The 288,358-nt window shown below is 42.8% G+C and overlaps 2 protein-coding genes and 1 long non-coding RNA gene across 4 annotated transcripts in view; 1 reads left to right on the top strand and 2 right to left on the bottom strand.

The window, feature by feature from the left end:
- Positions 1-11,319, bottom strand: part of PNPT1 (polyribonucleotide nucleotidyltransferase 1) — a 51,722-nt gene extending 40,403 nt beyond the window's left edge. The window contains exons 1-9 of the mRNA XM_054022640.1: positions 11,111-11,319; positions 8,623-8,683; positions 8,263-8,337; positions 7,906-8,011; positions 4,665-4,714; positions 3,729-3,792; positions 3,598-3,645; positions 2,173-2,286; positions 680-866 (exon numbers count right to left, since the gene is read on the bottom strand). Coding sequence (XP_053878615.1) covers positions 680-866; positions 2,173-2,286; positions 3,598-3,645; positions 3,729-3,792; positions 4,665-4,714; positions 7,906-8,011; positions 8,263-8,337; positions 8,623-8,683; positions 11,111-11,310 — 905 coding nt within the window. The 5' untranslated portion in view covers positions 11,311-11,319. The remainder of the gene's footprint in view (positions 1-679; positions 867-2,172; positions 2,287-3,597; positions 3,646-3,728; positions 3,793-4,664; positions 4,715-7,905; positions 8,012-8,262; positions 8,338-8,622; positions 8,684-11,110) is intronic.
- Positions 11,320-90,012: 78,693 nt separating this feature from the next.
- EFEMP1 (EGF containing fibulin extracellular matrix protein 1) lies at positions 90,013-167,272 on the bottom strand. Its single transcript, XM_054021392.1, has 11 exons — positions 167,074-167,272; positions 165,231-165,318; positions 162,022-162,070; positions 161,597-161,860; positions 110,893-111,015; positions 106,168-106,287; positions 102,756-102,875; positions 97,232-97,351; positions 93,562-93,685; positions 93,241-93,436; positions 90,013-91,269 (listed from the first exon to the last, which is right to left on the bottom strand). Exons 2-11 carry the CDS (start codon positions 165,312-165,314, stop codon positions 91,111-91,113), a joined length of 1,359 nt encoding a protein of 452 aa, XP_053877367.1. The 5' UTR covers positions 165,315-165,318; positions 167,074-167,272; the 3' UTR covers positions 90,013-91,110.
- Positions 167,273-167,630: 358 nt separating this feature from the next.
- On the top strand, positions 167,631-266,298 carry LOC128833468 (uncharacterized). 2 transcript variants are annotated; one of them, XR_008444245.1, is made up of 7 exons: positions 167,631-167,718; positions 214,074-214,189; positions 245,024-245,135; positions 255,358-255,529; positions 256,398-256,464; positions 260,736-260,786; positions 261,494-266,298. It is a non-coding gene; the product is annotated as an uncharacterized LOC128833468 (long non-coding RNA). The 2 variants fall into 2 exon arrangements; XR_008444244.1 differs by having other exon boundaries at positions 260,736-266,298.
- Positions 266,299-288,358: the final 22,060 nt, after the last annotated feature.

Below are 288,358 nucleotides of genomic sequence, written 5' to 3'. Positions count from 1 at the left end.
AGTTCTGATGTGCTGCTATTAGGCAGAAGAGAGACATGGCCTTTTGCATTTCCCACCTCAGCCCTCTTTCATAGGGAGGTATTTGCCCCCACTTGCTGGCTTTCCCTCCCAGCAGGGACAGATGAAAGAATTGCTAGGAGGGTTGTACAGATGCATAAGGTAACAGCTCTGTAAACACCAGAAGGAGAGTGGGAAGCCATGCAGCATTTCCCCAGTATTGATCTGTCTCATCCTCATCTTGAATTCTTTCTGCTACCTCCTGTTGGAGTTTCCCTCACTCAAGATTGCTCCATTTTTCTCCAATTTTCTTTTCTAAAAAGGGGGGGACCACCGGTGCTTCAGCCTCAAGATGCTTCCTCTATCTGGAGGAGATAAGAACCTTTCTCGCTTATTTTTTGTGGGAGAGAAGGGCCTGAGAGGGTTCTCTGACTCCTTCTTTCCCATCCTCATGTCTTCAGGCTGCTACAGTAGCATCGCCCTTGTGACTAAGCAAAGGAGGGGTACAGTGTCAGGGCTTCTGACTATCAAAAGGAAGAAAAAGCAGAGGATAAGTCAGGGACTCAAATGTTTAAAAACAAACAATATTTTGTTTGAAAAAAGCCCAGAAGTGAGGGTCAGTTAGTGACAGAAGTTGGTCACACTAATGCACTTTAGTAGAACCATTTGTTTTTGTACTTACTGCTTTGCACATTCAACAATCTCTGCTGGAGCACTAAATAACTTCTGAACAGTTCTCTTGGCAGCACCTTGTTCTTTTACCAGTTGTTGTATACACTGAATTATTTGTTGGATATGCTTCATTCCCACTTTGATGGCATGGCAGAAATCTTGCTGCAATATATTCTCGGCTGCTGCTTCCAACATGACTATTAATTCAGAGTCAAATAGTAAGTCAGTTACCATCATGGTTTTCAACTGATATAGAACAAGTTGTTAAAATATATCTATCACAAAGGAAACCTGAAGACCCGTGTAGTTTTGGTAAAATTAAGATCACTGCCAGGCTGATTTTATTATTTCAAAGGTCATAGAGTCACAGAAACAGTTTCAAAATGCAAACTGAAGAGCTGGACTTATGGAAGAAAAATTAATTGGGAGGATTTCAGAATAATTTTTCAAATATAAGTTAGTAAGGAGAAATTTCACAAGATGCAACTGAAAGTCAAACTAATGCCTTCAAAATAGGTTAATGGTTAGAATATGCATTTAAATATAGATGTGCCACAGACTGAATACAATACGTTATACACTTCCTCAACCAGTAAGATTACATTAATATGGAATAGGAAATTCAACTTATAAACAAGTATATGATGAATCTTGTGGCCACTCATGAATTGGTCCCTATCAATTCCACAGCCATGAAAAATATGTCACAGACCGTGAAATAAGTCCTTTCCCATGAACTCTACTCTCCCCAAAATCTAATCTCCCCACCTCCACGGGCAGTGCAGAAGTGCCCCGGAGCTCCCCTCCCACCCACCCGGGTCCTGCCTGGGCTCGAGGCTTACATGCGCGCGCACACACACGCACAGAGCTCCTGCCTAGGCTTCGGCCGCCTAGGGTGAGGGCTTCCACCCCCGTGGCTCCTGACCAGGCGTGGGGCGCCTGGGCTCGGGGCTTCTGCCCCTGTGGCTCCTGCCGGAGTTCAGGGCTTCCATCCCATGGCTCCTGCTAGGGCTTGGGAAATTAATTTAAACGGTTTAAGTAAAATTCACGCTCTTTTAAGCAGCTTTATAACTTAAAGTTTCCAGTGTTTTTAAATAGGAGCTAAATTCTCTCAAAACAACTCTGCATCACAAAGCTGGATCCTGTGGGGACTAAAATTTTACTGGCTGTTTGAAACTTGAGTTAATTGTCATGTGTCCTATGTATTACAATAAAACATTTAGACTTTATTTATTGATACTGTATTCCAAAATTTCAGGGAGCACACATAAGTTTTATCTAACTGATATTGAATCTCATTAATACAGTAAAGAAATTCCAATATATATATATTTTAATGACTTCAAAAGAAATCAAACTAGAAAAAAATACTTCCTTACTATTTGTTTCTATCTAGTCTTGATTACAAGGGTAGTTCAAGAGAATTATGATTAAAGGTGGCTCATATGAGAAAATGCTCGATTTTTAACTAAACATCAAAGTTGAATAATTTTAACCACTTACCAATTTGACTATGAGGAGCTCCAGTGACCAATAAGTTCAAGGTACTAGAAGACATTTCTTTTCGAGTTGGGTTAATAACAACTTCTCCATCAACCATTCCTACCCTTACTGCACCTAAGAAGAAACTCCAGAAGTTCATTTTTGCATCTAAGTAGGAGTTCATTCAAAGGATCGTTTTTACTTGGTTTGCTTTCAGAGGTAATTATTAAAATTACTAATTCTATTTAAATAGTGGGATGTGTGTGTGTTTGTGCCAGATGACCTTTTGACAATTATAAAATTAAAATAAACTTGTTTATTCAAACAATGCAGATAATTTGCAAGTCAAGTTAATTACACTTGAAAAATTCTGGCTTATTGGGCTAGTGCGGTTATTGCAGTGTCACTGATAGTAATATTATGCCCCTAAGGTTGTAAGCTTGCTGGCCACTGCTTCCCGCAGATTCCATTGGCGGGGAAAGGCGAACCGCGGCCACTGGGAGAGGGGCTGTGTCTGCGAACAGTCAAAAGAAACAAAACGTCTCTTGTCCGCCAGCAGATTACCCTGATGGGCCACGTGCTGAAAGTTGCTGACCCCTGCCTTAGAATAAGAAAATAAATGATTGTAGCATGTGTGCCCTCCCCACCAAAACCTTGAAGAGAAAATTGTTTTAATATCTCCAATAAATGAAAGAAACACTTTAGAGGTAATCTGAAGTAGTGATACAGGAGAAGAAGCTTTCATAGAAGTGTATTCATTTAATTTTATTTAACAAGTTAACAAGACACTTTTAAAAAGTATTTTTTCCATATACTTCATAGTCATGGGGATATTTCCTCAGAATATGAAAATTAGAAGTTATTTTCCTGATCACTAATTTCACTTTGTCTGCAGATAAAGTCTATTTTAAAAAAGTATCTGACCTGAGCACTATGCCTTGTTTTTAGACAGTTGTTGCAATGCTATCATGTATTCTTACAATTTTGTTTAAACTTCTGTAACAATTACTGGATGTTAAGGGAAGCCATTTTACTGATCATACATCTGTCTGTAGTTCTGTTGCTACTATTGTTAAAAGTACACAGAAGATCAGAAAGAAATCTATTCTATTTTTCAGTTTTACTTTGTACATTTGCAACTTTTTGTGTAGTTTCACTATTTGCTCTACATAATCAGTTTTCCTTGTTTATGTGGAGCTTAACACAGCATGAGAGAAGAGAAAAACAAAACATGACGGTAAAACCATACAAATTGGCAGTAGAATCTGGGACAGATGTAGTACCTGAAACTGCCTTTAATTTTAAAATGACTAAATTTCAAGTTATATGCAGTATTGTCGTATTGTGTTGGTCCCATGATATTAGAGACAAGGTGGGTAACAGATTTTATTGGACCAACTTCTGCTGGTAAGAGAGACAAGCTTTCGAGCTAAAATATTTACTTACCAATGGGACCATTCCATGGGATATCCGATAACGCCAGTGCTGCAGATGCTAAAATTGTAAGATATATATTTTAATAATTACATAAATACAAACATTAAAAAAAGTTAAAAAATATTTTAAGTTACTTTTACCTCCATTAATTGCCAGGACATCGGGATCATTAATACCATCTACTGCTAAAAGATTACAAAGGATCTGGTATAATATAAAAGACAATGGAAGAATTTTGAGCTATATGTGTTTGTTTTTTTTAATCAAAACACCTGCAAGGAACAATAAATACAATGACCTAAAAATTATATGAATTCATATGAAGAGAAAAAAAATGTTCATGTACCTAAATCAATAAATATCATTTTTCTCCATCAGTTTAACACCAAGAACCACCAAATTAGGGGCAAACACAGGCCCTTAAAATGTGACAAAGTTATCTTTATCTATACTTTGCATACTTCAGAAATATTAATAATGAGATAAATCTAAGAGGTAACCAATGTGAGAAAGAAAATTCCACAGTGAAACAACCTTAATATATTCACAGGAAATAGATTGAGAGATTCTTGGGTTTTAAGGATTATTTTTATTTTGTTGCACAAATATGCAGAGTTTGAGCTTTTTTCCCCACCTTCTATAAGAGAAAATGGAGCATGGACTTGCAATGAAAATCTTTTGGGACACTGACTTAAGGTTGTTGAATAGACCTATTCTACTTGACATGCAACATAAACATTGATCATAGTTTCATCTAAAATTACCGAGCAGGAATGACAGCTCCTAGCTAGTTAAATTACTTACTCCCAGAGAATAAATCCCACTCCTTTCTTTGTGACAGTGAGTCTGAATTCAGACCAGTTCCAATGAATAGCTTTCTTTGTAGCAATGAGTAGTTGGTCTGTGTTAAGCAATATTATTTACTGAACAATTAAAGAAGGCTGCTGTTAAGCCTTCAACTGCACCAACAGTTAACACTATTTTGCAAAACATTAACCCAATTTGGAAGCTTGCCCAAAATAGTATTCTTTTGGCTCTCACAGAACTATGACTATCACTAAAAATAATGAACCCACCTGTGTATCATAATAGTAGCCTGCTGGGAAGAGCGGCCTAATTGATCGATCTGTAAAAAACATTTCAGAACTTTCATACATGGAGAGATTAAGATTATGGCTGTTTATAGGAGAGAGTGGATGAAGGAAGTAAATGACTGTCATTTATTATTGCATATATGTCTAAAATAAATTTAGGTAATCCTTATTTTCCTCTCATAATAAAAAACAAAAGAGTTATCTAAAGAAACTGACAACCAACACATTTAAAATTTTTAGAAACACAAAGGCTAATTAACTTGTGGAATTCTTTGCCAAAAGATACTGAGTCTAAGACCTGAGTAGCATTCAAAAAAGGATTAGACATGTACATGGATAGTGAGAATATTCACTGTCATATTAGATAAAATAAAATGTAAGGGACATAATCCTTCATGCTTCAAGATACACACCAGCCACTAAGCAATGGGAATTAGGAAGAAGCTTCCTTTGTGAGCAGGTTATTTCACAGTTCTCCAGTATAGGGAATTCTACTGTCTTCCTCCGAAGCACATATCAACTGCCACTAATAAGGGCAGGATACCTGACAATGTACCAGTGGTCTGATCTACTATGCTATTCCTGCGCTCCAAGTCACAGTTAGTAATAAACTTTGTACATAGCTAAGCTTCCCCTTATATAAAATAATAAATACATGTCAATGGTTTAAATTATAACACTTCAGATTAGAACCAAATTGACCTGCCTAAAAATTGTTATACTTGGAAGTCTCACCTAGATTACCTTTTTATTTTTTAAAACTAACCAAGAAAAATAAACTGTTTATAAAGAAATAACCCTACAATATCCTTGCTCTGCTACTTTAGGGTCAGCGTAAAGTAAATCTTATTTCAGAAACTGCATCAAGGACCCAGGCAACAATAATGAAAAACAAGCCACTAAAACAACATCAATATGAAAAATTGCTATTTTTATCCAGTTAGAACTGCCTCTGCGGATTTCTATTTAAGAGCATGAACTTCAGTGCCATGGGCCTTGAAAACACTAAAAATCAGTAACCATGCACATGTCCAAACTGACTTATAAAGGATGGAAGTATAAGGAGCTCAGTAATGCTCTCATGGTTCTTTTCCTGCTGCTGAAAAGAACACGATTTGAAAAGTTGAGTATTTATTAGTAGCAGCATAAATGTGTCGGATACAGACATAAACAAAGACAAAGTGCTAGCTCCAGAGAGCTTGTAATAAGATGACATGTAATGAAAAGCAGCACAATTCAATGATGAAGTTAAGCAAATGTTGCATTTTTTTTTAAATTTTGATTTTCAACCTGATTTATTAATACACCTCTGCACACTGACTAGGGCTTAGTCCAGAGTGGGCAAACTATGGCCCGCGGGCCGCATCCAGCCCGTGAGCCGTTTTAAGCCGGCCCACAAGCTGCACCATGCAGCTCGGCCCCTCTCCAGCACTTCAGCCAGGGGCTGCACCAATGACTCAGCCCTGTTCCAGCCAGGGTGCTGGGTTGGGGACCGCGGCTCCCGGAAGCCGTGGCATAGCCCCGGTCCAGCTCCTACATGCTCCAAAGGGATCTGCAGGGGTGGTGCCTGCAGATGGGGCAGCGTGCAGAGGCACCTGGCTGCGCAGGAGCCAAAGAAGGGACATGCCACTGTTTCCAGGAGCTGCTTGAGGTAAGCGCCGCTTGAAACTTGCACCCCTGAGCCTCTTTCCACATCCCAAACCCAACCCTTATCCCCCCTCACGCCCTCCAAACCCCTCGATCCCAGCCAAGAGCACCCTCCTACACCCCAAACTCCTCATCCCTAGCCCCACCCCAGAGCCTGCACCCCCACCCCAATTTTGTGAGCATTCATGGCCCGCCATAAAATTTCTATTCCCCAACGTGGCCTCGGGCCAAAGAGTTTGCCCACCCCGGGCTTAGTCTGTTCAGAACCTATCCCCTCTTCAAATTGTCTATTAAGTCCTGCTAGTTTTAGCAAACATTGAGCCTCAAGGTGCCATTATCTCATTCAAGAGACAAGTTTTGGGCATCTTGGATACTATTTTTCAAACAATGAGGCAGGTGGGAGGAGGATACATTTGGGCCAAACAGTCTGCCTCCTTTTTTCCCTACCTTTCCAGAAAACAATTTGGTTGCCTCTTCTTCCCTCTCTCCTGACAAATGATTAGCTCCAAGAAATGATGTCCCTCTAGGCTGAGGCACGAGAAATCCCAATTTCAAGAGCAAAGAAGAAATCTCACAAGCTGTTAGATACAGTAAAAGCTGTGTTATCATGCCCTGTACCAACTGGAAAGCTCTATAAACCAGCATTTCTAATCTTCATAGAAAGTCCAGTTTATAGTCAGGTTGGCGTGGGACCTGCAGGCTCCCTACCTGGCTCCCCAGAAGTGGCGACATGTCCCTGCTGCTCCCTAGGTGGAGGAATGGCTATGAGGGGTTCCGATTGCAGGAGAGGGTGTAGGGCTGGAATTGGGGCCGGGGGGCTGGGTGCAGGTTCTGGGAGGGAGTTTGGGTACAGGAGGGGGCTTGGGCTAGGGGGTTGGGGCATGGGAGGGGCTCGGGGTACTGGATACGGGGGGTGCTTACCTCAGGTGGATCCCTGCAAGTGTCTACTTGACCCAGCTGCTCCTAGGTGGAGGTGGCTCTACACGCTGCCTCCACTCGCAGGCATTGCCCCCACAGTTCCCATTGGCCACAGTTTCCAGCCAAGGGGAGCTGCAGAGTCAGCACTCAGGGCAGGGCGGGGACAGTGCACAGACCCACCTGCTGCGCCTCTGCCTAGGAGCAGCCAGGACAGGTCGCCGCTTGCGGAGAGCTGCTGGAGGTGAATGCCCCCGGGATCCACCACCCTGAGTCCACTCCGGGGCCCCAACCTCCTGCCCCAAGCCCCTTCCCACACCCAAACTCCCTCCCAGAACCCGCACCCACCCCTCCTCCCACGCCCAAACTCCATCCCTCTTAGTTAACCAGCATTTTTCCACTTACTGGCACCCCCCATTCCCACAACATGCCAATAAAATAGCTTTTACTGTATTTTGGGCTTTCAGATAGGGAATGTGTATGCAGCCCCAATGGACATTATTTTTAAATGGTTCTGAAATTTGCAGCACTTTAAGGCATGCACTTCTCCCAAAACTGCTGAAGAGGCAATATTAGCCCTCTCTTTTCAATCTTTCAATGAGGATATCACAAACAACAAAAAGAAAGTACTGGACATTGTTTTCTCAGTCTTCTGTCATACCTATTACTCTGCTTGTAAGAATTTCTTTATCAGTGGAACCAAGTTCTCTTCTAAGATAGTTTGTGGGAATCCTTCCTGCTGCAGCAGCTTTCTGGCGATAGTCAACCTTATATAACAAAACAGGGATTTGTAAACAAAACTGTAATTACTGCTCTTTCTTAAATATACCTATAAAAAAGGTAAGAGATGACAATACATCTGAATTTAATAGCTAAATATTCTATTTGCTGTAGCCACAGAGACAAAACAATTTATATTAAAAAACAACTGAAATGTCCGAGGACTCAAGTTCTGCTTCTCTACTATTATTTATAGTTATCAATTTGGGCAGTTTGTGTAATTACAATTAGTACTCACCACCAATGGCATGAACTGAGATGGAGAAGGCTTTGTTTTACTGACTGCTGTGACCATCACTGATGTATCACCTAACTTGATTTAAAAACAGTGAAATTACTTTTAGAAAATACATTTTCATAAATGTATCATTTAGTTTCATTTCTCAGTAGAGAATTTTCCAAGTGAAGAGAAAACACATGAATCCACAGTGTACTGGTGAGGCTTCTGGAAACCTTATAAAGTTTTTTTTTCTATGCTGTAACTAGCTGTGGATCCAGTCGGGAGTCCAATTACCATATATGGTTGAGACATCTCAACAAAAAACAGTACATTTATCGAAGTTGACTTACACATTTTGAGTTTGCATAGATTTTTTACCTGCACTACAGCACATCCATCAGCAAATCTGGCCAGTTTTCCTGAGGAAATTTCCAACTTTCTGTTTAAAAAAAAAAAAAAAAAAAAAAGAGGATATCTGCCATTAGTGACAACTGAGGATCAGTTTATCAACACCTCTCTATTCAACTACTATACATTTATATTTTATGTTTCATATTTTTAGAAAATATTGATTATATTTACTATTCATGATAGAAACTGGCTTTGACAAGTCTGGATGCTGAAGCCCTAGATCTATCCACAGAATAGGAAACAAGACTACAAGCTTCCCTACTGTTCAGCAATTTTGCCTCAATTCCAAAGTGACCGCCTTCTAAGATGAAAGGAAAATTGAAGCTACATCTACAATGTCCTGTAGTTTGGGCAATGGGGTGGGGTGTGAATAGCAATGTGCACCAAAGTGCTGTGCTGTAACTGTCCTGTGTCAATGCTGTGGGCATGAACTAAGAGGTTCCTAGCCTGCATTAATGTAATCCTGTTTGAAGTAGGCTACATTAACACGAACTAGGAACCTTTTAGTTCACGCCACATACCCACATGGGGGACTTACAGCACAACATTTTGGGGTGCACTTCTTTCTCCCTACCCTCCTCCAAACTACAGGGGAGTGTAGACAAACCCTTAATCTTCAAACTAATTCCACCCATACTTCTCTGCTGTGACTGCCATATGCAACAGGTAGTAAGTCATGTGGAACAAGACAGATCAGCACCCAGTTTTCATATCTGCAAAGTAAGAGCCAGACAGTAACATCTTTGTCAGTACAGAATTTGGCTAGATTTGAACCAGTTACCTAGAGGTGAAAGGCTCTATATTCTTTTGGAAACCAGCAAGTCTCCACTACACTTCAGAGTTTTAAGTCCTATTAATGGCTATTATTCTCAATGGTGTATGTATTAAATGTTTTTAAAAAAATCAACACAAAATGAGATGGTGTATATATGCAAGGCAAAAAGTACCACCATTTACACCCCACACACACACACTTTTTCTCAGTGACAGTAGATAGTACTTTAATGGAAAAAGTGCAGTGGAAGATCTGATGCACACACTTTTACATTTACAGGCAAGACTATGCCCATTATTTGGCTGCTATGTATGTCAGAGTGTAGTGGAAAAAAAGTTCAAATGACATTCAGTTTTCTTATTTACTTCAACTGATTTAGGGCCTGATCTAACACCCAGTGAAGTCAACTGGAGCTTTTCCACTGACTTCCATGGACTTTAGATCAGGCCCCTAATTATTTCTAAAACTTTCAAACAGCTCCTCTGATGAAATTTATCAATAAAAAACATCAAATGTGGGGAAAGGGAGGCAGCCACTAGATCTTAAAATGCAGGAAGAGTCCACATCTGGATGGTTATTTCTGAGATACTTTAACCTTAAATGGCTTGTGTATTAATACTTTTCTACTTTATAAACTTATCAGCACAACTCAGCACCAATACCACCATGACATAAACCACCTTAGTCATCGTGATGGGAGGATTTTAATTTCAAATCACTTTAGCACCATGACAAGGTATTGCAAGGGCTACTGAAAAGCAGTGCATCAACTATATGCAGTAAGACCAGGCATAACAAGAAAAGGAGGCCAGTGGATTTTAAACAATATGTTTAGCAATTATTGTCCGGCTCTGGCTCCACTAGTAACATATTGGGAGATTGTGGATTGGAAAAGGAATGGCTGAAGCAAAGCTACACAGACCCCCTGCCTCCCACCAACACACACTTCTCAGCAGATACTGGACATGAATGGGCAGTGGGGAGCAGAGATCAAGGAGACATACTCAGATGACAGGTTTCAGAGTAGCAGCCGTGTTAGTCTGTATCCGCAAAAAGAAGAACAGGAGTACTTGTGGCACCTTAGAGACTAACAAATTTATTAGAGCATAAGCTTTCGTGGACTACAGCCCACTTCTTCGGATGCATCCACGAAAGCTTATGCTCTAATAAATTTGTTAGTCTCTAAGGTGCCACAAGTACTCCTGTTCTTCTTTATACTCAGATGGGAAACGACCCTGGGGTCAGAGGAAGAAGAAAGTAACAAACCATGGTGGGGGGTGGGAGAGGAAGAAATGTTGAGGGGAGAACACCTGCACGAGAAATTGCTCTGGGAGGGGGCAGAGCAGTGAAGGGGAGATATTCTGGAAGAGGACAGGGGGCGGGGCGCGCAGGGCAGCGAGGAAGAATTTTCTGAGGGACGGCGGAAGACACAGGGCAGTGAGAAGGGCTGTTCTGAGAAGGGGCTGGGGGGTCGGGATGGGAGGCCGCAGCGCAGCAAGGGGAGCTACTCTGGGAGGGAGCAGAGGGCTCTGGGGCAGCGGGAAGACGTGGTAGGCACGGGGACCAGGCACAAGCCCCGGGATACAGGAAACGGGAGACGTTCCCCGGTCCGGTGGAGGAAGGGGGGGGCTGAGTCCCCCCAGGGCGGACGCTGCTTTCTCCCGGCGGCCCCCTCGTTACCTGCTCCCCACGTCCACCGACGCCACCTTATAGGCCCCGGCGCCGCCCTGCAAGCCTCGGGTCTGGGCCAGTTGCACCAGCCGAGCGGCCGGCTCCAACCAACGCCTCATGTTGCCGGGCAGCGGGCGCAAACTGCCGGCCGCGGCCAGCTCCCTAAGCCCAGCGCGGCAGTAAGCCTGGCACCCCGTGCAGGCGGCCATGACACCAGGGTCACGGCCTGGCAGCCGCGCTACAAAACCCCAGCCGATTGGCTCAGAGGCTGACCTCTCTCTAAACAAAGCCGAGCTTCATTGGCTCCCATGAGCGCGGGGCCGCCAGCCTCAGTCGGTTGAGCTTCGAGTCCGCTCTCTGAGCTAATCCCGGGCTCCAGGGCCCCCTGGTGGCAGCACCTTGCTATACCGGCCAGCGAGGGACACAACCTTGAGGGCGGGCTCAGCAACCACAGTCCCCTCCGGACCTGGGGTCTGGGCTGTTGGCATCGGGTAGTGTGTCACTGATCCCTGCTACTATGCGCACACCCACTGCCAAACACTGACCTCCCACCACAGACCCCCACTGACTTTCCCCAGTCAGGGTTGCAACTTTCTAATTACAAAAAACTGAACATCCTTGTCCCACCTGGTCTCCGTTCCCTCCACCCCCACTCCTTGCATCTTCCCTCACTCGCTCTACCCCACTCACTCTCACTTGCTCATTTTCACTGGCCTGAGGCAGAGGGTGCAGGAGGGGGCTCCGAGCTGGGAGATGGAGCCAAGGGATTTGGAGTATGGGAGGGGGCTCCGAGCTGGGGCAGGGAGTGAGGGTGTGGCAGCGGGTACAGGCTCTGGGCTGAAAGTGTGGACTCCAGGGTGGGGCCAGGGATGAGGGGATTCGGGTGTGGGAAGCGGCTCAGGGCTGGGGCAGGGGGTTGGGGTGCAAGCTCCAGAAGGGAGTTTGGGATGCAGGCTGGGGCTCTGGGCTGGGGCAGGGGTGCTGGAGGGGTTGCGGGGTGCAGGCTCTGGGAGGGAGCTGACCCCTCTGCAAAATCCCCCAGATGCCCAAAACACAGACACCCTGCACAAAAATCACCCATCCATATCCATTCAGTATAGAGACTACTGTTAATTTTCACTGTTCTTTTAAAGGGATACTGGAGTGAGATGAATTATATGTACATGAGGCGTATTACTAATGAGGTGATTTCCCTGATTTAGCATATGGGGTGAAAGAGGTTTTTTACTTCCTGTCTAATCATTCCTGAAGTATCAGAGGGGTAGCAGTGTTAGTCTGAATCTGTAAAAAGCAACAGAGTGTCCTGTGGCACCTTTGAGACTAACAGAAGTATTGGGAGCATAAGCTTTCGTGGGTAAGAACCTCACTTCTTCAGATGCAAGTAATGGAAATCTCCAGAGGCAGGTATAAATCAGTATGGAGATAACGAGGTTAGTTCAATCAGGGAGGGTGAGGTGCTCTGCTAGCAGTTGAGGTGTGAACACCAAGGGAGGAGAAACTGCTTCTGTAGTTGGATAGCCATTCACAGTCTTTGTTTAATCCTGATCTGATGGTGTCAAATTTGCAAATGAATTGGAGCTCAGCAGTTTCTCTTTGGAGTCTGGTCCTGAAGTTATTTTGCTGTAAGATGGCTACCTTTACGTCTGCTATTGTGTGGCCAGGGAGGTTGAAGTGTTCTCCTACAGGTTTTTGTATATTGCCATTCCTGATATCCGACTTGTGTCCATTTATCCTCTTGCGTAGTGACTGTCCAGTTTGGCCAACGTACATAGCAGAGGGGCATTGCTGGCATATGATGGCATATATAACATTGGCGGACGTGCAGGTGAATGAGCCGGTGATGTTGTAGCTGATCTGGTTAGGTCCTGTGATGGTGTTGCTGGTGTAGATATGTGGGCAGAGTTGGCATCGAGGTTTGTTGCAAGGGTTGGTTCCTGAGTTAGAGTTGTTATGGTGCGGTGCGTGGTTGCTGGTGAGAATATGCTTAAGGTTTTTCAAGATAACACTGAACAGCGCACTGATACACAGATACCCTCCCACCAACAACACAGGAAGAAGAACTTCACATGGACTCCATATATGCCATCATACAGGATGGCACAAGGGGGAGTATAAGGGAAAATAGGAACGGACATGGGTTACAACTAGAGGGAACAGAGAATAGATTAGTAGATCGCACTGTCACCAGGCAAAGGCAGGTTTACGTGATTGGGGACTCCATACTGAGGAGGTTAGACAGGCCTGTGACCAGGGCGGACCCAGAGAACAGAAGGGTGTGCTGTCTACCGGGTGCTAAAATACGGGATGTGGACCTATGGTTGAAAAGGATCCTAAAAGGAGCAGGTAAGAACCCCTTGATAATCCTTCACGTAGGAACGAATGACACCGCTAGGTTCTCGTTAGAGAGAATCAAGGGAGATTATGCCAGACTGGGGAAGACGCTCAAGGAAATCGAGGCTCAGATCATCTTCAGTGGGATTCTGCCTGTTCCTAGAGAAGGGCAGCAAAGGGCTGACAGGATTGTGAGGATAAATAGTTGGCTAAGGGAGTGGTGCTATAAGGAGGGCTTTGGGATGTATGGCCACTGGGAGGCTTTCGGGGACAGACAACTGTTCTCACGGGATGGACTTCACCTGAGTAGGGAAGGAAATAGACTTCTGGGAGGGAGGCTGGCTCATCTCATCAGAAGAGCTTTAAACTAGGAATTTGGGGGAGACGGTTGGGAGATGTCCAGTTAATCTCCACGCCAGATTCCAACATTGAAAAGGAGGGTGATGAGATAAGAACAGATATAGCCGGGGGGATGGGATTGGACATAAGGAGAGGGGGGATGAACAGTAAGGGGTCCGTAACAAATTGCATAACTAATGGGAGACAGGCTAAATGGCATACATTAAGATGTTTATACACCAATGCGAGAAGCCTAGGTAACAAAATGGAGGAATTGGAGCTCCTAGTTGGAAAAATGAAACCAGATATCGTAGGAATAACCAAAACCTGGTGGAACAGTAGTCATGACTGGAGTACAGGTATGGAAGCGTATGTGCTGTTTAGGAACGACCGGAACAAAGGTAAAGGTGGGGGGGGTGGCATTGTATGTCAATAATGAGGTAAACTGTAAAGAAATAATAACTGATGGAATGGATAAGACAGAGTCTGTCTGGGCAATACTCACACTGGGTAAAAGAACTACTAGAGCCTCCCCTGGGATAGTGCTTGGGGTGTGCTATAGACCGCCGGGCTCTACCCTGGATATGGACAGAGAACTATTTAATGTTTTTAGGGAAGTAAATACTAATAGGAACTGTGTAATTATGGGAGACTTTAACTTCCCGGATATAGATTGGGGAACAAATGCTAGTAACAATAATAGGGCTCAGATATTCCTAGATGTGCTTGCTGATGAATTCCTTCATCAAGTAGTAGCTGAACCGACGAGGGGGGAGGCCATTTTAGATTTGGTTTTGGTGAGTAGTGAGGACCTTGTTGAGGAAATGGTTGTAGGGGACAACCTTGGCTCAAGTGATCATGAGCTAATTCGGTTTAAACTAAATGGAAGGATTAACAGAATTAAATCAGAGACTAGGGTTTACAATTTTAAAAAGGCTAATTTTAATAAATTAAGAGGACTGGTTAGGGAAGTGGATTGGGCTAACATATTTATGGATCTAAAAGCAGATGATGCCTAGGATTATTTTAAGTTAAAGTTGCAGGAGCTGTCGGAGGCCTGTATCCCGAGAAAGGGAAAACGGTTAGTAGGCAAGAGATTTAGACCGAGCTGGATGAGCAAGCGTCTCAAAGGGACGATTAAGAAAAAACAGAAAGCGTACAAAGAGTGGAAGAGGGGAGAGATCAGTAAGGAAACTTACCTTATTGAGGTCAGAGCATGTAGAGATGGAGTGAGAAAGGCCAAAAGCCGTGTAGAGTTGGACCTTGCGAGGGAAATTAAAACCAATAGTAAGAGGTTTTATAGCCATATAAATAGGAAGAAAACAAATAAAAAAAGAAGAAGTGGGACCGCTGAAGACTGTAGCTGGAGTGGAGATTAAGGATAATCTAGGCATGGCACAATATCTAAACGAATATTTTACATCGGTCTTTAATGAGGCAAATGAAGGGCTTAGGAATAGTGGCAGTGTGACAGAGGGGAATAAAGGAGGGGGGATTACCGTATCCGAGGTAGAAGCCAAACTTGAACACCTTAACGGGACTAAGTCGGGCGGACCGGATGATCTTCATCCAAGAATATTGAAGGAACTGGCGCGAGAAATAGCAGGCCCCTTAGCGATAATTTTTAATGAATCTTTAAACTCAGGGGTGGTACCGTTGGACTGGAGAATAGCTAATGTGGTTCCTATTTTCAAGAAAGGGGAAAAAAAGTGACCCGGGTAACTACAGGCCTGTCAGTTTAACATCTGTAGTGTGCAAGGTCCTGGAGAAAATTTTGAAGGAGAAAGTAGTTAAGGACCTTGAGGTCAATGGCAATTGCGACAAATTACAACATGGTTTTACCAAAGGCAGATCATGCCAAACCAATCTGATCTCCTTCTTTGAGAAAGTAACAGACTTATTAGATAAGGGAAATGCGGTGGACCTAATATACCTCGATTTCAGTAAAGCGTCTGATACGGTACCGCATGAGGAATTATTGGTTAAATTGGAAAAGATGGGGATCGATATGAAAATCCAGAGGTGGATAAGGAACTGGTTAATGGGGAGACTGCAGCGGGTCATACTTGTCAAAGTTAGACTCAGGACTCCTAGTTTGTCAGACCACTCTGTTTTATTAGCACAGCGCTCTGCTAATACATTCAGATAATGTGAGCCTCCATGCAAGATTCAAACAGTCTTATTTATACAGATAAAAGGGTGCAAACTAAACAAAGGGACAGAGAGCAAAAAATTGTAAAATATGCATGGAGCACAATATGTATAACCTGCTTCCTTGTTAACTTTATCGATCTAAGACTAATGCTTCACCAATTGCCCTTAAGTGGCAAGTTAAGCAGTTAATGTCTGCTTTCCTGCCCCCCTGGCTTGCAGCATTTCTCATTTCTACTTAAAGGTACATACAGCATTCTTTAATTCATTCTATTTCTTTAATATAATTCATTTCACTTTCACAATCCCTCCTTTTGGTCAAGCTTACGCAAAGACCAACAATTACTGGGTTCCACATATTAATAGTTCTTTATCTCTTCGTTCATCAGTGATATTTAACATCATCATATTAGCACTCTGTTTTGGGGCAGTCACCTGGTTGGCATACCTTACACAATTCTGGATACAACAGGAGATTAACTGAAAGCATACAAAAATCATTAGGATTCCGCACAGGATAGTCAGGGCTCCCTGAAACAACCAGTTTCTTATGCCAGAGAAATTGAATAGGTTACTTAGCCACTTCCATAAAGAACTCAGCTCTTCATAGGGAAGATATGCGATTTGTTCTAAGTGACAAGCGCGATCTATTACCTTATTGGTGTCGTCAGGTATGAACACACAACATTCTTTTCCAATGAGAGCACAGGTCCCTCCTTTGGCCGCCAGCACTATGTCCAATGCCTGACAGTTTTGGAGGGCCATCTGTCAGATCGCCCCTGTTTCTTTGGCCAGGGTCTTTAAACTCTCTCCGGTTTCATTTGCCATTATTTCAACTACTGCTTGTAACCTTAGGAGCCTTTTTGCATGGTGTTTTACTCCCCCAAGTGGGATAAGGGAACCGCCAATGGCCTCTTCCCAGGTCAAGGGGCTTATGTTATTTACATACCATTGGGCATCTGATAAATCCCTTCTTCTTTGCCTGAAATTACGAAGGCGTTCTCGTGGGAAGGACCCTAGCACTCAGAATTGTGGGAAGAGTCGGGCGGGATAACAGATACCTGACCAGTTAGCTGGTAACACAGTATAAGCTTTGGTCCCACAAACCCAATGATGGCCTATTAAGGCTGGGAAGGGTCGGTTGCACCCATTTGTCACATAGGTGCCTACAAAGGAGGAGTAATATCCTCCGAAGGGCACAGGGTAATTCTCCTTACAAGGAGTGGTGTTATTTGCATGGCATTGAAAGGTTGTATTGTTTTCACTAAGATTACTGTAGGGGGAACATGAGATTGATTTTTCTGTTTGATCCCAGGTCGAGAAAAAATTCATATTCCCATACCCGGCCCACCACTCTTTAGTTTTGTTCGAATAATCCCATACACCATTGGCCACAATATGCTGAAGGCAACGGCTTTTTCCCAGATCCAGCCCTGTCCATTACACACTCAACACCAATGACCTTTTCCCTCCATCACACTTATCCATTTAGATACATTTATTCCCACTGCTTCCCAAGTGTCATTATTGTTCCATGTTTTGTTAAACGGACGAGGTCCTCCAGTGAGGTCTGGGGAATTGAGTAGGATTGCCAGGACAGGAACACCAGCTTGAGAGTGAGCTGGGATGTGGCTGCAGACCCAGCAATTAGAAATATTAAGAGTCTGAGCTATCCACACTTGCTGCTGGATAAAAGAATTGTCATTGTGGACTCCCCAGACCTTAAGACACCAGCAGCCGAGGAACAGGCGCCACCAGAGGCTCATGTTGGAGGCAAGGCCCTTTTGGATCTGAAAACCTCAACTGAGGGAACCGCAGTCACGGTTTTACATCCACCAGGCAGCAGGCGCTAGGCTCACTACTGCTTCTTTTTGGGCCTTGCTTTAGGTCCTCGTCTGCTTCTGGCAACCCTTACGAGAGCGTAGATGGTAAGGTATTGCAGGCTGTTCCTCTACGTCTTCTTCTGGAGTCAAAATTGACTCTGCGTGGTCCTGAGGTGATTGGTTTGCTGGGGGGGTGCCTTCTTACACTGCGAAGCATGTATGCACGCTGTGATGCCAGACAGTTTAACAGCCATCTGGACAGTAAGCAGTACCTGATGATTCTTTGATGTCCTTTAAGTCTCTTTACTTCTTCTTCCTTGACTCTGGCTATAACAATGGCCTTCACATCTTATCTTTTCCTGATGCATACATTCCTTATTCACACAGATTGAGAATACAAACAGTAGTATTTTATATGGAGCAAAAAGGCATTGCAAATTAAACCTTGCTAAGTTTTACAATCAATAACCAAGACAATTTACATTGAGACCCAGGCCTTCAATGTTCCTCTAATCTACTTAACATAGACACAATAGAGAATCCTGTTTCTTACTTACTAAACCTTAAAACAAAGAAATGTATATTTAACTAGAGGCCTACTTTGTAATACATATAGGAAACCATAGTAGACATTATAACTTATTCTAAAACAAAAGGGTGACCATAATCACTCATAAGGATTGTTCTGGTCTGTCATTCCTTTCTGCTATTCAAAAAGGGTGGCTGACAGGGATGAAATCAAATCATACATTAATGCTTATGGGACATTATAAAATCCTGCTCCTACATATTCCCCTTTTGACACTAAGATTATTAATCGCCAGTGTCACTTCTTATTTAGTCCACGTAATAGAAAATACTGGGAGGTGATTTGGGCCTGTGGCTCTAGCTTTGCATACATTTGTTTTATCCAACAGCACATTTCAAACATTACAATTAAACACATACAATTTAAAACCAAAACCAATTAGGGTTAGTAACATTAGTACGCCAGTAGTTGTGGGAGACCATTCAGAAAATATGTTATACCAATGGTAAGCTGTTATATCTTTCTGCAGTGGCAATTCTTAATATGTTGCCATTTGCATGTATAATATGAATGGTTCGGTTTCCCACATTGCCTTTTTGTTTGTTTTAGGAACTATGTTACCTTTTTACCTTTTGTAAACACATTACTTACATTACATTTACATTTGTCTATTGGAAGGTTGCTAACACTTCCATTCTTTTAAAACACTTTCCCCCCCAAGAATTAACACATACACATAGTTTCAGAGTAACAGCCGTGTTAGTCTGTATCCGCAAAAAGAAGAACAGGAGTACTTGTGGCACCTTAGAGACTAACAAATTTATTAGAGCATAAGCTTTCGTGGACTACAGCCCACTTCTTCGGATACACATAGCCCATTATACAGTACTTTGGTCTCATTATTCATTTTATCCCACATACAGGATCCTAGTGAGATGTCTTTACTACAGGGCTTTGGAGCAACAGGCATGGATAAGCATACCCACTTTTATTTGTTTCTTATTAGGTTGTCCTGTAGCTGATATTAGCTTTTTCTGAAAGACAAAAATAACATTTTTCTACCCCTTTTGGGGTGGCATTCATTATTGCTTAAAATATTCCTTTCTTTTACAAATACCCTTGCTGATTGCAGGCAAAACAAGAGGAATTACCTCCATATTTTCCTGTGTTTTTGTTCTATAGGCAGGCCAGGTTTTAATGGCTTCTATCTTTTAAGAGTTATGGGGAAATTATCCCACTGTTCAGTCATTAAATCCATGAGGTGGTGTACCTCAGTTTTCCCTTTACAGCAGACCAAGGTTACAATGTCTTTCCTGCTGTATTAAGCTTTAAGTTTGTTCACAGGTGCCAGCTGAAAAGCATCATTACCATAAAGGATTTTTTTTTTTCAAAAATCATACACACTATACATTGTTACAGGGGTACTTATTAACATTAAATTTATTTTAATTAAAGGTACCTTGTTATACCGTGCCTTTTATTTAGACAATTTGTTTGCTGACCAGGTATGTTCTTTATCTGCAACTTCTTTGTGCTGGCAGTTCTCTCACTTCCATTATCAGTTAGATAATTTGCATCAACACAGGCTTGGCTTTTGGATTCAAAACCATTAGCAGAGCTCAGAGACTCTGTCTTAAAAGGAACACAATTAACTTTTACCAGAGTTTTGATTACTTTTAACTCTTGCTTCCAAAACACACACAGATCTGAAAAATCCGAAGAAGTGGGCTGTAGTCCACGAAAGCTTATGCTCTAATAAATTTGTTAGTCTCTAAGGTGCCACAAGTACTCCTGTTCTTTTTACAATCTATTGTGGCTCCTTTGGAGCCCTAATAGGATTTTAATTAAGTAGCATGTTTTGTTTGCATTTCTTTTACCCCCCTCTATAATATACACTGCACACGTCTGCACATTCCTTCTATACTTTAACTTTTAAAACATTAGCCATATTAATTTTTACATAAGGTGTAACTGTTTCTTTTGTTCTTACAGAGTCTTATGTACCCTTATCAAAGTGAGAGTCTGATTACACAGAGCCATTTTAAGGCTCAGTGTTCTAACATTTCTTCTTTTTGTTTTGTGCACCTCACCCCTGCTGTTGCTTCAGAGGGCCACTGTCTTTATTCTTTTCCTACAGCTTTCATTTGCTATTTTGTTACAAAAACAAACAAACAAACAGAATCCAGAATCTCTCCCTATTTTTCTGATTTTGACTGTCCTGCTGCAGTCATGACTTGGTCTTTATTTGAAAACATTTAAATTTAGTAAAGAATCAAGTTACCCCTTAAGGGTTAAATACCAAATCTCTAAGTCAACCAACATTGATTACCTGTGTCTGGCAAAAAGGTCTGTCAGTTTTGCAACTTTGAATTAAAGAGTCAAATGGATTTTTAGTGGCATTATAAACCAAACAAAACCAATTTATCTTAAACTTACAAAACAGGAGTTTTACAAACCTCACATATTCCCACAGACAGACAGATACATATACATTTTCTTTCCCTTAACATCCCTCTTACACTGCTTTGTTTTTACATAGCTGTACATAGATTACATTACCTTTATGCATTTGGGGCAGTTAAGTTCCAATAGAACCCCCACCCCCTATGTTCTTTTAGCAAATTTGACTCAATTGTTCATAGTCAAATTATTTTAATTAGATAGTCTCTTTACCTGGATTATTTACAGACATTCCTCTGGAAAAGGGCCCATTTTTCCTTTAGAATGGCTGCAAAGAAACCAAGAATTCTTTTAACAAGATCCTTTTTAACATTTTCACAAAGTTTAACTGTTTAATTCTCTCCAGCCTCTGTAGAGTTAACTTTTCACTCTCTTTCCTGAAATCACTTGTTTATTTCCCAAAATGACACCTTTATCAACTCAGATTTCACCATTTTAAGTATTGTTCCAGGGGTTCATACTTGCACTTACTCCTGACACTATGCTCTTAGGGCTTCCAACCTGTTTTTTTTTTTTTTAGTTTCTTTATCTGTTGCTTGCCTGCTTGTCTGGGCCCAATCCTGCTTTTTCCAATGAACCATTTTTGTGAGTGATATTGTGGTCATTTCACAATTTTGAAAGAAATGCCTAAGGAAAGGGACCAGGAAGGGTGGGGGCTAGTTGAGGAGCCCACCCTCCTTGCTGAATTGGTAATGGAACACTAAAGAATCAGTTTCTGAGGCAGACAACTAAGGGGAACAGAACAAGGGGCATTTTATCCTTTTTACAATGAGAGGGGAGTATGAAGGGAGTTGGGATCGATCCAGGGTTGTTGTTTTTTTTGTCAGAGAACAGGGTGAAGGGGAGCACTCAGACTGGTGGTGGGAGAGGAGACTTTTAATAAAGCTTTTAATTTATTATTTGAATATTTGAGAGAGGTGAGTTTTGATTTTGTCCACCTATGATTTGCCTCTTCCCACCACTGCATGAAACAATTAACCTCTCCTTTAGCCAATTTAGTTTTAGGCTGGCCGAGTTTGTTTTTTTAAGATGTCCACTCGGTCCTTGTTCCAAGGTTTTAACAGTGGCCACTGAGTTTTGGGATCTCCCTGAGTTAGCCTAGACCATTTTTCCAGAAATATACAGGAGTCCGGACCCTTCCTAAAACTGAGCCGGCATTCCTTTAGGGAACTGTCCCGACTTAGACGTCTGGTTACCAATACAGGAGGACTTTACACACACCAATCACACAAGAAGGAAATTCGGGTTCGTCAGAGCGATGCCCGGTGCAACACACAAAAGGAGCCCACAGGCTACTGACTCAATCGCCCTTGCTTTCACACCAAGGGTTTTACCCAAGGTGCGGTGCGGCTGCAATTGTGCAGATTTCACTCACTCAGACCGCGGGGACAGGAACCCCTTGGTCGGCCGATCCCCGGACGGAGATGGCACCCAGACTCAAACACTCCACAGGAGGACGGATAGACACAGAGACAGGACAGTCCTCAGTCCGGACAAAACACAGAAATAATTACCTGACCAGATTCCTGATGTCAGATCCCGGGATCCCTACCAGAACAGAGTGGGAACCAACAGGTTCGATGGCGTAGACCTCACTGTGGTCGTGCACCCTTCCGTTCAGGAGGAGGACCACTCGGGCCAAATGCCCAGGTGCCGGCTACCACGGTCGTCCTACAAAAACGGTCAGGAATCACACAGCCCCAGTGAAGACTGTTGCCATCTCGGTGGAACCTCCAAATTGTCAAAGTTAGACTCAGGACTCATAGTTTGTCAGACCACTCTGTTTTACCGGTATTAGCACAGCGCTCTGCTAATACATTCAGATAATGTGAGCCTCCATGCAAGATTCAAACAGTCTTATTTATACAGATAAAAGGGTGCAAACTAAACAAAGGGACAGAGAGAGCAAAAAATTGTAAAATATGCATGGAGCACAATATGCATAACCTGCTTCCTTGTTAACTTTATCGATCTAAGACTAATGCTTCACCAATTGCCCTTAAGTGGCAAGTTAAGCAGTTAATGTCTGCTTTCCTGCCCCCCTGGCTTGCAGCATTTCTCATTTCTACTTAAAGGTACATACAGCATTCTTTAATTCATTCTATTTCTTTAATATAATTCATTTCACTTTCACATACTGAAAGGTGAACTGTCAGGTTGGAGGGAGGTCACCAGTGGAGTTCCTCAAGGTTCGGTTTTGGGTCCCATTTTATTTAATCTATTTATTACTGACCTCAGAACCAAATGTAGGAGTGGGCTGATAAAGTTTGCGGATGACACAAAGTTGGGAGGTATTGCCAATACGGAGGAGGATCGGGATATTCTGCAGGGAGACTTGAATGATCTTGTAAATTGGAATAACAGAAATAGGATGAAATTTAATAGTGAAAAGTGTAAGGTGATGCATTTAGGGATGACTAACAAGAATTTTAGTTACAAACTGGGGACGCATCGGTTGGAAGTAACGGAGGAGGAGGAAGACCTTGGAGTCCTGGTAGACCGCAGGATGACTATGAGTCGGCAATGTGACGTAGCAGTGAAAAAAGCCAATGCGGTCTTGGGATGCATTAGGCGAGGTATATCTAGTAGGGATAAGGAGGTGCTGCTTCCGGTGAACAAGGCGCTGGTGAGACCTCATTTGGAGTACTATGTGCAGTTCTGGTCTCCCATGTTTAAAAAGGATGAACTCAAACTGGAACGGGTACAGAGAAGGGCCACTAGGATGATCAGAGGAATGGAAAACCTGTCGTATGAAAGGAGACTCGAGGAGCTCGGTTTGTTTAGCCTAACCAAAAGAAGGCTGAGGGGGGATATGATTGCTCTCTTTAAATACATCAGAGGGATAAATACCAGGGAGGGAGAGGAATTATTTCAGCTCAGTACTAATGTGGACATGAGAACGAATGGATATAAACTGGCCGGGGGAAAGTTTAGGCTTGAAATTAGACGAAGGTTTCTAACCATCAGAGGGGTGAAATATTGGAACAGCCTTCCGAGGGAAACAGTGTGGGCGAAGGACCTGTCTGGCTTTAAAATTAAGCTAGATAAGTTTATGGAGGGAATGGTTTAATGGGATAACGTGATTTTAGTCAAATCAACAGCGTGCCATCGCTGGTAAATAGTATCAATGGCCAATGAGGGTCTGGCTGGAGAATCTTGCCTACATGCTCGGGGTTCTACTGATCGCCATATTTGGGGTAGGGAAGGAATTTTCTTCCAGGGTAGATTGGCAGAGGCCCTGGAGGTTTTTCGCCTTCCTCCGCAGCAAGGGGCGGGGGTCGCTAGCTGTAGGATTCTCTGCGACTTGAAGTCTTTAAATCACAGAATTTGGGGACTTGAACAACAGAGTCAAGGGAAAGGGGTTGGGTCAGCTTTTGTGGCCTGCATCATGCGGGAGGTCAGACTAGATGATCATAATGGTCCCTTCTGACCTTAAAGTCTATGAGTCTATGAGTAAGAGGATAAATGGACACAAGTCAGATATCAGGAATGGCAATATACAAAAACCTGTAGGAGAACACTTCACTCTCCCTGGCCACACAATAGCAGATGTAAAGGTAGCCATCTTACAGCAAAATAACTTCAGGACCAGACTCCAAAGAGAAACTGCTGAGCTCCAGTTCATTTGCAAATTTGACACCATCAGATCAGGATTAAACAAAGACTGTGAATGGCTATCCAACTACAGAAGCAGTTTCTCCTCCCTTGGTGTTCACACCTCAACTGCTAGCAGAGCACCTCACCCTCCCTGATTGAACTAACCTCGTTATCTCCATACTGATTTATACCTGCCTCTGGAGATTTCCATTACTTGCATCTGAAGAAGTGAGGTTCTTACCCACGAAAGCTTATGCTCCCAATACTTCTGTTAGTCTTAAAGGTGCCATAGGACCCTCTGTTGCTCATTCCTGAAGTGTTACAGGATTTTTAAGTGTCAAGGTTGATTCCCCACTCTGGCACTTCGAGTGCAGAAGGTGGATGCCAGCAAGGATTCTAAATATTAATACAGTAACGCCTCACTTAACGTTGTAGTTATGTTCCTGAAAAATGCGACTTTAAGTGAAACGATGTTAAGCAAATCCAATTTCCCCATAAGAATTAATGTAAATGGGGGGGGGTTAGGTTCCAGGGCAGCTTCCCCTACTCTGCAAGCACCAGAGGTGGGGGCTTCAGCGGGCGCCCACTCCACTCCTTCCCTCAAGCCCCCACCCTTGACCCTCCTCTTCTCCCCCCACCTCCTCCCCCTTTACTTCGCTTGCTGCATCCTGGCTCTTCCCCCTTCCCTCCCCTCCCTTCTAAACGCCGCAAGCCAGTTGATTGCTGCATAGGGAGGGAGAGGGGAGGTGCACTGAGTCCTCACTCCTCCCCCCTCCCTTCTGCCTGGGGCAATCAGCTGGCTTGCTGTGTTCGGGAGGCAGGGGATTGGTAATATATCACCCTCAAAGATGTTCCAATAAGCTTCTTTCGCAGACTCGACTCTTTCCTAATCTGGGCCCCATCCTTTCCCCTTGTACAGTCCTTGTTAGTTCCAGCAGACTTCTTGGGTGATAAGCAGGGGTTTTCTCGTGACTGGCAGCTCCTTTTGTCATGCTCCACTCCCTTCTATAGCTTTGGAACAAGGTGGGAATTTTTTGTCTGTGCTTGTCCCCACCCTCCCCTCATCAATGGAAAAGTACAAGGATTAAGATGGATTCCAGTAAGATCACACCAACAGCCACTGAAAAGCAATACAAACCCCAACTTCATCCCACTCACACTCATGCAACACTTTCATGAGAAACTCTGCTGTAATAACAGATCAACATATGATGCTATATGGAATACAGGTGATCATTTATGATATTATTGAAACCAATATTGCAAAATTGCAATGAATCTTGCAAGATATGCCATGGAAGGTATCAGTACAAAAGTTATCATTGGCTAAATATGAACATAAGAATGGCCCTACTAGGTCAGACCAAAGGTCCATCTAGCCCAGTATCCTGTCTTCCAACAGTGACTAGTGGCAGGTACCCCAGAGTGAATGAACAGAACAGGTAATCCTCAAGTGATCCATCCCCTGTCACTCATTCCCAGCTTCTGGCAAACAGAGAATAGGGACACCATTCCTGCCAACCCTGGCTAATAGCCATTGATAGACCTATCCTCTAGAATTTATCTAGTTCTTTTTTGAACCCTGTTATGGTCTTGGCCTTCACAACATCCTCTGGCAAGGAGTTCCACAGGTTGACTATGCATTATATGAAGAAATGCTTCCTTTTATTTGTTTTAAACCTGCTGCCTATTAATTTCATATGGTGACCCCTAGTTCTTGTGTTATGAGAAGTAGTAAACAATACTTCCTTATCTACTTTCTCTACATTTATTAATCTCTCCTCATACGAAGCTGTTCCATACCCCTAATCATTTTCGTTGCCCTTTTCTGAAACTTTTCAAATTCCAATATATCTTTTTTGAGATGGGGCGACCACATCTGCATATAGTATTTAAGATGTGGGTGTACCATGGATTTATACAGAGGCAACATGATATTTTCTGTCCTATTACACTGCTCTACAGCCAAAATGCTTCTGAAATAAATGTAGTCAAACTTTACTAATTCTGGGTCACTGAGAACGAAAATGATGCTTAAAATTGTTGATTGGCTCTAGTTTTCAAGATATGCTATTGGGTCAGTATATACGACCCTTGACTTGGGAATGGCGGAGGATAAATAAGTTATAAAGGGAAGGGATCTCAATTTAAACCAGAAATGACTAAAATACATCTTTGACTGGATCTATGAATAAATCTATGACTGGGTTTGGACAGTACTTGCTTTTTAGGCAAAACAATGAATGATGCAATCTGAAGCTGGTATTGTGTCATACATGATATGAATTGCATCATGTTATTCCTAGAAGTCATGGATGATGCAATCATAACGAAGCTTACATCACTCTGCTGAACAAATTGCCCTATATCAGCTCTAGAAATCATACAGTGTCGTGCTCTCTTATTTGTCAGTGTTTGATTTTGCGAAGGGACACATTTCTGTTTAGCCAAAGTGAGCAGAGATGCCTCGTACTTGTGTGAACAGTGCAGATAACTTCTGCTACGTTTGTGGTGAAGTGACTTTTGCATCACAAAAGCTCAGTATAACCACTATGATTAAGAAAGCCTATCACCTTTCTTTTGGCTGCAAAATTGGAGATCAGGACAAGAGGTGGGTTCCACACATATGCTGCAACACTTGTGCAACAAATCTTCGCCAGTGGTTGAACGGGAAAAGGAAATCTATGCCTTTTGCAGTGCTAATGATTTGGAGAGAGCCAACAGATCAAAGCAGCAATTGTTACTTCTGCATGGTGCCTCCAGTTGGGAAAGGTGTGTCAAAGAAGAAAAAGTGGACTGTGCGTTATCCAAACATTCCATCAGCTATACGCCCAGTACCCCACGAAGAAGGACTGTCGGTTCCAGATGCACCAGAATCATTCTCACTTGAGTCAGACGAGGAAGAGGAAGAGGATGAAACTTCTGGTCCTGAACCATCAATGTCACAGGACCCACATTTTCTCCCATCCTCCTCCTCTGAACCACACCTCATAACACAAGGTGAACTGAATGACCTTGTCAGGGATTTGGAACTACCCAAGAGTAAGGCAGAGCTGTTGGGCTCCAGACTACAGCAGTGGAATCTCCTGGCAGGTGATGTTAGGGTTTCCATGTTCCGTGACCGTCAAAAGGATCTTGTCCCATTCTTCTTCATGGAAGGTGATCTTGTAGCCTGCAACAACATCGATGGTGTGATGGCAGCCCTCAACATCGTTCATGATCCAGATGAGTGGAGACTGTTCATTGATTCATCGAAGACGAGTCTTAAAGCTGTTTTACTGCATAATGGCAATGTTTTGCCATCAATTCCAGTTGGTCATGCAGTCCATATGAAGGAAACCTATTACAACATGAAACAACTTTTGAGGTGCATAAACTATGACCAACATCAGTGGCAGCTTTTTGGCGATTTGAAGGTTGTTGCTCTCTTGCTTGGTCTGCAGAGTGGATACACAAAGTACTGCTGTTTTCTCTGCAAATGGGATAGTCGTGCAAGAGATTCCCACTACATCAAGAAAGATTGGCCACTCTGACAGTCATTGGAGCCTGGGAGGAAAAGTGTTCAGCATCCACCACTTGTTGAATCAAGGAAGATTTTGTTACCACCCTTACACATCAAGCTGGGTCTGATGAAGAACTTTGTCAAGGCCACTGACAAAACACAAGCAGCTTTCAAGTACCTCCGTGGAAAATGTCCAAGGTTAAGTGAAGCTAAGATAAAGGAAGGTGTCTTTGTTGGTCCTCAGATTCATGAACTTCTTCGAGATGATGCATTTGACCATGCACTGCGTGGCAAGGAAAAGACGGCATGGAAAGCCTTCCAGTTAGTGGCAATAAATTTTCTCAGAAACAACAAGGCAGACAACTACAGGTTGTTGGTGGAAAACCTCCTCAAGGCATACAAAAGCCTTGGTTGCAACATGTCACTAAAGATAAATTTTTTGCACTCTCATCTAGATTTTTTTCCACCGAACTGCGGAGCAGTGAGCGACGAGCACGGCGAGCGATTTCACCAGGACATTGCAACAATGGAGAAATGCTTTCAGGGCAAATGGAGCCCATCAATGCTTGCAGACTATTGCTGGACAGTGACAAGAGATGCTCCATTTAATGAATACAAGAGACAAGCCAAGAAGCGCCGAGTAGACACTGAATAGGACTAAACTATGTACATAATAGTTTTTTGCCTTTTGTTTCATAATAAATTTTATTTATATAACCCTTTTGCTGATTTTTAAAGTGTTACATAAACAGGACAGGTGAAATATTATCATGTACAGCAAACATAAACACATGAAAAGACCTAGGTTTACAATTTATGATTAAAACTCTACTATCTACACAATATACATAGATATAAAATGTAAAAATGTAAATATCTTAGAAACAGTAGCCAATCAGTTGTTTTAATTGTCATATTTGAATTCAGCACATCAAAATGCAAAATAAATAGCACTTTTTATCTCTGAAGCAGACAACTTCTCAAAAATTGTAGACCAGTGTTATCTATCCCTTCTTAATTACTCCCAGCATTCTCTTTGCCTTTTTGACTGCCGCTGCACATTGAGTGGATGTTTTCAAAGAACTATCCACAATGACTCCAAGATCTCTTTTTTGAGTAGTAATGGCTAATTTAGATCCCATCATTTTATATGTATAGTTGGAATTATGCTTTCCAATGTGCATCACTTTCAATTTATCAACATTAAATTTCACCTACCATTTTGTTGCCCAGTCACCAAGTTCTGAGAGACTCTTTTGTAGCTCTTCGCAGTCTGTCTGGGTCTTACCTATCTTTAGTAATTTTGTATCATCTGCAAATTTTGCCACCTCACTGTTTACCCCTTTTTCCAGATCATTTATGAATATGTTGAATAGGACTGGTCCCAGAATAGACCCCTGGAGGACACCACTATTTACCTCTCTCCATTCTGAAAACTGACCATTTATACCTACCCTTTGTTTCCTATCTTTTAACCTGTTACCAATCCATGAGAGCACCTTCCCTCTTAACCCACGGCAGCTTATTTTGCGTAAGAGCCTTTGGTGAGGGACCTTGTCAAAGGCTTTCTGATCTAAGCACACTATATCCACTGGATCCCCTTGGTCCACATGCTTGTTGACCCCCTCAAAGAATTCTAGTTGATTGGTGAGGCATGATTTCTCTTTACAAAAACCGTGTTGACTCTTCCTCAACAAATTATGTTCATCTATATGTCTGACAATATTGTTCTTTATTATAGTTTCAACCAGTTTGCCCGGTACTGAAGTCAGGCTTACAGGTCTGTAATTGCCGGGATCACCTGTGATAGACCCAGGCCAGTTGGGTACAGCAGAAGGCAGATATATTGGCCACTGGATTAACAATTTTCTGTTCCCTGACTGACCAGAGCAGGGGCTGCTCCAGGCTAATGAGAACACCTGACTCCAATTAACCTGCAAAGAGTCAGGTGAGGCCATTAAGCTAATGTGACCACCTGACTCTAATTAAGGCCCCGCTGATACTATAAAAAGGGCTTACTCCAGTCAGGCAGAGGAGAGCCAGGGGAGAGGAAGTGTGGCTGAAGGGCTGGTTAATGAAGACACCCTCAAGTTATTGATAAGGGAGCCCTAAGGTAAGGGAGAAGCAGGAGAGCTGTGGGGAAGTGGCCCAGGGAAATGTAGCAACTCTGGCAGTGAAAGGTTGGCTGCCAACAGCTACTACCATTAGGGTCCTTGGGCCAGAACCCGGAGTAGAGGGTGGGCCTGGGTTCCCCCCAACCCACCACTACAGGAACACCTCCTGGGAGGGGAAGTCAGGCCCCTGTCAGGACAGGAAGCTAAACTGTTCTAAAACAAGCCCTAGGGACAACAGAGACTGTAGGAGTTCTCTTACCAACCTCCTTGCTGGCTTATGATGAAAAAGTCTCAGTAGACTGTAACCCTGGCTCTAGAGAGAGAAGAGCTACATGGAGGGTCACAGAGAGCCACTGAGGCTAACCACCTAGAATCATAGAATCATAGAATATCAGAGTTGGAAGGGACCTCAAGAGGTCATCTAGTCCAACCCCCTGCTCAAAGCAGGACCAATTCCCAGCTAAATCATCCCAGCCAGGGCTTTGTCAAGCCGGGCCTTAAAAACCTCCAAGGAAGGAGACTCCACCACCTCCCTAGGTAACGCATTCCAGTGTTTCACCACCCTCCTAGTGAAATAGTTTTTCCTGATATCCAACCTGGACCTCCCCCACTGCAACTTGAGACCATTGCTCCTTGTTCTGTCATCTGCCACCACTGAGAACAGCCGAGCTCCATCCTCTTTGGAACCCCCCTTCAGGTAGTTGAAGGCTGCTATCAAATCCCCCCTCATTCTTCTCTTCTGGAGACTAAACAATCCCAGTTCTCTCAGCCTCTCCTCATAAGTCATGTGCTCCAGACCCCTAATCATTTTTGTTGCCCTCCGCTGGACTCTTTCCAATTTTTCCACATCCTTCTTGTAGTGTGGGGACCAAAACTGGACACAGTATTCCAGATGAGGCCTCACCAATGTCGAATAAAGGGGAACGATCACGTTCCTCGATCTGCTGGCAATGCCCCTACTTATACAGCCCAAAATGCCGTTAGCCTTCTTGGCAACAAGAGCACACTGTTGACTCATATCCAGCTTCTCGTCCACTGTGACCCCTAGGTCCTTTTCAGCAGAACTGCTACCTAGCCATTCGGTCCCTAGTCTGTAGCAGTGCATGGGATTCTTCCGTCCTAAGTGCAGGACTCTGCACTTGTCCTTGTTGAACCTCATCAGGTTTTTTTCTGCCCAATCCTCTAATTTGTCTAGGTCCCTCTGTATCCGATCCCTACCCTCTAGTGTATCTACCACGCCTCCTAGTTTAGTGTCATCTGCAAACTTGCTGAGAGTGCAGTCCACACCATCCTCCAGATCATTAATAAAGATATTAAACAAAACCGGCCCCAGGACCGACCCTTGGGGCACTCCACTTGAAACCGGCTGCCAACTAGACATGGAGCCATTGATCACTACCCGTTGAGCCCGATGATCTAGCCAGCTTTCTATCCACCTTACAGTCCATTCATCCAGCCCATACTTCTTTAACTTGGTGGCAAGAATACTGTGGGAGACAGTATCAAAAGCTAGAAGCGCAGGATCCATGGGGACAAGGTCAGAGCTCTGCCACAATATGTATCATCTTTGTATTGTGAATTATAAGTATGAACAGTATATTTATATTTCAAACTTGTGCTGTGTTTCTGGATGAGACTCCCTGACAGATTGTACTCCTGGGGGAATTCTGCGCCACCACACTTGCGCAGAATTCATGTCCCCCACAGATTTCTTTGCTTCCCCACAGAAAAATGGGGAAGCAAAGGGAAGATGCAAGAGCAGTCATGTACCACTCCCTAGCAGTGCAGGTACATTGTTTCAGGCATGTGGAGCAGCCGGCGGAGAGGTAAATCACCATGTGGCTAGGGATACCCAAGCCAGTGGCTACCCTGAGCTGGGATTAGCTGCTAGTCCCGGCTGGGCTGGAGGCAGGAGAGGATGGGACTTCCTCTTCCCCTGCAAGGAGAGGATGGCGCTGTGTCAGAACCACCCTCAGAAACCTCCTGCAGCTGCAGGAAGCGCAGCATCCTCCCCTACTTCCTACCTCCATTACTCCTCAGCTGTGGGGGGAGGGGTAACTGTAAGGGGAGCTGCTTCCTCATCCACCCAACCCCCATGCATCTGGACATCCCATACCTAGACACCCCTGCCAAGCATCACCGCGTACATCCAGAACTAGGCCTCCATACCTGAACCCCACCCCTGCATCTGGAGCCTTCCTGCCTCTGGAGAACCCCTGCACCCAGTCCTCTTGCCTCTGGATTCCCACCCTTTCACCCAGACCCCTTCCCCCTGAGCTCCCTTCACTCAAACCCGCACCCTGATGCCCCACCCCCTGCACAACTCTGAGCCCCCACATCCAGACCCCCACACCACTGACACCCAACTAGCTTCACCCAAAGCCCCATCCCACCAACCCCATTCCCCAGCACCCAGACACCCCCGCTGAGCTCCCCACAACCAGACCCCTCTGCTCAGCCTCAACCACCTTCTCCCAGAAGCCCCTGCAAAGTCCCATTCCCCCTGCACAAGCCTCTGTGCATCCAGATCCCCCTACACCTAGACCCTCCCTACTGAGCTGCCTGCTCATAGATTGTCCCATACAGAATCCTCCCACCCCACACCTGGATCCCTCCACACTTGGATCCTGCCTGGTTGAGCCTGCCTGTCCCACACCTGGGGCAGAGGCGCAGGGCCCCAGGTGTTTCTGGGGCAGGCCTAGGCCTTGTGCTGTGTCAAGGACAGGTGCAGCATCACCACTGAGTCCATGTCTCGGGGTGGGAGGGCTGCATGGTGATCTCCCACCTTTGTGCAGCCAGTGGCCTGTGCTCCCCATTGCCATGCTAGAGCCTGTGCATTTATTTATTGACATATGAAACTTGCAGAATTTTAAAATATTGTGCACAGAATTTTTAATTTTTTGGCGCAGAATGCCCTCAGGAGTAAGATTGGCATCAGCACTATCCAGCCTGTTTGATGACCTATCAAAGGCAATCAGCTATACAATTAACCCATGGAGAGAAGGCCCTGAACAAAGGACTGAATGACCCATCCAAGCTTTGGATGTGTTCCAGAGGGACTCTACAAGCCAGCAAACTCACTAATACTACTAAGAACCTGATATATGGACTTTGAAATCTTATGTATGTATCTGATTGTTTTGACCATTTAACAACTTTCTTCTTGTTGTTTTCTTTCATAATAAAATATTTCCTTTTAGATACTAAAGGATTGTATTCTTTTTCAGTAAGATCCAAACTAATATTGACCTGGTAATGTGGCTGACCCTTTGTGGATCTGAAGAACATTTTGAATAGTCAGGTCCAGTAAAGTGGCTATGTGCTGATTGGGAGCCAGAGAACTAGAATGCAATAAAGAGGGCTGTGTGATTTCTTTTTTTCAGCTTCTTGATAACCAATGTGGGCGATCAGCAGCACAGTTTGTGACTGGTTGGTAAGTCTAACTTCAGTGTTAACCACCAGTGTTGGGGGAATCTGCTCTTCTTTTTGTGAGCCTACCCTAACGTTGACATTTTCAGTGAGGGCTACTCTAGACACCCCTGGGTCACACAGCACTTGTGATGGTCGCAGTCTGTTTATTTGGAACATTAGAGGCTCATGCTTTCAGCATGGGTAACACACACTCTCTGGCTGGGTAAATTCAGCCTGAGCATTAGTGTCCCACAGCAGTTCAATTCCCCATATGCATCTGTGGAGACTGAACCTGGGACCTTTGGATCCAATAGCATGAGTGTTTACTGGGTGGTGGTGGTGGTGATTATTGAAAAATAATTATTTATTTGTGGTAGCAGCTATAACATGTTATCGACTTTCCAAACACTCAAGGATGATGCTGGCTCTAAGGTGCACATATTCTAAAAATAATGTCAACAAATAACTTAATTAAACTCTCACCTCAGGATACAGCTCTATACAGACTAAATCCAACTAATCTCCTCCTCCCGGTAAAAGCCCAAGTATGGCAAATAGATGGGCCATACACCAAGCCCTGAAGCATTTCACTCTATTTTAGCAACAGAAACTATATGTTTCAGAGCCAAGGACCCTCTACTGTGAATGCCTTATGCACAGATGTTCACATACAGTAACCGTAAATAAGAGCTACTCTCAGCTGTGGTGACAAGCACATAGGGAGACAGATTTCTCTTGCTTTATTATTTAAAATATGTCCACCTGAAATTCTGGAGGCATGTGTTATCTTGTGTGAGGGGCATAGGTTCTAGTAATAAGTTGCAGGCCGTGGCTTACCCAGCACATACAGATATGTATACTTAATAGCATATCACTGATATGCTTCTGCTGCACTCTGGGGAAAGGAGACAAGATTTCCATCTAACTACAGTGCACTTCCTAAAATTCAGTTTGGCAGAAGGCATATTTTAGTAAGGCTGGTGCTGCAAATTATGACAGTATATTAGTAATGACTATTCTTTACCATGTATGCTAATGCTGTATATGCATACTTGTACATTGTTCTTCCCAAATCCTTAATTTTATGATCAATCTGGATTCCCTCCCTCAAAGGCCTCTCAGAATGAGTGTGTAGGTGGTTGTACCACAAATAATAGTTGGGGGGTGATGAGTAACTAAAACTTTAGATCAGAGAGGTAGCCATGTTAATCTGTATCCACAAAAACAATGAGGAATCTGGTGGCACCTTAGAGACTAACAGATTTATTTGGGCATAAGCTTTCGTGGGTAAAAAAACCCACTTCTTCAGATGCATGGAGTGAAAATTGCAGATGCAGGCATAAATATACTGACACATGAAGAGAAGGGAGTTACCTTACAAGTGGAGAACCAGTGTTAACAAGGCCAATTCAGTCAGGGTGGATATGGTCCACTTCCAATAATTGATGAGGAGGTGTCACTACCAAGAGAGGGAAAATTGCTATTGTAGTGAGCCAGCCACTCCCAGTCCCTATTCAAGCCCAAATTAATGGTGTTAAATTTGCAAATGAATTGTAGCTCTGTAGTTTCTCTTTGAAGTCTGTTTTTGAAGTTTTTTTTTTTTTTTTTGTTGAAGGATGGCTACTTTTAAATCTAACACGGCTGCTACTCTGAAACCTACTTTTAAATCTGTTATTGAATGTTCAGGGAGATTGAAGTGTTCTCCTACTGGTTTTTGTATGTTACCATTCCTGATGTCTGATTTGTGTCCATTTATTCTTTTACATAGAGACTGTCTGGTTTGGCCAATGTACATGGGAGAGGGGCATTGCTGGCACATGATGGCATATATCACATCATATTAGTAGTATTAGCCCACACCATCAGGGGCTCATTCACCTGCACATCTACTAATGTGATATATGCCATCATTTCTGTAAATAACAGAAAATAATTGTAATTTTAAAGAGTTTTTCATTTGGTTTGTTTTACTTTTACTGGGACAACTACTCACATCTAAGATGATAACATTCAGAGATGAACTCTGATTTGTCAGTACATCTAAACAAAGTAAACTGGATATTTGTATTAATTATAATAAATAGTATTACTACAATATAGTCTCAATTTTCTCTTTTAGACTTGACTATCTCCCTCATTAGGTGTTTGTGACATGTTAGCACAGATCTAAACTGATTGTAAACCCTTTGGAGCAGAACCCTAAGAAGATGAAAAAACAGGACAAGTAGGGAGAAGGAAGACAAGACATTTTATATATTGTGACAGACCCAGACCAGTGGGGTACAGGAGTCTGGTAGAGGGCAAATATACTGGTCACTAGATGAGAAGTTTTCTGTTCCCTGAGTGACCAGAGCAGGGGCTGCACTGGAATAATCAGGAACCTGCTAGTGCCAATTAAGACAGGCAGGATACTTAAGACACCTGGAGCCAATTAAGAAACTGCTAGAATCAATTAGGACAGGCTAGCTAATCAGGGCACCTGAGTTTAAAAAGGACCTCACTTCAGTTTGTGGTGTGCATGCAAGGAGCTGGGAGCAAGAGGAGCTGAGAGTGAAAAGACATATTGCTGGAAGACTGAGGAGTACAAGCATTATCAAACACCAGGAGAAACCTCCTGTGGTGAGGAAAAAGAAGGTGTTGGGAGGAGGCTATAGGGAAGTAGCCCGGGGAGTTGTAGCTGTCATGCAGCTGTACCAGGAGGCACTCTAGACAGCTGCAGTCCACAGGGCCCTGGGCTGGAACCTGGAGTAGAGGGTGGGCCTGGGTTCCCCCCCAAATCTCCCAACCCCTAATCAGACACAGGAAAAATTGACCTGGACTGTGGCTTATACCAGAGGGGAAGGTCTCTGGGCTGTTTCCTGACCCACATGGTGAATCTGTGAGGTGAGAAAATCCGCCAATAAGCGCACAACCCACCAAGGTAGAGAAGGAACTTTGTCACAATATTTTTTTCCTAAAATGGAACCAAACACTAATAAAATATGCAGGTTTCATAGTACAAGCATTACAGTTCACTTGAAAATTCCTCCTGTAAACATGATCTTGTCCCAACAAGACAGTCATTTTAGAGAATACTCATTCCCAGAGTAGGCCAGGACTCCTTATGGAATTCAGTCTTGGAGATACATCACATAAATACTTCTTACACTGTGGCTAAAATCTAAACTCCACTATGGTATTAAACAGGGGCAGCTGGTTGTTAGAGATGTGTGGGGATAAGTCTCACCAATAATGTCTAGTAGTAAGCCACACTATACATACTTATAGTGTATCTGCTGCACTTAAGGTTACCAGCTGTCTGTTTTTTGACCAGAACACCCTGTCGAAAAGGGACCCTGGCAGCTCCAGTCAGCACCGCCAACTGGACCGTTAAAGGTCTGGTTGGTGTTGCTGTTGTGCTAAAGCAGGCTAGTCTTTACCTGTCCTGGGGCACCATGCTGCACCCTGGAAGCGGCCAGCAGGTCCGGCACCTAGGTGTGGGGAGGGAGCGCGAGGGGGTTTCGTGTGCTGCCCCTGCCCAGAGCATAGCTCTGCATTCTCATTGGCCAGTTCCCAGCTAATGGGAGCTGGGGGGGCCTTGCCTGTGGGCAAGAGCAGCATGCGTGTCGCCTCCTGCCCCCACCCTCCACTAATGCTGGACCTGCTGGCTGCTTCCGGCACATGCGCAGCACGGTGCCAAGACAGGCAGGCAGCCTGCCTTAGCCCGCACCAACCCTCTGCCCCAGCCTTCAGCTCCCCCAAACCTGGAGCCCCCTCCTGCACCCTTAAGCCCTCATACTAGCCTCCCCAGAGCCTGCCCCCCCAACCCAGATCCCTCACCCCCCCCACACTTCCCAACCTTCTGCCCCAGCCCTAAGCCTCCCCAAACCTGGAGCCCCCTCCTGCACCTCAAACCCCTCATCCCACTCCAGAGCCCATACCCCAGCCCAGAGCCCATACCCCCTCCCACACCCCAACCCCCTGCCTCAACCTGCAACCTCCTCCCACATTCTGAATCCCTCGACTCCACCCCCCAGCCTGGAACCCACCCTGCACTCCAAACCCCTCATCCCCAGCCCAGAGCCCGAACCCCCTCCCACACCCCAAACCCCTGTCCCAGCCCAGTGAAAGTGAGTGAGGGTCAGGGAGAGCGAGCCACGGAGGGAGGGGGAATGTAGTGAGTGGGGGCGGGGCCTCAGGGAAGGGGCATGGCCTCAGGGAAGGGGCGGGGGTAGGGTGTTTGGTTTTGTGTGATTCGAAAGTTGGCAACCCTAGCTGCTCTCACCAAGAGTGCTTACAACATATGGGATGCAGACTTCAGAGGGAGCAGGTGCAGAGTAAGTAGTTCTAGGCTTCAGAGAGGCTAATTCAGGTGCCAGGTGGTTTCTGAGCAGGGGAGGGTTTCCAAGCAGTTGGAGAAGGGTGGGTGGGAGGAAGGGTGGAAGCTGGAAAGATACATTCTCAATCTTGTGGGAGATGGCTGTGTGTGTGTGGGAAGGGGAGCAATGACCCCTGTCACTTAATTTGGGCACTATCTACCACTGGCAATGAATCATTTTGGGTAAAACTTTCACAAAGTGCTGAAGTGAGTTAGGAGCCAATGTCCCATTTTCAGAAAAAACGTAACCAGTGGTTCTCAACCAGGGACCCGGGGCCACTGGGAGGGTGAGGTGGGGGGGGGAGGGGGCACAAGCAGGTTTCAGAGGGTCCTCCAAGCGGGGCCAGCATTAGACTTGTTGGGGCCCAGAGCACAAAGCCGAAGCCCCACCACATGGGGCTGAAGCCCAGGGCCCTGAGCCCCACTACCTGGGGCTGAAGCCAAAGCCTGAGCAACTTAGCTTCGTGGGGGCCCTGTGGTGTGAGGCCTAAGTGCCTACATCACTTTTGAAAATAGGATTTGGGAGCTTAAATCACTTTGGCATTTTTGAAAGTGTTACCCTCATCTATTGTTACCCCAAAATTTTAGACACCAATGAAATTAGCCTACAATAGCACTTCCAATTTAATAAAAGGGTAACAAGATTGTGGCCTGCCCTAAAGGAATTTCCAGGGGGCTAGTCTACTACCTGCAGAGGGATCCCCAGAGTAAGCTAATCTTGATAACCCCTGAAAGGAAATGGATACAGCCTTCCGCTCAAGGATTGACACACACACAAGCAGAAATTCTTTGAAAATAAATAATATTTATTTAAAAGAAATAAGTAGTTACAATGTATCTAACAAAGCAAGGAAGAATACATAAGGCATAGTAAAACACAATAGAATTACAATTAAAATAATATAATAAAGTGGCACAACAAAATAAAAAAAAAAATAATACACAGACCATATAGGCATACAATGTAATAGGCATATAGAGATCCTGCATACACAAAGGCCTTAATTTTAATGTTACAATACTTAATTCAATGTAATATGCATGATCTTTACACGCACGTAGGGCTGCCCGGGGGGAGGGGGGGGCAAGTGGGGCAATTTGCCCAGGGCCCCACAGGAGCCCCTACGAGAATATAGTATTCTATGGTATTGCAACTTTTTTTTATGGAAGGGGCCCCCAAAATTGCTTTGCCCCAGGCCCCCTGAATCCTCTGGGCGGCCCTGCATGCACTTACAAGAGACTATTACAATGTTACAGATTTAATGAAAACATCTGCTTAACACTAACCTTAATCTATTAACATTTAACATTTAAAATCTAGCATTTAATATCTAACACTTTTAACGTCTAACATCCTGTGAACAGTGAGCGGTTGGTTGCAGGATGAGTGGGGTAGATCTCACTCAAGATACAGGCACCCAACTTTATTGATAGACACAACCAGGCACTCCTTAACAAACAGTAGAAAAATCAGACTTACTTCTATTCTTCTTTGAACTTTCTGACTCATCTCAAAAGGAAAGGTCCTTCGGCTTTGTCAAGGTTATTAACGTCGGAGATAATGGTTGTTATTGTTACCTGTGCAGGTCACAGGAATTGCCCGTTCAGGAGCTGCAGGACTGCTGGTAGTGGTGGTTAGCTGCCTCGCAGCTGCCTCACAAGCTGCTGCCTTCCGGAATCTTTGGTTGTCACTGCTGTTGTCATAGATACGGAGGCCTGCTTGATCTTGTCCTTTCCCTTCTCCTCAGCTCATAGTCACAAAACCCCCACAAATAAGCCTGCTGGCTGTCAGCCTCATATAATGGTTGAAAGTACTCTCACACTTCTTATCAAACTGTCTGTACTCGGCTAGCTTGATTATCACTTCAAAAGTTTTTTTCTCTTAATTAATTGGCCTCTCAGAGTTGGTAAGACAACTCCCACCTGTTTATGCTCTCTGTATGTGTGTATATATATCTCCTCAATATATGTTCCATTCTATATGCATCCGAAGAAGTGGGCTGTAGTCCACGAAAGCTTATGCTCTAATAAATTTGTTAGTCTCTAAGGTGCCACAAGTACTCCTGTTCTTCTTTTTGCGGATACAGACTAAAACGGCTGTTACTCTGAAACATATAATGGTTGCTCTCTCAAGGTTTGCTCATTAACATAATTTATTAGCCTGGCTCAGCCAATCAGCTTCCAGATATTAGCATAACTCCTTTTTCTATTTAGATCCTCCCCTTTTTATTAGCGTATTTGTACTTACTGTCTAGCTCCTCACCTCTTATGTCATCCTATTTTTAGATAGCTAAGCTCCTCCCTATGAGTTGCTGGCACTTTCCATACCCTAACACTGTGTCTTTCATAGAGGATTATTGCATTTGCCATTTTGGATTTCTAACTTTAAACTATCGCCAATTACTATTTATTTAAAGCCTTAGTCTTAGAACTAATTATTATTTTATGTAAATCAAAGTGTCCTGATACTGTCACCACCTTAATTAGATCAATGGGGAGAATTGAAATTTTTACAATATTTAAACCCCTTTATTCAGGTTTTCTCTTCAAGGTATTGCAAGATTTTTCAAAACAGCTAAAAGCAAAATCTCTCGTTACACTATTGATTTGATTCCATATTCATCTGGAAATCAAATATCTAAAATAATCCACTACTGATTAATTTCTTTCCTAGCTAAAATATTACAATATTTGAACTGCAGTAGATAATAATGATATATTGATGTTAAACAAAGCTTGGATTTGGTGCTTTTTCAAATCCTGACTGACATACAGCCAAGAAACTGATGGCATCTCTGTTAATAAATGCAGCAATTAACTAGATTATTTTTCAGTTTTTACAGAGATTCAAAGCTTTATAAAACAATTGCAAACATGACAGACCTAGAGTTTAGAAAGGAATGTGATACTATCCATGTTCAGAAATAAAAAGCAAAACAGAAAGAAGAACTCTTCCCACAATTGTTTCAGCAGAGGGACTTTGAATCAGCTCTGTCCATAGCTTGCTTATATTGGCACACACTCTGGTACTTCTTCTTTCTCCTCCTGTAACATTGAAGTTTATAGTATGTAAAAATGGCAGAATTGTAGATATTGCCAGGAAACAGGATTCTGGACAGGTGATGGGCTCTGCTTACTAGCAACAAGAGCCAGCAGAGAGTAGCCAACAGCTACATTCAGGATGTCAGGGTGATTAGTCTTTTACACTCTATGGGGAAAACAAGCCGAGAGAGAGATCTGTGAGCTTCCAGGTCTGAGATATGAAAGTTGAAGGGCAATCATACCTCACATTTATACAGTGCTTTATATGTTCAAAGCACTATATAGACACTAATCAATTTATTCTCACAATACCCTAGAATAAATATTATTCTCATATTACAGATGGAAAACTAAAGCAGAAAAGTGGCCACATAGTGAGTCAACAACAGAGCCAGGATTAGAATCCACGATCTCCTGATTTCCAAACCTGTATTCATTCATCTAGATCACAATGGCAAGCAGCCCATGTTAAAAAGACATTGCAAGAAAGTTCCAAAAAGAGAATGATTGTTTTTAAAGTTGCCCAGTAGGATCTTAGTATTTCAGATTTTGTTGAGCCCTCTAAAATAAGTAATAAGCTATTAAAATTAGACTCGCTGCTCATGTTTTGTATAAAGAGTATCTAACCCTCAATCAGTTACGGCCTGATCCAAAGGGAGTCTTGGAAGTCCTTGGAAGTCAAAGGGAGTCTTTTCATTGAGTTCAATAGGTCTTGGATCAGACCCTTATTGTGCCTCCAGCTTTACACAGGATTTCAGTGGGAGTAGAAACAGATCAATACGTAAATTTTTCATTGTAATGTTTTTAGTACATATAACTATACCTTAAAGTCTAGTTCAAAATATTTATCAAACTGTCCTTATGCAAACACAATCCTATTTTGTCTGCTAAATATTCCTCTGTCTGTTCTTAATTTTAAATCTTTTCCAGGGGTACATAACTTGGCATATGAAGCCAATAAGTCTCTTTTCTTCTTTTGGCTATCATTAAGCTATAGGAATGCAAAAAAAAAAAAAAATTGATGTTCTTCTGAGCTTCTATTTATTACAGCAAATTTGTTACTCAACTGACATTTTAAATCCTGTTTTGCTTCATTCATGCAAATAGTCCCATTGAGATGCCTGGTCAAACCGCATCTGGCCCACTATAGACTGTTCAAAATCCTGCAGTCTTTACTCACAAACAAGCTTGTCGGTCATTTGCAAAACTGTAAAACAAAAATTACATATGAACAAGAACAGGGCAAATATTGATACTCCCTTTAGAAGTGTATGAAGTGAATTTCATTTGGAAATACATCTTCATTTTCATGCTCTTGCAGAGGGGGCTTAAGGCCATCTCAGGACTTGTGCCAAGTGCTCTTAGGCCATACAGGCAAACTGTGCATTTTTGTCAAAGTAGGGGAGTTTACAGACAAGTAAGTGACATAGGATTTGTTTTGGTTTTTTTTAAACGGATTTCATTTCCTCACAACTTGTTTTAAATACATTTGAAAGACATGACTTCTTTTATATAAATGGAAATAAAAAGTAATCCTTCCTCCCCCCAGTTCCTCCCTTTAAAAAACAAAACAAAAAACAAAACAAAACCCCAAACCAAAAAACAAACCCTAATGAAATTTGATCTGGATTTCTTTTGATTTTTGTGCTAAGAAGCATTTGTCAAAACAACCTGACTGCTTGTAGAACCTGGCTAAAACATGAGCCTTTAACTGTGTCTTGCAGCATGCTGATTTTTCTGGATACCTGTTATCAGTGATAATAGATATATCGTGTGTGCCTTCCCTGTCTTGTATCTGCCTTCATGCATTGTAGTGCTTTTCCAATAGATACTGGAATACATATTGCTTAACTGCTTAGAGTTCCTTAAAACTGGAACATTTACTTCAGATGATATTTGAAATAAATTGTTGTTCTGCAGCTTATAGTGGGTGGGGGAGATTTCAGAGATCTGTTTCTCTAGTGCATCTTATGGGCCCCAATCTTCAACATGGTGCATCCATGACCTTCACCCCACCATGGAGCCTCATGGCTTCAATAGGGCTCTGCATGGAGACAGGGGTATATTTGTATGCATCAGATTGCAGAATTTGAGCCTATATTCCTGTATTTTATTACTACCATAAGAACATCTTTTGATTCCTTGTGGGAGGTTTCCATCTTATTTTTAAGTTCCTCTGAGCCACCGTTTATTTCTTCCCAGCCTGCTTTTATTTCTGCTCATATGACAGCTATATATACTGTTCCAGCAAGAGGCATACATCTTCACCCATTTTAAGTGTCTCTCCCTAGAATTGTTCACTTCCTCATTTACGAAGCCCTCTTTCTCTGATGCAGAACTGTGAGGAAGATTTGTACTCCAGCAGCCAGTCAGCCCTGAAATAAGCAGGTACAACACTGACTGATTTCCAAAACTGAAAATCCACAGACCTTGCACCAGCTTGCTTCAAATTGCTTGAATTTGACTACATTAATGATTTATCTCTTTGCTGGGTGAGAAAAGATTTGATACTGATACAAGAGCCTGTATCTTAATCTAATTTATTTACATGTGGGTACACTCTTGAACAGGGATATTAGATAGCAAATGCAGAGTGAAATTTATAATTCACACACCTCTGCCCTGATCTCCAGCCACACTGCATTCCTAGAGTACTTTTCTTACAAAACACTGTTACAATGGATTCAAAACCTCCCAGTCCTAAAGACCCCAGATCACCTAACCACAATACCTTCTTTAGCCACATTTTTCTGGGCGCTGGGCAGTCTTTGTCTTTACTTAAATTCAATCAAGTTTCTTTTGTGGTTGTGAAACAACCCTGTGATAAATGCACATCAAATTCAAAGGCACCTAATTGATTTCAATAGTTTTAATAAGTATTGGGCCATTACCCTCTCTCACTAGTGAGATGGCAGCTTCTGCAAGGGTTTTAACCCTTTCTCTGGAGAGTCATTTACACCTCTCAATACAGTAGTAAATATGTTTAATCTTTTGTTCTGTATGAATATGTTGAATGAATCTTAATGTTATGTGTCCCAAGCTTAGTCACTTATATGAGTTGACTGCCCTGTTTTATGTTTTTTCCCCACCACACCTAGAATTAAGTGACTAGTATGAAATTCCACAGGATGCCAATCTATGTGTTAGTGGCTGGAGAGCCTTCTACATATAAAACAAGAGGCTGATTCTGGATCATCCTGATATATAGCTAACACATGATTAGGGTGATAGGCAAGATTCATTTCACCTGTTCTATCTAAATGCAGTGACCTGGATTAAATAAGAAACAGTTCGAAATTCTGACCTTGGACACTGTAAATGCCACTCTAGAAATTTGAAAGAGAATCATTCCAAATATCATGTTTTTAGGTGAAAAGTGGATCTTTGAGGAAAATTGTCTAAGGGAGTCTGCAAAGTATTTATGTAGTTTGAAAGCAAGGGTACTTAGAGCAGTGTAGTCTAATAGAGCACTAGAATAGGAACTAGGAGAATTAGGTTCTAGTACTGACTCAGCTCCTGCCCTACTGGGTGGCCTGAGGCAAGTCACTTCATGCCTCAGTTTCCACATCTGTAAAATGGGAATAATGATCCCTCGTTTGTAAAGCGCTTTGAGATCTACAGATGAAAGGTGCTTTATAAAAGCTATATATAATTATTAAGAACAGCCATTCAAGCTCAGACCAATGGTTCATCTAGCCCATTATCCTATCTTCTGACAGTGGCCAGTCCCAGATGCTTCAGAGGGAATGAACAGAACAGAGCAATTTCAAGTGATCCCTGTTGTCCAGCCCCAGCTTCCAGCAGTTGGAGGTTTAGGGACTCCTGGCCATCTTGGCTAATAGCCACTGATGGACCTATTCTCCATCAACTTATCTAATTCTTTTTTGAACCCAGTTATACTTTTGCCCTTCCCCACATCCCATGGCAATGAGTTCCATAGGTTGATTGTGCATTGTTTGAAGTATGTCCTTTTGTTTGTTTTAAACCTGCTGCCTATTAATTTAATCAGGTGATGCCTAGTTCTTGTGTTATGTGAAGAGGTAAATAACACTTCCCTATTCACTTGGTCCATACCATTAATGATTTTATAAACCCCTATCATATCCCCCCTCTTTTCTAAACTGAACAGCCCCAGTCTTTTTATCTTTCCTTGTATAGAAGCTTGTCCATAAGCCTAATCATTTTTGTTGTCCTTCTCTGCACCTTTTCAATTCTAATATATCTTTTTTGAGATGGGGTGACCAGACTGCACACAGTATTCAAGGGGTGGGTGTATCATGGATTTATATAGTGTCATTATGATATTTTCTGTTTTTATTATCTATTCCTTTCCTATGGTTCCTATCATTCTGTTAGTTTTTTTGACTGCACTGCCACTGTATATTGAGCAGATATTTTCAGAGAACTAGCCAAATGACTCCAAAATCTCTTTCTTGAGTGGTAATAGCTAATTTAGACCCCATCATTTTGTATGCATAATATGGAAAAATAATCCCATGTGCATTATGTTGTGCTTGTCAACATTAAATTTCATCTGCCATTTTGTCACCAGTTTAGTGAGATCCTTTTATAACTCTTCACTGTCAGCTATGGACTTAACTATCTTGAGTAATTTTGTATCACCTGGAAATTTTGCAATCTCACTGTTCATCCCCTTTTCCAAATCATTTATGAATATGTTGAACAGCACAACCCCAGTACAGATCCTTGTGGGAGGCTGCTATTTACCAATGTCAATTGTGAAAACCGACCCTTTATTTCTACCCTTTGTTTCCTATCTTTTAATCAATTACTGATTCATATTCCTGAAATGTAGCCAGTAGCTGCCCTCTCTATTATTGTAGGGAAAAGACAATGCTGATCAGCTGCAGATTTATATTACTGATGAGCTCAAACAAGTAATTTCTAGCCTGATATAAAGGAAGAGAGAAACAAGTGCAAAAATTATGGCTGTACACATTAATTTTGATGATAAATGTATAATTTTAACTTTTATGCAAATTAAGTCCAGCCTTTGGGCTCCCAGCCCACTGCTGATGCAGCTCCCAGTGTCACAACATATGGCTACCCCAAAGAATGCTCTGCCAAAAGCCCCAAACCACCCCTGCCCATAAACCTGAACAATCACCACCAAGTTCAATGAAGTAGAAATGCAACATGTTTTAGCTGATGCTAGAATATAGATATGCAGGCCTGCCTGTAAAGGCCTATACTTTAAGAACGTGGGTATATTTTTATCAATTAGCTAGTAATAGAGTTATAAAACGAAGAATCAAAATCACAGTCTGCCTGTGTATGGGCCTTCTCTCACTAGGATAGTTTGAGGCCTGGTTCTTATCTAAGGCCTTTAGCTAAGCAGCAGAGGCAGCCATAAGCTGGGAAACCTACAGGTCACATCCTCACATTCCAAACCAGTCACATTGAAATAAAGTGATATTGGGCTGTTAGGCATGTACATCACCACCAGATAAAGATGGTTAAAGAAAACTTAGTTTGATAGCATCCTGTCTGGCAAGAAATCACTTCTCAATAGTTGTGGTTGTGAAACCCTCATTTCTGTATGTTTTATCTTTATGACTCCCGCTTTTCTATTGTTAATCTGTCTGGTTCTCTAATTGTTTCTGTCTGATATATAATTAATTTTGCTAGGTGTAAGTTAATTAGGGTAGTGGGATATAATTGGTTAGAGAATTATGTTACAATATGTTAGGATTGGTTAGATAGATTTCAGTAAACTGATTGGTTAAGGTATAGCTAAGAATATTACTATATAAACTGGGGTCAAACAGGAAGTGGAAGGGGAAATTGGAATCATGCTTGCTGTGGGGGGGAATAGGAATAGGGAATTGGGAACAGGGACACAGGCAAGGCTCTGCGGCATCAGTGGTGGGAAGGGGGGCATGGGGTAAATGCTCTGCGGCGTCAGAGCTGGGAAGGGAACACGGGGGAACAGACTCTATCGGCGTATAGAAATAAGCCCGACTGGTGTGAAAGGCTTCAGAATATGTTTTCTTGGAAATTAACCCCAATAAACATGGTGTCGTCTGCACTTTGGACTTCTGATCTTTTGCTGCTAGCTGTCTGTGTGACAAGAACCAGGGAAGCGGAAGGGTTGAGGGAAAGCCCTCTAACAGCTGACAGCCCAACAGAGTGGAACCCTATTTCAGTGAAGTCAGAATCAATCCCCTGGCATAGTAAACATTTCCTTATGTCACAGTGTTTTTTTCAATAAAACCCTGTAATCAAATGAGTCCCCTGGTATAGTGATGAGTCTCCGGGATATATTAATGGACACATCGCTTAAGGCTGTGTTCACCATCTGTTCTGCCATCTAATTATTAAAGCAAAAAGATAATTTAAAATTATAAAAGAGTCATTAGTGATTTAAGTGCATATGTATTTTCTGTGTTCAGAAGATCATGCAGCTGTTCCATGGTTCTCATGTTGAAGCTACAGTCTAGGAGGACATTACTACCCTACTCACCCCTGTCTTCCTCACCCCAATATAGGAACTGATTTTCAGAAGTGCTGAACACTTGCAACTGTCAGTGATTTCAGGTGGAGTTTTGGATGCTCAGCACCTCTGAAAATCAGGTCCTTAATTACTTTATCATGATAGCGATTCTTCCCTCCGTGCCATATGGGAATTCAATATATGAGGACATAAGGACATCCCCCTGCAGTCCGTGATCAAAAATTTAATTCAATTGTCATTTCCTTTCACATGCCCTGGCAGTTTTCATGTAGTGCATTCTGGCTGGAAGTGTCCCCATGGGAGTTGCAAGTTAGATCATCCCTTACGGCTGCTCTAACCTGCTCTGGGTGCTTATTTGGTTCCCAGGAGAGGGGAGGCACAAGGGCCCAGATCCTCAGAAGTATCTAGGTGCCTAATTCCCACTGAAATCCTAAATATCTTTGAGGATCTTGGCTGGGCTGCTTGTCCTTTGTACCTAAGCCAGAGACAGTACTGGTGCAGGGATGAAGTGTGGCCTGAAGACCTGATTTTCACAGATGCTGCACACTTGCAGCTCCCATTGACTTTAATAGGGTTGTGGGTGCTTACACCATCACACTACTGCCCCCTACAAAACAGAGGTTAGAAATTCAACATGCTGACTTCACTGATCTTAAAAGGGAGGAAACAAGTTGTGTGTGGAGTGACCCATGTGACATGACTGGGACTAAGTAATAAAGATCAGAACCTTAGCTGCACCCTGTATGTCTCACCTACAGTGAGTATTCTTTTGACTTTTTAAACAGATTAGCTTTAGCTGGCTTTGTAGCTGCCTTGTTTTCACTTTCCAATAATGCTCCAGCAAACTGGCTGAGTGAAATTCACTGAAAGAGTGAATTTTAAACAAATACTACCCCCTCTATTACACATCATCAGGGCCAAATATTCAGGACTCCCATTCCTTTTGCAACTACCCATCAGAACCCTTCCTCCTCATTTGCATCTCAGGTGTTGCTCACTTTTCCTAACCTTGTATTTTCCAAAAATAATTCAGGATTTAGGATGTTAAAGACCAGACGGGAAGTATAAAAATAACTGAATGTATTAAGAGACACTAATTCAGCTGATTTAATTGAAACTACATGAGTGTTGCCCAGTTCTTTCAACCCATAGCTCTTGGTAACTTTTACTCTGTGCGAGGTGGTGTCAGGAAATATATTGGGGGAGACACGGCTGTCCGACCGATAGATGGCTGGTACAAACAGGACAACACGAGTGCTTTCACTTAAAGCTAAACTTTACTTAGTCTCAAGCACTTACACACATCCGCAACAGGTTAATAAAACACCCCCAACCCCCGATAATTACCAAAGCTGAGTGTGGCTCTCGAGTGACACAGCGGCAGTCTTCCGGTGGCCAAATCTTTTGTCTGCCAGTGGGGACCGCAAGATGTATCCAGAGGGAGAGTCCAAACAAGTCCCAAATGAGTCCAACTACCTCAAACTTTTCCCCCTTATTTATACATTAGTAATAGAATGACACGTCCCTTAAAGAAAACTTGTTAAGTAAGCAGTTTCAATGGTCAAGCAAGAGGTTCCTTCTGATTATTGATTAACCAGGTGTGGGTTTTTCCAGAGTTTGCAGCCTTGAGGCCCCAATAGACATTCCTGGGGCACATCCTGCTCTCCTAAAATGCAAGTATCAGCAACTTCAACACAATTCTTATCAGGAAGGACGTAGGGTCAAGCTGCCCTTTCTGTGGCACCCAACCCCCCCCCCCCCCCCCCCGCCTTGGTTAAGCTGAGACTGCTGACTAGGCTGCTTTTAGCAATAAGCCATAGTGGTTTCAGGCACTTTACTGGTTTGCCAAAATCTCCCCGTACATGAGCAAGTGACAGAGATTTCCAGTTACTTTTGAGGCCTGAATACTTCCCGTGGATCAAAACTCTCTAGCTAGATAGCAGGTGGCAAACTTTATATTGTCAGAACAAACTCTGGCTGGCTGAACACTGAGGACAGACCAGGATGTCTAGCTGTTTCTGGGCCTTTTTGAAAGCAGCCTTTTAATGGGCGTCATATACACAAACACTTGATTAAACAACATTATTTATTTTAATTTTTTTATCTTAAAATAAATGCATTGTGATGGACGATACGGGCTCTTCTAGTCACTCCATCCTGATGCATTATGTCCAACTGTTCAGCCTAGGAGGCCTCTAGGAAAAGTTTGGACCCAGGGGAGTTCTTTGCTTAGCTGGGGGAGTGAAGGGAATAACTGGATCCCTTGGGAGTCTGATCTACCTCAAGTGGCTAGCTAATGTTAGGAATTGAGTTCCATAAAGAATGGACAAGGCCCAGGAGAGGAAGGCTGCCCTTCTCTGTTGCCCCAGGAAACTTATTTGAATCAAGCCTTAGTAGTAGTTTGTATGTATTCTGTTTTTGAGTAGTGAGCCCAGAGGCACTGGTCAAGGCATCTGATATGGGATTCCTTTGTTCTGGTGAACCCTAAAACTAGTAAAAGAGGACTCTCTGGAAAGAAGGTTTTTTTCCTCTTGATGGAGAAAAACAATTGGTGGCTTGTGTTGGGGAATTAGAACTGGAGCCTAGTCACATGCACCCATCCTGACAACTGAGCACATTCAAATTTAAAATTAATTGAACAAAAGTAGATTCCTCACATGATCTAACTAAGTATTACCTTCCTCCCCCCTCCACCCCACCTTCATGTAATGTATTGGGATGAGAACAGAGCTTTCTCATATAGCAAATGACAGGATATTCTTGAGCAAGGTGGGTGAGATAATATCTTTTATTGGGAAAACTTCCAAAAGAGCCAAATCATCAGCTAGTGTAATTCAAAGTAGGTCCATTGAAGTCGACCAGGTGTTTTGCATTGATGTTGTCCAGTCAAATGGAGACTAGCTATGTGTGTGTGCACCTCAGATGGCAACTTTTCATCAAGAATGAAAGAAGATGCTATGCTTTAGGCAAAGGCCTGAACAAATAAGCCATTCACCATGCCCTGAAGACTTAAAAAATGAGGATTGGTGAGTTTTCAGAGTTGAGAGCATGCAGTGAAAACTCTGTCAGCAACCACTGGATATTCAAATACAGGGACTGTTAGTGAGAGCTCAACAGCTGTGATGGTGTGTGTGGGAAAGAGGCAATATCTGGGGTAGTGAGGACACAATCAGATTTATCTTTGAAGATCAATTGCAACAGTTTGAATTGTATGCAAGTATGAAGCCAATGGGGTCTACAGTACACTAGTGCAATGTGCTCCCTGTAGCCGTCTACTGCAGCAATCTGGCCAATACAGGCTACAATAGCTGCAGTCTGAGTGGTCTTTAAGGGTAGCCCCAAGTTTCTGTTCACCCTGCACCCTGTTAGAAATGTTGGTATAGCCGGAGGGATACGTGTGTATGTGTGCATATATATATTTAAGTGTGTGCATATAAATGGCCATGTAAAGAATTATTTTAAATAAAATACCTCTTGATAGTTTTGTAGTTTACTACATCCCTTGCCCTCAAATCAAACCCAGGTAATTCAACTGAGCTCATCATAGCTTGCAATGTCCACTTCCATTAATGGAGATTATGTGGGTTTTGCTAGGGATATACATATAGTGTTTTGGAGGGGCTTCAATGGAGCTTCTTTGATAGACATCAGCTGATGATCTGGCTCTGTTGGCAATTTTAATAACTGAAAGTTGTCTATCTTCATTGGTAATCTGATATGTTTTAAATATAGTGTTTATTAAAATACTAACACACATTCCCACCCACAATATAACCAGACAATATTAAGTTCCTTCCTTTTTGTTATTCAGTATAATAAAGTCTCTAATCTCAAGGGAGCTACTGTACTAATTTATGCCACTTTCAATTGAGCTGCTTTCCCAGTTATTTAAACCCTCTGGAACAAAAAAAATAAATTAAAAAATTAAGGTCAGTAATTGGAATAAGTGGGGTTATTTTATGTGGTATTCCCATTTTCATTTTTAGTAAAGTCCTGTAATTTCTAGTGTTGTCATAATCTAGGAACACTGCTTCCCTACCTTCAGTCATGGAAAAGCATGGAAAGGTTACAAATGGACAATCTTTCCCCTTCTAAAGCCCATGAGAATCAGTTTTTCCATTATTTTACACTTCAATCATTCTTCTGTTAGCTGCCCAATAATATTGTTTAAAGTTTGATAGATCAGTGCCTCCCTGTTCTGAGGGCAACTGCAGAATTTTCTTTTTAACTCAAGGGGATTTTTAAGATCACAGCAGTCTAGTAGCACCCTCCATCTCTTCAGAGTTGAATGCTGCTCTAATTTACACTGAAAGCAGATAACTCTAAGGGGCTGATATAATAGCAGCACTGCCTCATGCCCTCCAGTGACCACAGGAGGAGAAGTGGTGAAAGACTCTATGGCACCAGAAGATCCCTCTAACTGATCCTCCTGTGGTGGTATATATTGGTCTTAGGGCCTTTTGTGCCGGTAGACTGATACCAAACAGCTCCAATGCAGCCAAAGACCAGGGTCAGGATCTCCTGACTCCTAGTCCCTGCCTTACCTTTTTTTTTGAAAAGGCATTTTGTGTGTCACACTGTCTGCAGTGGCTCACAACCATGAATGCCAGCCTCAAGGCAGATTGTCAAAAGGCAGATTGTCAAAAAGCAGAGCAGAAGCCCCCAATTGTCTGTATGTTCTATAATTAGATTTCACCAATCCAGTAACAAATGTGAACTCCTAAATCACTATAATAATCTTACCATGAAGTCACAGACATTCCACTCTATCTTGCCACCCAAGCAAGATGGACTGTGTGATAGATGGCCACTTTACATCAAAAATCACATCAATATTCAGGTTACTCCCAGTCCCAAAGGACCAGTCATTTTTCCCAGGTCAATTGTACTTAGATCTCAAACCAAAGACAATGCTGGTAGCCAATCCTGTAATAAACTAGCTAAAGATTTATTAACTAAGAAAAGAAATAAGAGAGTTATTTACAAGATTAAAGTAGATAAGCATACACACACAAATGAGGTAAAATCTTAAATTGAAAAAGTAATAAAGCCTCTGTAATAAACAAGCTTTTATGTCCTTTAGGGCTAATCCAAGTCAAGCAGCTTGGGGATCTCTTGCTTATTTCTAGGAATTTTTGCCCCTCAGAATTCAGACAGCATAAAGAGACCCCAGTTTCTTCTGGTTAGGGATTTTTATCAACCCCTGCCTCTAGAATCCAAGCTGATGGGACAAATGCTCCTGCACATAACCTCTCCATGGATGGGTGAGGGGAAGCAATCAACAAAGTCTTTGTTCCACAATGGCGTATTTGGATTCAGTAGTGCTTCCTGATAAGCAGGAGATAACACCTCTTCGGGTAAACTAATATATCATATTTGGTAAGGCTTCCTCCTTGACTGTGGGGAATTTACAGTCTTAACAAACATTTGTATAGTTACAGAGCAAATATTTAAACATTTTCTTATAACCAGAGATACAGATAATATAAGTAGGATTAATAAATGCAGCATCCTACAAGCATTCCATGAAGTTAAAATACAACACATCATTATAATTCTAATGTCTATTTTAATAATGCTGACACACAGGTAAGCAAGACTGGTTTCCAGTTATGCATTTGTAAGTGTTCGGTGAGGCCTAGGGACCTTGGCATGAGCTGGCACCTGGTCTGCCAGTGTCACAGTCGGGGTATACAAACCCCACACTAGGCAACCCAGGGTTAATGAGTTATTGTGGGCTCAGCTAGGGCTGCCACGTCACACTTGTGAGAGATGTCAGACTTGGAGGGAGGAGTCTAAAAGGGGAGAAAGCAGACCAGGGAGAAAAGTAGGCTTCTTCTCCTAGAGATGGACTGGGTGAAGGTAAGTGGTTCTCAAATAACCACTGCCCTATGGCCCCCTCCCTGTAGGAAGGGTGAGCTCAATGATGAACCCCTGTTTTTTTACTTGATTATAGACTAAACTTACGAGCCTCAGTGTGACTATGGTTTATCAGGGACTCTCTGAGAAAAGGGAGTCCTCCCATATCTGTATGACAGTTCATTTGTGTCCGTCTCCTTTAGTTCATTGACAACCCCAGAAGGGGTTGACTCTTATGGACCCAGCTGGAGGTCTGAGTATCCCAGGACTGTGGACCACCTATGTGTTGCAGACCAAAGCCTTGGTGAGTGTGAAGGCCTTGTCATGGCCCTAGAAGGCAGCCTGGGTGAGGAACCAAGTGACATGTAAACAGAAATAAAAGCATGTGAAGAAACGTCAGTGGTACCAGATTGATAGATATGGCAATTCTAATAAATGTCTGGAAAGCTTTTACAGGCAGCATGGTTAAAATTAGTTTAAGATGCTAATCCAGTTTGCTTTGCTTCCTTATTTATATATCAGTCCCTGGAATACAACAGACTAAAATGACATAATAAGGACAGGGTAATAAAACTGGTTCTACGTTTTTTCAGTGGCCTGTCAAAATAGGATAGACTGTTAGCTGGATCAGCTACAGGCTGCTATTTCTCACACCTTCACCTTTAGGCTTGCAATTCTGCTTTTGCTCTTAGATCAGCGATACTATGATGTCTGAATGCATAGCACGAGGGTACAATAGGATCAACAAGCTGTGTTTTGAGATCTCATTCTGGGACAAAACTTTGAATCTTAGGGGATGTGCATCTGCTACTGAGTAATGTTTGATTCTCAATAATTCACATGTACTTGAGTAGAGAACTGCTTTAATTGCTCAAAGGTTTAGAGTAGATCAATGAGTTCAGGTCAATCTTGTCGGTTACATTTTCTATTGAATTAGATCCAGACTAGTAAATAGACCTCTCTACACATACAGATAATCTCTGGCTACAAAATTAATTAAAGTTTTGTTTTATTGTTAAAATTCAGACTTCCAAAACCACATTATTATAAACTGTTTATTGGCTCTACATAATGGGGCAAATTCCTTGTGTAAGCATGTAACTTTGCTAAAGTAGATGCGTCACACCCCCTTACATCTGGTCTGTATTCTGAACCAGAATTTTATGTTTCCACTCACTTGGGGTTCCTAACCTTTTTCATAGTGTGTGTTACATATTAAATTTTAATTGCTATCTCTCCCAATGGCACAGACTACTTCATCTCCCATTCACAATCACATAACATCCCAGTGGCAACTACAGTCATTGTTGACATGGTGAAGTAGTATTAGGAAATGTTTTTTGTTTTAAAGTTGTCTCCATTTTAAAATGTGATGTTTACTGGGTGGGGACAAGGTGACTTAGCACCAGGGTACTAGCAAGTGTTTCATGGTTCACAGTTTGGAAACTGCTTTTCTAAGCATAGAGGATGCTATAAATGCTACAGTGATGTTAATTACATAAAAGGTAAAAGAATAAAGAGTTCAATGGTAACTGCTGTATTTGCATGGCAAAACCTAGGTGTATAGAATAGATACAGGCCCTAATGCTGCAAAAACATATGCACATACTTATGCATGTGACTAATATTTAGCCCATGTGTAAGTCTGTAAGAATTGGGGCCATAGAATGAAACTTAAGGTTTAATTTTTCTTTATAAAACATCTCTCCCATGCTCTCTAAGCCTTAACATAATTTAGTTTTCATAGTCAAATGTCCTAGTAGACTGCTTATTCAATTCCAAAAGGTAGTCTACACATAGGCACCACCAGAAATAATAATATGTCAAAAAATTGTCCTCCACTGCAGACATAATAAAATCCTCTCTGGAACCTCAGTTTACATTCTCCCCAATGCATGTGAAAAAGATGGGATTTGCATCTATTGCCTTTGCATATATGATACAGAAACATATTTACAGACTTTGTCCAAATGTGAAAGAGCAGAATACATGCTCTGTTTCTGGCCCCATAGCATAAATCAAAAAACTGACCTGCACTGCTCCTGGTTCATCACAGAGTTTCATAGCTGTTTGGTACCAGACAAAGCACTGTTTGCAATTGGGCCACTCAGATGGTCTGGAGAATTCCAGGATTTTTTTAGGCTTGAAATTAGGCATCTTCCTGCATGCCACCTCCTTTCACAGAATGTCTGTGCAGCGCAGCTTCTTTGCAGCACAGCCTCACAATTGGCTGTTTTAGAAGTTTTATTTCTGACATCATGTCATGATCCAGTTAACTTGTGTGCAGGCCTAGCAGAAACTCACACAAACACAACCTGTCTGTAAGGAACTTGTTTTAACAATAATGCCCTATATCTGCAGATCTTTAGGTCATAGGTCAAAAAGTATAACTTCAACAAAAACTTTATTAGAGCAGACTAATATAACAACCACATACCACACCTAGTTGGGGAGATCCAACCACTTTCTAGCCTCTTTCTGTTATGGTGTAAAGAAATGGAGTAGACCAGATTTTGGCCCAATGTCTCCATCCACAGAGCCTTCAGAAACAATACTTCACAGTCTTTGGAAACTCTGTAGCACCAGAAATTGAGCATTCAAGTTGATTTACTATGTAGTCACTTTGCTGAAGATGTGCTGCTTTCAAAACACAGAAAATGTCACAAATATGGCATGAAACAGAGACTTCCTGCAAGGGTATGTAACTTATGCTATTGTGTGATTCCTAGAGATAAATTCCTTGATTATTCATTTTGACATTGCCAGCTGGCGTAATCCTATCTTGATTTCTCCCCTTCCCCAGACCTCCATGGTTACAAATTTTAGCTAAGGGGAAAATATCCTCAAGTTTATTCATCATTTAGGAATATGTGCTTGCTTCAGTAGCACATATACTAAAATTTGGTTTCAAAAAGTAACAGGAGATTTGAAGGTTTCATGCTTTCAGCAGTCAGAACATCCTATACAATGATTGGGGCCAGATCCTTGTCTGGTGGAAGTTGGTATAGCTCCAGTGGAATCAATTGAAGGAGGAAGTGGCTGCCTATTTTTCTCCCTTTTTTCCCCTTTCTGAGCTGTTGTTGGAATCACTTACCATTTGCCTTTTCTTGTAATGATCTATCATCCTAATTACCCCTTGGCCAGAACTGAGCTGCAGCACTGACTGAATGATGTATGCAGCATGGTGATATGAGGCTCAGCCTTTGGCCCTTAGCCATTATAGCCTATATGTCTGGTATTCCAGTTCAGTGATATGTTGTGTCATGGCCTGTATGCATGGCTACGTGTACTTTGTGTCATACATATGTTATGTTATTTTATGATTGGGCTTAGACTGCTTTATATGAGGTAAATACTGATGCAGACATACACAAATACAGGTGTAATACTGTTTTATTATGGAAGATCTTGCAGTCTGTTGTTCACATTTACATCCTGCGCTAGTCAATACTTAATCATTAGCAGGGGTGCCAAGGATAAGACAATATGGTGATCTTCAAGAGGGTTTATGTGTCTGTATTTTAAAAATCACGTTAAAACTTATTTTTTTGAAAAATTTTACACTTTTTTGCATTATTCGGGGACAGGTGTGTTATCCACACTTTGGGAAACCCTGAATCAAGGTTATTTCATGTAGTATCTTGTTTCTTCATGGAAAATGTTCCACTTTCTACCATTAGATGGCACTAATTAGCTAACCAAATGCAGTATTTAAACTGTTAAGGTTTTATTCTTATTTATTATGGTAAAACCCCAAAAGGGCTAGATGCTGCCTGGAGACCTCTGCCACAAAGCTTCTTTTGAAGCTTCTGAAAACATAGGGAATATTTGTGGAATAATTATAACCAATTGTTTGCTTTTCATCTGAGAGCCTTGATATATTACATGTAAATCGTAGAGGTAAGTGCAAAATACGAATGGATGACTTTCACTTGAAAGGACCAAACTGAATGATAATCAGAAATGAAGGCTTAATGCGATATTTCTTTGAAGTAAAAAGTTAGAACACCTATAAAATATCACTACTATCTTTTTTTGTTTGTTTGTTTTTACATGCAAGTAGAATTTTTAAAATTAAGGATTACTAAAGGCCATGATTTTCAAAAAATAGAAGCCTAAGGTTAAGCCCCTAAATCAGCAGTTCTCAAACTTCATTGCACTGTGACCCTCTTCTGACAACAAAATTACTACATGACCCTGGGGGAAGGGGCAAGCTGGAGCCCCGCCACCCCAGGTGGAGGTGGAGCTCGGGCTTTAGCTTCAGCCCCACATCCCAGCAAGTCTAACGCTGGCTCTGGCGACCCCATTAAAATGGGGTTGCAACCACTTTTGGAGTCTCAACCTACAGTTTGAGAAGCGCTGCCCTAAGTCCATATTTAGGCACCTAAGTAAGTGACCTCAGTGTGAGCTGTTGGGCATTCAGCATTCTCTAAAATCAGGCTATGATATGAGGGGCCTAATTTTAGGCTTCTATTTTTGAAAGTCTTGGTGTATGTTTTTTCACATTGTGCTTATATTTTTAACCTCTTGCTTCATGGCTAGTCAAGTCCTTTTAAGTTTAAGATGATACTTGCATCTCCTTTAGTTAATTATGATAATCTTCACAAATTAAGAGTCATAAAAGTTCTTTAAATGTAAAAGATCATATGGCCAGAGATGTAAAGAATTATAATACTTAGCCCTTACATACAACTTTTGATCCATAATCTCGAAGTGCTTTATAAAGATGAGTAAACATAACTATCCCCATTATAAAGATGGGGAAGGCCAAATTTTTCAAACATATCTGCTCATTTGCTATCCTTCAGTTTTTGGGTGCCCATCTTGATGACTATTTATAATCTGGTATTGCATAAAGGGCACCATCATGGTAAGGGTCTAGTAATGCTGGGCACTCTGTGGTGCAAGTAGATTTTAACTCTTACTGGTTCGGCGACACATGGGAGGGACACAAAGGGGGCAGTAGCTACAAGGGGGGGTATGTGACCTCCCCCTGAGACCTCCCCACGTGACTCCTTTCCAGCCCAGGACCCCCGCACTCTCCCAGTCCCCTCACCATCCCACATTACCTGCGGGGTGGCCCACTGTCCTCCCCCCGTTATTTGGCTGCTGTTCCTGGCAGCCAGGCCTGGAACCACTCCCAGATGCTGCTCGGTGCAGCACAGCAGCTGCCTGGGGGAGTGCGTGGCTCTCCCAGGCAGCTGCTGCGCTGCATTGGGCAGCGTCCCAGGCAGTGTTGCTGGAAGAGGAGAGGCTATGGCCTTCTGGCTCTGGCCCCTTCCTCTCCTCGCCCAGGCCGGTGGGGGCACTTAAGCCTGGGGAGGGTCACTTGACCCTTTGTGCCTCTCCCACCAGCCACCCCCAGTCACAAACAATGTTTTGTGATTAGAGGCCTGCATGGATATAAACTTATACCCGCGGATGCAGATATCTGCAGATAGAAATGGGTATCCATCGAACCGCAGGTCTCTCCCAGGAACTGCAGCAGCGAAAGGAGCAGAATGTGGGGTTGCCAGATGGCCCCATGCCAGCAGCTCCTCCGGTGCAGATGGACTGTCCTCACCCCACCCCCAGCCCTTCCACACAACTGCATCTCCTGTCTGGGGTCTGTACAGCCCCTCCAGAGAACAGGGCTGGGGGCAGTACAGCTGCACCGCAGGAGCTGCTGAGGTGGGGCTGCCCGGTGGCCAGGGCTGGCTCTGGCTTTTTTGCCGCCCCGGGCAAAAAAGCCGCCGGCCGCCCCCCCCCCCCCCGCAGGGGGGGGAGGGCGCCGGGGGGGAGGGCGGCGAGCCCGGCCATGGCCCCGCTCTCCCCGGGGGCCGGAGGGCCGCGCCGCACCCCTCCAGGTGCCGCCCCAAGCACATGCTTGGTGGGCTGGTGCCTGGAGCCGGCCCTGCTGGTGGCCCCACGTTCTGTTCCTTTCACTGGGATATAACTAAGGACTGATTTTCAGAGGTGAGGAGGACCGGCTGCTCCCATGGACTTCAAGTGAAGTTGTATCAACCTGGATATCCAAAAGTTGAGGCACTTATGATTAGTGGACACTTGGAAGTTTTGACCTAAGTGACCTACTCAAGATCCAAAACTGAGTTAGTAGCAGAGCCAGGATTCAAAGCCAGATCACCTGACTTGCAGATTGGTACCCTATCCAAGTTACTGTACTTCATGACTGAAGCTAAAGGGGTTTTTAATGACTTTCTGGATGATTAATGACCAGCCGGATGAGGTAAAGGCTTCAGGTGAAGCCAAGGGTCCTTCATTTAGTTGGTCAATAATTAAGTGACCAAGTGATCATTAAGGCCATTGTATATTATGCAAATCTAAAAATGTAAAGTGGAAAATTCATTTGTCTATGAATTTAAAAGTTGAACCAGTCATTGCCTTGAATGTGGCGCTCTGTCTCTTTTCCTAGAATATGTAAGCGAATGTTCCCTTAGATTTCTGATGAATATTAAAGATAATTACAAAAAATGTAGCCTGGCCTATTTTTATATTGTACATTTTTCTTCAACTCTTTTCTCTCGTGAATGGGAGAAAAATATTGGTAGATGGGTATTGCTGATAATGTTAAAGAATTATTGTTGTCCAATCAAAACCTGTTTGGGAATGGTTTTGTTAAAGAACAAGGAAATGTGGAGTCTAAGCAGTCATTCCTTCTCTGGTAATGGGATGTGTACCTTTTGTATTATCAGTCTCACTCCTAATTTATTCAGAAGTATTGTCACTTGTTGTTCCAGGGCTAAAACACTTATGGAAGGGCTTTTGTTTTGAGATTAAGGTACCAGATAAATTGGTAACGGAGATGGTAATTAAACAACATGATAGGACATGCATGTGCAGTAATCATGATTAATGACGTGATTCAGGTTGTTTGTGAGGCATGAGGAAAAGACCAGTGATTCCAATGCATCAAAGAAGTGTAATTAATCAGCATTACATCCTGGTCTGGGTGAGATTATGAAAAAGGACCTTTAAAGTAAAAGTTGTTGTTTTAAATATTTGAAATAAGTTTGTGGAAGTGTCAGGCCAGAATTATTCAACCACAGAAATGTGTTTAAAAATAGTTACACAGTACTTAAAGTAACCAATTGACTTGGCTGCTGATATTGTTTTTAATTTTCCTGATATTTTATTTTAAAAAACTTTAAAAATAAACAGAGTGGGCAAGGAGGCAAAACAACGCATATATACAACAGGTCCCACTAATCACGGGGTCAGCCTGCATAGAATTTGGTGGAAACTTCTATAGTAGAACATCCATCAAAGAAAGAAGGATGGTCCAGTGGTTAGGGTGCTTGTCTGGGAGTGGGGAAACCTGGGTTTAATTCCTTCCTCTGCCACAGACTTTCTGTGTGAGTCTGACAGTGGGTAAGTCAATTAGCCCCTCAGTTTCATATCTATAAAATGAAGATAATAGCTCTTTCCTAGGTGTTGTGATGATAAAGAGTGTGAGGTCCTCAGATACTGCAATGGGGAGCATATACCTAAATAGACAGGTATGGGAAAGCTATGGTGGCAGAAAGTGACTGCAATCTCCTCTCACGGCAGGCAGTAATTTTGTAGGATGCAGGACGGGAGTGAACAGCGCAGGCTGTGAATGGGGCATATTCAGTGCATCCCCTCTGACAGGGTCTCTATGAAGCATCAGCTAAACATTAAAGCTGCTTCCTTGCAGAACCTTGATTGGAACCCCTCAGGAGGGCAGGTGGAACAACCTGAGCCTGAGAAGGAGCCAGAATTTACCAACCTACATTGCTAAAGACCCAGAGTAATACGTCATCAGCCCCCCCATCAGTCCTTTCCCTTCCCCTTCAACACCCCGCTCCAAGCGCCTCCCGCCCACCGACAGCCTTACCGATGAGTGCCTCCCCTTCCCTCACCGCACCTCCTGATCAGCTGTTTCATGTCGTGCAGGAGGGTCGGGGGGGGGGGGGGGAGGAGCTATGGCAAGGCAGGCTATGGGGAGTGGGCGGGAAGGGGGTGTGTGGGGCAGGGCCTGTGGCAGAGCCAGGGGTTGAGCAGTGAGGATCCCCCGGCACATCGGAAAGTCAATGCCTCTACATCCATGTGAATGCCCTGGCTATGGGGTTCTGGAAAGGAGTGATTTTGGGACCCAGTTAAGAAAATTGTTAACTAGTAAAAGAAATAAGTAATATAAACCTTTAACAAGAGTGAATGTTATATAGCATGGATGTTACCTGAGGGATTATAACAGGATCTCAGCCTTTGCAACTTCACATTTTAAACTTTTTAAAATCACAATTAAGAAAAGTAAAACCTTTTTGATTTTAGTGGAATAAATAGCAGAACTTAAAAGTCTTCTTGGCTTTAAAATCTGCATTGGAAGCAATACTATGGGGGTAATTGAAATAAGGGATTGAAATAAGGAAAATAACAATTTAAAAGAAGATTTAGAAATTCTTTAGACTTTTTATAGTCAATATTTCCCCCTTTTAGCATGAACATTTATGTATTTTTTTAAATGTTGAAGTTAACCTATAAATAGTAGTTCCAAACCATGTGGATGTGATGATTTACATAGGGCAATATAATAAAGGGGCTAGAGCCAGGAAATTCCAGCAGGGAGACCTTACACCTCCCCAGCTCAGAGAGCAAGCTCCTGGCCAAATGGCAGGGCCTGTAGAAAGTACTCAGTTAGGTTGGACTGGTAGATTATGAAATTTACTGCCTGGACCAATGAAAACAAAAGCAGATTTATCATGTAAATCTGTTTAAAAACCTAGAAAGAACAGCAAAGACTCTTCATATACCCAGTGAAGGAAAAAGAGGATTTGGAGCCTCAGCTTCCTAAACCAGCTGAAATTGGGATAAAGGAGGTGCCACTTGGAGAGGAGCTGTCTAATCTGTAGCAAATGCAAATAAACAACCTTGTGAGAGCTTACAAAAAGGTGTTCTCCCCACTATTGAGACAAACCTCCTCGGTGACTCGCCAGGGCTGAGCCTATTTGGAAGTCCTATCAAATCCCGTAACCTGTGGTGTAGTGTGGTGCTTTTGGTACCAAAGCTAGATGTGAGCATCTGATTTTCTGTAGATTTCCATTAGATAAATACCATTTCTGACTTTGAAGCATATCTGATCCAATTCGATGATCTGCTGTATTGTCTCGGTCAAGTTCACTTTACACAGGATTAGTTCTAAATAAGGGCTATTGAAAATTATGCTTACTTCTGACTCCCAAGAAAAAACTGCCTTTTCTACACTGGTGGACCTATTCCAATTTGTTACCATGCTCTTTGGGTTGCATGGGATCCTGGCCACCTTTCAAAGTCTGATTGCCCAGGTGTTATGGCCCTACCATTGCTATGCCATGGCCTACTTTGATGATGTAGTGGTCTACAGTCAGGCCTGGGCCACACACCTTCAGAACCTAGTAGCCGTCCTTCAAACTATATCGGAGGCCCATTCAAAAGCAAACCAAAGAAGTGCAAGAGGGGAAAAGAGAAATGAAACATCTCGGGTATCTAGCAGGGAACGGTAAGAGTACAACACCTAGTGAACAAAGATGAGGCCCTAGCAAACACCCCCATCCCAAGAACAAAAGAGCAGGTCTGGTCCTTCCTACACCTAGCAGGGTGCTATAGAAGATTTGTGCCTGACTTTGCCTTATTAGCCACAACTTAACAAGACACATGATCCCTCCAGTGTAATTAAGCATTTCAGAAAATTAAGCAGATTCTTTGCAGTATGCTGGTATTGTACAGATCTAATTTCTCTTGAGAATTCATTCTTCAAACACATGCCTTGCACTGTGCCATGGGTGCAGTGCTGTCCTAAACTTTCCAAGGACAAGAGTACCGTATCCTTTACATAAGTAGAAAACTCATAGACGGGGAAACCCAGTAGTCTGTCCCTGAGAAGGAATGCCTGGCCATACAATGGGCCATAAAGACACTGAGAGACTACCTGTTTGGAACAACTTTTGTCTTGGTTGCTGAGCAGGCAGCACTAAGGTGGCTCCAAACCATGAAGGACTCAAATGACTGTGTGACACATTGGTACTTGGCCTTACAACTCTTTCAATTTCAAATAGAGCCTTGGGCTGGGAAGGACCATCGGAGTGCAGACTTCCTTTAAGAGCTACAGAAGTCAGGAGGGCCAGTGGTAAGTGCCCTGGCAGACCCACCTTGGGAGGGGGGAGGGGAATGTGAAGGCATAAGGGATACCATTCCTTTGGTGTCAGAGGCCTGCAGGTGGTTGGCTGGCTGCTTAACACTGCTCACTGCACCAAAGAAAGGGCTGGAACTTAATTAGCTGACCTTTAGAGGACAGTAGGAAATTGAGTGGGTAAAACTACAGTACCCTCCAGAAAGCTGAGGGGCCAGGGGTTATGCTCCCAATGGACTGCTCCAGAGGAATTGCTCCAGAAACCAAATGGACAGAAGGGAGACTGTGTGGAGTCCTTTATTGCTGAAGCTCTGAGGTAATGGAAGTTACTGGCATGAGGGACAGGCTTGGGGAAGGGACTACTTGGCCTGCACAGACTCCCTCCTTCCTGCTGATCATCCTATATTTCCTTCCCCACAGGGCTGGCTCCAGGTTTTCTGCCGCTCCACTCTTTGGCAGCAATTCGGCAGCAGGTCCTTCACTCTGAGAGGGACTGGGGGACTTGCTACAGAATTGCTGGAAGACCCGGACATGCCGCCCCTTGGTATTGGCCACCCCAAGCACCTGCTTCTTTAGCTGGTGCCTGGAGCCGGCCCTGCTTCCCCAACAGCCCCTCCTTTGTTCTCAGTCCCAGGCAAACCGGTCACCTGGGTCCTCTCTCCTCAGCCCTTTGTCCTCCCACTGGCCAGAACTGGCTGACTTCCAAGATGGGGTGGGCCTCCCAGTCACCAGTTGCTAGGGTAGGTTGCTAGGGTACCCAGTCTTCAGGCTGTTGTTTGGAGTCCTGACTGCTAGGCAAGGTCGCAACTGGTTCTCTGCAACAACAAACACCCTTTCCCACCATCTTGTTAAACATGCAGCACACAGGGGAAATGGAGACACACATAGTATTCATGCAAAATCCTAAGAAAATCCCCCACTTCATCACACATCATTTGAAATAACTTCTCAATAAGCCTGTGTGGCTGGGCTAAGATTGGGGAATATTAGGGTATGTCTACATTGACCTTGGGAGTGTGCCTCCCAGCTCTGGAGACAGACACATGTTAGCTCTGCTTGAGCTAGTGCACTAAAAATAGCAGTGTGGATGTTGCGCATGTATGGTGGCATGGGCTAGTTACTCAAGTATGGGCCCAGGGGTCAGGGAATATGTTTTTTTGCTGGTACCCTTGGATCAATTGAATGTATGTATATACAAAATGCATGATGGCAATATCCCATGTGATCAGCATATCTGTTGTGTTCCTTTGACCACTTCACCTGCCTTCTATCTACTAATCTTTCTCCTTTGGGACTGTCACCATTCCTAACCTTTAAGCACATTTCAGATAGCTGCCACTTTAAAAAGAACACCACTAACAGGAAACCATCAGCCATGAAAATGTCTCTCTCTTTACCTACCCTTCCCCCTGCAAAATTATCCTGGCTTGCTGTGCTTAGCTATTTGAGGAAGAGGAAGTAGTTTTAAACGTGTGCTAATAAAACCTTTATACTACATCAAGCGTGTATGCCACGCAAAACATATCATCTAATTCTGCAATTCACAGCATGGCTATCATCTTCACATATATTGAATATATATATTGTATGGAATATTATATGTATACACACACACACAATTCCATTCAAAATTACATTAAGAATATTAAGGTTAAGCACTCAAAAGTCAGAAAATCCAAACATAAGGTTACAGGTGTAAACTTATCTTTGTCTCCTTGCATATACATTATGATATAGTCTTGAATTGCATGGTCACAAACTATTTCACTAATGCAGTATAATAGTATTTTCTAAAACCTTAGCTACATATGTGTAGCATCTTTTACATCTGTATTACTCAGTGCATGCCAGACTGAGGCCATGAATGTTGTCTGTATCAGAAGTACACAGTACTCACTCTCATGGTCCCTGTGCAGACTGCCCTGGATGAGACCCCTTTTCGGCTCCTGTGAGTGCACCCCTTTCAAGTGGCAGTCCTGTGCCTCCACTTCTCTTTGCAGTGGGGCCTCACAGATGAATCACTCCTCGACTGGGTCTTTGGGTTACACCTCCCTCCCTTCCCCCAGTTGCCAACTGTGTTACTTAGAAGGCCCAATGGGCTTGGTACTGCAAGAGTTTCCCTGTGGGAACCTGTGGATTGTAACAGTTTGCAGTGACACAGAAGCAGCTTCAACAAAATAGTGTGATTTAATTTTCCAAAAGGTACACCACAGTGCTTAAAGAAGTAGACTTAAGACAACACAGATATAGACACATCTATCAATATTTGGCATTCCCTTGGAGCCCCTAAGTAGACCTGACTTAGCCCTGGTGCCTCTTTGCTCCCCCTGGGCACCAAATTATAGCCTGCTAGCTGTAGATCCTAGCTTTCAATCCACCTGTGTCAGTCTGCAGCAGCTGACAACTCCCCCCACCTCCATTCCTTTCTCTAGGGCAGATCCTTTTTACAGACCAGTGTCTTTTGATCTCCAGATTCTCAGTCTTGGCAGACAGCTCTGCCATCAGAACTCGGGCTGAGAAGCCCCTCTTCACAGCTATAAAGCTGAGGCTACACTATAGCTTATGTTGGCATAATTTATGAATAAATCACCCCCACCCTCCGAGCAACATAAGTTACACCAACATAAGCACTAGTGTAGACAGCACTATGTCAGTGGGAGAGCTTCTCCTGCCGACATAGCGACCGCCTCTTGCGGGGGCTGGAGTAGTTAAGCCCATGAGAGAGCTCTCTCCCATCTGCTTAGCATGGCTACATTAGAGAGTTTACAGCAGCGCACCTGTCTAGTGTAGCCATGCCCTGACTATTGTTTGAGGGAATGCTTCTTATCTAGGCTTGTTTTACCTCTCCTGCCTGGTTTCTTTTAACAAATCCTTTTGATCTATGAACTGCAGCAGAGGGGCATGTGGTATTTATAAAAAAATAATACAACTATTTCCTAGTTCTCCATGCTCACACAACATACTACTGATTAAGTGTAACACAGCATTATGATGAAAGGTGCTAGTGGCTTGTATGCTGAGGGGTCACTGATGTAATAGTCCATATCTCCTTTGAGGAGACTGTGTAGATTACGATACTTTTCTTTGGTTGGAGGTTAAACCTCTGAGGTACCTTTGTATTGGTGGCTTGAATGGTTGAGGCCAAAGTTAATCTTTTAGGGCCATATGGTCCCAGGTGAAGAGCCATGAGCTAGATGGAGTTTCCCCAGCTGAAAATCTCAGGGGCTGAAGCAGGAAGAGGGAACTGTTTGTTAAGCATTAAGATATTAATAAGAGTCCAAGAGCGAGGCAGAGACTTAAGACAGCTGCTTCTTAAGGCAGGGCAGTGGTGTTGTAGCTAATGTTTTTGTGAGAAGATGTCTGTGCGCAGTTTATGACCACCAGTATTCAAGGGATCAGGATGCATGTACATTGGCTGAACTTGCAAAGCCCGACATTCAACTTGTTTGTATGAAATGTGACAATTTTTAAACACCATTTCAGGGAATGTTCTAGGCATCAATGGCTAGCATCCCATTGATTTTGATGAAAATTGGAAAAGCAAAAGGGAGAAATGGAGAGACACATAGGCCAGGTCTACACTACAGATCTATATTGGTATAACTACATCACTCAGGTAGTGTGAAAAAGTCACACCCCTGAGCAACGCAGTTATATCAACCTAGCCCCTCGTATAGACAACGCTATGTTGACAGGAGAGCTTCTCCCATCGACATAGTTAATCCACCTCCCCAAGAGGCATTAGTTATCTTGATGGGCACAGGCACTGACTTTCCGTTGTGCAGGGCAGTGCTTACCCCTGGCTCTTCCTGAGGCTCTGCCCCCAGTGTCCCCTCCCCTCAAGGCCACATCCCTCCCTGTACCCTTCCCACCTCTTCTCACCTCCAGTCCACCCCACCCCGCCTCTTTCAATCCCCTACCTGGAGCGTGCTGCCTCCTTGCTCCTCCACCCAAGCCTCCGGCATGCCATGAAACAGCTGATTGTGGCTGGCGGGAGGTGCGGGGAGAGAGGGGGAACATATTGATCTGTGGGGACCGCCGGGCTCAGGCAGTACTGTGGGGAGGGAGAAGTGCTGATAGTGGGGCTGCTGGTGGATGCCCAGCACCCACCATATTTTCCCTGTGGATACTTCAGCCCCAGAGCACCCACAGAGTCGGTGCCTATGTTGATGGGAGATCTCCCGTTGGAGTAGTAGTGTCTTCACTAAAGCGCTACAGCTGCTGTTGCACTGTATGTGAAGAAAGCCCACAGAAACTGGTTAGCAGATTTAGTCACTTCAACCATCTCTGTAATTGCTGGCTAATTGCAACTATCAACACATTCCAGCATAACAATACCTCTCATTTTAGCTCTGCCCATTCTCCTAATATAATTTTAAAAAAGTTGACACCCTGAAAGAGGAAGAAAGGTGAATAAAAAGGGTGAGGGGATGGCAGAGCTCCTGCCATGGGGGGCACACCAAACCCCTGGGGGGGGGGGAGAATGGTGGGATACTGGTATTTGGGGAAAAGGGGAACTAGGACATATACAGAGCTCTGGTATGAAAGGGAAGGGGGCATGAGTGAAAGTTGAAATGGGGGGTACACAGCCTGTGGCATGTGGGGAGAATGGGGTATTCTGGCATGGCGAGGAGGGGGAGGATGGGGGCCGCACACAGCCCCGGCATGGAGACAGGGAGGGCAGGGGGTACACAGAGTGTGTGCATGTGCAGCAAAAGCAACAAAGTGTGCAACCCCTAGTAAACAAATCACACTAAAGAAATAACCTGACTTTATGTCACTGATTTCTGATCCAAAGGGGTAAAAGACATATAAGGCTCCCAGATCTGTTACCACTTGGCAAAAGAGCATCAAGAAATACATTTGGCATATTATATCTGGGGGAAAAAAAGTAAACTGTCAGTGGGTTTCATCCTGGCTTAGAATATCGTCTATGCAGTTTGTACATGCACAGATGGTGATTAGACAGGGGCTAGATCATCTGGTCCAGAGAGAACAAAAGTGTCCTTACATGCATTCCCTTGATTATGGAGCTAGCTGGGGGATAAATTGGTCTCTGGCACAGCTTAAAATAGCCCCAGGATGACTCTGAGGGCATGGCTACACTTGCGAGTTAGAGCACATTAAAGCAGCCCTGGGCACCCTAACTCATGATGCGTCCACACTGGCAAGGCATGTAGAGCGCCTGGACTCTGCGGCTGGAGCGCTCCTGGTAATCCACTTCAACGAAAAGCATAACGCTTGATGCGCCCTGGCTGAAGCGCCGCAGTGCCAGTGTGGAGACACTGGTCTATTAATGAGCTTCGATAGGCCTCCAGGAGTGTCCCACAATGCCTGTTCTAGCCACCCTGGTCATCACTTTGAACTCTATTGCCCTGCCCTTAGGTGACCAATCATCAGACCTGCCCTTTAAATTCTCTGGGAATTTTGAAAATCCCCTTTCTGTTTGGTCAGCAAGGCGTAAAGTGCTCTCAGAGAATCTTTCCAGGTGACCATGCCTCCACGTGCCAGGCGATCCCCAATATGGAACAATGGTGATGCGCTGGACCTCATTAGTGTTTGGGGGGAGGAAGCTGTCCAGTCCCCGCTGCACTCCAGCTGTAGGAATTATGGTACCTTCAGGCAGATATCAAGGGACGTGACGGAAAGGGGCCATGACCGGGACTCATGGCACTGCAGGGTTAAAGTGAAGGAGCTGCGGAATGCCTTTCACAAAGCCTGCAAGGCAAACCACCTGCCGTTTCTACAAAGAGCTGGACGCAATACTTGGGGGTGACCCCACCTCTACTCTGAAGACCACCATGAACCCTTCAGAGCCCAGTTCAACAAGTCAGGAGGAGGAGGACAGCGGGAGCGAGGGTGCTGAGGAGGAGGGAGACACCCCGGCATCCCTAGATGCATGCAGCCAGGAGCTGTTTTCAAGCCAGGAGGAAGGTAGCCAGTTGTAGCGGCCGGTGCTTGGGGAAAGACAAACACCAGAGGAGGTTCCCGGAAAGCAGCTTTTATTTTGGGAAGGAAGTTGTTCGATGTGGGCTCTTGGGGCGAGGAGGGTTAGGGCTGCATGCATGCCTAGATGCAGAATAGGGCATTGATGTACTCTCTCACATCGCGGTAATCGGCCTCAGTGATCTCTTCAAAGGTCTCATGCAGAAGCTGGGCAATCTGCTTGCGCAGGTTCTTTGGCAGAGCTACTGTGCTCCTTGTCCCATGTCCGCGCCACTGTGCCAAGAGGTGCGGGGGGACCATTGCTGCACACAGGCAAGCTGCATATGGGCCAGGGAGGAAGCCACATTGTAGTAGAAGACCCTCCCTTGCTTCCCAGGTCACCCTCAGCAGCGAGATATCTTCCAGGATGAACTCCTGTGGAAAATGTGGGGACAGTGTTCAGTATAGGGGCCCCCTGCAGCTGTTGGCTCTCCCCAAGGCACAGAACTCCAGAGGACAGTATGGCTGTGAAACAATCAGTCCCCATTGCCTCTGTGCTTACTCACCATTTTGGAGCTCCTGTGGGTTAGATGCGCTTGCTTTGGGATGGGCAATTTCTGCTATTGTGTAGACTGTGCTTGTCTTTAAGTATGGCCAAATCATTGCTCTGTCTATTAAGTGTTATCAATAGCCGAAAGACTCCAAAGAATTAGGAAGCGGCAACGTAGAAGCAAAGAGGACATGCTGCATGAAGTCATGCAGCAATTCTTTAATGAAAATCAAAAAGCGCAGGAGTGGCGGGGGAGTGAAAGGAGGATCCGCCAGCAGAATGTGGATCGCCGGCACCAAAGCATGGAGCGGCTGCTAAGCATTATGGAGCGCCAAGCAGACTTGATACAGGCACTCATAGCAATGCAGGCAGAGCACTTCCACGCTTGCCACCCCACTCCCCGCAGCCCTTGTCCCAAAACTCTTTCCCTTGTGCCCCCATGTCACCTCCAACCCACTTTCCCCAACATCCGGGTTCTTATTGCCACCAGCTGCCTCCAACACCTGTAGCTTCACCACCCAGACTTACAAACTATGACCCTTACCCACTGCACTCAACCCCCATCACCATGCATTTTAGCTAGCCAGAAGTGCAGCATTCATTGCACAGCACTCCAGACAGGAAGGCTGAGTATGATAACAGGACATACGCAAATCTGCGATTGTACCGTTCCCCACCCCACCCACTTGCCCTTTCTGTTTTCCAAGCAGTTGTGTTTCTTTTCAATAAATGAATTTTATTTTCAATAAATGGATTTTTTGGCTTTGAAAACATTCATTATTATTGCATTAAATAAAAGATACCTTAGCCCAGGAAAGCACTGCAAGTTAATGTTAGCAAACACAGATTCCTACTAACATTGGAACCACTGCACTTCACTCCCGTGCAGGGCACCAAACATTACTGGTGGCTTTCAGCCTCAAATTGCTCCCTCAAGGCATCCCTAATTCTTGCAGCCCTGTGCTGGGCCCCTCTAATAGCCCTACTCTCTGGCTGTTCAGTCAGCCTCAGGTGTTGAACCTCCGAGGTCCATGCCTGAGTGAATCTTTCACACTTCCCTTCACAAATGTTATGGAGGGCACACAGATACAACCGCGGGGATGTTATCATCGGCCAGGTCCAGCTTCCCATACAGAGAGCACCAGCGGCCCTTTAAATGACCAAAAGCACACTCCACAGTCATTCTGCACTGGCTCAGCCTGTTGTTGAACCCTCCTTGTTGCTGTCAATGCTCCCTGTGTAGGGTTTCATGAGCCACGGCATTAAAGGATAAGTGGGGTCTCCAAGGATCACAATGGGTATTTCGATTTCCCCTAGGGTGATCTTCTGGTCTGGGAAGAAAGTCCTGACTTGCAGCTTCCTGAACAGGTCTGTGTTCTGAAAGATGCATGCGTCATGCACCATTCCGGACCAACCTGCATTAAGGTCAATGAAACGCCCACGGTGATCCACAAGCGCCTGGAGAACCATAAAGAAATACACCTTCTGATTAATGTACTCGGAGGCTAAGTGGGCTGGTGCCAGAATTGGAACATGTGTCCCATCTATCGCCCATCCACAGTTAGGGAAACCCATTTGTGCAATGCCAGCCACAATGTCATGCACGTTACCCAGAGTCATGGTTCTTCTGAGCAGGATGTGATTAATAGCCCTGCAAACTTGCATCAATGCGATTCCAATGGTCGACTTTCCCACTCCAAACTGGTTAGCGACTGATTGGTAGCTGTCTGGAGTTGCCAGTTTCCAGATTGCAATAGCCACCCGCTTCTCCACCGGGAGGACAGCTCTCAATCTCGTGTCCCTGCACAGGAGGTTGGGGGCAAGCTCATCACACAGTTCCATGAAAGTGGCTTTTCTCATCCAAAAGTTCTGCAGCCACTGCTCGTCATCCCAGACTTGCATGACAATGTGATCCTGTGACGTTGTGCAGTCTATATGGTTTTATAAAAACTTGATAATAAGTCAATATAATGTAACTGAGATAGTTTTAGAGAAAATACGGTAATAAGTGAATGTAAGTAACTGGGATATGCCTCATGCAAAAGGTCTCTTGTAAGGTATCATTACAAAGCTTATAATCTACTGAGTATGATCATCTGATTTGTATAAATGTACCACTCTTGTATCTAAAACTAGAAATATAAAATGTAACTCTGAGGGCCTATTGTAATTGTGTAAAGTGTGGACCATTAATGATGGTTTGGAATCTTGATGACTCCCATTGTCTGCAGATGGCTGTATTTACCTGTGAGTCTTCCTGTATATGTGTGTGCTGGCAAGTGAGTAATGAAGTCTTGCAGTGACATGTGATCATGTCACCTGAACTGGAATCCATCTTTAACCTGGTGCTTTTCCAGTGAGGGGGGGTGTAAACCCAGAGGGACAAAGAGTTCCCGCCTTATGCAAAAGATATATAAAGGGGGGAAGAGAACAGAGAGGGGGAGGAGCCATCATGAAGAATCCCCTAGCTACCACCTGAGCTGCAACAAGAGCTGTACCAGGGGAAAGAATTGTGCCCAGGCCTGGAAGGTGTCCAGTCTGAGAAAAACTTACTGAAACATCTCTGAGGGTGAGATTATCTGTATTTAGTTTGATTAGACATAGATTTGTGCATTTTATTTTATTTTGCTTGGTGACTTACTTTGTTCTGTCTGTTACTACTTTGAACCACTTAAATCCTACTGTTTGTATTTAATAAAATCACTTTTTATTTAGTAATTTACTCAGAGTATGTATTAATACCTGGGGGAGCAAACAACTGTGCATATCTCTCTATCAGTGTTATAGAGGGCGAACAATTTATGAGTTTGCCCTGCATAAGCTTTATGCAGGGTTAAACAGATTTATCTGGGTTTAGACCCCATTGGGAGTTGGGCATCTGAGTGCTAAAGACAAGCACACTACTGTGAGCTGTTTTCAGGTAAACTTGCAGCTTTGGGACAGGAGATTCAGACTCTGGATCTGTGTCTGGAGCCAAACAGGAGTGTCTGGCTCAGCAAGACAGGGTGCTGGAGTCCTGAGCTGGCAGGGAAAACAGGAGCAGGGGTAGTCTTTGCACATCGGGTGGCAGCTCCCAAGGGGGTTTCTGTGATCCAACCCGTCACAGATCCCACCACTCAATTCTTGTTTCCTGAGCCCAAAAGCGGCGTTCCACTGCACTGAGCATGTCCGTGAATGCCACAAGCAATCTCGTGTCATATGAGTTATGCGAGTCGACATCATTGTTGGACTCCTCACTGTCAGTTTGTAGCTTAAGGAATAACTCGACTGTCATTTGTGATGTGCTGACAAGACCCATCAGCATATTCCTCAGCACTTCGGGATCCATTCCCGCAGACCGAAAGGGAAGACATCACGCAGTACAAAAAACATTGAAAGATGGTGCCAAATGTGGACAGAAGCACAGAGATTGCTGGATGTAAAGTGATGCATCACGGGGCGTTGGGACAGGATGCCCTGCAACCCCCTGCCCCCTTCCCACAAGCCACAGCGGCAGAATGGGAAGAGGTGCTCTGTAGGATAATTGCCCATAATGCACTGCTCCCAATGCCGCTGCAAGTATGGCCATGCTACTAGCACTTGCAGCTTACAGTGTGGACACACTGCAGCACTTTCCCTACTGCGCTCTCCGAGGGCTGGTTTAACTCACAGAGCTCTACATCTGCACGTGTAGCCATGCCCGGAGTTGCAATCAGCTGTCCATGGTTCCTAAGGGCTGTTCTGGCAGCTGTGGATCAGTAATGCACATGGATACTCTGGCCACACCTTTTTCTTTGGGAACACTCAGCATAGAATATCAGGGTTGGAAGGAACCTCAGGAGGTCATCTAGTCCAATCCCCTGCTCAAAGCAGGACCAATCCCCAGTCAGATTATTTGCCCCAGATCCCTAAATGGCCCCCTCAAGGATTGAACTCAAAACCCTGGGTTTAGCAGGACAATGCTCAAACCACTGAGCTATCCCTCCCCCTTAGGTGCTGAGATGGGGGTGGCATAAAGCCACTTGGTTGGTTCTACCACACCTGGGGATTCCAGACTTACACAGTTGGACTTTTCAGGAGGTTGGTTAAATCTCTTTAATGGCTCCTTTGTGTTGCTGTAGCTATGCCAAGTGTCTATAGCAGAAAGAGAGAGTCAGAGAGAGAGAGTCTTGCTGCAGATTACCTCTTGTGAAAATGTTTACCTGTGTACATTTGGCATGTGCAAAATTAAAAAAACAATTTAGAGTGAGGTAATACACAAAGCAGATTTATCTATAAGTATTAATGAAAATAAGTGTTTTACATTCAGTTTTGTCATTTAAAACATAGGCTCAGATCAAATAAATATTCAGAGAATTTGTTAAGTGACAACGAGTGTCTCGTTCGTAACACATTAGTTGGCAGAGATGTGCAGAATGCAACATACTCTCATGTAGACTGGAGGAGAGTTTGGTTCGAGTCATGTGACTGAGAACAAAATTAGTCATATGAGAAGATTAATCCTGAATACCTGAATGAGATTCTATTGTGGTTTGTCTAATTCAATGTGTTTTATTTAGTTAATTTAATTATGCAGAACTCTCAAGTGTTGTGTTATACTGAAATTCTCTGCTTCAAGTACATTATTTTATAAGTTTACAATAACACATTTAATGCATGAAAATTAGTTTATCCTGTACTACAGTATGTAGACTTAATTTATGCCCTCAGATAGGTGGTTATGCATTACTGAAGATTTTGGAAGAGAATTTGAACATTCAATGATTTTTATGTTTTGTAATGAACATGGTGGTTAGGTTAGAAATAAGACGATGTATGACAAATCACTCCACAAATTGCTTGTGAATAGTTTGCTGCGTGGGCGATTACATAACTATGTTTGAGTTAAAACAAAACCAGGGACCTATGCTTTGTGACTATAGAGGAATTTCAAGTGTTGCATAAGAGCTAAGGTGGTCCTTTCAGAGACTGATGTTTTGTGAAAGTTTATTTTAGGGTTTACAAAATTAATCTGAGGTAACTAAGCTAACTGGTAAATATACTGTCTACCCCAAGTTTAGATTCAATTTAAAATGTTTTTCTAAAGGGAAACCTGTACTATTAGAGATAGAGACCATTCTTCCCCACGCCTCCAAAATTTAGAGAGGCATGAATGGATAACCTAGACATAATTTACATCAAATCTATTTTTTCTTCATAATTTTTGCCTCTCTTTCTTTCTGCTGTTTGTTTTAATAGTTTTTCTTAAGAAGGATTCAGAACCAACAACATTCAAGTTGAGACTGAATATTTGAATGTTTGAGTGGGTTTGAAATCAGGTAAAATGAGTTCACCCATCACTAATGAGAACAATGCCCAAGCCTCAGGAGGACAGATTTTTCCATTTATTTTATATATTTCATTTATTTTTTTCTTGCGTTGTTTGTAACCTTGTTATATAGTTAGATTTTGATTGAATACTGTCATGTAATTTTTTAAAAAGTAAAGCAAGCTACTGAATTTTGCAATAGACTGTGCACTGAATTTTAATTGTCACTTTGTGCACACAAGTACCTTATTTCAGTGCACACACATCAGGTAGCTGCATACATAAGGTTCACGTAAATGTATGTGTGTAGTCATGCATAATGAAGTTGGAAAACCTGGGGTAAATCCTGGTTCCACCGCAGTCCATGGCACAACTCTAATTGAATTTTACCTCTGATGCAAAAAGTTCAATAATCGTAATGAATTATATTACTTTCTAGTTAGCTATGTTCATCAACTAATTTTATTCATAACTTGTCTAACTAGTAATATATTAGCAAAATAGTTGTTTTTTGAGGTCACGAGTGAAGATTGAAAGCAACGATCTTTATCTTTTATGTTATTTAATTCTGCAAAAAGTTAGATAACTATGTTAGCCAGTTTAGATTTACATAGCATATAACTTGAACTGTGTACCTGCCTTTGATGGGACATGCTTGCAAACAAGATCTGGCATCTCAACAGGCCTGTGCTAGATTCAAATTGTTCATATGCAATTAGATAAGTAAACAAATAAGGAATTTAGGGAACTTTTAAATTCTCTCTCTCTCTCACACCCACACACCTATCTATGGACCTACTTTTTAATCTATAGAGCTGTCTCTGATGAGAAGTATATTCATTTATTTGTTTCTAGGTCATTACCAGTGTTGTTCATCTTTGTAATAAATTAGCAGGACTTAATAGACCTAAGCACGGTATGCAAGGTTCATGACTGGGAGGAAATACCACACAGATGGCACTTTCATGCAATATGGTAGTACATTTAATTAAATAGGTTCCTATACAGGGTGACTATATTTTCCAAAGGAAAAATGGAACACTGTGCGAGGCTGGTCCGAGTTGCTCGCCTGAGCCCCCTCTCATGCAGGCTGGCCTGAGCTGCTCACCTGAGGCCCCCCCGCCCCGACGGAGCTGGCCCGAGCCACTCGCCCAAGCCCTGCTCCCCACACTGGGGGCAGGCAGGGCTTGGGTGAGCAGCAACACATGTACTAGATAGGGTGACCATATTTCCCAGAGGCTGGCTGCTGGCTCAAGCCCTGCTTTCCTCCTGCCAGACCCTTGCCTCCTCCTCCTTCCCCCCCCCGGGGCTGGCATTGCTGCTTGCCCACCCCCACACCCCACTTTTTTGACAAAAGTCGGCATTTATCCCATTTGCTCTTGCCAACTGATCAAGTAGGCAAGAGCAAATGGGACAAATGCCCACTTTTGGCAAAAATGTCGGGATGGCTGGGACTGTCCCAGCAAAAATGAGACGTATGGTCACCCTATCCCTATATTCTTCTCAAAGAATTTATGCTCTTGCGAAGAGCGACTTGTCATGTTAGTTACACAAGTTGCGCAGTTTAGCTCTTTTATGAAATGCCATTAATCTGTATAATCTTGGATATTTCATTTCAAAGTCCTAGGAAAGCCTGGTGAACACTGAGTAGGCATGTAGTTTCAAGGGAGACATGATAAAAGGAGACTAGCCACAAAAAGCATGTTATGATGATTCCTAAATGTAAAGCACTGAATGTGTTTGAAATATCAGATATTCAAGTTTAAATTGCCCCAAGGCAGCTTTATCTTAGATGAGTGAAATTTACATCATGTATAAACCAAGCAGAAACTGACCTTTGCAGTTTTTCAGGAATAATAGCTTCAGTAGGACAAATTGTTCTTGAACATTTTATCATGTGTGTTAAGAGCAAACCTGCTTTTCTTTTGCATTGGATAATGTCTTCATGTCATACCTCCTATTGACACTGATCAGAATGGGATAATCTCACCCCTTAGTCAAGTCTGAGTTCCACTTTGTCCTTTTCTTTCTTTACGCCTTTGGCAATGGATATGGATGCAGCCACTTTTTCAGCACATCATAAAAGACATAATCAAGAATAGACTATGTTGTGATTGCTGTGCCATGTGGTACCCTGAAATCAAATGGGTTCTGTGCACGATGTAGTGACAGAGGGTACCTCTCTGATTCACATGCAAAAATGTTAATTTCATTAAATGTCTTGAATTGCTAATAGCCTTTGGAGCTTGAAGTGAGTGATAGCTGTTGATGTTAAAAGTGGTGGTATGCATCTCAAGAAGCATCATGTACCTTTCCCATGTGTTTCCACTGGGACTTTGCATGCCAGTTTGCACAAGCCAAGCATCTTGATAGTCAACTAAACCTGAATATTTTGGCATAATTGGGCCTGGTTCTATTCTCATAGTGGTTTTACACTGATGACTTGCAACAGTGCAAGCCAGAAGAGAATTGGATCCTGGTTTATTTTTTGTTTACTTCTTGAAGATTTAAAAAGATCTAGGGGTCAGTCCTGCAGAACTGAAACACCATCAAAGCACCAGTTCTAATTTTGGCTCAAGACATACCTCCCTGAGATATTAAAAAAAAACTTGTAAAAGATACAAATGTTACATTATATACAAGAATGCTGACATGAATTTTTTTACGGGTGTTACAGTAGCCCACGATTTATATAGTCCTCCAGGGAGCTGCCATAGCCTGTTGCAGAAATCTACTTTTAAAAACCTGTAGATAGGTTAGTTCCTTATCAATAGTCCCAGGCCAGCTGCACTTTTCTTGCTTCAATTTTTATTTGAGGAAATCTGTGATCCACCCAGGTCAACTAAAAATCTACGATGTGAGCTTGAACACCCTGAAAGTCACCTGAACTGAAGACTAGGTATAGTACTATAGATCTCCTCCCCTGATTAGGGAGACAAGGTGGTGAGGTAATAGGGTGACCAGACGTCCTGATTTTATCGGGACTGTCCCAATATTTCCTTGTTTGTCCCACGTCCCGACCAATGTGCGGTCGGGACACTGTACAAACAAGGAAATGCTCCGGAGCCCGGAAGTGCATGCGCCCCCACCCCCGCCCCGACTCTGCCCCTTCTTCCCCCCATTGGCTCCCTCCCCGAATCCCCGCCTCTTCCCCAGGCTCACCATTCCTCCTCCCTCCACAAGCGCTGGAGGGAGGCCCCGGAGACGCAGGGGGAGCGCGGGGCCGGGGTGAGTAAGAGTCCGGCCTGGCCCCAGTGCAGGCAGGATTCAGTCTGGCGGTAGCGAGAGTAGGGGAGCAGCCCGCAGGGCCAGGCGGCGGCTGTTCTCCCCTGGGCAGCGGGACTCGGGAGCAGCCGCTGCTGCAGCTCCCACTGCCGCGGGGGGAGGAAGTGGCCGATGGCCAAGCTTGGCGGCTGCGGCTGTGGCTCTGGCACCCGGGCCCGAACCCCCCGAGCCCAGGCCTGCTGTGGGGACCCAGCAGCACGCACACTGCACCCAGCCCCTGGCCAGTCGCGTCTGGGCTGCTGCCCAGCTGGTGCAATCCCGTGGTGGCTCCAGGGTGGAGGCATTGGCAGCCCAGGCCCGTTCGTTCCCCTGCGGGACCCGAGCGGGACGGGGAAGCTGGGGCCTGCTGCCCCCACTCCGGGACTGCCGTGGGATAGCACCAGCTGGGCAGCAGTCCAGATGTGACTGGCCAGGGGCTGGGCACAGCATGCGCGCTGCTGGGTCCCCGCAGCAGGCTCAGGCTCGGTGTGTTCGGGCCCGGGCGCCAGAGCTGCAGCCGCCGAGCTTGGCCATTGGACACTTCCTCCCCCCGTGGCAGTGGGAGCTGCAGCAGCGGCTGCTCCTGAGTCCTGTTGCCCGGGGGGAGAACACCCGCTGCCTGGCCCCGCGGGCGGTCCTCCTGCTCTCCCTACCGCCCGACTGAGTCCTGCCTGCTCGGGGCCAGGCCGGACTCTCACTCACCCTGGCCCCGCACTTCCCCTGAATCTCCCGGGCCTCCCTCCAGCGCTTGTGGAGGAAGGGTGTTGTTTTTTTTTGCCTCGCCCTCCCGCCACGCCCCCTCCCCCACATGTCCCGATATTTGACTTGGGTGATCTGGTCACCCTTTGAGGTAATATCTTTTATTGGTTGAAGTTCTGTTGAAGAGAGACACCCTTTCAAGCCACACAGAGCTCTTCTTTTCCCAGACTTGAAGAAGAACTCAGTTCAAAAGCTTGTCTCTTGGACCAACACAGCAATAACAACATTCCTCCCCGATTGTCATTTAGTAGGACACACGCTCAGCTGTTACTTTTCTGTACCACAGGGGATCTCCTGTTCCCTCCTAAAGCCCTATCCTTGTACCTCATGTTAATCTCTTCCTTAGTGCCTTTCACTGTTGAAATAGATGGGTAGGCATTAACACCTTAAAACCTTTTTAATGTTTGCACAGACTAATGACTACGTGGTTATTGGCTCCAGCATCAGTGCCTTAGAGCATGATTTCAGCCATACCTATGGAGACCAATTTACAACATCAAAACAAACCAATATCAGTGGAATTGATATTACCTTTTAAAACAAAAGTCAACAGAGCTGAGGACTCTACTTGAAGGAAGTCTCCTGGGTTGATTCAGGGAATTAGGCAGTGCAGATTTAAAAATCTTGCTGGGATTGTAGACAATTCCAAGGAGCTCTTTCCACCTCCTGCCTTTATGAGTGATGAGGTCCCCCAGATTGCAGGCTGATTCAGGGCTATCTTAAGAATCCCGTAATTATGTGTAATATCACATTCTCACAACAATCCTTTGTTTTGATGGCTAAATTGGTAGGTCTGAGCTTCCTAGGTGACATTTTCTAAACATCTCAGAAATCTATGATCTACCAGGTTGGTGATATTATTATTATTTGTATTATCATAGTGCCTAGGAACCCTAGTCATGGACCAGGACCTCGCTGTGGTAGGTGCTGTACAAGCACAGAACAAAAGATCTGCCCTGTAGAGCTTACAATGTAAGTATACGACAAGGGATAACAGATCGATATAGACAGGAGCATGCGAGGAAACAATGAGACAATATTGGTCAGCATGATGGGCTGTGGTTTCAGCCCACTAGCAGTGAAACCATTGTCAAGTTTTTTTGTAGGGATCATGGCAGAAGAGTTTAAGGAGGGCCTTGCACGAAGATGATGAGTGAGTTAGACAATGAGGAGGAGAATGATGCTGGTTGGGAATCCCTTTGGTGGTAGTTGACTAAGTGGGGCTAACCTTACCTTGGGAATTTTTTAAAAATGCACACATATGTCACGGACTCACAGTACTCGTGCACTCTCCCGGCTCCATACGGTCCCTGGGAGGAACCCCTTTAAGTGCAACAGCCCTTCTCGGGGGTCCACTCTCTCTCGGGGGTTAAGCTGTTGGCCCCATCACCCCCTGGAGCCACACCTCTCTGAGTCCTCAGCACTCCTGTCTCTCACTGTGGGCCGCCTCAGGGAGTCCACTTGCTCTGGACCCCTGGGGCCTCCACGCCAGAGGGAATAGTGCAACCCTGATCTCCAGACCAGAGTGACTCTTAGCCAGCGTAAAACAGGAGGGTTTATTGAGCGTCTGAACACAGCATAGGAAACTCTCAGGGATTCATGCCTAGCAACCCTCACAACAGAACATCTAGGTCTCTCCAGCCTCCAGGTGGGCTTTGGCTGCTCTCTTCTCCAAGCCCAGAGACCCCCTCCTTCCAGCTGAGGCATCCTATATCATCAGCCGCAACAGCTCCTCTCCTGTCCTTTGTCTTCCGTCCCAGGTAAACAGGTCTCTGGAGCCCTCTCTCTTCCATCCTTTGTTCCCCTCTGGCTGGAACTGGTTGGTCAGGTCATGGGGGTCCTCTCTCCTCAGCCCTTTGTCCTACCACTGGCCAGAACCGGCTGACTGCCAAGCTGGGGTGGGCCTCTTAGTCACCAGGTCACCGGTTGTTAGGGTTCCCCATCTCCAGGCCGTTGTCTGAGGTCCTAGCTGCTAGGTGAGGTCACACCTGGTCCTCTGCAACAACAACCCTCTCCTACCACCTTGTTAAACATGCAGCTCACAGGGAAACTGAGGAGCGCACACTAAACTAAAACACTACAAAAATCTCCAGCTTCGTCACAGCATATGTGGTGTATTCTAAAGAGGGGAAAAAGCTCTTCTGAATTATCTTTATGCCTCTGGGATAGAAATTATGCCTGGCAGGGATGGTTTAACAGTATCCAGATAGATGGGATAGAGGAATTGAACTTCAAAGGCAGGAAAAGTCTGCAATGAATTATATTAGGATTAATCTGGAGTCCTATTGACAAGAGGCAGTTCAGAGCTGCCATAACATTGGATTGCAAATACTCTATCCTCATCCCTATATTCCTTAGAGCAGCTTAATGGCTGTGACTGAATATCTTGAAGAATCTATAATGGAATTTCCAGTATGCCATGTATAGTGACCATGGGTGAGTTGGCACAAGATACTTATATTTAGTGATTGTACATTTGAAACTTCATTTACAGTTCTAATGCAATAGAAACAAAACACAATCCTCTAGTCCTGAGCTCTGAGTTGCAGAAGACACAAACTTTTGCACAGTATGGAAGCAACCTGAACTTGGGACTGAGTCAGACATATATCAGCAGCAGCAGCAGCTGGGGAAGTGGTCTTGAACCAGTCCTTCCTCAATTTGTGGGAGGCTTCCAAAGGCAGCCTGTCAAGGCTCCTTCCCCATTCTGAACTTTAGGGTACAGATGTGGGGGCCTGCATGAAAACTTCTAAGCTTAACTACCAGCTTAGATCTGGTCCGCTGCCACCACTCCCAAAGTGCTAATTCCCTTCCCTGGGTAGCCTTGAGAGACTCTTCACCAATTCCCTGGTGAATACAGATGCAAACCCCTTAGATCTTAAAACAAGGAGAAATTAACCATCCCCCCTACTTTCTCCCACCAACTCCTGGTGGATCAAGATCCAACCCCCTTGGATCTAAAAACAAGGAAAATCAATCAGGTTCTGAAAAAGAAGGCTTTTAATTAAAGAAAAAGGTAAAAATCATCTCTGTAAAATCAGGATGGAAAATAACTTTACAGGGGAATCAAACTTAAAGAGTCCAGAGGACCCCCCTCTAGCCTTAGATTCAAAGTTACTGCAAACAGAGGCAAACACCCTAGCAAAAGATACATTTACAAGTTGAGAAAACAAAGATAAAACTAACACACCTTGCCTGGCTGTACTTACAAGTTTGAAATATGAAAGACTTGTTCAGAAAGATTTGGAGAGCCTAGATTGATGTCCGGTCCCTCTTAGTCCCAAGAGAGAACTCTCCCAAAACAAAGAGCACAAACAAAAACCTTCCCCCCACCAAGATTTGAAAGTATCTTGTCCCCTTATTGGTCCTTTGGGTCAGGTGTCAGCCAGGTTACCTGAGCTTCTTAACCCTTTACAGGTAAAAGGATTTTGGAGTCTCTGGCCAGGAGGGATTTTATAGTATTGTACACAGGAGGGCTGTTGCCCTTCCCTTTATAGTTATGACACAGCCTAAGTATATGGCTAACCTTTGCACACAATCTCTGAATGCTCATTAGGCCCTGACACAGCAAAGCACTTGAGTGTGTATATAACTTTATGCCATATGAGTAATCCCATTGAAGCAAATGGGGTCATAGTCAGGGTCATAATTAGATTTGTGGGGTTCTTTTAAAGCACCGCTTCAGTACAAGGGCATGGGAAGCAAATAATTTAAATATTTTACATGTCTATAATCTAGAGCATTTCATCTAGAATAATCCCCAAAAATATAAAATACAGTACAAATTGGGCTTCCCCTGTATATTGCATTGTTAATAAATGCCAAGAATATTATGTGGAATTGCATACTAGATGAAAATGTTGGCAGTTAGGCCAGCCACAGGAAACTTTACAAAGAATCTTTTGTTATAGCTGTTAATCTTCTCCCATGTCACACCCCTCCAGCAAAAGGAGCACAGGAAAGAAAAAAACAGTCAACATTACTAAAGTTTCAGTTTTAAAGTATCTTGTTTTAATGACTTTTTGGACTTAGTACAAGCATCAAATTATTACAGGTTGAATGGTTACTTAACAGCTATTTTTATGATAGCAAAGGGATATGCCTACAAACTGCCATCTTAGAAATTGTATTCTAATTATGTAGGTGCCTTGCAGGTGAATGTCTTTGCTTGGAATATTAATATCAATTTTATTTGACATGAACATGAAACACTAACAGTTTTGAGTCTTCATTTATTTTCTGTGATATCTTTTAGGAGAGTTTTATTTGTGAGGTAAACGAACAAAACTGAATTAGCAAAAGTGGATTGTTAAAGAAACTTTCTGTGTAATATGAGAAAATCCCCGTGTTCCTTCTAGGAGTGTCTTGTTTAGTAAAGCATGGAATGTCCTGCAGCGGAGAAACTTCCTCACTTACAATAATTAAAAATCCATATTATCTTGCTATGTGGGCACTATTTGTTACTCTTTACAGGATCTAATATAGTGTATTTATCCAAAAACCTGAAACACTATTGTCCTTTGATTCCTATTAAAAATATGTGGTGCCTGTTTTCCAACTTATGTTTGCATCTGTATGTGAATAGTCCTTGTACACCATTTACTTTTGCATTTTTCCGGTCTGGTAATTTTCCAATTATTTGCCATCCCCAAAATAAATTTTAAGAAGCCTTAAACTGAGTGAAATAAGATAATCATGAATAATTAAACTGTTTGTGATAGAACCAAGAAAAAAAATTAGCATAGGTATGCTGTAAATAATAATATAGAAAAGCCTGCATTAAGGGATTGACAATAATCAGTTGCTTGTTAGGAATAGCCTTCAAATAAAAATGGGAAGCAGAATTGTACCCAATACATTTGGCGGTAATTTGGGCTGTCCCCTAAAACAGTGTATTCTTTTGTAAAGGTTTCACTACAGTTCCAATCAGATAACATTTATTTGCAACAGTGGAGAAATGATACATGGGTCAGTTTGGACAGACACTCAGTTCTGCTGTGCATTTATTAAAAGAGAAGGAAAGGGACTTGTTGTGGCATTTACATAATATGTTCTGAAAACAAACAAACCCCACTTTGACAGCCTAGCATGAATTCCATAAAATTTTAGTGCTTGATTAAAGATGTTCACTGTATAATTTAGGGCTTCCCCTTTCAGCATACCAGAGCAAATGCAGAATTCTTCCTATCCCAATAAGGTTTCATGTTACTATTTTGATCTTCATGACTTGGTTTTAAGCATAAAATAGCTTGCCTCACAATGACTGCTCAGCATGTTGCTTCATGTTTTCCACTATCTACCTTTGCCAGTTCTTTTAAAGAACTCATGAAAGAAAATAGCCTCATTAAGGATTAGGGTAGGATGGGGTCTGAGTTGCAAAATACAGATTGGGCTTTCAGACACCCCACAGTTCAGGAGAAGGGTTGTTTGAATCAGGGTTTTTGGTTTTACTTATTATAGAAATGGGAGCAGTTGTGAAATTTAGATCCATATCCAGGTTCACATTTCTATCCCCTTCAAAATGCAAGTGTACCGTATTAAAAGCTAGGATTTTAGTTTGCCCTTATGACTAATTAGGTGTTAAATGGTCATACTACATCTCCCATAATACAACATGATCTCCTATATAGGTAAGGGAACGAGGTGCATCATGGGAGATACTGAACTGTTTGGGGATACAGACCCTAGCCCATTGAAGAGAATGGGAACATGAGGAACTTGAACAATTCCCATGACACATTCCAATGGCATTTCTTAATGAAAATATTTTGGTTAACAGTCAGAATATTTTGGTTTTCACTAACAAGTTTGGGCAGCTGAAAAGCAGGGAGGTCCTGATTAATACATTAATCTTTTGTACACAGATGTAAAATGTGATGGTTCAATAGACATTTTAGTAATTTTGTGATCCTTTCAATGAATCAGCCCTCAACAAGTTGCTGTGTATTAGCTGACACCTTTTAAGTATTGGCTTTGTTCTTTTAGGTGTGCTTGTCAGTCTGCTATGGCTTAAGGGCCTGATTCTGAAAGGCTCCTAGGGCCCACTGAAAATGCACCTTGCAGGATTAGATTTAGGATAAGGATCCCTATTCCACCAGATCTGGACTTTGTTTAGATAAGGAGATATATACCAAAACCCAGAATCTGGGGGCTTTTCAGCATGGTGTTTCAAAATACAGATCTGAATTTAAATTTTCCCAGAGTTAATATGGAGAGAGACTAAGCTACATATTTGGACCCCCAGTTTAGATCCCAGGGTGTATTAATGTGTGATATGGGACTGGTACAGAAACTGCCTGTGTTCCCCAGAAGCACCATTCTTTGAATTGTCTGGTCCTTACTAGCTCTTCTTAGTATGTCTTTCTGTGGGCTGTTCCTTGAAATTGGACAGAGACAAAAACCTGCAACTCTAAAATGAACATTTTGTAACAGGCTGCTGCTTGCTGCATTACTCTGCCACCATGGTTAGCTTCTGTTGTGTTTTCTTTTTCTAATTCCGGAGTAGATGGCACATTCCCATCTAACAGTTCAACTTCAAGCCTCTATTTTCATAGATTTACTGTAGCTTGGGTGAACAAGTTAACTTCTGTGTGAGGGACAAATTCCTGGGCACAAGCAAGTGTGCTGGAAGTGCACAGAGCTAAAATAATGGAGAGAGTCTACAGGATGGTTTCTGATTGATATTATTGGTGTGTGCTAGCAGTTGAGGGAGAAGATCCCAAGACTAAACAGCAAAAATCAGTCAATTCTGCAAGGACAGCCAGCTTTGTAGATGCCAACTGTATTTATCTGTTACATTTCTAGAATGATGAGTTGAGACCCTTCCTTTCATGTATGCTCAGCTGCTCAACTGCAGTTGATCTCAAAAGATACTATACGTGGTAATATATGTCTGCATATCTGAGGCCAGGATCAGTCTCTTACTATCTGACAGATAAATTAGGGTAAACATAATAATGGGCCAAATTTCCAGCCCGTCTCTCTTTTGTACATTTCCTTTGCACATGCAGCTGATTGCTTCTGTGACTGGATGCACAGAAATTGAGTGTGGCTTGAGGATGATTTAAAAATTTGTCCCAGTATCTTTGGATCATTGCAATTAATAACTGGTAGTCTGTGGGTTGCAAGCAGGCACACATTATTTAAGCCAGTTGTCAGAGGGTGTTTTCCAAAATGCTACTCTGTATAAACTCTGAATGACAAAAATAAAGCTAAGAATATGTACTCTTCACTTCTCTTACAACCTGTGTCCAGTGATCTGAGAGCCTTACAGTACTAATTAAACAGGTTTTAATTATTGCTGTTATTAATAGGTATGAATCATAACAGAAATATACTATACCAATGGTAAGCACCTTTATACTGTATCCAAGATAGGAGAGTGTACCACTTTATGTCAGGTTCTTAGTTAAAGCAGTATAAACACTATGTATAGAGGAGCCCTAAATTTCTAACCTGTTATTTATTATTGAAAGTATGTAATAATAATCAGTTTATAAACATTCATCTTTACTGAAACATTCTAGAGCAGGTTTAGGTTTAGGATTAGGGTCTAGGGCTTTTGCCTTCAATCAGTAGCACAGACAACTTCATGGAGAACATTGTACTCTCCTGGTCTTGAACCCAGAGGTTAAACAATGCAAAATGATATACTACAGTAATACTTCCATGATCTGACTCTACTATCAAAGGGCTTGATTCTGGGAGCAATGAGAGGTGTTGAGCACTGAAGACAGTGGAGTTCTGGATACTCACAGCAATCAAGTGCAGGCTCAGAATGTTAGGTTACCCCAATGGCTTACCAAAAGGATGTGAAGAGGAAGCAGTTGACACAAGATAAACACATTCATAAACAAAACTGGAGGTCTAAGTTCAATATTTTGGTTTACAGACCTCACCAGCCTGCAGGTACCTACAGGAGGGTCACCTCACCTACAGCACTTAGACAGTAGGGGTAAATTAAAGTAAGATTTTTACATTTTTGGACTTATTGATATGAGCCAGTGTAAGCCTATTGCTTGATTTGCAGAGACCATTATATGTTTAAAATCATAGGGAAAAGGCTTTTCTTGCCAAACAGAGATGCATTTTCAGATAATTAATGGGAAGTTTTAAGGAAAGGAACACTTTTGTGACTGCTAATTTGCTTTAAAAAGTTATTTGTTACATAAACATGTCCAGTATAAAACAGGTTCTCGTTTTTCTCCCATGCAAAGATGAAAACAACTGAAATGTTGTATTCTGCTCTTAAATTTCCTCTTGCAACTATATGCCAACTCCATTTTATTAAACAGGTCTGTCTTTTCCTAACATATATAGAAATGCGTGCAGTGTAAACAGCTTATCTAGACATCTATCTTTACCTAAATATAAACGGCAGTTAACTTTTTGCCCTGTTTCTGTTCACCAGTACTGATAAGTTATTCTGCTAGCCAGATGAAATAAAATGGATTTAAATATCAGATGTAGCACAGTTGAAGTTTGTATTATGCAGGTGTTCCCCCAGCTGGAAAGTATGGACACTTGCCATTTTGCTGAGATGAGGATTTGTGTTAGAAATGTGAGGGTGTTAAAAATAATTCTACATGTTAACAGTGGGCTTTGTCCCGGGCGGGCTCCATGTGCCTAGCATATGACCAGGGCAGCAGCTGCTCTATATTTTAATAGGAGAATTATAAAGTTAGCAACATGTATAGCCATTCAAAACATAAGCAACTGCTTGCAGTCATGGAAACAGGATTCAACAATAAATTCTTATTTGTGAGTCTTCCAAACAAAATAATCCCATTGCATTACGTTCAGGTGGTCTAGGATAAGTGAATGAACTTGGTTTCTATTTCCTTATGTCTTGTTTACTTAAAGTTCTGTTTGACAGAAAATATCAGTATTTCTGAGAAGACATGAAGCATTTTAGCACTGTGCTCATGAAGGCAAACAGAAATTTGCATTGGATTTTTCACTAAAATGCATTTTAGGCTTTACTATAGCTTTGTAAGAGATAACGTAGACAAGAGAATTGCTTTTGCATATCTGATTACTCAAGCTATACAGATATGCTGCAAGCAGCCTACTCTGCACTAGTGAGCTGTATTTTAGCCTCAGTAAAATTCTTATCTAGTTTTACATACCAAAAGGCCAACCACATGGAGGATTCATGTAATAAATGTGTATCACAGTCAGCGTGTGTGATGGCTAGGAGTATGCTTTGTGCCAAAAAGTTGTTCCATCTTGCCTTGCAGTGTATTAAGCCAAATATATGAGTATGCTGAGACTTGGAGATCTACCAAGTATGGTATGGTAAGTAGGGTATGGTTAGGTCAAAAGTAGGAGGTTATAGTTTTCTGCACCATTTATTTTCATGTTTATATGTGAAAATAGCATGTGAAAATGAGTGCAGTATATTTCATACAGTAACGTCAATAAACACGAACCTTATTAGATGCACAATCATTAGAGATCTATCTACCAACATGGACTTTTGTCTCTTTCAGTTAATCCAGAGATCCAAATGCAAAATCCATCATGCAGACAACAGGTGGATTGGTGACATCCACAAGGGATTCTGGATCCATATGTTAATTAAGAGACTACACACAGCTTTGTGGAATTTACATGAGCTAGATATAATGGACTCAATCCTAGGGTCCAATGTGGCTTCTTGGCTCTGTGCTTACCTGTGTATTAGAGTATTCCGTCAGCCTAGGGGACTGTCTGACTGGTGTAATGTTGCCACAATGAGCCTATGCTTTCTGAAAGTGCGTGTCAGTGAGGAAATTGGTGAATCGGCAAAGTGTATGTAGTAGCAGTCCCTGGCTGCCAGAATAGCCCATTGGAACTGTGGGCAGCTGGGCATAAATTGGAGCAACCTTGAGACTGTTTAATTTATGATGGCGAACAGACTTGCTCTCTGTCAGCCCCAGGACTGGTGGAGTGTAAAGGAGGCTGGAGCCACCTTAATCTCTGGTCTTGCACCAAGTACAGCTCTGCTGGATGGGAGAATCTAACTCAGTATGTATAATAATCTTCATTTTAACCTTAGTAAAAACAATGTCATTTCCAAGAGGATAATCTCTGGAAACATGGTTTAAGAAGTTAGGACCAAACTCTTGGGTGTTGTGGTGATGGGGGTAAGTGGGTGTGTTTTGGAACCGGCTGGGGGCAACTCTGTTCATTTGTGGGGGTAGAATATGGGTAGGGCAAATATGACAGCTTGGCAACTGAGATGGTGTGAAATGGAATGTGTGCCATTTACTGGAGGTGGAGAAACTGTGGGAGGATCCGAAGCAATGGATGCAGGTTAGTGAGATTTGTCGGTGGATTAATTTTTTGGTAGGTGAGTTATTATCAGGTGTTAGCCTACTGGCAGGGAGAATGAGAGGTGGGGTTGGCTTCCTGGGTGGAGAGGAAAGAGGTCGTCTTTGAGGTTAGACCAGGGGCTGGGAGTGGGAGTGGTGGGCAGTGGAGGAAGCAGGGACAAGATGTTCGGAATGTCTGTGGTTAACTAGTGGGTTTAATTGCTGGGAAAGATTCGAAGTGCTTCAATGTACAGGTCTGACTGGGAACAGAACAGTTAATGGAAGAGTGTTGTAAGGGTTAATAAGCAATCCAAAGGTAAGTCAGTAAATTACTAATAAATTAATGGAAAACTGACCCTAATATGCTCAGCCCACCTGTATAAAAATTCAGATTAAGAAAGAGAACAAGAACAAACAGTGAAATGTTATTTTTAAAAGACTTTGTTTGTATTTACCATATAAAACTTTAACAGACGTGCCTGTGAGAGGTGCTGGATTTAGGAAGCTTGCTTTTTACTCTTGTTTATGACAATAAATAGTCCCCTTTCAGTTTTCTATTAACTGAAATAATACATGGGTCGAGACTTTCTGGGCCAATTGCGTATAAATTGGAATACCACTATGGAAGTCAATGGATCTATGCTGATTCACATCAGCTGAGGATTTGGCCAATTTACAGTTATTCAATATAAAATATCTTAAAAGACTAAATAACTCACTATGGGAGAGAGATTTATTTATTAAAAAACTTTGTACACCAAAGTATAAACTATTACATTTTAAACAAGAAATAGGAGAAGGTCTTACATATTACAAGGAAGATGTATTAATTCTTGAATTACTATGAACACTGTACATGAGAAACAAAAATCCAAGTTACAGAAAACAGGAATAGGACCAATTGCTTGAAAATATGGCATAAAACGTAATCATCAAGAAAATGTTCTGAATTCTAAGCATACAATTTTGTATTTCTGGAAGAGTAGCATTTAAATTCTGTCTAGAAATGCAGTATCCCTCTACACAAAAACTAGTAGTACCGGTCTCATAAACAAGCAGTCATATACAGAAATATTTCTCAGTTGATGATTTTCCTTTGAGAGTTTCACTTACTGTTGAAGTTTTCCTATCATATCCCATTTTTCTTGGAAAGATCAAATGTTACTGTCTACTATGTTTTAAAAAAGTCTTTACATATATCAGATCCTTAAGAAACATGTAATGCAAAATATTTTTTGCAATGTTAATTTACGCCAAACCAGATTAAAAAACCAACTTGATAGCACATAAGTGTCTAAAGAAATAGATTTTTATTGACCTTTATCCTTTCTTACAAGGCAATTAAAAAGGAGAAATACATTGTAACCTATTAGAAAGCTTTTATTTTGTATTTCATTAATGTTATATTATCCTTTTTGAGATTCAATGTAACTGTGCTAGAACTTAAAATCTATTATAAACAACACAGGAGATCACCTTTTAATTGTATGACTACTTGGCTAGGAAAAGTGAAGTTTTACAAAATAGTGTAAGCCTATATTTTCTTGTACAAAAGTATAATATGTAGATGTCTAATCCAAGTACAGTAATTAAGGCAAGACTTTTTAGTCTTTATACAGCAAGTGACAACACCCACATTATAATATGGAACACACGTATTAATTTTGAATAACAGGTATAATGTGTGGGTTATAGATGTTGATTTACTAAATAAATCTTAAAAAAAAAAAGCAAAATCTATAAATAAAATAGTAAGTGCTTTCTTTAAGATAATATTCTTTGGCTGCTTTAGGTGCCTGTGAAGGGTTAATAACTAAAATGAGTAAGGTCCCACTATTATTGTTAATCTTAGCACTGAACTTGTACGATAGTTCAAGCTGTTGACTGTCAGCATCTCCAGATCTACAATATGTTCTCTTGGTCCCGATAGTGATTTCACCAGTACGAGCATTGCACTTATTGCACTTGTTTGCTGAAAAAAAAAAATAGCAAAGATAAAACTGTTTCATTCAGGCAAATCTGAAATCATTCTTTAGTTACCTCCAGTTGGTGCCTATATACATTGCTTCACTGTAAAATAATTCATCTCAGCCATCATCATAATGCATAACTCAAGCATTATTTTAGCATTTTAAAATAACTATGACTATATTAAACCTAGTTTTGATGATTATACATAGCAGATGTAAGGTAATATGTGAGGCAAAAATTGGATCTCAGGAGCTTACAAATAATTTTCCAAAAGGACCAGAGAAAGGTGAGACCTCTTTGAAACATTTTAAAAAGTAGTTGTTTTTGACATCTTTCTACTCTATTTGCATCAGCCCAGTCTACAGAGAACCATCATGAAACGGTCAAATGACACATGAATTCTAATTTCTGTGTTTTGTTTCCTGAAACTTTTATAACACTCCTGAAAAATAAAGGTCTTCAAACCCCATCAAAATGAATTCTTTGCTGCAGCCTTAACTGCGGCATTGCTACCACTCCATCATAATATGTTATGTATATTTTAATGAAAGCTGAGATTCAGATTTCATCGTATGAGTGAAGGAGTTGGGGCCATAGATATGGATTTATATATTTTTATATATATATATATATATACTATAAATCCATGCCTATGGCCCAATATATATATGTATATCTGAGGGGAGGGATAGCTCAGTGGTTTGAGCATTGGCTTGCTAAACCCAGGGTTGTGAATTCAATCCTTGAGGGGGCCATTTAGGGATCGGGGGACCAAAAAAACCTGTCAGAGACAGTACTTGGTCCTGCTAGTGAAGGCAGGGGACTGGACTCAATGACCTTTCAAGGTCCCTTCCAGTTCTATATATTATTATTAATCCAGCTCTGGTCTGAGGTCAGAGCATTAGATCCCAGACTATGGCAGTTTTTACTTTTTACAGTAGAGAAAAGAAATGTCATGCAATAAAATATATTAAAAGCTAAGAGCCAATGGTGACCACTGCAGTACAGATACACTGGGGAATAGAGTGAGGCATAAGGAATCCTTTCATAACTCTCCACTTCAAATGCAGAACAGCCATAACCTGGGTGCTGACCTTGGGAATGGAAGATGTAGAGAGGTGCCATCTGGACCTCTGGCAGGGATAGCAACCCCTCAAGGGGCATGTCCCAGCCCTCTCTGCATGCTACGATATCTATGGTGGGTATATTTAAGCAGCTGAAGTAAAGGGGGGAGCCCTCCCCTCATTCCCTCTTTCAGGGACTTAATGCCTACAGACACCATGCTGGGCACAGAGCAGCACCTCCTCCTCCCCAATCTCAGCATGGCTCTGCCTTATAAGAGTCATAATTGAACATCAGCTTTGACCTGTTACACTGAGGGCTTCTTTCAGCCCCAAGGATAGACTGTCACTAAATCACATCTCAGTTTCCCCAAACCAGCACTCTAGTAGTTCATTTTCCGGTACCAAAGAATTCTTCTCCTAGCAGTTTGGTTGTCATATGGTCATTTGGGCGTCTATAGCTATGAAGACCACAACCGTCTTTATAGTTCTCCTTTTTTCATCAAGGACTTGTCTCTGTATTTATTTTCCAGGTGATTATAGTGAATACTTCCTCTTATGAAAGGGAACATAATTTGACGACAATGGGTTTACATGGGTCTTAATTTGTCTTGCTGAACCTTATTATCAGTGATGATGCACTGAATGAAAAGAACCCACTTGATTCTCAGATCAGAGATTGAGTTTGCAGGGCTAATAGAAGAGAACATCTTTTTACTTGTAAACTTAGCACATTTGATAGGGAATTATAGAGAGACAATAAAATAAGATGCCAAAATAACATTTTTTACAGAGCAGAATTGTTTTTATGGCTATGAAAAACAGCCAAAGCACTGTAGTACTGGCTTTACCAACACGTCTCCCAATTCTCTTTGCACCCTTGCACTGGTCTGGCCCCCTACAATACTTACTCGCAGGTAGAATTCTCCATTTTCATTTCCAGACTTAATCCGGAAAGTATTTATAGTATTGGGATAAATAGTTGTTGCCTGAATTTGGAAGATATCAGAGGGCACAGTTCTGTCTGAACGGATACTCATGTATTTGTACACAATAGAGTATGGCAGCTCTCGACAAATGGCATTGGAAACTGGGCATACACAGCGACTGAAAAACAAACAAAAATGGATCAAACTTCATTCATGTGCAAACTAGCAAGATGCTCTTCCAGTTGTAATTAGTAATGCTGCCTATTAAGGATAATCCTACAAACTATGTGTGGTTTTTCTTACTTCTCAGATGTCAGGACATAAGGTTCTTGACAAGGATTTCTTGGGTAACAACGAAATCCACCATGATAATTCCAGCACATTTCATCCTCTCTGCATTCATTAGTAGTCTCACATTCATTTATATCTAGATAGGAAGGAAGGAACCATATCAATTCCCAGTCTAAGTAAATGTAGATGGAATGCAAAGCTGGTATGAAAAAACCTATAAGGGAGTGTTTTAGTTTAAAAACAGACAAAATGCCTCCTGCTTCTGCACTGAGGAAACCCAACACCCCTACTCCCCACCTCTCTTCTAAGGCCTTCTGGAGTAGGATTCTTCTATGCAGAAACTGAATGTATTTATCGAGTTGACTCTTGGTTTAAATTGACTGAACACATCCAATAGACCAGAGGTTCTCAAACTGTGGTCCGTGAGCAACATTCAGGTGGTCCGTGGATAGTTCCCTCTAAGGTGCGCACCTGGGCAGCCGCACACGAGAGAATGAAGAGCCACCCACCTAATTAGTGGAGCCAAGCATGTGTGGCTCCATTAATTAGGTGCCTGGACCCTGGAGAAGACGCACATGTAAGGTGAGGTGGTGGCCTTGGGGGAATAAGAGGTAGGTGTGAGCGGGCAGTGGGGTGAGAAGAGGGGGTGGGGGTAATTTGGGATGTGCAGGGCTGTGGCGGCCAGAGAAAGTGGCGACTTTCCCCATCTCCAGGACTGAGGCTGCCAGGGAGAGATGGCCCCACTTTCCAGCCCCAGCTCGGAGGCTGCTGCAGCAGGGGAGAGACCCCTCCCTCCTTCCCAGCCCCAGCTCAGGGGCTGCCACATCGGGGGAGAGAGGGCACATCCATTGCATTAGAAAGGTAATACTACTGATATTAAAATATGAGTTGTGTGCTTTTATTTGTAGAACAAAAAAGTAAATTATTATTAAGGGTTTTTTTATATAGTGCTTTTATTCAAAGCGCTTTACAATAGTTAGCTAATGGTACAAACAACATTTGGAAAGATCATTAAGTGGTCCGCTGAGACCCTCAGCAATTTTCAAGTGGTCTGTGAAAAATTTTTTTTGAGAACCACTGCAATAAACTAAAGAAATATATTAAATTATACTATATAGTACAAACGTTCGGATGTATTAAGAGTCCTAGTTCATAACAACACAGCTTGTTGAGATATTTGTTGTTAGAAGGAAGATTTCTGGTGGGCAAATAAAGGGTGGGTATCAATAGAGGAAGAGGATCAGGCTTAGTTTGTGGGGCCTTATTTATGAATTGCCTGGCTTTCAAAGGCTTATTTTATTTTTTATATACATAGAACATCCTAACTGTCAATTAGGCTTTATTTAACTGATATATTTTTCATCTTTAACTCTCAAAGTTTTTTATCTGAGAATACCCTTTGGATTTATAGAAAGTGTTTAAAACACAGATAGGTGCAAATTTGACCCAGGGTTTCCCCCCGACCGCCTTCCTTTCATAGGTTTCTTGAACCTGAAGTTGGTAGAGCACTTAAACTCTGTATGGGTGGCAGTAAGGAAGGTAGTAGATTGATTCTGGGGAAGAGGCGGTTCCTGTGCTCCAGCACTGACAGGGTCACTTGCAGGGGGTGAATTGGGGTTTTGACATTCCCTGTACTCATCCAAGGCCACAACTGGCTCAGTGAGCCTCACCTACCTTCTTGACTTTCCAGTCTCCTGGCCCTATCCATATGCCTTCTAGTGGTTCTGCCAGTTTGCTGTGCCTGCTGTTTCTTCTCTCCCAGCCTTTCTGCCTCACTGTACCCATACCTACAATGCCCAGAACTCATTCTCTAAATGACATTGGAGCCCAGCTGCCTTGTGCTGGGCTCCTGTGATGTGTTGCATTCAGTGTATGCCATGCCAATCCCATTGATCTGTACACTGTGGCTTGTTCTAAACATCAAGTCATCTTTGTCTTGCATGACTGGTAGGGAAGTAAATATGCCACAAGGCTTCAAATCATCAGAGACAGGAATGGAGATTCTGCCTTTCTGATGGGGTTGGGTGTGTTTGTGAAAATCTTCCCTCACCTGCCTCTTATACTTTCACCTCTTGCAGAAGGTGAAGATCCTGTCCCAGAAAGCAAAGCACAGCAGGATCTGCTCTATCTCACCAGAGAGGAGTTGGGAGAAGCAGGGAGAATCTTCTAAGAGTGGTGCTGGAGGAGCTGCTATATCAAAGAGCAAGGGTTTGAGGGCAGTGAGTGGGGTTGTGAAGATTCACCATTCTCTGACCCTCCTGATGGGAGCTATGAGTTATGAGAGAGTAGCTGTGGGTGGAGCTGAGAGTGTCTGGAGCAGAAAAAGTGCAGGTAAGGGGAACGCTAGGTTATGGGGAGGTGTGGATGTTAAGGAAATAATGACTAGTGCACTTTCTGCTCATGTAATCAGTATTAATGTTCAAGACTTTTTTTTTAAGTTGCAAAAATGAGATCACACAAGTCTGAAGGGTTAGCTGAATCTATAATTTCTGCCAAAACATACCAAAGGTTTCAAAACACCAAATAATAATAACAAATAACCCTCTAAAATTAATCACCCATCCATCCTCAAAATACTCAAAAGTACTCATTATCCTTGAGAAGAACTGAATGAAATAAGTTTGAAGTTTCTAGACCAAATCTCTTAAAGGAGATGAGTTTCTAAAAAAAAAAAATTACTCTTACAAAACCAAAACAAAAAATTCTCCAAAATATTTTGTCAAATTAAGCTTTAATTAAAAACAAACAAACAAAACCAACCTAGTCTAAGAAGACAGTATGCATGAGAAATTTCTGGTGGAGGGTAGCTTGCAGATAAGAATTGTCATATTCAGATTTAGAATAGAAGCTTAGTTACAACTTCAGTTATGGAGTTACTGCGGAGCCTCCAAAATAGGTACAGAGAATCCATTTGTGTTATTTCCTTGTTCTTTATTGAGAATAAGTTGCAAAATTATTAAATTCTAAAAATCAAGACTGCGTCAACAATTTTCTGGCTTATATAGCATACAGTTCTTGTAATTAGTATACTGTGCTGTTTGTCTGATTTCACAATGCAGACTACTCGCCCAGGTGAGAGATCACTTCATGTATTTAACATAAGCCCCACCGGGCCTGTAGTAGCAGAAGGGAAAGAAAACTGATTTGAATGTTGATATATGTACATTTGTTTTGTTTTATAAATATACTATACATTCAATATGCTTTTGAAAAATTCTCACACCTTTTTTCTGTTACTGGAAAGAACAGTTGTCTTTCACTTGTGGTGTGATGAGACTCAGGAGTCTATGTAAAATGGAACAGCTGATGTAAATCCATATTTAGATACCTGAACAACTGGCTTGATTTTCAGAGGTACTCATCTCTTTGTGCATCAGGCTGCTTGTTTAAGTGCCAAACTATGGATGTAGGGATCTAAATTTACTATACACCCAAGTTTGAAAATTTTGTTCTGAAATCATAAAAATCCCAAGAGAGAGATCAGAATTTTTAATAAAATGTAACTCATGTAAGTTATGTGGCAATTGTCAAGCAATGTTGTACCCTCTCTTACTCTAGTATATGGGTAATCCTTTTACAAAAGATACAAACACACACAGACACACACAAAACCTGTAGTCATAGTCTTGTTTTAAATGTTAATATTGCAGTAGTTTAAAATGTTAAAGATCAGTACACTTACCTTGACATGTTCTAGCTCCTACCACCTGGTATCCCTCAGGGCAGATGCATGAAAATTTCCCGGGTTCATTGACACACTGATACTGGCATATGTAACTTGAAGTTCTGCATTCATCAATATCTGCAGAACAGCAAAATAGTTTGAATTTATTGTCTTAAAAACCTATCTTCTCACAGAAAAAAAAGGTTACTCAACTTTGTAACTGTTGTTCTTCGAGATGTGTTGCTCATGTCCATTCCAATTAGGTGTGCACGTGCCGCATGCATGGCTGTCCCAAAGTTTTTCCCCTAGCAGCATCTGTTGGATCGGCTGTGGAGCCCCAGGAGTGGCACCTGCATGGCGCTAAATATATGACCCTGCCAACTCGGCATCCCCTCAGTTCCTTCTTGCTGGCTACTCCAACAGTGGGGAAGAGGGGCAGGTGTGGAATGGATATGAGCAACTCATCTTGAAGAACAATAGTTACAAAGGTGAGTAACCGTTTTTTCTTCTTCGAGTACTTGCTCATATTGATTCCAATTAGGTGACTCCCAAGCCTTACCTAGGGGGGGCCTAGGCCCTAGTGGACTGTACGGTGAGAGCTGGGGTCGGCGCGCTCGACGTAGAAAGCTAGGGCCCTGCAGACATTGAGGGAATGCAGCTGCTGTTGCCGGGGACCAGCATGAGGTTTCAGGTAAAAAATGGGCAAGAAACTATCCTGGCTGATGTGAAAGTCCGACACCACCTTGGGGAGAAAGGCTAGGTGCGGTCTGAGTTGTACCTTATCCTTGTGGAAGACCATGTAAGGTGGTTCTGAGGTGAGAGCCTTCAGCTCGGAGATGTGTCTCGCTGATGTAATGGCGACCAGGAAAGCTATCTTCCAGGAAAGATACAGGAGGGAGCACATAGCCAGTGGTTCGAATGGGGGCCCCATGAGTCGTGAAAAGACCAGGTTAAGGTCCCATGCAGGGATAGGCTGCTGGATTTGAGGATTGAGATGGTCCAAGCCTTTGAGAAAGCGACCAACAATCAGGTTGGCGAAGACAGAGCGTCCAGATGCATCTGGGTGGAAGGCTGAGATGGAAGCGAGGTGAACCCGCATGGAGGATGCCACCAGGCCTTGCTGTTTCAGGTGCAAGAGGTACTACAAAATGAGGGTCACTGGCACCTGGAGGTTGTGTGTGCGGAGCTGGTCACATCAACACGAAAACAGTTTCCAAATTGCCAGATATGTGGCTTGAATAGAGGGCTTCCTGATGCCCAGGCTTATGGGGTCCAAACACAGAAGCTCCGTGGGGTTCAGCGGTCCAAGGTTATTTGAGACCATGCACGGTGGAAATGGGATAAACGATTAAAAAAAGGTGGAGAAGGATCTGGGGGTAAGGCTGGTACGCCGTCCTTGGGCGTCCCTTCAAAAGGCCTGCTAGGAACCTGACGATGGTTTGATCAGGCCCTGGCCTTGCCCAAACGGGGGGTTGGAGGGCTTCCTCCTGCCATTCTGCCCCCCCCCCCGCCTGTAAGAGTCCTGCCTTGGATGAGGAGGGTAGGAGCGCTGCTGCGGCTGTTGGGGCTTGAAATGCTTCTGCTGGGTTGCTGGGGTGTGCATACCCAGGGACTTCATGGTCGCTTGAGCCCTTAAAGCTATGCAGCCTAGAGTTAGTCTGCTCCGTGAACAGGCCCTCCCCATCAAAGGCTAGGTCCTGCAGCACCTGCTGAACCTCAGGTGGCAGGCCAGAGGCTTGTAGCCAGGAGGTGCACCTCATGACAATCCCCGAGGACAAGGTACGTGCGGCCAAGTCTACAGGGTCCAAGGAGGCCTGTAAAGAGATCTGTACCACCATCTTGCCCTCATCAACAAGGGCCCCAAACTCCTCCCTGGACTCAGGAGGCACAAGCTCCTTGAACTTCAGCATGGAGTTCCAGGAGCTAAAGTTGTAGCGGCTCATGAATGCCTGCTGATTGGCAATCCGGAGCTAGAGCCCACCCGTGGAGTACACCTCGTGGCCAAACAAGTCCAGCCGCTTGGGGTCCTTCAGCTTGGGCGCTGGGCCTCTCCTTCTCATTCATGGCCACAACCACCAGTGAGCAGGGCTGTGGGTGAATGAGCAAATAGTCGTACCCCTTCGAGGGGACAAAGTATTTATGTTTGACTCCCTTGGCTGTAAGGGGAATGGAGGCTGGAGTCTGCCAGATGGTTTTGGCATTGGTCTGGATGGTCTTGATGAGGGTCAGGGCCACCCTTGATGGACCTTCTTGGGCCAAAATGTCCACCACCAGGTCCTCCAATTCCACCACCTCCTCGGCCTGCAGGTTCATGTTGTGTGCCACCCTGCACAGGAGGTTCTGATAAGCATGGATATCTATGGGAGTGGCCCAGAGATAGAGGTGCCCACCACAGCCTCATCGAGAAGGAGAACGAAGAGGCCATGGGGGGAGAGGGTCGTCCTGACCCCCCTGTGCCATGGGGGCCCAGATGCCCTGCATCGCTGACCGAAGGCCCAAGCTTGGGAACTGGAGTCAGAGGGGGTCTTGAGGTGGGAAGGAGGCATGACATCTCCTCCACACCCCCAGGAGCAGGCCGACTGGTGGAGGTACCCGTGGTTCAGAAGTGGCCAACCAGGAAGCACCAGACTGTGCACCCTGGGCCTGGTGTTATGCCCATGGGGTCCAGAACAGCCACTGGGTGGGCCCCTGCCTGTGCGCTGCCATGGTCCTGCCCCCGCATCAGGGCAGCCACAGTCCAATTGGTGGCGGTCCTGGACTGAAAACCGCAATCCTGTCTCCGAACCCCAGGAACGAGAACTGGACCATGAGGGCCAGGGTGGTGCTAACCAAATCTGCGCCGGTGAGCGGTGTCAAGGAGAAAGAGAGTGGTGCTGCGAGACTGGGGAGCAGTGTTGGGACCTGCAGCGGTACCGGGATCTGGAGAGGTACCGTGGCCTGGAGCTGCGTCGAGATGATGAGCGGTCAACACGAACCGGAGCGATGCTGTGAGTCCGACAGGTGTCGCGATGGAGAGCGGTGCTGGGACTCCAAGAGGTGCTGGGAACAGGAGCGGTGCTGGGAATGGGAGCGGTGCCGAGGCTCAAACACTAGAGCCGACGGTGACGAAGGTCGGATCAACGTTGGCTTGCCTTGAGACGGTGCCATCCGTTGGCACCAGAGGCTTGGCATGGAGCAGAGGGGACCTCGATGCCATCATGGCAATGAAGTCCCTTGCAGCCACAAAGGTGAGCGGGGTGGAAGGCAGCTGGACTTCCACAACACTGCGGGTTGGGGAGTCCAATGGCACCAGACTCAACGGTTCCCCCAGTGGAGCCTAAGTTGATGGTGCCATTTCCACAATCTTTGCTGCTGGGCTCTCCCCTCAGGGACACGCCACAGTGGCTGGCTCCAGGGAAGTGGGTCTCTGTGAAGGAGAGCCACCCTTCTCTAGCTTTGGGTGCCGCTTCGGTGCCGGGGAGTGGGAGCGGTGCTGAATCAATGTTGCCAGCTTCAGTGCTGGGGAGTGCGGTGCTGTGGGTCTCAGCCAGAGTCCAATCGCGGTGCCGCTTCCAGTACTGCCACCGGGGCGCTGCGCACTGAAGAACTCGGTGCCGGGTCCTGCCGTCTCGAAGGAGGCTGGGGACTAAGTGCCACCTCCATAAGGAGCTGTTTCAGGTGAAAGTCCTGCTCCTTTTTAGTCCGAGAACGAAATCCCTTGCAGATCCTGCACTTCTTGGTTTGGTGAGCCTCCCCCAGCCACTTTAGACAAGAGTCATGGGAGTTGCCTGTTGGCATGGGCGTGGAGCAGGACTTGCAGGGCTTGAATCCCACAGTCTTGGGCATGAAGCCCCGAGGAAAAATAGTCGGGGTGGAGGGTAACTCCCCAACCCGACTGCCACTAACTGAAACAAAAACAAAGAACTACCAACAAAAAACAAACAACAACTATCTACCAAAGCTAGGGAAATATGGAGAACTTGCAGAAAAAGACACCACAGTTCCAACATCGTCAACAGGTGGTAAGAAGGCACTGAGGGGTTGCCAGGTTGGCAAGGGTATATATTGAGCGCCATGCAGGCGCCACTCCAGGGGGCTCCACAGCCGACCCGACGGATGCTGCTAGGGGAGAAACTTTCCGACAGCCGTGCATGGGGTGCGCACACACCTAATTGGAATCAATATGTGCAAGCACTCGAAGTATTAATATATTAATTTACAATTACTACACATTAGCTTTAACAGAAGTAAAATATATCCAGTCTGAAAGAAGGAAGTTCTCCATAATCTGAAATGAATGCTACGCTTAAGCAACTTAAAGTTGTCACTAAAAAAGCTAATTCTACTGGGTATATTTAACTATCTCTAAAGATCAGATTTTTAAGAAATATACTCTAGAGATTAAATGAAATATACTGAGATTAAATGAAAAAGCCTTCAGAACAGGTTTGGGAAAATAATTTTAGAAAGTCATTTTTTAGTGTTCCAAAATGTGATTCCCCCCCATCCCCCTGATCAAAGTATTGACCACTTTGGTTATTTAGTTCAGGGAAAATGTTTTGCCCTCACATATGTATGCAACTCCCACTGTAATCAATGTGAACTGGTCTTGGGAAGAGGATAAGGACCATTTTCTCCCTTCAAATAGTATTGGCTGCATGCCATTCTCTTTTGGCTTTTGTAGCTTTGCCTAATTGATTAGCTGTCAGCAAAAGCAATTTAGGATGGAATTTAATTTTATTTAACAATTTATGTGATATTTCTGAAAAAATAGCCGAATCAATAGAATTAGGGGTGTCTTGACATTACCGTAATGTGTCTTATCATATTGGAGACCTGAGCTCAGTCCTTTACTCTTGGGCTGGGGGCTCTTTGGAGACATCATGTTGAAGGCTTGCTCCTGCTTCCTACAATCACCATGTCTCCAAAGTTGCCTAGAGGACACCAGTGGGGCTCGGACAGAGAAAATTAAGTGCTGATTGTATAATTGTCAGGAGATGTATGCTGTTTGGACATCCACTTGCATAAAAGCAACTCAAAGGCACAACTGTCTCTTCTTTAGAATGACAAGTTTAAGAGGATTTGTTTAGAGCAATTTTACACCACACAGAGTTATCCTTGTTTAGGTTTGCCTTCATTTCTAGTTTGTCATGATCTTCTGTATTAGATCAAACACCATTCAAGTTAGTTTCAGGAGTAAGTTTTCAGAAGTGTGTCCCCTGACCCAGGTGTTGCCTGAAAAATGTGTATATGCAATTTTTGCTTGCAACTGAATTGTGAGTGCACATCTGAGTAGCAGCATCTCTACCTACCTGAATATAGGTACAACTACTCACACATGTGTCTGCAATTCATTCTGGCAGGTGCAAAAATATGATATCAAATTTTATGGCTGCAAACTGTACCCACCAATAGGGATGCCAGACCTCAGTCTGACTAGAACCACCCATACCTTTTAATTCACAGAATAACTTTTCTCAGAAAAATTGCAGAATCAGAAAAATGGCAGTTATCATGTACCAATATCTTTCTATTATGACATTATGTATAAAGCATAGTTTACCTTCACAGTTGATTCTGTCACTGCTTAACTCAAATCCTGGATTACACTGACAGATAAAAGAACCAAGTATATTGTAGCATTGTTGTGCGCATGGGTTGTTGGCATCACATTCGTTTATGTCTGAAAAGAAAGGTTACATATCTTCATGCACATCTTGTTCTTTGTATCTGATAATTAAGCTGATCAAATTGATTAGTCCTTAGATTGGGTCCACCACTTTGCAAAAGTTAGTAGATTGTATCAATAAAGATTTTGCAGTTGCTGGAACAGTGTCAGATCTGTGCTCTTCATTCCTTGTAGAAAAACTGGAATATTTTTCCAGGAATGAGAGTTATTCTAACATGTAATGAACTCTTCCAAAAATGTTTAGTACAGCTATTAAACTCCACATTCCAGCATCTTTTTTTCCAGGTATGAAATGCCAAGTCTATAAATAATTGATATAAGGAACACATACTGATAAGACCTCTCAGCATGCATTGGTTAAGATTTTATCTGAGCTATTTATTACTCTTAAAATCTGTTCTTTTAAATTCCATTACAATTATAACATGAGCCACTGAAACCAGTAGAGGGTTTTGCAAAGCTCTAAGACATAGACCATATTGGGGGAAGGCATTTTTTGATGCTAGATTATTTCTATGATGTGTCCATTTTAAGAACATGTGTGAGGATACTGCAATCTGAAAAAGGAGGCATTTTCAATGGAAAGTTATGTACAGGAACCTGCAATACCCCTCTCTGGAGTCTTTAACACTTATTTTTCATACACTGTTGACTAATTTATTTATGTGTATCAACTTGTATGTAGATTTTTAGTGTACACAGAGGAGGAATACAAGAAAAAATACTCTTCATTCACATCCTAATGTGTTTTATCAGATGCAACCATTATTGAACTTTTACAGTTTTAATATATTTTTTATTTCATGGGCTTTTAAAATGCATATAAACAATATCAGAAATATTCAGGTGCAGATACAACTAATACAACTGACAAAATTCACTTCTCTACAATCAAAATGTCTATTAAAATCAACCATTCACAAAAAATTCAAATAGGGAGTAAAACATTTAGCCCATATATGTTTAAGATGTGGATGGAGAGGAATGACTATGAAGCATTTTTTCTGTTAAATACTTTTTGATAAAAGTGCAGTGACATTTGTGAGAGCAATGTTATCAGAAACACTAAACAAAAAGACAGAAAAAACAAATGTATCTACTGTATATGCTTCTCTAAAGTTCATCCACTCTCAAGAGATACAAAAGTTGTTACACAAATGTATCCACTGTGGATTTCTGAGGTGTCATAGGAATATAACAGTTAACAGATATACCCATCGCAAACAACAGTTCGCCACATTATGTAGCAAAAATGGCAATCAGCCATTTGTAAAATTTCCTTTTGAGATGAGACATGTTGTGCTTCGAGGTTGGTAACAGGAGAAGGATGTGCTGTAAAGGACCTTTCACGTTTCTTGGTGCTATAGTCATACAAATATCTGAAGAAATATTTCTTGTAAGCTATGGGCTCCCCTCTGCTCACACAGTCTGGAGGAGAACGATTCAGTACCTGTGAAGGGATCTGGGGATGGGAAAGTGTGTGGAGGGTGGCTTCCTTTTCACAACCACCCCAGGAAGCTGCCTCTCCCGTTGCAGACACTGTAGATGTGTTTTACTCAGCGATGGTGGAGTGGAGCGAGGGGATAGTAAGCAGCCAGGGGGAATAGCAGCTGTGTGTGATGTATACCACCTCAAGACAATCTGGAATTATAACTAAACCATTGTAGAAATAGCAGTAACTTACCTTCTGTGGCATTTCAACACCATGGAGGAGGCCTTTGTACGTATATGGAATATCAAATGGCAATGCTTTGGAGCAGTGGTGGCAGCTGTGAAACCTCTGGAGAAGCCCACTGATTGGTGGGCTTCTTCCCTGCCAGTCACAGCATCTGTAGATTTCAATGGCCAATTCCCTTCCCAAATCCACCATACCCTGGGTAAAATCTCAGCTCCACTCATGTCAATGGCAAAAACTCGATTGATTTCAGTGGGGCCAGGACTTCTGCAACATCCTCTCTTGGGGGCTGAAGATCTGTTTTCCCGTTATGGTCATTTCAAGCTCAAAGTGGGGGATGATTTAGTCTTATGTATCATATAACCATTTAACTTAGTCATATTCAGTGAAAACAGATTTCCTCCCCCACCCCACTTCTTAATTCGAACCCACACAATAGCAGTGGATGAAATGGAAACTTTAGTTCTCTTCTTCATAAATTCTTTCATGGATTGCATGTATCTTCACTGGTGTGACTGAGTAGTTTTTAGAGTAGCAGCCGTGTTAGTCTGTGTCCGCAAAAAGAACAGGAGTACTTGTGGCACCTTAGAGACTAACAAATTTATTAGAGCATAAGCTTTCGTGGACTACAGCCCACTTCTTCGGATGCATCCGAAGAAGTGGGCTGTAGTCCACGAAAGCTTATGCTCTAATAAATTTGTTAGTCTCTAAGGTGCTACAAGTACTCCTGTTCTTTTTGAGTAGTTTTTGCCACATATGGAAATAAATCTGTTCTTGGCCCCTGGAAAATCACCTTTCTTATCTGCTTCACTTTAGAAATAACATCCCTCTACCAAAAAGTTACTAAAAGAAATAGTCATGTTGAATGTATCTTGCACCTCATTAGGCAAATCTGCTTGCAGCCCAATTTCCTCCTTTTTTCTTATTAACTCTAGGTCTTCCAATAAAAAATCCTGTAGATTCCATCAAACTCAGTAACGGTCTTATGGCTCAGTTACTAGGATTTCTTTATCATTTTATTTACAATGGCACTAGTCCTCAGCGTGCTCAAATCACTCATTTTAATTTTTAATACTATTTCCCAAGGATTCACATTTGAAATGTCGAGACATGTCTTCTTTCATCAATATATTTATCACATGCTGCTGCGAATTAACCTTAGCTCTAAGAACTTGGCATTGCTTTCTCCAGTTTCCAGTGTTAGGGCCTGATTCTGATCTCATTTAAGCTGCTGTAGATCAGAAGTAACTCCATTAAAGTCAATGGAGCACTAGTATAAAACCAGCGTAACTGAGAGGAGAGTCAGGCCCAAGATTTAATAATGAGTTCAGCGCCCTGATGACCAGATTGCCAAATTCATGGCCCACAAATACCAGTCTGCCAACAAAATAATCCACTTTCAAAGCAAGTCTCCATTTTTGTGTCCAAGGATTCTGTGTTCCTCAAGATATTACTTTGATCAGTTCCAAGAGTCTGTAAGCCTAGGAAAGCATGACATACTTTAAAATATTCTGCCTATTGACTTGAGCTGATGAAAGCTAGCAATCGGTCAGTAGTTGTCTTTTGTAACCACATGGGCTGGTTCATATGGATATACAGAGAAGTGCTTACCTACGCAAGTGTGGTTGTTGGCTGCTAACTGGAACCCAGAGTTGCACTGGCAGTAATAGGAACCTGGAGTGTTCACACATCTATGGTGGCAGTATGGAGGGAGATTGCATTCATCTATGTCTGTTACCATAACAAGAGCAAAACAGTAAAAATGTTAGCTCAAATGTAATAACAAAAGTTCACTATTGCCATCTTGTGTCCAAATAAACAGTGTAAAGTGAGCTGGATCTGATTAAATGAAAAGAGAGACGCAATTTGCAGCTCTATTCTGCTCCTACTTAAGTTCCCTCCTTGACTTCAATGGGAACAGCATTGTGCTCTTTCTCTTGTCTTCATGTCTTAAGTTTTGTTAAAATCAGCTTTACACTGAGTATGTTTGCTCAGCCAATGATGTCAATACACATAAACATTATCCTTTATTTGGTGTTTAAATCACACCCATACTGTAGTATTGATCTCTGTATTTGTTACGTAACTTAGAACATGCTTCCTGACTACATCTTGACCAGACATAAAGAGGACCAGCAGAGTGGCTCTTATGCTCCTTTTCTGTACAAAAGTACATATATCAACAACTTAATGCTAAACCTCTGTGGCTCCATTAGCAATTCAGAATCCAAGCACTCTCTCTGTCCCGAGTCCATGGGAGTGACAGGGGTGTGAAGTGAGCAGGGATCAGGCCTGGAAAAGAAGCGGAGAGCTGGGATTTCAGGGGAATGTGGGCTCCATCCCCCCACAGGACTTGGCCAGTTACTCAAAGGACTCCCCTCATCCTCCTCCATCCCTTCCTAGGCAAGACAGCACAGCAGTTCCCTATAGCCACGGGCTGCCAGCCCCTGGCTGTGCTCTCTGACTCAGTGGAGGAAATAAGATCGCATGATTGAAGCCAATGCTATCTCAGGCAGTATTAACTTTCCCAGCAGACTGGCCATAATTCTCGGGTGGAGCATGCTGCCTTTCCCAGTTTCAGCATTCCTAAAGTGCAGCCGAGCGGGTATTCCACCTACAAACTGTATAAAGTGTTCAACAGCCCTACCTTGACCTTTTGGCACGTTGCAAGCTATGCATGGGTCAAGCCACAGACCTCTGCCTCAGCTCATGTACATCTGCAGAACAGTTTCTACTACATAGCTAAGTTGGCCATGCATGCATGGGAGAATCTTCTTTAGCTATGACCTTTACAAGCTTAACAAAAGAAATCCATGCAAAGTCCTATGCATGTAGAGAACATAATCTCTAAAAGGCTCAGCACTCAGTCAAATAAATCCCAGTTTTCACTGGAACACAGTGAAAGGCAGTTCTCATTTTCATGACAAATTTAGAATTTCCTACCCCCAGCTGTTTCTGTTGTAGATATGTGTTTAAAGATGTATTTTTTTACAATGGGGAAAGTGTTCATTTTTTCACTTGAATATTCAAAAATGACGTAACCCCTTTTTTGGAAAATGTACTAGCCTCATGCCCAAAAGCTGAGAATTTTAGACAGTTATGAGTGATGGGAAACAGGGCTTTGATTGGACAGTGTTTGGCAATCTTAACTACGGGGGAGGAGAGGAAAGGGGGCTCACTACAGCTCTTTTATTTCAGAGAAACAGTAGTGCCATTGAATCTTTTGAGTTCCATAAGACTACGCTTGTGCTTAAAGTTACTCCTGTGTGTACATATTTGCAAGCTCAGACCCTAAGTCAGTGTGAGTTTAGTGTGAAGGACTAGGCTATACCATTTGTGTGCATGATTCTATGAAAGACTATGGGAAACCTTAGCTAGGCAAGATTTGATCATAGAACCAAATCATCTGTTTGAAAGAATGTTGCCAAAAAAAAGTTTCCTTGTATCTGCAGTCTCCATGTTTCAGAAAATAACATCTTTGTGACATCTGAACAAACTGTTTTTAAAAAACAAACCCTTAAATCAAATAATAAAAAAAAACCCAACCAGACACGTTTTTAGAGTAAATTAAAAATAAAATAAAGTTAGAAAAGGGTCTCTTTCTGTCTTCAAGCCAGAAAAAGTCTGGAACAATTTTTTTCAAACTTTAAATGATCAGTTTTTTCAAACTCCCAGGATAAGAGACTTTATCGAGGTTTTGCCCCAAATGATTTTTTCTGGCTCACTTATTTTAAAGTCTCAAAGGAGTGGTTTTATTATGAAGTGCTGACAGTACTTAACTGTAGCATTGTGTTTGTGCTGTTTTATACTCTGACCTAAGTCACATAGGGGGAAGTAGGAGAAGAGAAACTTTTCCTTCTAGAGAGCATATGTATATTTAAATTAAAATATACATACAAAACTTTGACTTTTAGTAATTTATCATTATGGTTCTTTATTTTCAATGTTACATTAGACCTTTAGGTACAAGCTGAACCCTAATTCTGTTGAAATGAAAAGGAGTTACTGTACAAAGGGAATATACCTTCTAGTGAAAGCATAACTTTTTTTATAAGAATCAACAACTTGTCAAAATGATTTCCCTACCTATATGCCAAACTCCCCATCCTAGTCCTGCACAGAAAACTGGCAAATATTGGAAGGAGTTATATATACAGAAGTCTGTTGGCCTGCAGTAAAGCCTAATTAAGTCATTGAGAATCTTTCCATTGACTTCCATTGGCTTTGCATCAGGCCCCTAAAGAGAAGAGGTATATCTTTCTTACCAAATAAAAAAATTTAGCAATCCATCTAAATGGCCGCTGATAGTGCCTCTGCTTCCCTCCCAAGGTTTTCTTTTGAAAGGAACTGACTCTCATCACAGTGAGCCTTCTAGTCACAAATTAGGGATCTTGCAATTTGTGACAACACCTTCAATTTTGGTTTTGTCTCTATTTTGAGGATGTGAAAAGGCTTTTCTCTCACCCGGGGTGCTGGAACAATCTGTATAGTGAGGATGCTGACAGCCATTGAACCAACTGTAAACCATCTACATAATGGAAACCACTTCAAGCCAGTGGGTGTGACAGCATCCCCAGCACCCTAGTTCCAGCACCTATGCCATCACCTTGTCTGATCCAGTGTATATTACAGAGGTACATCAGCTAATGATATGCCTTTTATTCTACTATTTCACAATTCTTTTCTTACATTTGACAAATGTATGGCCCAATCTTGTGGCCCTTATGAAGGCAAAACTTCCAGTGAAGTCAAGATTTGAATCCTGTTCCTTCATGAATTAGGGCTTATTATTATGCTAGTAGTTTAGAGGTTACAGCCCCTGCTCTTGGCTCTCAGGGATTCAGAACAGTGGCTGATATGTCACGAAGATCAGACATCTGGACCCAAAATTTCCACTGAGTATAAGCTCTTCAAGGCAGGGACTGTGTTGTCTTGTGTGTCTGCACAATGCCTAGGCCTGTATCACTGAATTTAACTCTTACTAAAGTCAATGGAAAGACTCCCATTGATTTTACTGGGAGTTGCACTTGGCTCACAATTGTGCCGAGGGCCATTGGGCACTACCCCCATACAAGTAATAAATATAGTAACAGCTAAATTCAATTAAAAGTATTGAATATGGTTAAAATAGTTTGCAGCTCCATCCTTTAGAGACTATTTACTTTTCATCCATCATCTTTCTAAACAGACCCTCCAACAGCAATTCTGGGTCCCAGGGCAGAACAGTCAATGGGACCCCAGCCCACGTGGATGCGGTCCACCTGACATTTAGGTGGTGCTGCCACCTACGCTGGCTGGTGCCCAGCAAGCTGCTGCCAGCTGCACTGCTGGTGCCCAGAGAGCTGCGGGCTGTGTTGCTGGGCATGCTCTTCCAACACAGCCATGGCTTCCCCGTGCCTGGCTGGCTGCCTTCGCCACTGCCGGTACAATCCTGCGCATGCCTAGGAGCCCTGCCAGAGGCGACTAATGGGAGGGACTCAAAGAGGGGCACCAGCTAAGAGGGGGACACGTGACACCCCCACATTACCCCTTCCATGGGACTCCTCCCCATCCTGCCCCCACCCCGGGCCCTCTGTGCTCTCCCCATCCCCTCCTCCCCATCCCACGTTACTTGAGCAGGGGGCTCTGTCCTCCTGCTGTGCCAGCCTGGCTCCCACTGCTGTTCAGTTGCTCTTCTGGCCGCCAGGCTCCAGAGCCACGCCGGGATGATGCACGGTGCAGTACAGCAGTTACTTGGGAGAGTGCCTGGCTGCGGCAGCAGCTCGCCTCTTCTGGTGACAGTGCCCGAGTGAACCGGAGTCCCCCCGCCCTCCCTGGCATACTCGGAATAGGCTCCTGTCCCCAGGAGCTGAGCCTGGGCAGGGAGGGAGAGGGCTGCCACTGTTGTTGCTCCCTGCCTTGCCCAGGGCTCAGCTTCTGGGGACAGGAGCTGACTCTGAGCATGCCGGGGAGGGTTCCGGCTCACTTGGCCACTGTCACTAGAAAAGCTGAGCCCCAGGGCAGCTGCTGCGTTGCACCGGGCAGTGTGGCCGGAAGAGGAGAGACTCTGGCCCCGCCTCTTCCCTTCTGGCTCTGGCCCCGCCCCTTCCTCTCCCCAGCCAAGGCTGGCTGCTGGGTTGAGTGCCCTGAGCAGGCATCTAGGGAGGGCGGGCAGCCAACCTTTCCCGCCACCCCCGGCCCCTTTAAATTGCCCTGGCCCCTGGGCAATTGCCCCCTTTCTCCCTCCCCACCGTCGGCGGGCCTGTTTCTAAATGATATGAAGTTATAGTTCCACATAAAGTTTGAAAATGAACCTTGATAACCAACAAACATCGCTTATGCTAGCTCAGAACTTACCAACACACTGTTCCCCGCGTTTTTGGTAACCTGAGGGACACTGGCAGCTGAAAGACCCTCTTAAATTGATGCATACTTGATCTGCCCTGCAGTTATGGGTTCCTGTTGCACATTCATCTATATCTTCATAAAACAGCAAATACAACGTTAGTCAGAAACTTTGGTTCAAATTTAAAATTTTTTACCCATCTCCAACCATACTTTAAATGAAGATAGCAAGTTTCAAATTCATTCAAAAGATTTTTATGCCAGGGTTTATTCTGTTTACAGAACACACAACACTGTTGTGATGTTCCCCTCTGTTATCTGGACCGGTGATCTGCTAGGTCACTCCAATCCTTGACTCTGGGAGCCTGCTTTGCTGTGAGAACCCCCACTCCTGGGCTGTTCACTCACAGCCTGTGGCATGTAAGCTGCTCCTTGTATTGTGCAACCGAATGACCAATATCTCCGGTCCCAGACACAATCCTAGGAACCTCCATCTTGCAGTGCCCAGTTATGCCCACTGGATGCTGCAAGCTTATATGAGTTCGTCAATTTAACAAAGAAATTGATATGTACCAGACTTGTTATCCTAAGGGAAGTCTCTGACACACTTCAAACCAAACGCACTGCTTCAGGTAGAATAAACAAACAGATTTATTAACTACAAAGATAAATGTTAAGTGATTATAAGTCAAAGCATAACAAGTCAGATTTGGTCAAATGAAATAAAAGCAAAACACATTCTAAGTTGATCTTAACACTTTCAATGCCCTTACAAACTTAGATGCTTCTCACCACAGGCTGGCTGGTTGCTCTTCAGCCAGGCTCTCCCCTTTGATCAGTGCTTCAGTAGCCTGGTGTGGTGTCTGTAGATGTAGGTGGAAGAGAGAGGAAGAGCATGGCAAAGTCTCTCCCTTTTATAATATTCTTTCTTCCCTCTTGGCTTTGCCCCTCCCCCCCGCCTTGAGAGTCAGGTGAGCATTACCTCATCACAGTCCCAAACTGGCCAAAGGAAGGGGGGTGACTCACTTCAAAGTCCAACAGATCCTTTTGTTGCTGCCTAGGCCAGTATCCTTTGCTCCTGTGAGGCTGGGCTGGATTTGTCCTATACCTGCCCTGATGAGGTGTGAACAGCCTCTCCACTCTTGGAGAGTTTTTGCCTGGGCTTATTTTAAGCCATGAGGATACATTTTCAGCCTCATAACTACATACATGAAATTATAACCTATAACATTACTATAACATTATTGTAACAAGAATGCTCAGTGCATCGTGAGCCTTCCGAAGATACCCAACATGACAAACTTTGCATTGGATCCCACACAATCATTTTACAAGGATGAACATGGGGGTGCTTGGTGTTTCCCTGAGCTACAGAGTGTCACAACTGTTTGATTCCTTTGGGTCACAAACCAAAAATCTCTAACAATACTTAAATCTGACCGATTGTATCTTAAAACATTTCCAATATTAATTTTTTTCTCCATAGGAATTTATTCTAGGTTGGGCTGGTAGTGCCACCTATTATTAGACCTGTTTTTAATTGCTTACAACTTTCCAAATATTAACTATTTGGGCTGAAATTGTCACTGCTGGGTATCTTTTGTAGGTTGAATATTCAGCTACAATGCTTCAACTGTTTCCAAGAATGAGACTAGCGAAAAATATGTTGTTTTATGCACGTTAAAAATATTCTGGTGACCTCTTTTTGTACTGAGAAGGGGACAAGTTTCATTTAGAAGCCCAAGCACAGGGCTGGAGTTTAAAGGGCTCTAGGATGGGACTGAAGACCTGGCAGTGGGCTAACCATTTGTTAAACTTTGTTACCCCGGGAAGGCAACGGAAGTGAAAGAGTGACCTGGCTGGAGAGCTGGGGACATCACAGAACCCTAAAGGCGAAGAGTGTTCAGGGAGAAAGCTCTGGGGGCATTGCTCCATACTAGGGCAGGGACAGACTTAAAGCTAGCTCAGAAGGGCTAAGGACTGAGCCCAGAGACAGTGCTGCAGGTACCAACAAGGGCATAGTGATAGGCCCTGTTGTACTTTTGTTACACCGGAAGGGACTTTCTTGTTTGTTTACATATCGAAAGTGTGTGAACTGGCTGGAGGGTTGGGCCACTGAAGACCACCTGATGAGATTAATAGCTGACAGGGGGTGTCGAGAGCAGAAAGAGAGAGAGAGCAGGGTCACACCCAACTGAGAGAAGGTGCTCCTGAGAGGTGAGTGTCCCCCATCTCAAATCCATTAGCAAAATGTCTCATCCTTCTGTAGTGCTGGTACATGTACAGGATTAACAAACTACTTTCAGTTACTTGTTAGCTCAAGTAGCAGAGGTCGGTGCAGCACAACTAAAGATTCCAACCCTGCTGATGTGGATGTCTTTATAAGGCCACATGATGAATTTTTTTTAAAGTTAGGAAATTACACACACAAAATGACATTAAGAGAACATTATTAAGTTTGCAAAGTTAAAGCACTTAAAGGTAGGAAATGACAGAATTAAGGTTGTCTGTACACCCGAGTCTGCCCTCCTTCTGCATACACATTATGATAGTCTTCAGTTATATGATCATATACTCATCAATGGTTTAGATAATGGCATCAAGAGTACACTTATAAAGTTTGTGGATGATACCAAGTTGGAAGGGTGGCAAGTGTTTTGGAGGTTAGGATTAAAATTCAAAATGATCTGGACAAACTGGAGAAATGGTCTGCAGTAAATAGGATGAAATTCAATAAGGACAAATGCAAAGTACTCCACTTAGGAAGGAACAATCAGTTGCACACATACAAAATGGGAAATGACTGCCTAGGAAAGAGTACTGCAGAAAGGGATGATAATGGATCACAACCCAAATATGAGTCAACAGTGTAACACTGTTGCAAAAAAAAAGCAAACATCATTCTGGGATGTATTAGCAAGAGTGTTGCGAGCAAGATAGGAGAAGTAATTCTTCCACTCTACTCTGCCCTGATAATTAGGGCCCTATCAAATTCAAGGTCCATTTTGGTCAATTTCACAGTCATATGATTTTAAAAATAATAAATTTCATGATATCAGCTATTTAAATCTGAAATTTTATGGTGTTGTAATTGTAGGGGTCCTGACCCAAAAAGGAGTTGTGGGAGGGTCACAAGGTTATTGTAAGGGTGGGTTGCGGTACTGCTACCCTTACTTCTGCATTGCTGCTGGCAGTGGCGCTGCCTTCAGAGCCAGGCAGCTGGAGAGCGGCAGCTGCTGGCTGCGAGTCCAGCTCTGAAGGCAGAGCCACCACCAGCAGCAGTGCAGAAGTCAGGATGGCATGGTATAGTATTGCCACCCTGACTTCTGTGCTACTGCCTGTAGAGCTGGTCCCTCAGTCAGCAGCTGCCACTGTCCGGCCACCCAGCTCTGAAGGCAGCAGTGCAGAAGTAAAGGGTGGCATGGTATGGTATTGCCACTCTTACTTCTGTGCTGCTGCTGTCGGGGCGCTGCCTTCAGAACTGGGTGCCCAGCCAATGGCCACTGCTCTCCGGGCGCCTAGCTCTGAAGGCAGCACAGAACTAAGGGTGGTAATACTGCAACCCCCCTAAAATATCATTGTGACCCCCCTGCAACTCCCTTTTGGGTCAGGGACCCCAATTTGAGAAACACTGGTCTTCCCCATGAAATCTATACATTATAGGGTAACAGCACACAAGAGACCAGATTTCACAGGGGAAGACCAGATTTCATGGTCTGTGACGCATTTTTCATGGCTGTGAATTTGGTATGGCTCTACTGATATGGCCTCAATTGGAGTATTGTGTCCAGTTCTGGGTGCCACATTTCAGGAAATATGTGGAAAAATGCAAGAGAAGAGCAATACAAATGATTAAAGGTCTAGAAAACATGACTAATGAGGGAAGATTGAAAAAATTGGGTTTGTTTAGTCTGGAGAAGAGAAGACTGGGGGGGGGACATGATAGCAGTTTTCAAGTACATAAAAGGTTTTTACAAAGAGGAGGGGAAAATTATTCTCATTAACCTCTGAGGATAGGACAAGAAGCAATGGGCTTCAATTGAAGTAAGGGTGGTTTAGGTTGGACTTTAGGAAAAACTTCCTAACTGTCAGGATGGTTAAGCACTGGAATAAATTGCCAAGGGAGGTTGTGGAATCTCCATCATTGGAGATTTTTAAGAGCAAGTTAGACAAACACCTGTCAGGGATGGTCTAGATAATACCTAGTCCTGCCGTGAGTGCAGGGGACTGGACTAGATGACCTCTTAAGGTCCCTTCCAGTTCTATGATTCTATTTTTTCACAGAACTCTGGCTATATTTAGTACACAGGATGGATCTGCTCTGGGGATGATCAGGTTAGTGTCCAAAGAAGGCTGTTGTCTGTAGAATCCCTGCCTCATTTCTTGCAGAAGCTGGAAAGTGTGTACTATTTGTACCACTGGGGCAGGTGAGTCTAGGCCTGCCCAAAACTAAAGGCTTGCCCTTCAGATAAGGAGGAGGGACCACAAAGCCCAGGCTACAGTTGAGTTTTTGAGACAACAAACCAAAAAAAAAAAAAAAAAAAACACAGGAGCAGGAGTGAGGTAAGATTTTAAAAATGAGGGATCCAGAGGAGAACCCCAAGCAGCGAACCCTGGACAGCGCCCACTGCTTCTCTAAAGTATCCAAGGAGTCAGTGGATGCTGCCCAGAGGAACTCTGCCTAGAGACATGAGCAGACGAGGTACAGGAAATAGGCCCCACAGTCGCTGGGTGCCCTGTGCCCAGCTTCCTCCTCTTGAAGTGATGGATGGCCATCTTGGCTAATTCTAGGAGGAGACTGAGAGGGAGGTCCTTTGACTTGATGGGGCCAGGGATGGGGTGTGCATAGATTAGGGTGACCAGATGTCCTGATTTTATAGGGACAGTTCCGATTTTTTTGGTCTTTTCTTATATAGGCTCCTATTACCTCCCAACCCCGTCCCAATTTTTCATACTTGCTGTCTGATTACCCTAGCATAGATCAGGAGGAACAGGGATGGAAAATGTGTAGAGAATGAGGCAGGGAATTGCAGGAAGAGAAAGGAGGGTCTCATGGTTAAGGCAGTTGAATGATGCCCTAGAGCAGCGGTTCTTGAACCAAAGTGGGTCACAACCCCATTTTAATGGGGTTGCCAGGGCTGGCATTAGACTTGCTGGGACCTGGGGCTGAAGCCAAAGCCCGAGCCCTCACAGCGGGTCTCGGGTTTTGGCTTCAGCCCTGGGTGACGGGACTCAGGCTACAGGCCCCCGCCCAAGGCTGAAGCCCTTGGACTTTGGCTTTGGCGCCCCCACCCTCTGTGGTGGAGCTCAGGCTTCAGCTTTGGCCTGCTCCCGCCTGGGGTGGCGGGGCTTGGGCGGCCTCAGGGCTCAGTCCTCTCTCCTGGAGTTGTGTGGTAATTTTTGTTGTCAAAAAGGGGTCGCGGTGCAATGAAGTTTGAGAACCCCTACCCTAGAGACATGGATTCTACCCCTGCTTCTGGCAGAGAGAACCTACATGATGCTACTCAAATCACTTAAACCAAACTTTTCACAAGTGGGTGGCCACTAATTATCTTCCTCATTTTCTGATTGCCTGACTTTAGACCCTGTGGTCTGATTTGCAGAAGTTCTGAGCACTCACAGCTGCAACTGAAGCCAATGGAAGCTGTGGTTTGAACATATACATGCTATATAATGTTAAGTACTCTGAAAAATCAGAGTATTTCAAATTGGGCACCCAGAATTAGTGGATGGTTTTGACCTTATTTTGTGTGCCTCGGTTCCCAATCTGTAAAGCAATAATACTCTCTCACACACAAGGGGGCTGAATGAAGTTTGCACAGGCAACTGAATTCTGGCATTTCCTAACTTTTAAATGATTAACTTTGTAATCTTAACAATGTTCTTTTAATGTAGTTTTTTGTGTATGTAATTATATGTATGATTCCATGCAGTTTATAAGTCAGACTGAATGCAGATAAATAAAAGTATACAAAAGAGTAACTATTGTGTTTTTCTGATATTCTGATTTGTTTTCTTCATAATATCTTGGTGTATTAGTTATAATTACGCTCTGTGTGTTGATAAGGATTGTATAAAACTAAATTACAATTTGCTTTATCATTTGATCATCCAACTTATTTCTTATTGTAACCTGACACAGAACAGTGAAAGGACTTTGTAATGTTGGCTTTCTACACAAACTGGAAGCTGTAGGCTGAATAAACAAATTCCTTAAAACTCATGATCTCTAGTTTACAAATCTCAGCTGAACTCTCTATTTGTACAGGCACGGGGGATCTCAGAACATCACCTGTTGCAGATTCTGGGTGGTGCTTTGGAAAAAGTGATGGATTCTTTCACATATCAAATGAAAATAATTTTGACCACAAAATTCAATAAAAAATAAACTATCAACAGTTTGAATTAATTCTCAGTGTTTGCCCTTTTCTCAAATGTCCAAATATTTGCTATATACTTCCTCTAAATCTGACAGCTCAAATAAAGGTCTAACTCTTGTGCTGTCCTTTTCATTTCTGCATGTTATCAGTTCTGAAGTCAGCATACTAATATAGAAGTAGCTGACTCCACTGTCCTGGACTGACAGCTGAGAAGCTCGTGTTCAGATGCAGAGCAGGTTTTTCAGGCACTAGACCAGGCTGCCTAGCACAGAACAGACAGGCCATTAAGGGCTTGATCCAAAGTGCAGTGAAGTCAATATGACTGCATTGACTTCAATGTGCTTTGTATGGGACTCCTAGTCTTTGCATAAAAATGGAGGAAAGCTGTTTATACTGCTTATATACTTTCACCTTTTCAATAATATTCCTGGAACGAGGCACATTTGACCTCTGATGACAACTAAATGGGTAGAAGTGTCACTGCTCCAGAGCAAGCAATGCTCTGGACAAACAGCCTTGCTAGAGGGACACAGTCTTCTCAGTAACAGGCACTCCAAAAGCATATTGCAATAAGACAGTGTAAATAAATATTAATTTTATTTCTTTTTATGAACTCATCAGTCTGGCATGAGAAACTTTGTACAACTCACTTTTGATAAAGGCTTTTACACCTATTCCATCATATCTTGTGCTATTATTGCTGTCTCAGAGTTCAGTTTTTAAATGACTGGGCCACCTTAACACTATCTCACTAATGGAGAGTTAGGTTTGTCATGAATGCTTGCTTTATAGGATTGTGAAGTAGACTAGTCTTGTAAGTAGTGGCTACCTTTGCTGGAAAACTTAGCTTCAGCTCTAACAAGTAGGTCTGTGCTGGGGTGCACATGGACAAGTAAGGGGCCAGAGAGGTCCTGGCAGCAGGGCTAGCCCTACTCTTCTAGCCTTGTCATTTATGCATGATAGAGAGGAGGCCTTTAAAAGGGAGGAAAAAGCAGGCGGGGTCAGGGGCAGGGGCAGGAGAGGAGAGAAAGATTGTCCTAAACAGCAGACTGCAGGAGTGACAGGGAACTCTTCCTCAGGGTCAGGGTGAAGGTTTCCTGCCTAGGATATAGCGGACTCTTAAGGTAAGACAGACAGGCTGAACCTGTCTCAAAGAGCTAGTCAGAGCGATTTCCCCAAACCCATTACACTGGGGCTGGATCGTTGGTAGCACTATAGACTAGCCAGTTCCCTAGTCCTGTGCTAACCCCCAACCTGTAGGACCAGAGTGCCTGTGTTGTCTGGCCCCTCCCTCACAGACCAAGCCAGTATGGTTGAACGTGCCAGGAGCAGAAAGCCCCCACTGACACAGACTCTGGGGATCTTTAGACAAGGCACAGACACCAGACACAGGAGTACGTCAGAGTGTGTTATGTCTGCAATCCTCTTCAGCATTCCCATTGACTGGGTAATGCGGTGTAGAACAGAAGACATGCCAAGAGGCATTAGATGGACACCCTTCTCATCCCTTGAAGACCTGGACTTTGCAGATAATGAGGGGGGAGGGATAGCTCAGTGGTTTGAGCATTGGCCTGCTAAACCCAGGGTTGTGAGTTCAATCCTCAAGGGGGCCATTTAGGGATCTGGGCCAAAAATCTGTCTGGGGATTGGTCCTGCTCTGAGCAGGGGGCTGGACTAGATAACCTCCTGAGGTCCCTTCCAACCCTGATATTTTATGATCTTACTCTCCTATCACAATACCCAACATCATATACAAGAATAAACAACCTGACTCAACACATTCAGCCAGCAAATTGGACTGAAAATCAACCACAATAAGACAGATATCATATCCTTTAATATTGCTTCACCATCACCAGTACAGATAGAGGATCATGTTCTCACCAATGTAGAAACATTCACATACTTGGGCAGCACCATCAGCAAGGACAGTGGAACAAGCCAGGACATCCAGAACAGAATCAATAAAGCCAGGAACACCTTCAGGAGCTTAAATACAGTCTGGAAATTATCAAAATACAACACCAAAACCAAACTCAAGATTTTATCAGAGCTGAGTACTTTCAACACTATTTTATAGTGTAGAATGCTGGGGAATGACAAAGTATGACATGTCCAAACTGTCTTCATTCCATACAGCCTGCCTCAGAAAAATCCTCCATATCTTTTGGCCCAGAATAATTTCAAACCAAGACCTATTCACACAGTGCAGCCAAGAAGATATGACCACCATCATTGCCAGGAGGTGTTGGAGATGGATTGGGCATGTGCTTCAGATAAAAACTGATTCCATCACCAGAATAGCAATAAGATGGACACCTGAAGGCAAATGAAAATGAGGCTGCCCAAAAACAACAAGGTGAAGAGCTGTGGAAGCTGAGCTGAAAAACCTGGAGCACAGCTGGGGAACCATTGAATGACTTGCCAGAAACAGACAGGCGTGGAGGAATTTCATTGCTGCCCTAAACACCAGAGGTGTAATGGGAACTAACTAACCAACTAACTATAAAGGGCAGAGCTCCCCTTGCAAATAGGGAAGTGGGCCTATATTGTGACCACCCTGTGTAGATAACTGGATGTGGTCAAGTTCCCCTACTTCCTGAGGGAGGAATCACCAAGGGCTCTGTTACAAGGTCATTTTAAAGTCCATTGCTATTGCAAACACCATTGTGTGGACTTCTCCATTGGTTTTTTACCCTCTATGATTAAACTTGATACGTGCATTTCCTAAGCTCTTAACTGAAGACAACTTGTGAGAACTATCAATAATTCATTTAAGTGATAATAGCCCTCAAATATAGGGCCTTGTGTCAATCTGATGATGCGGGTTGTTCCTCGGTATATAGTATAGGGATCCTCCTACTGCCATCTGTCCTTTTGTTGGTGATGGCAATAGATCATACACCTCAATTCTATGTATATCTAATATAAGCTTCAAGTTTTCTGTTCCCAGACTATTTCATTCACATTGTTTTGTACCATCTATCTTCTCTGATCACTATTTTTGTTTAAATGGAAAGCTTTTATTAGGATAAATGGTATAGAATAGATAAGAACTCAGAATCAAACACAGAAACAAGAGTGTCTGATCTGAGAGAGTCATTAAATCTGACAAATCAGTCATGTTTCCAGTAATTTTTATTTCACTTCTGCTTCTTCACATTAAATGAACCACATATCTCATTTAGTACCAGCTCACTCATTGCGTATGTCTGCACTGAAGCTGGAGGAGCTACTTCCAGCTTGCGTAGATGTATATATGCTAGGTTTAATTGAGTTAACATGCTAAAAAATAGCAGTTTACACATGCTATTCCATGGACCACACCTCTTTGTTCCACTTGATCTTTCAGGACAAACCCTCTCCAGCAGAATATGAATAGCAACGAGGCTATTGGGAATCCATGCCTTTTGGCCTCTACCTAACGCAGACACCTATGACTGGAGCTTATTTGTCACCACTGAGGGAATGCAGTTTGCAGAAGACAGGCTTTTCTAGGGGGTTGGCCAATGGCTGTGGAATGAATTCCCACAGGAACTAAGGATCATCACAAAACTTCTGCTCTAAGCGCAATGCATGTTTCTTTGACCTTGCCTTCTCTAACATAAACATATAGCAATGCGAGTGTATGTTTGTGTGTATAAATAAATTGTATTTTCCAAAACAAAACACTCCACTGCACACACACTTCTCTCCTTGGGAAGGCGATGAGAGAACAAACACATGATGGATGTTAGTCACATTATTTAGTGCACTACTGGAAGGCACTCATATACTATGATGAGAACCTCATTAGAATAGAAAAGAATGTACTTTTATGACCTCATTCTTGGACATCTCTCTATTCCCTCTTCATCCTCTTCCCCCCCGCCCCAAAACTCAGTGTCATCATCATACTAATGTTTGTTTTCTTGAGTGTTTCAGAATAGCTGCTATCTTATATAAATTTCTCCTGGGAAATGCCTAAATCTATCCCCACCAGGGCAACAATGTCCCCACCCCTGGGGTCCCCTGCCCAGGGCAGGTGGAGGGTCCATGGCTTCCCACAGCTTTCTGCGTGGCTCTTATCCTGACCTGCCTCCGGCTTCTGGCCGGGGGGTGGGGCCTCGGGGGCCGAAGAGCAGCAGCTGGGCCATGGTAACAGCCGCCTGAGCAGCTGTGGGGTGCTGTGGACCCTCCACCTGCCCTGGGCAGGGAGTCTGGGGGGTGGGGACATGGGGAGCTGTTCTTGGGGCCCCCCACCCTGGGCAGGTGGAGGGTCCATGGCTCCCCATAGCTGCCCAAGTTCCCAGACCCAGGGCAGCTCTTACCTGGGCTGGGCTCCAGCTTCCGGCCAGGTCAGGGGGCAAGGCCTCGGGGGGAAGAGGAGGGGCAAGGGGCTCGGCCTGTGGCAAAAAGTGGACTGACCAGGTCCATTCACTTTAAAAACTGGGAGGGCCATGGTTCCTTGGCCCCCTGTGTTCTGGTGCCCCTGACCCCTATCACTTTCTTAGCAACTGGTGACTGTATTTTTCTATTCCCTTTCCATATGTTACATAAGAACAGCAGTACCGGGTCAGACCAAAGGTCAATCTAGCCCAGTATCCTGTCTTCCAACAGTGGCCAATGCCAGGTGCCCCAGAGGGAGTGAACTTAACAGATAATTCATAGATTCATAGATTCTAGGACTGGAAGGGACCTCGAGAGGTCATCGAGTCCAGTCCCCTGCCCGCATGGCAGGACCAAATACTGTCTAGACCATCCCTGATAGACATTTATCTAACCTACTCTTAAATATCTCCAGAGATGGAGATTCCACAACCTCCCTAGGCAATTTATTCTAGTGTTTAACCGCCCTGACAATTCCTCAGATTTGTCACCCAGAAAGGACGGCTCAGGTTTGGGAATCTCCCTAACATCCTCAGCCATGAAGACTGAAGCAAAGAATCCATTTAGTTTCTCCGCAATCACTTTATCGTCTTTAAGCACTCCTTTTGTATCTTGATCGTCCAAGGGCCCCACTGGTTGTTTAGCAGGCTTCCTGATTCTGATGTATTTAAAAAACATTTTGTTGTTACCTTTTGAGTTTTTGGCTAGCTGTTCTTCAAACTCCTCTTTGGCTTTTCTTATTACATTTTTACACTTAATTTGGCAGTGTTTATGCTCCTTTCTATTTACCTCACTAGGATTTGACTTCCACTTTTTAAAAGATGCCTTTTTATTGCTCACTGCTTCTTTTACATGGTTGTTAAGCCATGGTGGCTCTTTTTTAGTTCTTTTACTGTTTTTTAATTTGGGGTATACATTTACGTTGGGCCTCTATTATGGTGTCTTTGAAAAGCATCCACGCAGCTTGCAGGGATTTCACTTTAGTCACTGTACCTTTTAATTTCTGTTTAACTAACCCCTTCATTTTTGCATAGTTCCCCTTTCTGAAATTAAATGCCACAGTGTTGGGCTGTTGAGGTGTTCTTCCCACCACAGGGATGTTAAATGTTATTATATTATGGTCACTATTTCCAACCGGTCAGTGTTACACACACACATATATATATATACACTCTGATAGCCACTTCAGATTAGATCAGTAACCCATAGTTAACACTGTCTTGTACTTTGCCAGTATCCTTTCTTTATTCCTTTATATTTTCTAATCTCACCTATCATTCTAGCTGATGACGGTGTGTATAAATCAACAGCTGCATGACTGTGCCAAATTGTTAAATGTCTTGTATCATGTTTGATAGTGGAAGCATGCAGCATACACATTGTATTTAGTATTTTATAACTTATGGAATCTATCACAGTCTCATCATTGCAAATCATTCACAAAAACAAACAGAAGTTTGGGCAGCAATACTAACTTTGTGGCAACTAGCCACTCCCTCACCAGAAATGATAGCAGAAAAGTGAGAACATATAAGACAATATCATAGCCAAAATGCATCCAGCAAAGGCTTGGCTGAATAGCTGAGCTCTGCATCATTCTCTGAAGGATAATAAATGCTGACAGATTGCCAGAGGAAGTGAGCTTCATAGTAAGGAACCCTCCACTGAGATTACCCTGTCTCCAATCCTCAAGCATAAACATCTAGGAGCTGTTAATGAAAGCACAGTGGTTAATGTCAGCCATCATGAGAGCACATGGTATGTCTAATATACGCCTTTATTTAAATTTTCATCTTTTTTTGTAATAGGGATTTCTCATGTATTTTCCCCTCCTATCCAAGGATGTGTTCCAAAGAGACTCTCAGTTCCTCAAGGTGGTTAATCAAGCTATCTAGTGTATCCCAAATAGAGCCAGTAAGCTTTTTATCATGTCACAGATCAACATTCTGGGCCTCCATTTTTTATCTTGTTTTAAACCCAGTTCCCCCTCCTCAACAAGTACACTAACCCTACACAATTTCTTTTGAATAGCTTTATTTTCTCTAGCAATAGATATACACTAATTTATTTTAAAATTCATTTTGAGTTAAGCCACTTTTTTTATTTGCAGTGCCTTAAACAACAATCATATTACTTGAAGAGGCTTGCATTGAGAGCTAAGTTTTGTTGCTAGATTTATTTGTATTTGCTTTACATAGTTATAAGTGTTTGGTAGCTTTTATTTTACTATAACTTGCATTGGAATTGAGTAGTTTGGTTACCATGTACTGTTTGTAGTTATTACACCACAAAAAACCACCTTAAAAGAATGATAAGGTTGCAAAGTCAAACATTCAGAAGTTAGGAAATGCAATGTGTTCAACTTTAATTCAGCCCACTTGTACGTGTGCATTATAATAGTCTTGAATTACATGATCACATAACATTTTTAACACAGACTTGCACTCAATCAAACCCCACCATTCCCAGAGTGAGATCAGGTGGCATGGCTTTCTCTATTCAAGCAGAATGTACCCAGATGCTACAAAAGATTAATGGTATATAACAGGGGTCAGCAACCTTTCAGAGGCGGTGTGCTGAGTCTTCATTTATTCATTCTAATTTAAAGTTTCGCGTGCCGGTAATACATTTTAATGTTTTTTAGAAGGTCTCTCTCTCTCTAAGTCTATATATTATATAACTAAACTAGTGTTGTATTGTAAAATAAACAAGGTTTTCAAAATGTTTAAGAAGCTTCATTTAAAATGAAATTAAAATGTTGATCTTACTCCACCAGCCCGCTCAGCCTGCTGCTGGTCTGGGGTTCTGTTCACCTAGGTCGGCAGCGGGCTGAGTGAGGCCTGCAGCCAGGACCCCGGCTGGCAAGAGTCTGGCAGCCAGAACCCCAGACCAGCAGCGGGCTGTGTGGGGCCGGTGGCCAGGACCCCAGACCGGCAGTGGACTGAGCGGCTCAGCTCACTGCTGCTCAGGGGTTCCATCCGCTGGCTCCTGCCAGCCAGGATCCTGGCTGCCGGATCCACTCAGCCCGCTGCCAGTCTGGGGTCCCGGCCCTCCCCACATACAGTGGGTACCTACTGTGACAGACCCAGACCAGTGGTGTACAAGAGTCTGGTAGAGGGCAAATATACTGGTCACTGGATGAGTAGTTTTCCGTTCCCTGAGTGACCAAAGCAGGGGCTACACTAGAGTAATCAGGAACCTGCTAGAACCAGTTAAGGCAGGCAGGCTAATTAGGACACCTGGAGCCAATTAAGAAGAAGCTTCTAGAATCAATTAAGGCAGGCTAATCAGGGCACCTGGGTTTTAAAAAGGAGCTCACACCAGTTTGTGGTGTGAGTGTGAGGAGCTGGGAGTAAGAGGTGCAAGGAGCTGAGAAGGTGTGCTGCTGGAGGACTGAGGAGCACAAGTGTTATCAGACACCAGGAGGAAGATCCTGTGGTGAGAATAAGGAAGGTGTTTGGAGGAGGCCATGGGGAAGTAGCCTAGGGAGTTGTAGCTGTCATGCAGCTGTTACAGGAGGCACTATAGACAGCTGCAGTCCACAGGGCCCTGGGCTGGAACCTGGAGTAGAGGGTGGGCCTGGGTTCCCCCCAAACCTCCCAATTGACCTGGACTGTGGGCCCTTCCAGAGGGGAAGGTCTCTGGGCTGTTCCCCAACCCACATGGTGAATCTCTGAGGCAAGAAACTCTGCCAATAAGCGCAGGACCCATCAAGATAGAGGAGGAACTTTGTCACACTACCTTCTCCCTGGTTCTGGTCATTCTCTTCGTCTCTCAGCATTGAGCTGAGGGTGGCAGTGCACTGAGCACAGGGCTGGGGGTGAAGCGTCGGGCCAGGAGCTAAAATGAAGGAGGGGGCTCAGGGTTGGGGTAGGAGGTTTGGGTGTGGGGCACTTACCTGGGCAGCTCCCATTTGATGTGAGGGGTGCAGATGGGAACGTGGGGGGAGTGCAGGATCTCCCGTTTGTTGTTCTGGGTCAGGGTGGGGATGTGGTGGGTGCATGGGGTGTGGGGGGGCTGGGGATGTGAGGCGGTGCAGGTGTCAGGGCAGAGTGGGGGCTGGGGATGTGTGGGGGTGCCAGAGTCAGGGCTTGGGTTGTGGGGGTGGGATGAAGGAGTCAAGCAGAGGGCTGGGTGTGTATGAGGGAGGTACAGGGCTCAGGGCAGGGGTCTGAGGTGTGTGTGGGGCTCAGGGTAGAGTGCAGGGTGTGTGTGTGTGGGGGGGGTCAGGGCTCAGGGGAGAGGGCTGGGTGACTGCCCCCTAAGAACTCCCAACCCCCCCCAGCTCCTTGTCTCTAACTGCCCCCCCAGGACCCTCCTTGCTTCCTGTCCCTTGATTGCCCTGACCCCTATCCATCTCCCATGCCCCATCCAACCCACCCTGTCCCCTGACTGCCCCCATGCCCACCCCTTACCATGAGGCTCCACACAGAGCCTGATAAGCTGCCCCACGGGAGTGCGCAGCCTTGGCCCCCAGAGCTCTGCGTGTGCAGCGGCAGGGCTCCGGGTGAGCGGGGAGCGTCTTTCCCTCTCCGCGGAGCCAAACATGGCCCCGCGGGAGCACGCAGCCCCTACCCCCAGAGCGCTGCGCGTGCGGCGGCAGAGCTCCAGGGGAGGGGAGAAGGTGTGGGAGGAGCCGGCAGCTTGCTGCGCTCCGGCCCAGTAGCGTGGAACCCACGGCTTGCCGTGCCGGGAGAGTGGGGTCATTTGCCCATCCTGTGTGCACGGCTATGCTTCTGCTCCCTGCCCCCATGGGGGGAGGGGAGGGCAAAGGAGAGCGGGCTGGGCTGGGCAGGATTTTTAATGACATGCTGGAGTCCCAGCAGGCTCCAGCGTGCCATTAAAAATTGGCTCGCGTGCAGTCTTTGGCACATGTGCCATAGGTTGCCAACCCCTGGTATATAAAGTTAGTTAGATGTTATGGGTCAAAGTAATGGTGGGGGGAAAAAATAACTGAAGTTAACTACATTAAAATTTAGGGTAATGGGCTCTGAGTAAAAATGCATTTCAACATCTTTCAGAAATGTTTATGATGGTATACTATGGTATTGCCACCAGACCCCAATCACTCATCATAATATAAATACTGCCTTTTGCAATAATCTCCAAGACATTTAAAAATCTATTGTAGAAGGCTTTCATATACGTAAATATCTATAAATTCAGAAATCGCTAATTGATTTGCATTGCTACTGTTTAAAGTTTGCAGGATGCTGCAAAAATGTGAGAACCATTAAGGGCAGCAGAGCTTGCCCCTTGCATTCTTGCGAAATATAAATCAACTTGCGTTTCATAGTTTTAATTCCACAAGCTTCGCTAATAGCTATACCCACTGATTCCCTCACTTTCCAAAAATGTACCCACGCTCCCTCTTGAAGTGATTTACACAATTATGTCCTTCCATTGCTGACTTTGGCAGCCTCCTCCATATTTCAACTGCTAGTTATGTACAGAAATTTTGCCTGACCTGCTTTTAACTATAATCTTAGCTATAGTTTCCCCAAAATCTAATCCACGGCTCCTTGATGTAGAGATAGTTAGTTAGTTTTTCAAAATCCCTACTATATCTATCCTGTAAGTCTCTTATCTATAATCCACAAAATCCTTTCTTAGTCTCTCTCTTTCTGAATTATAAGCCTGGCTCTATTCTTTCCATGCTGTGACTCATTCCTCCCAAGCCCCTGACTCATGCTGCTTGCTCATTTATGCAATTTTTTAATCCCTGCAGTTTTCTTCCTATAACATGGAATTAGAACTGCACACAATATTTCAGTGTGTATTTCACCAGTACTTTACATTTCTGTGGAAAAATGAATTCAGTTCATAGCTACTCTGCACCTTTATCTAACCAATCAAAGCTCCTTTTTCTCTTTTAATCACTACCAAGTATTGAGGCCATGGCTAAAGAATAATATCCACTATCAACCCAGCTATATGCTACATTTAGGACAGTCCGTTACTAATAAAGTTTGCAGATGACACAGATGAGGGGTGGTGGTAAATAATGAAGGAGACATGTCCCTGATCCAGAGCAATCTGGATCTCTTGAGTAGCTGGGCGTAAGCAAACCAAATGCATTTTAATATGGCCAAATGTAAATTTATACATCTAGGAACACAGAATGTAGGCCTTACCTGCAGGATGGGGGACTCTATCCTGGGAAGCAGTGACTCTGAAAAAGAGTCATGGTGGGTAATTAGCTGAATGTGAGCTCCCAGTGTGGTGGTGTGGCCAAAAGGCCTAATGTAACCCTTGGATGTATGAACAGGGGAATATCGAGTAGGAGTAGGGAGGTTATATCACCTCTGTTTTTGGAATTAGTATGACTGCTAGTGGAATACCGTGTCCAGTTCTGGTGTCCACAATTCAAGAAGGATGATGGTAAATTGGAGAGGATTCTGAGAAGGGCCAAGAGAATGATTAAAGCATTGGAAAACATGCCTTTTAGTTAGGCTTGGCAGAATTAGATATTTTTTTAAAACAATTTTGATGGATTATATCAATGTTTATTTTTAGGCAGGATTTTTTTATTTTATTGACTTATAATTTTGCACAACTGAATTTTTTTTTTTTTGCGGGGGGAGGGAAGGGCAGTCAGTATCACATGTCAAAATATACAAAATAGATACCCATAAATCAAACTCTAAGAAGTTCTGAATTTTTCTTCCTTTGCCTATCTGTAAACTTCAATTATTATCAATGAAAATATTTTTGTTGGTTTATATGTGCATGGTGAAATTGACATTTAATGGCATTTACCGAATAAAAAAACCAAATCTTGCCAAGCCTATTTATAGTGATAAACTCAAGGAGCTCAATCAATTCAGTTTAAAAAAGAAGTTTAAGGGGTGACTTGAGCACAGTTTATAAGAACCTATAAGGGAAACAGAAATATAATCATAGAGGGCTTGTCAATCTAGAAGACAAAGGTAAAATAATATCCAGTGTTTGGAAGTTGATGCTAGACAAATTCAGATTCAAAATATGGTGTAATTTACCAAAGGTTGTGGTGGATTCTCCATCACTGGTATTTTTTAAATCGAGATTGGATATTTTTCTAAAAGATGCTCTAGTTCTAATGGGAATTAATTCAGGGAAGGTCTATGGTCTGCATTAGGCAGGAGGTCAGGTTAGATTATCACAGTGGTCCCTTCTAGCCTTTCTGAATGTTTACTGGCTTTGGAAGACAACCTTTTGTATAGTATCACTTTTGAAATACTGGCAAATTATATTTGCATTGCCTACCAGTTTAGGAAAGAGTATTCAAAGAACGTAAGGAAATACAATAGCCATAACCTTTCCATTAATTTATGCTCACTGTATTTTACCAAATTAAGTATTCTATCCCTTACTTAAATTTCTCATATTGTTCTTACAACTGAAGCCCAGCTCACTGCTATGTAGCTTCCAGGATCCTCCCTTGATCCTTTCTTACACACAAGAACAACATTAGGAACCTTCCAAACTCTCTGGTTCCCTCCCCAGCCTTAGCAAGCTATCAAAAAATTCTGTCAAAAGCTTTTCTATTTCCCTTGCTACTTCCTTCAACATTTGGGATGTTATTCATCTGGGCATAGTGCCCAGACAAATTTTAACTCATTGGTGATGGCAGCCTGAATTCTCCAAGGCAAGCACCAATGGAAAAACTGTTATATAACATCAGATAAACAGATACCCAAAGGGTTAACAGTTTTACTTGACTATCAGTTCTGGAATGATGGAGCCTATTAATATTTCAGTGCTTCTTTAGTGTATTCAGCATAAGCTAACAAATTCTTTTGCTTTTTTTGTCTTTTATGTTACGTGTATGTCAGACTGACAGCCCTAGCAACTGAAGTTTTCAGATATTTAAGAGCAGACAGTTTGCACGGGCAAGATACCTGCATTTCTGTGAGCCAAAATCTGTATTTGTGCACACACCTCAAGTAACTGTGAGCAAATGGAAACACAGGTTTTCACCTGATTTTCATGCAGAGATAAAATTTTTTTGCATGCATAAATATATGAACTCTCACATTTTTCTGGGCACAGCTAAGGAGGACCCTCATCATTTTTTTCAGTGTTACAGGCATTCCTAGCAGAGTAAAAGTAACCCTTTCAGAATGACAAGCACAGTAGAGGTGAACCATAACCACCAGATGAGATTCCTAAATAAAGTCTCCAATAAAGTGAGCATATAGTACAGAAAACTACCCACTACAATGAATTTATGAAGAGGAAGACATAGCAAAAGTGTCCATTTGTTAAACAAAGGAGTGAGCTGTAACAGTTAAGGCTGGTTTAGAGTACTTTGTCACAATTATGTATTGTCTTTGGTATGTCCAAATTGAATTGATTTAACACAGAGATTAACTAAATAAAGGAGTGAGCCATAGTTTTCAGCACTGAAACATCTACCACATGTTTGTTTGGGAGTGGTAGGCAGCTGAAAGGAAAGCAGTGAATGAAGCTGTCAACCAATGCATGACTTCCTTTCTGCTCCCCTCTGCCTGCACCGGGGTACCATCTTTCTTCATTAGAAGAGTAGATAAGGTAAAGTGCTTTTGATTCAGATACTATTTTATATGACCTGGTACAAGACTAATGCAAGCCCTATAGAACTGAACATGTGCTACATGCTTCACTCCTTCCCCAAACCCTGATTAAGGAAATACTTAAGCATGTGCTTAAATCCATGGATAGAAGTTCAAGGATGTCCTAAATAGGAACGTTTTCTTGAATCGGTGACTCAGTTCATATTCTGCCTCTACAACTCCATTGAAGTTTATATTTTCTAACCTACCCAACATCTTTTTAAAAATGTAAGTTTGAAACAATATTTCTTTTCTTACTTGGGGATTTGTCTTGGGTGGGATTTAAAGTGTTGTTTAGAAGGTTTTAGCTAAAATGCTCTAAAACTCTCCAGTAGACAAATGCAAAGCTGATCATGTTGAATTCAAAGCTACTTGTTTCTGGGCTTCAATTCTACAAGCTTAGTGCTGGCTGCACTACGCTTGCAGTAGTTAGAACTTGTTAGCTAAACACCTTCTAACAACACACCTTTAAATTGAAGTTGAGACAAATCCTGGAATTAATCAGTCCTGGGATCTACTATACCCTCCACATGTCTAGATTGGAGAAATAGGTGTTCGCTAATGTGTTAAAACACAATCCCAAACACGGTCAGACTGTGATTATTTAACACTAGGTTGAGCCACTAACAGCTAAGTATTGTGTACCCCAGTTACAACAAAGTAGTGCCAAACGCAGGTTAAAACATAATTTGGTTTTACAGTGCAGACCAGACCAAACAGTGATTTAACCATATTCTTAAAATGTAAGTGTGCTGAAGCACAGATTGTGCTAAAACCTTGAAAATACATTAAGAGTGGAATGATATTGTAACCATAGTAGGCACCAACATGTTATAGCTGTGTCCCATGTTAGCTCTTCAAAGTATAACTGGGATGGGATCTAACTGTCTTACTGTGAATTGTGGACAGCTGTCCATATTAGCAATACCATAGTTAGAAGCTTTTATTGCTATGTAATAGCATTTTACTTTTTAGCATGGTGTTTTATACTTCATCAGATCTCTAGGAACAGAAGTCCATAATTCAGCAAAGTATTTAAGCATGTGCTTAACATCAAGCATGTGATTGAGTACTTTAGAGCTGGTCAAAATTCTTAACTACGTACAAAGAATCCTACCTGCAAAATATCGCTGAAATAATAGAACATTTAAGCAGTTGACCATATGTATGTATGCAACCAATATATTAATCCAATATAGGGGCATAAAAGTTGTTCCATAAAGGCTTTTCATATGAGTGTTTTCAATTTGAGGTTCTTTTCATTAAGATAATGGAAAAACTTAAGGTCCTGTTCTTAAAATAAGCACATGGTTGTTGCATTAAAAAAGAAAAAGCCTCTCAGAGGGAAGAGTAGAGTTTCCCCTAATGCAAGAATGTAAAATTAACTATCTTCATCATTATTCAACAAGACAAACATTCCACATTGTAAAATTGATATACATTTACTTTAAGGGCTGTATTTTTGGCTTTCCTGGTTCTAGTGGGATTGTAAATTGAGATATATTTACTTTTACTGTTATAATCTAATAGTTGAATGCAATATATCAGTAAGCTGCAGAAAGCCTCACTGACTGGTATGTTAATACTAGCTGTCAAAATAGTAATCTGACTGATTTACACTGTAATAGCTTATTTTTACATTTAGTGGAGTATTTCCTGCTGTTACCGCCTTATGATCTTATAGTAGAGAACTAACAGCTTAGGAAGGCATGAACTAAAAAGGACAAGTAAGGATTACCCACCCATGATGACCAATATAATTGGACTATATTCAAAAACAACAAGGGTGGATAAAAAAATTCCATTATTGCAGATGAAAGAATTTCCTCCTACATCTGGCATGTCATTTTCAAACCTGATATGAAACATTTCCATAAATTCAGTTTACCATTGTTTTCACCAGTGTTTCAAAGTATTTTTGAACATGAAGTAATAGCATACAAACCCAATTTCACATCTGAAAAGTAAGCTTCTAGTTCTCATTCTCTAACTAAATCACACAGTTATGAAAAAGATGACCACTTCCTTGAGGCATGATGTTTTGTTTAGTTAAGTTAATGGAAAAGCTAGCCAGTGTTTGATGTAAAGCTGTCACCCTTGCATGAAAGAAAACCAACTAGTTATTTATTATGAATATCTTCTAATAGTTTCCAGAATTATCTGAACTATGTATTTTTTCTTAATGACATAACTTTAAATTCCAAGTTCCCTATTCATTTCGTTTTTGTTTATTTCTCTCCTTGGAAACCTCGTAAGCATCTTCTTTTACTAGGCTTGACTGGACAAAATACTACTGTTACAACCTGCAATATTGGGAAGTAAAAGTGTGAATGTTTTTTGTGTTTTTTAACTAGGATGTTGGAGAATCACATTACATTTTTGCTAGGCTTTTCACAACACTACCACTGCAAAATCTCCCCACAAAGGAAAGCCTGCATAGTATACTTTTAAAATGAAAATCTGTGTATTATTTGGGGGGGAAAGCATAAAGAATCCCATAGGAAACAGTTACTCCAGAAGTTGCCTTTTGGCAACTAGCTCAGAATGGTATTTTAAACTAAAATAAACTGTAGTTTATCAGTGTACAGAACAATTTGGTTTGTATGAAAAACTGCACATGTTGTGACCCAATGGCTTTCAACCTTTCCAGACTACTGTACCCTTTTCAGGAATCTCATTTGTCTTGCCTACCCCCAAGTTTCACCTTATTTAAAAACTACTTGCTTACACAATCAGGCATAAAAATACAAAAGCGTCACAACATACTATTCCTGAAAAATGGCTTACTTTCTCATTTTTACTATATAATTATAAATCAAATCAATTGGAATATAAATATTGTACTTACATTTTAATGTATAGTATATAAAGCACTATAAACAAGTCATTGTCTGTATGAAATTTTAGTTTGTACTGATTTTGCTAGTGCTTTTTATGTAGCCTGTTGTAAAACTAGGCAGATATCTAGATGAGTTGATGTACCCCCTGGAAAATCTGTGTATCCCCAGGGGTACATGTACCCCTGGTTGAGAACCGCTGCTGTAAATAATGACATTTAAAAAAACACACTGGGAAACATCACTTTTCAGCGATAAATCTTCTCCAGCTGTATACTATACTGTATATTACACTGCCATAATTCCAGTTATCCAAAATCCCTAGTTATCTGAATCCATAGTGTGTCTCCCATGTAGTCCTGTGTTAGTTAACCACCCACTAATAATTTCTCAATTAGCTGCTTGACTCCTGTTAGAGCTAATCAATGGGCTTGTATGTATATAGTGGTTCTGAGAGGTTATCTGCAGTTACTGAGACCTAATTCCATTTCAGCGGCAACAGCTCAAAATAGCACTTCTGAAACTTTCAGATAACCAGGCATTCAGATAAATGGCTGTCCCCTAGGCCAGTGTTTCTCAAATGCAGCCACCATGGCTGCATGTGGCCACCAGGGGCTTTTCTTGCGGCCACAGCCTCCTAGGCTGTGATTTGGGGGCAAGGGGAGAAGAAGCAGTGGCCCCTTCCCCTCCCTGTTGCTCCTGAATGCACTGCCTTGGTGTTGGCTGCTGGGGCTGTAAGCAGGGGTTGGACCCTGATCCCCTCTGTAGATAACAAGGGCACAACGCTGGAGGAGCAGGCAGCTTGTGAGTTCCCCACTTTCCTGGGGTGGTGAAGCTCAGGCTTTGGGCTTCAGCCCTGGGGTGGTGGGGTGGCAGGCTCTGGCCATGGGGCTTCAACCTCCAGCCCTGGGCTCTGGCTGTGCGGTGGCAGGCACCAGGCTCCGGCCACAGGGCTTCGTTCTCCATCCCTGGACCCCATCCACCGGGCTTCAGGTTCTGGCTCCCCACTACCTCCCCCAGTCACCCCCCCACCCCCATCTCCCCAGGTCCCTGCTGCATCCACCCGACCCCCCCCCCCAATCCATGGCTTAATTTGTCCCCAAGCTTTCTGGGACTGAGTAAGTCTGCTGTGAAAAGTGATGCTTGTTAATATCACTTTTCACAGCAGACTTACTAGCTAGCAATAAATTACAATGATTTGGATGTGTATATTTGTGTATTTATTTTCCCTAAAGCTAATTAAGTATTTTAGGAAAAAGTGCAAGAGCAACCACCAGCAAGAGTTGGTGGCCACACTCTGAGGCCACCGAATAATTTGTCCCGAGAACCCCTGGGCCATTTGGATAACTGTATTGAGTGATCTGTACCTTCACCACCAGATAATAATGTAGGCCCTCTTTCTTCTCCCCACTAATCAAAGATATGCTATGGGAATCTGGCCCTTGAGGTAGCTGTAACAAAATTTTAGAATATATCTCAGGAATTGTTGATTTCAATTTCTTTAGCTCTAGATGTTGCATTATAATTAAAATTGATAAAATAGATAATGAAGTTTTTCTATAATAATAAGAATGGCTCATTATCATCATAACCAAAGTCCTACCTCTGACCACTTTAGATCCTTCAACTAATCCTCCACCGTAAAGACCTGAGTGGGTGAAAAATCCATTCAGTAGCAGACCAAGAGGAAAGTCGGAGGGAGCCTTCTTTTGTTTCAACCTTCTGGCTATCAACTGTCCCAGTCACCCACATAGGAGTGATCTACTTGTCTTGTAGCTAAAACAGGTCAATGGATGACCAGCTGTTAGATAGGAGAGAGGGACTACAACGATGACAAGAAAATGCCCAATGAAGTGTTCACTACAACAGTCCAAATTGTCTGAAACAATCCCTGGAATGCTTTAAGGAGTGAAACTATATAGCTCTGGGGAAACTTAAGGCCTACTTTTAAGGTCTTTTAAAATAAAATTCAGCATCTAGGCTGCTGAAGAAACTACATACATAATCTCTGTTTACTGTTTGGTATTTTGGCCCTCATGCCTTCCCCAGCTGCACAGCATCCCAATTGCATGGGTGAAAAATGTGAAAAGAGCATGCTAGAAAGACAGACCCTCTATCCATAGTGATTGTAGGTTATCAATTTTGCAAACACCTTTTTAATTTTCACGTAAATAAATTAAACGTTACCAATTTAGCAGCATCTGCCATGACAGGCATTACAATTTCCCAGGGTTCTATTCATTATTACACTTTAAAAGAAAGTTTCTCATTTGAAGCATTAACATCTTGTTTGTGTGGCACCAGTAATTGATAATTTTCCATTTATTATACTATAACATCACTATTACCAGGGCCCCACAGAGGTTTATGGGGGCACAGAGCAAAATCTGAAACTGAGAACCCCCCTTTTAAAAAATTACCACAGAGGGGAGCCCTGGCGAAGGGGGGGGGGGGGAGGAGTTTGGAGAGTGAACCCACACCACAGTCACCCACAGTGGTGGCTCAGCTCTTGTCCTGCAGGGCCGGGCCTGGTTCCCTGCAGGACAACTTAGTATACAAGGTCACAGTGCCACTCCAGTTTAGTCATGACAGAGGGGCTGCCAGGCCAAATTTCAGTGAGTGGCATTGCAACCTAGCATGCAGGGCTGCTACACCACTTGTTCTGGGGGCCCTCTCAAATAGGGGGGTCAGGGAAAACCATCCTCTCCCTCTCCACCCCAAGGCAGTGCTTTCTATTATTGCTCTCTGTCAAACACAAGACAGTGTGCTCAGTGCTCTACAGAACAAAGAACAGACACCGGCCCCTCCTCCTGCAAGGCCAACAGTTTCAAACCCAGATGCTTAAAAATAGGCACCTACATAAAAGTAATTTGATTTTATTCAGAGATAATGAGCTCTCACTGACTTCCACTGATTCCACATTGACTTCAAAGAGACCTGTAGGTGCTTGGCATTTCTCAAAATTAAATAACTCTTCTTAGATGCTGGATTTCAGGCACTCAAGTTTTGAAACATTTCACCTTTATTATTTGTTTTATCGTAGTGCCTGGGATTTCTAGTCATGTACCAGGTCTAGGCATCCGTGATCCCCAAACAGTGGGGTGCAACATTCAGAGGAGGAGCGTGCATGGCAGGGCCAGCGCCAGCCCCGACGGAGGGTGGGGAGGGAGTGCCACCCAGCCCAGCTTCATCTCCAGCTGCAGCTCCACTCCGCTCTCAGCCCAGCTCAGGACCCAGCCACAGCCCCATCCTGCCCCGCCCCCTGCTCTGCCTTCATTCCCTTGCTGCCCCAAGTCCAGTTCCACCTCTAGCCCTAGCTCCTCCCCCATTCCCAGGTCTGTCTGCAACTCTGTCTGCAGTGCAAGCTCCTCTGCTGAGCCTAGGGTTCCCAGGCATCTGTTTTTTTACCAGAACACCCAGTTGAAAAGGGACCCTGGTGGTTCCGGTCAGCACAGCTGACTGGGCCACTAAAAGTCCAGTCGGGGCAGGCAGGTTCCGTGCCCGGTTCCTTATGGCTCACAGGAAGCGTCTGACATGTCCCTCTGGCTCCTAGGTGGAGGAGCAGCCAGGAGGGCTCCATACGCTGCCCCTGTCCTCAGATGCTGCCCTGAGTGCCAGCTCTGCAGCTCCCATTGGCCAGGAACCATGGACAATGGGAGCTGTGGGGGTGGTGCCTGCAGGCGGGGGCAGCCCTCAGAGCCCCCTGGCCTCACTGCCATTTAGGAGCTGGAGGGACATGCCGGACACTTCCCGGGAGCAGCCTGAGGTCACCGCCGTCCAGAGCCCACACTCCCTCTCACGCCCTAACCTCCTTCTCCAGCTCAGGACCCCCTCCTGCACCCAAACTCCCTCCCGGAGCCTGCACCCTGCATCCGCAGCCTTGAGCCCCCTCCTGCACTCCAAACCCCTCATCCCTAGCCCCATCCCAGAGCCTGCATCCCCAGATGGAGTTCTCACCCTCCCCTGCACCCCAACCCTCTGCCTCAGCCATGATCCCCCTCCTGCACCCTGAACCCTTAATTTCTGGCCCCACCCCAGAGCCCACACTCCCAGCCAGAGGCCATACCCGCTCCCACACTCCAAACCCTCGGCCCCAACCCTCATCCCGGAGCCCCTCTTGCACCCCAAATGCCTCATCCCTGCCCCCCAGAGCTCACATCCTCAGGCAGAGCCCTCACCCCCTCCCGCACCCCAACTCCCTACCCCAGTCCAGTGAAAATGAGCGAGTGAATGAGGGTGGGGGGAGAGAGAGCGATGAAGGGAGGGGGGATGGAGTGAGTGGGAGGTGGGGCCTCAGAGAAAGGGTGGGACAAGGGTGTTTGGATTTTCTGCAATTAGAAAGTTGGCAACCCTAGCAGTAATGGAGCGGGTATGGGGACAGATTCCATTCCCACAATATTCTTGCCAGCAAGTTAAAGAAATTTGGATTGGATGAATGGACTATAAGGTGGATAGAAAGCTGGCTAGATTGTTGGGCTCAACAGGTAGTGATCAACGACTTGATGTCTAGTTGGCAGCCGGTATCAAGCGGAGTGCCCCAGGGGTCGGTTCTGGGGCCGGTTTTGTTCAACATCGTTATTAATGATCTGGATGATGGGATGAATTGCACTCTCAGCAAGTTCACAGATGATGCTAAGCAGGTGGGAGAGGTAGATACACTGGAGGGTAGGGATAGGGTCCAGCGTGACCTAGACAAATTGGAGAATTGGGCCAAAAGAAATCTGATGAGGTTCAACAAGGACAAGGCATCTTTTAAGCCTATGATTAGGCTCTCTGGCTGAATAGGGATACTTTCTTCAATCAGAACTTAAAGTATACAAAGAAAACAATGCATTTAGCATTGGGTAGTAAGAAGCTGTGGAAATAACAGGGCAGTGCAGAGACATTTTTAAATAAAAACACTTTGTTGAGTGGAATATGATTGCTTCAAGGAAAAGTGTGTTTTATGACGGAAGATGAGTAATATAAGAGCCAATAGAGGCATGAGTGCATTTGTAGTTAGAGGAAAATGAGGACAAGGACACTGAATCTCATGAAGAAGGCGTGAGAGCCATTCTTCGAGGGGAGAGTGACTATTTTAGATAGACTGAAGGAGTGAATGAGGAAAGAGAGAGCCTGAAGAAAAGGGTTCAATTAGTTAATGTAAGATAAAATAATTAGATAAAAAGGTTTTACTGGTAGGAATGGAGAGAAAAGGACAGGATTTGGGAACATTTCCCAAAACGGATGAAAGAGTGGTACTGAAAAGCACATAGATGTTATTCTCAGGGAGAATAACAGAAATTGATATTATATTACAACATTCTGTTAAGAAAATATCACATGCATATAAAACATCAAGCATTTAAAATTATTGTGAATGTATTATATGTATTACAGTTGCACCTAGAGGACCCAGTCCAGATTGGGACCCCACTGTGCTCCTGTACAAATGTATAGGAAAAAACAGTCCCTGCCCTGAAGAAATTACAATATAAATAGACAAGACAGACAAAAAGTATTATTATCCTCATTTCATAGATGGTGAACTGTGGCAGAGAGATCAACTGACTTGCTGAAAGTCACACAGCATGTCTATGGCAAAGCTGGGAATAGAACGCAGATCTCCGACAAGTCCATCCTTCCTTCCTAGCCCCTACATCTAATTAAATTATAGATAACTATCAATTATTCTGTTCAATATCCCAAAAGAACAAAAACAATGGTTTAAAAAAATAATTTGCAGTGTTCCTACACAGCCATCCTTTTATTAATTTACATATCTTTTTGTAATTAATGCAAGAAGTGGTCCCATGTAGTACTAAAAGACACAAATCAACTCTTAATTTATATGCCAGAAGCTCATTAACTGCACATTCAGTAGCAATGGTCAGAAAATAGGCTGTTTTCCTACATAGAACTTCAAATTTTTGGCAAAAAAATCAAAAACTAAAATAATTTGGTTGAAAACTGAAATATTTTGATTAGGAAATGCTGGTGCCTCATGTTTCCATTCTCCTGTATAGGCTGGGCTTGGACTACATTTCCCATTATGCACCATGTGGTGGAGGGGAGGTATTTGCATCATGGATGTCCCTGGCCATGGTGCATAATAAGAGATGTTGTTTGGCTTGGTCTAATCATACTTTTTATTGGCAGAACCCCTTACTCATATGTTGATTATTAAAAGTAGTTATAAAAGAATAACACAACAGGGAGCCTGGTGGCACCTTAAAGACTAACAGATTTATTTGGGCATAAGCTTTCGTGAGTAAAAACCTCACTTCTTCGGATGCATCTGAAGAAGTGAGGTTTTTACTCACGAAAGCTTATGCCCAAATAAATCTGTTAGTCTTTAAGGTGCCACCAGACTCCTTGTTGTTTTTGTAGATACAGACTAACACGGCTACCCCCTGATACTTGACAACAGGGAGCAGATGTGTTGAGAGAAAATTTAAAATTTGAGCTTACTCTGAATTACAGTGGCCTAATTTTTCTAGCAGTGATGTCTCAGGCAAGACATAACTTAACAGTCAGTGAAGTTCTTTCCTTTTACTAAGTTGGGATGTTATAGGTATGTACCGCTATAAGAACAACTCACATGAATAAAGTTACTTAAGATTTGGCAGGAAGATCCCCACAGGGCATAATCACTTAATAATTTTTTAAAAAGATAACTCATATGAGAAGCCATTTAAAATTATCAGAAACATACACCAGAGTATCTGAGTGTATTTTCCTCCCCCAAATTAATTCCCTTCGATGAATGAGCTCTTTTAGAATCTGTACCTATAATTCCCTGGGAACATTTAAGTTCAAGTTGAGTTCAGTAGCAACTATCAGAAGTAGAAGCCTTATCTAAAAGACGATATTTTTTTAGCACTAATCATCCTATCTGTTGGCAGTACCAACATTCTAAATCTCTACAACTCCCTATGTAAATAAGCAGATTCCTGATGCTGTTCCAGCTTCAAAAAATGCCTTTCAGCTAGCCATGAATTTTTTCTACATGCTTGCGTAATACTTTAATGTGCTTCTGTGTGTACAGAGGTATGCTGTTTTGTAAGAAATATTTCCAAAACATATTTACTTCTAAACTATAACTGGATTATTTTGAAAACACTGTCCCATTTATGAACTTATCTAACAGTTAAGATGGGATGAATACAGTCTAATTCTTCTGCTCTCTGCCATTATAAATTACTAATTTATAAAAACCAAATTATGGAAATTATACTTTTTATAAGGAACAATGTCAGTAGATTTGGTCAAGAACCCAGGCTTTGTGGGGATGGGAGAAAAAGACAATGGTAAGGTTGCATAGTTCAAGTAATATGTTAGGAAATGCATAAATTAAAGTTTCTATAGCAATGTTGTTTCAGTCATCCCACAGGCACGCAACATTATATAGTATCATTTAACAAGAACAAGAGGAATATTATATACTCCTATATTGACAAAGTAGTGTTGCCACAGGAACCTTGTATCTGCATTACCTGATTTTTTTAAATGTGAATTGTGCAACTTGAATATTCATTAACAAAGTTTTTTTCATTTAATGGTCTTGTTTTTTAGCAAGAAAAATGGATTATAACTAAGCTCTAAGAGTCCCTAATAGATAAAAAGTTTATCAAAAGTTTGCTTTATTAAATACTTCCATAGATTTTAAGGTCAGCAGGGACCATTATAACCATCTAGTCTGTCTTCCCACATAAAATACACCATAATGATGGCCTGGCTGATGCTTTGGATATTCACATTTTGTCAGAAAGGTTTATAGGTACTTGTCAAAATGTGAACATCATACTTCTATTCACTGTGTATATGAGGCTGTCAGGAGTGTTAGTTAGGAGGTGTGGGCTGAAGTGTCCATAACATACAGCTTTATATCTCCATCTTGTTTGTCTTGGATAGTGCAGGTGAGGGTGTCTCCCAGCGTCTGTGCAAGACTCGGACATGGATGAGAACAAGCTAGATAAAATGAAAGTGAGTACGGTGGGTTGGGGTGGGTGAGCAAGTGGAAGGCTTGGCTGAAATTAGATTAGAACACCTTTGACATGGTGATCATTCTACATTTGTTACTAAAGTTCATAACTAGAGCCAGTTGGGAAATGTTTTCTATTTCTATGAAAAATTTAGATGAAAATCCAAAAAATGATTGATTTTTCCCCGTTTCTGACAACTAAAAACCAAAAAATTTTGGCTAGAAAATGAAATTTTCTGGATTTTAGCCACACTTTTTACTGTTTGGTAACTGAAAAAATTTGGGACTTTGGTTTTTTGATGAAAACCAGAAAAAATTCTCTGAAAATTTTCCCACAGAAATTTCTATTTTAATGAAAAAGCCATTTTCCATATAAAAATATTTTGAATTAAAAAAAATTGGACCGGCTCTTTTCACAGGCTTGGGATCTGGTTTAACTCCCTGCTGCTTTTAAGAGGATTAAATTGCAGTAGTGATCATGACAGCTTTTCTTCTGTCATTGTCTGGCCAGGAGGTTGCATCCTTTTCTCTCAAATATCAAACGCACTGCTTCCAGGATCCAGACCTTTGCCACCTTGATATTAGATTACTACAATATGCCCTACAATGGCTACCTCTTACACCACTTGGAGACTGAAGATAGAACAGATGCAGTAACTTTGTTAAATGTCATGCTGTGAGCACATGACACCAATGCTTCATGATCTTAACTGGCTGTTTGTTGGCTTCTGGTGGAGTTTAAGATGTTGACTTTGACCTGTAAAAGCCCTAAATGGCCTAGGACTATTCTACCTATGACACTGCCTCTCTACCAGTGTCACTAGGGCTAGAGCTCTCTTGGTATACGTCAGTGTTTCCCAAACTTGGGATGCTGCTTGTGTAGGGAAAGCCCCTGGCAAGCCAGGCCGGTTTATTTACCTGCCGCATGCGGGAAGTGGCGCGGGCCGAGGGATGTACTGGCCAGTGGGAGCTGCGATAGGCTGAACCTGCGGACGCGGCAGGTAAACAAACCGGCCTGGCCCACCAGGGGCTTTCCCTACACAAGCGCGTCCCAAGTTTGGGAAATTTTTTCATACCCCTGAGCAGCACAGCTAAATTGATGTCAATTTTAAGTGTAGATCAGACCTTAGTGGGGAGACCACAAAACACAGCATTGAAGCCCTGCTCTTCAGAAAACCCCATAACCTTTGAGTATCAGGAAAGAGAGCTGGCACATCATGCGCACTATGGGAAATCTGCTGGATCCCCAGGGTAGCCTGCCATGGAAAGCACCTGCAGTACAACTCCATCTCTGTGCCAACCACAAGTTCAAGGATCAACACTTGCAGAGTTTTAACATGGAGTTATTTTGGCAGGCTCCCTAAAAAGGGCTAGGAAGAAGGTGCAATGTGCTGATGCTTCCCTGGAATTGTGACTTTTCAGATCATATTTGGGGGACTTCTTTGCCCCCCTTCCACAGTTGAGACCATTAGGGAGCATGATAAATTGCACGTTTGTTTGCAAAATGTTTAAACATACTAAATTGGAGCAAAGCAATAATGGATTGGTTAAGCTATACTAGAGCTTTGTAATTTTATATTTCTCTCATAATTCCTCCAAACATAATAAAACACTTTTGTTTGCATGGTAGGATTTAGGATCTGAAGCTTCTGTAAGCGAAAACCCCAAAGAAGTGTCTTTGTGTAAATCACAGTCATGTCATCTAAACAGATCATAATCTCTCTTGAATGAGAATGAAGATATTCACTAATGAGAGATTTTGCAAAGGAGACTTGGTCGATCTGAGCTTGATTCAGCTTTAGCTGAAGTCAATGAGAGTCCTTCAATTGGACTGAATTTTAACGGGATAAACTGGCTTCTTTTAAAAATGCTGAATGTTTTACTCTGAATTTTGCCAAATTACTTGTGAGACACATAGGTGACATTGCACTAAATCTAAATCTAGTTAACATTTCATTTAAGTCCACCATAGGTAAATTGTCTAATGAGCTTTAAAAACTGTACTTCCAACTATGACAAATCAAAATTTTCTCCTTGTTTGTTTCCTTCACCTCTGACCTCCCACCTTCCTTCTCATCTTATTTTTCTCTGTATATTATTCTCCCTGGTTCAGCCCTTCAAAATACTGCAGGGCAGGGAATTTCTCTTCCTCTGTTTGTAAAATGCCTATGGCATCCTATTCATTATATTTATTAATCATATCTAACTGAATTTTTCTCATAGCCCAAAAGTGGCCGTATGCCCAGAGGCATTACTGTCATTAGCTGTATTTTCTATTTCTAAGGTATATTTCAGTTTATATCAGACGCCGAGGGAGAGACTTCTGCTTGATATCATTTCTGCCAAGTGAAATCCACAGAGAGGTTGTAGCCAAAGAAATTCTGTAAAAAAAGTCCAGGATCTGTAATCTTGTTCACGTGGGTACATGGTAAAATAAATTAGCTGCCAACAAAAATAAACTAAAATAGATACAGCATTGTGCTAGTCTCAAAATGATCCTAAGTGAGAACTGAAAGAGAACATACTTTGGCAAAATGCAGTTCTGTGAGAAGGTGAGCCCTGCAAGATGGCCATGAAGGGATGGGAAGTTTCTCTGATGGTGTATTCCACTCTGCACAAGTTAATGAAATCCCAGAAAGAGTAGTTTATAAGTGACTTAGAGAAAATTGTTGTTTTTGAAAATATTTGTGGTTGTGACAGAAAATGTAGGTGCTCGAAAAAGCATACTAAAATTAAATATGTAGTATGGCAGGGAATAGTTAGGAATGAATTCTCTAAGTACTACAGGGGGTTACTAGTATTGCTAGCTCCTGAGACCCCCACAGGAATTATTAGTAAACTCCTTGTACAAACAGGGAAGAGGGCAGATCCTGGCTGATCTACTGGGCAAATTTTTTTAATTGTATGGCAAGGGATGCTTTTCCCACTCCTGATTCCAGGGGATGGTGGTGGCCAGGGATGATCTGCCCACATCAACAAGGAGTATAGTTAGTGGTGATGCCCTTTTCCCCCATTGAACTTTTTTCTGGGGTTGGGCATGATGTTTGGTCTGGTGCGCCCTCATCTTTCAGAAACAACATTTCTAGGCCATAACACAACCCCCTAAAAATTCTTCTCTGGCTAACTGCGTATACTTAGCCAGGGACAAACCTGCCTGGGAGTTCAAACACTGCAGGAATATGGAAATGGAAAACCTTTCCTATGGAATTTTAAAAAGTTTACCAAAAGAGATAAGGAAAGTAAATACAGGTTAGGTACAATGTTGAGCTTGTAAAAATGAGACAGCAAAAACAATAAACTAGTCAGGTGAGTGGCTCTTCTTGAATTGTAGATATCAATGAGACAAGATGGCTGCAGTAATATCTTTCATTGGACCAACTTCTGTTTGTGAAAGAGACACGCTTTTGAGCTCTATGGTCTTCTTCCAGGTGATATCAGATATCAATGGCAGTTAAAGAAAGTGGATTGGGAATTGTTTCTACAGCTGTCAGAAGGCTGGAACAGTGCTTAAAGAACTTGTTTTAATTACTCAGATGTTAGCTCAGTCAATAACTACAAAACACAGGTGAGAGAACAATTGCAAGATTGAGTTCCGTTAATTTGTTGAACATCCTACGTGGATAGAGCCTATCTGGACCTAATCTTATCAAACAGCCCAACTGATGAGAGCATCTACAATAAACATCATTATTTGCTTTGAAACCCACATGAGAAAGTACCAGAGGAAGCAATAGATGAGCTAGTTTTTAATATTGTTGATTTTATGGGAATGCAAACTGCCTAAAAACTTCTGAATGGATTTCTGGTAGGGCTGTCAAGCGATTTAAAAATTTATCACAATTACTCGTGCTGTTAAACAATAATTGAATACCATTTATTTAAATATTTTTGGGTGTTTCCCACATTTTCAAATACATTGCTTTCAATTACAACACAGAATACAAAGTGCACAGTGCTCACTTTATATTTATTTTTTATAACAAATATTTGCACTGTAAAAAAAAAAGTATTTTTCAATTCACCTAATACAAGTACTGTAGTACTTTCTTTATCATGTAAAAAGCAACAGAGGGTCCTGTGGCACCTTTGAGACTAACAGAAGTATTGGGAGCATAAGCTTTCATGGGTAAGAACCTCACCTCTTCAGATGCAAGTAATGGAAATCTCCAGAGGCAGGTATAAATCAGTATGGTGATAACGAGGTTAGTTCAATCAGGGAGGGTGACGTTCTCGGCTAGCAGTTGAGGTGTGAACACCAAGGGAGGAGAAACTGCTTCTGTAGTTGGATAGCCATTCACAGTCAAAGAGAAATTGCTGAGCTTCAGTTCATTTGCAAATTTGACACCATCAGATCAGGATTAAACAAAGACTGTGAATGGCTATCCAACTACAGAAGCAGTTTCTCCTCCCTTGGTGTTTACACCTCAACTGCTAGCAGAGCACCTCACCCTCCCTGATTGAACTAATCTCTTTATCTCCATACTGATTTATACCTGCCTCTGGAGATGTCCATTACTTGCATCTGAAGAAGTGAGGTTCTTACCCATGAAAGCTTATGCTCCCAATACTTCTGTTAGTCTCAAAGGTGCAACAGGACCCTCTGTTGCTTTTTACAGATTCAGACTAACACAGCTACCCCTCTGATACTTTCTTTATCATGAAAGTTGAACTTACAAATGTAGTATTATGTACAAAAATAACTGCATTCAAAAAGATCACCATGTAAAACTTAAGAGTCTGCAAGTCCACTCAGTTCTACTTCTTATTCAGCCAATTGCTCAGACAAACAAGTTTGTTTACATTCACAGGAGATAATGTTGCCTGCTTCTTGTTTACAATGTCAACTGAAAGTGAGAACAGGCATTTGCATGCCACTGTTGTAGCAAGGTATTTATGTGCCAGATGCACTAAAGATTCATATGTCCCTTCATGCTTCAATCACCATTCCAGAGGACATGAGTCCATGTTAATGATGGGTTCTGCTTGATAATGATCCAAAGCAGAGCGGACCGACACATATTCATTTTCATCATGTGAGTCAGATGCCACTAGCAGAAGGTTGATTTTCTTTTTTGGTGGTTTGGGTTCTGTAGTTTCCGCATTGGAGTGTTGCTCTTTTAAAACTTGTGAAAGCATGCTCCACACCTCATCCCGCTCAGGTTTTGGAAGGCACTTCAGATTCTTAAACCTTGGGTTGAGTGCTGTAGCTATTTTTAGAAATCTCACATTGGTACCTTCTTTGCGTTTTGTCAAATCTGCAGTGAAAGTGTTCTTAAAATGAATAACGTGCTGGGTCATCATCTGAGACTGCCATAACACGAAATATATGGCAGAATGTGGGTAAAACAGAACAGAAGACATACTGTTCTCCCCCAAGGAGTTCAGTCACAAATTTAATCAATGCATTATATTTTTTAACAAGCGTCATCAGCATGGAGGCATGTACTCTGGAATGGTGGCAGAAGCATGAAGGGACATGTGAATCTTTAGTGCATCTGGCACATAAATATCTTGCTACGCTGGCTACAAAAGTGCCATGTGAACGCCTGTCCTCACTTTCAGGTGACATTGTAAATAAGAAGCAGGCAGCATTATCTCCCATAAATGTAAACAAACTTGTTTGTTTTAGCGATTGGCTGAACAAGAAGTAGGACTGAATGGACTTGTAGGTTCTAAAGTTTTACATTGTTTTGTTTTTGAGTTATGTAACAACAAATAATCTACATTTGTAAGTTGCACTTTCATAATAAAGAGATTGCACTACAGTACTTGTATGAGGAGAATTGAAAAATACTATTTCTTTTGTTGAGCATTTTTATAGTGCAAATATTTGTCATAAAAATAATATAAAGTAAGCACTGTACATTTTGTATTCTGTGTTGTAATTAAAATCAATATATTTAAAAATGTAGAAAAACAGCCAAAATATTTAATAAATTTCAATTGGTATTCTATCGTTTAACAGTGCAATTAAAACTGCGATTAATCGTGATTATTTTTTTTATCGTGATTGTTTTGAGTTAATCATGTGAGTTAACTGTTATTAATTGACAGCCTTAATTTCTAGGTTTCAAATATACTTCAGAACAGCAGAAGCTAAGGCCCCATCCTGAGAGTCTTCTAGTACCATGGATTTCAGTGGGAGTGGAAAATGCTTGGTGCCTTTCAGACCCAAGTCCATATTTAAGTGACTTCTAAGAAGACCACATGTAGAATGGTTTCATTTTTTTAAATGGGGAAGAGGGAAATGAAAAAAGAGGCTAAAGTGTAACAGATGAGTAGGAACTAAACAAATAGTATAAGAAAAAAGTAGAAGGCTCTTTGGGGGAAAAAAGCAACAATCTGGTAATGGGCATATGGCAAAAAGTTTAGGGTTTGAGGCTGTTTTGGATGCTTCTCTGAACCTCCTGGGCCTGAATCTCCACTCATTTTCACCTTGTGTAGTCACTGACTCCTGTAGTTAAAATCTTAAGACTTCACTCCTATTCTGAACATGTGTGAGTTTCTGCACAAGGTGCCAGGCAGTGGAGAATCAGGTCTCTTGAGTCTGAAAAATTAGTCTGAAAAGATCAAGAAAACAACTCTCTTGTAAGCTTTCTGATACTCACACTTCCATTCCCTGCCAGGAGTAATGCCAGAGGAACTGTCCTTGCAGTGTTCTGTCGTTTCTAGTTCTGATCCTGGCTAGCAAATGGTAATGAAAGGAACTTATCTGAATGTTTCACGTCGTGACTAGATTTCACTTCTAAAAATGGGTGTGGAGTAGTAGGGTGGTGGTTATTTTGCGAATCAGACTGAACACAATCCACTGGGACCTGTTTTAAAAGGTATTTTTAGGTGCCTAAATATGCAGATAGATGCCTGAGTGATTTTCAAAAATGCCTGGATACCTAACTCCCACTGATTTAAATTATTGAGAGAGACAGGGGAGTAAAATGTAGTGACATAACAGTGTTGGGGAGACAGAGAAATTTAGACTTATTGGTCCAAATGGTCTTTTCCTATTCAGCAGCTTCTTTTGTCTATTATTGTAACTGAATAATGAATGGTATACATGTCTTCATCTGTTAATAGTAACAGAATATATAGTATCTTTTATGTGTTTGGCTAAATCCAAGATCCAGATTTCTTACAGAAATAGTGTTCTGTAAGTAATATTTGATACTAGTGAGATTTCTGCAATAATAAATGTATGAAGACTGAGTCATAAATCTAATCCTTATGCAAAGTAAGCACTAAACTAAAGAAGATTAGGACAGCTGCGAAATAGAGGCCAATAAAAATCTTAAAAGAAACAATTTGCTTGCCATTATGCTAAATAGTAAAAATAGTGTTAAGCTAAGGGTCTTATACGCAGGACTGCTAATGAAGGAAAGGGAAAAGATTAGGCACAGAAGCACAGAGGACTTGGGAGCTGTGAAGTGTGACAAAGATGAAAACGGAAGAGTGCTGGTGGAAGACAATGAAATCACTAGCAGGTGGCAGTGGTTTTAGGAAATACTGCCCAGTGAAGAGAATGCACAGAAACCGTTGAGGGAAGTATGAGCAAGCAACAGTCTCAAGGCCCATCACCATCATGGAGCTAAAGATGGTGCTAAAGATGATGAAACATGGGGAAGGCAGTGGGTGTGCTTACGGAGGCATTTAAAGCATTAGACCATGAGGGAGCGATGATGATGACAAACTTTTAAAACTTAGTTCTCTGTACTGGAAAAATGCCTGAGCACATTGGTCCCGATCTTCAAGCATAAAGGAGATGTGCAAGAATGTAGTAATTAACAACCCATCAAGTTAATGAGTCACATGATGAAATGGCTGGGAAGAATTATCAAGAAAAGACTAGGAGGATCTGGAGCATCAAGTAAGTGACAACCAATTCGGATTTATGCCAAGAAGGTCAACAATGGATGCAGTATTTGCAGACTGAATATTGCAGAAGTACAGGGAGAAATGCAAGGAACTGCACTTAGTGTTTGTTGACTTAAAGAAGGCTTATGACAGAGTTCCTAGAGAACTGTTATTGTGGTGTCCGTGGTCATACCATATCATCTGCCAGAGATGTATATTCAGACTATCATGGACATGTACGAGTGTAGCAAAACAGTATTATAGCTGTAGCTACAGTGAGTCATTCATTGTGACAGTAAGTATTCATCAAGGATCAGCCTTAAGCCCATTCCTATTTGATTATAATGGACACCTTGAGGCAGGAGATTAGAGGAGAAACTCCATGGAGCATGCTTTCACTGATGACACTATGTGGTGATGTGAAGATAAATCCGAACTGGAAAGGGACCTAGAACTATCGCTTACATTGTAAGCCATGAGAAAATGAAAATCTGTGAAAAGATAGAATAGGAGCAATGCTTTGTTGTTTCATGATCAGGATGTGGACAGTCTGACCAAGAGGTCAGCCGGGAGCCAGGCTGCATCAGATACCAGGAGATTAGACTCTCAGATATGCCAGAGGACAGACTGAGAGTCGGGTGTCAGGAGGCAGGCAGGATCAGGTTAACAGGATATCAGAGTTAGGCAGTAGGAGCAGGCAGTGCAGGGAAGGTAGTCTTAAGCAGGAGAAACCCAGTTGCATGGACAACTTCCTGTTCCTGTACTTGGTTTAATAGAAGCAGGGAACCAGTCAAGACCCCCAGAATTCTGCCAGTCAGATCTCAGGATTGAAGTCCTCTGTCAGAGTTGAGCTTTTAGTTCTGGCAACCATTAGCAGATCACTGGGTGATCGTTCAGAACTTACTAGCTCCTAAGAACCCTGCGGACCAGCGATCGAGAGAATGGTCTCTGATATCTTAAGAGGGACCAGAAGCAGCCAGTAGAGCTAGATGGTATAGAGTTAAAGTCTGTATAACAATCTAAATACTTCAGTGTTCAGCCATCATGTGGATATTATAGGCTTCATGAAAAATGCTTTTGGTGTAAATGGAGGGAGGTGACAGGAATTCTCTATGATAAGAATATGCTAAGTAAACTAAAGAGCAGCGTGTATAAGATCGTGATTAGACCAGCCATGACGTATGGGTTGGAATGCTGGCCAATGAGGAAGAGAGAAGAGCAACTACTTCACACTGCCGAAAGGAGAATGCTCAGGTGGATGTTGGGTCAAAAAAGAACTGCACAATGAAACCATACAAGCTTTGATGCAGGTGGCCCACATCACAGAAAAGCTGAAGGCATTCCAACTGAGATGGGTTGGTCATGTGAGATGATGATAATATGTGGGATATGATGGCCAAAGTGTACATGAGCTAGCATCCCACTGGTTCAAGATGCTGCAGGGGGGAATGAAGAAGGGTGATGTCAACTTGGAAGACACACTTATTCAAGAATGCTTGGAGATGAAGAACAAGAGCTGCAAACCCCAGTTGATGGGACAAAAAGCATACTTAATGTCAAGAACTGAACAGAGAAATTTTGTTTTTCAAATTAATATAAAAACTGGTAGGTTCACATACACAAAGGCATGTAGTAATTTTCAATTGTAGATTATCTGTATATCTTAGAATCAAAATAGTGCATCACTATTTTCTTAGACTTCTTTGGTAAATGATTTTTAATGTAAACTATAAAGCCTATGCAGGAAATACTGCAGATGGAAGCGGAATATTTAAAAATGTGTTAACAAGCCTAGTTTACTCTTAACATGCTCTGAAAACACAGAGACAGAAGCATGGGCAAAACTGCCTATTTTCACTTCAGATTCTAAGGGCCATCAGTCTCTCCATCCTTGTATCTCCTGGGGATATTAATACCATCTTGAATCTGAAGTTGTAGAGTAAAGGAGGTTCTGCATGGAGCAGGAGTGGTTTTTGTGTGTGTGTGTTAAGTACGTTTCTGCAGTATTCTGAATAGGTCAGCCTGTGATAGATCCCGTGCCCATGGCTATTCAGCTTGGAATGTTATGGATAAAACCTCCTCTCCATTGCCATTTTTTCTTATTTTCAGGCAACGAAGATATATTTTTCTACCTGGCTGAACCCCCAGAATGGAGTACTTGGTCTGGGAAAAACCCAGATTGTCCCCTTGGTCTCTTTAATTTTTTTTTCTCTTAGCCTACAGTTCAAAACTGTCACGCGTTCGCCTCTTCCTCAGGGTGGGGTCAATGTGCAATGGCCCATCTGGCACCATGTGGTCACAGATGAGGCATGCATATGGAACCCAAAAGGCCCACACAGCTTCTGCGAACCATCAGTTGCTGAGACCATGTTTTGGCTACACTGGACACAAGAGATATTCATTAAAACTTTAAAGAATCAAATCCAAAGAAAAGCAATTGAGGAAGAAACCACTTTAGGCCCCATGTGTAAAGTGCAAAGCACTTGATTATTCATTTGCACATGTGTAAGTGCTTGCAGCATCAGGGTCTTAGATTGTAAGACAGGGACCATCTGTTCATTCTATATGTGTACATTGCCTAGAACAATGGAACCCTCATTAAGGTCTGTAGGTGCTACTGCAGAACAAACCATTATAGTTTCAGGGTATGTCTACACTACGAAATTAGGTTGATTTAATAGAAGTCGACTGCATATGTCCCCACTAAGCGCATTAAGTCGGCGGAGTGCATCCTCAATACCATGGCTAGCATCGACTTACGGAGTGGTGCACTGTGGGTAGCTATCCCTCAGTTCCCGCAGCGTCCGCTGCCCATTGGAATTCTGGGTTAAGCTCCCAATGCCTGATGGGGCAAAAATATTGTCTTGGGTGGTTTTGGGTACGTCATCAGTTGCACCTCCCTCTGTGAAAGCAACGGCAGACAATCGTTTTACGCCTTTTTTCCTGGGTTACCCGTGCAGATGCCATACCACGGCAAGAATGGAGCCCGCTCAGCTGACCGTCACCGCTGCTGTTGTGGGCATGTCTACTGTGGGGGCTGCTGTGATCCAAGTAGCCAATGCAATCATTGACGTTCTGTTATCAAGGATAGTGACTCTGGGAAATGTGCGGGCCTTTTTAGATTTTAGGTGCATCATATTCCTGTCCTTTGCCGAAGGTTAATAAGTCTTGCAGCCGTACATTCCAGTCCGGTTGGTGCTGTAACACCCCATAGCACTTCTGTGGTTGACACATGTAACAGCTCCAGGGCTCTTGCTCTTTTGCCTTGGCTGAGGTACCTTGCCCTACCAGGACCTTCAAGCATTCGACACAGAAGCACGTGCAGCAGCTGGCATTGCTACACAGCGGCAGCTCCTTGCCTTCGCAGCAGATGGTGCAGTAGGACTGATACCCGTCCTCGTAGTACATGTAGAAGAGCTCCAGGAATCGATCCCTGCAAGTCTGGCAAAGGCCCCCCTCAAACAGCGGGTGGAATGTGGCTGTGTTTTTTCTCCCGCACGATAAACAATTGTCTTCAAGGCTCCTGTTGCTGTTTGTGACTTCGGAAACCATTTGCTCTCTGCTCGGTCCTCCTCCACCCGCTCCTTGCTGTTGTTGCAAAAGTTAGTTTTTAGCCACTTGGCCGGGGGATGTGGGAACGTCTTCCCTGCCCTGATCCTAGCAACCTCCAGGGCATGGTGTATGGCTCGTCGATAGGAGACCAGCTTATTAAACCTGGCATGGTTGAAATGCTGCCTAAAAGCCATCAGAGCCTCCAGCTTGTCTGCTGAAACCTTGGAGAACTTCCCGTCCCCAAACCATTGCACCCAGTGCATTCCAGAGATTGCCTGACATTTGGACGTGACTCTGTAGGGGACAATGATTGCAGACCACCAGGAGAAGCCCTTGATCTTCCCCCACATGAGCTCCCCAATTCCAAAATCTTTCCCATCCTGGTATTCCACTACTTCCTCTGCAACTCTGCTCTCCTGCTCCCCCAGCGACGACTCGGGGATCCGTTCTGGTCCTCCTGGGTGCTGCTGGCAGACATGGTACTGCTGCTTTGGGAGGACTCCTTGGAATCCTCCTCAGTGAGGTCGACAGACATGGCCATCCTCCTCTTAGAGCACCGAATGGGAGCCAGGGACTCCAGGTCATTCTCTTCTTTAAGTTTCGTCTCATGGAGATTCAGTCCTGCCTGGAATATCATGAGAGCTGGAGGCTTCTGCCTCAGGCTGCTCTCCCAGCTGGCAGTACCGCGCAGTCGCACCTACCCCAGCCTACCCCTTGCTCCCATTGCTCATGAAGCCTGGACAGTAGCAAGGAGCAGTTCAACTATAGGCTGAGCAAGTGCAGAATGGTGATAGAAGTGCCTTTGGACGTTTAAAAGCTCGCTGGCGCTGTTTGCAGACTAGGTCAGACCTCAGTGCAACCAACATTCCCATTGTTATTGCTGCTTGCTTTGTGCTCCATAATATCTGTGAGAATATGGGGGAGACATTTATGGCGGGGTGGGAGGTTGAGGCAAATCGCCTGGCATCCGATCTTGAGCTGCCAGACATCAAGGCAATTAGAAGAGCACAGCAAGGCACGCTGCACATCAGAGAGGCTTTGAAACCCAGTTTCATGACTGGCCAGGCTTCGGTGTGACAGTTGTGTGTGTTTCTCCTTGATGCAAACCTGCCCCCTTTGTTGATTTTAATTCCCTGTAAGCCAACCACCCTCCCCCCTTTTAAATAAAGTAACTATAACCATTTTATTAATTTAAAAAAATGAGATAATGGACAAGGTAGCATAGGTGGGTGGGGGAAGAGGGAAGGACAAGGCCACATTGCTTATTGTAGCCACACTAAAAATCAAATTGTTTGAATGACAGCCTTCTGTTGCTTGGGCCATCTTCTGATGTGGAGTGGCTGAGTGCCCAGAGCCTCCCCCGCCGTGTTCTTGGGCATCTTGGTGAGGAGGCTATGGAACATGGGGAGGAGGGTAGGCAGTTATACAGTGGATGCAGCAGGAGTCTGTGGTCTTATTGGCTTTCCTGCAGCTCCAACAGACGCTTCATCGTGTCCATTTGCTCCTCCAACAGATGCTTCATCATGTCCGTTTGCTCCCCCATTAGCCTCAGCATCACGTCCTGCCTCCGCTCTTCGCGCTCACTTAATTCTTTCCTGGCCTCTGCCACTGAATGCCTCCATGCATTAAGGTAGTGCTGAACTTGGAAAACATGTCATCGCAAGTGCATTTTTTTTGCCTTCTAATCTGCGATAACCTCAGGGATGGAGATGATAGGGGAAGCATAGAAACAGTCTACACTCTACGATTCTGGGGGGACTGCATAGTCACTTGTGCTACTGAGTGCTGCTGAGTTCGCCACTCTGAACAAACAGGAAATGAAATTCAAAAGTTCCCAGGGCTTTTCCTGTGTGACTGGCTAGTGCATGGGAGTTCAAAGTGTTGTCCAGAGTGGTCACAATGGAGCACTGTGGGATAGCTTCCGGAGGCCAAGACCATTGAGTTGCGTCAGCACTACCCCAAATTCGACCCAGCAAGCTCGATTTCAGTGCTACTCCCCTCATCGGGGAGGAGTACAGAAGTTGATTTTAAGAGCCCTTTAGGTCGATGGAATGGGGTTGGTTGTGTGGATGCAGTAATTTTTAAATTGACCTAGCGTGGCTAAATTCGACCTAACCCCCGCAATGTAGACTTGTCTGAGAGCTGAACTCCAGGCATTAAATATATAAATGACTAAATTAACATATTTCAGTATTGTGCATATTTCCTTCCATTAGGACTCTTTGGCTCTTTTGCTGATTTCCTATCTGATTTCTATTTATTGATACGGAAACACATTACATTCTATTAGGTAGCTAATGTATTTATATATGATTGATTATTTGTACATAAGCTTAATAATGTTACAGAAAAATGTCTGTATTTTACTCTCTTTTCCCTGATTTCTTCATGGCACATTAGTTTTATGACAAAAATAAACTGGTTTGCTGACAGTGAAGCTGAAAATCTAATCCTGGTCTTTGTTCATGTGGCAGAATGGAGACAGGACTCCCATATGAATACACAAACCAGTTCTTCACTAGGTTGACTGATCTGAGATCCAGTGCACAGAGAGGTGGAGAGGATCTATGTCAGCTCCATGGACAGCACTCATTGAACATAGGAATTGCCACACTGGATCAAACTCAAGGTCTATCTAGTCCACTACCATGTCTCTAAAAATGACCAGCACCAGATGCTTCAGAGAAAGGTGCAAGAATCTGATGGTAGGAAGGCAGCTGTGCGGTACTCTGTCGCTCCAGTATTTGGTCTCATCCTGATCTCTAGCAGTTAGCGATTGCTTTAAACCAGTGGTGAGCATCCTGCATGCCACACGCGGCCCATCAGGGTAATCTGCTGGTGGGCCGTGTGACAGTTTGTTTACATTTGCACGGCCACCTGCAGCTACCAGTGGCCGTGGTTCGCGGGCAATGGGAGCTGCGGGAAGCGGCGCGGGCCGCAGGAATGTGCTGGCCGCCGCTTCCTGAAGCTCCCATTGGCCAGCAACGGCAAACCGCAGCCACTGGGAGCTGTGGACAGCCGTGCAAATGTAAACAAACTGTCTCGCGGCCTGCCAGCAGATTACCCTGACAGGCTGCAGGTTGTCCACCAGTGCTTTAAATACTGAGTCATCAGGTTTATATCAAAAAATGTTCTAGTTATTTTTTTCATCCGAATAATCCATCCAATCCTTTTAAAAATCTTGTTAAATTCTTGGCCTCAGTGAATTCCTGTGGCAGTGATTTCTGCATTTAATTGCACATTAAGTCAAAAATTATTTCCTTTTATTGGTTTTGAATATGTCACCCTCCTCAATTTCATTGACTGTCCCCTTGTTCTTGTGTTATGAGACGAGGAGAACAGAAGTCCCCGATCTACTTTCTTTAGAGTATTCATTATTTTAGATACTTTTAACACGTCCCCTCTTATTCATCTCCTGTCTGAGGTAGACAATTCCAATCTTTTCAATCTCTCTTCATCTGAGAGCTTTCCCAGGCTCTTGATCATTCTCTTTGCCCTTCTCTGAACTGCCTCTAATTCTGCAATATCTGTTTTGAGATGGGGTGACCAGTGCTGCACAAAGTATTCCAAATGAGGTATTCAACAGATGAGAAACTCATGCAAGTGTACTGTCTCTCCATCTGGAGCAGCTCTTAGCATATCCTGGTCCTGCTTCTCCCTGAACTGGGCTATAAGAACTCTCTTGCAGTGTCAACAAGGGTGGGGAAGGCAGAAACAGGATCAGGATCACAGGGGAAGAGGCAGCCGGAGGGGCTTCTCTGGTTCATTAGTTTCTGATTTTGGCTTCATATATTATATGGCCTATACTTTTAATTAAAAGAAACATGCCTGGAGCCTTATAAATCTAAATAAATCAACACGTATTAAGGAAGATAATCTTTTGACTGGTGAATAGTGAAATTCCAAATGAATACCATTTGGGGGATGTTTATACTGAAATATAGACTGCAGCAACCTTTCCATAAAGATGTTTTCTATTAAGCTAGATACAGCCTTCAATTGATGTACAATATTAGTACAGTAAAAGCTTTATCTGGGATGTTGAGGGAATGGGGGGTGCCGGTAAGTCAAAAATTCCGGTTAACTAAGAGTTATACTTACCATTGGAGGGAGGGAGTTTGGGTGCGGGAGGGGGCTCAGGGCTGGGGTGCAGGAGAGTGTGCGGGGCATGGGCTCTGGGAGGGAGTTTGAATGCAGGAGGGGGCTTGGGGCCCGGGGGGTTGGGGCATGGGTTCTGGATCTGGGTGGTGCTGCTCCTAGGTGTAGAGCCTTTATAGAAATGGAGGCAAAAAGGGAACCATTTGAAGTGAACCAAAGAAAAATATTTGTTCTGGCTCTATGAAGAAGTTATTGTAGTTCCTTGCTGGAGGGTAGAAGATTATACCATGATGGTATATTAATTTCACAGCAAAGGGAGGAGGATTCTCCAAAGATTCTTTGAACATACTTTAGAAATGCTAGATCAGTACTGTCATGAAAAGGCTATTCCTGTTCATTGATGTTAATAAAAGGGTATTACAACAATTTTTATTACCCTTTCACCATGTAAGTGAGCAAGTATAGCCTTTTACTGATGTCAGCAGAAAAGTGTAACAACTCTTAGTAGAACAACGGCATTACAGTTAAGGTTGGCAACTTTTCCAATGAAGAGGTCAATATGAATGCTTTATTCATGTAACAATGGTCAAATGTTAATCTTTAACTGCTTGATAGTGCCCCTTTAATAAATAATAAAATATTTCATAAATGGTGTCTAAATATAGGAAATATTAAACCAGTGGTCTGCTAAACAGGTATGGGATGAACATGACTAAGACTGAGGTAATGTGGGTCAGCAGAGGTGCCACAGGGAAACTGGATGTAGAGCTTAATGGAGCATGCTTACACCAAACTGACCTATTCAAGTACCCTGGTGGCAGGTTTATGGAAGATGGTGAGCTCGAATGTGAGATGCAGTCCAGACTGGGGAGAGCTGGAATAGTGCTGAATAACACCTCAGGTGTTGTGTATGACACTGAGACTGAAAGCCCAACTGTATAATACAATGGTGCACCCCACCATGTCATGGTGTAAAAGCATGGCTGGTAGAGAGATGGCCTACAAGTGGTGTTCAAGATATCTTCACACAATGCAAGTTACACGAAGGGACAGGTTTTGAAATGAAATCATTAGGATGGAAGTCGAAGTAATTGATGTGACTGACAAAATCCTGGAAGTGTGACTTTGCTGGTTCAGACACATACTGAGGATGAATTAAGAGGGCCTGGTGAAGACAGCATGGAAGGAGATGTTGGCAGGAAAGAGACCCTGAAGAAAGCCTAGGAAGCAATGGATGGACCTTTGTGCCGCCTTGGACAGACAAAGATGGCAGATGCTTGCAGGATGACCCGACTCCAGAGGATGGGCTAAGGGGAACAAGAAGTTTATGACCCGTAGAGCACCCCATTGGCAGCTGGCACACCATTGTCATGATATTTACCTTAAAAGTGGCATGTTATATACCATTAGAAAATTAGTAACTCACTGTTCATTAATGTTCTTGTGTCATGTATGTACGGCAAACCCACAAAGAATTTTATGGCGGTGTTGGACACATGTGACTAAAATGTGTGTGTTTAAACCAGGAGAGTCAGGGATGTTGATAAACTGGTTTTATCCAGACAGAGGAAAGAGACCAACACCTCAAACCAGGTGTGACCAAAGTCTATGTGATACTCATTTGTATTGGAGGTTGCAGCAAGACATCATTTGCATTGGAAAAAGCACCAGAAGGGGAGGAACCAGCATAAAGTCTACACCAGAAAACGTGGTGTCTACAGCCAGGAGGGAAACGGAACTTTATCTGGGGATACCCTTCAGAAGAATACATTTTGAAGATTTACTACTATAGAGAGATGGGGAGAGAACCCCTTCACCTGAAAGCCAAAGGGACTGACCACTTTCAGCTCTGTGAAGGGTCCTGGCCAGAGATTCTGGTCAGCCATGCTGGAGAAGAGACTTGGTGAGAAACACTTTGAAAAAAGAGACTCTCATTTGTTAAATTAGGTTTTAGAGATTTAGAAGCATATTTTTATTTTTATTTGCTTGTAACTCTTTCTATCTTTATTCCTTATACTTGGTATCACTTAAACCAATGACTTTTTGTTTAATAAACTAGTTTTACTTTTACTAGAAAGCAATCCAATACTTTGATTCAAATAGAGTGTTTGTTAACTCCAGTTAAGGTAATAAGCTGCTTGGCACTGTCTCTTTAAAGAAGCAGCGAACATAATAATGTTTGTAAGTGTTCAGCAAGAGGGCTGGACACTACAGGGCAGACGGTTTGGGGAAATTTGGGACTAGGTGGATGTTGGGGTCAACCTGCAAAGAGTAACTGGGCGGTGGAAGCCAGGGTGTGACCTGCACGTTTATATGCTGGTTGTTGGTGTTAGGGTTGTAAGCCACAGTAGCACAGCATTTAAGGCACCCTGAGTTGCAAGGTAGGCAGTGACACAACCTCATACTGGTCTGGCTTGAACACCAAAGCATCACAAAGGTATCTTAACATAGGCCCTAATTCAGTAAACACATGCTTAAGATCCATTGAAGCCAAAGCTAAGCAACTGCTTAAGTGTTTTGCTGAGTCAAGACGATAATGTGTAATTAATGTACATAATGTAAACTAATCTCTGTGTGGAAAAAAACAACAAACAAATTGGTCCAGGGATTGTGACATTAATTAGCACTAATTCAACTTCTCTAGGTAAAGTCCTGGATTGAATGTTGACTAAGATTGGTTGAAAATTGAAGTAAACTGAATGCAAATATGATTAATTTTTAGATACTAATTTATTCCAAATTTATAGACCAAAGTGAATGTATTTGGATTATCGTACCATAGCTACGCAATGTTTAAAAAGGGAGTGGACATTTGTATTAAAACAGAAGGCCCTTCTTACTCCAACATGATGTCAGTAATATAGCTCCTCAGAGCATACTATTGTTTTAAACAGAGGTCCCCAAACTTTCACATTGGTTGTAAAATATTATTTAGTGTTGCTGGACTGGAAGGAAAATGTCATACATCTGCAAACAATTAGAAGGAGTTGGACTATTTTTTTTTATTAATTAAACAATAAAACATCCTTAAATGTGACTGTGGGCTCATCTACACAGTGTGGCAAAGTACACTACAAGGGTCCTTTTTGTAGAAAGCTCTAATGGGTTGTTCTTTAACTTCCCCATATAGACCCTGCTGGTGTGCTCTAAAAGGTACTGCATTCACGTTAATGTCCTGCCTTGTAGGGCACTTTTCCATGCCATGTAGACAAGCCCTGTATATATGGAAGTCAGATTCCCTGGGTACTTCCTGCAATTATCATATGCAATAAGAACTTTTAACAACAATAAAGTAAATCCTCTGTGGGGCCACTAGTTCATACATTCTGCTTCTCCAACATGATTAGCCAAAGTTAAGATTTTAGCCACAGTTAGTTAATTATTGTTATAGTTAACAAAGTCTTTACAAAACTGATTTTATCTTTCATTGGAAAGCTTTCTGGAAGCCAAAGAAGAGACAAAAATATTAATACCACAAGCACCATTCCTCTCAAAAAATGCTGGTATAAGAAATTAGAATGTTTTGTTCAACACTACGAAATTAATACTTCATTATACCATGAATTTTATAAATTCATATGAAAATTCAAAATACTCAGAACACAGTAAAGGCATTAATACTACATAAAATTAAGCACTTCCACACTGGCACCTTAAGTAATTGTAAACCAAAAAAGTATGTAGCAGGAAACACACTTCTATTTAAAACATTTTAGAGTTACTTATGAACACTATAATATATATTATATATTAAATAATCCATTAAATTGAAATAACATTGAAATTCAACAAAATGAATGTTAACAAATGTCACATTAAGTTCAGTTCCATGTACCATAATTCTGAAATTAAAGATATAAAATACACTGGTCAGACAGACGAAGCATCATTGTTGAAATTTTGATTTATGGTAGTAACTAAAAACAGTTTCTATTATAATAACTATGCTTCTACTTATTAGTAAGTAAATGGTGTTGGTACTGTATAAATGAATACTAAGAAGAAAGGAACTACAGCTGTGTAACACAACGTGCCCTGATTATAGCCACTTTACTACTATTTTATATGATTACATTGATTTTTGAAGCCAGAGGATGGAAAAAATGAACAGGCCAAGTTTCAGTGGGCACTATGAGTTCTCCACAAGTTTCCTATTGACTTGCTTGAAAACAATGCTTATGAATCCAGGGCAGAATTTAGCCCAACATCTTTTCTTTCATAAATGTATACTTCCTAAAAGTAACAGATGTTCAAGTTAACTATTTAAACAAATAACAAATGAGAAACCATCTCAGTTTAGAATAGTGTTGCAAGTCTGACTCTTGAATTAACATTAGCATTGCTAATACTCTGAGAATTGTGGAACTGTGCATGGTGTATGTACACTCATATGGATGTTGTTCATTGCCATAGTTTCACAGGCTAGCTAACCTTCATATTGGAAGTAATCTGGCAGGCTCTCAGCCGATCTACTCTTTTAAAATCGGAAGAGCACAAGTTGTTCAGATGTTTGGTTCCTAGTCTTTCAGATAGAGACTGTATGCAAATGTGATCTAAATATATGAAACATTCTACATTATAGTTTGAGTCTAAGGTAAAGTTCATAGTGCAACTAATCTTTCATGCATTCAGATTTTAATTAGAGAAAATATATAGTTTAAGGAAATCTCTGAAACTGGAAGACTACCCCTTGCTTTCTCAGGTACTATTTTTCCTACTTTCTTCAATGCAGTGTATCTCAGACACATTTAATGTAATCCAAGATGCTTAATACAACTGAATTTGCTTATCTACATTTTAAATGAAGATGTATAAACAGTAGGACTGATTCTACTCATTCACATCAGTGGGAGCAGGAGCAGGACCAGAGTTGGTAAAGATGCAGAAAATCGCAAATATTGTTACCTTGAGCTATGACAGTGAAATATATAAATGACAAATTTTAAAGAACATCCTGAGGAAATATATGTGTACTATACTAGGATGTAGCAATGCAATTGCTGGCAAGGACAAAACTCCACTGCTGTCGTTGTATGTACATATGATTTTGAGCACTTTGAGCATGAATGTAAAGGTTAACAGAAGGCAGTTGCTTACCTTGGCACACATTTTGCTCGCTTTGCTCATACCCAGTTGCACACTGTATTTGGTGAGTTGGATTTGGAGGTGGTCGATGAGGATCAGCAGGGGTCCGTCGAATGACATTGTTTCGTCCACCAGTGGATTCAGCAGCTGTGTCTTCTCGCCCATTATTTACAATAATTTGAGCTGTTCTAGGTAGACAGAGGTATCCTCCATAGTGGTTAACACATTTCATCCCACCTTTGCATGCATCTGGGACAATTTCACATTCATCAATATCTGTGGTTAGCAACAACACAAGTCAAGTTTTAAAATGGGACATTGACAGACATTAACATAAGTAATGTAACAAGGCATGCAAGCACACTTGTATTGTCCAAAATGTCAAAACAGGGGATGTAGAAGATAAGAATTCTTTCACTTGTAAAGATTTACTATACCTTTGCACCGCTGCCTGACAGGATCCCATTCATAGCCATCTGTACATTGCTGTATAGAAAAGAGATTCAGAAAAATGACCGATGAATTAATATTTTAAATACTTCATGCACTTGCTATTGCTACAGAAAATTGTGTTCTGAACAAACAATAACCAGGCTGGTTATATATTTTTGATAATATCAGGGAAATAGATCTCAGTGCAATACTGCTGTGTAACAAAACTAAGCAACAGAGGGTTCTGTGATACCTTTAAGACTAACAGAAGTATTGGAGCATAAGCTTTCGTGGGTGAATGCCCACTTCAGTAGTAAGCAGTAGTTTATAACAGGAAATGGATAATCCTTTCCTAAATGTTGGCCTAATGTCTATTCTAAATTGACAAATTTAGGGCCTGATCTTTTAAGGTGACATGAGCTTCCTCTGTTCCCAGGGAAGTCAATTGTTGCAGAAGGCTCTCAAGATCTCGCAGGACCAGATCCTAAGTTATTTGATTTATAAAAGTGTAGATGACACTCCAGTTCAAGACCTTGATCCTGCCAAGCCTTACCCACAGGAGTAGTCCTGTTGATGTCAATGTAACTATAGTATTGCCATCTTAAAAAGAATGAGTCATGCCCCAAATCATGAGATTTTAAAAAATAATAAATCGTGGGCTCTTTTTTATTTCCCTTCTTGATTTTGAGCCATTAAGGTTCACACTCTTAAGCTTTTTTCTGCAGCCAGGAGGGCTAGAGACTTACTTTCTTTTTTTAAAGAAGAAAGTTGAGATTCTTACATAATCATATGACTCCAGGAGCTTGGGCTTTAGGAAAAACAGCAAGTATTGTGAGACTCATGATAAAATTGTAAGTTGCAACACTGGGCCTACTCATGTGAGTAAAACTTTGCAGGATTCAAATGAGAAAAAACATGCAGTCCACTTATCTATTCACATCAGTATGGACTACAAATGTGAGAAAGAGTTTGAGGGATAAGGTCCAGGACTTTTTAGAAGGGCATCTGCCCTCTGCCCCAAAGTATTCATTTTCTAGAACACAAGATCTAATTTTTGAGAGGCTTAATTATCATCTCAAATGACAATTAGTGGAAACTGACTGAGCACCGTAGTGCTATTGAAGTGCACAAGGATACAGATGTAAAACATCAACAGATAAACTAAGATGTAGTACGTGTTTCTGTCCTGCTTGATATATTATTTCTCATAGTGTTGCAGAAAAGGAGTTGACTCAATAAATCAGCTAGTCACAGTGAGCCAAATTAATTCTTGCTGTATCTCCTTGGCTTTAGCGGAGCTACATCAGGGATAAATTTGACCCAGAGTGTTGATATCAATATTGCTCAATGTATTATGCTGAAGTTGTTTTGAGAAACTTGTTACTAATAGAGATTGAATCAGCAGTAGAAACAACAACATTTTGTTTATTCACAGGTGACATCAGTGATCTGCCAAATGTAGCAGTGAGCTGGAGGGAAAAGCCTCTAGTGTTAGGAGGGGGTAAGAGGACAGCTAATTGTATTATAATTCTAGCTCTCTAAAGGAATGACTACATGCTGAGTTGACACCACAAAAGTTACTGTAGCTATGAAAACCCAAGCCCAAAGGAAAACAAGCAAATTCATGTATGTACTGAATCACCCAATTCCTGCTGATGCACAACAGAAGTAATGTATACTTAATACTAATGAGCCAAATCTGCTCCCATCAAAGTCAATGGGAATTTTGTCACTGACTTCGGTGGAACCAAGATTTGGCCCTAAATGCATATAGTACAATTTTCAAAAGCAACTAAATCCCATTTTTAAAAGTGAGTTAGGCACTTAAAGCCTAAGTCCCACTGACATTCTATAAGATTTGGGCTTCTAAGTGCTAAAGCCACTTTGGAAAATGGGACTTGGCAGCCTACATCACTTAGAGGCTTTTGAAAAATGTATGGTCTAATGAAACTAGGCAAGCTTACTGGAAGAATGCTAGATTTTTTTTTTTTAGGGAATACACAATAAAAAATGGAAAATGAGCCTGGGTACTAGGCATAATCTCACTTTTAAACATTTTATAAATTGTTTTTTTGCTGTAACATAAGTAATTATAACATATAGACTGATTCTGCAGCACTTACTGAAGTGAGCAGTCCCCTGACTTCAGTGAGACTACTTATGTGAGCAACAATTGCATGATCTCAGGCCCTTTGGCCACAATCCTACAATTTGTTACACAAGGAAAAACTTCTCTGCTTGTGTGGAATCCCACTGATTTCAGTGGGGCTCTGTGCAGGAACAGCAGTCCACCTACATGAAACAAGTTTCAGGATCAGGGCCCCTGTTTGTAATAGGGGTCAAATATGAAAATGTGTTTTTTTTCATGATCCAAGCCAATGTAAACATTACTTTGCCAGTGATATTCATTACAAAAGTAGATGAGCAAACATAGATGAAAAAGTAACATATAAAGGAGACAGCCCTGCCCCTCTATTCTTATCACTTCAATTTTAGGGTGTGAGTAGAACATATTTCCAATATTTTATTAGCAGCTGGTCATAGCCACTCAAATAATTGTTCCAAACTATTCTTGACACTGACGATATACCAGCTAGAAAATTTCATAATTTACATACAGCATTACATTTTAAGACTACCATTACACAGTACTTATATTTTGTTAAAACACCTTGAAATCTCCTAGCAAAAATGGAGCAAAACATTTTGACTAATAGCCGACATATATGATGTTTCATATATTTGTAATTAATGTAATATGTTTGTTTTAAATAAGTCATATACAGTATTTCTGTAATTTTGAAGATGCTTGGGCGTCTTATTTCACAGAACTTAGAATTGCAGATAACAATATGTCATACCCTTTTCTGTTATGGATGACATTTACTTTGTACATTTATGATTTCCAGCCTATTTTGAGCATCCATAAAACAAAAATACTTCCAGAGGGTTCAAATCTTTCTCAAAGGTAGGGAAAAAGCCTCATCTTATAATTTTGTTCAATTCATATAATTCAGTACCTAAATAAACCTTTCAAAACAGAAGGTATCACCAACAAGTTCAAAGTCTGAAACTTGGTTTCACTATAAAAGCACCTTAGTCTAAGAACTTTGAACTGAACACTCTATATTGGAAAGGAACTATGGTTTCTCTGTCAAGGGTTATTTAGAAAAGAATCCCTGCTAAGAATCCCTCAAAGTCTATTAAACCTTACCGTGTATGTTATAGTTTCTTCAGTTTCCTGTGAATTTACTGTAGTAAGAGTGAAAGCCGCTAAGAACATAACTGTCAACATCATGAATCTTGAAAGAAAGAAATAAAACAAAACAATTTTTATCACCTTTTACTGTTAAAAAGCTAAGAATAACCAGCTATTGGGGGCATATCCCACATTCCTTACTAGGGTAAGACTTCCACTGAAGAATAAGGAGAGCAAGATGGAGCCCTTGTTAGATTATGAGGAAGTGGCTGAGATTTAGCAATGTCTTAGTCTGTTTTATTTTTCCCCAGCTGAAGTAACAGACATTAAAATAATATAACAGTTAACACTGCATCACACTCAAGTGTCTGTTCTCTAAAACAACATAACCCAAGTACCATACATATTTACAACATCCTCACAATTATCTGATTTGGTTTTAAAAGTAATTTTCAAATGACTTCATGTCCCACCAGAAATGTGTGTATGAGAGATCTAACAGGTAAAAGAACCAGGGGAAAAAAGGTAAAAATGGGATTTACCTGGATCCTGCCAGTTTTTTTAAACAACCCCCATACTGTACTATCAAAATAGAGACTAAGTCTAGCCCTATCTACGGCACCAAAAAATCCCAGACCCTGATGAAACAACACTGCAAAATGATAGATTTAGCACCTGCATCCTGACAATTTTTGGCCCTAGTCCCCCAAACGACATGTTCTAAACAGATAACAGGTTTAGCTGCTCTGACTGCAATTTAAAAATCCAGATCCTGATGTAACCTAATGCAACAGTCCCACAAAAATCTGAAATCTAGATGCTGCTGGGTCTTGCCCAATTTTTCCACAAACCCAGAAACTGTACCATCTTCCATTATTCCACCAAAACAATCTGGACCTCCACTCACCCAGGTACAAGGAAGCTACCAACAACTCTAATTTGGCATATGTACTCTGCTGGATCTGGCTAAATGCTGGCTGTCTACTCCCCAGTTTCCCATCTAAATGTATGCAGTTTCTCTTAATTCACCACAATCATCTGGAACCCTATGTATTATAGTGCAATCTGGCTGAGTTTTGGCCATGAACTTCCCAATCACACTATTACCACCCAACTGTATTTGACCCTTCATTTCAATGAATTCATTTATGTTTACCAACATACTGTGGCCACAAAAAAATGCTTTTTTTGTGCTGGAGTGCATCAGGGTTAGGGTTTTTAAGGTTGCTAGGAGCAGCTAAACATGTTCTCTGGGTGTTCAGATTTGGGTCAGAAAATGGGAGATCCGGCAGCATCCAGGTGCCGGATCCAGAGTTGGTGACACTGTTGTGTCATGATGTGCCTGGGGCCAAAATCTGGCAGGATTCAACTTTTCTCCAAGTCCCTGGCAGAACCAATTTATAAACTAAGCGTGGGAAGTTCCAATGTATTCCATTCTCAGAAGGTTTTTAAAAATAAACCCATCTAGTCAACTTCAGTTCGGGTTACTTCCTATTTCAATTAACTCAGAAAAGTTCTCTGCTCAACCTTCCTCCCATGCCCTGATTAACGTTGCCAACTGCGGACAGATTCCAAGCAAAGCAGTAGACTGAAGCAGTCCCCCATCCCCTGCGCACTGAAGAGAGGAAACGGGGGAAGCCAGCGCCCCGAACCCGCGGGAGTCGTGTTCTGCCCTGAGCCCGGTGATCCCATCCCCATTCTCGGTCTGCTTGGCCTCTGGTGCCCACAGAGCAATTCACCAGCAGCTCTCGCAGGACTGTGCCCCACGCCCGCACTCACCCCACCAGCCCCTGGCGAGTCGTGCGCAGTGCGCCCCCAACTCCTCGTCTCCCGAGCGGGCTGCTCAGGGGCGCCTTACCTGAGCGCGAGCAGGGCTCCTCTGAGGGCACGTAGGAGCGGGGCTAGCCTGGCAAGCGCCGCCGGGGAGGAGAGCGAGTTTCCGCAGCAGGTTGGCCCCGCGCTCGGCTCCGAAGCCCGTCCTCTGCGCACGCCGCCGGGGTAGCGCTCGCAAGGCTGCCTGGCGCGCCTGCTCCCCCCGCCGGCCTGTCTTCAGTGACAAGGGCCCGCTCCCGTGGTGTCTATTGAACGCCCCCTCCCGGCCCCGTGCTCAGTGCATTAACCCCTTCGGCTAGGGCGCACGCTGCGGGGGGAGGAGAGACAGACAGGGGGATAGGGAGCGATCTCCCCACGCCCAGCGGTGCCACCCACGGGGGAGCGTGTCACTTTTGTTAAGAAACCCCAGCTGCTGCCCCTCCGCCCCTTGCACCAGTCTGCAGGAGGCTGTTCCGAGGCTAAGCGAGAATAATGTGAACGCGTCGTTATTTCGGTAGCTCCGGGGGGCGATCTGTCCCCTTCCAGACAAAATGGGAAGAACCCGATCCGGCAGACTTCAGCATTTAGTGGGCCAATTTGGTTGCAGTGGGACTGCTCGTGCTGTTCAAGTTGAGCATGTGCCGGAGTGTCTTCAGGAGTCAGACCACTGTGTGTAAAGTTCCTCTCAAATGTAAGTGCTTGTGGGAGTTGGGGGCTATAAAAGGCAGGTCCCTCCCCCAGAGAGTTTGCCATTGGAAGTCAGGCACATCTGCATTAGCTGCTGTGGTCAAAAGAACACAGAGTGCACTAGGATGGAGATTAATATGGAAAACATTATAATGCCATTATATAAATAAATGGTGCAGCCTCACCTGAAATATTGTGTGCAGTACCGGTTACCCTAGCTAACTGAAAAAAATGCAGAATTAGAGCGAATGAAGAAAAGGGTGATGAGAATGATGAAGGGCTTGGGAAAACTCATATGAAGGCCGAAAAGATTAAGGTTAATTACTTTAGAAAGGAGATGAATCAGAGAGGACATGATAAAAGTATATAACATGATGAATGGTCTAGAGAAGGTGGATCAGGAGTTTCCATTCTCTCTGTCTCAGAACACAAGAACAAGAGGGTATTTAATGAACTGAAAGGTGGCAAATTCAAAACCAATCAAAATACTTTTTTTCACACAATGTATAATTGTACTGTGGAACTCATTGCCACAGGATGTTGTTGAGGCCAAAAACTCGGCAAGATTTAACACCAGAGTGGATATCGATATGACTAACAGTAACAACCAACATTGTTATAGTGAATGCTAATGTGCATTTTGGAAGATGTGGTAAACCTTATAATTCAGGGTTTAAGGTAAAGTCTAATTATTAGGGATTAGCATGAGACATAATGTGGGGGCAGATTAAACTACATCTGTCTAAAATTGCTTGCACTCTTCTTTGAAGCATCTGATGTTGACCACTGTCAGAGACAGGATACTGGCAATTTTTGTTTCCTGTGTGAATACCTTAATCATGCACTGAGGCCAATGGAACTACTATGTGCAGTTTTGTGGGCTTGGACCTGATCCTGCAATGAGTGGATCTTTGTAACTGACTTCAATAGGGAACTGCCCAGCCATCAGGATCCATCCATGCTGACCCCACTGCGACATTGGGGTCCAAATTAATGGAAAAATTATATTTGCCTTTCTGAATAAATAAGAAAAAAGAGATGAAGAGATTTTCCTTACCCTTGTTTTTTAAAATACACCATTGGGTTGAGGCCAAACATAGAAAGGAGATTTTTTTGGATAGCTGTGAATGAAGATAGGATTAGAATGAGATGCCTTGCAACCTTCACTATATTTTGTCAACTCTAGGGGGTTGTACTGCTTTCAATATACTGGGGTAGTTAAAATGGTACAACTTCTGTTTGTAGATAAGTGCTTATACATATGATTAATTTTATGCATCTGAGTTGTTCCATTGGGACTACTCATGTATAGAGCTAAGCACAAGTTTAAATATTTGCAGGATTGGGGCCGAGTTTTTAGAATGTTAAAAAAAAACAAAAATCCTAAAAAGACAGATGTATTCAAATCTTTTCATAAGCCTTTTTGTAATGTAAAATGTGTTTAAGAATTATTACTATATCCATCCCTTGTTTTCATGGGGCATTGTGCAATTCTTTTTGGAAAATGATTTGGGTGAAACAAGCAAAAGTATATTTAAACAAAATAAATTAGTTCACTTTTGAAAACTTAATCCAGCCTAAGACTCTTCAAGTATTGAGTAGTTTTCCTTACAGCCAATCCATTTTGAATTTGAAAAAGCATGGGTGAATTGGGTAAAAAACAATCATAAATCAGTAAACAAGAAGAAAGTGAAGCAACGTATCAGACCTCCAGCTGGAGAGCCTGCCAGAAGAGCACGATTATTATTAGTAGTAGTTATAAATGTTTGCATTATGATAAAGACTCAAAGGACCTAATTGTGACTGGAGTCCAGTTGTGAAGAGTGCTGTACAAAGATATAAGTGCAGTGAGGGCTTTTGCAAAGATAAAAGAGATGGAGGATAGGGGGCTTTCTTGGAGGCCAGTCCGAGACTTTGGAATGTACTCCCACAGGAACTAAGGTTCATCACACACCTCACCATTCTCAGCTTTAAATGCAAGGTGCCTTTCTTTGACCTTGCCTTCTCTAACATAAACCCATAGGAAGGTGTGTAGATGTATTTTTATATGTAACCCTTCTGCCCATCTGAGTTGGCAGCAACAAGGGCCGGGTTCAGTATCTAGGGGTTCCGTTTCAATAACACAATGCAAAACCGGCTCGAGCCCCCACCCAGTGACCTGGGACAATTACATACCACCCCCGGGTGCCTCTAAGAGGCAATACTTCCCCTCTCGCAAGCACGGAGTCCGAGTGTAGCAAAATCCTTTTAATAAAGGAGGGAAACAATGTGGCATTATGTTGGGGAAACACCACAAACAGGATTCAGAACACCATCCATGAGCGAAAGACCTACCCCCAAGTAAGTTTGGCAGTATCCTTTTCCCCTCAGGGTCTTAAGTCCAGAAACCCCAAAAAAATCACCCAAAGTCGCAAAAGTCCAACACCCCAAAAGTCTCTTGAGTCCAGCAACCCAAAAATCACCCAAAAGTCCAACAACCCAAAAGTCTCTGTCCCTAATAAGTGCAGCCCCCGAGTTCAAAAGTTTATCTGCAGAGTTTTACCTCCCAGTCTGGGGGGAGGGGAGGAGGGGTGCAGTGGTGTTAAGGGGACCCTTATGTGGTCCGAGGCCAACTGTCCTGCCTCTCCATGGGGTTCTGCTGCAGCCTTCACCGCGAGCCACTCCACCAGCCGGTCCACTGCACCAGCCGTCCCGTGAGCCGCTCCAGTCGTCCCGCAAACTGCTTTGCTCCACCAGCCACTCAGCAACGTATCTTCAGGGCCCCACACAGCACTCAGTGATTTCAGCTCTTAGTAATTTTAGCTCTTTAGTGATTTCAGCTTGTAGTATAGGAGCTTCAGTGCTGGTGCACCATCAGCCCAAAGTGAATTCAGCTCAGTAGCCTGTAACTAGACTCCTAATAGAATTAAAATTAGCTCTGATATTCCACAGTAAAGAGAGGAAGAGATATGACTGGTATTTTAGGCCCTGTCCCCAGCCTCTCTCAATTCACTGGGTTTTGGAACCCATGTCCCTTTTCTAGCAAGTGCTACTTAGTTGATGGCGAGTCCCTCTGTCATAAAACAGTTTCATTGTCCTTGATTCACATAATAACAACACTTTCTTCTTCCTGCCCCAATAACAGAAAAACTGGGGATCCCACAGCAGTCAAAGTGATCATTTGGGCTGCTGTGGGCTTATGCTAGGCAGGTGGGTGTGCCTATGCAAACAAGATCAGCCCCTGAAGTTTTTTTCCACAACTCGCCACAGTTCACCACGAGATGTCAGGGTAGAGCTCATCCTGACTCTGCTTACATATATATCAATATAAAAATTCCCAAACAAAACATTCCACTGCACACATGGGACAGATATGCAGTCACATTGCTTAATGCACAACCGGAAGGTGCTCAGAGAATGTGGTGATGAGCTCAGTATAAAGAACCTATCTAGAACAGAAGAGCAAGGGTTTGGGGATATAATGTTACAAAGTCAATGTATATGGTGAAGAACTGGCAGAGCTTTACTAGTGACATTTTGTTGGTGGTTTTGTTTTGTCTTTTAATATGTTTAATTGGGGAACTGGTAGGGTTAGAAATGGAGAAGTCAGTAAGAGTTAGGGCATAAGAAAGGGAAGGAAAGTGAAGAAGCATGCTCATAGCTCAGCACCTGCCAGCCATGATCAGCAGGCATCATGACAGAGGTGAGTCTTACAGGCTGATTTGAAGGAGGATAAGGGAGAAGTTTATATGGATTTTATCATTCATAAGAGGCAGATGGGAAAAAGCAGAGGTGTTTATGGACGAAGCTGACTGGTGGGTAATAAAGGCTGGGAACACTGGAGTGAAGGCAGGGGTTGATGTTGCAGTGCATTACTAGATCAAATGAGTAAAGCAGAGCTAAGTTGTAAAGGGCCTTAAAGGTAAAGTAAAGGGATTTTCAAAAGGGCCCTAAGGATTTAGGAGCACAAGTCCCACTGAAAGTCAATGGGACTTGTGCTCCTAAGTCACTGAGGTGCTTTTGAAAATCCTATCCAGGAAACTTGTGGTTGATGCAGAGCTGAAGGGAGAGACAGTGGGAGGACTCAAATAGGGGAACGGTATAATCCAAGTGAGGAGCCAGGAAAATGATTTTAGCAGCAGCACTTTGAACAGATTTGAGAGGAGCAAGGTTGCAGTGGTCAAGGCCAGAGAGGAAGATGTTACAGTAGTTAAGACAGGGAGGCCCTTTCTCTCTTTGGTATCAACAGAAGACTATTAACGGAGAGGCTCAAAAGACTCCTTCAATGCCCAGGTAAGCTCAGGAATCATTACTTTATGATATCTGGTGTGTGAGGTGATAGGCCTTCAAGCCTGGGTCACCTGTACATATGAATGCCTTGCTGCTTTGCCTTTAGACAGTAAGCAGTCTCTTAGGGGTTTCCAAAGAGATATAGAAACTCTCATAGGCTGTGTGGGTCCCATGAGAGGAGAGAGGAATAGGTTCAATACACAGGATTCTGTGCACTCTATCTGCTCTCTCTCGCTCTCTCCTCCTCCTCTGTATCCCTGTGCAGGGGCTGGCACACTGATAATCCAACTGCTTCTCTGAACTCAAGGGCCACTCAAATCTAATGGTGCTCTGCTCCCTGGGATCCTCCAGGTTGCCCTTAGAGGAAGGGGTGCTGGAACAATTTGTATAGTGCGAGTGCTGAGAGCCATTGAACCAAAGTGTAAACCCTGTATATGATGGAAACTACTTCAAGTCAGGGGTGATGTATATATATCTAGCCCCCAGCACCCCTAATTCCAGCACCTGTGCTAGGGGCTAGATATATGGAAAAGATAATACTATCCTGGGCTGTATTATTATTTATGGGGAATCCCCACAGTACAGAAGTGGGAACAATGGGCATCATCCCTGTCTCAGACACTTCTTCTCCCATCCTTCCTGCTTTCCACTTCCTCCACTCCTGAAGCCAGTGAGATTCCTCTGTGGAGCTTGGAGGGTAGGGGAATGTGGAGGAAGTGGTTGAGTATCCTGTTGATGTAGGAGGAGGAGATACGCATGCAAAAGGATGCCCCTCTACATATGGATAATAAGGGCCAATGGATAGCTCAACAGATGTGCTCCTGCAGGGGTTGTGCCTGCCTGTGGCATAAAGCCACCTGAGCCTCTTGCTGGGGTAGTGCAGCTCTGCATGGCTCCCTAGCCACAGCTGAGTCCATAGGGAGTTGTGGAGGCAGGCACTTCATTAACAAGAGTTTTCATCTCCTCTGCAGCAGCTTATGAATCACTAACACAGATCAGAGAAGGATGAGATTTTTTGACCTTCCGTGGCAGGCTGATCTTTCCAGGTGAGCTTGTAGAGGCCTTCAGAAATTTGCTCAGCCTGGTAGGCAACAAATACTCTGCTGCAGCTGGTCAAGAGCATGATTATTTACATAATCTACTAAATCCCCAGTTTTAAAACATGCCTTGCCTTATTCGAAACATTAACTCTTTGTTTGACCTCCATATACTGCACTCATTCTTATTCAGTGAACCAAATTTATGTCTCTTCTCACTTGCTTTAGAAGAGGCATGTTAGCATCTTCCAAAACAGCTTTAGAGCACAGTATATTGTCTTGTTTCTTTCTCCACTGCAGTTTCTATGGTTACAGGTGAGTGAGGCTCCCTCTAAAAATTCAGGATTTGAAGTTCATACAGTTCATTGATAATTACAGCATAGCAATGGCAACAAAGCGTGGTACAAGAAATGTATGTTCAACACAAGTTTTTAAGGGCATTTGGCACATATCTTCATGAAACTGGCAATTTAACAAGCTATCATTTGACAAAAGCCGTTTCTTTTCCACAAAGTGTATAGAAAGCTCCTAGAAACAGAAGTTCAAAGTGTTGCATAGGTTTTAACTGCATGACTCCTAGATTGGATTCATGTCAATTGGATTCATGTGGCTAACACCCTACACAGTGCTTTGGAAATGTACTGACCAGTGCTTATATCCAGCAGCATAGACATTAGGAGAAACAATTTCACCCTTTCCTCAAAAGAAGTCTTCCCAATAATCCAATGGATGCAAAATAATAATATATAGAATACAGATGTGATAAAAGCAGGGGTCAATGAATTTTGAATGTGTAAGTCTTTCATCTCAGGAGATCTGGATTCAAACCTAGATTAAGTCAAAAAGGAAAAAAAAACCCAGTTTGGTCTCAACCTAGCACTTAAGGAAAATGTTATCTGTATCACAAAACTATCTCACATAGTCCCTGCTCTGGAAAAGCCTAGGATTGAGGAACACTGGCAGACCATGTACCCTGTACCAGCCTGTAGACAGTGCTATACATTCACTGAAATACACCTCCACAATATCCCAAGAAATATTATTTCCCCTTTTATATTAATAACCATAATATCTTTTTAAAAATAGAGATAATAAGTCCATGCCATAGTCCTGTAGTCTGGAGGTTTCCACTGACTTTAGTGGGGCTTTAAAGGGCAGCAGGATTCAGACCCTTGACAATTTGAAGAAGTATTTGAGAGAGCTGAGTGAGTGTGTTGGTGTGATGCTCTGTACCTTGGGGGAACACCCTACATCCCCATGTTCATCTTTATAAAATGATTGTGTGGTATCCAATGCAAAATTTGTCATGTTGGGTGTCTTTGGAAGGCTCATGATGCACTGAGCATTGTTGTTATAGTGATATTATAGTAATAGTTACAGTAATTGTTATAGTAATGTTATAGGTTATAATTTCATGTATAAAGTAATAAGGCTGAAAGTGTATCCTCATGGCTTAAAATAAACCCAGGCAAACGCTCTCCAAGAGCTGAGAGGCAGTTCACACCTCATCAGAGCGTGTATGGGACAAACCCAGCCCAGCCTCACAGGAATGAAGGACACTGGCCTAGACAACAAAAGAATCTGTTGGACTCTCGAGGGAGTCACCCCCTTCCTTTGGTCATTGGAACTGCGATGAGGTAATGCTCACCTGACTCTCAAGGGGAGGGCAAAGCCAAGAGGGAAGAAAGGACATGATAAAAGGGGGAGACATTTGCCATTTGTGTTCCACCTACATCTACAGACACCACACCAAATGACTGAAGCGCTGATCAAAGGGGAGAGCCTGGCTGAAGAGCAACCAGCCAGCCTGTGGTGAGAAGCATCTAAGTTTGTAAGGGCATTGAAAGTGTTAAGATCAGTTTAGAATGTGTTTTGCTTTTATTTCGTTTGACCAAATCTGACTTGTTATGCTTTGACTTATAATCACTTAACATTTATCTTTGTAGTTAATAAATCCATTTGTTTATTCTACCTGAAGCAGTGCGTTTGATTTTAAGTGTGTCAGAGACTCCCCTTGGGATAACAATCCTGATACATATCAATTTCTTTGTTAAATTGATGAACTCATATAAGTTTGCAGCGTCCAGCAGGCATAACTGGACACTGCAAGACGGAGGTTCGTAGGGTTGTATCTGGGACCTGAGATATTGGCTAGTTTCATTTGGTTGCACAATCTAAGGAGCAGCTTACATGCTAGAGGCTGTGCGTGAACAGCCCTGGAGTGAGGGTTCTCACAGCAGATCAGGGTAAGGCTGGCTTCCAGAGTCAAGGATTAGAGTGACCTAGCAGATCATTGGTTCGGCTAAAACCAGAGGGGAATGTCACAGTTGGTTGCCAGTGGATTACTTGTTATTTTAGAAAAATGAATTAAAGTTAGATTACATGTTTGAAGATGTCAGTGAAAAGTGTGGTTAAACCATTTATTTTACTATAGTCTTTTATTCCCCACTCTATGATATTGAATCTCTTAGGCCAGATCCTGCCAACATTCACTGTTGGCATAACGCTTCCTACCATGAGTAATCCCAAGAGGTTGGTCCCTAATTCATAACTTCACATCATATTTATTTTTTATCCCACTTTTCTGATATTAACGTACTTGATTACTCTCCACTTCAACTAACTGATTTCCATAATGCAATAATTTTAAAAATATGATTTTCATATATTTTGCTCTAAAGTGTAAATTTATTTATCATTTATATTTCTCCTTTTTATGTATCACTTGTATTTCCACATTAGAGCTCTCAGTCCTAATTCTGCGGTCACTTGCACCATTGCTCAGTCTCCCTTGACTTAAGTGGTGACACTCCTGTTACATCTGAGTGGGGGTGAAATCAGAAGCACTGGTGGCCCTTTATGCTTGCCTTGCTACACCACTGACTAATGCATGAAACAATCAAGTGCAGTTCCCTGCTTTAGATGTCAGTGACCTCATCATCTATTGCACAGAACCTTGAAAATTGATCTTGGTAGGTCAAAGCCTTCCAGTTTACCTTTAAAATATGTTTAAGAAAACTTTCTAGATCATCTTTAAATGAGGGTGGCTGCATGGTCAGCACACCTAATAAGATTATGTTTTAAAATCTGAGGATTTGATCCTGCAAGATGCTAAGCACTCAGATCTCACTGACAACATATGGGATTAAACTAAATCAAAGGGAATGAAAGACACCCAGCACCTCACAGAATCAGGCTGGTTCATATCAGAGATGAATCTGAACAAATCCTCAAACTTTGAGGCTCAATTCCAGACTCTGCAGCTCAGGCCTGTCACTTATCGATCTAAGGAGCCTGATTCTCCATTGTGTTATGGCCCCTTTATGCTGCTCTACTGATTCAAAGGGCATTAAATAATGTGGATCTAGCCATCGGAGAATTCCCCTGGCATGGCGCGATCCATGGGTGGTGTAGAACTAGCATAATTTTGTTCTGTTCTCTATAGGTTCTTACACTGCTCTCACAACTGTACTATCTGAATGCCTTCCAGTAGTGCATCAAGCAACATGACTAACATTTATCGCGTATAGTTAGTTCTTTCTCTTATTCTGTCCCCGGGGAATAATTGTGTGTGCAGTGCAGTATTTTGTTTTGGTACATTTTTTGTTTTGTTTTGGGAAGGGGAAGGAGTAATTTATTTATTTTTTTAAATGTACATGTTGCTAATAGCTCTATGCCACCCTCCCTCACAAGCCTGGCAGATAGGAGGTGGGAATGGCTGAGGAAGGAACATGTACTACAGCTAGTCCTGGCTGCTGGAATTACCCCTTGGGGCAATAGGCAGCCGGGCATAATGTAGAGTAGCCCTGAGATTGACCGTAGAGAGACTGGCCCAAGAATAAGAAAAATTATTCTTTAAGGTTTAATCTCCTCTGTCTCCCACTCCCTGTTCCCCTTTTCTGGACCAAATGTAGCTCATCTGAACAAAAAATGAAGCATACAATGAATGTAAGTAACTTGTATCTATTAGCTCAGGGTGCTCTCAGTGTCAGTTTAGGAGGATTTCTTTTCCTGGGCATGTATCATATAACAGTAGAGTTGTCTATACTAGGTGCTGGAATGGAGGTGTTATTTTCATTTGGATTCACAGGAATTTTAGAACATAAATTATTTTGATAAGATAGCATGCTGCTTGTCTGCTGTAGTACATGGGAATATTAAACATTTTCCACATTTCTACTTGGAATTTACAGCATGTTGATGATGGATATATTCTGAGGAATTACATTTCTGAATTTATTGCTGATTAAACATGACAAATGTTGAACTTTTATTTCAGGTAAGAGATTACAAGTTTATCTTGAAGAGATGTATTGTGAGTGTATTGCATACAAGTGAGGATTACAGATTGCTTGCTTTATTGTAAATCTAATTTTAAAGAGAAGAATTTTAATGGCAAATCACTCCTGATTTCAGTAGAAAGTCAAGGAATGGTAAGATGGAAGAATTTTTTTAGAAAATTTCTGATCATTGATTCCAGGATTATAAATAAGTCAGTGAGGATCAGGAAGTTGATAGTGGGGAACATAGGGATATTCTCCCTTTCTCATTTTGGCCTCATGTTGCAATGCATTGCATATTTTTACTGTTGTCGATATTTATTCATTTGTGTTACAGTAGTTACTAGAGGTCAAAATCAGGCACTGTACTGGGCACTGCACAAACCCACAGTAAGAAACAGTCCTTGCCCCATGAACCTTGCAATCTAACTAGACAAAACATACAAAAGAAAAATTCCCATTGACTTATATGGGGTCAGGATTTTACCCAAAGGGTATGTCTACACTGCAATTAAAAACCCACAGTTGGCCCGTGCCAGCTGATGTGGGATCATGGGGCTCAGGCTAAGGGACTGTTTAATTATGATGTGAAAGTTTAGGCTCGGGCTGGAGTCCAGGCTCTAGGACCTTCCCATCTCTTGCAGGGTCCTAAAGCCTGGGCTCCAGTCCAAGCCTGAACATCTACATTACAATTAAACAGCTCCTTAGTACAGGCCAGACGCAGGTTTTTAATTGCAGTGTAGACATACCCTAACTATTTGCTAATGATATGAACTGAATGGGAGTTGATGCATCCCATTTTACTGTGCTGGTACCTGCTTTGCCTCTGGCTACCTTAGCATGTGAAAGACTAGTGATGCTTTCCAGTTAATAAAGTACAGTGATGTTGGCCTTTTTAAAAAATCAAAAGTGTGCATCAGCCATGCGTTTTGTTCTTCTATGTGAATTTTACTTAGTATATGGTCCTTATGCACCCAAAGCTCCCGTGGGAGTTTTGAATGCTATGGGAATGCAGGATTGTGCCCCCATGGAGAACTCAATCAACAGGAGTGTGTGTGTATGTGTGTGTGTGAGAGAGAGAGAGAGAGAGATCACAGAAATTAGCTGTCCTCTGTATGAGCCTTCCTTTCTGCCTGGGTCTATTTGTGCAACCATAAAGAATTAGGGTGTTGGAGGGCTTGCAGGAATTGATCATAAAGCTGGTGGGAGGGCATGTAAACAGCATACAAAATGAAGGTTTGGTGGTAGGACATATCCACCTTTCCTCCATCTGTCACCTCCCTTCCCCACTGGCAGTGCAGTACACCTATGCCTGTGTCTTGTATAGCTTGTATTCTCCATACCTTAGCTTGGTCCTGATTGATATCAACAAGCTGATTCCAGGCTTACTTATGCCTCTGAGGAAAGAGAGGATATGGATTACAGGTGCATTCTCAGCATTTGAAAAGGATAAAACTTTGGGACCTGACCTTACACACCCTTATTCACATAAACAATCGTAACTCGTATGAGTACATAGCAATCATGTTAGTAGGGACTAACACATGGGAGTAAGCACTTGCAGGATCTCAGGCCCTAAATTAAATTGCTTTTGTTCTGAAATTTCTTTCTCCCTAATCAGTTTGTGTAATTTTCACAGTCTTTCTGTATTTTTAAAATTTTTATTTGAATTGGTATTTCTGGTCCATTCATTCATTATCTTTCTCTGAGAAGGTCTTTTCTATTATCACTGCCTACTGCATTCCTGTTTTCCTTCCACTGTCTCAGCTAGAAAAAAATACCAGTTTGTGAAACCAATGCAGTTGTATGGCTTAGGTGACAGCAAGGTACTGTGAAGTAAATGTAGCCATTATTCTTCCTGTCCGTTTCCCCAGAAAACCACAGGTGTCAGCAAGCACAGGAGCTTGAATCTAATGCGGAGCTAGGGGTACAACCTGTTTGATTATAGTGTGAAGTGGCTCAAACTTTTACACACAACTGTAACCTAACAGAATACAAACTATTTTTTGATGTTGAAAAAAGTCTGCTTGAATTTATTATTTTGTTTTGTTTTATTATGTTTTTTATGCAATTCCTGGTTCTGTCCAGGAAATGAAATAGAAATACCAAGGTTTAGTTCCAGAAGGACTCAGGAGATCTGGATTCAGTTCCCAGCTCTAGCACTGACTTCCCATGTGACATTGGGCAAGTCATTTAATCTCTCTCTGCCTGCATTCCCAATGTGTAAAATGTGGCAGCTAATATATCCCTGCTTCATAAGGGTGTGGTGAAAATAAATTCAGAAGTATTTGTGAGTGCTCAGATATCTGGGATTTTCAAAGGTGTCCCAGAGATAGATGTCCAAGTTCCATTCAAAATCAGTGGAATTTGGATGGTCTGGCTTATTTGAAAATCTCAGTTTATGAAGATAGGAACCATGAAGGTACATAGAGAGACTGCAATGGGAGTTTTGCCATTGATTTCAGTGAAAGCAGGATCAAGCCCATTCTGGTGTGTTGCCTTATTTAAAATTACTTAATTTCTGTTTATACACTTGCATGGAATCTCCTTCCTTTTCCTATGTTGTTTCCTTATGGTGGAATTCTATCATTAAACTGCAGATTCATTTGAGCAATTTAAAACTTGGATTGTTAAAACCAACCTTCTTTTTTAATTTATTTGTCTGTTGTTTTTATTTATTGCATTCTTTGCTAATGCTTTTGTGCAATGTTCTATATTGTGCTCTTCTGCTTTCCAAAAAATTTAGGATGAGCTCTTCAAAAGCACTCAGCATTAGCCTAATTCTGGTTGCCAAGGGTAAGCAAAGATAGGCCAACACTGAGTGCTTTTAAGAATACACCCTTATTAAATAATAATAAAACAAACAATGGTTGATTTTAAAAATCAGATACGTGGCTGTTCCTTTATAAGAAGATAAAATTTGAAGAAACCCATGGTATTGATACTTGAAATTGAAGAAATTAGATTTTTGAAACAGGCTTTGCCAAATAAGATGCTGTTGCTAGCATAAGGAACCTAAAAGTTCTGTTTTTCTAGTACTCCTTAGTTTTATCAGACGCTAGTAAATACATTGCTGTAGAAGATGACACTGGAGAACTGTGACGTGCAAGACAGAACAAAATTTTAAAAAGGAAAAAAATTCTTTATGTTTTGCTAAGTATTAACTCTAAGGAAACCTGTAGAGCATATTTGCTTCAAGCTATGTACTTTAATAGTAAATAACACTTGACGCATAATATATATTCCTTTTTTATAGCTGAATTAGAACTTTTCATTATGTTCAATGTAGGCATTCTTCTTAAACAATTTAATGGCTCTTTTCATGAAAGCATGAAGCCATACAGAAATTAGTTCTTATTCGGTCACCCCAGAAAATAGTTAGCACATGTTAAGGGCCATTAAAACTTTAGAAAAATGATTGCTACACCAAAAAAGATAAAGGCCCAAAATAAACCGAATGCTTCAAAGAAACACAAACAACCCCCAGCCATGAGCAGCCTAGCATAGTTGAGTTAAATTGCTGATGTCACTCCAAAAGACCCAGAGCTCTGCTCTGCCAATAATAGACTCAGTGTGTGCTGGACTCTAGGCCTCTTTGGCCCCACAGCTGCAGATCGTAAATACAGTTCAGGAGATTAAAATATTAAAATGTCCCTTTTAGGTGGCTGCAGAATAGCACATTAGGGATTCCACCCTGCTTGTAAGGCAATCTGGTAACTCCCAGTGATTTCAGGTGACATTATGGAGCAGGGATCGGCAACCTTTGGCATGTGGCCTGCCAGGGTAAGCACCCTGGTGGGCCAGGCCGGTTTGTTTACCTGCCGTGTCTGCAGGTTTGGCCAATCGCGGCCCTCATTGGCCTGGAGCAGCGACCCGCGGCCAGTGGGAGCCGCGATCGGCCGAACCTGCGGCCATGGCAGGTAAACAAATCGACCCGGCCCACCAGGGTGCTTGCCCTGGCAGGCCGCGTGCCAAAGGTTGATGATCCCTGATATGGAGCATACTCAAAGAGGACTTAACGGGAGGATTAGCTCTTCCTTCACTGATATGTCCGCCATTTCTTATGTCAGCCAGGGAGTGTTTTGTTTGCTGGAGTTGTGCCTTCTTCTCCTCTAAATCATCATACAACTGGTAGAACAGTTTGTCTGGTGTACATGAACACAATCCATATAAGTAAAGGAGAGTCATTTGCCTTTGAAAATATAAACCCTTTTGTACAGAACAGGTTATAAGTGGGTCATCAAACCCTCCATGCAGTCCAAATCCCAAAGCTATGCCCATTTCTCTGGATTTATAAAGAAATAACAGAAAGTCAGAAAGGGCATTCGGAAGAATTGCATGTTGTGATCCAAAAGAGGAGTGTGTTTTGTTTACAACTGTTCCGCTCGGCTCTGCACCTTTTTATTGCTTAAGGAACCCTTTCAACCTTTTTTGTGTAAAGACTATTTACTTTTCCAACTCCTTTTTGCCCCCCATTTCCCAAAATGTATCTTATTTTATGGCATTTTAAATTTGTGAACTGTATTCAGCAGGAAATTTAACTTCTAGAAACAGTAATCTGACATGTCAGATTTTGAGGCCTTGGCCATCTAGGGTTGCATTAATCAATCATTGTTTAAAGACATATCTGTAAGAAAGAACAGGCCTCACCATATAAATTCAAACTCTGAAGGAGAACACGAGAGCCAGACAGGCATTACTGATTAGGATTGGCTGTTCTCTCTTCAAATGTAAAGAAATATCCTGGCTCAAGTTTTTGTCAGCAAGTAGTGGCTTAGTTATTAATTATTTGACAGGAAATTATGAAATTTTTTGGGGAAAGCACTTAATGTGCAAGTCTCTAAAGTACATTACTTGAGTTCTTGACTGATGTCTGTGTGCACTCAGTTCGAAACATGTCATCTTGGAAATTAAGAACGCTAATTGCTAGATTGCTTGATAGTAAAATGGCTTTCCTTGGTTCTTCTTTCTATGGGACCGAAAGTCAAATTCTCCTCCCCGTCCTCCCCAGGTGCAGGGCATCCCAGACACATTGGCACTAATGTGCAAAATGGGCTAAATGAGTCTGAGAGCTTCCTGGGTGAGTGTACATATGTAAGCGGGGGAATGGTCTCCCTACTGTGGGGAACTTTCCTGGCTTATACACTACCCTGGTGAAGCAGGCTAGCGAAAGGATCTGAGTCCTCGCTTCCACTTCCTTTACCCAGGGGCCTGCCTGACCTCAAGGGCTCCCATTTCACTCTCCTGTGTGGCAGAGTCCTCGTAACCCCAACAAGGCTGGGCCCAGGATTCCTGGGAGGCTCAACCCCCAATCTTGTTGTGGTCACTTAGTGCAGGGGCTAGGATGTCCCCACTCCAGGATGCTCTCTCTGCACTGGATGGTTCCCTGACCCACTGATCATTACATACAGTTCAAAGCAAATACAATTTATTAAACAGCAATCAATTAAAAAATAATAAAAAAATGGGAAAGGTTAAAGGAAAACACATAACCCCGCTCTGTGGCAGGGAGACATCACAACCAGCATCTCTGGAATGTAAGGGAAGTTCAGTCTGTTCCTCACAAGTCCCAGTCCTCCTTCTTAGGCCTTGGCTGTGCTGCAGGGATGCTGTGGGTCAGACACTTGCTCAGGTGGTGGCCACACGCTGTAAGGCTTTAGGTGGCAGGACCCTTCCTCCCAGCGTTGCTCCCACCCCATTGGGGTTACGATCCCCCTTAAGGTGACCAGACAGCAAGTGTGAAAAATCGGGACGGGGGTGGGGGGTAATAGGAGCCTATATAAGAAAAAGACCCCAAAATCGGGACTGTCCCTATAAAATTGGGACATCTGGTCACCCTAATTTCCCCCTCCAAGTCTGGCCTGCCAGGCGTCTTGGCTGGGGGCATCTCTGCACTGGGCCCGCTGCCCAGGGTCCCCCCTCACTCTCCCCAGCTGCTCACCGCACCCAGCTCTGGACTGCGCCAGCCCCAGCTCCAGCTCCAGCTCCACTCTGCCTCTGCACTGCTGCTGCTCTGCCTTCAGCTCCCTGGGCTGCTTCTCTGGCCCCTCTGGCTCTGGTTGCTACAGCTCTGCCCCCAGGACAGGTCTGCTCTGTGGGCTGCTTCTATGACTCTGCTCCCAGCACCACTGACCTGCTTCCTGGGCTGCTTCTCTGGCCACTCTGGCTGGCATTGCTCTGCTCCCCAGCTCAGCATGGGCCCCTGCTCTCTCCATAGCTCAGCCCCACTCTGTCTGACCCAGGCAATTCCAGCTCACATGGAGGACGGGACCCCCCTGGCTCCTGACTCCCTGATTAGCCTGCCTGCCCTGTCAATCAGGCTGACCTGGAGCATTGGCCTCTCCCCATTGTTCCTGAGGACCGTCAGTCTCAGGGTCCTGATTTCCCATCGACCTTTCCCCTTTCTTTTGGCACTGGGCACTAGCCAACCAGAACACCCCCACTGAGTTTTAGTAAGGGGACAATAGTCCCCTTACACATAGTGGCTTTTGAGGGTAGGGCAGGTGGACCTGCTGCTGAATGATCCACCAGCCAGTGCACAGTAAAGAATAGGCCACGGAGGTTACTCCAGTCCTGAGACCAGAGTTTGCTCCAGCCTGGAGTCAGAGCTCTGCCGCCTTTGGGGAAGGATTCTTCCCCTGCTTTCCCCCATAGATATCCCAGTGGCATTACTGGTGCTGAGGGTTTGCCCAAAATGTTGAGTTATAGTTTAATTTAGTAGAATCATTTATAAATAATATTTTTAGGAAAGTGCTAAGATTCCTGACCTTGACAAGGATTATACTCATGTTGTCCTGATTAGCTCTGGAAATAAGACATAATAGGTTTTGTGTGCACGTGCATGTGTGTGAGAGAGAGAATTTAGAGCTACATCTGTAGACAAAAGTCCTCTATATTTTTTTACCAAGCAGCTACATTGGTGGTGTTAAGTACCCAATGATGTCCCGTTAATGTATCCTGATACTAGGGTGACCAGATGTCCCGATTTTATAGGGACTGTGCCGATATTTAGGGCTTTGTCTTATATAGGCGCCTATTACCCTGCACCTCCGTCACGATTTTTCACACTTGCTATCTGGCCACCCTACCTGATCCTAACCCTAGTCTTCAGGAACTCTTCTACAGGTGAAAGGGTAATTTAATCTCCATGACCAATCTGGCCTTTCTATTGAGATGGCCAACAAAGATGACAATTAGTGCCACTTGTAGCACTGGTTTTGAGATGGCGATACCTAAATATTAGGAAATAGAACTACATAAAATGATTTTTTAAATAAAAATTTCTCTAAGAGGGATAAAATATGCAAACAGTTATTATAAAAAGACACAAAACACTCCAGGTGTGTGTTTTCTAGGCATGACCTTTAAATCATGCCACTTATCCTTCGGCTGCATATAAATCCATTTACTATAGTTCCTTCTTTGCCAACTTGTATTATACATTGATAATGCCAAAACTGTAAAGGCAGAAAAACGTATGCAGCTTTCTAGCATGAGACTGATTCATCTCAGGTTATTAAAATGATTAGTGACCTCATAAGGTATGGAGCTGTGCTTCAGACAATCCTTCCACTGTCTCAGCTTTTTTTCTGGTGGCTGGTAGAAAAAACTCCAGTGAAACCTGCACCAATTCAGTTGTATGGTTTAAGTGACAGCAAGGTGCTGTGAAGTAAATGTAGCCATTATTCTCCCTTTACCCAAAAAAACAGAGCTGTCATCAAGCACAGGAGTTTGAATCTAATGTGGAGCTAGGGGTACAGCCCATTTGATTACAGTGTGAACTGGCTCAAACTTTTGCACCGACTCTAACCTAACAGATTACAAACTATTTTTTTGCTGTTCAAAAAAATCAGCTCAAATTTATTATTTTGTTTTTATTAATTTCAGACAATCCAAGGACCTGGATTCATATATCTGAAACATACCCTCAGGTTTATGGCCCCAGTTCATCAAAACATTTAAGCACATTTAAGCTTAAATTCCTATTCAGCAAAGCATTTAATCATGTGCTGAAGTCAATGGGACTTAAACACAGGCTTAAAGTTAAGCATGGGGGGAGGGATAGCTCAGTGGTTTGAGCATTGGCCTGCTAAACCCAGGGTTGTGAGTTCAATCCTTGAGGGGGCCACTTGGGGATCTGGGGCAAAATCAGTACTTGGTCCTGCTAGTGAAGGCAGGGGGCTGGACTCGATGACCTTTCAAGGTCCCTTCCAGTTCTAGGAGATGGGATATCTCCATTAATTTAAATTTAAATATGTGCTCATAAGACTTTGCTGAATAGGGATGGACTGCTGATTAGGGGCAAATGTGCTCATGTTCAAATTTGGGTCCTCATCTAGAGCCAGCTTCTGCTCTTCTTACACATGTTGAGTAGTACTTATGCCTCAAATAGTTTTAGTGAAATCAATGTGACTAGTCACCAGTTACTACTAAACATGAGTCAAAGTTACAGAATTTGTCCCTTAAGGAGCTATGTAACTATCACAGGATCACATCACAGGACTATGCCTGACTGGCTTTTCCAAGGGGAAAACATTTTAGAAGGTATTTAGAAGGTATTTAAATATTCCATTCCCAGTTCTTCCACAACCTATTGTGGAAAGAATTTTTTTAATCTTGCTTTTCTATTCACCTTCCAAATGCAGCATTATCCTCACTTGCTTTAGACAGAGCTTGTTCTTTAACTCATCAGTTCTGTTCCCACAGGGTGAAATTCAACTCCACCCATAAAAAGCCCAAGTAGCTGGACTCTGTGTGTGGAAGGTGAAAACACCTCCTTCCCAACCTAGGGCCAGGGTATGGGGCTGCTGCCTAGCCCCCATCATGATTGTAACACGAGCCTTTTGACATAGAAGAGAAAGAGAAGTTGCAGCCCTTTTATATTCATTACACAGGGCACTAGGGTACTGCAGCCACATAGACATGGATTCACAGCCTAATGCTGGCGCAAAGCTAAATGGACATTCTTCTCTGGCCTGTAGTGAGGCGGTGTGGTTCCCCCACCACCCCAGAGAGAGATGAGTCCCTCCAGACACCGGAGTGAGTGGAGCCAGGAAACTCTGAGTCTGCCCCACAGAGGGTTAGGTGTTGCCCCAGAAGTATAAAGGACTGACCTCAGAGCTCACTGAGAGAGCAGCTGCCAGGAAGGCCAAACGCCTGCGGCCTAGCTCACGATTGGGAAATCCCAGCGGCCTGCGGTAAACCCAAGGACTGGCCCGACCTGCCCTGTGCATGCTACCCAGAGGAGTTGCCGAGCCTGCCCCATGCCAGCTATCCGGGGGAGTTGCCGAGTCTACCCCTCGCCAGCTATCCCGAGGAACCCATGATACTGGACCCCCCCAGAGGACACCACCCCGACCCAGGTACCTCAAGAGGGGGAGTCTGGAAGTAGCTCAGGGGCAGCCGACCCTAGTCTGGCTGCAGCACTGCCAGAACCCATGTCAGTGTGTTGCGGCCAGGATCCCCATGGATGTCGCTGCTAAGGGCCTGGGCTGGGACACAGTGGAGTGGGTGGGCCTGCGTCCTCCCTGCCACCCAACTTGCGGGTGGCAGTCTCCCCTTCTTTCGGCCCTGACCTAGGGCCTGGCCTTACTCTTATATACGGTTGTTGCTCAGCCCCTGCCTAAGGGCCTGAGTGCCTGACTCACCATTGCCCTGCCCTGACCTTGGGCCTGGGCTTACTGTGTTTATTTCTGCCCTTACAGAGGCCGCAGAGGAAGACTCCTGTGGCCAAACTAATTCCCCACAAGACATCTTCCCAAGTTTAGTGAGGCAGTGTGATTTCCCACCACCCCAGAGAAAGATGAGCCCCGGCTAACCTCTCTACAGATCCTACAAAGACCAGACATAGACCAATTCCTCAGCAAGAATGGGGATACATAGGAGTCACAACATGAGGCCCTTTTTATCATATATAGCAACATTTGGGGATATAAATAAAAATAAATACAATTATTTCCCCAAAGTTGCCTGATTCTTAATTTTTTCCCTTCCCTATTTCCAGCACTTCTTTCTTTCTTTCTTTCTTTCTTTCTTTCTTTCTTTCTTTCTTTCTTTCTTTCTTTCTTTCTTTCTTTCTTTCCATGTCTTGCTTTTGTTTTCAATATCTGTGGGCCTTTTGTTTGATTTAAAGGAAAGACACAGGCTTGCTGCTAACAATCCCATATGCTTTATTTTTCACAGACATGCCCAGTTTCCTCTTAAGGATTCTGGATAGTGTAATCCAGAAGGTGTCTCCTGCAGTGAACAGTACTGTAATTAGAAAGACCACTAGAAGGCTTTCAAAACACCACCCAGGGACACATTACTATAGTAGGCATTCCAATCTCTCTTTCCTGCTGGCAATGGTTCTCACTCCATTTTATTATAGTCTATGACCTGTTTATTATTTTCTGTCTTTTTTCCTTGTGTATCTCCCCATTCTTGCTCACCCACCTCTTTTTCTCTCTCCCCAGGGTTTCTCTTCTTCATGTATCCAGATAAACTCCTCTAAACCTCCTCACGTACCTTTCAACGGGGTTGCTCCATAGGCCTCTGCCTTGGCAGAAGCTGTCTTTAGGATGGTGTTGAGTGCAAGACTTCAGAGTCTTATTTCTCCATTTCAGGAACAGCCTTCTGGCATGTGCTTACCAGCTCACTCCTGTAAGGGAAATGTTTTCCTGACAGCAAAGGTTTATCCAATCCCTCTACCTGGAATGATGGCCAGCAACCTTGATGGGTATTGGACTCCCCTTCAAAGCAGCTCAGTTGGCAATACACTCCCTCATAGATACCAGGGGACTACATTTCCTGAACCTCATATTCCTATGTTAGAACCTGGGTCAGCAGGCAGACTAGAGAAGTGGTCTGTGTGGTTAAACATGTCTATTAACATGTAAACACAGCCCTGCTCACCTCAGTGAGACCACATCCTGTGTTTGGGCTACTGAAGCCCCAAATTGTGTTTTCTTTTTCTTTAACTATTAGAAATTATAACAAGAAAATACATAAATCTCTCCCTCTGAGACTACAGTTTAGGTAAGGTTGCCAACCCTCCCAGATTGGCCAGGAGTCTCCCGGAATTGGCCTCGACCTCCCGGGGGCTATTGAAAACAACCCGGGAGATTTTAATAGGCCTCTAAAAGTCTGGTGGCACTGTGGGGCTAAGGCAGGCTCCCTACTTGTCCTGGCTCTGCATGGCTCCTGGAAGCAACTGGCATGTCCCTCTGGCTCCTAGGCACATGGGCGGCCAGGGGGTCTCTGCATGCTGCCCCGCCTCAAGTGCAGACTCAGCATCTCCCATTGGCCAGTAACCATGGCCAGTGGGAGCTGTGGGGGCTGTGCCTGCAGGCAGGGACAGCAGGCAGAGCCGTCTGACTGCACCTGAGCCTAGGAGCAGGAGGGACATGCCGGTCGATTCCAGGAGCGGTCTGAGGTAAGTGCCGCCCAACTGGAGCCCACACCCCTCACCCCCTCTTACTCCCCAACCCCTATCCTAGCTCTGAGCCCCCTCCTGCACCCAAACTCCTTCCCAGAGCCCGCACTCCCTCTGGCACCCCCTGCCCCAGCCCAGAGCCCCCTCCCACACTCCGAACCCCTCAGCCCCACTCCCCAACCCCTGCCACCCATTAATCCCCTGTCCCAGTGAGTGAGAGTGGGGGAGAATGAGCAATGGAGGGAGGGGGGATGGAGTGAGCGGGGGGCAGGGCCTTGGAGTAGGGGTGGGGTGGGGGCTTGGATTAGGGAAATGTTAGTGCCCATGAGCAAATCTTTTTTCTCCAAAAAATGCAGATTTGGGTCAATTCATGTCACATTTGTCAAATTGTTCCAGTCAAAATAACAAACAAAATTTGAAAATATCAAAATGTTTTGTTTCAACATTTTAGAAATGAAACATTTTGATTTTTGATTCATAACAACTTTTTGTTTTGAATTTTGCTTTATTTTTTTAAAAGGTACCCCCAACCCCTTGAAAATGAAACATAAGGTTTCGTTTGACCCGAAATAGTTTATTTTTGTTTAACTTTTTTGATTATTCAAAAAAATGATGTCTTGGGTTGACCCAAAATTAATTCCCTCCCTGAGTTTTTGGTTTGGCCAGCAAATAAAAAACAAACCAACAACCCCCAACCCCCACTTATTTGTACAGCTCTAGTTCTAGTGCATAGTGGTTTTGTGGTGCTTAAAAGTTATCCCTAGGGTTGGATTTAATTAATTAAGCACACTTCATTTGTGGCATAAGACACATTTGAACAGAATAATGCAGAAAGTTAAGACTAGTCCATTGTTAGCTTCCTGGTAAAAACAACAATTAATTATGTGGGGCAGATTCAACTTCACAGAATAATTCTTAGGGCATGTCTATATTTACCGGGGATCGACGCTGCTGCAATTGATGCACCGGGGGTCGATTTAGCGGGTCACACCCCCTAAATTACCTGCAGATTGCTCTCTCGACAACTCTGGTAATCCACTGGAACAATAAGTGTAAGGTAAGTCAGCGGGCGAGTGTCTCCTATCGACCCAGCGCGGTGTAGACATGGCAGTAAGTCGACCTAAGGTAGCTGGAGTTGCGTAATGTAGGTTGACGTACCCCCCATAGTGTAGACAAGGCCTTAGTGTCTGACTCTTCTAGCTGAGTAGGTACCACAAGATTTATCTCAAAGTCAGAAGAATCTTCTTTAACTGACATTAAGAAATTGTTATGCAAAGGCAGTAATGCAGTCAAGGAAAATCATGTGGACATGGAAGAGTATAAACTGGATTTATTTGGAATAACTTTCACTAGAGGAAAGCTCCTGACTTTCCCAGAAAGAAATGAAGATCAAACACACATTTCCTTCACTGGAATGTAGTTTTATTTGCCATATGAACATCTTAAAAACCCGAATGAAATATTTATCACCAGTTAATATGTGACACAATGCATTTTGTGTTACAGGGCATTTGAAGGGTTACAAATTTTATAAATGTCCCAATAGTAATTTTCTAAAAGCAGAAAGAACGAGGAGTACTTGTGGCACCTTAGAGACTAACAAATTTATTTGGACATAAGCTTTCGTGGGCTAAAACCCACTTCATCGGATGCATGCAGTGGAAAATACAGTAGGAAGATATATATACACAAAGAACATGAAAAAATAGGTGTTGCCATACCAACTCTAACGAGACTAATCAATTAAGGTGGGTTATTATCAGCAGGAGAAAAAAATATTTTGTAGTGATAATCAGGATGGCCCATTTCCAACAGTTGACAAGAAGGTGTGAGTAACAGTAGATGAAAAATTAGATTGGGGAAATAGTTTTACTTTGTGTAATGACCCATCCACTCCCAGTCTTTATTCAAGCCTAATTTAATGGTGTCCAGTTTGCAAATTAATTCCAATTCAGCAGTTTCTCATTGGAGTCTGTTTTTGAAGTTTTTTTGTTGGAGTATTGCGACTTTTAGGTCTGTAATTGAGTGACCAGGGAGGTTGAAGTGTTCTCCGACTGGTTTTTGAATGTTATAATTCTTGACGTCTGATTTGTGTCCATTTATTCTTTTGCGTAGAGACTGTCCGGTTTGGCCAATGTACATGGCAGAGGGGCATTGCTGACACATGATGGCATATATCACATTGGTAGATGTGCAGGTGAACGAGCCTCTGATGGTGTGGTTGATGTGATTAGGTCCTGTGATGGTGTCCCTTGAATAGATATGTGGACAGAGTTGGCAACAGGCTTTGTTGCAGGGATAGGTTCCTGAGTTAGTGTTTTTGTTGTGCGGTGTGTGGTTATTGGTGAGTATTTGCTTCAGGTTGGGGGGCTGTCTGTAAGCGAGGACTTGCCTATCTCCCAAGATCTGTGAGAGTGAGGGATCGTCCTTCAGGATAGGTTGTAGATCCTTGGTGATGCACTGGAGAGGTTTTAGTTGGGGGCTGGAGGTGATGGCTAGTGGCATTCTGTTACTTTCTTTGTTGGGTCTGTCCTGGAGTAGGTGACTTCTGGGTATTCTTCTAACTCTGTCAATCTGTTTCTTCACTTCAGCAGGTGGGTATTGTAGTTTTAAGAATGCTTGATAGAGATCTTGTAGGTGTTTGTCTCTGAGGGATTGAAGCAAATGCGGTTGTATCTTAGAGCTTGGCTGTAGACAATGGATCGTGTGATGTGGTCTGGATGAAAGCTGGAGGCATGTAGGTAACTATAGCGGTCAGTAAGTTTCTAGTATAGGGTGGTATTTATGTGACCATCACTTATTAGCACTGTAGTGTCCAGGAAGTGGATCTCTTGTGTGGATCTCTGGTGCAGGCTGAGGTTGGGATGGAAATTGTTGAAATCATGGTGGAATTCCTCAAGGGCTTCTTTTCCATGGGTCCAGATGATGAAGATGTCATCAATGTAGCGGAAGCAGAGTAGGGGCATTAGGGGATGAGAGCTGAGGAAGCGTTGTTCTAAGTCAGCCATAAAAATGTTGGCATACTGTGGGGCCATGCAGGTGCCCATAGCAGTGCCGCTGACTTGAAGGTATACATTGTCCTCAAATGTGAAATAGTTGTGGGTGAGGACAAAGTCACAAAGTTAGGCCACCAGGTTTGCTGTGACATTATCGGGGATACTGTTCCTGATGGCTTGTAGTCCATATTTGTGTGGAATGTTGGTGTAGAGGGCTTCTACGTCCATAGTGGCTAGGATGGTGTTTTCTGGAAGATCACCAATGGATTGTAATTTCTTCAGGAAGTCAGTGGTGTCTCGAAGATAGCTAGGAGTGCTGTTAGTGTAGGGCCTAAGGAGAGAGTCTACATAGCCAGACAATCCTGCTGTCAGGGTGCCAATGCCTGAGAAGATGGGGCATCCAGAATTTCCAGGTTTATGGATCTTGGGTAGCAGATAGAATACCCCTGGTCACGGTTCTAGGGGTGTGCCTGTGCAGATTTGTTCCTTGTGCTTTTCTTGAGCAAATGGTGTAGTTTCTTTTGGTAACCCTCAGTGGGATCAGAGGGTAATGGCCTGTAGAATGTGGTGTTAGAGAGCTGCCTAGCAATCTCTCATTCATATTCCGACTATTCATGATCTCCTTTGTCAGCCTTTTTGATTATGATATCAGAGTTGTTCCTGAGGCTGTGGATGGCATTGTGTTCTGCACGGCTGAGGTTATGGGGCAAGTGATGCTGCTTTTCCACCATTTCAGCCCGTGCACGTCAGCAGACACACTCTATGTAGAAATCCGGTCTGTTGTTTTGACCTTCAGGAGGAGTCCACGCAGAATCCTTTTTTTTGTAGTGTTGGTAGGAAGGTTTCTGTGGATTAGTGTGCTGCTCAGAGGTGTGTTAGTGTGACAGTGCAGACCCACCCCTGTGGCGCCTCCTGCTGGTCATCCATGGGAATTAGCTCTTCCAGCATCATGGAACGCCCTCTGCAGGCCGGTGATCTGCCTTGCCACTAGCCCCATGTCCCTCCCAGGACCCCGGTGCCCCTTTCTCTGGGTGCTGCCCCCTGGCAGTACCCCCACAGTTCTGGGTCTCCCCCTCCCAGGGGAACGCCCACCCACTATCCCCACCTCGCCTCAGTATCAGGCTACTGTCCAGTCTCCATCTAGCCCCCGTTTACTGGGGCAGACTGCCGTATCAGTCACTCATCACAGGCAAGGTTGGGCTGCTGCCTCTCTCTATAGCTGGGCTGCCCCTCTGTAGCCCCAGTACTGGTCTTAGGCCCTCAGCTAGGCCCACAGCCTGGGGGTTTTCCAGGTTGGAGCTCCCCAGCTCCTCTAGCCTTCCCCCAGCCCTGCTCCACTCCCAGTACCCTGCTCAGCTCCCTTGCAGCCAGGCCCTCCACTCTCTACAAGCAGAGAGAGACTGTCTGCATGAGCTCCTGGCTCAAGCCTTTATAGGGCCAGCTGGGCCCTGATTGGGGTCTGGCCCCAGCTGAGCCTTCTTCCTCCCAATCAGCTCAGCTTTTCCCCTGCCACAGCCCTCTCCCAGGGCTGTTTTAAGCCTTTCCAGGGAGGAGCGGGTGACCACCCCGCTACAGTTGGAAATATTCCTTGAGTTGGAGACGTCGAAAGTAGGATTCCAGGTCACCGCAGAACTGTATCATGTTTGTGGGGGTGGAGGGGCAGAAGGAGAGGCCCCGAGATTCCAATCATTCTAATTCAAGAGTCTTTGAATGTTGTGATTGAATGTAGTGCTAATACCAAACATAGATGTTTACTCATAGGTAATTTGGAAGTTTCAAGCTATCAGTTGTTTATTGGACTGGACCAATGAAGTGCTAAAAGCTAAATTCTATGACATGTTAAACATTAATGAAAGACATGAGGAAAGAAATTGCTTCTCTTGCCAACACTGTGGTCAACAGCAGTGCCCTGACCTGATTACTTAAGATGATGTTTTTCCTAAATCTGACATGAATCAGTAATTATCAAGTTTTGCAATACTCAGTGGTTCTCTTGTGAATAGCAGAAAGATGTGTTATTGTACGTTGGTATTTTCTACAATGAGGCATTCAGGCTTTTGCATATGCAAATGCTATACAGTAGATTTTTCTTTTTTTTTGCAGCAAATGGTGGAATGCTGCACAGAATCCACTGAACACCTTCACAAAATATGAGGAAAATTCAATCTGGGCTAATCTGGAAATGGCCTGATAGATGTCTTTTAAAATAAATGTTTGTGTCATTGTGTTTTTCCATTAGTCGCTGGAAGATATCCAGATAAAGTATGAACACTCTAGCATATGAAGGAACTTGTACAGCATAGTGTTATTAGCACTGATGTGCTGCTAATATTTTAACAAGGTACTCCTGCAAGATTTTCCTCTCTGAGAAACCCAGGGAGCAGAGGGTGCTCTATGGAGGAGCAGGGGTGAGGAATTCATAGAATATCAAGATTGGAAGGGACTTCAGGAGGTCATCTAGTCCAACCCCCTGCTCAAAGGAGAACCAATCCCCAGGCAGATTTTTGCCCCAGATCCCTAAATGCCCCCCCCTCAAGAATTGAAGTCATAACCCTGGGTTTAGTAGGTTAATGCTCAAACACCTGAGCTATCCCTCCCAATTGGGGGCGCTGTAAGAGGCAGGGAAAACGTCTCAAGCTTCCCTTCAGTTTGGTGACATAACATGAATGACTGGCTCCTGGGAGTTCCAAGTGGACCCTCTAGCACAGCACTGAATTAGTTATAATAATGTTAGTGTGCTTTGGATCACTGCTATGATCACTCTGGTCTCTGACAAAAAGCCTGTTCTTTAAGAAAAAAATCAAGGACTGAAGAACCAAAGTTAGGCGGAATTTCTCAATTAAAGGGAACTACAGATGCACTAATCTGGTATGTTATCTATCTGGTCAGTGAAAAAAAATAGAATAGCTATTGATGTGACCACAAAACCCCACTGGGGATTACTTAACGTGGCTCCCTTGAAGGATGTACTTTTGATTTATGTCCTCAAATTCCTATGCTTAGAGCCCAGTGGACCTCTGACTTTGCTGTAACACCCTAAACTGCTGGGGAGCCTGCCATACCCCTATGCTTATATAAAGAATGCAGCTGACTATGATGTCAGTGGGGCTGCACTCAACATGTGGGAGAGTTCTTGCAAGCTGATTGACAGCAATCATCAGTTGGCTCAGCATGGTAGAGTCTTAGAGAGGAAAATACACAAACAAACAATCCTAAATGAAAATATTGATTGAGGGCATGGTCTGATGCTGGAGAAGATATACTCAAATGTCATGGGACTTGACAGCAAAAACAACAACAGCAGAAGTTTTAACCAGCCAGTTCCTTTCTTGTGAGCCCTGGCTAAAATAGATCTATGGTTTTAAATGTAAGTGCATATTTAAGGCATGCTGATTTTTAAAAGCCTTTGATAAGTTGTCATCATGGTCATTTCCAAGATCTTCCTTAAGAAACAGCAAAAATGTCATAAGGATGAGGAAGAGGAAGATGCATGATTAATAAAAATAAAGACAATCCTTGAAAAATAGTGATTTTCCTTGTTCAGTGGTTGCCATTAAAAAGTCAACACACCATAGTTACTTTCCAATTTTTTGCATAGGGACGTTACTAGTGTCCCAGAGAGCATGCCTTGGTAACTATAGACTTTTAATGGCAACTGCTGCAGTTTGCTATTAAACAATGAAGGACATTTTGGAATACTGACTTTAAAATGTATGTTGCAGATCCATTAGTTAGGGATTACATCAAATATTCTGCTTTGAGTTATCAGAAAGGATATAGAAATGTGACAGCTGCCTCCTAGTGGCAAAATGGAGGTATTGTCTGTCTTTGTATCCCAGAATGCTGTTTGGAAAGTAGCAAATTTACTGTAAGGCCAATTACAATGTATAGCAACTTTAAGATGACTTAAATAGTAGTTGAAATCTCAAAGTGACAATCCAAAAGTGGAAAAATTAAACACAGAGCACAGGCAAATTATTCTAGGGAGATGTTGTATTACACAGTTCTCATGATATGATAAACAAAAGAGTTCTACAGCCATTCTCTCATTAGAAACAAAGCATGGTTAACAGGAACATTTTCTATGAGTCACTCTCCAGAATGAAAAAAATGGGATAAAATTAAGGAAAGAAGTTTTACCTGGATACCAAGGCACCTTCCTGACAGTGAACTGTTAATTAAAGGTTGGTCCAAGCTGGAATCTATGGATCCATATTCAAAATTCTCAAAAACTTGCAGCTGTTTGGATCTGGGGTTTTGGTTCAGTCCATTTTAGACATAGGGGCCATCTTTGAAGTTTGGAAATGTTCAGATTGACTGCTTTGTTTTATTTAGTTTGGCCTCTGCTATGTTGTATGGAACAAGCCTTTCTCGACAAAGGAATAGTCTAGATCAATGGTGCCCAACCTTATTATACAGGAGGGCCACATAAACCTAAGCACAATCTTGTGTGGGCCAAACAGATTCTACATATTTTAATAAAATATAAGGTCATCTGTATTGATTTATATTTTAAGTTCAGCTTGTTTCATATGTAGATAGAAACAACCTATGTACAGTAGTATCTATTTACACACTTGTGTAAACCAAAATTATGTAAACATGACAATGAAATGCTAATGAATTGGCCATTAGTATATTGTGTTGAAGCAGGCTGTCAACCTTATTAAATGCTCTCTTGGGCTGTGTCCAGCCCTGGGCTGTAGGTCGGGTACTCCTTGTCTAGATTAACTATTAGGTCCTTTTCATTTTTAATTTTTGTGATTCTCTAAAAAATATTCTAGGTGATGGATAAAGAAACCTTCATGAATGACATGAGCCAGAACTGATGGGTTCAACTAGAAAGGACAAAGGAAGACTGTATCTTATGGGTAGTGGCTGCCTAGAATAACATAATGTGTACACTGGGCCTCATTTTCCTTTCATTTCATGTAAATCAACAATGACACCATTTAAGTCAATTTACCAGTGTAATATTGGCATAAACAGAGAATCAGTCTCAATGATTTAGGGAGATATAAATGAGCTATTCTACATAAAACATTATAGGAAATTTGCTTTGTGAGGCTTCATTCATTGCTTTTTCAAAGCCATAGACTCATCCTCATGTTATGCTGAGAGGTACTGGTTTCTGCATGGATCACAAACCTCTCTGAGGCTGTGTGTGAACACACCCTTCATTTAACGTAATTGTCAGGAAAAGTTAATCACAAATCCCCCATCTAAGGCAAAAAAGGGTTTCAAAACCACCCAGGAGTTTTGGACTGAGTGGGCAGAGGATTTGACTAAGTATTGTTTGGGTTAGGATGCATGCATGTGTGTCAAAGAGAGATAGAGGGAAGGCAGGACACACAGAATGAGAGAGACTCAGGGCCAGAGTAAGAAAGCCAAGCAGCAGCCTGTCAGGATGGTGTGACCTTGGAGAAGCCTGGGGAGAGGTCTGAGTTGGTGGTGCTGGCTGACGAAAGCATGGGCCTGCTAGCTAAGACACTGCTCCTTTTGGTTTTGGTCCCTCCATTGTTCAGAAAAGCAGGACTTTGTACATTCCTCGTAAATAAACAAAATTGCATCAAAGAAAAAACAGACTCCATTGTCAATTTCTGCTTGCGACTGGGACATCCCGAGGGCTCTGAATTTTGACTAACTAGTCAGATCAAAAAAGGTAACACTATAATGTTACAGGCAACAGAGGGTCCTGTGGCACCTTTAAGACTAACAGAAGTATTGGGAGCATAAGCTTTTGTGGGTAAGAACCTCACTTCTTCAGATGTAAGTGAGGTTCTTACCCATGAAAGCTTATGCTCCCAATACTTCTGTTAGTCTTAAAGGTGCCACAGGACCCTCTGTTGCTTTTTACAGATTCAGACTAACACGGCTATCCCTCTGATACTATAATGTTACAGTTACTCAGAAATTTATGTTCAGTTTCTATGATCTTAATGAAAACTATCATTCCATACAGTGTTAGGGAAAGCTCCGGTGAGGCTACTTGGTAAATCATAGGATCATAGAATATCAGGGTTGGAAGGGACCTCAGAAAGTCATCTAGTCCAACCCCCTGCTCAAAGCAGGACCAATTCCCAACTAAATCATCCCAGCCAGGGCTTTGTCAAGCCTGACCTTAAAAACCTCTAAGGAAGGAGATTCCACCACCTCCCTAGGTAACCCATTCCAGTGCTTCACCACCCTCCTAGTGAAAAAGTTTTTCCTAATATCCAACCTAAACCTCCCCAACTGCAACTTGAGACCATTACTCCTTGTTCTGTCATCAGGTACCACTGAGAACAGTCTAGATCCATCCTCTTTGGAACCCCCTTTCAGGTAGTTGAAAGTTGGAGTTTTCCTGGGGTGGTATTTTCTGAAGCTGCTACATTACATGCATATCTTGTGCTAAATGTGATATTTGTTGCAGTGTTTGATTTAAACAGAAGGCTGGGTAGGATGAATGATTCTGAAAAAAATCTGAATTCTTCCCAAGTTGGCAGGGCCAGGAGCCCTGAGTCAAAAGATTTGTCTTAAGGTTCAGATTCTGGGAAAAACAAAATATTTCAGGATCACTACGGGTACCACAGGTGGGAATTTGGGAGTGACTGAATTGTTCAGATAACAAGGTGCAGGGGTGCTGGAACAATTTGTACAGCAGGGATGCTGAGAGACATTGAAACAAACTGTGAACTCTGTATCTGATGGAAACCACTTCAAGCCAAGGGGTGTGGCAATACCCCCAGCATCCCTAGCTCCAACACTATGACAAGGTGTGTGTGTGTGTGTGTGTGTGTGCATGTGTATGTGCTCATGCGCGCGTGCGGGGAGGCAGGGGGAGAATCTTTTGGAAAAAATATTTTCCATTTCTTGTATGTATTTTTACAAAATATTTTATCTTGTAATATTAGTGCTGATTTTAAAACTTGTGAGCAAAATAAAACAGGAAATAAAGGATATAGATTAAAACCACAATATATATCATCCTTTATTGCCTGTGTAAAATCCTCAAAAGATTAAAATAAAAAGGGCAAACCTCTATCTAGTGAGGTAAATTGATCAGCACTTTTCATGCTACTTATTTAATCAGGTTTTCCTTTGTACAGAATTACTGGGTGATTCCCTCTTTTTAGTACTTTCTTTTATATTTCATACTCATCTCATTTTTTTCTTAGTGAATGTAGTGGTGGCAGAAGACAAAGGGCTAACATCCCCGGGTACAGAAGTCCCCTGTTACCCATTGAACATATGTCGCAGCAATACAAGCTTCCAGGTGGCCTCTGCCACTTCCCTCCCTAAAACCTGTAGAAGCACTTCTAGGAATCTGGGTTCCACACTGAAGGAGGGGGAAGCAAATGTGTGGACTGTGGGAGAGGTGGGTGGACCAGTGGGGACACACATCGTTCCCATGCCCCGTGAGCTATACATACCCAGAAAGTAATGGCAATACAGCTCCAGGATGTCTTAGGGACTTCCAGGACTAAGGGAAACATGCCTGTAGTGGAGCTGCCCTGCCAGGGAGCCGGGGTAGACCACTGGGGGACATAGAATCATAGACTATAAGGTCAGAAGGGACCATTATGATCATCTAGTCTGACCTCCTGCACAACACAGGCTACAGAATCTCATCCACCCATTCCTGTATCAAACCTGTGTCTGAGCCATTGAAGTTCTCAAATAATGGTTAAAAGACTTCAAGGTGCAGAGAATCTTCCAGCCAGGGCCGGCTCTAGGCACCAGCACTCCAAGCATGTGCTTAGGGCAGCACTTTCCAAGGGGCGGCACTCCGGCTCCTTTTTTTTGCTTGGGGCGCAAAAAGCCATGAGCTGGCCCTGAGCGGAGGTGAGCTGCTGTGGTGGGGGGCGCGGGGAGGGCTGCAGGAAGTAACCCTGGGGGGGGGGCAGCGGCCTCTCCGCCTCTCCCCCCTCCCTCTCAGGCTTGCTACGCAAATCAGCTGTTTTGCGGCAAGCCTGGGAGGGAGGGGGGAGAAGTGGAGCAGTGGTGGCGCGCTCAGGGGAGCAGGCGGAGCAGAGGTGAGCTGCGGTGGTGGGGGGCGTGGGAAGGGCCTCAGGAAGTAAGGGGGGGCAGAGGAACCACTCCCCCCCAGCTCACCTCCGCCTCCTCCCCCGAGCGTGCCGCCGCTCTGCTTCTCCCCCCTCCCTCCCAGGCAAGCCTGGAAGGGAGGGGTAGTAGGGGAAATGCGGCGCGCCCGGGGGAGGAGGCGGGGACGGGGATTTGGGGAAGGGGTTGGAATGACTCACCAGCCAGATACCTAGGAAAGCATTCTCTGTAGTAACTCAGATTCCACCCAATCTAATATCCCATCACAAGCCATTGGGCATATTTACCGCTAATAGTCAAAGATCAATCTCGTTATACCATCCCCGCCATAAGCTTATCAAGCTTAGTCTTGAAGCCAGATATGTCTTTTGCCCCCACTACTCCCGTTGGCAGGCTGTTCCAGAACTTCACTCCTCTGATGGTTAGAAACCTTCATCTAATTTCAAGTCTAAACTTCCTGATGGCCAGTTTATATCCATTTGTTCTTGTGTCCACATTGGTACTGAGCTTAAATAATTCCTCTCCCTCCCTGCTATTTATTCCTCTGATATATTTGTAGAGAGCAATCATATCTCCCCTCAGCCTTCTTTTGGTTAGGCTAAACAAGCCAAGCTCTTTGAGTCTCCTTTCATAAGACAACAGAGAGTCCTGTGGTCCCTTTAAGACTAACAGATGTATTGGAGCATAAGCTTTCGTGGGTGAATATCCACTTCGTCACCCATGAAAGCTTATGCTCCAATACATCTGTTAGTCTTAAAGGGACCACAGGACTCTCTGTTGCTTTTGACAGATCCAGACTAACACAGCTACCCCTCTGATACTTTCATAAGACAGGTTTTCCATTCCTCGGATTATTCTGTAGCTCTTCTCTGCACCTGTTCCAGTTTTAATTCATCCTTCTTAAACATGGGAGACCAGAATTGCACACAGTATTCCAGATGAAGTCTCACCAGTGCCTTGTATAACGGTACTAACACCTCCTTATCTCTACTGGAAATACCTCACCTGATGCATCCCAAGACTGCATTAGCTTTTTTCACGGCCATATCACATTGGCGGCTCATAGTCATCCTGTGATCAACCAATACTCCGAGGTCCTTCTCCTCCTCTGTTACTTCCAACGGATGCGTCCCCAGCTTATAACAATAATTCTTGTTATTAATCCCTAAATGCATGAGCTTGCACTTTTCACTATTAAATTTCATCCTATTACTATTACTCCAGTTTACGAGATCATCCAGATCTTCCCATATGATATCCCGGTCCTTCTCTGTATTGGCAATACCTCCCAGCTTTGTGTCATCCGCAAACTTTATTAGCACATTCCCACTTTTTGTGCCAAGGTCAGTAATAAAAAGATTAAACAAGATTGGTCCCCAAACAGATCTCTGAGGAACTCCACTAGTAACCTCTCTCCAGCCTGACAGTTCACCTTTCAGTACGACTTGTTGTAGTCTCCCCTTTAACCAGTTCCTATCCACTTTTCAATTTTCATATTGATCCCCATCTTTTCCAATTTAGCTAATAATTCCCCATGTGGAACCATATTGAATGCCTTACTGAAATCAAGGTAAATTAGATCCACTGCATTTCCTTTGTCTAAAAAATCTGTTACCTTCTCAAAGCAGGAGATCAGGTTGATTTGGCACAATCTACCTTTTATAAAACCATGTTGTAATTTGTCCCAATTACCATTGACCTCAAAATCTTTAACTACTTTCTCCTTCAGAAGTTTCCTCCAAACTTTGCATACTACAGATGTCAAACTAACAGGCCTGTAGTTGCCTGGATCACTTTCCCCCAACTTTCTTAAAGATAGAAACTATGTTAGCAATTCTCCTGTCATACAGTACAACCCCTGAGTTTACAGATTCATTAAAAATCCTTGCTAATGGGCTTGCAATTTCATGTGCCAGTTCCTTTAATATTCTTGGATGAAGAATATCTGGGCCCCCCGATTTAGTCCCATTAAGCTGTTCGAGTTGGCTTCTACCTCGGATTTGGTAATACCTATCTCCATATCCTCATTCCCATTTGTCATCCTACCATTATCCCTAAGCTCCTCATTAGCCTCATTAAAGACTGAGGCAATGTACTTGTTTAGATATTGGGCCTGTGTGGAGTCATGGGGCCTCTCTCCAAATGCCCCAGGCCTCCTAAGGATCTCCACACTCTTCTCCTCAAGAGGGGCAAACCTTTCCTGATGGACATTTCCTTCCCAAAATGCCTGTCCTGTGACTTTTAATGCAGGAGTAGACAATCTGGCTCAATATTATTAGTTCAGTTTCTATGGTCATGTGATCCATGGCTAATCCTGAGACTGCTAACCAGGTGTTGGTTAATAGTGAATGGTGGGTTTTTTTATGCACAACTGGAATGAGACCACCAGATGATTTCACAAATGCCACCGAACAGCTATCAGATGCTAACTGTGACAGATATTGCAATCTCATGCAAAATCTTTGGGGCCACACTGTATTAAATGGTTTAGGGATGATTGTGTTCTATTCCATGGGGGAGATTACCACAGCTCCCACAAGAACTAAAAACAGTGGGTGGTAATTAAGGAGAATCGATGAGCCTAAGCAAATCTAGAGAGGTACCACCCCACGAGTGTTTTGCCTATACTGGTTCAAGCTGGGTTTTCCAGAGACCAACAGACAAAGAAAGGGATGAGCTTGAATTAATACAGGGCCTTCTTTCTGATCTGGCAAACAGACAGGACCTTCTGTCCAGAACTGTCCGGGATCTATCCCTCCATGTAGGATGCCCAAGCTCCCACTTTGCTTTGAGATATCTTCTAGGAGGAGGATATCTTTTGGTTTGCTCTTTCCCCTTTGTTCCAGAGTTAGACATTAGCCCCTTTCACTGTTAATGGTGGAGAGAATGAGTTCTGCATCTCTCATTGAGGTAATCAGGGAAAAGGGTCAAATCTGTCTGTTGTAGGCAATAAGGTCTTGAAGTAAGGATCAGGTTTACCTTTTATCAAAGCTTTAGGAGCTGCTCTGAGGCTGGAACCATTCCCTACGCTAACCAGGTTCTGGCTGCTTTGGTGCCTTTGTACCTTGTGTGAGATACCTGGGGTAGGTTATAATAATTTTCAGTCTACTTTGGAGATTAACTTGGATGAGATCCACCAGTAGGGTTTATAGTATGCTTCAGACACCTGGTAGAAATTGCAATGTTTGAGATCTCTAGGGAAATTTATATTCTCCTTCACAAACCCAGCCAAGAATATAATTTGCATGAAATTCCCAGCACTGTAACCTATGCAGTGGACCTCGCTATAGTTCCAGCAGTTAAAAGCTGTAAATGTCATGAACTGTGATTAGTTTTTCAAAGGACTTGGCAAATTTCCATGAACACTAGGTATTTGTCTAACTGAATTTACAAGTTCCTGCCCTGGGAAGCTTGTAAGTTCCTTGATCCTAGCTCCTGGTTTCATGGAAGTCATGAGTGGTGACTGTTCCATCAGCAGAGTTGAAGTTCCAAAAATGATAGATATTGGATTCACAAAAATTACAATCTCTCCCAGCTACATTAGTTAAACTAGGGATGTTTGTGAGTTCTGTGAGCCCACGCTGTTTCTTCATGGAATTTACAAGCTCCAACTGTGAAGCTGATAAAAGACTTTGAGACAAACAGCTATGGTCTGTGACAATTACAACATCTGCTAGCACAAGGACTCATGAATTACAAATGCTCCTGGTTTCCCAGCAGAGCTTGTAACCTGTGTGAGCCTTGAGATTAAATATTTTAAGCAAATGCAAAGTTTGTTGGTTTACTAGAGAAGATACTGCACTACATGAGCCTTGAAATTCAGGGATAATGTGCATTCAGCTACATTGCTAAAAGTTCTTGTACATTTTATGGACTGTGGAATTAATCATTAATGAAGATTATAAATTCAACCCATTTGCTGGAGGAGTTGGAAAACCCTGTAAATTCTGAAATGAAGGAAAACTGGAAATTATGAAGTCCAACTCTCCACTGGAGGGGATTGTGAATTCTGAGTCCTGAACAGAAGGATTTAGATGACAAATCTGCCACCTGGCCTGTGATTCTAGGGTATTCCATGAACACTAAATGGAGTTGCTCATAAATGTCATTATTTCCCTCTACTTTCCTGAAGAATGTCTAAATCTGAGTCGTGAAACAAAAGAGTAATTCAGTAGTATTATAACTTACATTAGAGGTGTTGTCTTCTGGTTCTTTCAAGGTTTTCAGGCACAGACAGGGTATTGCAAGGCATAAGGTCGTAGCCCTGTCAAGAGAAATCTGTAGTGGTCAGAAAGGATTACAGCATTCAGTTTGTTAAATTCTGTAGGGAATGCTTCTGGATTATGTGACCAAACCTTGTAAACTCTGTGTCAGTAGGCAGAGAATTTAGAAAGCCCACAAGCTGGTCCTGCAAAGTTTCTCTAGGACAGGCTGTACCTATAGACCTTGTAAACTCTGTAGTAGTAATCTTTCAGGCTACATAAAGGAGAGATTAATTTTAAATGCTTTATCAACTCTGTAATGAATGTGGATTTTGAATATTTTGTTGCAGTAAATTGCTATTGTATTTCAATCCAAGCTATTTGGCTCCCATACCTTTGCTAGTTGTATCTGCAAAACATCTACAGTCTTTGAACCAATCTATTTGGATTATGGCATTTACAATTAGTGTAGATTTTTTCCTATAGCTTTAGCTTCATGAAGTAAAACTCTTTGGTTTATAGTAGCAATGGGCTTAAACCAATACCCCAATTTCAAACATGCAGAAGCTTTGTAAGGGTTGAGGTGCAGAATCCAAAAGTGGATCTATGTTTAAATTTCATTGCTGTCCCACCCCCTGTGGAATTAAGGCTTGAATCCCAATATCTCTGAATTTTGGGGGTCTGGATTCAAATTTTGTAGTTTGGGGACATCTCTAGGTAATGGAGTTTGCAGGCATAGTGGAGTTTGTAGAGTTTATAAACACCACAAGTTTAGTTAAGAAATTTATAAGCTCCACAGGGATCTCATGAAGTTCTTGAAGATTTGAATGTTCACAGTGAATAACTCCAAAATTACCCACCCACCCTTCAATAAAACAATAAAATACAGTCCTAAGCACTATCTGTCACTGGAGTTTCTAGAACAAGTTTGAGAGATGATGTTCCAAAGAATGCTAAAAAACTGTTCTTAAGCTTCTTCTCCCCCACAAACTCATATATGTCAAAAAGCCTTGTCAGGTTTCCACAGTAAACTCTCCTCTGCCAAGAGACCACATATGCCAAATTTCAGATGGAAAGGTTTTATTTTAGTTTTAGAAAGTTAGAAGTGGGTAAAAATTGGACATATAGTGAAACTTTCTCTGTCTTATCCTAGTGTTTTGTCTTCAAGATCTTAGAAATTCAGGAAACACCCTCATATCACTTGCGGTATTTGAAAAAAAAACCCATAAATCTCAATTTCACTGTCACACCTGACACTGAAGAATCCCATGCAACTGGGTGGCAAAAGATACTGACCCTCTCCCACGAGCAGCCTAGTTTAAGTGTTACAGTGGGGTCTTGAGATCAGAAACTGCTCCTGAAATCCTATCCCTGCCTTCTTTTCCTTCCATGTCCCATGAGAGCACAACAGAGAAGAAACAAAACACAACAAAATATGTTTTTATCAAAAGTGCATACAACTTCAATTCATGCATTTCCTGACTTTTGAGAGTTTGACTTCTCAACCTTAGCATTCTTTTAATATAGCTTTGTATACATGTTCATATATAATATACATAATGCAAAACAAGAGCATATATAGCAGGTATAACTATAGAATATCTACCAAAATAGCACAGAAAATGACAGGAATGAAAAGAACAGGCACTCAGGAGTAGGAGATAGTTGTAAGAAGAATAAGGGAATTCATCAAAAAAGGGATCCAGTTTTATATCTGATAAAGACTTGCCTCAGCCATGGTTTCTCAAACCTTTTGCCATCAGTCTTCTGAAGTTCAGAAAATCATTCAGGACCTCCCCTGATGCAGATATTTTTAAAAATGCTGGGGATGAGTGATTCTCTTTTTGCCTCCCTCCCCCGCTACTCCCTGAAGAAAATGTATGTCCCATTATAGCTATATTTATTTGTAAGTGCACCATTTATTACTGAGGGTTGTAAGGAGAATAATAACAAAACAAAACAAAAATTAGCTACAGGCCACTTACATAAAGCTTTCAATAAACAAATCTTCCCTTCTTGTGGACTCATTTCTACTTAGAAATCAGCAAAAGCTTGGAGAGCTCTGTGTGTTTCAGTAATCATGTACAGTACTAGCTTAGGCTAGTTTCACAGTTCAGAAAACAGTGGTCTAGCTGTATAGATAGTGTACAGAATGGTGTATAGGTAATGCCAGTGGGCTAGACTGTTGCCACCAGACAGAGCCTTGAGCAAGGGGTGGTGCGTAAGCTGCATGACTCAGAAGTATCCCTGCAAAGTATTGTGATTCCGAGATACCCTTCAGAGATAAAACTCACTCTCTGCATCTCCCTTGCTCTGGGTTTGAGGGGATTAGCTCACACTGAGGTGTGTGGGGGGGAGTATTATTTCCCCATTGCTCCCTTGTGTTGGTATGTAGATCAAGGCTCCAACCCATAGTGTGTGGATAGATTACTGCACCCCTTGCACAGCCCCACTGAAGTTGACAAGGCTCTGCATGGCTGCGGCAGTCTGCCTGCACACTCTCCATTGCAGGGTTGGGGCCTAAGTCATGAGCTAGCAATATCTAGATATATAATTTTTTCACTAAGTAGCAAATAGTTAAGTTTGCAAGACAGCTTCAGTTATAAGCCCTTGTTTTCATCCACTCATAACTTTCTCAGATGAAACTTTCCAGTCTGTAGCAGTGCATGGGATTCTTCCGTCCTAAGTGCAGGACTCTACGTCAACTACAAAATAGCTGATCTTGTAGTTGACGTAGCTACTTTTTCTTAGGCAGGGACTCTGTCCATCAACACCATAGGACACTGAAGTTTAAAGGAGACCAGTGTTTAGATTCTCTGGTGCCAACATATCTACAGGGTCTAGCTGAACAGGAAAGTATGGAAAGTTAAAGTTGGCAGAGTTTACTGTGGTTTGAGCATTGGCCTGCTAAACCCAGGGTTGTGAGTTCAATCCTTGAGGGGGCCACTTAGGGAGCTGGGGCAAAATCAGTACTTGGTCCTGCTGGTGAAGGCAGGGGGCTGGACTTGATGACCTTTCAAGGTCCCTTCCAGTTCTAGGAGATAGGATATCTCCATTAATTTACAACACTAAAGAAGAAGAGACACTTTTGTTTTCTTGAAAGATAATTTTATTTACCTAAGTACTGACAATTTTAAACTGTTTCTAGGAGAAGCTTTCTCTGCTTTCTTCCTGCTTCTCACAGGCAGGAGCTTGAGGGTGCCGGGAGGGTCGCAGGAAGTAACCCTGGGGGGGGGGAGGCAGAGGAACCGCTCCCCCCTCCAGCTCACCTCCGCTCCACCTCCGCCTCCTCCCCCGAGCGCGCCGCCGCCGCTCCGCATCTCCCCCTCCCTTCCAGGCTTGCAGCAAAACAGCTGATTCGCATAGCAAGCCTGGGAGGGAGGGCGAGAAGCGGAGCGGTAGCGCGCTCGGGGGAGCAGGCAGCAGTGGAGCAGAGGTGAGCTGGGGGGGAGCGGTTCCTCTGCCCCCCCTCAAGGTTACTTCCTGCGGCCCTCCCCCCACCCCCCACCGCTGCAGCTCACCTCCACTCAGGGAAGGCTCCTGACTTTTTGTGCCCCAAGCAAAAAAAAGGAAAAAAAGGGTATGGAGTGCAGCCCCTTTGAAAGTGCTGCCCCAAGCACATGCTTGGAGCGCTGGTGCCTAGAGCTGGCCCTGGGTACAAGAGGCTACTTGTGGAAATCCAGTTGCAGGACTAGAACCTAAATATGTAGCTTTGTGTTACACTATAAAGTGTATTTTTTGTTTTTGAAAATGTTGCAGTAACACATTTATGTACTTGTGTGTGTGCACGTTTGTGTTACATATACTCATGAGTGTATACACATATGTTTTACACATACAAATACAATGTTACATAAAATAATGTCTATCTCTGATAAAAAGCAGAGGTTATAAAAGAGAGGTTGGGAATGATGTTGTTACCCTTGCTTAGAAGCACAAGGAGAAGAAAGAAGTTGTTTCTTCAGCTTCTAACTTAGGTCTGGCCTACACTACCAAGTTAGGTCGACATAAGTCACTTAGCATCGACCTAGTTGTGTATTTGTCTATACTTAAATTTGTCTCCCACTGATGTAAGTGCCCCATTACCCAGATGCAGTAACACTACCTCCCCAACTGGCAGTGCGCCATGGTCAATATACTGAGGTCAATGCAGTGCAAGAGTAGACACTGCGTTGCTTATGCTGACGCTAACAGTCCTCCAGCAGCTGTCCCACAATGTCTGACACTGACCCCTCTGATCACAATTGTGAACTCCACTGCCCAGGGATCACAAAGACCAAAAGGCTGCCCTTCTCTTTAAAGCCCTGAGAATTTTTGAAATGATTCTTCCTGATTGTCCAGCTTGGCAAGCACATCTAGCAGATCTCCATTGTTGTGTGCAACTGCCCAGCTGACCATGCTGGGTACACACTCTAGATATACTCTGGGCTGGAGTAGACAGGAGATATTGGATCTCCTGGGCCTGTGGGGAGAAGAGGCTGTGCAAGCACAGCTATGGACCAGCCATAGAAACATAGACCTCTATGAGCAGATTGCATGGGGAATGCAGGAGGAGGGATATTACAGGGTCTAGCAGCAGTGCCGTGTAAAAGTGAAGGAACTGAGTCAGGCATATCAGAAGGCCAAAAAGGCCGTCAATCTGGCGCTGAGCCGCAGGCATACTGCTTTTACAAAGAGATGCATGCCATGCTTGATGGAGACCCATGACCACCTCACACACCACCGTGGATACCTACAAGAAGCCCAAGCCCAAGTCACCTCGCATGAACAATGAGGAGGTGGTGAAGAGAGAGGATGGGGGACATGTGACTGGGTGGGTCCACCTATGCCATGAGCCAGCACCTATTTGAGACTCCACTGCAGTCCAGTCAATCTCAGCAGTCAAGCATGGGCGAGCCCGAGGTAGGGGAAGGAACCTCAGGTAAATGTGTAAATTGTATTTCCCATAACAATGATGTACTGATAGTGCCTCCAACTTAACAGAATACAGCTATCGAGTTTTCATTAAGGTGCTCATACTAGAAGAGATAGTGGTACAATAAAGAGGTAGCATTGTCACCTGCTTTTCATTCTCTTGTAGAGTTTGGCAAGGGTGCCATGTGGAATAGTTTGCTTATGTATACAGTGATGTCCCATGAATCTTCTTGAGAAGGTTTCTAGGCATAGCAGCCTTAGTTCTTCCTCAGTGGTAGGACACTTTCCCATGCCAGTTAGCGATAACGTAGGCAGGCACCATTGCAATACATAGTCTAGTTTCTCAAACTGGGGGTTGTGACCCCTCAGGGGGTTGTGAGGTTATTTTGTGGGGGGTGGTAAGCTCTCAGCCCCCACTCCCAAGCCCCGCTTTGCCTCCAGCATTTATAATACAGTGTTAAATATAAAAAAATGTGGTTTTTTTAATTTGTAAGGGGTGTCACACTCAGAGGCTTGATGTGTGAAAGGGGTCACCAATACAAAAGTTTGAGAATCACTGGGCTAGTAGCATATGGGCCCAGGCAGCATTCAAGATGCCAGCAGCTGCTGTGTCTCTGTTACCCTCAGGATCAGCTAAAATACCACTGCCTGTGGAAAATGGAGCCAGTATTCATTGCCATTGCCAAGATCCTGCAAGCCAGTGCTGCATCAGGCTGTGAGCAAAAGGCTTGGAGGGTGAACACTGCAGACAGACTGGCAAAGAAAATAGTGGCCAGAAGGAAGTCCCAGCAGAAAAAGGAGAGGGGGATGTACCAGGACATAATGGGGCTTCTCTGGCAGCAAACACAGATGCTGCAGACTGTTGTGGACCTACAGGTTCAACAATCCTGGGCTCACCTCCTTTTGCAGTCCATGGAGAACTCCATTAAAGCACCTCCCTACATTCCAGCCCCAACATTCCACATAGTATTAAGGCCTCATCCCTACCCCTACCAGTCCACACTGGACATTAAGGACAACCACTGCTTCACATACACTGATCTGTGAAAGCCACCAGTAGGTAAAATGGAATGAATGTTCTTTCCCCTTGATAAGTTCTGTTCCATTAATTTATTAAGTTTTTGATGGATTTGCTTATAAAGAGAACAGATTTTTGTTTGCACTTGCTTTGTTACTGAATAAAATTCTATTTGGAAAATAATTCATCTTTATTGGTTTACAACATATGCTGCAGAGTGCCTAGCAGTCCTGAAAACAACCATTTACTTGTTACTCTACACTATGACACAGCTCATAGTATCAGCAACAAACACAACATAATCATAAATGTGCAGCAAGCACTGCAAAATTAATAGGTGAATTGACCATGTTATAGTCAGAGATGTACACCAAGCACCACACAAGTACAAACAGGCCTCAAAACACCAGGGTCAGGCCTCAGTACACCACAATGCATTACTGTGGCTCACTGTTAAAGTGCTCTTTCAAAGCTTCCCTGAGCTGTATACCTCCGCATTGAGCTCTTCTAATGGTGCTTGTGTCAATCTGTTGAAACTCAGCAGACAGACACTCCCCCTCCACCCTAGTGGCAACTTTTCCCCATTTGCTTCACAGATATTACACAGGACACAGCAGGCAGCTATAACCAATGGGATATTTTTCTCACTGAGGCCCAAGCTTGTGAGTAAACAATGCCAGTGCCCCTTCAACCTACCAAAAGCACATTCACTGTCATTCTGCACCTACTGACCTGGTAGTTGAATCTTTCCTTGGTGCTGTTGAGGTACACAGCTTCATGAGTCCCTGCTTGTAAATTTCTGAACAGTCCTGTTTTCTTAAAGATGTGAGAGTCATTCACCTTCCCTGACCAGCTGATGCTGATGTTGGTGAAGTGTCCTGGTGATCCACCAAGGTTTGCATAACCACAGAAAAGTAGCTCTTCTTGTTGATGTATTCTGTGACAAGGTGGTCCGGTGCAAAATTAGGGATATGCATGCCGTCTATTGCTCCACCACGGTGCAGGAACCCCATTGCTGCAAACCCATCCACTATCTCTAGCATAAATAGAGAGAGTCACAGTCCTGCGTAGCAGGAAACAATTAATGACCCTGCAAACTTACAGGGCAATGGTCTCCACAGTGGCTTTTCCAACTCCAAAATGATTTCCCACTGGCCAGTAGCTATCTGGCATTGCAAGTTTCCACAGTGCGATCACTGCTCACTTCTCCACTGTTAGGGAAGCTCTCACATTGGTGTTCCTGTGCTGGAGGGCTGGAGCAAACTCAGCAAACAGATTCAGGAATGTGGCCTTGCACATCGAGAAGTTCTGCAGCTGCTGCTCATCATCCTAAGCCTGCATTATGATATGATTCCACCAATCAGTGTTCGTTTCTTGGGCCCACAAGTGGCACTTCACCATCTGCAGCTGCTCCATGAATGCCACCAATAATCTTGAATTGGTTCTCGCTATCTGCAGCAATCTGTCCTCCAAAAAATTGTCATTTGGCTCTGCAAATACCAGAGGATTGTGCATCCTGAGTTTGCAATGCTCATGACAATAGTGCAGAGCTGTGCAGGTTCTATGCTTCTGTCAGAGACGGTGGACAGGGAGAAGGGATGCACAAGTTGTGGGATTTTTTGAAAAGGTGTGAAAATTATGGGAAATAGATGACATTATGTAATAGAGACAGTTGAACACTGGGAAGTTGACCTCTTGTTCCCACTCATCTCTGCATGACTCATTTCTGCCCCACCATGCATTGCCAAAAGTTCCCAAAAGACAATGTGGTGTATGGAGGTGGGTTGCACACTGGGATACCTTTCCACGATGCACCACACTGTGCCTTGATACAAGCACTGCTGGTGAGTACATGCAGCACTGATGCAAGGAGGAAAGTATGCACCAGGAACATACTAACTGTGGTGGCTTTCTGCCAACACAACTTGCATTAATCAAAGTTTGTAGTGTAGACAAGGTCTTAGTCACTGCCTGCTAACTAGCTGGTTCTGTATGTACATTCTCATTTGTGGGTTCTTTTTCAAACAATAGGGTAGTGTTGCTGTGGGGGGTAGGAGGATTGCAGGGAAGGGAAAAGAAAATGATCAGGGATATAAAAAATCCTGGCAATGCTTTCCAACAAAAGATCTGTCCTCTATTGGCTGACATGGGGTGTTAATCTTTCTCTTTGCTCACAGCCTGATGCAGCACTGGCTTGCAGAGAATGTTGTAATATATCTTTTTTGTCAGAGCAGTTTATTTGTGTCAATAGTCCCTCTCTGTGTCCATTAGATTAGTTCCGTTGTGTGCCAATTATGTCTTCTGTGGCCGTCTTTTCTGAGGTAACTCTCTCCTCCAAAATGCTGTGGGCAGTCTTCTCTTGGGTGGCTACTTTGCACACGTTTTTCCCATAAAATTAATAGTAAAGTCAGTTGGCAGTTGTGAATCTTCTTTTCTGGTTGGCAACTCTCTCTCTCTCTTTCACAATTAGAGATTGCATGGAATTTGCTGGAAGCAGTGAGAGGGCTGATCTCTTGTGTATTAAAAATTGGACTTGATGTGTATGACACTAAAGTTAATTTTGTCAAAGCTATTGATGAATAAAACTTTCCCCATGTTTTCACTTTTTTGATTAAAGTTAACTCCTACTTTACAAGCTTATTAGGTATCTTGTATATTTCTCAGCTATAATGGTTGCAATAATTAGGGGGATAATTAAACTTCAAAGCTATGTGTTCTTGAAGGTTCAACTAGAACACACAAAAGCAAACAGATCTGCAATTAAGGCTATAAAAATCCATCTTTAATGGGCTAGAGTGACTGGGGATTATGCATTAAAACCATTTGTCATTTAGAAGACTCCCACCTCTACAATATCTAGATGTAACAGACGACTCAGGACATGGAATCTGACTGAAAATTCTAGGTTTGGGATTATAGTAATCTGTTTATTTCTTTTAATATAAATTGATTCTCTTTAAAGGGTATAGCTAAAATTCATTGTAGATAAGCAAGAGAATTCCATCCAGGATTTTGCCTTAACAGGCATATGTAAAAATGCTAGCTGCTGTTTCATTCCAAAATAATGAACAAAGATCTTGATTCTGCTTTTAAATCTGTGCATGTGAATCATCAAAAAGTGCATTAATCTTTCTGTGTGTGGGTTAGCTATGGCTATGTAGCAAATTGTTGCTCCCTCAGGATTGTACTGTCATCCAAAAGGGTGTTAGGACAGCTATGTGGGTCATCTCTATCTGTGGGCTTGGAGATGGCCCAAGTGGGTGGTGGATTGACTAAAACTGGGGAGGTCGTAGACCTACATGCTAGTTACTCATATCCAACTGTCTGAAATGGGCATCTGAGGAGCAAATTTCTTGGGTGTAACTTATTTCATACACTCGATGGAATAAACGTTGCATGCAAACATTCTCAGATATGCAGTCAGTGGGGAGGCTGCCTGTGATTTAATATATCTTTCAACTAGCTAAGATACTCAGAGGCAGAAATAAAGCAGATTTGTGACATTCTCTAGAGGACATCTTTGGGTTCATAAATGAGGGATTGCCATCTTTGCTTGGTGGATCCCCTTTTGGGATGGAATGGTCTGTTTCCCCACTGGCCCCTGGCACCATCTCTGACAGTCGCATTTTCTCGTTCCTGTTCATTCAGTCCCATTTTCTTCTTTTCTGACTCTTTCCCTTATACTCTTTCTTTTCTTGTGTGTATGTATGTTTTGCTGTTGCTTGTTTTAAAATATTTACTTTTTTATTCTTGCTTTGGAGCTTCTGCTCCCTATTCCCTGCTCTCAGAAAATGACATGTCCCTTGAGATATGTGGCAGGGAATCCATTCTTACCTGCTCTATGGAGGTGTCAACAATGCACCAAAATTTCCTACACAACACTACCACTAGTTAACCTTCACTGGTAGCAGCAACGGTGAAAAGCTAGTATGGACAGGGCTCCTGAAGCTAGCCAGGGTTATAAGCACCATGTTATCTAACTCTGCTGGGAGCTGGTTTATGTGACACACCACAGTGACTCTGAGCACCCCTGGACAGGGGGGAGGGAGGGGCTTGGCAGAAAAGTTATTACAATTTGGATGTGAATTAGCCTTTTTGTGTCACTTCCAGGGAGCTGAAGGGGGGACAATGCACATCTTCTCCTTCTCAACCCCTGCCTGCCTTGACTCTCTCCCTTCCTCACACAGGATCCAGGAAGAGGTGAGGTAAAGGACAGTGCCCTAGAGTTGTGTGAGTCCCACTTTAGCAGAGAGGAGAAGAGACCTATCTGTGGGGGGCCTTTTCTCACATAGATCTACACAAGGTGAGTGGGTGGCCTGGCATTGTATTTGGGAGTCAAAATAAGGTTCATTGCAAGAAAAAACTGTATGGATGAGTAAACTGTTCTTCCCAGCCACAACTGGCCAGAGGAATTGGTATCCCTTAAGGGGCTACATCTTATGTGTTTACTTGCTATGTGTGACCATGCACAGTGATGTCAACAGCCTTCCTCTTAAGAGCTCTTTCACACAAGCTGGATCTGGGCTACAAAGGAAGCTTCACTAACCTTTGGTACAGGAGTACATGCCTTGTTAGTAAATATTTTGCATGTGTGTAAAGCTCTGGGAAATTACAGACTGGAGTTTCTTGCCTACCAAGTACTATAGGAGCAGAGTTGGGGATTTGAGCCCCTGATATTTAATCAGGGAGGAATCAGTAATTTTTCCTTCTCAGCCCAAATCCTTTGCTATAAACTGACCTGGGGCTTCCTTACTGGCAAACATAGAGATCTACATCCTGTATTTGTGTTGTCTTCTTAGGCAAATGTTGGGTGTGAGGGTTGGCCCAGAGAGTGGGGGGAAGGGAAGGGTGGGTAGGGTTACCATATTTCAGCAAGCAAAAAAGAGGATGGGAGGAGCCCCGCCCTAGCGCCGCCCCTGCCCCTCCCACTTCCCGCCCCCCCCAGAACCCCCAACCCTCCCCCCGTTCCTTGTCCCCTGACTGCCCCCTCCTGGGACCCCTGCCCCTAACTGCCCCCCCAGGACTCCACCCCCTATCTAAGCCTCCCTGCCTCTTGTCCCCTGACTGCCCCAACCCTTATCCACACCCCCACCCCCAGACAGACCCCTGGGACTCCCACGCCCCATCCAACCACTCCCCACCCCCTGACAGCCCCACCCCCAGAACTCCCAACCCATCTAAACCCCTTTGCTCCCTGTCCCCTGACTGCTCGGATCCCTCTCCCCACTCCTGCCCCCTGACAGCTCCCCCCCAGAACTCCCAACCCCCCACCCCCCACTCCTTGTCCCCTGACTGTCCCCTCCTGGGACCCCTGCTCCTAACTGCCCTCCAGAACCCCACCCCCTACCTAAGACTCCCTGTTCCCTGTCCCCTAACTGCCCCCTCCTAAGACCCCCCCCAACTGCCCCCCAGGACCCTACCCCCTACCTGTACCCTGACTGCCCAAAACTTTCTCCACTCCCCCCAAAAAGCCCCCCCCCCGAACTCCCGACCCCCCCCCCCCCTTGACTGCCCCCTCCAGAACCTCCCTGCCCCTTTTCCTGCCCCCTGACCCCCTTACCCTGCTGCTCAGAACATGGTGTTGGGCTCTGTGCGAGCCGGACACGTGGCTGCGCTCCCCAGCACAACACACAACCCGGTCCCTGGCCCTGCACAGTGCTGCTGGAGCCGGGCTGCAGGGGAGGAGGAGCTGCCGGCTCAGAATGCAGGGAGGGAGGAGCTTCTCTACAGCTGCTCCGGAGTCCAGCCCGTGACTTTCCTGCAGCCCTCCCAGCCGCTCACTCTGCTCTGCCGGGGAGGGGGGAAATCCTGGACATTTTGAGTGATTTACAAATTCCCCCTGGACGCTATTTTTAGCACAAAAAGGAGGACATGTCCGGGTAAATCCGGACGAATGGTAACCCTAAGGGTGGGTGGATTCATCGCTAACGTGTTGACCCCTGGTGTAGGGACTGTTTTCATTGTGTCTTGCACAGTGCAGGGCCTCCTGTTGGCACTTACAGAAAATGAATGATAACTATGGACCAGACATTGCCCTGGTTAAGTTTGTGGTGTGGAACCAAGAGAGTGAAAGCCAAATGAGAGAGAAAAAAGAAGTGGAAAAATAGGGCCTCATATGCACTCCTTAGCTGAGTACAGTCCCCATTGAATCCAGACCTCTGGATTTGGCCTAAGCTTTCAGCAGGGAGGAGGCACAGGAGATGTTAAAAAACAAAGCCAAGCAAAGCAAACCCTTAGCTGCCTAAAAGGGGCAGAGACAAGAGCTTTGTGCCCTTTCTGCCCTGCATTTTCAGGGGAAGCTCCATGTTCAAAGGCTGGTTCTTTCACTTTAAATACTGTTCTGCTTTGATTCAAAAGAAGGCCAAGATTTTCACCCACCCAAACCCACCAGATTGCATGGACTTTACTGGGGTATGGGGGAGCTCAGTGGGCTGGTTTCACTTTAACTGAATCCACTGAGCACCTCAACTCCCACAGCCAGCTTGTATCTTTATGGTGAAGTTAAGGGGCTTCCCCCACCCCAACTCACACTGGTTAATGTCTTTGGGCTGCAGATATTCTTTGGCCGGTGCTGTCTGCCATGACAGCAGCAGCAGCCATGGCTTCTCTCTTCTGCAGCAAGTGCTGCCTCTGGATGCTGCTTCCCCTGAACTATCGTACGCAGGTTGGGGGCTCTTTTTTCCTAGAAACAGGAATAAAGGAAGAACATTAGATGGGAGGCCTTGAAACAATCTACAATTATATTAAAATGTGAGTTCAATGTTGTCAACTCCCTTTAGTCTTTACACCCACTTACTCACAGAATTTCTGTCTTAGCTGCAAGGCATTTGGAAAATGACACTTTTACCTATGACACCATGCCATTTCCTTGGCAGCTGATTGGGCCCAAACCAAGAGCACAGATCTCCCTGTCTTACTCCTGGTGAAGTTCCCAACTCTGTGAAGATTACAGTAAATCCAGATTTGAACTTCTCAGGTGACTTCATCTCTATAGCAGGCTAAAGCTGATCCAACCTCCCTGAATTTTAAGGAAGCTCAAATCTGGAATCTAATTAGTTCTCCCTTGTTGTTGCATGAATGACCCACAGAAACTAGCTAAATGTACAGGGGAAAGAGTGAAACTGACTACACACAAAATGCTGTCATGCCCACATCAACAAACAGTAAAAAGTTATATTTTTCTCTCATTGCTTTGCTATCAAAAATTTAAGCTCTAATTCTGTTGGGTGTCTGTGCAGGGGTGAACCTGCACAGGCAATTGCAGGACTTAGGGCCTCAGGCAGAATTGTGACTTTTAAGTTCAGTGTCCATTAAAGTTTCCCATAACTTTTTAAAATTATTTCATTAAATAAAAGGGAAAGGCTCCTTTCTTCCACTGATGGAAAAAACCCAAAACACGTTTTTTGGCACTGAATAGATGACAAAATAATAATAATGATGTCCGGATTTCCACTCTAATACAAATGTTTTCAAAACAGCAAATAGGTTTGGAAAAATTAACAAGACAAGTGACAGATCAGTGTTTTAAATGTGGAAAATTTTGAAAGATTTTCTCAAAGTGAAAATAATTCTTTAATGTCTTGGGGCTAAATTTTGCCCTCCAGTGGAAATACACTGTGAGCGGAATAGACGGGTCAGGACACTCTATGACATGAGGTTCCTTCAAATCATCCCCTCAGGAATAGTAGTACGATGTGAGAGGCAGGGGATGTAACCTCTCAACACCAGGAATCTGAGGTTCTGCAGAGAAGGGGACCCCCAGTCCCATGGAAGGGTTCAATCATCCACATTGCTTCTCAGATCAGACTTACTTCCTGGCAGCATGACATCGATAGGAGCTGTGCTGTTATCAGGCTACAGGCAGAGTGTTGTTGTTTTTTAATTTAGATGTGGATACTCACCAACACAGGAAGGGAAAATCCTTTAGAGACCAGCTTCTTTACAACCACTGCCTTTCCATGGATTTCTTCTCAGAAATTGGCCAGTATCTGTGCATGTTATTGCTGCATGTTTATATCATTTTTTGCTTGGCCAGTTTTGCTGAATAAATATTGTATATTTTGAGCATTAGAAGGGATTGGCCTGAAGTTGAACCAAAACCCTGGATCCCATCACCCTCAAATTTTGGTTGGTTTCAGAATCTGAATTTAGATCCAGTTCTGTGGCTGTTCCCTAACTATGTAATGAGTGGAAACCTCTGATCCAAAGATCCCTGAACTTTGTGGGATGGGTATTACTTCATGATCCACATCCTGATCCAGTTTTTGCAGCCAGACTTATCTCTAGACATCAGTGAGCACTAATAGGAATACAACTAGGAAGTAGTATTTACAGGTTTTGATCTTCAGGATTGAATAATAGTAATGACTCAAAAAAATGTCAAATGACTATATTACATTGTAATTAGGTTCATAGCAGTCTGGTTTCCACTCATATTCAGAGTTGTGGATAATGTGTTTTTGCTGTCCAAGGGTTCTTTGTTCTCACAAATCTTTTGTGAATAGGAATTTATTGTTGAGGAATCCACCTTAGGCACGAAGATGACAAACAAAAGAGCATCAATTTCCCACTGTTCCCAGTATTATGCTAATGCAATGACAGACAGGCACCCCACTGAACAACATTCAGTCCTATGGAATTCACTCTAAAGGTTATATTGTATTCTTAGGGGAGAGCTGTCAGGTTATGAAATGGGTAAAAAGCTGGAAAACATATAGTTGTTAAAGTATTATAGCTATTTTTCCTAATGTTGGAAATTCACAGATGCTTGTATAGATGCTGAAGGCAATGCATTAGGAACTGATGGTGGCTGATTATTATCCAATCAGTTCCTGATGCAGTATCTGCGACATCAAAAACTCTGTAATGGTTTTGGTTGTATCCTATATTTTTCAAACACAATGTCCTCAGTTACCATTTTGTTTTCACTTTCAAACTTTAAACACTCACTCCCACTAAAGCCAATACATTAATATGCCTGGAAAACTGTTTCCTGCACCTTCCAATTTTTAAGGAAAAAGGCACCTTTTCTTAGGACGGAATAGAATTATCTTAGAATTACCAGTAGTCACTCTAATGAGCATTCCCTGCAAGTCTTATGCAACTGCAAAGCTTGCTGTATTCCAGACCATTGTGTGTGGATAGAATAGTTTAAGGTATGTATATTAGTCGGCAAGTGTTCTGCCTCTTTAAAATGCTGTAACCATAAGGCAGGAAATGATGTAGGTTTTCAGCAGGGCGAGTCTGCAAATTCAATGAGTGTTCAAATTGTGAAAGCCATGAGAAATAGTAAACTCATGCCAGTGTGTATGGACTTTTTGTATGCAACAGCTTGGCAATGAGAACTGTACACCCAGTGTTACTATCCTGCTCCTCACACATTTTTGGATTTATCAAGAGCACCACTGCTAAAATGAATAATCTGATTTCAACTGCAGGTTGCAGTAGCCTGCATATATGTTTCCAGTGCATAAAAATATGCTGCATTCATCTGTTGCCTTGGTGCACTACACCGGGGGCCAATAACATGTACTACATAAGCGGAGAGTGGCCATTGTGACCTACACCTTCAGTTCCTCAGCAAGTGCTGCTTCCATATCCATCACTGATCAAAAGAGTGCAGCGAGGGAATACTTCACTTTGCAGTTGAATTAAAGAATTAGCTGCTCTTATTTTGGGTGAACACGTCTAGAATGAAATAATCCAGAAAGTGTCAGAATATAGGTAACACACTATTTAAGCCAGTGTCTCTGCTACTGTGCTTTTGTAGTGAACCAACAAATTATTTGGGGCTATGTCCTGCAATTTATTGCAACAAGCACCAGTGGTTCAGGGATTTCCCACCCCACAGAAAATATCAATCAAGCAAGGAAAGACAAGGGGCTGTGGATTGCCAGGCAATGTTATTGTTAATGTTTGTATTGCCCACTATTCAGAATGCGTCAGTATAGGTCTCTAACTGTTCTGGCTGATGGATTTTGAAAGTAGTATGCACCCATTGGTCTCTAGTCTTCCCTCTGGCCCCTTTGTGCCAGCTAGGCGGTGCAATCTCCCTGAGGAATAGCCCCTTTTGCAGGGGCCTGCCAGCAATGTGTTGCCTCTGCCACAGCCCTGGTGCAGTGATCATTCTAGTTTGAGGGAAGGTAGACTGGAAGCAGGAAGGAGTAGACTGGAGTTTCGCCAGGCCAGACCACTGTCCTAGCTATTCCGCACTAATGCAAGGACCCATAGAGGCTTTAGCAGGGCTGTGAATTATGGCTGTTCTAGCCTGTGCTGGGGGCCTACTAGCTCCCGCAAGTTCTAAACAGTGGCTGGTGCTTAACTGCTTCCTCTGACACCAACCCCATTTTGTCCAACCCAGGCTTCAGAAAGCTCAGATAGTAAGAAACAATCCTTACCATGAATCAGATCTGAAATATATTTAACACTAGCATTTTTAATTACAATTGACATCTTCCAGGTTTCACTGCTGGAGGTGAACACCATGTTGAAAATAGAGCTGGTTAAACCATATGCAGTGTAAGCCTGTGCTTGGGCTACAAATCATTTGTGCATTGTTCCTGATTTCCCCAAGTAGATGTATTATTTGTAAGTATTAGCCAAATAGCTTGGAGGAATAATGTTCAGACCACAGCTTTTCATGTCAGCTATTCATGGAATATCCATCTATAGGCCCAGCTCTAGACACAAAACTGAAGTTATGAGCTCGCTGTGGTCATTAGAAATCCCATGGTACCGTTTGCAAAGCTGGTGTCAGTGTCTGGGCAACATATAAGGTCCTAAACTACATCCAGTATTCACCTTCACTCAAATTTTACTACAGCTTATCTGACACAAATGCCAATTAGTTCATTAGGTCTTGGTGTTAATGTATTTTGCAATCTTTGTGTGTCCCAAGATGGTTTAGTAATTCTTACTATTGTGAATACTAGGGATGGGAGGAAGGTATTTATAATGAATTAGGGGATTTATGCAACATTTTCCAGGCAAAACCAAACTGTTCCAAGTGAACCTGATGATTGGTGAGGGATATATTGAAGTCCCTAAACATACCAGGGACATAACAAGTGCTTCTCTTATTATCCTTCTGCAGTAATTATTTAGATGGGAATAAATATCACAGAACCAAGGCTGTTTCAGGCATCGTACTGTCATCTTAGAATGATTTCCTCTTAGATTTTATAGCACTAAAAAGGCTTTCTATTCTTTATTCTCAATTTAGCACCAACTTTTATACATTGAGCTCAGCCTACTCTTGTCATAGTGCCTTTTCCAGTTGCTGTTGCGGATAGTACATGAATGTTACATGACTAGGTTCTGGCAGAATGTAAATCCTTTCTGGACACATAAATGAAGTATTGATATCGTACTTGGAGTCCACATCCTTAAAACCCAGATGAATATTGGAACTTGAACCTAACTCTCATATATGTACTGGGTATTTATAATATTCTTATCACCTTTGTAAGTATAGTTCTGATCTAAAAGCCATTAACTTCAATGGGAGTCCTTCCATTGACTTCGGTGGGCTTTGGACCAGACTCTAAGACACTAATGCTGCAAACTGTAAATCACAAAATGCCAATGATGGCTAAGGAATTGGCATTTTGGTTTGATGGCTCTTTTTTTTTTTTTTTTTTTTTTTAAAGTATCTGCACAGAGATGTTGGAGGGGGCAGCAGTTGAGACTGTCCAGTTAGAACACTTTATCTTCATGTCCAATAAAGGTGTGCTGCAGTATAATAGGTTGCTCCTTTGATTATCTGATATCCAGCTACTTCTAGTGAACTATGACATCCATCCTACCTAAGATGCTTGGGCTTGAGGATGTCATTTTACTTTGTATTTTTTTAATGGCTTCTCCAGCATCACAGTCAATTTAAAGCCAGAGACGAGCTGCTCGTGGTGTTTATTTGAGATGTTTAACGTGTGGTATATAAAGGCAAGTGGCAAGACCTTGCACTTCTAATTTCCAAGCAATACATCACCTGCTGGTGCCATAAATGAGGACATAGCTATGGTAGCCTTGTTTCTAGGAATGGGAGATTATTGGCATTTTATCCTAGTTCATGGTTGCCTTCCCCTATTTAAAACAGGATTCAAGAATCACAACTGGTTTGCATTGCAAAAGCTGGTTGCAATTGCTTAGGTTAACACAGAAGTTACCACTTGCACCATTTAAGGTAGATGACAGCTTATGATGGCATAGTAGTCACTTGTGACAATTCAGGGATCTGAAAACCTGGGTAGAGGTTTATACCATCTGGTGAAATGGGACCAAGAGCAGTGCTCTCCTACATAAAGTTTGGTGTTAGACCAGTCATTTCCAGGAGACTTTGTTATCATCTGTCATTTTCTCATGGTATGGAAAATTGATTGTACGTTAGGAAGAGTGATAACTAACAGATAGCTTCTCTTGCCTTTCCATGAGGCTATAACTCACATAATTCCCTGCTTTATAGTTATCAGTAGTGGGAGTCTGGTATCCAGCGTATGTATTTCATGATAGTAAAGAGACAAGAGGGTTAAACACTAATCTTATGTATGTGGGGTTTTTTTTAATGCAACGGAAACTCTTGGTGCTGTAATTTAGATGGCAGCACAGGTCTATTGATCCACTAGAGCAAAGAAATTGCTGTGTTTAGCATAATCCCAGATACCACTGTGAGAGAATGTATTAATTGCTCACAGTTGCCAGCTGAGATTAAGCCAATTCACAGCCATCCAGGTTAGGCCTGCAAGTGGAATCATGTCAACTAAGTTCCTTCCCTAAATGCCTTAGATAGGAAAAATGGCACCAATCCATATACCACACCTGGTACTGTGAAGATCAGTCATTAAAACATTTAGGGTTTCTCTGTGTGTCCTTTCTCAGTAAAATGTTATCAAGCAACTCCCTTTTGCTGAACTTAAACCCAGTTCAGCGAGATTCAGCACACACTGATCTGCATGTAAAACTGTTAAAGTGTAACTCAGACTTGGCCTTTCTGGTTCAGTTAGTGCTTTATGTAGTTTCTCATGTGTAATAAAGAATACAATAAAATATAAATTCAAGGGAACTATTACACTGTCAGACATGGAAAAGATTTATTTAAGCAAACTAGAAATCATTGCTGTGGTTCTCCATTGCATAACACTAGCCTTAGGCTAGTGTCACCCTTCTGAAGTCAGTGGATTTACACCAGGGTAAGAGCAGCGTGACAGACTGCAGAACTAGGCTCAATCTGCACTTGTATTTGATGGTCATTATAAAGCTAGTAACCAATCTGGAGAATGTAGATAGAGATATATACTGTGACAAACCCAGACAAGTGAGGTACAGGAGTCTGGTAGAGGGCAAATATACTGGTCACTGGATGAGTAGTTTTCTGGTCCCTGAGTGACCAGAGCAGGGGCTGCACTAGAGTAATCAGGAACCTGCTAGAACCAGTTAAGGAAGGCAGGCTAATTAGGACACCTGGAGCCAATTAAGAAGAAGCTGCTAGAATCAATTAAGGCAGGCTAATCAGGGCACCTGGGTTTTAAAAGGAGCTCACTTCAGTTTGTGGGGTGAGTGTGAGGAGCTGGGAGCAAGAGGTGCAAGAAGCTGAGAGTGAGAGGGTGTGCTGCTGGAGGACTGAGGAGCACAAGCGTTATCAGACACCAGGAGGAAGGTCCTGTGGTGAGAAAAAGGAAGGTGTTTGGAGGAGGCCATGGGGAAGTAGCCCAGGGAGTTGTAGCTGTCATGCAGCAGTTACAGGGGGCACTATAGACAGCTGCAGTCCACAGGGCCCTGGGCTGGAACCCGGAGTAGAGGGCGGGCCCAGGTTCCCCCCAAACCTCCCAATTGACCTGGACTGTGGGTTCTTCCAGAGGGGAAGGTCTCTGGGCTGTTCCCCAACCCACATGGTGAATCTCTGAGGCAGGAAAATCTGCCAATAAGCGCAGAACCCACCAAGATAGAGGAGGAACTTTGTCACAATACTTTATGAAATAAAGTGAAGGAATTATGTAGGCATATACAAATGGGTATATGGTGGAGATGTACTGGAGATGTTTGTTTTGGTTATAAGAAAAAAATTGTGTGAGAGATGGACATCTGAATCAAGGCCACAGAAAAGTTATCTGAAGGGACAAGTAAAATATGAGCATGTGTTCTGGAAGTGATGACTTACTTTTGGCTGAAACTTGTACAAAATCATGTTAAAGGAAGATGAATCACTTCATATTTCATCAGCATTCTGCCATTTTGTTGCATACCATTCGCAGAACCAAAATATGGTGGTGAAGAGGCTCTATGGGCCATATTCATTTTAATATCTAAACTGTGACTATACTATAGAACATCCGCAGGGAGGGTTTAATTTGTAGAAGACATTCATCAGTATCTGCACAGCACTGTAAATTAGGCTTGCTGCACACGTAGATTGTGATAGGTGATATTAAATTTGCATCCAATGCACACTCTGCATTGCTGTCTCCAGGGCCTAGGCCTTAGTGGCACCAGGCAAAAAGAGGAAACCAAGAATAAAGCAGATAGAGAATCAGGTTGCACGCCCCAAATGGCAGTACCTACTGCTTGTGAGCAATGTTCCCTCTAATGTTTTCCATCCATATGCAGAATGAATTTTGTTACGTGCACCATATTGAGGAAATGTGCAGATGTGCACCACCAGTAGAAACAAAAAAACCTAGATGTAATCTATATTTTTAAAAAATTACCATAGGTATGGAAGAAGAAGAAGAAAGAATATTAAAACATTCATTCTGCACATGGATGGAAAAAAATAGAGGGAACATTGACAAGCACATTCTCTCCAGTGGCTTCCAGGAGAAATTTTGGTCCCTTTGCATCACCTGTAGAATACTTCTGCCTTCAAAACACAGTACTTAGCCTTAATCTAAAACTTTTTACAGATGACCTAATGCTACCAGTACAATGAGATTTTTTTTCATCTGGCTCAATCTCTTGCACTCCCAATCTACATGGTGCTAAAAATAAAAAGAAAAACCTGACATTTAAAAAATGAATTAAATAATGGATGCTCTTAGATCACTATTTGAAACATGGGCAGCTGTGAAGGACAAATGATCTGTATTAACAGGTGGCAGTTGCTACAGTGTGCTATCAGAGCAAGCACAACAAACGCATTGTGTTAAAATTTAATTTGTTCTCATCAGTGGTGCCACTAGCAATGGAAGCCCTGTGTTGAAGCAGATTATTTATTTATTTATTACTATTATTTGGAGAAAGAGGGTCATACTAGTTTGGATTCTTTAATGTTCCACTTTTCACAGTTTTTTTTATCTGAATATTTTCTAGCATTGCTTTGCAATCAATTCTTAGTGGGAATGAAACTTTGATTTCTTCCTTAGGATTTGATTTGTTTTGATGCATTTCTTTATGAAGCTAGATGGGACGATAGGCTGAAAGATATTCATCAAAAATATTTTCAGAACCGTTTGGCACCACATTGGTATATCTCCAGGTATGGATGATTGAATAATTAAAGATGGATTTAAAATATGGGAGGTGGGAGATCACTTGTTTAGAAACCACACAAAGTAATAACACAGGCTTTATTGCTTTGCACATTTTGTCACTTATTAGAACAGCCTCTATAAGAACATAGTGGGCTGGAACAGAGAGCCAGAATTTAAAAATAGATACAAATACCTAGTTATTATGTAGTGCTTGTCATCAGTAGATCTCAAAGCGCTTTACAAAGGAGGTCAGTATTATTATCCCTCTTATACAGATGGGCAGCTGATGCACAGAGAGGTGAAGTGACTTGCCCAAGTCACCCAGCAGGCCAGTGGCTGAAGCAGGAGTAAAACCCTGGTCTCCTGAGTCCCAGTCCAGTGCTCTATTTATCTGTGCACCCAAAAGTGCCTATCTTATCATGTGCAATTGTGGTAACCACACACACATTCTTGCGTCATTTGTAATTATGACAAACTTGGCCCTTCTTTGTCAATTAACACTGAGATGGAAGGGGGAACTCATGCCATTGTTTCTGTCTGCAGATTCTAAAAGACAATATTCCATTAGCTAAGCATTCAGAGCTGATCGTTGCTTTCTGCAGTTGCATAAGGACTATAACCTTGTTCCTCTTTAAAAAAAAAAAAAAAAAAAAGAGAGCTTAAGTTCTGCAGAAAATCATGGGGCTACCAGGGAAGTAATGTTCAGTCTGACCCGCTGGGAAGTGGAGGGCACTGGAGACCAATACAATGGGGATTGTCTTTGTACACAGCACATACGTAGAAATAAGAAATAGGTGGAATAGAGGAGATGATTGGAGCTGCTGAAACAAATGTGCATCATACACTGGAGGAATAATTTAAATGTGCTGCTCCATATATGACATGGGAACACAAGTCACTACTTCCCCATGCCTCCCCCCAAATGCCCTCTCTCTTTCTGCCCAGATCTTTTTTCAGCACCTGCCACACCACCCTGCTTCCCTTACTCTTCTCCAACCTTCAACCCCGGCCACTGTCCCCCATCCTTTCCCCTATCTTGTTCCTCCCTTGTTCAGTGTGGGGTTTGTATACCCCATCACACTGGCACAGACCTGATGGGCCAGATTAAACCCTGTGAGTACAAGGATGTGCACTATATCCGCCACTCCAACTTTTCCTGCACTGCTACTGCTGCTACCCCTCTCCCAGAGCTTCAGTCAGGAGAAAACACCTGTACATTCTAACCAGGGCTCCCTAGGAGCTCCTCTATCAGAGGCTGCCCAAGACAGGCACTGAATCTATGCATATCCAGACCAGCTTGTCCACATCTCGAGCTTGCCCCATCCACTTTAGGAGCTGTACTAGTCAGTTCTAGCTGCCCCTAGTCAGTTGAGTGAGAATTGCAGGTAGCTTGTGCTATTGCATCCCCAGCTGTTGATGGCATTTCTACCCCCAAAGCCAGGGTTCTGCTACAACATGTGAATCTGGCCCAATAGCCATTAATCCCTGGCCCCAAAATAGTAAATAAAAACAAATACTTGTTTTACTCTACAATAAATTTGAAAGTAAACTCAATTAAAAATAACCACTGAGGTATTTCACCTGCATGTTGAAATGTAAATTCCCCACAAGCTGCTAACAGCACAATTATTTAATTTCTGGAAATAGTTTCCTGGCACTCCTGCAGGATTCCTTGTATGCCAGTAATGCATACTTCAGGCTTTCCTGAAGATATTTTCAAAGCTGTATGCGAGGTAGGTACCAGTAAATTCCAGCAATAAATACTGCTCATTACTTCTTAAAAGTCCTCACTTCCCTCAGTCTTCTAAAATAACAAACACTTGATACCAAACATGAATTTACTGACTACCATGTAAAGGAAATGAGCTCCAGCTATATATAGTCATGTAGGTCTGGAGTAAACAAAGTTATTTTTCCATTCATAAACAGTGAGTTCATTTTCTAATCTGCCCTGGGAAAGAACATTCTTTCTCAAAGCAAATTACTATCCCTCTCATTTTCCTTTAGATGAATTTTTGAAGACTCATAATCCAAATATCTTCTCTTGAAAACATCATATTTAAAAAGATGAACTCATCCAGGGGATGCATGAAGTAATTATATTACAGAGATCTAGATTTGGTTCAGACTCACCCAGCAGTAAGTGTGGCTTCTTAATTAGGTTCTCATAGTTCAAATATAACTTGTAATAATTTTGTCCATTGTTTTACAACTATAAACAACATATTTTCAAACTTCAGTGATCTTATCCACGTAACTTTTCTATCTGTGACTCATAAAATAAAATGTATTATCAAACAGTTTGCTGCAGTTAACTGTATGCTATCATTTTGGCAATTTGGCTTGAGTTCAGGTCAACTTACCAGAGGTGCAGTAGATGAAGAACTGAATGCTTATAGTTACTGTGCATGAAGAGACCAGATTGCAGAAACTCTACAGGTAATTGTGAGATTGCTATAAATACATCACATTTGCCTGCAGAGATTTCCCAGTCTATGACTTGTATCCAGGCTGAAGATGCAATAGAAATGCTTCCATAATAATAGATCACCTCATAATTTCTCTGGTTTCACTGGTCTACAATTTTTGAGAAGTCGTCTGCTTCAGAGATAAAATGTGCTATTTATTATGTATTTTGATGTGCTGAATTCAAATATGACAATTAAAACAACTGATTGGCTACTGTTTCTAAGATAGTTAAGTTTTTACATTTTATGTCTATGTATATTGTGTAGATAGTAGAGTTTTAATTATAAATTGTAAACCTAGGTCTTTTCATGTGTTTATGGTTGCTTTACATGATAATATTTCACCTGTCCTGTTTATGTAATGCTTTAAAAATCAGCAAAAGGGTTATATAAATAAAATTTATTATGAAACAAAAGGCAAAAAACTATTATGTACATAGTTTAGTCCTATTCAGTGTCTACTCGGCACTTCTTGGCTTGTCTCTTGTATTCATTAAATGGAGCATCTCTTGTCACTGTCCAGCAATAGTCTGCAAGCATTGATGGGCTCCATTTGCCCTGACAGCGTTTCTGCATTGTTGCAATGTCCTGGTGAAATTGCTCGCCGTGCTCGTCGCTCACAGCTCCGCAGTTCGGTGGAAAAAAATATAGATGGGAGTGCAAAAAATGTGTCTTTAGTGACATGTTGCAACCAAGGCTTTTGTATGCCTTGAGGAGGTTTTCCACCAACAACCTGTAGTTGTCTGCCTTGTTGTTTCCGAGAAAATTTATTGCCACTAACTGGAAGGCTTTCCATGCCGTCTTTTCCTTGCCACGCAGTGCATGGTCAAATGCATCATCTTGAAGTTCACGAATCTGAGGACCAACAAAGACACCTTCTTTTATCTTAGCTTCACTTAACCTTGGAAATTTTCCACAGAGGTACTTGAAAGCTGGCCTTGACAAAGTTCTTCATCAGACCCAGCTTGATGTGTAAGGGTGGTAACAAAATCTTCCTTGATTCAACAAGTGGTGGATGCTGAACACTTTTCCTCCCAGGCTCCAATGGCTGTCGGAGTGGCCAATCTTTCTTGATGTAGTGGGAATCTCTTGCACGATTATCCCATTGGCAGAGAAAACAGCAGTACCTTGTGTATCCAGTCTTCAGACCAAGCAAGAGAGCAACAACCTTCAAATCGCCACAAAGCTGCCACTGATGTCGGTCATAGTTTATGCACCTCAAAAGTTGTTTCATGTTGTCATAGGCTTCCTTCATATGGACTGCATGACCAACTGGAATTGATGGCAAAACATTGCCATTATGCATTAAAACAGCTTTAAGACTCATCTTCCATGAATCAATGAACAGTCTCCACTCATATGGACTGTGAACGATGTTGAGGGCTGCCATCACACGATCGATGTTGTTGCAGGCTACAAGATCACCTTCCATGAAGAAGAATGGGACAAGATCCTTTTGACGGTCACGGAGTATGAAAACCCTAACATCACCTGCCAGGAGATTCCACCTCTGTAGTCTGGAGCCCAACAGCTCTGCCTTACTCTTGGGTAGTTCCAAATCCCTGACAAGGTCATTCAGTTCACCTTGTGTTATGAGGTGTGGTTCAGAGGAGGAGGATGGGAGAAAATGTGGGTCCTGTGACATTGATGGTTCAGGACCAGAAGTTTCATCCTCTTCCTCGTCTGACTCAAGTGAGAATGATTCTGGTGCATCAGGAACCGGCAGTCCTTCTCCGTGGGGTACTGGGCATATAGCTGATGGAATGTTTGGATAATGCACAGTCCACTTTTTCTTCTTTGACCCACCTTTCCCAACTGGAGGCACCATGCAGAAGTAACAATTGCTGGTATGATCTGTTGGCTCTCTCCAAATCATTGGCACTGCAAAAGGCATAGATTTCCTTTTCCTGTTCAACCACTAGCGAAGATTTGTTGCACAAGTGTTGCAACATATGTGTGGGGCCCACCTCTTGTCCTGATCTCCAATTTTGCAGCCAAAATAAAGGTGATAGGCTTTCTTAATCATAGTGTGCTTTTGTGATGCAAAAGTCACTTCAGCACAAACATAGCAGAAGTTATCTGCACTGTTCCCACAAGTACAAGGTATCTCTGCTCACTTTGGCTAAACAGAAATGTGTCCCTTTGCAAAATCAAACACTGACAAATAAGAGAGCACGACACTATGATTTCTAGAGCTGATATAGGGCAATTTGTTCAGCAGAGTGATGTAAGCTTCGTTATGATTGCATCATCCATGACTTCTAGGAATAACATGATGCAATTCATATCATGCATGACGCAATACCAGCTTCAGATTGCATCATTCATTTTTTTTGCCTAAAAAGCAAGTACTGTCCAAACTCAGTCATAGATTTATTCATAGATCCAGTCAAAAATGTATTTTAGTCATTTCTGGTTTAAATTGAGATCCCTTCCCTTTATAACTCACTTATCCTCCACCATTCCCAAGTCAAGGGTCGTATATACTGACCCAATAGCCTATCTTGAAAACTAGAGCCAGTCAACAATTTTAAGCATCATTTTCGTTCTCAGTGGCCAGAATTAGTAAAGTTTGACTACATTTATTTCAGAAGCATTTTGGCTGTAGAGCAGTGTTTTCAAAACTGGATTTTTAACAGGATCTTGAAGTAGGTTCTGTTGCCACAAAACCAAATGTAACTCTCTAGAATCATGCAGGAAAGACCAACTTCCATATTGAATAAAAAAACAAAGTGGTTATTTATTTCAAATATACTTCTGCATTTCTGATCTATTTGGCTTAATCTCACTGTTTCTCAGACATTTAATTTTGGATGTCTCATCTCATGTCCACTTCAATATGGCTAAAACTGAGATCATTATCTTTCCTCCCAGTCCTCTACACTTCTTCTGTTCTCTACTACCCTGTTTCCCCGAAAATAAGACATCCTCCGAAAATAAGGCCTACTTACAGTTTTGCCTCTCGTTGTAATATAAGGCATCCCCCCGATAATAAGACCTCCCCGATAATAAGGCATCCACCGATAATAAGGCATTTTTCATTTCTGAAAAATAAGACATCCCCTGAAAATAAGACCTAGCGCATCTTTGGGAGCAAAAATTAATATAAGACACTGTCTTATTTTCGGGGAAACAGGGTATGGTTGACATCTTCCTCCCTGTCACCTAGGTCAGTCACCCTGGAAATCATCTTGGACTTTCCCCTTTCCTACTACCCCCACCCCCCACATTCCTTTCCAAACATGCTTATCAATCCACCAATGTGCCATAATCACATCCTTCCTAAAATTAATTTATGCTGTAAAGCCTTCCAAAAGTAAAGGGAAGAGGTGAAAGAAAGAAGAAAAAAACAAGCATCAAGATGTGCTCATGCCTTACGTCTTAAACCAAAGCCTACTGAATTCAGTGTGAATCTTTCCATTTACTTCAAGGAGATTTGGATCGGGCACTTATTGAATCACAGTATCATCCTTATTATTGTTACACTTGTCCTTCCTCTCCTGTTCTTGTCTGCTTTATGACCCTCACTTTCTGTGTTTTGTTGAATTTAGATTGTGTATTCTTTGAGGCAGAGACTGTGGCTCATCTTGTACAGCGTGGGTGTTTGGAAATAATAGCCAATAGTAACAACATAGAGGGGATTACACATGGATTTTGTAGTTTCTGAAATGTATGCTGATTCCAAACAGTAACCAAAGACAACACTTATATCAGATAAAAAGGGAACTGGGAATTTGAGATAGAGTGAATGCCTCAATATTATTTTTATGCATAGTTAGCTCAACTGAACAAAATTGAATTTGTTTTGCTTGGGTCTGTGCCCCGTCTGTGCTCAGTTTCAACACATAAACATTGTGAAAGAGATTACTGACAGCAATGTCCATGGAAACGGTGAACTGTAAGGAAGTATTTGAGAATATTTACAGAAAGTGAATTTTCAGCTTTTAAGTATTCACATTGGAAACCTGTGTCTAAGGGTTCCAGTTCATAATTTAGACAATTATGGACTGGAAAGAATGCTTCTGACCTATATGCCCAAGCAAAACCATCTAACACAGGTAAACCTTGAATTTCTGTTATTAAGAAACTCACAATGAACTGCTCATGAAAAGTCTATAGACCAAAAATTAGTGGCTGAAATTATTCAGTGAATATATTCAGCCTCAGTTTTATAAAAAAAAAAAGGCAAAAACAGATGAAAACACCTCAAATCTATTGATTTGATCTCTCTCTATAAAAAAACAGTATAGCCAAATGAAATCCATATTTAGAACTAGGCACCAAGTGACAACTCACCACCTAGTGACTTGAGGTTAACTACCTAGTTCCATGGGCAAATTAATGGGTCCTAAACAGAAAAAGAACAGACTAGAGTTACAGATCTGTATTTGCATCTAAGAACAAGATATTAGTGTTGGGTCATTGTTTTAGTACTTATCTTTCCATTTACATTATAAAATGCCTGATTTTATGTTGTTTTACTTGTATTTATCTGTTGTGATGAAGAAAATATAAACGTACATAGGGCCCAGCTTGTCAGCTATTATTTCATGATGATCTACAACAGTGATTATTCAGTAACAGCTGGCACATGTCTCCTTTAGACAAAGCCACTGTGGGGCTGTAGACCTCCTATTGGTGAACCATAACTGTTTCCCTGGTAACGGTTAACTAGCACGTGTTTTATTGTTTCAAACTGCTTTCCTAGGGTATTTGCAGGTGGTGGAAGATGCTTTCTGAAAGGGGGGTCATAACCTCATGAACTTTCAGATGTTGCAACAAATTGAGGGACAAAAACATCTTTTTTCTTTCAACCGGATTAAGTAAATCTTATTATATATCATTTAGGAGACAGATGTACCCCACAGTTTGATTTTTAGCATTCTATCCAGATGTTGATGCAATCATGTCTGCAGTTCGAGTTTTGTTTTCAGAATGTGAATTAAGATTATATTCTATTGGGAAGATTTCAACTGAACATAGATGAAAATGTGTAGCTACTAAGATACATTTTCTCTCTAATTACAACTACTTTCTTTGGTAATGTTTTTAAATTATTACAGCTGAGGTTCTTGCTCCTACTGTCTTCTTTTAATTAGCAACTTGGTGATTTGGTGATCTTAAAAATAAATGTAACTAACCCAGCCTATCTTTTTAAGGCAGTCATAAAAATCTACTTCAACCACCTTTTACTATAATGATGATAATGAAAAAAAGTTACTCAATCTGCATATAAATGTGTGTGTGCATGTATATGGATATATACTTTATAACTGGAAGTGTATGCATGCTACTGTATTTATATCAGTAATGGGCAACCAGAATTTTGTAAGGGTGAGTTGCACCCTCTTACTGTTTCCTATACCAGTAGTGAAAGCCTTTTGTAAAATGTGTATTAGTTGCTTTCACCAAAAGCTATTCTGTGGTATACATGTGTATTTTGATGTCACAAACTCCAGTTTTAAGTGATAAAACCATCCTAGTACAAAAGAAAAAAAAGACATTTGACACAGAACAAGAATTTTGTTGCATTTTAATGTGCTCAGGAAGATCATTTCAAAATATAATGGAATGAAGAGACAGCTCCCTCTCCTGTCTGCTTCATAGAACTTGCAAAAGCTTTCAGAATATTTGCTCTGATTATACTTGACCTTAGAATGCTGATTAAACTACAGATGTACAGTAAATCTTGTATTGAATCGGGGGTCTCTAGTTATATCTCTGAAAAATGAAAGACTCTGACCACCATGTTTTCTTTTGATGACATATTCTGAAATTATTTGGCTCAAGCGCCTACATGTGATTGCATCTCTTAATATCAAAGCAATAATTCAACACCGTGTTCCTGAGAGAGGGATTTATGATCTATTCTGAAAATGTTAATTAATAATAACATCGAGCATATGCTATTTAGGGTGTTATAGACAAAAGGACAAATCCTGCTTGCCAAACTAATACAAATAACTCCACTGAGATTAATAGAACTAACCCTCATGTGGCAAATAGCAGTTAGTCCTCAGTATAGTGGTGTAGCATGGTTAATAACTCATTTGAGGGTTTTTTTGACAAACTACAGTGTTTCATACTGAACTGATGGATGCTCCTACACTAGTCAGCCAATTTTCTCTTTGTCAGAAACCACATACCTAACTTGGAGCTTAGATCCCATGATAATATGTGCCTTAGAAGTATCTAAGTTAGATATGTAGTTATCAAGTACAAGCAGAATTTTTGCAAATCTGGGTCCAGTCAGTCTCAAAGATTTTAAAGCAAATGTATGATAATGAAAGAAAAAATCAAAAGAAAACAAATGGAACACATTCACGCATCTCTGAAAATTGTAAATCATTTCATTGAATGCAACTCTGAAGACCATGCATTTTCTAAGGCAGACAGCTGGTTTTTGACTAAGCGTTAAAACACTGATTTTCAGCATGTGTGGGATGTGTTCAGAAAGACCCAGGCATTCACATGTACTTGCACTACCAAATATAATTTAGTTGCTAGCCCTTATTTTAATAGGGGTGATACGATGCTTACTATGTCCATGTTCTTTCCTGACAAGTTTAATGTATTTATTTGTGTAAAGTGACCTTGCTTGTTTTAGTTGTTAGTGCCTGTTCAATAGTACTCCACATCACAAACTTGCCACAGATAATATGCTGTATTTAGGTCACTTATGAATGCTCATTCTTCATAGTGGAAAGCTCAGGACTGAATTAACGTCAGTCATCACTAATCCCTATAATTTTCCACCAGGTTAAAGGGATTGCTGAGGTACTACTCATAAGTGCACACTTACATATGCTCAAAGATCTTGTACACCATGGTAACATCTTTCATATCCCTGGCCTGTTGCCAAATAAAAGAATTAGGACCCCATGTTCCATTCTGACATGCCCACTTCCCCCAAAAGTAGCTCTAGCTTTGGATGGATGTGAGGGCTGACTAGGTGCCTCTGGATTTCTCTCTCGCCTCTTGTCCCCTTGCCCAATCCATGTGGAGCACAGAGCAATCTGGCATGTTTCCTGTTGGGAGCTGTGCCAGTTGAGGGTTGGGTGACAGATCAGAGCAAAAAGCATCTGTACAGCTGCCTATTGTGGTTTTCCCTGAGATCTGTGTTGGTCTTAAGGTACCTGCTGAATAATGGGATGGGACTCCCAGCTTCTGCAGAGACAAACCACAGCCCCTGTGGATTGTTTCTCATTTGGGGAAAAAACAACTATATTTTACAGACTCATCAGACATAAGTTTCTAAAGGACTCCTCCCTTCAAAACCATGAACAAAGTACATGGAATCTTAATATTTGGGCAGGCACATTTCCCCCTCTCAACTCTAAATAATGAATTAGGCAGATATTTGAAATAAAGAAAAAGAAACCAAACTGTAATTGGGTAGAGTAGGATGGAAAGCAACAGGATGAAATTTTGAGACTTTCTTTTAAATAAAATTAGCAAAATTTTGAACCATAATTTTTACCTTAAAATAAAAATAGAAAACATTTTTGCATTTGGGAGGAGTTTGTACTTTTATATTTTAAACGTATGCTTAATAAGCCAAACAGAATCAAATGCTCTAAAACACCAGATCATAATGACAAAGGTATGATATGCTACATTAATCAGAAATATCATTTTGGTGTGAAACCATCCTAATATTCACAGTAATTGTCATTCTCTGAATCATAGGCACCTAATAAACCATGAGGATGCCCATGGGATGTATTAATACCAGTCAGAGAATTTTTGACTATATGTTTTGTTTTTCCTGCTGTCTAATTGTCAGGCAGTAGAGTAATTGAATTAGCTATGATTATATAATCAAATGAGCATATGTCTGTGACACTGCTCCATAGTAAATTGGGATTAGATTGTTTTTTTAAATATTTGGTATAAATGATATTGTCTTTCATAATATAACACTGAGACAAAGGCCTAGTAATGAATCCATACTGAATTAATTATAATCTGTAAACAAGTCAATGTCCCAGGCTTAAGTGTTAATGATACTAATACAATTTTTTAGTAACTATATAACACTATATCATTAACCCTAACTGTTGAAGAGCAGTTGATAGCAATTCAGTTCCAGCTTATCAAAACGATGTATCAGGTTAATAAATTGTTTGACCTGTTTTTCTACAATAAAGTACCATATACATTTACAGTGCTATCAATGACCAAGTCTAGCTTAGCATACCAGTACAGTAACATTATATTTACCAGCAAAAAAACAGACAAAGTTAGAGGTTCAGACTTACCAGTAAACAAGGGCATGAGCTGTAAAACATTTGCATTGCTCCTGATCTCAGTATTGCTTGTCATCAGGTTATTCAGTGTGACAATTTTAATGTCTGGAGGTACTGGGAGAAATGCTAAGTAATATTAATACAAAATTACTTAAAAAGCAAACAAATGGTAAATGCTGCTTAATGATCAAACCTTTCTCACACCCCATTACTGCTTATTTTGCCAAAGAAATCCCCAAACCCAGATATTGAAATCAACAGTAAATTAATGTAGACAAAGGACTTAAATTCTACTTATTGCAAAGAATAGAGTTCTTCCCTTTGGATTTGACTCCTTTCTGAAATCCCCAGATCTTGCGACCAACACTAGCATGAGAGCAAAAGTTCCTAGAGTCAGGCCTACCGTATTTCCTTCTGTTCCTGTGACTGCTGTTCCCAGCTTGTATCTTAAATGGTTAGCATATGTCTGTTGGATGTGAAAACCTGATTCTTAGAAGTTTCTGAAGCATCAGAACCATAGCTAAGAATGACATGCAAAATCTAAGTTTTCTATAGGAAACAGACTGGCAGTCTACACTTTGTTATTCACTTGATAAGCAGAGTCTTTTTGACAGTCCTAACCTTCTAAACCATAGGTCCTGCTGAGCTCAGCAGGAGTCAAACGCTGAGTACCATCTGTCAAAGCTTCAGTGTGTTTTTTCTATGTATGCCTTAACTTCAGTCTACTAAGTGGAGTACTGAATGAAAGTTTCTTTACTACACTTAAATTTGAAGTTAGAGATTCACTATTAAACATTGCCAGAGCAATCCTATGACTCTCAACATACTGTGAAGGCATTGGGCAGGAAGAGACAGTATTCTGTGGATCCCTAATTAGGGAACTTTAAAAAAAATCCACATTTTTCAACTTCTTTGTAATTCAAAATCAGAAACTAAAACTAAAGAGTTCATTTTGAGATGCTAAATCACAATAATATAATCTGTGAGATCATCCACAGTTTTGAAAATGGTACGTACATAGTTTATGCATTTCAGCCCTTTTTCAAAGAAACTTACTTGTAATTTATTCTGACTTTCCTACAGATTAAGATTTAAGAAGAGTTTAATAATTTAATAAATTAAGATTTAATAATAACTGAGATGAAATGGCAGCCTGGTCTCTTGTAAAATCATTGCCAAACAGACATTTTTATGTCTCATTAGTTTTTTTCCACCCACCATCTTAAATTGGCACAAGTTTGGCCCACACTTCATTCAGGCTCACTGAATGGTTTGCAGACCATTTTGGTCAAACAGGGTTGTAATGGTACGTCAAGCCAGGGGAGCTAGGGTTTTAGTTACAGAAATTGTTCATAGCCCTAAACATTATTAGATTTTCACATTAAAGCAGTTATGTAAATGAAGCAAAATATTAAGTTCCTGATTTCCTAGGGCTTAGGAGCACATGTAATAATGTCCATTTACTTTGCATATGGAATCAACATGATTGCATCTGTAAATCAGATTTTATACATGTTGCACGCACAAATTGCTACTTCAAGGCCAGATTCCCAGCTGCATCCAGTATTGGGTGCAGCTGGAGGTGTGTGTATATATGTGTGTGGGGGCGGGGGGGAGGGGTTGAGTGCCTTGATTTTGGAGTTGTGCCTATACCAGCTCTGCTATATTTTAGAGAATCCTCAGGTCTCATACCCTCTAAAACGAAATATACGGGGGGTGGAGGGTATAAAATCCAGATATCTCAGTTCTGTGCCAGCTGAAGACTCTTCTATACTAGAGGAATTCCAATTAGGGAGATCTGGCTGCTTACTATCACCACAAATGGCTGTATCACAGCTCAGAATATGGCCTTTATGTGTAATGGGTCACTTGCACGTGCCATTCTCAATTTACAAATGCAATCACAATAATTTGGGCATGGAAAGTAGATACATCATTGCACGTTTTTGTACAGTTCTGGGTTTTAAAAATAGGTGTCTAAATATCTTTTCTGATATGAATAGGCCTAATTCTCCTCTCACTTATCCCAGGGCAAGTCTACACTGCTGCGCTACATCGGCACTGTCGCGCATCTGGTGAAGATGCGCTATGCCAACGGGAAAGCGCTCTCTCGTTGACATAATTACTTCACCTCGGCAAAAAGCATAAGCTATGTCGGTGGGAGACACGTGAAACTTGAGTGACTTGGGAGGAAGGGGTTTTCACACCCCTAAGCGATGTATGTTAGATCAACTTAAGCAGTAATGTAGACCTGCCCCCAGTTTAGCATTGGTTTAACTCCACTGATTTCTATTGAGTTGCTTCTGTGTAACTGGGAGGAGAACTAGTGATACAATTTTACATTTTATAATTTTACATTCTCTTCAGTTACAATGGTTTTATATTTTCAGTCTGAAATTCCAGTAATGTGATGTGATTAGCTATGTGCAATACATAAGGACTGGAAGGGACATCCTGGGTCATTGAGTTCAGTTCTCTGCTATTGAAGGCAACCCCACTTTATATCCCCATTCACAAATTTATCAAGCACCATCTTAAAATACAGCATATGTTCTGCTCTGGAAAACACATGCTGTTTTTCTGATTCAGATCTCATACCAGTTTTAAACTTGTGCAGCATCATTTACTAGAGAGGAGTTAGTTCTGATTTACACTGGTGTTTGTGAGATCGGAATCAGGACCTAGGGATCCAAATGTAATACTTCTTCTCCTTGTCTCTTCTTGATGGCAAATTCACTGGAAGAACCCTAATTTCCCAGTAATTAAATAGTGTACTAGTTTAGTTTTAGCACTGGACTGAATGCTTACCCCCTCCCCGTAATATTATAATGTGCTGCCACATTGATTAACAGGCTTATTATGCTATTCAATGGCTTGCTGAGCCCCTTTGCATTTATGTATTTCCTTGTGCCATGAACATCTCTGATTAAATGTAATGTATTCTACACCATTTTTCATACTCAATTATAAATGTATGGCTTAGATGCTTTATACCAAAACTCTCATGTAAAGATAATGAAAGAGACTTAACCAGCAGATTAACTGTTTGCAAGATATGATATCCAATAGCATCCACCTTTAAAAATATATCTGTAGGAGAGAAATTAAACATCTTCAGGTAGAGGCTATTTTAGAGAAGATGTGCAACAGCAGTAGCTGCTTATTCTTGTTTCTCTGCATGCAATACAGCCACAGTAAGTCGGAGCACCTGTTCCTTGCACATTCCTGCTGGTTTGGGTTGTTTGTAACTACTGCCAGTGGAGCCCCAGGAGACTTACAGGAGCCTTGTAATGGAACAAGAAAGGCTGCGAGTGTGGCCGTTGCTTAACTAATATGTAGATGTTCACTTTCATGGCAGTTGTTTCTCCAGCTCTTAATATGGACACAATTATGAGGTCAAAATCAGTTTCTTTTTATATGATTAATAAAATTGGGTAGGTAGGAATTAATAACACTCTTCTGCAGCATGTATAGCATTTATATAGAAAAAAAGACCATTTAGCTGAATGCAGAGAAATTTTCTAGTTAAGCTATTATAATATAGGACAACTCCCACCTTTTCATGCTCTTTGTATGTGTGTATATATATCTCCGCAATATATGTTCCATTCTGTGCATCCAAAGAAGTGGGCTGTAGCCCATGAAAGCTTATGCTCAAATAAATTTGTTAGTCTCTAAGGTGCTACAAGTACTCCTGTTCTTTTTGCGGCTACAGACTAACACGGCTGCTACTCTGAAACCTATAATATATTTGTATCTGATATTTAGTTTTTAGAAAATTCAGTGTAATACACTGAAAAACTTAAGATGGTAGGACTGTCAGACCTGGCTATCTAAGTATTTGATGAAAATAAATATGTTCCTTGTTTACTTATTTTTAGTTTAATAAAACAACAATTCCTTTCCATGAAGATAAGGAGAAGTGTTCAGCATTCAATAAGAGACACACATGAGAGAGCAACCTACAAAGGCATCTGCCTATCTTGAGAGATTTGGAGTAAACAGATTTATAATTAAAGTTAAAATAATAATTTAAAACCATTGCACATATGAGAATGGCATTACAAACATGGAAAACCTATGTTATATGCTGAACCTCAGTTGATATTGCTGATTTAACACGGTCTTATGTCAAACACCCAACCAAGTGCCGGGAAGCATGATTTAAAAATAGAACATGTTTTCAGGTTCTTGTTTGCTGGTTCCAAAGGGCCCAATCCTGTGTGGTCAGAACACCTCTGATGTGCCGAGGCTTATCTAGTTCCAGTGAACTCAGTTGCAGGATCGGGTGGGGTGCTCAGTGAATTGCAGAACTAGACCCTTAAATTGTTTTCATTTACTGGAAAGTTAATCCAAAAATGTAAATATTTTTTTGTAGTTTTGAGCACAATATTCATAATGAAAACCTATAATGTTACAGAACAGCATAAACATATGGCAAACTTAAGGGCAAGAACATCAAAATGCTACAAGTTTTCATGTACTCTGTGAAGATTATGGAGAAGAACCTACCCATCTACGTATTTGTGGTGATGCAACAAAATATCACTAAGTCACCAAAATTAGAGATCAAACATGTAAGTCTGAATCCTCAGCTGTGGTTAAATGGAGTTCAGCTGAGGCTGGGAGGGAGGGGAAAGATGGCTTTATACCTTCTCCCCAGTCTTTTGCCAAGTGCACCTTAGAGCAGCTCTTGGGCTAGTGTAAATTGTACTGTATGATAACAGTCCTCAAAGGGTTGTTTCACCAGCCAGGGCACGTAATGGTCCAGCTGCAACCCCTTCTCCAGGCACTTCTCCAACATGCCTTCTCTCTCAGTCTGTATGTGCCCTATCCTGGCCCTCTTTATTTAACTTGTGCTGGGAATTTCTCAATTAGCTGATTAAACTTGTTTTCCAACTGTTTTGTGCAACTCAAACATTGCAAAGCAGTTAGAATGGGAGGCCAGGATTTGGCCGTAGACTACATTTTCTTTGTGTTCATTATATATGCTGCTACCCTTAAAGATTTTTTTTTATATAATATGTGAAATGCAATGTGTCTTCAAACTGTAAGTCTTCTGTGTGGTTTCCAGTATACTACAGGGCTGAGGACTCTTCAAGTGCTAAACACAGCTTGACTGAGAGATTGTCATGTAGACTCTCTCTCCCCTCCACAATCACTTAACATCTCTGTGAAAAGAACTATTGCTCGCATGAAAAGTGATATTGGGAAAGGCATGCAATAGTATTATTGTCATTGATTATTTGTACTGCGGCAGTGCCCAGGAGCCCCAGTCACACATCAGGGCTCCATTGTGCTAGGTGTTCTACAAACAGAAGAAAAACATAGTCCCTGGCCCAGAGAGCTTACAAAATATCAGTTTAGCTGCCTTTTAATGCAATTTAGCAGCTAGAAATAAAAACAAGAGCTAGCATCTTGTGACTAGCCAGCTTGCTGTGGGCCCACTAGCAAGAACTCTGCAGGCTAACAGAGGTCCGTGGACCACAATTTGGGAGCCTCTGCAATAACAGAAATAAGATAACAGAAATAACCAGGGATAAGATACATGCCTCCACTCTGTGGTGCAGAGGGCAGCAAAGGAGAAGAAACACTGGCGGAAAGGAGCAGGAATTTGCAGAAAGGTGCAAGTGGAGGCCACTTGACATTCTCTCCACTCCCAATTACCCCCAGAAACACCGCATGGTTTGGATTCTGCTGCATTTCATAGACAGCTGGAACACATGGTGGATCAGGATGCAGGCACTCTGGGCATCATGTTCCCCTCCAGCACAGATCCCAGTAGGTGTTAATGTGGCACCTTGTAGCGTTAACTTCTACTTCTCACATTTTGTCACCAGGAAATGTGTGGCGGTAATGCACAGGCCTTGGTAGTGGGGAGAGCTGTGCAATGGGGAGCTAACGACTACAGAGTTACTATAGCTGTGTTGTAGGGGAAGATTGGTGCTGGAGACAGGGTGACCAGATTTCCTGATTTTATAGGGACAGTCCCCATATTTGGGGCTTTTTCTTATTTAGCCTCCTATTACCCCCCACTTCCTGTCCCAATTTTTTACACTTGCTATCTGGTCACCCTAGCTGTAGAGGACCAGGGACTCCGCACGGATGCACAAAGAACTTGTGTCATTGAGACTAGATTTCCCTTTGCATCCTGCTTCTCCAAATGTGTAGAATGTCAATGCCACTTGCTCACTGTCTATAGCTACTGAACTTTTTTTCAGGGGAGAATTAATCCATTATCCATGGACTGAAAGCTGCAAAATTTTCTTACTACTTGTGCTCATTCTGCAGGTTTAACTACAGTAGGATAAAATACATGCCTTACCACCTACATTTAGTGGCATAACATTAGGAATATAATGTACACTTGCAAGCTGGATCTAAAGAATCTATGGGCTTTTTCCCCATGTTGTCCTTTAGACCTACAGGTTACTATTAAATTAGAGTTACTACTTTTATTAAAATTTAAAAGTGGGGAAAAAGGGTTAAAAACCTCTAATTCCTAAATGCTCAAAGTATATCTTTTTGAAAATATTTTTGGTATGTTTTGATTTGTTCCATATGTAACAGTGATTTTACACAACTTATTTTTTATTATAGTATTTTCTTGCAACATGAGGATATTTGGAGTTTTGCAATATGCAGCTGCACTTGGACGCCATAAGCCTTAACTATTTTAAATCCATTGCTTCTGTTTCCAAAAGAAATAAGGTCAACCAGTTTGAAACAATATAACGTAAGCAATAGAACATATAAACTGAACAAATAGAAGGAGAAAGAAATACACGACAATGTATTTACTCTGACCCTACTAGTTGTCATTTTTGAAGTTTTATGAGTCTGGTTTTATTGTTTTATATTTTAAACATAATTTCATTTGGAATCACTGTGTTGTAGCCGAAGTTCCTTTCTGGTGTGGGGTATAGTCCTATGCTGTTTTGATGATTATTTATTATCATTATATAAGAATGTTTCAAGACTCTTAGAATTATCTTTAAATCTTAAATACCCAAGGAATATGAAATCTCATCTACCTGATGGTATGATTCTGCAACTATTAAAGTCAAAGGCAAAGTTCCTGTTGATTCAATGAGGTGAAATGGGCATCTTATACTGTGTACGATCTGTAATATTTTTTGAAAAACACAATGAAAATATCCTTTTCTCTAGGGAAGATAATCTAAGATATCTTTATATTTGTAATATTTAAAAAGTGTATTACAAAGATGACTTTTTCAATCAAATTTTTTGTTTTTTGAAAGAACAAAAAATGGAACAATCCTTTAGATTGCAGTCTGAATAAATCCTAATACATGCTTCCAGGGATTCTGGAAATAAAGAACATATCTTAATTTGTAAACACATTTAGTGAGTGGCTACAGACGCTTTAAAAATTTGCTGCCAGAGTAAAATGCAGTTTCGTGACATTTATGTAGCCTGCAAAATAGATTTGTGCCATGCGGTATCTTTCCATGTTACTTTTAAAATGTCATTTATTTCAGCATGTTTTATGGGATTATGCAATTTCTCTATTTTTCATGCCAGATGACATAAAGTTGATAGAGATATGGAATGATTAAATTTACATATCACTGGAGTACTTTACACTGAGATATGACTTTCAACCTCATGCAAATGACTAGCATTCGATTTGGTGCACGTAAAATTACTGACCTTTCAAATGTTCATTTGATTTCAAGTGTCTATAGCAATCAATATACACATCATTGTCTATATTTTATGCCACTGATTTCATTAATGTATGATTACACAATGACTTGGAACAGCTTGAGTTCCTTAGACTTCTGTACTCCCTATATATATTGGGAGATATTATTCATTGGCTGTCAGTATTTACTGATTTCTGACTGGCTTTTAATATTTTTCTTAAATTCTGTGTTCCACTTTGGGAAAAAGTTCATTTATTTCTCAGATGCCTCCTCAATTAAATAATAAGATAATTTTCATTCTCTTTATCTTACTGCCTTGCAATCTTTTCTGGAGGTATCTTCAAAAGAAGCTCTTGTCTGAGCAGAATTCTGCAGGTGGTCTCTTTCCAACTCGTCAATTTAATTTTTTTTTCAAGAAATTGAAAAGAGGAGCCCATTAGGACTTATCAGTAACTAATGGCTGATTTCTGAACCACAGTCATTCAATCATATAACTTGGACATTTACCAACTATCTCCCTGGAACTTCATGAATTGGTTGGAAGTGGAATTTCCAACAATTTGAAAAGAAATTTCAACTGTCTCGTTGTTTTAAAAGTCTTGAATTGGATAAGTGGATTTCTACATATAAAAGTCTCCACTGACCAGTTTGCAAGTCTATAGCACTTGGATGTAGTCCATCCAGTATTACATTTGATCGTTGGAATTAAAAAAATTAAACAAGATCTGTTAAGGATATGAGACCCTGTTTCAGCTCTGGTATGTCTGATGTTGCCCCAATTATTTTTCTTCAGTTTTTAGCTTTTAACCAATTTAAAATATTACATGTAAACTGCTAATTTTAATTTTCACTTGTACTTCATTGATTTATAGTGAATAAGATGAAGATACAATTTTCATAATAAAAAAGGAGAAATAATTTACAGAGCAGGTCTAGTTATAAAATACTCTTTTCATTAGTCTAAAAGGCTGAAAACAGTGTTTTCACTATTTACTTAAATCAAGACTAGATTGAAAAAAATGTTCAGAGATCCTCTTATTCTAAGCAATAAATGGCAATGAAGCTCAGTGTCTGTAGTAGTTTTTTAAAGGTTAGCAAATGTACATAGTTCGCCTTCCACAAATATAAATATACTTCCTGGGGCAGCTATAATAACAGCTATGACAATTCACACCAGCTGAGGATCTGTTCCAATGTATGTGAATAATTGAATATGTGTACGTAAAGTAGACATATATTGCAATTAAAAGTTGAAATACTTGTAATTGACTGAAGCAATTTTTCAACAGTTGCATTTTAAGAAAAAACATAGGAGCTACAACAAAATGAAAGAGAGAAAAGAAGCACACACAGAGAGAGAAAGAGAGCTCCAGCAAGTGGCTAATATAAACTGGAATAACAGTAAGATATTGTTCTTACCTGTCAGTTTCAAGCTCACTGTTTTTGCTGTTATTAATATCTCTAAATCCTTTAAAACTTTCGTTTCAGTTATTTTAGGTGTCCAGTCTCACTACTATAAGACTATGAATGTTAATTTGCTCTTATCGGCTCTGTTACCTGCTACAACGTGTGATGTGCCAGAACAAAATAATATCAGCAAGTTATTAACACTTCAAGGTTGACCCGCCCTTTATCCCAGAATTCTTTCTGCATGTCTTCTTATTGATCAGACGTATGCAGCTTTTTGTCACCTGGGAATTAACAATTCAATGTTTTATTTGACCGTTTATCTCTTTAGCAAAATTGTTGCAATCACTTTGACCTTTTAAAATGTTTATGACAAGGTGTTTGCAGTTAATTGCACACATAAAAGACCAAAAGCCTGAAGTCAGGTCTAATACATAGGAAGAACTAACTACGACTTCCTTACAAAAACATACTGAGATGCTATGTGACCATTTTAGTTATTTACAATGTAGTTAACAAAAACAATACCTCTCAGTAAGCAGGCATACAAGGGAGGGCAGATCTTGCTACAAAACTACAGAAATTTAGGCCTGTTCCCTCACAGGAAATGTGCTGGCTATGCACTACTTCCCCAGTTTTGTTAAAGCAGCATTGGCATACAGGTGTAATTTATAAGTGGGTATTTTATTACTTGGTACCCAAGTCAACCCTCGAGATACCCAAGTACAGTACTTGCATTGCCTAAACAGTATTTGTTCAGAAGCCAGATGCCAACACAGCATCTTGTGTAACAGTTGGGAGAAGAGAAAATTTGACTAATACTGGGACAACTCTATCTGATTTGTAACTCTTCCTAAAAGTATTATGAGATTACTGATGTATGTTCAGCAAAGAAGGTCTGTTCTGTTTTTTTACATCACCTCGCACAATGGGGTCCTGATCCATGACAGCTATGTGCTACCACAATACAAAATAAATAACTAAAATACATTGGCTCCCCGGGACTCTTCACCTGCTTTAAGTTCAGCAAGTGGTCAAGGGCTTTGCTGGATTAGGGCCCCAGAGCAGGCAGGGTTTCTGTGGTCTCATTGAAATACTACCACACAATAAAATGCATGAAACACAGTTATTTACCTCCGTAAGTGGAATAGCTCAGTTGATTCTGCTGGGATTTTGAGCTCATGGTTCTAGGGAATTTCTGTGTTTCACACCTAGGACACTATAAGCTGTCCCTTTCCTCTGGTTATATTTTGTAAGAAGTTCTTGCATAGACCTGACCCCAATAAAAATGGCATGTCTTTAATATGTGCATCTAACTGCAGTGCTTGTTAGAAGCATGTTAGAAAAGGAACATGGTATGGCCCTCTCAGACAAGTAAAGGAAAGGTATATTAAAAAAAGCAAAATTTAATACTAGGAAGGGAGATTAATACAGAATAACTAGATGTGATGAAGTTAAGAAAGGAAAAATGTGGGGGAAAGTCTTTAACTGGCAGGGAAATGGACTAGAAAACTAAATGAGTCTTTTTCATCTTTAAATATGAGTGTGATTCTCTACTATGTAGTCATTTACAACTATATGAAAGTGGGTGTGCTTCCAAACCAGAATGGAATTGTTCTACATCCACTTTGCACTTGCTTTGCACAGAGAAGTGAAAAATCAGGCCCCACTGATTTGTTTTGATATATTTTGACTGGCAGGGCAACAATTTAGTTACAATATTTAAAATCTACAAAGGAAAAAAAATCACAAATGAGGAGTTCCCATAGGTGATTTTACCTTATTTTCTTTTTGGCAATTCTGATCAAATGCTGCTCACAAGGAAGGCAATAGAAGTTCTATTATTGGTGGCAATAGTATCAGGATTTGTGCTCAAATGAATAAATTTATGTTGCTTATTTTATGACTCCTTGGGGAAAAAATCAAACAAAAAACCCCCAACGAATTGAAAAAAAACACAACAGGATATGTCAGAAACTCAGCTGGCCAACCCCTCTGATATATCCCCATGATAAGTATCTTTGGTCTGGAGCCCAAAAGTGAAAATACTGGGAACAGTGTTCTAATTTTCTCTTTAAAACCTTTGGTCATCCTGTTTCTTGGATGCCTGAAGACCTTGGTATTCTGGCCCCTTTATACTGTTTAAATGGTCTGGTAGGGTTACCATACGTCCTCTTTTTCCCGGACATGTCCAGCTTTTCGGCAGTCAAACCCGAATTTGGGGAATTGCCAAAAAGCCCAACATGTCCAGGAAAATGGCGGCTCTGCTCCTCCCCGACTCTTCGGCTCTGTTTAAGAGCCGGGCTGCCCGAGCGCTACCGATTTCGGGCAGCCCCCGTGCCTCCGGACCCTGCGTCGCCGGAGCCCGGGAGGGGAAGTGCCCGGCTGGGGGCGCAGGGTCCAGAGACATAGGGGCTGCCCAAAGCCCGAGCGCTACCGGCTTCACGGTTTGCTGGGCAGCCTCCAGACCCTGCACCCCCGGCTGGGCGCTTCACCTCCCGGGCTCAGCTGCGCTGGGGAAGCGCTGGGGCAGCCCTTTCCCCGTGGCTGGGAGTGGGAGGGAGGAGGGGGCGGAGTTAGGGCGGGGAAGGGGCAGAGTTGGGGCGGGACTAGGCGTGGGGAAATGGGCGGGGCCATGGCCCGGGGAGGGTCCTCTTTTTTTATTTATTAGATATGGTAACCCTAGGTCTGGTGCTAGGTGGGGAAGGATTCCCCCGGTGCAGAAACTGCAGAAGACAGTCATAAGGCTGCCTCACGAGGATACCTTCATAAACCTCAGTGAGGGGTGTGAGGGAAAATTAAGCTAGCCCTATTAGTCTAAGCTTTTCTGCTTGGCCTAGGCCCGCCCTGCAGCTAACAGGCACGAGCCCAGACTAAGCTAAGTGTTGTGCTCCCTGACAGTGGGGGTCAGAGGTTGAGACACAGGGAGGGAAGGGGGGCTGGAAAAGAGGAGTGTGAAAAGCCCCAGCAACAAGCGGTGGGTCGGAGGCGGACACGCTTCTGCCAGGAGGGGCCGGGCCCGGCTGCCTGGTTCACCCCCTGCCCGGGTCCCCGAGCTCCCCGTGGCTGGAGAGGGGCTGCGGGGGTGAGTGTCATATTTGCAATATGTGCCTACTGCTTTTGAAATATAAGATAACCACTTGTGTAAAGCAATGTGTGAAGCAATCATCTAAAATGAGTAACCATGCCTCCCCCTACCCCATTTGAGTAACCATGCCTCCCCCTACTCCATTTGTATGACTACCCCCATTGAGTAACTGTACCCTGTAAGGGGCAATTGTGTAATAAGCACCCCACAAAAGGCAAGGTTGTAACAGCATTGGAAAATACCAAGAAGACCTTAACTCAAATTGCACCCATACCAAGGCAAGATTGCAAAAGAATGCTGGAAAGTACCAAGAAACCCTAACTCCCTTATTCCTAATATGGTTATTATTACTTAACTGTGTGTAATTTGTTTGTGGTTTTAAGCTTTAAAAGTCTCTGTGTGCTTTGTATCAGGGGCATGGTTTCAGTACTGCTACTCCCAACGCGTTGGTGTGTATTCAATAAACAAGCCTCAGGCTTGAGTCTCTGAACTAAAATCACTGCGTGGGTGACTTTTTCCTTGACAGGGGCAAGCCAGGCGCAGGGTTGGGGTTAGGATGGGTGGAATCATAGCACTGTGCAGATTCCAGGCAATGCTTGAGCAAGATTGCTTTAACTTACACAGGCCCCTAGGGCTAAGTTACACTGGGGGCTTCTCCATCTCTCAGAACAGCCAGGATTGGGAGGGTTTAAAGCCACCTCAACTCTACTTCCCTCTTGGCTCTACCTTGTAGAATCTCATGCTAGATAAATAGCGCCCGATCCTCAGCTGGTGTAACTCTTTTTATACTTCCATTGACGTTTATGGAGCTACACCAATTTACATTGGCTGAGGATCTACCTATACATCCTATCCAATATGTAAGAGTATAGAAATATACAAATAATGCAAAACAACATTAAAATTACATAGTAGTAAAGACAATCTGAACAAAGATGTTTAAGACAGATTCAAAACTGTAAATTCATGATCTTCGTGACATTTCTGTGTGGGATTTCACAAAATCAGGCAACAAACTAAATCAGACTGGTCCTCTGAAAATAACTCCAGTCACTGCAATATCATTTAGTTATTGTCTTTATTAATTGAATATTTTTTAAAAAATAAAATATGTTGGTGGGTGGGTGGTTAATCAGGAGAATCTATTTTGACCACAAATTAGGAGGTTATTCTGTTTTATCAAAGCAGTTTGCAGCTTCTCCAGCTGTTTATTTCCCACAGCTAACCGGCACATGCTCAGTGTACTTTTCTGTAATTTTCAAGGCCTCTCTTTAAATGATAAGGCCTGAGGTGATTGGCTTATTCACATCTGCTGCTTTCCTGGAGGTCAATCAAACAGTTCTTCATTCTAGAAGTAATAGGGTCTTACAAAGGCAAACAATTATTTCACTTGAAAAATTATTGATCTAGGTTCTGTGGTTCATGTGGTGTTTTGGGTGCATTAGGGTTGCTTGAAACAGTCTGAGATCAATTCAAGTGTTACTGAATCAGTAGATAACAATAACTGAAACATATTAGTCCTGTGTTTATAAGAATATATCTTATGCTGCTACTAGTAATACAAAAATACTGAAAGTCATCAAAATAAAAGATCAAAAGTATAAATTCCCCTATATTATTGAAACATATCTCATTTCTAGAGTCCAATTAAAATTTTATAAAGAGAATTATGTAAAATAAATTGGTTTAGGTTTACAAGGATATCTGCAAATCTTTCCAGAGAGTTTGGTTCATCTCTGTTCCATTCTGCGTTTTGAGTTAATGGGAATCAAATAATTCAATGTAAAATTTGGACAAAACTGAGGAATTTCATAGCATCCATTATGAAACAGGTAAGATTTTGAAACAAGACCAGCAATTTAAATGATTTATAATCAAACATTAGTACTGGTACTCCCCCAGTTTTGGGGGAACTGTTAACCACATCCTTTCTTTTTTTTTTTTTTTTGGCTCTGCAGGCTATAGACTGTAAAAAAGATTTAGTGAATGCTGTCTGAGTTGTTTAAAGTATGCAGTGCAACATTTTCTACAGTTTAGTGTTTCAAATGTATTTATTTGCAGTTTAAAAAAAAAGTGGATTCAGTGTTTCTGAAAAGAGCCAGATTAATAGCCTGGGAGACAGGATATCTCTAGTGTGTCATACTGTGACTTTGTATTTACTATTAATTTTTTGTTCTGTATTTCAAACTGTAGATTGAAAGGTATTTAGGTGTTTCTGTGCTCAGCATTGCAACTCCTAACTGATTTAGGAGACTAAGTTTCATTTTCAAAAAGGGTTTAAGCATTTTGAAGCCAAATTCCCATTGGCAGTCAATGGGAATTAATGAAAAATAAAAAATAAAAAAATTTTGAAAAGCTGAACATTTTCTGCAAAAATATTTTAGAAAAAGGGATTTTTTGGCAAAAATGTTGACAAACTCATTTTAAATAAGGATTGTTTTAAAAAAATTCCTGTATTATTTTCAAGTTATTAGTATCTTGATTATGTTCTTCAGGGAAGGGACTGTCTCTTACTATGTGTACAGCAGCCAACACAGTTGAGTCTCAATCCTGGTTGAGATCTCTAAGCATTACCGTAATACAAATAAGTAATAATAGTGTCAGTGGACAGCGTGTAGCCCACCCCCTCTGCTGCAGGGAGTCACTCTGAGTGATGTGCACACCGCTCCCTTCTAGGTGACTGGTAAATTCTCTGTGTATCATGAGCTCAGACCAAGTGCTGCAGGCGCTCTGAGCACCAGGCTTTTGCTCTCGGTGGGCCTCCATTAACACATATTACAAATAAGTAACGGGATTATTTTTTGCAGTGTTGTTGTAGCTGTGTTGGCCCCAGGACATTAGGGAGACAAGGTGGGTGAAGTAATATCTTTTATTGCACCAACTTCTGTTGGTGAAAGAAACAAGCTTTTAATTTACACAGAGCTCTTCTTCAGGTCTAGGAAAGGTACTTGAAGTGTCACAGCTAAATACAGAGGTATTTTGTTAACACGTGTTGCAGGAATTAACACATGTTGCAAGAGACCATTCAGGGTGAAATGGCCATTTAACACATCTACAGTCATAGAACAAAGGAGAGTTAATGGGTTACAGATTGTTGTAATGAGCTATAAATCCAGCATTTTTATTAAGTCCATGATTTTTAGTGTCTTACAGAGTTATGAATTTAAGTTCCCAGGCTCATTTTTTGAAGGTGTTGTACAGGTTTCCTCTAGATGAGGACTGAGAGGTCAGGCGTGGAGTGATCATTTTGACAGCGTTAGCAAAAGGAAAATGTGCAAACACCAAAAGCCTAAGGACATCAACAGTTACCACAAAAATCACTCCATGGTTCCTAGCCTAGCCCCCAGTACAGGACTGTAACTGGAATGTCTCATTGGGGCTCTCTGCACTCTCCTGCTGCCCACATGCTGTTATCCCATGCCTACCACTTTCAGGATGCTGCCCAGTATCCTGCTGCTACTATAACTGCTAGCAGCAGGCTGCTTCCCTGCCCAGCTCTCCCCTATAAGTCCCAGCTTTGCCCAGCTAATGATCTAACTGGATCCCTCCTGAGCCTACTCCCCTCTGACTTCTGGCTGTTATTTCATTTTGCATATCACATGGCATTATGGAGCACTCCACAGGCTGGAGGTTGAACACATTAATATAGCCCCTTCCATTGGCTACTGCCTTTCTCTGAAACCTGCCTTTCTCTGCAACTCTACTGGAGTGGCAGACAGGTACCCAATATGAGTGAGGACATTCATTACAATACTCATTATATGTTTTTGTCCAGACCCTCTGTCCTTTGCAGCATACCAGACCTGTGAAATCTTATCCTGGCTGGCAATAGTCTTGTAGCACATGAGCTTTCCTGTCACCCCTCAGGAACTAGAAAGAAGTTTTCAGCTAGGGGAGAGGGAAGAGAGAGCTGCCGACATCATTCTCACAGGTAGGGAGAAGGGAACATGAAGCAGCATGGGACAGGAGAGATAAAATAAAACCCCAAAGGGCAGTTCAGTCCACTTTTCTTAGGGCTGGCTTCTTCATAAACAGCCAGAAGATTTCAAAATGGGAAAAAAAAGCAACTAAAAGGGCTGGTAACACACACCAGCAAGATGGAAGGGGAAAGGTCCTGCCCTTCCTGCTATGTAGTAGCTTCTCCTTTGCTTTTATAGCCACACCCTATCTCAACTACATGATAGGCTAGGAACCTGCAAATTAATCTTTTAAAAAACCCAGTTAAAATACTCATTAAAACCACAGACACACAAAATCAACTTGAGGATTAGCTCTTGATCATGCTTGGTTACTTATTTTAGGCCCTAATTTGTGCCTGTCACATGTACAGACCACTGCTTCTTATTGTAAATTATTAAGACCAGGAATGCTGAATCCTGAAGCACAGAGTATCAAGAACTTTTATTACATATATTGATTCCACTCAGCTGTATTGCCTGATTGCAGTTACCCGACCTGGATCAGGGATATAAGGGTTAATCCCTCAACTCGTAACAGTTATATACACTGACCTTCAGGATTTTTGTATCAACCCTGATAGACTTTGCAGAAGAAACAAGTTTTAAGGATAGATTAGTGTAAAGAGAAGGTGACATCAGTGGATATCCTTCACTCTGAGCCTTATAGTGAGACTTCTAGTGAGAGGGGATGGAGGAAAGTAAAGAGGGCAAAATCAGGTGAGGGGAATAAAAAAAATCAAACATCAGGGGTGGGGGGGTTGGAAATACACAAGACATGAAAGGAAAATTCAGAACAGAGACAAAACAGGACTAGAAAGAGAGAGAGAATGTTCAGAAAGGAGAGTAGTAGCTGTAGCCCAAGCCACCAGTACATTTTAGGAGGGGTTTAAAAAAAAGTTGGGAGTGCGTGGGTTAATCTAATTACACAAATAAAGCATACGTGTTATTTTCAATCATCCTAATAGTGCAGTTTAATCATACAGCACATGCTGAATGCAACAGGCAACCCAGTATGTCCTGCTAGGATGCTGGCCAGAAAGAGAACATCACCTTTTTGAGTCCATCACAATGCTTAGCCTAATGCTGCTGATGATTATCTTTCTGAAGTCCCTGCTTCCTCTAGTGCACTAAAGCTACTAGGACTTCCTCTATTGCTGGTACCTCTGGAATAGCCCTGGAGAATCTAGGGGCAATTATGGGCTCCTTATAATTAATTCTTCACATAAAAGTGAAGTGTTGGTGCATAAGGTCTCCAAGTTCTAAACCCCCTTGTATGGATCAGAAAGACTGAAGAGATACCTGCAAGGGTACATCTACACTGCAAAATGTTCCTCGCAGCAGCGGGGCCTGGAACACAGGTCAACTGATTTGGGCTTTCGGTGCTTGTGTTATGGGGCTAAAAATAGCACTGTAGACGTTCCTGCTCAGTCTGGCCACTGTGCTATTGTAATCTCAGGTCCCCATCACCCCATAGTGGAGTTCAGTGCATGAGCTGTGACAGTGCACTATTTGTTAGCTACTGCAGCTGTGCCAATAGAAAATACTAAACCTGTACCTGTGTGTGTTCTTGGATTTAATGCCAGCTAGTACAACTGGCAATGATATGGCTGAACCTTCCACCTTCACTGAGGGGGAAAAATCAGAAAAGAGAAAATAAAGAGGAAAAAAAAAAAAAACAGCACCAGGAGGCACAACAAATCTGCAGTCAGATAGTGTCATAACAGAGCGAACAATGCCTCAGCCTGCATGGAGGAAATGTGAGAGCTGTTTTTTTTTACACTTGTAAAACTGAAGAAAAATTGTTTGCTTGAGGCCTGCAACTATAGAGCTGGAAATGCAGTACTGTGGACAAAAGAAGCTAACAGGAAATTTTTGTCAGACATCTTTGTCATGTGCAACTGTGTACAGATTCTAGCAATAGAAGATACTGGAAGCAGTTCAAGGGGTACAGCTCACATAATCTGCAGTAATAAAGTTAAATGAAATTGCACAGGAAGAAAGTAGCAATATGTGAGATAAAAGCTGGAAAGAAAATATATAAAGACATAAAAAAGGTAAAACAACAGCCTAACATTCGCATTGCTTGAATTCTCTGCATTGAATCTCCAGGAGGGTGCTTCAGTTGTTTTACAATGGCAGAAAGGGAGAAACAGATTAAAAAATCTGTTGAATGCATTCAAAATGGAAAGTCCAAAAATGAATTGCACTTCTTCTGTGCTGCATGAAGGAGGAAGTAAATATTTATGATTCACTGCCCAACAAAATACCGTGCAGAAATGAAGATCCCCTTGAATAAGCCATTAATGTTCTTAATAACCATTTATCTCCAAGAAAAGAATTTAGTGTATGATGCACTGGTCTTCAGGCAAAGCACGAAGAAATCAGGTGAGACACTGACCCGTTTCCATGACAGATTACATTACCCAGCACTCACATGTAGTGTGCTGACTGTGATCACGAGATCACAAGATGTAAGCTTTTCAACATTATTCATGACTAGTTCCACAGCGGAGGCCTGAGCTTTTAGAGATTCATAGCTTGTGTTAGACAGATATTTGGATGTTGTACAGGTCATGGAGGAGGATGAATCCATGCCACTCAAGGACTGCATGTTCCTTGTGTGACTGTTGTGACATTACGCCCCCATATTCTTCATAGAGACATTGTTAGGATATGATTATGGCATAACTATGATGTATTTTACACAAGATAGGTCATGTGACATATCTTTGAAGAGGTTATGATTTACTGAATATGATTATCCTATTTGTATGCATATATTATTTTTGTATCTGAAGTTAGAAATATTGTCTATGCATCTATTGCAAATGTGTTTACACCTGGGGAATGCCCACTAGACAGAATGCAATCAGTCTGGATGGCTGGTTGGGAAGGACCATTAGGGAGAACAATAGGTGTTAGAAGATGCTAATCTCCCACCAGGGGAGTCTTCCTGGGAAGGCTGCAAATAGCCTCTGAGTCATTGCTGGGGTGGCCCTGCGGGGACATGTGACCAAGTCACCTGGTACTGGACTCCATGATAGTGTTTTTTCACTGACCGGGCGTGGGAATCAAGCTGGGAGACAAAGGATTCCAGCCATATGCAAAAACTATTTAAGGCAGGGGAGTGACATCATTGTGGTTCATGCTTCACTGACTCCCCGCCCAGGAAAGAAGACTGGTGGAAACTCCTTAGAACAAAAAGGCTGAACTAGGGGAGAAGGACTGAACCCAAGCTAGAGGGCTGTCTTGCCTGTGAAAGGAATACCTGGAGTTTTAAGCTGAAAACAAGTGAAGCTTCCCTCCAGAATCTCTACAATCTGCCTAAAACACCATTTAGGGTGAGAATTTGTTACACCTATCCAATTTCTTTATTATTTTAAGCTTAGATTGCATGTTTGTTTTATTTGTTAGGTAGTCTGATTTGTTCTGTTTGCTATCCCTTATAATCACTTGAAGTCTATCATCTGTAGTTAATAAACTAGTTTTCTTACACTTGTAAAACTGAAGAAAAATTGTTTGCTTGAGGCCTGCAACTATAGAGCTGGAAATGCAGTACTGTGGACAAAAGAAGCTAACAGGAAATTTTTGTCTAAAACCAGTGTGTGTGTAAATCATAACTTGGGGCAGAAAGTTGTGTATATTCCTCTTCACATTGAGGGAGGGGGCGAATTACATGAGGCTTACTCTGTACAGTTCTCTGTGCAGCGCAAGACGGTATAATTTTGGGTTAACATTCCAGAAGGGTGTGTGCGCTTGAGTAAATGAGCAATTCCTTAGCTGAACCTTCCCATGCAGAGCTGATCTCAGCATCTGTGTGTATAGCTGCAGTTGGGTGTGTCCCTGCCTGTATGCGTGCTGGTAAAGTGCAGTCTAAAGCCTGGGGAAGGGCTTGACAGGCTGCATAGCAGTACAGTGTAAAGGGAAGCCAGGGTGGTGGGTCAGATGGGCTCAGTGGTACCCCAGTTCCAAGTGGCACCCTGGGGGAGGGAACCTGTCACAACTGTACAAAGCCATGTTTCCCCTGGAGCAATGGAAACCAGCTTCCACATTCATAGATATAAGGGCCTGATTGCCCCATTATAGACTTGTTTCAAAATTTAGGAGAATTCGCCCTGTTTAAGATTCTCTAGCTCATCTGCTCTGGAGATCTCTTATCTGTAGTGATGACCTATGTTGTATGTTCTGCTTGTATAACTCCCATTGCAGTGCAGAATATGCAATAATGATCTGCTGTGCAGACTGAAGACAGAATTTTCCTCTCAAACATTGCAATGTAAGTTAAAACTTTTCCAGCGGTTTTAGAGTTGTAGATTATGATGTACCAAGCCAGTATTGACTTATGATCTTGTCTTGTGTATTATTTTAGCTTGTTATAAGTAGAGTGATACTGAAAATTGTGTTGCTTATTAGGCTGAAACATGTAATAGAGCAAGTTGGGGAACAAATAATCAGGTTATTTGGCTTTGCTATGATTAAAGGCCTCCTTTATTAGTGCAAGGCCTTGTAGGGCTTATGGAAGTAGACATGCTAAAGGTTGGATTTTAGCTAAAAGGTTCAGAGACCCAAGAAGATAACCCCAGAAGAAGTATTAATTGAAGAAAACTTCTGTGTAACCACATTTGGGAAAGAACCTGTAGTAAATTGTTAAATACTATCAGTGGTGTGATTATCAGAAAGCATCATAAATGTGGAAAGTTTATAGTTTCATTATTTGACAAGGCTATATTTGTATAATGATCTTCATCAGTACATAAGTCTATAACATTATGAACAGATCTTTGAAGTTAAGCGTCTTATCCTGAGGAATATTTCTGGAGAATATTCATTGCAGGTAATTTCCAGCCTGCTTCAATTTCCACACTCCTCTCTTCATATTAATGACTCTGACAACACAAAATGAATCCAGTAGAAGAGTTTGGGATTAAGTTAAGGCACACAATTAAAATCTGCTACCCAGGATGCAAAATTACGTTTACTGAAAAATAAATAATCTGAAGGAAAAATGTTGGCATCTAATATTACCATTTAACACATTAATCAAAATATAACAATTAATTTAGTTAATAGAACATTTCACATTCACTAATTAGAAATTGCATGAAAGTCAGATATCATAAGGGATAGTGAATCCCCTAATTAGCCATGATTTAAAAAGCAGACAGAAAATCATGATGTTGAAGGTCAGACTGAGTGAGGCAGGAATGTATTGCAACTGGATGAGCAGATGGCCACATACTGGTACATTACACTCCTTTACATACTTGGTAACATTAGGATATACCCACTCACACATACCTCTATGGTATATATAATTATATACCCTTAAGGAACTAATTGTCAAAGACTGCTTATTAGGGTAACATTGATGGCTTTTTTCATGTTACATGTTATAAGAGAGAGTTATCATGTCTATGACATTATATGTCTCATGTTGTTTATGGCATAGGCCTTGAAAGAATGAACTGGGAATGATAGATGAGTAGTGTATGTAATGTTTCTGTATAAATCAGACAGGTATTCTAGACCTCTGTGAGCTACATTCTGGTCAGATCAATGGTAGGACAAGGCAAAGTCATTCTCTTCCTGTCCCACAGAAAGTTCAGTCTTCTATGCCCTTTCAATAATAGACAAAAAAGGGCTTCCAAATGGATAGCAGTAGCCAATGTCACACAGGGCTTGGAAGATTAGGATTTGAACTAGTCTCAGTATTTGATGGAGAATTAGTGAGGATGGGAAAGCTTTGGGATAACACACTCTTGTCATCTTATTTTGCTAACTAGGCAGGTTTCTGAGTTCTAAACCTATTGTTTAATATGGGTGGTGTTTTTTTCTGGTAAAACCAGGCCCAATTGTCAAATCTTCAGCTTCTTTTCTTTGCCTTTCCAATTTCTTCACAGCACAACTTCTTGTGCATTTTTCTTTCATACAAGCATATCCCAGAGAAGTCTCCTGGTGCTCTTGAAAGAGCACATTTACTTTTCCATTTCCGCTTTGGGGAACTCCAACTCTTCCTGATGCTTTTTTGGAGGTGTTTCAACAGACTTTCTAGCTATTTCTATATCTGGGCATCCGTGAATAGTATATGTATTTTATATATGTATTCTATGTAGTATATGTATGGACCTTGATCGATTGGTCCATCAGCCCTCACAGAGAGAGTGCCGATCGCAACACATCATTTGTATTGTTATAGCCAGTCCTTCAACCACCCACTAGCCGGGCTGTCAGTGACACTGGACACCCAATTGGCGTAGCACACGGCAGCCCAGAACCCCTGAGCGATCCACCAGCCTCAGCCTCCCAAGTAGCTGGGATTACAGGCGCATGCCTCCATGCCCAACGTATATGTATATATTAGAATATATGTGTATATGTGTATATGTGTGTATATATATATATATATGATAGTATATAATAAGTTGGTCCATCTTCAGATATTGCTATGTATACTATATATATTTATAAATAAATAAAATCCAGGAAATAAAACCAGACAATATTTTTATTTTGCTTTCTATCTCTTAATATTGTCTCTTCAGGGCCCAAGTTAAATATGTCCCAGTCATACAATACAGCTAACATATATTTATTGTAGCATTATCTATCTATCTATCTATCTATCTATCTAATCTGTTATATTCCTGGCCTAATGAATGTAAATTTACAGTAATGAATTACTTCAACCACCTTCATATTTATTGCTCTAATGTCATATTGGAACTAAATTTAAAATAGTAATTTCTTGTCACCTTAAAGGATTGCTTTCTAGTGTTTTAGAAGCCACTTCTAAGGCATGCAAAACAAAATGCTTTTCTCAATTTACTCTTTAGTAACACTAACACAGTAGTTGGTTCAAGACATAACCACAGCTCAGCCTCTAAGTAAACAAGTGACTACATTTTAATTAAGTTTAACATCTTGGGGGTCGTATCATACCAAAAGTTAGCACTGTGACACTGAATTTTAGAACGCATGATTTTAAAAAATAACAAAAAATGGGGCAGCTAGTAAGAAAGATACTAAATTTAAAATGATTATACCTAACATGGAGACAGTTTAAGCATATCAACACTGAAGAAACCATACCACTAGACAGAAAAAGAAAGAGGAAGTCAATAAAAAGCCAATATAGTTAAATGGCAAGAGGTTATTCAAGACAAAGTATCCTTAAGAAAATGGATATCCAGCTCACGAGAAACCGGTAGAAAGGACCATAGTTTGTGGCAGGTAAAATGGAAATTAGGAATGTCAAACGGGAATCTGAAGAGCAAATAGCCAGTGGTTAGTCTATGTATTGCCACTGATGCCTAGTATTATTTTAATAAGCTTTCATTTGGTAACTTTATGTGCGGAGAGTAGTCTGCACAAGTCACATTCAATAATGCTTTGGCTGCATGTATAACATAGGGAAGGGATTCTGAGTGAGAGCTAAACTGGGAGGTTTGTCTACCATTGCTACTTGCATTGCTCCTGTGCCACAGGTGTATACACACTGGCTGGCATCCTGCTAGTGAATCTCCTTTTTTCCTCCAGAACATAATGGAGAACTTTTTTATGTCAATTTTGTGGAAAATATTTCCATACTTTTGCAAACCTTTTCAGCTTGAGAGGTCTCTGTTAGCTGATGGAGCATGAACCCTTAAAGTATTTCTGATTCTGAAGCTCACATCAATTCATCTTGAAAACATGCTAAGATGGTAAAACACAAGGAAATAGTTTTAGCATTGTGGGGAGTCCAATTATTATTATTATTATTATTTACCAAAGCTCACCTAATTTTGGAGATATGTGAACACAAATGTGGATGACAGGTAGGGTTGGAAAATGCACTTATTTTGGAGAATGCTATTTTTGGCACACTGGAAGATTATAAGAGAAGCTGCTTTCACACCCTTCATTCATCATATTACAACGGTGAGATGAGGATTTTGATGCAAAACAAATGTTCCTATATTATGTCTGACTCCAGTCTGAACTATTAGTTCTCACATTTCTTACACAGAAAATTTATCCAAATAGTCATTAAAACATGCTTGTGGATGTTTATATTTTGCAAAATATCTTATAACAGTTTTTAAATGGGGAGAAACCCTTCAATTTTGTAGTTTTAAAAATATTTAATTACCAGAAATTCATGTTTTAAACAAAGAAAAAAGTCCCTGTGTCACAAATATTGCACTTGGTATTGTTTAGAGATTATTCTATTGATAAAGTGTAAAAACTTGCCTTTGCTCATATGAAAGTTCACTGAGTAAAACTAGCAAATTAATGGTAAAATATGAATGAATGGTTCTTGGCTCTCTGGACTGCTATGGGCAAGAATGCATGGCTCTCTTCATTAGTATCCAAAGGAAATATATTAATCAAGCATAGCTCTCTGAATTTGTCTGGGGCTGCCCAAGATTTTTAAATCCAGACATGGGTATTTTTATTTCCTTGCCAAAGTCCAAACTCTTAATGAATAAAAAGGCTTTCTGTCACTAGGGTCCAGAGTGGCCCAGGACCCCTGTATATGTCTTACTCATCTCTCTTTTCCTACCTCAGCTAATCTGTGCTGAAGTCTCCAGAGGGATGCAAGAGATGGCCTGGGAACAGGTAACACTTGAGTGATGGAGGAAGTGGGGAATTTGGGGAGATGGGGAGAGAAATGGGGTACTGGGATATTAATGGAGGGAAAGGGTCCCCCAAAATGGAGGGACATAGGAAGAAGTGGCAGCCTGTAACTTCCACCCGGAGGAGAGCCAAAGAAGAGGAAAGGTCCATTGTCTCCCACCAAACTGTTCTCTATGAACATGATGGACCCAGAGAGCATAGCAGGAAACAGGAGTGTCTGCAGAGGGGAATGTAAGGGATTGAGGAAAAAAATTGTGTGTTTATGAGGGGACCATTGGAGGAAATGTGGAAGTCTGGTGCTGATGGAAACTATTATACTCTGCTGCTGCAGGGTTCTCTGCCTTGTAGTGACATGTTGAGAGGAAAAAAATGAAAAGAGTCTAGTGTCTTTAATCATCAGTTTAATCTGTTTTGAGAGTACAAACACTATTATGCACTAATCATAGTTATATGGTTATTTTGCATGGTGTCACTACATGGCAGATTTAAGGCTGTTTGAGTGCCTTAACTGTGCTTTCTGTTAAGTGTAACCTAAACTCTGAATTTCCATGGGCTTTAATGCTTGTTTGTGGGATAATTGCAACATCCCTGTCAAGTTTTTACCCTCAATTTACTGATCTGTACTGAACCTTAACTCCACTTTAACACAGTTTTTATTTGGAAATTAATATTAGTCTCATCCGCTGCAGTGGCTGCTGGCACAATGATTGCAAACAAGGGGTTTTAAGCTGGGAATCTGTGTCTCCTGATGTCCAGGTGAAAAGAGAAAAACCTGCTTATAATAAAACTACAGAGACAAAAGTATCAATTGGAATACTACCAATATCATGTGTGTACAGCAGATGGTTAAACAGTAGTACAAGGTTAAAGTCTGATAATTCTGTTTTATGATTAGCTATTTGTCTGCCACCTCTTTGATGTGAAAGTGGTACAGCGAGTACTCAATTTACATACTGTACTATATATCCAAATATAAATGATACATTAGTCTTCAATTTAGCCCTATTTCAATTGATTACCATATCTTCCATTTGCCATGTTTATCAGCACTGTAAATATTTATAACTTTTGCTGAGTTTGAGGATTTGTTGTACCAAGCAACACATCAGTCAAGTAGCTGAGTTACATTTTCCTGATTTATAATTGATATTTTAATGTCCATCATTTGACCTCTGTCATAGTATTATTTAATTTGTTTTTCCAATATTGATCTTCAAGCTGGAATTGGAACATATGAGGCCAAACCTAAGATAAGGGAGAATGATTTATTTTCCATTTTGCTTTTATTTTTTGAAAAATAATGTATATTATGAAAGGGAAAATCCAGTGTCATTTGTTTTAGCAACTGAAAGTGACTGCTGAATAGTTGGGCAGGAGGGGTTGAATCCCCTCTACACTGGAGGCATTCTGCACCCATGTGCGAGGACCAGAAACAGTCAGCTACACAAAGGAGTAGCAGCAAAGGAGATCACCTAGGGTTTCCAATCCTCCAGGATTGTCCTAGAGTCTCCAGGAATTAAAGATTAATCTTTAATTAAAGGTTATGTCATGTGATGAAACCTCCAGGAATACGTCCAATCAAAATTGGCAACCCTATTATCATCCCTGTGACACAGAGATCTTCACAGCACCACCGATGATGGAAGTGGGATTGTGGTTGAGCAGGCAGCCTGTCTGATAGTGACTAGGGTCTCTGTCATGCTGCCCCAGTGATTTTCCTCACAGAGAAAAGCCCTTTTACATGCTCCTTCCCCAGGATTAAGCCTTAGATAGTGGGAATTTTCATGACTGAGAACTTCCTTTGCAGATTGTTTTATGTATGTATGCCATCTATTACCTTCCATCTGTGCATGTGGACTGAGAACCAGATATGGCATAAGAGAGCATGGTGACCTCAGAAAAGTGGTTCCCCTATTTCTCACCTCAGCTTCCACTCTGAGTCCAAATTCTTTCTGCTCACAGTCATTTATCTTATCTGCTTCCTGGCTTTCTCCTCAGTCACAACCCATCCTTTTTCTTCCTTACAAAACCTTTCTTTACCTCCAGGCCTTGTAATTAGACCAGAGGCAGTTGAGAGTGGTTGCAGGGCCTGATAGGTTTAAAGTACCAAACACTTCTCCTAATTAAACACACTGAACCAGATTCATTGCTTTGAAGTTAGTGGAATTACATCAATGATTAATTTGGTCCTAGCAAGGTACAGAAGGTGAGGGGATGGGGGTCGGGGACTCTCTACTTACTTTCTGGTTTTATTGAAAATCTCTTCAGGAAAATTATTGAAGTTGGGGCAATTATGAATATCAGATTAATTGAATAGGGAAACCACAGAACAGATGCAATTTTCTGTACTGATGGCTTTTCTATTTAAGGGATATGCAACCTTTTGTGGATTGGGTTCACCCAATTGATTTTTTTTGTAGATTAAGCTAATAGATGGTAGCATAACTAAAAAGTGTGATGGCTATCTACATTGCATATAGATCTTCTGGCTTTTACCCTATCCACAATGCTTATTACCATTTGCTCTGGTAAAAGAAAAGAAGATTGAACATAAAAAGCTGAAGGTCATCCATACAGTTGTCCCAATAGCAATCTGTGTGACTTTAACCCTGTTGAAGAAAAGTAATTAACCTTTGGCTTCTGATGACCTCAACTAACCTTTGTTGAAGGGCCAGAGAAAATAAAGGCTGACCAACAGCCTGCCCTTACTGCCCTGTGATTAACCTGCCCTGTGAATGAAGAACACCCCCAACAATAGAATGTCAAAATGTTGCCATGGAAATATTGTTGGAAGAAGAAACAAAAATTTATTACAATTAATAGTGGTTTATAGGATGACTCCCATAGAACTATTTAATCCATGAAAGTTGCTCTATTTTAAGATCTGGGGTCAAAAAATTGAGCAGGAGTAAAAGAAAGAGGGAGGGTTTGCCTCTTTAAACATTTGAGGGCTGTTGACAGAGCAGGGATGGTTTGCGCAAAATAAAAGAATCAGTTATAGCTTGCACCATATAAACATGGAAAATGAAAACACAGAATAACTACAATATAGTAACTATGAATGATTGGCACTGACTATCCAATTGGCCAGGAAGTATAATGGTATACATGCATTTTGCTTTTGTTATATGGCAAGTTATAAGTGCCATGTATCTTTTAATATTGTTCACACTGTGGTCTTTGCTCAGAGCACACTTGGATTATTTGGAAAATGTAGGTAATATTTGTATATTTGGGACTTTCAAAATTGGGTAGTACAAATACTTTACTTTGCTTTTCTTTTTTTTAAATACTCATACATAACATTAAATAAAATACAGTTCTGTTAAATGTACTGGTTTACCTATGTTTGTTTTGGGCCTGATCTTGTGCTACTCAGCTCCCCAGCTCCCCAACTCTATTAGATTCAATGGGAGCTGACAATGCAGAGCACTTTGCAGGAAGAGCTCAGCACATGCTAGGATTGGGCTGTGCCTGAATAAGACATTCTGTTAAAACAAAAATTACGATGATTATTTAACTGTTTGTACAATGGCCAAAAATATGGTAGGCATTTAAAAGAAAAACTACAGTTCTAGCTATCTGTAATATTCCTCATACTGTATGATACTAGATGAATGTATTTCATTTAAAGAAAATTAGTATTAGTTCTTATTTTTAATGTTAATATATTATTTTTAATATTTGTATTAAACCTAATTTTTTAATGTAAGAAAAATATTTTTAGTATTATCTCTCTGTGTTTGTATATGTATGTATAACTGAACAATTGTAATGTATTCCATCACTCTTAACTGAAATTATTGACAGTGTTATACATATGGATCAGCTAAGAAATTATTAAATAAATGAATAAACAATAATATTTGTAAGATTCTTGCTGATACCAAAATAATTCAAAATACCAATTTAGTTTTATCTAAAAAATCATGCATAAACATCATTTTTCCTTCCTTTCTTCATTTCCAAAGTACACATTACTAAAAATGCTGGAAAGCTGTCAATTGCTCGATACTGAATTGATTTTGATGACATGATCCTATTTTCATTGGCATTAATGGTAGTATTGCCATTGACATCAGTGGCAACAGGATTGGGTCCTACATTTGTATTTTCTCCATTGTGAGATTAAAAATATATGAGGATATGAATTACAGTAAGCACCAAATGAAAGCCTTTTTTTACTCTTTTTGTAATTCTATTACAATTCTATTTTTTACTCCTTTTATAATTCTATTACATGAATTCTTTTTACTTTGCTAATCTTTCAGTACATGTTTATATGTCTTAATTCCAAATACAACAGCTGTAGATTTCCAGCATGAAAATTACCTGCATCTTAACAATACATGCAAATGGTAATGGATGTAATTCATTAAAATGAAAAGGAGGCATGCTGTGCTTGATAGGAGCAAACTTTTATTTGTGAACCAAAGGGAGTCTCACTCGGAACATTTCACTAATTGAATTTTAGTAAAATGTGGCTATGTAGTAAGTGTCCTTTTATTAAACATTTTTTAATTGCAACTGTGTTACTAAGTTTTCAAAATTTAATTGCCATTCAAAACTTCTGAACACACATTGTGTTTTATCCAGCCGTAGTCATTGTCCTACTGATTACACATAGTGTCATTTGTTTTTATAAAGTAAACTTAAGATGGACTAAGTATTGCTGCTAAATTAATTAAAAATTGTTGAGATACGTAACAGTTTTGTTCAGTTTTCTTTTGAGGCCCAGGATCAAGGCAATGTGCTTACATTAATTTTCAACATTAATTTTCATGTCAGTAGCTATAAATCATTGCTTGCTTGTATAACCTACCTGTTCTTGGTGCCAGGGAGATCTTTTACCTGTTCCATTTACTTTGACATAGCTACCTTTTCACTTTTTATCTCTGGGTTAATGCCAAGTCCTTCATGTTAATCCCTTTCCATCTGCAAATGGTTCAGGTCCATAGCAGTCTGGCTGGAGCTCAGAACAAAAGTGAAGAATGACTATCAGCATGAGTTGTGGAGTTTCTGTTGCTGTGCATATTAAAGGAGACAAAAACAGAGGGGAAGTATTACAATTTGTTACTCAAAGGTAGGATTATTCATTACCTGTAGTGCAGATAAATAATTTGGAGAATCTTTGAGGAGCCTGAGCAATAATCTTCACATCATAATTTTTTATAGATTAGAAGGTGATTTTAAATGTCTTCATCTTTACTTGTGGGCTGAGTTTCTGGCTTTATTGAATTAATATGTATAAGTTACATCTTTTTTTCCCCACTTGAGCATAAAATAACTCTAAGGCCTATGTAATACAAATATTAGATTGCATTAAAGTTTAAAGTTTGGGAGTTTATAAAGATATATGACCAACAGATCTTCATCAGAACCATTGGTTGATATTATTTATTATAGGATGTTGCTAAACATTTTTTGATTGGGACGTTAATTATCTGTATATATTTTATTTTGAAATGTAATTATTTTCACTTTCTAAAATGCATTGCTTCCTACCATGCTAAACTTATTAAATTAAACATAAATCATTCACTGTGGTGTGATTTTAATCTATAGCTAGTAAGCGTGTCACTGGCATTCAGGTATATATATATATGTACAGAAAAGGCACGTTAGGTAACATCAACTAAAAAAACAAAGCAAAATACCGTAACAGATTGTTTAAATTCAATTGTAAGATCCAACCAAATTCTTCTAAAACTTAAAACATATTTTTTTTAAATCACATTTTAATAGTGGTTTTGTTCATTTGTCAATAAGTTAATTGATATTTTCACCTTAGAACAGAAAAAATGACAGTTTAGCAGCTAATCATTAATATCACTAGTACGTTATTACACAGATAGTAGATACTAAGAATGGCTATAATTTCTGTACTGTTTTGACATGATAAATTCTTAGCCATATATAAAAATGTCAAGAACTAAAATATACTACAATTATGAAAAGCTTGATTGATCAAACATTGCCTTACTGATGCACTAAAATAGTGGCCTTCTATTGTTCTCGTGTATTTATCACACTAATATTGTGCCTGTGGTTAAAGAAGGATTAAAAATACCTGGATTTAAATGTTATATAGATGTTATGCAGGCAAAAGAGACAAAACTTGGTTATCAATGCTGGTTGTGGCAGAAATATTAATGTTGTCACAAGCTTACTTCATGGCAAACTACAATGTCGAAAGTACTGCATGAGCTTTCATTTCTCAGAAATCTAGATAGTCTGAATACCATACCATAACATTACAAACACATGTTTAGGGTAGACTCTACCATATTACACAAAGTATACAGAATACATTTTGGCATTGGAAGGCATTTTATAAAATAGTATGCCAGTGTATAGCAAATTACTCAGTTTAAAATCCCAGATAGAAGAAATGCTTTAATAGTAACACACAAATAAAGCACTGAACATAGTTTGGATAAGTGTTTATTTGTACCCTACATCATAACAACATATTAGTGAATCTTTATCTTCAATGGTTTTGTTTCTTAAATCAACAATAATATTAGATATCCTAAAAGTTACCATAGTCATTAAATACCTTATAATGCTGTATCCCTGGGAATCCAATTTACAAAACTATATTCTCAGCAGAAACTCCTGTTGTATACAGTAGTTCTCTTCAGTGATCCCTTCCTGCTTTTTCTTGTAATGAAGCAGTGATGGTACATTTTTATCCTGTTGATAATTTGACTCTCTTTAAACTATTTCTTGTTTACCCACTGGACTAGTCTTTATTAGGGTGGAGGTAGCTGGAAGGTTGAAGGACTGCAGACTGTATATCATTCTTCTTTTTTTAACTGTACCTTAATAGTAACATAACATCATTATTCTCAGGCAAAGAGAGAAAAGCTGATCCATCATATATTCCACACATTGCTAGTCTTTCCCCTATGTCCTGCAGTGCTACAGAGGGGATTATTGCTGCAGAAAAAAAAATCTGGCCATACTGTAGGAATAATCACTGCAGTCCAGCTCACCCCCACACCTCTCTCTCTCTCTTTCTCTCTCTCTCTCTCTCTCTCTGTTCGAGGCCCCAGCTGATTCAGTCTGCATCCATCCATACATAAATCATTGCCCTTATTCTATTGGTTACATGGTACATGGCAAGTATTGATTTTTTTCGTTGCCTCATTGCTGGAGAACCCATGGTTTTTGTGAGACTGAAAATGCAAAATTTGTTGCTGGAGGTCTTGTTGAGGCCACAAAAATGGCAAGGCAGGATGGTGCAATTTTGAGGTTTGTGTCACTTAAAAATCTATTACTTCTGTATTCCTACTCTGCATTTGCCTGTGCCTCCAAAAGTCGTGGCTTGTTTAGTCACTACTGCTTTAGATGGGCTCAGTGGCTAAACAGCAGGAGAATATGCATATGGAAACGGCCTAATTGTTCAGGGGAAGGCATCACTTAATTGACCATGGCTAACTCCAGATAGAAAGTTTAATTAAACCCAGAACTACTTCCAAAACATTAATAAATGGACAAAAAATATGTATTGAGAGGGAATGACATTTTAAGGGCACAGAGAGTCCCAGGCGCAGTGTGATAATGTGCTGTGGGAAAATGGAAATTTGTTTCCTGTCTGCATTACATATAAATAGAACACTGCACTTAATTGTTGAGACATGACTTCATACATAGCATTTTGAAACAGATTTGCTGACATATGATTGATATGACTTTCTGTAACCTGTCAGCACTTCCCACATCCTAAACTGACTGAAATGTCTCGCAAAGATGGCACCTTGCTTCCTCAAAAAGGCCCCTTTGGAGACTGGTAAGATTGTATTATGAGATTTGATTATGAAGAGCTCTATCAAATATTACAGGATATCGTGGCATAAGGTTTTCTCTCAGAGGGTGCCTGATCCAAAGCCCACTGAAATCAATTGGAAGTTGTCCATTGACTTCAGTAGATGTTGAATCAGAGTCAGATTGCATAGAAGCCAGTATTTTACTTTGCTTGTTGCCCTCCTCACTCCCTGTTTTGAGAGGAGCCGTGGAAATGGACTGAGGTGGGTAGAGCATATATGGCTGTGGAGTATTGGTACACTTCTCATGTTTACATATTCTGCCGCTTTGTCATGAATTGTAGACATATTTTTATATATCCTTTCTCTGAAATTTCTACTGAGAAATCAGTCCTGGAAAGTGTCTGAAATGATAAATACAAAATTACTGTATAGTTCTTTGAAAAAGTTTCTCTTGTTTAAGAGCCAATGGAAACTACTGTGTGTCTACCCCATTTTTAGACCCCAATCTTACAAATGCTAGCCCCATTGAAATCACTGCATGTACATGCTATCAACTGCGGGATTGTGGCCTTAGACTGTAAGCTCTTGTGGTCAGAGGCTGGCCTTATTTTTTTGTGTATTGTACTGTGCCAAGTACAGCTGGTGGTAAATTAATAAATAAATTAGTAATAATACAGCTACAGTGCTTTTGTACTGCTAGAGTGGTGCAAAGAGGGCATAATGCTGTCCTAAAATGGGCATATGGAGAAAACCACATCACCTTCTCCCAGCCTTCTTTGGCTTAGGAGGCATGTTGAGGTCAGGAGAGGGTTGGGGCTGGAGCTTTCTAACATTAATTTAGGCCGGGGGCCAAGCCAACCCTCTGCAGCCCCAGTGATGTGCAGAACATGGTGTGCTAAGCAGAACTTTGGCTCACTTGAGGATCTGGCCTCTGCTTTTTTTTAGGTACAATAAAGAATTTCATTGAAGTAAATGAATCCTTACCAAAAATACTAATTTTGTATTGTTTTACCTTGTAGCTGTTTTAATTAGATGTATATTAGATTTAAGCTGTATCGTATGTTTCTCTTGCCCAGGCCATTGCCTTAAGCAAATGAACTCTTGGTTAACCAGAAAATTATTGCAGATGATGATGTGCCAACCAACTGGCTGAAGATTGTAATAACTTTTCCCAGTGCATTTTACTATATACATAAAGGTCAGACCCCATTAAATTAGGCTATAATTTTTGCAGTAACTCAAGTTAGGGGTGTCCTTCTTTTCTCCTTGTGAAAGTGGTTACCTACTTAAGGGCTCTGTTTTAGCTTTCACGCTTCAGATCATGTATATCTCCTGCATATCTCCTGTTGGACTGGGGGATGCTGTGGTCAGTATGACATACAGCCAGCGCACATAAAAAGCTCACATCAGTCCCTGGGTGGGCTTTGCCTGCTAACACTGGATGGAGTACTGAGAGACAGATTTCCAATATGGGCATGAGGATGCCCCTTTTTATCAAACAAGGTACAGTGCAGGTCCTAGTATGTTAAGTTCACTTTAACTCATAATCACCTACAGAGAGACAGCCCATCTATTTGATAATCATAGAATCATAGAATATCAGGGTTGGAAGGGACCTCAGGAGGTCATCTAGTCCAACCCCCTGCTCAAAGCAGGACCAATCCCCAACTAAATCATCCCAGCCAGGGCTTTGTTAAGCCTGACCGTGAAAACCTCTAAGGAAGGAGATTCCACCACTCCCTAAGTAACCCATTCCAGTGTTTCACCACCCTCCTAGTCAAAAAGTTTTTCCTAATATCCAACCTAAACCTCCCCCACTGCAACTTGAGACCATTACTCTTTCTTCTGTCATCTGGTACCACTGAGCACAGTCTAGATCCATCCTCTTTGGTACCCCCTTTCAGGTAGTTGAAAGCAGGTATCAAATCCCCCCTCATTCTTCTCTTCTGCAGACTAAACAATCCCAGTTCCCTCAGCCTCTCCTCATAAATCATGTGCTCTAGCCCCCCTAATCATTTTTGTTGCCCTCCACTGGACTCTTTCCAATTTTTCCACATCCTTCTTGTAGTGTGGGGCCCAAAACTGGACACAGTACTCCAGATGAGGCCTCACCAGAGTCGAATAGAGGGGAATGATCACGTCCCTTGATCTGCTGGCAATGCTCCTACTTATACAGCCCAAAATGTCTTTAGCCTTCTTGGCAGCAAGGGAACACTGTTAACTCATATCCAGCTTCTCATCCACTGTAACCCCGACGTCCTTTTCTGCAGAACTGTTGCCTAGCCACTCGGTCCCTAATCTGTAGCAGTGCATGGGATTCTTCTGTCCTTGTTGAACCTCATCAGATTTCTTTTGGCCCAATCCTTTAATTTGTCTAGGTCCCTCTGTATCCTATCCCTACCCTCCAGCATATCTACCACTCCTCCCAGTTTAGTGTCAGAATACCCGAGAACTGTCTGCTAAGATTCACGGCAAATAAGTGGTAAAATTGCCTCTACAAATTCTTCCTTATATTGGCTTCTCATGATGTCAGAAGCCCTTGACAGCTTGATGCTTCCATCTCTTGGGTTGTTGAGGCCAGTGTGGACACTTGTGGGGTGGGACAGGGTAACAGGGATTTCTTCATACCAAAATGACTACAGATCAATCTCAATCCTTCCCCAATAGAACTAAGGTTGGAAAATTACAATAGTGTTACCATTTACTTCTATGGAAATGTGGAAGATGTGAATTCAGAATAGGCCAATGTGCCATCATTATGCTAAGCTATTATAGGGGTAATCCTGCTCATTGCTATGCAGGTTTATTGGCAGATACAAACAGATGGCAGGATTTTCCCCTAGCAAGCCAGAGATTGCTAGGAAGGGGAATTGACCAGTGTGCCAGCAAAAGCATCATATGACTTGGGTGGTGAGATCAGCTGGCAGGAAATATGTGTAGCTCACTAGACAGCCAATAGGAATTCTGTGTGGTTAACTTTCCTGTGGGCCCGGGGCTATTAGATTTTGTGGGGCCCCTGTATACAAGTCTTTTTCCTAATTTAAAACAAAATGATCACAATTATGGCATCAAGGTTATTAACGCTATACTAAACTTGCCTTTTAATTGACATAAAGATGCTCTGTGGTTATATTTCAGTCTTAAAACATGTAGAATATAGTTAAGTTAATTCAAAATAGTCTGCTTCTTACCTTAGAATAGCTGTTATATTAGTTTCTTTCTGGGAGGGAGTTTGGGTGCAGGAGGGGATTCTGACCTGGGGCAGGGGGTTGGGGTGCAGGAGGGGGTGCGAGGTGCAGGCTCTGGCCAGGAGGTGCTTACCACAGGCAACTCCCGGTTGGCGGCACAGCAGGACTCAGGCAGGCTGCATGCTGTAGCCCCACACTGCTCCCGGAAGGAGGAGGAGGAGGACAGCGTGTCTCAGTGTGCTGCCCGCACCCGCAAGCGCTGCCCACACAGCTCCCATTGGCTGGTTGCACGGACAGTGCTGGGGGCAGAGGCAGCGCACGGAGCCTCCTCCCCCCACTGCCAGGGGTACGGAGAGACATGCCAGCAGCCAGCCGCTTCCGGGAGCGGCGTGGGGCCATGGCATGCAGGCAGCCTGCCTGAGCCCTGCTGCGCTGCTGGACTTTAAGCGGCCCGGAGATCACGATTGACTGGCAGAGACTCCAGGATTGAGCAGTTGATCGCGATCAACGGGTTGGTGACCACTTTTTGCTGGGCCCCCCTTAGCCCAAGACCCTGCGCTGCAGCCCCTAAAGCCCCTGCATTAATCCGGCCCTGCACTTGGATAAGGGTAAAGCTTTGCCCTTTACGATAGAAATGGGAATGATAAATTATTATGATGAAAGGGATATTCCTGTGATAACCACTAATGACACATTTGCTGAACAAATAGATTGAAATAACAGAGAGGCATAACTGCTGCTTAGTAATACAGGCTAAGTACCCTGATTATCCCAAGGAACTCAAAACCTTTGAATAACAGAAGGTTCACGTAATTGGGAGGAGCTGGCTCAACAGACTCCCCTGAGTGCAGACTTCAAAATCTGCTTGTCCATTTCCCCCCTATTATAGACAGCCATCCAGCTTAACTAGGGCTCCCAGCTTAACAGGATTCAACATGGTGTTAGAGCAAAAGTGTTGGAACTAGAGCTAAGATGCTCTGCTGAGTCAGCCAGTCTTGGAGAAACCCTCCAGCTGTCTTTCTCATCCACCTTGATTTGAAATCCTCAGAAGCATGACTGTATTTTAGATAGTGTGGTATCAGGTAGTTGTGATTCTCCTTGACTTGTCACTTATTTAGTGTTTTTCCTCTTCAAAGAACTGTATAAACATGAGCTAATTAATTCTCATGACATACCTGTGGGGTAGAGAAGTGTTGTTAGTATCCCCATTTTATAGGTGAAGAAACTGAGGAGCAGAAATTAAATGACTTGTTCAAAGCCACAGAAGGAGTTGGTATTGGAGATGAGGTTATATTGGAAAAATTGCTCAAGAACAGTTCATATTTGTGGAAGTATGACCCCTATAATGCTGTCAAGGTCAGTAAGCTCTTAGTGATTAGCTGAGTAAGCATTAGTCACACAGGCATCTGGGACAGCTCTAATCTAGACCAATTTTTTCTAGTCATTAAAAAAATGGTAGAGAAGAAAATACAAGCACAGAGTCTTTTTTTGTAGCAGGGCCTCTTCCTTTCTCTGCTTTTCCCAGATGCTTGTGTATTTACTTCTTCTATACCAGGCAAATTAGCCAAGCTGCACACTGAAACATGCTGCAGGAGGTCTACTGCAGATTCTGAATAACTTGAATAAGAGTGTCGCATAGTGCTACTACATTTATCTTGTACTGAATTTTGCAGGTGATAGCGGTGTAGATCCCAGGTAAGTTATTTTGTAATAATCATAGATTCCTAGCCCTGCATGAAAAAATTTCCTTGAGCTATACAATTGGAGCCTATAGTTACAATAAAATCTAGGAAAGGGTTATTTTACCTGAATTTATCGCTTAGCAACCAAGAATCTACCTCCAGAGAATGCTGTTCTGTGGGTTACCAAGTAACTGACTGTGACAATTACCAAACAGCTGGCCCATTAATCTACATACCCTTTAACCTTAGTCAGCTGAAAGATGGGCCGATGACAGCTAACAAACAATAGAAACACATCCTAATATTTTATTTAAGAGCTGAGGGAAACCACAACTGTATGGATCATACAGCCAGTTGGATTTAACTGTTTCAACTTATGTGGCTTGCCTTCAAGAAACTGTAGATGAGAATAAATCAGACAATGTATTTTTCATCTCCAAGCATTGTATATACTGATTATATCTGCTTGATCAAAAAGATATAGTCATATTTTAATATAGGAATGCAAAACAGCAAATTATAAACAATTGGATTATTTATATACAAAATCATCATCTTACTGTATTTTGCATGTATGTAGTCAATGCTCAAAATTTGTCATAGTAAGTTTTACAAAATTTTGTTGTTTGAGTGACAGCCATCTATAAATATCAGGAGAGTGTTAAATACCAAGGTGGAAAAGAAGTTATTTAGGATGGTACAAGAGGGCAGAACAAGGAATAATAAAATGAAATTGAGACAGAGAAAATTTAGGCTGAATAACAGGGAAACTTCCTGATAATGAGATGTATTATATTGTGGCCTGGTCTCCCAAGGGAAATGGTGAAACTATAATCACTTCAGCAATTTAAAAGTAGACTGGACAAAATACCAATCCTGCGGTGGTGGGGCAGTGGAATAGATGACTTGGTCTTTTCCATCTCTAATTTCTATGATTTTGCAACATACAAAGACATACAAATAATAACATGTAACATTTTATTATGATTGATTCGCTTAGGCTGTAACCCTGCAAAGACTTATTCACACACTTAACTTTATAGCCTGTGAGTAGTTCCATTCAGTGTAAAATGAATCATGTGCAAAAGCTATGCAAGATCAGGACCTATTGCGCATATAGGAAAATCAAAGACTTAAACCATGGGTAGAAAGGCACCAAGCTCAATTCCTCTCTGTACTGAAGTCCTGCTTAGTTCAGGCAGGGGAAGAGTATCAGGGAGCTTACTAGATCTCACTTATTCTCTACCAGCCATGCCCTGAATATGGACTACCTGACACTTTATGCAGATTGGCATAGCAGGGCTCTGCCTGCAGGGCCGGCTCTAGGATTTTTGCCGCCTCAAGCAAAAACAATTTTGGCTGCCCTCCCACCATTTTTTTCTTACCCCACCCCCGGCCCTGCCTCAACTCCGCCCCTTCCCCAAATCCCCAGACCTGCCTCCTCCCTGCAGGCTCTCAAGCTTAGGAGGGAGGGATGGAGGGAGGGGGAGAAGCAGCGCGCATGCCGCGGCCACTCAGAGTCTCCCCCTCCCTCCCAGGCTCTCAAACCTGGGAGGGAGGGTGAGCAGCTGTTTCGCACGCCGCGGCCGCTCGGGATCTCCCCCTCCCTCCCAGGTTTGAGAGCCTGGGAGGGAGGGTGAGCAGCGGCGCGCGAATCAGCTGTTTCGCACGTTGTGGTGCGCGAGCGGCAGCAGCGGAAATGAGCTAGGGCGGCTGGGGCACATTTTTAGGGGAGGCAGAAGCGGCATTCTGGCGTTGACCATGCTGCCCCTAAAAATGTGCCATCCCAAGCACCAGCTTGTTTTGCTGGTGCCTAGAGCCGGCCCTGTCTGCCTGTTTCCTCTCCCCACATGCCCTGTGTGTTGGGATGGCAGTAGCTGGCATAGAAGCCACCTTTACCGGGTTTTCACAAACAGAGAGTTCCCCTACATAAGGTTTCAGAGGGGTACCCGTGTTAGTCTGTATCAATAAAAACAACAAGAAGTCCTTTTGGCACCTTAGAGAGTAACAAATTTATTTGGGCATAAGCTTTCATGGGCTATAACCCACTTCATCAGATGCATGGAGTGGAAAATACAGTAAGCAGGAACACCTTCTTGTCAGGGTGTGGCTGGGAATGGGCCACATCCACTTTGATTGAATTGACCTCATTAGCACTACAAAAAATAATTTTCCCTCTGTTGATATTCACCCCTTCTTGTCAATTGTTGAGAATGGCCCACATCCACCCTAATTGAATTGGCCTCGCTAGCACTGACCCCCCACTTGGTAAGGCCACTCCCATCTTTTCATGTGCTGTATATTTATTCCTCCTTACTGTATTTTCCACTCCATGCATCTGATGAAGTGGGCTATATCCCACAAAAGCTTATGCCCAAATAAATTTGTTAGTCTCTAAGGTGCCGCAAGGTCCCTCCATAAGGGAAATTTTCAGCTGGCTATTTATGGCTAGAATCTTCCCTCTTCACACTGACTCACTGGCCCATATAATTTTTAAAGCACCATCTCTAAAGATTTTACTTACTAGATTGATAACATGCACCATTTCACCAGAGACTGAGTTGGAATGATTGCCCTACCTTCAGGTAGCTAGAGTGGAAAGCAGTTTTCTGTTCATCCAGAGGTTAAAAACCTACAACCAAACCTACCTCATTTTCCACTGATGTAGGTGAGTCCCAGTGGCATAAAGATGTTCCCCTTCCCCCACACCCTTCAGAGTGGGCCCTTGGTCCTCAGGGCTGGAGGTGGTGAACATGTGCTAGTAAACAGTTCCTAAGGGACCATTCCAGGTGGCATGAGCAGCCCCATGGCTGCAGTAATTTATGTGTGGGGTTGGTTTAGTTCCAGACCAGCTCCAGCATTGTGGGACCGGGAGAGAAGCAGAAAGGTGGCTTATAGTTAAGCTGTGCATTTTGTTTGCTTTTTTTTTTACCAAAACTGTGCGTTGAGAGATGTGCAATGAACATACTACGACACCCAGTCTTTTTCCTGAATGGTTAGAGTTAAATCTAGCAAGCTCTCTCTCTCTTTCTTTCAAATTGTTCCATCCGTTATATATTAGGGCTTGTCTACATGGGGACACTCAGGAGGTGTGAGATTAAAGTGGATTAATTAAACTGTTTTAAACCCCTGTGTGGACACTGTCATTGAGAATTAATTGGTTTTAATTCAGTTTATCTTAATTCACTTCCAAAGTGAATTTACATTTGCCATCATGTTGCCCATTTGCCATTTGCTTAGCTCTGTTATGTTCCTCTGAATTTCCGCACAGTTTTCTCTAGTGTTGACTTTTCTAAGTAATTTTGTGTTATTTGAAAGTCTTCCCACATCATTGTTCACTCAGTTTCCAGATTATTATGAAATAAATTAAAAAACACTAGTCCTAGCACAGAACCTTGGGACATCCCATTGTTAACAATTTATGATGATGAAAAATTACTGTGTATCATTACATTTTGTTTTCTGTGTATTAGCCAGTTTTCTAATCTATGATCACACTGTCTATGTATCTAATCTATATATTTATTAAACACAGAAATCTACATTATAAGTATGTTAGGGTTGCAAAAGTCAAGCACTGAAGTGTTTTAGTATGCCACAAATAAAGTTACCTGTGTGACCTTAATTCAGCCCCATTATGTATATGCATGATGATACAGTTCTTTAATTATGTGATAACACATTTTTTTCCATAGGACTCCCTCCTTTCTTCAGTACTGGATGGACAGTGATCACTGAATGAGCAGCTATTCGGTATTTTGTTTTATCCTCATTGCTCAATGTGTGGCCCTAGGCCTTATTTGCTGCACACAGTTCAAACCCTGTTCTAAATACAGAATTATTAATTTCTTCAAGGACCTTTCTATAGTGCCCATCATTATAGTATCAGAGTGCTTCACAAATATTGGTGGATTTATATTCACAATACTCCTGTGATGTGAGATGATCTTATTAGTCCCATTTTACAGATGGGGAACTGTGGCACGGATAAATTAAGGTCAAAAGGGTTCATTAAACTGAGATGCCTCAGGGCTGATTTTTTCAGAGAACTTAGCATTATATAATATTTTATATGTTCAGAGAAGAGCTCCCATTGACTTCAGTTGCAGCTATCAGAATTCAGCATTTCTTCAAATCAGACTCTAGGGTCTCAGTTTGGACACCGAGAAAATGAGGACCACACAATTAGTGATCATCTCTGAAAAAGCTAGTTTAAGTACCTTGCCTAACTTCACATAGGAACTCTGTGCCAGATGCAGGGATGCAATCCATTTCTACAGGGCAGAATTCAGCTGCTATTATCATGAGACCATCCCTTCTCTTCCTGCAATCCTTGCTTCATTCAGTACACACCTTCCAACTTTGGCAACAGATGAGGCAGAGCATCTACAGACAAGAGCCTTCTTCATTGCATCAATCTGATTCACCCCCAGAAAATCATCAATGCTATGCACTGAATGAGGCAGGATTCCTATGGATAAAATAATATGTGATCATGTAATTACAGACTATATCCTAATGCATACACACACATAAGCTTAATTCTGGCATTTACTAAGTGTTGAGTTCTTGACTGTACAACCTTAGTGTTCTTTTAATATAGTTTTGTGTGTGCAATTTCCTAACTTTTTAGAAAAGCAAACTGAAAACATAGGAATTCCATTATGTGGCATCATATTGACACCAACATTGTTCATCTGCAGGTTTGGAATCTTTAGATTCACTGCACAGACCTCTGCCACCTGAGCTAAAGGAATAACTGATAGTAGTAGTATCATCCTCCATGATAGCTGTCATCCTCTGTGGGGGGCAGCCAGCAGAGGGAGATAAGACACGTTTTGCCAGTGAGTTTCACAGATATTCAGTGACAGCAGAGGAATATTAAAGACTCAGGATTCTTAGGTTCCATTGCAGGCTCTGGAGGGGAGCGTGTTCTAGTGGGCACAGACCCTTCTGCCCTGTTACCTCAACCTGTCCCACTCCTCCCCTACTCCCATCTCCTTGTTCCAAGCCTGGTCCCAATCTCTTTAGGCTAGTCAGTCTCAGTCTCCACCCCCAGACGCTCTTCATCCCAGGTCCAACCAATCCCATATTTTCCACACCCTGCAAACCTGGATTCCTTATGCCAGTTACAGTTTCCTTATCCAGTCATCCCCATCTTCCCAACCTGGATTCTTCATCCAAAAGTGGGCTGTAGTCCACGAAAGCTTATGCTCTAATAAATTTGTTAGTCTCTAAGGTGCCACAAGTACTCCTGTTCTTCTTTTCATCCAAACACAGTCTTCCCCAGCCACCACTAGTCCCAGTCTCTGCCCCCCACCCATGCTCCTCATCCAATTTCCATTTTCCTTTCCCTACACCTCTTTCCCCTCCCTTCCCTAAACTCCTAGTCTCCCTCCAAGGCTCCTTGTCCACATTTACTCCATCTGCCACCCTTCTCCCATGTCCCACTCTTCATAGAATCACAGATATGTAGGGCTTGGAAGAACCTCAAGAAGTCATTACTCTGGTCCTCTTTGCATTTGAATCAGACAGCTCTCACCTCCACTTTGTGTCAGCACCAGCAGATGGCATGGAGAGCACAAGAGAGACAGTCCCTCTGCTCTTAGTTTCTGTGCCCCTGCCCCACATTGGTGCACAGCATTCAGGAGTACTAATTGCATCAAAAGGCCTGCTCATTCCCTGCAGCCATTGGCTTCAGCATGCACAATACAGACAATATCATTGGAGAATTTCATGGCCAAACTTTAACAAGTCTCTACAGAGCATGTATGAAGTGACATTTATCAAATGCTTATAACTTGACAAAATGTGGGTGGATTAGCATGGGAACTGCAAAAGGTATATTTCTGACATCAGGGCAATTCCCATGCCAAATTTCAATTACTCCAAGGCCTGGAGGCACTAGAGCTTCTCATTGTAACAATAGTAAGTATTTTTTGACATAGGCAAAACATTTGTATTTTTCCATAATCTTGTTTTCAGATGTAGTCTTATTTAAATAATAAAAAAAAAGTACAACCTGAGGCAGACACCCAGGATGGGAAATTTCAGCCCAAACTGAGCACCTTTTCGTCTCATTCCAGGACTGCTTAGTTTTCTTAACAGCCTCTTGTTGTTGTCTTTATCAAAGACTTTTTGAACATTCAAATAATTTATAGCAACCAGTTTTCTTTGATACATTTTTAATACTAGCACACTCAAAGAATTTGGGAATTGAGAGGCATGGTTTTCTTTTACACAAACTGTCTATCATGTAATTCTATTTTTTAATTATTATTTCAATGAGTTTACAAAGTACAAAAGCACAGGTGCTGGCTTCCTTTCGGCCCTGGGGGTGCTCAACTCCCAGCTTCACCCCGGTCCTGCCCCCTCTTACCCTCCCACCCTCACCTCACCTCTTCTTGCTCCCTGTTCCACCCTAGCTCCACCCCAGCCCCACCCCATCCGTTCTCCCAAGCCCCTAGCCCCACCCCACTTCTTCCTGCCTCCGCCCCGCCCTGCCTCTTCCTGCCCAGTTCCGCCCTGTAGTAGTTCCGGGGTGGGGCTCGTCCCTTCCTGGGGCGCCTGGAAGCCAGGCCGCCCCGCTACAAAGCGAATAACAGTTCTGAGCTCAGGCCCTTTGGGCAGGGGCTGAGCACACAATTAACAGTCCTGAGCTCAGGGCCTTTGTGCAGGGGCTGAGCACACAATTAACAGTCCTGAGCTCAGGCCCTTTGTGCAGGGGCTGAGCACACAATTAACAGTCCTGAGCTCAGGCCCTTTGTGCAGGGGCTGAGCACACAATTAACAGTTCTGAGCTCAGGCCCTTTGTGCAGGGGCTGAGCACACAATTAACAGTTCTGAGCTCAGGCCCTTATGCAGGGGCTGAGCAGACAATTAACAGTTCTGAGCTCAGGCCCTTTGTGCAGGGGCTGAGCAGACAATTAACAGCTCCGGCCCTGGGTCAGGGCGGGGCAGCAAACCAATAGTCAGTCAGTGGCCCAGGCCTTGTAGCTGGGGCTGGGTCAGTTTGGGTTAGCCCAGGCCCTAGGTCAGGGCAGGGCAGCCAACGGATAGTCTGTCAGGGGCCCAGGCCCCTTGGACAAGGAGGAGGAGAGACTGCCACCCGGCGCGGGGTGGCAGGGGGGAACACAGGCCCACCCACTCCACTGTGTTCCAGCCCGGGGCCCTATCCGCAGCAGTCCATCTGCCGCGCAGTCAGTGGGGATCCTGACCGCAACACACTGACATGGGTTCGGGGTCTGCTATCCCCGGGCCACTTCCCATCTCCTCCTCCATGGGTACCTGCTCCTCCTGAGTTCCGTCTGCTGGGTCACAGATCATGGGCTCCTCCGGGCCCCGAGCACCAGGTAGGTCTGTCGCTCCCTCTGGGCCCTCGGCGGGGGGAAGCTCAGACTGCTCCTCAGGATACCGGGCTCTCGGCAGGCTCGGCCAGTCCGCCTCAGGGTACCGGGCTCTCGGCAGGCTCGGCCAGTCCGCCTCAGGGTACCGGGCTCTTGGCAGGCTCGGCCAGTCCGCCTCAGGGTACCGGGCTCTCGGCAGGCTCAGGTCCGCGGGAGCTCGGGCACCAGCGTCTGTCCTCTCCCGCTGCCGGCCAGCTACTGAGCGCTGGGGCCTGGCCTTTATACTTCCTGTCCCGCCCCTTGACTTCCGGGGGGCGGGGACAGGCCGTGGTGGCTCCGCCCACTCTGGCGGCTTTTCTGGCTCATCGCTTCCTGGGGCGCCTGGAAGCCAGGCCGCCCCGCTACACGGCCCCCCCCTCAAGGCTGGCTCCCGGGTACCGGGGCCAGACCCTTCCATACCTCCTAGGCGGGAAAGGAAGTCAGCGTTTGCGTGGTCTCTCCCAGCCCGATGGCGAACGGTGAAGGCATAAGGTTGCAGCGCTAAATACCACCGCTGCAGCCGCATATTATGGTCCTTCATGCGGGCCAACCACTGGAGAGCAGAGTGGTCGGTGACCAAGATGAAAGGGGCTCCCAGGAGATAGTACCGCAGGGCGTCACAAGCCCACTTCACGGCTAGGGCTTCCTTTTCCACCATGGCATAGTTCTTTTCTCGGGGGAAGAGCTTCCGACTGATGTAAAGGACCGGGTGCTCTTCGCCGCCAACCTCTTGGGAGAGGACCGCCCCGAGACCCACCTCCGAAGCGTCGGTTTGCAGGATGAAGGCCTGCTTGAAATCAGGGCTATATAAGACTGGCTCTTGACACAGGCTTGTCTTGAGGGCTTGAAAGGCTTCGTCACACTCACGGGTCCAGACCACTTGCCGGGGCTTTCCTTCGTTAAGAGTCCCGTCAAGGGGGCTGCGATCGCCGCAAAGTGGGGAATGAAGCGTCGATAATACCCCGCTAGCCCCAGAAACTGGCGTACTTGCCGTTTCGTGGTGGGCGGGGGGCAGGTCGCAATGGCCTGCACCTTGTCCACCAGCAGTTTCACCTGGCCATGCCCGATAGCGTACCCCAGATACTTAGTTTCTTGTCGGCCGATGCAACACTTCTTCGGGTTGGCCGTTAACCCGGCGGCCCGCAGGGATCTCAGGACGGCGGCGACCTGTTCCAGATGGTTTTCCCACTGCGGGCTGTAAATGACTACGTCGTCCAAATAGGCCGCCGCGTAGTCTTGGTGGGGGAGGAGGAGGCGGTCCATCAGGCGCTGAAACGTGGCCGGGGCTCCGTGGAGGCCGAAGGGCATTCGAGTAAACTGGTATAGGCCCGTAGGGGTGGCGAATGCAGTTTTCTCCCTTGAAGTAGGATCCAGGGGGATTTGCCAATACCCCTTGCTGAGGTCCAGGGTCGTGATGTAACGAGCTCCACCTAACCGAGCCAACAGCTCGTCTATCTGGGGCATGGGGTAGGCATCGAACTTGGAGATGGCGTTCACACGTCTAAAGTCGATGCAGAACCGTTGGGAGCCGTCGGGCTTCGGGACCAACACGATGGGGCTTCGCCACTCGCTGTGCGATGGTTCAATCACGCCCAGGTCCAGCATCGCCCGTACTTCCTCATCCACGGCGCCTCTCCGGTGATAAGGCAAGGGTCTGGTCGCGCCGCGAATCACCACCCCCGGCTCCGTTTGGATCCTATGGTACACCAGGGAGGTGGCTCCTGGTTGGGCAGTGAAGGTGTGACGGAATGCTCGTAGGAGGCACCGGGTTTGCTTGAGTTGTTCCTCCGTCAGGGTCTCCCCAAGTTGGGGTTCCTCAGGGTCCCGGGTATGGGCTACCTGGGGCCCTAGCTCGGGCTCTGGTGGGTAGGGGTTAATCAAAAGCCCTTCTCGTTCCCGCCAGGGCTTGAGCAGGTTGATGTGGTACTGCTGTATCCGCTTCTTTCGGTCGGGCTGGTCGATCTCATATGTAACCGGGCCCACTTTCCGGACCACCTCATATGGTCCTTGCCAGCGAGCCAGAACCTTCGACTCACTGGAGGGGAGAAGGAGTAATACCCGGTCTCCGGGTAAGAAGTCCCGTGCTTGGGCGTCCCGGTTGTAGGCCTGGGCTTGCGTCTCCTGGGCGGCTTTCAAATTCTCTTGGGCCCGGTCTCCCGCTTGCTTAAGACGCTCCTGGAGCTGGATCACGTACTTTAAGAGTCCCTGGGCCGGTGACGGGGTTTGCTCCCAAGTTTCCCTCACTAGGTCCAATAGGCCTCGCGGTCGACGGCCGTAGAGCAGCTCGAACGGCGAGAATTTCGTCGACGACTGGGGGACCTCTCGGACCGCTAGGAGCAAGGGTGGGAGTAGCTGGTCCCATCGGCGAAGGTCTTCCGGGGGGAACTTACGGAGCATGTCTTTTAAGGTCCGGTTAAACCTCTCGACCAGCCCATCCGTCTGGGGATGATAGACTGACGTTCGCAGTTGCTTGACCCCCAGAAGCTCACACACCTGGCGGAGCAACCGCGACGTAAAGTTTGTCCCTTGATCCGTGAGGATCTCGCGGGGTAGGCCGACACGGGCAAAAATCTTCACTAGCTCATCAGCGATGGTGCGGGCTGTAATGTTCCGGAGGGGAATTGCCTCGGGGAACCGGGTAGCATAGTCCAACATCACCAAGATGTATTGAAACCCTGCACTGCTTTTGGGAAGGGGCCCCACTAGGTCCATGGCCACGCGCTCGAAGGGTGTCTCAATCAGGGGCATCGGGATCAACGGGGCCTTGGGAGTCCGGGCCGGGGCAGCCAACTGGCAGCGCGGGCAGGAATTACAGTAGTTCTTCACCTCCTGGTACACCCCTGGCCAGAAGAAGCGTCCCAAAATCCGGGCCAGGGTTTTCTCGTGACCGAGGTGCCCAGCCGCGGGGACGTCATGGGCCAACTTCATGACGGACTGTCGATGAGGCCGGGGAACGAGGAGTTGGGTTCGGGTCTCCCCCGTGTGGGGGTCCCGCTCGACCCGATACAGGCGGTCTTGCCGCAACTCAAAGTGTGGCCACTGGGCCGCTCGACCGGGGTCGAGGATAGTCCCATTCGCCATGGCCAATTGTTCGTATGCTCGCTGAAGAGTGGGGTCGGCCCGTTGGTCCCGGCAGAAGTCCATGGTGGCCGAGGAATCCGTCGCCGCCCCTCGGGAAGCATCCTCTGGTTCTCCAGCCGAGCTGGTTGGCTCGGGGGTTTCCCTTTCCTCTCCTTCACTCTTGGGGGTCTCCCCTTCTAGGGCGGGCATGGCCCGCGGGTCGTCTCCTGCGTGCCGGCGGAGGAGTGCTGGAAACTCCGGCCAGTCTCGGCCCAGGATCACGGGGTATGCCAGTCGTGGGGCCAGTCCCACCACCATTGATCGGGTGACCCCCTCGATCGTCAGCTGGGCCCGGGTACTCAGGTAGGGCCGTACGTCTCCATGGATGCACTGCAGGCGAATTTCACCCAATCGGGCGTCAGCCGGGGGACCGAAGCGTTGGCGGACTAGCGTCTGTCCGCAGCCCGAGTCGAGGAGGGCCACCGTCGGGTATCCTTCAAGGACCACCGGCACGGTGATCTTAGCCGCCTGGGAAGGACGGGCCCGAGCCTCCCCTGCACAGACCTGGCCAAAGGTACACTCCAGCCCTGGGCAATCCCGCTGGAGATGGCCGTACTCCCCGCAGGAGAAACAGGGCCCCGGGGTGGCCCGCCCCGTCCGGGGCCGGACGCCAGGGGGGGGTCCCGGCGGACTTCGGTGGTCTTTTTGCCCTATGGGGGTCGGGGTCCGAGCGGGTCGCCCGGGTGCCACCGGGGCCCGAGTCCCACCCTCGGCTCCCCGGGACGAAATCCGTGAATCTGCTCGAGCGGGTGTTCCTTTCTTCTCGGGGGTAGGGCGCTCCGCCCCGGGTGGGGGCCCTCGGAGTCCTGGGCCTATCGGCGTGTCAGCCGCGAGGAAGTCCTCCATTAGGGACACGGCGGCGGTCAGGGTCGCTGGTCGGTGCCGGAGGACCCAGGCCCGCCCCCGTGGTGGAAGAACATGGGTGAACTGCTCCAGCAGCACCTGTTCCATTACCTCCTCCAATGTCCGGTGCTCGGGTTGTAACCACCGCTTGCAGGTTTCCCGGAGTTCCTGAGCCACCTGCCGAGGTCGGGCCCCCGTGGGGTAGGTCAGACTCCTAAACCGCTGCCGGAAAGTCTCGGGGCTCACATCCAGGGCATCAAGAATGGCAGCCTTTACTTGGCTGTAGTCTTGGGCGGCTTCCACCGACAGGCCTCGGTAGACCATCTGCGCCGTCCCAGTCAGGTATGGGGCTAATATGGAAGCCCATAGCTCCGGGGCCCAACCGGCGACAACGGCCACCCGCTCGAAGGTGACGAGAAAGGCTTCGGGGTCATCGCCGGGCACCATTTTCGTCAGCCGGATCGGGGGGCTGGGCCGCGTAGTCCCGGCCGCGCCTCCAGGCTGGGCCAGCGTCGCTGCGAGTTGCTGGAGACATTCCCGCTGGAACTCCTGCTGCTGGGTGACCAGGTCTTGCGCGAGCTGGTTCCGTTGAGTTCCAAGCTGCTCCATGAGCTGCTGCTGCTGTTGCAGCTGTGCGGCCTGCTGCTCCCTTTGCTGTTGCAGCTGGGCCGCCTGCTGCCGCTCCTGGGTTTCTGTCACCAGGGCCAAGAGCTGGGACAGATCCATGTCTCGGGAGGGGGATCTTTCTCCCCCGGCCCCTCTCTCCCCGGAGTCGAGGGTTCGCGCCCACATCCTGGGCGGATCTCCTGCCTGGCTCGCCACGTGTAGTAGTTCCGGGGTGGGGCTCGTCCCTTCCTGGGGCGCCTGGAAGCCAGGCCGCCCCGCTACAAAGCGAATAACAGTTCTGAGCTCAGGCCCTTTGGGCAGGGGCTGAGCACACAATTAACAGTTCTGAGCTCAGGGCCTTTGTGCAGGGGCTGAGCACACAATTAACAGTCCTGAGCTCAGGCCCTTTGTGCAGGGGCTGAGCACACAATTAACAGTCCTGAGCTCAGGGCCTTTGTGCAGGGGCTGAGCACACAATTAACAGTCCTGAGCTCAGGCCCTTTGTGCAGGGGCTGAGCACACAATTAACAGTCCTGAGCTCAGGCCCTTTGTGCAGGGGCTGAGCACACAATTAACAGTTCTGAGCTCAGGCCCTTTGTGCAGGGGCTGAGCACACAATTAACAGTTCTGAGCTCAGGCCCTTATGCAGGGGCTGAGCAGACAATTAACAGTTCTGAGCTCAGGCCCTTTGTGCAGGGGCTGAGCAGACAATTAACAGCTCCGGCCCTGGGTCAGGGCGGGGCAGCAAACCAATAGTCAGTCAGTGGCCCAGGCCTTGTAGCTGGGGCTGGGTCAGTTTGGGTTAGCCCAGGCCCTAGGTCAGGGCAGGGCAGCCAACGGATAGTCTGTCAGGGGCCCAGGCCCCTTGGACAAGGAGGAGGAGAGACTGCCACCCGGCGCGGGGTGGCAGGGGGGAACACAGGCCCACCCACTCCACTGTGTTCCAGCCCGGGGCCCTATCCGCAGCAGTCCATCTGCCGCGCAGTCAGTGGGGATCCTGACCGCAACACACTGACATGGGTTCGGGGTCTGCTATCCCCGGGCCACTTCCCATCTCCTCCTCCATGGGTACCTGCTCCTCCTGAGTTCCGTCTGCTGGGTCACAGATCATGGGCTCCTCCGGGCCCCGAGCACCAGGTAGGTCTGTCGCTCCCTCTGGGCCCTCGGCGGGGGGAAGCTCAGACTGCTCCTCAGGATACCGGGCTCTCGGCAGGCTCGGCCAGTCCTCCTCAGGGTACCGGGCTCTCGGCAGGCTCGGCCAGTCCGCCTCAGGGTACCGGGCTCTCGGCAGGCTCGGCCAGTCCGCCTCAGGGTACCGGGCTCTCGGCAGGCTCGGCCAGTCCGCCTCAGGGTACCGGGCTCTCGGCAGGCTCGGCCAGTCCGCCTCAGGGTACCGGGCTCTCGGCAGGCTCAGGTCCGCGGGAGCTCGGGCACCAGCGTCTGTCCTCTCCCGCTGCCGGCCAGCTACTGAGCGCTGGGGCCTGGCCTTTATACTTCCTGTCCCGCCCCTTGACTTCCGGGGGCGGGGACAGGCCGTGGTGGCTCCGCCCACTCTGGCGGCTTTTCTGGCTCATCGCTTCCTGGGGCGCCTGGAAGCCAGGCCGCCCCGCTACACGCCCCCTCCCCGAGTGTGCCCCATCCCTGCTCCTCCTCCCCGCCCCCCAGAGCCTCCTGCACACCGCAAAACAGATGATCCTGGTGGATGGCAGCCACTAGGGGGTAGGTGGGGAGCTGGCTGCTGTGGGTGCTCCAGCCCAGGAGCACCCATAGAGCCAGCACCTATGTACAAAAGTAAGGCTGACTGGACTGTAAGTCCCAGGAGCATACCAGTGCCTTTTTTAAAACGATGTACAAAATGTATTACCTTCCAGGCTTTTTGAATAATCATGACATATGAAATAGTATATACTTTTGTTAGCAACTCAGCTATTTCATTTCTAAGTCCCTTCAGAACTATTGGCAGTATACCTGCCAGGCCCAGTGGCTTGTTGATTTTTAATTTATCAGTTTGTTCCAGCACGTTTTCTTCTGACACCACTGTCTGTGATACAGTCTCAGTATTTTTACCTGCAAACAGCAGGTATCTTCTCAACATCCCCTGTGGGGAAAATTGATGAAAAGAAGTAAATTTTGGGCTGTCTACACTGTGGGGGGGATCGATCCAAGATATGCAACTTCAGCTATGCAAATAGCGTAGCTGAAGTCAAAGTATCTTGGATCGAAATACCTGGGGTCCAGATGGCGCGGGATCGACGGCAGCGGCTCCTCTGTCGACTGCGCTACCGCCGCTCGCTCTGGTGGAGTTCCGGAGTTGACGGTGAGTGCGTTCGGGGATTGATATATCGCGTCTTAACGAGACGCGATATATCGATCCTGGATAAATCGATTGCTACCCGCCGATACAGCGGGTAGTGAAGAGGTACCCTTTGTGTATCTGAAATGTCCTTAGCTTCTTTAATTGTTCCCTTTACTCCATAATTGTTTTCCAGACCCAACAATTTTCTCAAATTTTTCCAGCTTCTGATATACTTACAGGGTGAAATCCTGGATCCATTTAAGGCAATGGCCAAACTCCCATTGGCTTCAGTGGGGCCACAATTTTACCTGAAGAATTTATTTGTTGGCTATTTGCTCTTCAAATTTCTACTTCCTAATTTCCATCTTAAATTTCACCTACCATGAACTATGCCTCTTTCTAATGGTTTGAGTAGGATTGGATTTCCATTTTCTGAAGATGTTTGGCTTGAATAACCAATTGGACTGTCCATTTAACCATAATAGATTTTTCCTTGCCTCCTTCATATTTCCTTTTTTGTTTAGGGGGATGCATACCATCAGTGGCTGTATCACAAAGTGCTTAAGTAGCCTTTGTGCTGAGTTTTAAGATTTTAATTTCTTCACTTTTGAATTTAAATGTCCTGTTTTACTAACTGCTGCTGCTTCCTTTTTTTAATTCAG

Source organism: Malaclemys terrapin, chromosome 3, assembly GCF_027887155.1.
Source record: "Malaclemys terrapin pileata isolate rMalTer1 chromosome 3, rMalTer1.hap1, whole genome shotgun sequence".
NCBI lineage: Eukaryota > Metazoa > Chordata > Testudines > Emydidae > Malaclemys > Malaclemys terrapin.
This window is presented reverse-complemented; position numbering and strand designations above follow the sequence as displayed.

Bases quoted from the DNA above. Each gene is read 5' to 3' on its own strand.
- EFEMP1 (XM_054021392.1), bottom strand. From the start codon at position 165,314: ATGATGTTGACAGTTATGTTCTTAGCGGCTTTCACTCTTACTACAGTA. The intron at 161,861-162,021 runs GTATAGTAAATC...TGCTAACCACAG, and splicing joins TGTCAGGCAGCGGTGCAAAG to ATATTGATGAATGTGAAATT. The intron at 111,016-161,596 runs GTAAGCAACTGC...TGTTTTATGAAG, and splicing joins CGAGCAAAATGTGTGCCAAG to ATATAGATGAATGTGCAACA.